At 41.1% G+C, this 288,358-nt stretch overlaps 18 protein-coding genes across 27 annotated transcripts in view; 10 read left to right on the top strand and 8 right to left on the bottom strand.

Annotated features, from left to right (window-relative positions):
- The window catches only part of Drep2 (DNA fragmentation factor-related protein 2), a 23,261-nt gene extending 17,387 nt beyond the window's left edge, over positions 1-5,874 (bottom strand). For 2 of the 3 annotated variants that reach the window (XM_069509500.1, XM_069509501.1), the window contains exon 1: positions 5,652-5,874. Coding sequence is in view for 2 of the 3 variants with exons in the window: in XM_069509501.1 (XP_069365602.1) it covers positions 5,652-5,663 (12 nt within the window). In the remaining variant the exon portion in view is untranslated. Of the gene's footprint in view, positions 1-5,581 lie in introns of all 3 variants that reach the window. The other variant, XM_069509502.1, reaches the window with a different exon arrangement.
- Positions 5,875-7,862: 1,988 nt separating this feature from the next.
- Hsepi (D-glucuronyl C5-epimerase) lies at positions 7,863-19,968 on the top strand. Its single transcript, XM_034984058.2, has 8 exons — positions 7,863-8,075; positions 9,937-10,054; positions 10,458-10,600; positions 12,078-12,653; positions 13,278-13,412; positions 14,041-14,225; positions 14,701-14,865; positions 15,540-19,968. The coding sequence occupies exons 2-8, from the start codon at positions 9,943-9,945 to the stop codon at positions 15,904-15,906; spliced, it is 1,683 nt and encodes a 560-aa protein (XP_034839949.1). The 5' UTR covers positions 7,863-8,075; positions 9,937-9,942; the 3' UTR covers positions 15,907-19,968.
- Positions 19,969-20,961: 993 nt separating this feature from the next.
- On the bottom strand, positions 20,962-22,238 carry LOC117996125 (uncharacterized). Its single transcript, XM_034984126.2, has 2 exons — positions 21,629-22,238; positions 20,962-21,270 (listed from the first exon to the last, which is right to left on the bottom strand). The coding sequence occupies exons 1-2, from the start codon at positions 21,899-21,901 to the stop codon at positions 21,076-21,078; spliced, it is 468 nt and encodes a 155-aa protein (XP_034840017.1). The 5' UTR covers positions 21,902-22,238; the 3' UTR covers positions 20,962-21,075.
- A 1,004-nt stretch (positions 22,239-23,242) lies between these two features.
- On the top strand, positions 23,243-27,111 carry LOC117995945 (uncharacterized). Its single transcript, XM_034983962.2, has 3 exons — positions 23,243-23,357; positions 23,701-25,973; positions 26,314-27,111. The coding sequence occupies exons 1-3, from the start codon at positions 23,270-23,272 to the stop codon at positions 27,109-27,111; spliced, it is 3,159 nt and encodes a 1,052-aa protein (XP_034839853.1). The 5' UTR covers positions 23,243-23,269.
- Positions 27,112-27,756: 645 nt separating this feature from the next.
- On the top strand, positions 27,757-32,064 carry LOC117996476 (uncharacterized). Its single transcript, XM_034984534.2, has 4 exons — positions 27,757-27,770; positions 28,035-28,114; positions 28,198-31,139; positions 31,442-32,064. The coding sequence occupies exons 1-4, from the start codon at positions 27,766-27,768 to the stop codon at positions 32,051-32,053; spliced, it is 3,639 nt and encodes a 1,212-aa protein (XP_034840425.1). The 5' UTR covers positions 27,757-27,765; the 3' UTR covers positions 32,054-32,064.
- Positions 32,065-32,902: 838 nt separating this feature from the next.
- PGAP3 (Per1-like protein PGAP3) lies at positions 32,903-39,865 on the bottom strand. Of its 2 annotated transcripts, none has more exons than XM_069509505.1 (7): positions 39,503-39,865; positions 39,122-39,276; positions 38,523-38,678; positions 37,225-37,349; positions 35,734-35,870; positions 34,724-34,944; positions 32,903-33,051 (listed from the first exon to the last, which is right to left on the bottom strand). In XM_069509505.1, the coding sequence occupies exons 1-7, from the start codon at positions 39,636-39,638 to the stop codon at positions 33,001-33,003; spliced, it is 981 nt and encodes a 326-aa protein (XP_069365606.1). In that variant the 5' UTR covers positions 39,639-39,865; the 3' UTR covers positions 32,903-33,000. The 2 variants fall into 2 exon arrangements, with proteins under 2 accessions (XP_069365606.1, XP_034839999.1); XM_034984108.2 differs by having other exon boundaries at positions 34,740-34,944.
- A 209-nt stretch (positions 39,866-40,074) lies between these two features.
- LOC117996103 (GTP-binding protein 10 homolog) lies at positions 40,075-41,461 on the top strand. The gene has a single exon (XM_034984102.2). It carries the CDS (start codon positions 40,252-40,254, stop codon positions 41,410-41,412), a length of 1,161 nt encoding a protein of 386 aa, XP_034839993.1. The 5' UTR covers positions 40,075-40,251; the 3' UTR covers positions 41,413-41,461.
- A 428-nt stretch (positions 41,462-41,889) lies between these two features.
- LOC117996010 (BTB/POZ domain-containing protein 9-like) lies at positions 41,890-60,549 on the bottom strand. Its single transcript, XM_069509507.1, has 16 exons — positions 60,342-60,549; positions 58,840-58,945; positions 58,205-58,368; positions 56,678-56,741; positions 54,914-55,070; positions 53,773-53,872; positions 53,390-53,518; positions 52,811-52,970; positions 51,738-51,960; positions 51,008-51,167; positions 49,241-49,368; positions 48,606-48,845; positions 46,889-46,967; positions 46,252-46,393; positions 45,692-45,718; positions 41,890-45,443 (listed from the first exon to the last, which is right to left on the bottom strand). The coding sequence occupies exons 2-16, from the start codon at positions 58,919-58,921 to the stop codon at positions 45,280-45,282; spliced, it is 2,019 nt and encodes a 672-aa protein (XP_069365608.1). The 5' UTR covers positions 58,922-58,945; positions 60,342-60,549; the 3' UTR covers positions 41,890-45,279.
- A 1,720-nt stretch (positions 60,550-62,269) lies between these two features.
- l(3)mbt (lethal (3) malignant brain tumor) lies at positions 62,270-83,947 on the top strand. The gene is made up of 10 exons (XM_034984133.2): positions 62,270-62,422; positions 62,498-63,292; positions 65,183-67,336; positions 67,612-67,837; positions 76,166-76,477; positions 77,844-77,997; positions 79,357-79,419; positions 79,506-79,566; positions 80,065-80,283; positions 81,617-83,947. The coding sequence occupies exons 1-10, from the start codon at positions 62,270-62,272 to the stop codon at positions 81,806-81,808; spliced, it is 4,329 nt and encodes a 1,442-aa protein (XP_034840024.1). The 3' UTR covers positions 81,809-83,947.
- Positions 83,948-88,358: 4,411 nt separating this feature from the next.
- Positions 88,359-95,083, top strand: Prp19 (pre-mRNA processing factor 19). Its single transcript, XM_034984091.2, has 8 exons — positions 88,359-88,492; positions 88,751-88,900; positions 89,548-89,681; positions 90,872-91,012; positions 91,203-91,385; positions 92,017-92,258; positions 92,766-92,910; positions 93,519-95,083. Exons 1-8 carry the CDS (start codon positions 88,474-88,476, stop codon positions 94,008-94,010), a joined length of 1,506 nt encoding a protein of 501 aa, XP_034839982.1. The 5' UTR covers positions 88,359-88,473; the 3' UTR covers positions 94,011-95,083.
- Positions 95,084-95,999: 916 nt separating this feature from the next.
- LOC117996123 (E3 ubiquitin-protein ligase RNF185-like) lies at positions 96,000-109,648 on the bottom strand. Its single transcript, XM_034984124.2, has 4 exons — positions 109,175-109,648; positions 107,969-108,107; positions 103,425-103,587; positions 96,000-99,936 (listed from the first exon to the last, which is right to left on the bottom strand). The coding sequence occupies exons 1-4, from the start codon at positions 109,327-109,329 to the stop codon at positions 99,839-99,841; spliced, it is 555 nt and encodes a 184-aa protein (XP_034840015.1). The 5' UTR covers positions 109,330-109,648; the 3' UTR covers positions 96,000-99,838.
- A 520-nt stretch (positions 109,649-110,168) lies between these two features.
- LOC138404739 (dentin sialophosphoprotein-like) lies at positions 110,169-127,096 on the top strand. Its single transcript, XM_069509537.1, has 25 exons — positions 110,169-110,687; positions 111,392-111,624; positions 111,984-112,087; positions 112,516-112,669; positions 113,802-113,972; positions 114,759-115,945; positions 117,060-117,261; positions 117,358-117,471; positions 117,610-117,723; positions 117,862-117,975; positions 118,240-118,353; positions 118,742-118,855; positions 118,994-119,107; positions 119,246-119,359; positions 119,498-119,611; positions 120,002-120,115; positions 120,380-120,493; positions 120,632-120,745; positions 121,136-121,249; positions 121,388-121,501; positions 121,640-121,753; positions 121,892-122,005; positions 122,912-123,007; positions 124,688-124,823; positions 125,693-127,096. Exons 1-25 carry the CDS (start codon positions 110,479-110,481, stop codon positions 125,724-125,726), a joined length of 4,236 nt encoding a protein of 1,411 aa, XP_069365638.1. The 5' UTR covers positions 110,169-110,478; the 3' UTR covers positions 125,727-127,096.
- A 1,566-nt stretch (positions 127,097-128,662) lies between these two features.
- sprt (PDZ domain-containing protein sprite) lies at positions 128,663-200,384 on the bottom strand. Its single transcript, XM_069509497.1, has 12 exons — positions 200,144-200,384; positions 161,068-161,162; positions 160,366-160,456; positions 154,284-154,334; positions 147,654-147,781; positions 146,958-147,173; positions 146,490-146,636; positions 133,051-133,185; positions 132,604-132,742; positions 131,752-131,913; positions 130,357-131,441; positions 128,663-129,831 (listed from the first exon to the last, which is right to left on the bottom strand). The coding sequence occupies exons 2-12, from the start codon at positions 161,133-161,135 to the stop codon at positions 129,645-129,647; spliced, it is 2,409 nt and encodes an 802-aa protein (XP_069365598.1). The 5' UTR covers positions 161,136-161,162; positions 200,144-200,384; the 3' UTR covers positions 128,663-129,644.
- Positions 200,385-203,788: 3,404 nt separating this feature from the next.
- On the bottom strand, positions 203,789-212,276 carry LOC117996097 (U11/U12 small nuclear ribonucleoprotein 48 kDa protein-like). Of its 3 annotated transcripts, XM_069509476.1 has the most exons (7): positions 212,208-212,276; positions 211,933-212,077; positions 210,935-211,100; positions 210,522-210,584; positions 210,033-210,171; positions 208,726-208,882; positions 203,789-204,705 (listed from the first exon to the last, which is right to left on the bottom strand). In XM_069509476.1, the coding sequence occupies exons 2-7, from the start codon at positions 212,044-212,046 to the stop codon at positions 204,061-204,063; spliced, it is 1,284 nt and encodes a 427-aa protein (XP_069365577.1). In that variant the 5' UTR covers positions 212,047-212,077; positions 212,208-212,276; the 3' UTR covers positions 203,789-204,060. The 3 variants fall into 3 exon arrangements, with proteins under 3 accessions (XP_069365577.1, XP_069365574.1, XP_069365576.1); XM_069509473.1 differs by lacking the exon at positions 203,789-204,705 and having other exon boundaries at positions 208,413-209,054; XM_069509475.1 differs by lacking the exons at positions 203,789-204,705; positions 212,208-212,276 and having other exon boundaries at positions 208,413-209,054; positions 211,933-212,170.
- Positions 212,277-212,496: 220 nt separating this feature from the next.
- Positions 212,497-246,772, top strand: l(3)80Fj (lethal (3) 80Fj). 3 transcript variants are annotated; one of them, XM_034984132.1, is made up of 41 exons: positions 212,497-212,587; positions 212,662-212,764; positions 213,221-213,416; positions 213,903-214,083; positions 215,349-215,513; positions 216,476-216,728; positions 217,147-217,325; positions 218,161-218,358; positions 218,721-218,873; positions 220,253-220,412; positions 220,827-221,156; positions 221,798-221,991; positions 222,316-222,494; positions 222,909-223,038; positions 223,167-223,247; positions 224,329-224,552; positions 225,952-226,151; positions 226,975-227,148; positions 227,783-227,913; positions 228,657-228,793; positions 230,126-230,357; positions 230,802-231,035; positions 231,570-231,764; positions 232,394-232,522; positions 233,578-233,701; positions 234,247-234,483; positions 234,675-234,854; positions 235,664-235,953; positions 236,286-236,481; positions 236,916-237,237; positions 237,846-238,038; positions 239,010-239,147; positions 239,763-239,915; positions 240,512-240,700; positions 241,931-242,190; positions 242,282-242,633; positions 243,082-243,312; positions 243,621-243,816; positions 244,201-244,688; positions 245,207-245,434; positions 246,608-246,772. In XM_034984132.1, the coding sequence occupies exons 1-41, from the start codon at positions 212,573-212,575 to the stop codon at positions 246,728-246,730; spliced, it is 8,073 nt and encodes a 2,690-aa protein (XP_034840023.1). In that variant the 5' UTR covers positions 212,497-212,572; the 3' UTR covers positions 246,731-246,772. The 3 variants fall into 3 exon arrangements, with proteins under 3 accessions (XP_034840023.1, XP_069365579.1, XP_069365580.1); XM_069509478.1 differs by lacking the exons at positions 212,497-212,587; positions 212,662-212,764; positions 213,221-213,416; ... (4 more) ...; positions 218,161-218,358; positions 218,721-218,873 and adding an exon at positions 219,734-219,869; XM_069509479.1 differs by lacking the exons at positions 212,497-212,587; positions 212,662-212,764; positions 213,221-213,416; ... (4 more) ...; positions 218,161-218,358; positions 218,721-218,873 and having other exon boundaries at positions 220,283-220,412; positions 220,838-221,156.
- Positions 246,773-250,570: 3,798 nt separating this feature from the next.
- Positions 250,571-259,998, top strand: Dronc (Death regulator Nedd2-like caspase). 2 transcript variants are annotated; one of them, XM_034984097.2, is made up of 9 exons: positions 250,571-250,772; positions 251,190-251,340; positions 252,893-253,079; positions 253,251-253,331; positions 253,580-253,699; positions 255,829-256,010; positions 257,146-257,372; positions 258,202-258,383; positions 259,113-259,998. In XM_034984097.2, exons 2-9 carry the CDS (start codon positions 251,209-251,211, stop codon positions 259,343-259,345), a joined length of 1,344 nt encoding a protein of 447 aa, XP_034839988.1. In that variant the 5' UTR covers positions 250,571-250,772; positions 251,190-251,208; the 3' UTR covers positions 259,346-259,998. The 2 variants fall into 2 exon arrangements, with proteins under 2 accessions (XP_034839988.1, XP_069365573.1); XM_069509472.1 differs by having other exon boundaries at positions 250,601-250,697.
- Positions 259,999-262,921: 2,923 nt separating this feature from the next.
- LOC117996100 (protein CNPPD1) lies at positions 262,922-268,167 on the bottom strand. The gene is made up of 5 exons (XM_034984099.2): positions 267,968-268,167; positions 266,666-266,762; positions 265,703-265,908; positions 265,221-265,349; positions 262,922-264,386 (listed from the first exon to the last, which is right to left on the bottom strand). Exons 1-5 carry the CDS (start codon positions 268,016-268,018, stop codon positions 263,664-263,666), a joined length of 1,206 nt encoding a protein of 401 aa, XP_034839990.1. The 5' UTR covers positions 268,019-268,167; the 3' UTR covers positions 262,922-263,663.
- Positions 268,168-269,982: 1,815 nt separating this feature from the next.
- Positions 269,983-279,576, top strand: LOC117996105 (uncharacterized). Of its 2 annotated transcripts, none has more exons than XM_069509471.1 (6): positions 269,983-270,433; positions 271,206-271,439; positions 272,424-272,537; positions 276,492-276,816; positions 277,850-277,973; positions 278,507-279,576. In XM_069509471.1, exons 1-6 carry the CDS (start codon positions 270,296-270,298, stop codon positions 278,661-278,663), a joined length of 1,092 nt encoding a protein of 363 aa, XP_069365572.1. In that variant the 5' UTR covers positions 269,983-270,295; the 3' UTR covers positions 278,664-279,576. The 2 variants fall into 2 exon arrangements, with proteins under 2 accessions (XP_069365572.1, XP_034839994.1); XM_034984103.2 differs by having other exon boundaries at positions 271,191-271,439.
- The last annotated feature ends 8,782 nt before the right edge of the window (positions 279,577-288,358 follow it).

Genomic DNA, 288,358 nt, shown 5'->3' with positions numbered 1-288,358 from the left:
ACCAAACGAAAGGCAAATTATCTTTTTTCAGAAAGATAAGAAGAAAGAAGTATGAATGCGTGGGTCTACGAACAATTGAGCGAAATATTCAGGTTCACTTTTAAAAATTACCAGGAAATTATTTACATTTTACATCGGAGGAAATTTCTTTAGATCTGGCAACTGAAAAAAATTATGATCTGCGAACATCAATCAGGTCACTAGTACGTTTACTGATGTACGTGATGATCTGCTCCTACGTTTGTAGGAGCAGATCATCTAAATATATAAAAGGAAAAGTTGACTGACTGACTGATTTATCAATGCACAGCTCAAACTACTGGACGGATCGGGCTGAAATTTGGCATGCAGATATAATGATATGAGATATGAGATATAATGACGTAGGCTAAGAAAATATTTTTGAAAATTCAATCCCTTAGGGGATGAAAAAGGGGTTTGAAATTTGTGCAGTCCTCGCGGACGAAGTCGCGGGAATAAGCTAGTTCATTAATATAATAGCCCAGTCAAATTAAACATTCAAGGTTACAATAATTCGCATAGAGCTGAAAATTTGTACTGGAGCACCATTATTTAAATAAAATATGAAAAGTCCCCATCGATCCGACATTTGCAAAAAAACAAGTTTAAAATTCGCAAATATGGGTTTTTTTGAGTTTTCCAGCCAAACGATAAGTTTTATCATAAAAATAGGTAGGCGGAATTGTAGATCATGCAAAATTTTCTATAAAAATTGTCTTTACACTTTTCTCCTAAGATTAACCTTTTCTGAGATATTACGATTCAAATACCTACAGTTGAAAAAGCCGTTTTCTTCATAATTTGTAAAAGTAGTTACTTACCCCGCGTTTAAACATCACTCGAGCTATAATAAAAGAGAATTGTCATATTGGTCTGTTAATGTACTTAGTTCAATTTAGTTTGTAACTCAACTTAGTTGAGTTTGTAACTCAACAATAATTTATGAGAATATAAATAATCACACTAAGTAATATTATTACGTAGAGGCGAAAGTTTGTGTGTATATGTGTTTTTTGTTTGTTAGTCTTTCAAGCAAAAACTACTGGACGGATTTGGCTAAAATTTAGAATGAAGATAGATTATACCCTGAATTAATACATATAATACTTTTTATCCCGGAAAATCTAATAATTCTCACGGGATTTCAAAAAACCATGCGAGCAATGTCTGAGGCATCAGCTAGTTATTTTATAAACCAAACACGCCCACATTACATCTGCTCTTTTTCGAAGGCCTAAATTCACGACAAATCACCAAGTCTTTACCCCAAGCCTCGTGTTTCGAACATTCGTATTTCGTACAAGTTTTCAGCTCTATGTGAATTAATGTAACCTTTCCGCTATTTTTAGAGCTAAATTGCCTATGCTATAAAATTAAGTAAAAATAAATATAGATAAAGAAAAAGGTAAAAATATAAACAAAGAAAAAGCTAAAACTGTTTCTTGCAGGACACCTGTTATGAGGAGCAATGTTTGTAACTCTAAAATAATAAAAACAGCTAAGTGGCTACCTTTTGTTTTCCTATTTTAAGAATAAGACGTAGGCCGGACGGGTTTCCGTGTGTGTTACCATGCAATGACTCGAGGGGTTTTACTTTTGTATGTTGTACAGCCTACACGATCAAACGTCATTGTCATGTCGTAATTTTATTTTAATCGATAGAGAAACTTTGCGATACTGTCCCAAAAAAAATTGGATTTCAACTCCTCAATCCTGATGCTGCAGGGAACTTGACCACCATAACTGATGGGATTTAGAAACTGTCGATTATAAATTAATATTGGAGGCACCTACCAAGTAAAGACTTTATCGTTAAACTCGAGGACCGAACTCCTCAACCCTGATGCTGTAAGGAATTGCGTTCCTAAATCGTGGTGATTTAGAAACTGGCCTACTAAGTCGGTAAAAAAATGAACGACTAAACTGACGTGATGCTGCTTGCTTCCAAATCCTGCTAACATTCCTATTTGCATTGGGATTTGAGATCGGTATGTACCTAACTTGCCAGCGGGACAGGAGTACTCAGGAGTGGATACGGCGGGTAGAGAGGCGCGAGGGGTGCAATAGATCGACGTGATTTTTGCATTGATATAGTTAAAGACCTGGAGAGTGAGAAAAGCTACTTTTATTCCGGAAAATCAAAGAGCGCCCACGGGATTATAAACAACCTAAACCTACACGGACGAAGTCGCGGGCATCAGCTAGTCTATATCTATAGTCTTAGTCTAAATATATAAAAGGAAAAGGTGACTGACTGACTGACTGATCTATCAACGCACAGCTCAAACTACTGGACGGATCAGGCTGAAAATTGGCATGCAGATAGCTATTATGATGTAAGCATCCGCTAAGAAAGGATTTTTGAAAATACAACCCCTAAGGGAGTGAAATAAGGGTTTGAAATTTGTATAGTTCAAGCGGACGAAGTCGCGAGCATAAGCTAGTAATAAATAAAATTGAAGTGTCTGTCTGTAATTTCGTAATAAATACCTCATACTTATTATTTTTTTTTTTTTTTTTTTTTTTATTTATAACAAGCGTAGGTACACCAAATATTTACATTATTATTTTCTCGCCAAACTGGTGAGCCAGTTTGTTGGCGAGCTGGCGCTCCTTAAAAATAACTATAATCTACGTATTAAATTGTACTTATATATGTAAACTTATATTCTAACTTATAAACTTATACTCAGATTAAGGATTGATCGCTGCAGCGAAATGAACGCTTTAGAGATCAATCCTCAATCTGAGGTAACAAACAAAATAAACTAAAATAAAAAACAAATAATGATAATAAATTGATAATAAATTAAACAGTAAGGGGGTCCCTAAGGAAGTGTTCCTTTAACTTTTTCTTAAGCACCCCCTCACTGACCTTATTCTCTTCCCTTAACCACTCTATGCCGTTGTAAATTTTAGGTACCAAATATTCACTTAACCTTTCACCGTAGTAGTTACAGACTTTGGGTAACATGAATCTTGTCTTCCTATTACTTCTAGCGTTATCCCTAAGCTTCGTGGGGTTTTTAAATTTTTTTGAAAAATAATGTTCTCTAGCTATTAGGTAATCTACTTTACTATGTACAGGCAATATTTTTAGATCTTTAAAAACACATTCATAGTTCCCTTTATACTTTTTTTTCTCTTTTTTTCCTAGAATGTGTTTTATATGAAAAAGGGTTGTGACTGCGAATGTACAGGGTAACTACGGTCTATTATAAGTAGTTCGTTACAAAACATCACGTAAGGACGTAAGCGTTGCAAAACCTCGTCGCCTGATCGTGATACACTACCGAAGTAGGGGATCATGTTAATTCCTTGGCTTAGCGCTAATCTTCTCATGAAGTTTCCATAAACGCCGCCAATATCGCTGTTCGGGGAAGCGCTGATTAGCAGATTTCATTAAACATGATTCATTTATAGCTGATGCTCGCGACTTCATCCGCGTGGATTTAGGTTTTAAAGATCTCGTGGGAACTCTTTTATTATCCAGGATAAAAAGTAGTCTATGTCCTTCTCCGGGATGCAAGCTATCGCTGTTCCAAATTTCATCAAAATCGGTTGGACGAATGGGCCGTGAAAGGCTAGCAGACAGACGGACAGACACACTTTCGCCTTTATAATATTAGTATGGATTCTATCTTCATAATGAAAGGAAGAGTGACTGACTGATCTATCAACTACTCAAATTTAAACTACTGGATGGATCAGGCTGAAATTGGGTATGCAGATAGCTAATATGTGACGTAGACATCCGCTGAGAAAGGATTTTTGTAAATTCAACCCCTAAGGGAGTAAAATAGGGGTTTTGAAAATGTAGTCCACGTGGACGAAGTCACATGATAGGTGATAGCCTACTAATGGCCTTCTAGTGGGGGACTCGAGGTTCGATCCCGTGCACGCCCCCCTAACTTTCGGAGCTGTATGTTTTATCTTGTAAGCAATGAAAATATCACTTGCTTTGATTTTGGACTCTCTAACTTACTTGGTAACTATTACTTACTGGGTAACTAATAGAGAGAGAGACAGCGCGTACCAGACCTTCGTTATTTTATAAAAGCTGAAAGATTCTCTGCGTATTGCCCCCAACACTGGGAGGAACGTTTGTTTGCATGTTTATTTGGATCATGGTGGCTTTGGGAGATGACAGGTAATAAAGGTGTAAAAAATCTTACGGCAAGTATAAAGTCATTTTTTTTTTATATTTTCTTCGGAATAGTATTAGAAATCACATGAGTGCGTTCTCCCCGTAAGCGTACTTGGAGTCGGGAAGAGGCTATTATTGATATTATATGTAAGTACCTATAGATAACCTAGTTGTTAAGAGGTCGGCTTCCTAATGAGGGGGTCCGAGTTTGATCCCGGCCATGCACCTCTAATTGTATATTATGAGTAAACCTGGCAGTTACACCCTTGGATGTTGCTTGAGACAGAACTAGGTATATCAAAATATTTTTAGTTGAAAGAAGTTCCGACAAATTAGATACATAAACGTAAAGATTCAATTATTCATGAAACCGAACCCGGCTGAGTTTGTTGTGGGCTCTTCTTAGACCTGGGCGCGTTTGGAACCCTCGTTGCTTTAATTTTTATTTACGTAATTAATTCATCATCATTCCATCGTTATCTTACGAAATCAAATATTGACAATCAAAAAGTGTACAATGGTACTCTACTTACCTGCTTTGAATAAATGCTTTGAGTTTGAATTTGAAAAAAACCAGTATTACAAGTTGCAACATTCCCTTCTTATGTAGCTGTAAATTATGTCTAGAAGAAGCCTATACCTACTTGCCCATTGCACCTACAGTTTATGACTACAATGAACTACCACACGATCTTGAGTTCATGTCAAAACAACAACTTCTCACTTCCATCATGCAACTTGCAAGGGTGACAGAATATAGAAAAATAATTATGATATCGAGCTGTTAGGCGAAAACCGACAACGAAGGAGCTACGCGAAGCGCTACGAGGTGGCTACGAGCAGTCACTGCTACGGTGATACGAGCCTCGTCTCACGCATGTGCCAAACTACTTTCTTCATTCTACTCTTTTTCAAACACTGATCTTTATTTACATGAATATTGCTAATTGTTATGATGTTATGAGTCTTATGAGTGGATTAAGGAATTTTGAATATTCAATTTTTGTTTTATTTTTTAAATAATGCTGCATCTTAACTTTAATCACTGAATAATCTGATGATAAAATTGATATCATTTTAAAATATCACATGTTTACTATCGTACATAAAGTTCTGAAGAGATGAAGCAGAAACTAATCAATAGTTCTTAACATGAAAAGGCTCGATTCACATAAGGATAGTATGTAATCTGGCACAGATTTTGAATAATGATGGTTGCATGTGCAACGGTCTACGGCAGAGCGAGAGGGACGCGTGCACGGGCGAGCGGCGCGCGCGAGCGGGACGGCGCGCGGCTGCGGCAGCCCGCCTTCTGCACCATGTCACCTTCACTGACACTGGGGACGGGACGCGGGTGGTGGGACTCGGGCGCGGGCGAGGAGCGTGGTGACGCGGCGTGCTGCGGATAGTAACCATGTCTCCGGGCGTGTCGGGGGCCGCCGTTACGCAAGAGCTCGGCGCGGCGCCGCTGGCGCGCGGTTACCTCTCTGGCCATCGCGGCATGACCGCCGGAGGCCGCGGGCGCGCGCTCACGCCGCCATCGTCGAGGGGCACAGCCCGGGATTCGCGTCGCGACTCGCGGAGCTCTCGGCGGTGCGCCGCGTGGGCGAGGATCGATGCGCGCCGCGCGCCTGCGCCGCCGAGCCACCCCGAGCGCGCCCGAGCCGCCCCGAGCGCGCGCCGGTGCATCCGCCCTGACCCACTTCCCGCGCACACTGACCTCCTTCGCCGCACGCCACAATCCACTACGGAGACCATCCCTGACGCGGGTGTCGGGACACTAGTTCTCTTCTACTTCTTCGCTTTTCCTGGGTTTCTTTTCCGCATTTATACTGTATCCACAGAAAGAAGTTAGCATGGCGATCTCTTTGTTACGTAATCTTTTTTTCTACCCATATTATAAATGCGAAAATGTGTTTGTTTATTGGTTTGTTGGTTTATTAGTTTGTTGGTTTATCCTTCAACCACGCCGCAACGCCGCAACGGTGTAATGGATCTTTTGCATAGATACGGTTAAAAACCTAGAGTATGACATAGGCTACTTTTTATCCCGGAAAATCAAAGAGTTTTATTATATTAACTTCTTTCCGTGTAGAATACAATATTTTGAATACATTTTCGCATCCAAAGTATTTTCTTTGATAAACCAACTTAAAGTAACTTTAGGACCAATCCTAAAAATACTGACACAATATGGTAGTCGTACAACGGGAGCAAACCGAATTGCGAATCGCTTCGATGCGAAATGTACACCCTTCCGCGTTTCTAAACTACCCTTGCTCTTATACAATGATTACGCTACTTTAAACTTTGAATTCCTTTCTATAACACCGTTAATCGTGTATACAAAATATTTGGTACATAGTCGTCTGAATGTTCGCTTACCGTGCATCTATTGCACTGAGGAACTAGATAAGTCTGTATTTATATGCCGGAGAGACAAACAATGAATAACGAACTGTGAAATAAAAGCAAACTTGAAATTTTGAGTTGATTTTAAGCGTTTGCGTGAATTCTTTCAGTTAGCTATTTATGAATATGAAGCTAAAAGGTTGTAACTACCTAGTTACGAGTACAACCTTTTATAGCTTCATATTTCATACACAAAAATAATATGATACAAGTACTTAAATAATAATTTGCAGCTACCCATTTTTTAGTTGGAAAGTAAAAAACAGTGATCAGACTGAATTGAATTTTCAAAAATCCTTTCTTAACGGATATCATAATAAGTAGGTATCTGTAATATGCCGAATTTCAGCCCGATCCGTCCGGTAGTTTGAGCTGTGCGTTGACAGATCAGTCAGTCAGTCAGCTTTCCGTTTATATTGCAAAAAGCATATTATTACACAATTGAAGATTATCTAAATGATAAAAGAGCGTGGATTTGACCTGCAGCTCGTTCCAGCAACGCACAAGCCTGCAAATACTATTTTATACATGGCATAATCTTGTACCTAGGTGTATCAAATATTTGAAAAGAGCAACCGCCGAGTTTCTTGCTGGTTCTTCTCGGTAGGAAAGGCATTCCGAGCCAGTGGTAGATGCATCCGACTATTCGAAAGTACTTGTAAAAGTTAATTTGAATAAAAATGATTTTTATTTTATTTATTTTATTTTATTTTATTATATGTAGATTTGTTTTCTCTATTTTAAAAAGAGTTCGCCTCTAGCATTTTAAAGGATTTTTGAAATTTCAATGCCTAAAAGGGTAAAACAGGGGATTGAAAATTGTATAGTCCGCGCGGACGAAGTCGTGGGTATAAGCTAGTAGTTAACGCTAAAGATTTGACTCAAATCCTGTTTGATTAAAAATACTGGCTCAGGCCTTATTATAGTTTTTGCATTTCACGAGTGCGAGTGGCTCATGCTTGTTTTTAAGTCGTATCGGTATAAGTAAGGTAGGTACGCTAAATGTGTGCGTTTGCGAGCGCTTGCGACTGATTGGTCCGAAATGCACACACACTTACGCAATGCCCGTGTAAACGACGTAACAACAAGTAGAGTTCACTCGTCTTCGTGAATTGTAAGAACTGTAACACCAATTAGAGCAGACTCAAAAAACCCGGAATCCAAGCTTGGGAACTGTTTTGAAAAAAAATACTGCCAATGTCATTTGTCAAGTGGTTCTGTGTCTATGGTCAGTGATGTCAATGTCAAAACTCACCACAAAACGTCATTTGTATGATTTGTAATTTGTAATCAAAGTGCAAGCACGGCAATGCACCGTTCTATGATTAATTTCAACGTTTTTACTGTAAATATTTGAGCTAATAATAGATAAGTGAAAGTTAAATGAGTGCGCATTAGTTTTGCAAGAACTTGTGTTGCTAATAATGTGATTAAATGCACCAAGAAGTGTCCACATCACTTCATACAACGCAACGGATGGATCGCAGTGTTTTGAGTACGTATATCTCGATAAATTATCCTCTATTTGGCATGGTACTTCACATGAATTTATCATTCTGTATTGCCGTAATAAGACAAGTAATCTCTGGTTTAGTTTTATACCTTGAGCAGCATGTCAACAAACGTTAAACTATTTATAACGCCTACGCAAACCTATGTCGTTTATGAACCTGTTTTAGATTCGTTCCATGTCTGTTGCTGTATTAATGTGTGTTTTGGCCTAAACCTTAATCCTATGTTAAATAAACTAGTTAAAGAAAATGTTAAGAGTAACATTTAAATTGTATTTCAATAAATTATAATAAACTAGCTGATGCCCGCGACTTCGTCCGCGTGGAATTAGGTTTTTCAAAAGTCCCGCGGTAACTCTTTGACTTTCCGGGATAAAAAGTAGCCTATGTCCCTCTCCAGGTCTTTATATAATATACCCATGCAAAAAATCACATCAATCCGTTGCACCATTGTGACGTGATTGAAGGACAAATCAATAAACCAACAAACAAACATACTTTCGCATTTATAATAAGGGTACTGATTGTTATTCAAAACGGGTAATAAATTACACTTCTTGATGGTCGCTTGTTGGATTTGTAAGATGATATAGTAGTGATAAACATAAAACTAAAGCTACGAGGGTTCCAAACGCGCCCACGTTTGAGAAAAGAGACTCTGTAGGTATTTAACGTCAGTAAAGTATTAAAATTCTGACTTCAAGTACTTAAGCTGAAGAAGTGGAGGGCTGCATATTTTGTGGCCGGGAGAAATTGCTAGTAGTTCTTTGCCCACATTTGCCACTGGGACAGTCTCCTCTCAGAATGAAAAGGGTTTGGCCACTATCTACCACAGTGGCGAAGTGTGGATCGGTAGACTTTACACATCTTTTAGAAATTTATGGGGAACTCTCAGTAATGGCCTCAAGATGTTTTCCTTCACTGATAAAGCAAGTGATATTTAATTGCTTAAAATGCACGTAACTCCGAATAGTTAGAGGTGCATGCCTGGGATTGAATCCCCAACCTCCGGAATAGAAGGTCAATGTTTTAACCACTAGTGTATCACCGCTTTTTTCCAGTATTTCTAGATAACTTAGAAATAAAAGTCACCCCATCAGGCCCCCTGGATTTCTAGGAAAATATACCTTTGCACCTGCTGTAAAAAAAAACCAGTTGAGGCAGAACTTTGTTCAATTACAAGCGCTCAGCAATCCTACAGACAACTTGAAACTAAAAGTTGCCTTATGAGGCAGATTTCTAGGAATGTATACCCTTGCACCTACTGTACTAAGAAATCTAGGTGCAGCAGAAATTTGTGGAGTTACCCCCGGTTCCTACTTATTGTCTGCTGGGCCCGGATTTTAATTGAATCTACCAATGGCAGAACATTTTATGTGACGCTATTCACACTTGTCTGTAACCGATTTTGTACCACTTGAACATCTGATTAAAATCTGGGGCGACCAACAACAAGTGGGAACGGGAGGTCACAGGGGCTTAGCAATCCTTAATTTTTATTTATTCATAGACTAGCCTTCGGCAGCAATCTTACCTGCTGGCAAGTGATAATGCAGCCTAAGATGGAGCCTTGCCTATTAGATGCCTATTCCCTCTTGATTTGAAGGTACCCATAGTAAAATTAATTTAAACTAAGATTCACCACATATTGCACCTGGAAGAGGCAAAAATCATGTCGGCCAAGAAGCTGCTGCTGTCCCTGGCGGCAATCAGTATTGGGCAAGAACTGTAAAATGGGGGCGATCACAATAGATTGGCAACGGTCAACGTGATACAGGGTCTGAATAGCTCTGCACAACCGCCAAACACCAAGAAGAAGAGTCACCACAATTGAATGTCCTGCAGGTTGTCATGATGATGCTGGTGCGGCTGAACATGCGTATGGCGCTGGCGGCGCTGTGCGGCGGCATGCTGCTCGTCACGTTGTACTGGGGCCACTGCGGCGACGTGGTGCGGAGACCCAGTGAGTACTTCTTCCATTTCTTACAACTAGTACACCCTAATTAGCACATACAGATTTGTCTGTTTTGATGGATAATAGGAAATTAAGCTTGTGGGGCCTTGTAACAGTTGTATTAGGCGAATAAAAGGAATATGAATTTCATCATCATCATCAACCGATAGACGCCCATTGCTGGATATAGGTATACTCTCTCTCTGGTAGGAAGTTCCACATGCCACAGTCTTGCGCCACCGCCTGAATCCAGCGACTCCCTGCAACTCGCTTGATGTCGTCCATCCACCTAGTGGGCCGTCCTCGAACACTGCGCTTTCCGGTGCAAGGTCGCCATTCCAGCACCTCGGGACCCCAATGTCTATCGGTTTTTCGAACTATGTGAATATGAATATCCCCTTTTTGTCTCCAGTAAGTTCAGTGCTGTCAAACGCACTGACGGAGCGGTCGAGCGATGAGATCGAGTGCTGGATCAACGGCGAGTACTCGGTGGCGTGTCTGCGCGACCGCGACCAGGTCTACGTGCCCTTCTCATTCATACACAAGTATTTTGAGGTACGAGGTATCTATGAGTTAGGGCGTTTGTGCACTCATCACACAAAAAATCGGATCGCCGCGTTTTTGCTTACATAAAAACGCGAATACGAATGAGTGCACAAACGCCCTTAGGGTACTATCTCACTAGCACACGAGTGGCGGCGCGGCGCCATGAAAAGAAAAGAAACCATGAAAAGTATCAGTTGTTTCGTTTATTCACCAAGATGCAGTTAAAAATCTTATTGTATCAGTAACCATATTATAAATGTGAAAGTGTGTTTGTTTATTGGTTTGTCGGTTTGTCCTTCATCACGTCGCAACGGATCGACGTGATTTTTTGCATGGGTTTAGTTCAAAGACCTGGAGAGTGACATATTAGGCGACTTTTTATCCCGAGAAATCAAAGAGTTTCCACAAGATTTTTTAAAATGTAAATCCACGCGTACGAAGTCGCGGGCATCAGCTAGTAGAATAATAATGTTAGAATTTAATATTAACGATCTCATTTCTATTTTAATAACGTTAGTGCTCATAATCTATCGCATGTAAACTGACTGGGCTGGCTCCCTGTGGGACTGAAGTTTCCAATCCTGAAGTTTATGTGAAAGCAACTTGATACTGCACTTAGATTACGAACAGTAACAAGATTGTTCAATATTGAGCCTTGATCAGTTATATTATCCTACTAATTGACAGTGGCGGATTATCCCTAAGGCAAATTAGGCCTAGGGGCGCGAGATTACAAAGGGGCGCGTGCGATCATGTTAAGAGTTGAGTTTCTATGCAAAATCTTGGAGTGACCGCCTCTTCTGAGACTCTCGAGAGTCTGACAATCCGCATTTAGCCAGCATGGTGGAATATGGTCAAAACTTTCTCATTCTGAGTAAGGATGGATTGCTGATGATGCTGATGATGAATTAAGTACACTGTGTTATTTGCCAGCTCCTTAATTATGAAAGACAAACTTAAAATAACTGATAAGTGATATTATATTGAACAAAGTAAGTAGGTATTGAATTAGACTTTATATGTCGAGTTTGGATTGCTTTTCGTGATAAGCTTAAAAGCAAATATTTGTTGGCACGGTTAAGAGGTCATTCTAGACAAATAAGATATTTTGATAAGGAGTAGAGATATGGTTACAAATCGTTTTTTTTTTTAATAAAGAATATTAGCCATGTTAAATGACTAATATTCTCCTTTCCTCTCCAATCAAACGTAAAGCTTGTGCTAGGAGTAGGTACTAGGTACGACAATAGTGCAACGGGTGGGGTTTGAACCAGCGACCTTTCGGTTTTCAGTCTGCTCCTTTAACCGTTGAGTTATCGAGACTTTAAATTGAGAACCTCTTTCTTTTTAACGGGCGGGGTTTGAACCAGCGACCTTTCGGTTTTCAGTCCGTTCCTTTAACCGTTGAGTTATCGAGACTTTAAATTGAGAACCTCCTACTTTTTTATCGGTCAATAATTTTGAACAGTTATTTTCTTTTTGACAGATATACGGCAAAATAACTTCAATAGATGGCATGGAAAAGTTTCAATGGTCTCACAGTTACAGCAAAGTTTACCACCCGAAGAAGAAATACGATCCTCGCGGTACTTTCGCGACTTTCGAAAACTACAACGTCGAAGTCCGCGACCGAGTCAAATGCATCAGCGGCATCGAAGGGGTACCAGTTTCCACCCAGTGGGAACCGAAGGGGTTCTTCTATCCGACCCAAATAGCACAATTTGGGTTAGCACATTACAGCAAGAATATTACTGAACCGGAACCTAGAATAAGGGTTTTAGAAGACGGAGAAAAGTTTCACGAAAACTGGATCGTCAGTACAGACGCGGTGATGACGAGGGAATATGATCCAGAACTAAAGGCTAATGTGTTAAGGTTTTCGACGACGAACCACGCGTCCAGCCAAGTGTGGTTGAAAGTTAATATCACCCATGACTTTGTCTTGAGTATGGATCTAATGTTGAAACCTAATTCGTCAATGACAGTGGTTTTACAGAATAAGGAAAAGAAGGAGACGGTATACCTGCATTATGTGACGAGTAAGCAGTTGATATCTGCACAGGTTTGTTAGATATACTTATATGAACTATACTTATGACACTAGCTTATGCCCACAACTTCGTCCGTGAGGACTATACCCCCTATTTTACCTCTTTAGGGGTTAATTTTTCAAAAATCCTTAGCATAATAGCTATCTGCATGCCAAATTTCGGTCCGATCCGTCCAGTATTTTAAGCTGTGCGTTGATAGATCAGTCGGTCAGTCACCTTTTCCTTTAATATATTAAGATACAGTAATAGCCCAATGGTTAAGATTCGAAATGTCGGGGGTTCAAACTTCACGAATTCGATTTCTCACTAATTCATATTTAATTGCTTGAAAGAAGTTAGAGGTCAGGGTCTGCCTGGGATCGAAGCCAGACCCCCTGACTAGGAATTCTTAACCACTAGGCTATTACCGCTTATAAATATTATATACCACTTATAAAAAACTCGCTGATGCCTGCGACTACGTCCGCGTGGATTTTAAAAATCCCGTGGAAAATCTCTAATTTTCCGGGATAAAAAGTAGCCTATGTCTTCTCCAGGTCTTTAACTATACCCATGCAAATATCACGTCAATCAATAGCCACGTGATTGAAGGACAAACCAACAAACAAAATGGTTAAGTGGTGATGTGTTTGCAGGAGGACCACATCTACTACGGCATCGGCGTGGAGCAGAAATGGCGTCGCCTCACTCGGGACCTCATTATTGATATGCAGAAGGGCTGGGCGCTACAAGACCGGCCCAAACGGAAATCGCCGAGAAATAAATTTAAGGTATGTAAGTTTATGTAGTGAGTTATATTTCTGCACTTATTAGGAGTTAATTTTTCAAATTTTTTTTCTAGCGAATGCCTACGTCATAATAGCTATCTGCATGCCAAATTTCAGCCCGACCCATCCAGTAGTTCGAGCTGTGCGTTGATAGATCAGTCAGTCATTTTATATATTTAGATAAAAGTAATTACCACATATATATGTATATATAATTATTACATATGCTAAGCGGCGACAGAGGCGCTACAGGTCACAACAGTGTTGCCAGCCGATTTTTATTAAATCGAGCCTAGCTTTCCTACAAACTCAATTGGCCCCGATTCTCTAGTCTCTCTCTAAACTAAATTTGGAGTGTCTGCATCCTTTTCTTTTTACTAATGCTAAAAAAGGAACGGAACATGACTTTCACATTTAAAGACTCTAAATTTTAGTGCACAATACAAATTTAAACAGTAGGTTCGCGAGTGCGTGCTAAAATCACGGGTTTTACCATCTAAAATATAAATTTAGAAATGTCAAACTGCTTCTGTCCTTTTCATATTACAATGGTGGGAAGGGGGTGCGAATACTCTAAAATTAGGTTGTGCTTAGAATCGGTGCCATTGTCAACTTTTGGTTCCGTGTTCAGATATCGAGTATAATTCTGAGCGGGTCGGGCGCAGTGAACGACGTGAAGGTGTCGTCATCATCGCACATGGCACACTTCTTTGCGGCCGCGCGCTGGCTGGTGGGCGCGCAGAGGGCGCGGGGCGGCTGGCCGGTGCACGCGCGGAGACGCCTGGCGCCCGCCGCGCCCGACCTTAGACCTGGATGGTGAGTTCCTCACATTCTTCGTGGCCGCGCGCTGGAACGCGGAGCCCTACTTTGTGCCTGTTCTTACTCGCATTTAATCACTTGTTTTGTCACCAGCTGGCTAATTCGTTGGGCTATGTCGGTCACTCTGGTTCTCCTACGGATTTCCTCGTTACGGATTTTGTCCCTCAGAGAGATATCCAACCTAACCTGAGCGACTTTGAACTTGAGCGACTTGACCGACATAACCCAATGAATTAGCCAGCTGAAGTGGCAGTGGGCAGGCCACGTCTGCCGCAGACCCGATGACAGATGGGGCAGACGTGTTCGAGTGGAGACCGCGTATCGGCAAGCGTATTGTGGGACGACCTCCAACCCGCTGGACTGACGACCTTAAGAAGATAGCGGGAAGTGGGTGGCTGAGGAAAGCTCTTAGGAAGGCATATGTCCAGCAGTGGACACAAACAGGCTGATTGATTGATTGATTTGTCACCAGGCACTCAGCAATGAGCCAAGGTCACGCGATATCGGTTCTATCTCGCGCGTATCACCGCAGTGGCGACGCGAGCTACCTGCGCGCGGCGCAACGCGCCCTGTACTTGCTGGACGTGCCGAGTCACTCCGGCGGAGTCAAAGCCATGTGGATGGACAAATATCTGTGGTGAGCCTTTTGTTAAACTAAATAGGGCTGAGCTTGACTGCTATCACATCAAAGTAGGTGATGATGCAGCTTTGGGCGGAGTGCCCTTGCCTTAAAAGTGCCTATTGCATCTTCTTTTGAAGGTTCCAGTATTGTGATTGGCTGGGAAACGAAAGCCGAAAAAGCATTCCATATTCTAGCAATGCGTATTAGAAACGAGAGAGCGAATCGCTTCGTATGAATCCATGGAATTTCGGCTATGGAGGGGTGCAGTCGAGCTTCTGTTCGTAGGTCAGATCGAGACGTCCGCTCTGCTGTGCTATTTCTAAAAATCAGTCAACTACACAAATTAGTCTTTGAGTTTTCGCCAAAAAACGTGCAAACATAAACTGATATTTCTAAAAAAGATTTTATACGTTGGATCAAGATTTTTGGTTAGTTTGGTCCCACTAGCATATTTTTGGAAATACCCACGTTTTTTGGTCAAAAATTACTTTTTCCAGTTGTGCGCTTTTTGGAGCAAACTTCCGAAACTAATTATCTCTGGAAGTTTCACAGGCCTTGCATTCCTGTAGGCTACATGAATCGACATAAAAAGTGGTGATACCCTATTTATAGGAATTTTACTCTGTCGGGACACACAATCGCAGAATTCAATAGAAAGGTATAAAGAATTCTTCCTTAATCACTTCCAGGTACGAAGAATACCCAACAAAGCCGCCCCTCTTCGTTCTAAACGGCTTCATATACACGCTTCTGGGTCTCTACGATCTACACGTGATCGAAGGTGAGAACTCCATATCTCTAGCCAAGAAAATGTTTGAAGACGGCATGATCTCCCTCAAAGCCTTACTCCCCCTATTCGACACGGGCAGCGGAAGCTTCTACGACCTAAGACATTTCACCCTCGGAGTGAGTCCCAATATTGCCAGGTGGGACTACCACGCGACTCATGTGAACCAGCTGTACCTTCTAGCTGGTCTCGATCCTGATCCGATTTTGATTAACACGGCCAAAAGGTGGGAGGGCTATATGCAAGGGAAACGGGCGGCCCACAATTGACGTGTCGAATAATCGTACAGAGGTTATAAACCTTTGAAAAAACTTCGCCAAGAATTGTTTTGACGCTGGCATGCTCTCTCTCAAAGCCTTACTCCCCCTATTCGACACGGGCCGCGGCGACCTAAGAGCCCTGGCGACTTTTTGTAGCGATACAGTAGCGATGCTGTCGCGCGTCCGCATCGATACAGTCGCGAAGCGGTCGCTAGCTGTGTGCCCTCGCCCACGGTCTCAGATTCAGTCGCGATGCAAACGCGATATTGTCGCGCTTCTGTGTCGTTACAAACGAGAAAAAATGTTGCACGGATGCTCGGTTCTCTATTCACGCGCCACCCTTCCTCCGTTCTTCCCCCGATGTCATCCGACAAAGTCGCGCGTTTGCATCGATACAGTCGCGATGCAGTAGCACGTTGCAAATGCGACTAACACGCGTTAGTAGTGATGCTGGCGTGCGTTTAGTAAACGCGCAACAGCATCGCTACAAAAAGTCGCCGTGGGCGAGGGCTCTAAGACATTTCACCCTCGGAGTAAGTCCCAACATTGCCAGATGGGACTACCACGCGACTCATCCAGCTATACCTTCTAGCTGGTCTCGATTCTGATTAACACGGCCAAAAGGTGGGAGGGCTATATGCAAGGGAAACGGGCGGCCCACAATTGACGTATTGAATAATCGTATAGAGGTATGACCTTTGGAAAAACATCTGATGGACATGACTCGATAAGTTCCAGAAATATCAATGTTAGAATTGCTGAAAGTAATAGGTCCAAATCCATACTAATATTATAAATGCGAAAGTGTGTCTGTCTGTCCGTTTGTCAGTCAGTCTGCTAGCTTTTCACAGCCCAACAGTTCAACCGATTTTGATGAAATTTGGTACAGAGTTAGCTTACATTCCTGGAAAGGACATATGCTACTTTTTATCCCGGGAAATTAAAGAGTTCCGGGATTTTTAAAAACCTAAATCCACGAGGACGAAGTCGCGGGCATCATCTAGTACTTAAATACATGAACAAAGTTATCTAGTGCGTTACGGCAGTGATTGTTCAGAAAACCCTATCGTCTTATGGACCCCTAACATGGCTCAGCTTTAGCAAAAAAGTCATTAATTAATTTGTGACCAAATAAGACTGAGTGTAGGAATTATGCACGGATTCTATCCTAATTTATTTTGTTTTTTATATAAATACCATAAAATTTTGTAATGTAAAAGATTATAATACACTTTAAAACATGTTTCCTATAAAAAATACTCGATCAAACAAGTATGGGAACCCACTTCATAGACTAATGCGGCTGTCACTTTTCTACTAAATTGGTAGAAATCGGTACAAATTTGTATATAAATATTTCTATAATTATGACCACTGACTATGTATAAATTATTGGACTTTAGCCAAATAAATACATTTGTCGTTTAAGACTGACTATATTCTGCAAGATCTGGCAAAAAAACTAACGATTTAATGTTTCATAAAAACTATCCTTATAATATTCTATAAAAATCAATTAATACAGTTTAAACAGTTACAACCCGTCGGAAATATCTGCGCACCTCGCTGTAATGCGCTTCCGAGCAGTTCGTCCGTTTTCGCCTATCGTACCGGTGCCGACGCAAGCACGTTGCATGTTGTCACTAAGCCAGGTTCTCAGATATTTCTCAGGTTCTACCACTTTTATAAGTTACGCCGATGTAAACATCTCAGCCAATCATAGCGCGCGTCCGTCCGCTATTGGTCGTTGCCTACGCGTCATTTTTGTGCGCGCGAATTATGAGCGAGATAGCGCAAGTCTCTGTTGTTCTTGTGTTTGAACTCTTAACTTCAAGTAATAAAGCCTGTATTTCATTGGTGTACATTCTGTTATAGTCGGCATTAGATTGCGCCTTTCTGCGCTAACAAATTTTGCCGATGCGACTTATGAAAGTGGTATATGTACTGTACAGTGCGACAAGGCTCTCTTGGCACTTCAATGACATTGACAGGGGGGCGCTGTTGGAGAACAAAGGCTTAGAATATTCAAACAAGAACAAAGGGGACACTTGATGGGGGCAACGTTAGTTCCGATTTTCGCCACGCGTCAATATAGCCTTGTCGCACTGTACTTTGTTGTTATTTATGTACTTAAATCATATAATCTCAAGTGATAAGAATATATTATTTAACGCAAAAGTCAATGAAATACTTATGAAACCATATCAATGTAAATACGTAGTGGTATAAATGCAGTTTAAGCTTAGGAATAAAATTACTACGTAGTAGAAATGTAGATATCTGTATATTATTGTTTAAATTAAGATATATTTTATGTAATGTTTTGATTACTTATTCACAATTTCTAAGTCACTGAAATCGAATCTAATTTAAAGATAAGTAAGGCTTTTCACTAATTTATGCTTAAAGTTTACATATAATATGATTAATATGTAAATGATTCGAGGAATAGGTATTTAATAAGTTGTTTGTATTAGTCCCGCAAATTGCTAATGCTCGTGGCCACCATTTTAGTGATGTCAGCACTATACTGAAGTTTCTCGCTGACGGTGTATTTTAAATTTCGGCTGACGTCAAAATGACGTCATTTCGATGTTAATGAGACATGGTTCCAGCGCAATAGCAATTTGCGCGCCTTACATTAAATATCGTCTTGCCAAATTGGCTTTATAAAGAAAACTTTTATTGTTAATTTTTATCGTATTAATATATTAATGATGATTTTTACCGGATACTGAGCGTATGTAATAATATGTATACGTAATGACAGATACCTCTGTTATTTTATATGTATAGGTAATGTAAGGTATTATCACAATTTTTTGTTTAGTGTCGTATTTATTCTTCAACTGTGACAAATAGTTCTCAACTTATTTATTTTTTCGAAGCATAATCTTTAATTTTTAAATTATGCAATTATTACTAGCCCGCTACACACCTTTATTACCTGTTATCTCCCAAAGCCACCATGATGTAAACTTCATAGTCGCTGATCGTTACTCCCTGTGTTGGGGACAATAGGCAGAGAAACTTTCAGCTTTTATAAAATAACGAAGGTCTGGCACGTGGTGGCTTTTTATTCCTCTTTTTTATGATATTAATAGTATAATCTATTCGGTTGTGATCCGAAGCACAAAATAAAAATAAAATATTATCAGATAATTGTATAAAAGTTGTAGTAAAAGTTCTAATGATAAAAAAATACTCTGGATAAATGTGTAAATGGGAAAAATGGAACAACTGCAATATACTTTTAAAAAAACATTTATTTACATTACTTTCTGCTGTGTACTGTATTTTAATACTTTTGAAGCAAAAACAATACTGTGGTGGTAATTCTGATGGCGAAATACTATAACCTATTTTAACACAGCTTAGCGACCTATTTTAATGTATATAACAGGTACATACCACGATTAATTTTTGTTTTTATTTGTCAATATTTCAACCCACGGGTTGCACGGGTCGTGGTCACGACGGGATGTACCCGTTATATAGGTACATTAAAATATGTCGTTAAACCACGAAATAAGCTTAAAATCAACAGCTTAGCGGTTTGGGCGCTCTTACATATTAAGATGAGTTTCAGTTATCAGCTGTTTGGCATCTTGTCAATACCTGCAGAAAACTCCAAAAAAATCCTAGTTTTGTATTTAAGGTGCACTTAAGTAGTGATGAAGTATTTGGCTATTAGGACTTTATTTTTATAAGTTAAATGGTTATGATGTCTTATTTAATATTTATTGATTAGAAACATTCCACTCTTATGAGCTTACTAGTAGTTATCACTCGTAGTCATTATTTTAGTTTTTATTTGTTAACTGCTGTTAAAGTTGTGCAGCAATGGTGTTAGGTGCAACCCGTCGGAAATATCTGAGAACCTGGCTTAGTGACGTCATGCAACGCGCTTGCGTTGCTCCGTAAATGAGGCCTAGCCGTCTTTGCAACAGGTCAAACTTGTAGGTTTCTGCATATAACATCATTGCGGGCAACAAAATGTATGAACTTCTGTATACATTGTAGAGTTAGTGAATGCACCTTGTGAGTGACAATAAAACATCTCTGAACAATTTGGTTCGTTTTATTCTTGGAAAGTTCTTTAACTAAACATCTGGACAAGACGTTACTTGTGGTTACGTCGTACGCAAGCACATTGTACAAATGTGCGTGCCTGACGGATCTATCGGTCGCGAGCAAGAGTAGAATATTCCTTTGTATATAAGCATGAGCTACGCACAGTCGTGACGTCTCATATATTTTCATAATAGATATAATATGTACCTACTATGATTATATCATACGGCGGAGTAATTTCATTTGTTCTGTAAGTACCTTATCACGACTCAACCGAGGCCGACGATGAACGAGAAACGAGTAGAACTAGAAACTATAAACGAGTTGGCGATCAGCGGGAAGCGAGTGTGTAGTTTCGATAGTTTTGTCGCCGGGCTATAAGCGAGTGTGCAAGTGCGACGAGCGATTACTCGCGCCATTCGCCCGCGGTCGCTGTCCTGTGCAAACCTGCGTGTGCGTTACACGTGTTTACAACAACAGCGAGCGAGCATAGCTGAACGAATATCGCTGAGCTAGTTTATTTATGAAAGCTCGTCGCTCAGCGACAAAACTAGTAAAGCGTGTCGTCGCTGGCAGTGTGAACAGTCAGAGAGCAACTTTTGATATATGCATCTCTTTCGTTTACACGGAATGTACATTTATTGTGCATTTCTTGAGAGAGAAAATTGCCGATAGTTAGTCGTTTTCTCGCCGGCGCGACGGTCGGACCACTGCCTAAATATTATCTTTACGAAAGGCAAACGCTTGCATCCTGGAGACGGACATAGAACCGATAATTACGATCTCATTCAAGATCCACGCGGATGAAGTCGTGGGTAAAAACTAGTGCGTACTTTATGTACCTACTATACTACGTATAGTACAGGTCGAGATGGCAATCGGGATGGGGATACCCCGCCTCATACACCGATTGCCATCTGACGTTTTAGGTAAAACAGCGAGCTTCCACAAAAGCAAAACTTTGACAAATAAAACGAATAGGCAAAACTCCTCAAAAGTTATAATAAGATTTTTCATTATCATACAAGACTAAAAACATCGCTCATAATAAAAATATGATTTTATTATGATATGAACATCTTATACTGTAATCTTGTATTGTGGCTATGCGTGTCCGCAAGTCTGCAGACGAACCAGCGCGCGCTTCTCGGCCATGCGCATCTTGTCGAGCGAGTCCTGCATCTCGGGCCACGGCTCGTAGCGCTGGTTGATGATGACGAGCTTGTGCACGGTGGGGTTGCGCAGGTCCATGGTGCGCGAGATGTTGGCGCGGCTGTGCGCCGTGTACACCACGTCCACCTGCGGAACGGTGGCGAGTGAACTAAGTGTAAAAAGTACTCTGTGGAACTAAGTCTAGGCTTGTCAAAAAAAATCGACATATCGATATTTTTTGTTCGATATATCGATATTTTTGAGCGATATTTAATTTTTCGATGTATCGATGTATCGATATAAAATTCCATATTAACTCCCAGTAGTTCTTCACGGCGTAGATCAGGTGCAGCCTCTTCAGTAAAGGCACGTCGTACTGCGAGGCTGGTATCAGCACTCCATACCGGGTAGGTACCTGTTCGCGCTTTGATTTTCAGTGTTATTAAAGAGGTACCTAATATGAATGACAACTGTTAGGTGTGTTAGGTATATTTGTAATACTAGCCTTATGGAAAGAAGCCCATATTATGGACAGTGTCAAGAGAGTAAGACTAGTCAGCGTGATGAGGGCCAGAGGGATCAACTCCCAGTAGTTCGTCAAGGCGTAGATCAGGTGCAGCCTCTTCGGTAAAGGCCTGTCGTACTGAGAAGCGGGAATCAGCTCTCCACACCTGCTCGCGCTTTGGTGGATCAGTCGGGAGAGACTCTTGACTCCGGTATTCGGCACTAGAAGGGATCTCGTGAGAGGGTATATAGGTCTAAAGAATTTCGAAAGCATTTTATAATATCGAAGCCGAAATCTTATCAAAAATTTGACATTCAAATGAATGATGTGTTAAACCGATTGTCATGAAAAGTTTTTTTTGCTTTCAGTTTTTGATGTACCTACCTACTTCTATATATTTTTGTACGATATCAAAAGTTAATTTAATTTTAATAACTTACTATTTCATAACTTCATTTTAATATTTTTTTATTGTTTTTCGGATTATCAAAACGCAAATCGAATTATTTTTTATTATTCTCCGAAGTAGGTAATGGTATGTTAGAATTCCTGGCAAGTGGCATATCGATTTTTTCATATTTTTTCTTGGATTTTTTCATTTTTTTAGTCATGGTCATTTGTCAATCAATTAAAAATGCCATGGTCTTGTCAATTGAATGAAATTCAAAAGTCAAACAACTTAAATCAATAAAAACCTAATTCTCAAGAGCAAATTATTTGGAGTTAAAAATATTTTAATAAAAGCAAACAATAGATATAGGTACTTAGTCGTATACTTAATTTGGATTTATCGATTTGGATTTAACAATAGATATACTTAGTCGTACCTATACTTAACTTGGATTTGCATTTTTACTGAAATTTGTATTTTAACGATGCCAGATTTTTTTTATAACGGAACCAAATTTTTCTCGTTTCATTCTTGGTCGTTTGGTAAGATATTACTTGAATCTTTTCGTAATTCCTGAAAGGCCGGCAACGCATTGGCAGTTCCTCTGGTACCACCATAGGCTTAGAATTTTCTCGCTACGCTCACAAATGTTCATGAGCGGCGGTAATCACATCGATGGTAATCACTTTACATCAGTGGGGTAAACCACCTACCCGTTTGCTCGCTATCATATCTAAAAAATCGCCCAAGTGCGAGGCAGACTTGCGCACCGAGGGTTCCGTAGTGGTTCCGTACTACATTCGTGTTTTTTCGACATTATGTACGATAAATCAAAAACTATTGAACATCATCGATGTTTAAACATAAAAATAAATAAAAATCCGTTTAAGAATGTACAGGTAAATAATAATAATATGATACCCCGTTTGGTAGGTATTGTTATCTTACTTTGCAAATTGGAAATACTAATTATTTGTTCTTGAACACATTTTAATTTTTTTGTTACCACAAATTCACTGTTTTCGGATTTATTCCTTTACTTGTGCCATAAGAACTACCTACCTACCAAATTTCATGATTCTAGGTCAACGGGAAGTACCCTATAGGTTTTCTTGACAGACACGACGGGTAGACAGACAACAAAGTGATCTTAAAAATCGACAACATGGACCTATAAAATACTCCCTTGACTACTGGAAACTAATAATTAATGTAATGTGAAATTTTGCAATAGTAGGTAGCGGAAGGTTATGATACTTCGCACTCCGCGGCGTCGGGTATCGCCTCGCACCAAGCGCAAATATCGAGCCATAAAGGACTTCGTACGAAGAGCATTCGGTGAGCTTTGTCCTTTTCCTAGAAAAATTACCTTTGTCTTATTCTATGTTAAGAATACATTTATTTGCCTTGATAGCCAAGTGGTTAAAAAGGAGGCGGACCTCCTATTCGGGAGATCGATCCCGGACACGCACATCTTTTCAGAATTTTAATTTTTAAATATCACTTGCTCTAACGGTGAGAAGTTGTCAAAGTCTGCCAATCCGCATTTGGTCAGCGTGGTGGACTATGGCTTTACCCTTCTCATTCTGAGAGGAGACCCGTTCTCAGTAGTGAGCCAGCGATGAGTTGATCATGATGATACATTTACTAAAAGTATCTACATAGTCTTTTGTAATTGCAGGAACTTCATCTCAGCGGGGTACTAAAACAAGTTCAAGTATCGAAATTAGCGTTTCAGATCTGAAAAACAAAATAATAGGCATAGAACAGGAACTAAATAACGTCAGCAAACACTGTCACGACTTGACTTGTTTCGAGAACAGTTTCAGGGAAGAATCACAAAATTCCATAGAGCAGTTGCAGCGGGATGACGGATCCGTAAACCAGCAGGACAACTGTGATACAGATGCCAATGACGTAGAAACACAACTTCTGTACACATCTTTGGAGAGCCAACATCGCAAGTCTCATGAGAACCACAAAACCGTATACGACAATCGACATGACGATACAACCGATATGGCATCTGAAAAACAAAGAGTCACCCACAATACTCAAAATTTTCAATTTAAACAAAATGATAAGGTACGAAAGAAAAGGCGTGAAGAAAATGATATTGATTTGGTTGACCCTGTAAGAACGGTCCCAGAAAGAACACATTCAAAACACAAAACAATCACACCTATTTATTCGACTAGCAGCTTTCACTCTTTGGTAGAGTCGGGAAATAAACAATACACAAAACCCAGTCCTTCCAGTCACCGAAATGTAAAAAGACACTCGAGAAAAGAATATACCGAACCGTTTCTTTTAAATGAACAAAGAGATAGAGAAACTGTTAAAAAACTGTTAAGAAATTATGAAAGAGGGAATGATGATAGATACAAAACGAAAAGAACTAAACGTGTTTATTCTGAAGTCGATAAAGACTTCATAGCTGATATTATAAAAAGACAATATAGACCCGTTAAGTTATTCGGTAGGAGAAACTCAGATTTTAGTCAATTTTCTGCCCCTGTGTGTCGCGACCAAGAGTTTACAGTGCACGACGAAATCCAAGAAGGTGTTGAGCTATGTTCATGTTGCTTTGATGAATGCAGAAGGAAGAAACATCGCCATGTTCGTCACACTGACCTCAGTGACATGAGAAGCATTTGCGACACGCGTCTTTATAGTTCAAAGAAACATAGAAGGCATAAACTTGAAAGAGATCACGTAGACGATTATAATAATTCAGCTTTATATGATGTTGTCCCTGTAAGAGAAAAATCAAGCCCGAAGACGAGAAGAAAATTCACTGAAGATAATATGATTGCATATCAATGTTTGAAAGAAGTTCCACCTTCTCCGAGAAGTAATAGACCGAGATTCAATTTAAAAGTACAACAGTATGCAGAGTATGATGATTGTTTATATAACAGAAGGCGTCAGAGCCGAAGAAACTCACCCACGCGTGAGTTCCGTGTGACAGAAAGTGACGTCTCTTCCGTTTCTTATCCTCAAAGAACACAAGCTGAAATACACAACAGCGCAAAGTATCAGAAACCCGTTCCAATTCATGAAGACGTTGGAATAATGCACAGTTTTCAGTATCCCAAATTTGCCACCGAACAAGTTAACATACCAAACAATGACACAACACTAAACACACAGTTGACAGATTCAACAGCAGACAAAACCGACAAGACGCTCTGCGAAATCAAAGACATACTGAGAACATTTTTGCTTGAAATTAAAAAGGAATCGACGTATAGTGATAGATCTGATGACACGAGTAAAGTTGAGAATAAGCAGCCGACTGAGCATCAGGGTGCGAAGACAAACTCCAACATAATACCAAATAGTGGTCAAAGTTTTAATAACTATGGTGCCGGGCAAAATGGTCTACCGCCTTATATGCCGGCTTTTCCAAACCCATGCTGTTACCCCATACTTCCCGTGTGTCCTATAAACTGCATGCAAAACGGATACACAGTACCGAGTCCTAGTTACACTTGCGCTGTGTGTGCTAAGACTTCGAAAGAGCATGGTTGTCTTAATAAAGAACAATCTCACAATAGTAAACCCTCTGAAGACGTTAATACGAACAACGAAACCCAGGAGCTCATTAAGGAAATATACAAATTTGTATCCCAAAAACACAAATCACCTCGAACTGAAATATATTGCAATGAGGACAGTGCTAGATCAAAAAATGAACATTTGTTTGACAGAAAAGTTTTAACTAATAGATACGTAGGCGGCAGTACTAAAGCCTCGAAACATGATGCAAACGTTGGAACACCGCATCTAAAGTACTACTCTAAAAGCTGTGAAGCTATTGGGTCAAGAATACCTTCAGACACATATAATACCACCGCTAGCTACTCAGATACGATATTAGAGAAGCTAAGCTTAGATGTGACCCAGACCTCGAATGAAAACGATACAAGTACGGATGTTCCAGGGGAAAAGGTAATTTGTTTTCGTACTACTCATAAATAATACCAATCCAGCTATGGCACTGGATCAGTATATTTATACTATGTGTTTCACCGGTGAAGTAAAGACCATACATAGGCACAATATACTACGATCCTTATTCTATGCCACAACTATAAAACTATAAAACTTATAGTTATTGGGATTTCTTTATTGTCCTGCTCATTTTTTTTTAATTTTTACAAGTTTTCATAAAAACAGGTAAACTACATACCAAGGAAGCAAGTAATAAAGTTTTGATACGTCTAAGAAGAACCAACCTTACAATGGTCTTAAATTTGAAACTGATTGTAATAGCAAAAATATTTTTCAGGAGAAACGAGGCAAATTAAGAAAAGTTCTCAATCCGTGGAGACTGTTCAGAAAGAAGAAAAAAGACATGATTGAGGAAATGAGCGAGAGCGAGAGCACTGTGGAGGTGGAAGTGAAGCCGAAGCCTCCCTTCAAGCAGCACATACAGAGCTATGCGATGCACGGCCAAGAGTATTACCATCCACCGCCGATTCCCCACCCACATTCCTGTTCTCCTCGCCATGATTGTTGCCACTACGAGCCGAGGATGAGTTATCAGCACCCAGCACCTCCTGACTTCTATAATCATAACCCTCATCATCACGACCACGCTCCAGCTCAACACTACAACCCAAAATATCCAACAGCACCACCTTATCCCGCCCACGACCGCCATTACAACCAGATTCCCCAAGTTCCTCTATGTCTCAAAGAAATCGAAGTGAAGAGCATAGGCACTCAGAGTGAAAGAAAAGTGTCTATTTTCCAGAAACTTGCAAATAAGATACCAGCAACAGTGCAACAGCCAGCTCAAGAAGCCTCTCGACGCAACGTTCCCGTTAAAGAGAAGACAAACTTTTGGAAGAGTTTACAAGAGAATGCTAAGCAAACCGACAACGCCACTATGAATTTTTCTCTGAAAATGCAAAACCAACTCGCACAAGGGGATGTGAACATGAAAAACGTGATGATGAAGAAATTATTCTACAAAAGAAACCCTTTCTCGCCCAGGAACTTGATAGTGCGAACTTTACTCGGGAAGGACAAGTCAAGCTACGGCAACCCCCCGAAGATGTACCGACCTCGAATGTTCATATAAGTGTTTTGTATGCGTTTCTTTTAAATTGTAAGTGCTTTCGTTTGTATTATTGTTTGTCAGAATTAAGATGGTCGTTAATATATTTAGGAAAATATGAAAAACTTGTTTGTATTTGATTTCTCCGTTTAAATTTTAGTTAATTATTGTAATATACCTAGTATACGAGTACTGACGAGTAATGCACTGCGCGAGAGTCGATTAGGGATGACGACCAGCAGATTAGAGAAAAAACCAGGAAGAAATCCAGAACTTACCAATAGATCTATCTGTTGATTTACAAAAATGTTGCGGTCTGGGGATTTAAAAATATCTCAAGATGAAGACTCTATGGTGGTGGTGCTATGGTGAAGGCCCCAAGTGAAGGTCACAGTTAGGGTAATCATTCATCCAAGGCTGCCATCGGTGCCATAGACGTTTTTAAGTAGTTTTATGTGCTAGTTTGGTGTTACGGAATTGAGAAATACTGGCGACATTTTATCCACAAATAACTAAAAAAGAAGTAAATTGTAAGTCACAGATGTACAAAATCCACAACAAAATCAGCATTTAAAAAATATATGAATTTTTTTTGGAATTAACAATTTCAGTGTTTAGACATGAAAATGAAATTATCAGTTTTTAATAGATAGTAAAATTCGTTATACTACAATTACAATGAGGTGAGTATTTCATTGTAGTGAATTTATTCTAACTGATAAGGATAACAATAGAAATAATCATTTACCCAAAAGTCGAAAACAACAGGTAACTCCGTTTACGGAAGGATGTGGGACCCCACCGCATTTATTTCCCAGAAAATCCATACAATTATAACAAAAGTCTATGTATTTTGAACTCTTACTGAATTCATAATATTATAGGAAAAACACACGGAATAAATATAGACGAGTAGATTCTCATTCTCACAACCAAATATTTTTCAGCGAAATTAGAATAAACAAAACTTGCAAACAACGCTTCAAAGGTGTCGAGCACTTTTTACGCAGGGTTGCTTTTAACCTAGGTAACATTCTTTTATTTCTTAAATAATTCACAAGACTTTGTTTACGTATTTATGCATGTGATTAATCTGCGAGTCTATTGCAGGCAACACCCCATCACAGACTGAAGTTAAAATCATTTCATGTATCCCCGTTGACGTGACCGATTTGCAGGCGAAAATCCAATTCTTAGAAAGGCAACTGCAAGAAACGGGCAAATACCCTGACAAGATATCAAAATCAAAGACTGCAGCGCAAGTGACACCACCGTTAGGATCTTTGAAAGGTGGTACAGAAATTGACAAAGTCGGTGCCACCGATACTAAAGGAGCTACAGTCAGCGATAGGAGTGGTGCAGTTGAAAAAGTGCATTGCGGTTGCAGAGTTGGTGAAACGAACGGTGTAGTCGGTAAGAAAAATAGTGCAGTCAGTGTTAAGAACGGTGCCAAGGACAATGTAGTTGGTGATAAGGGCGGGGCAGTTGAAAGAGTGCACTGCGGTTGCAGAGTTGAAGAAACGAACGGTGTAGTCGGTAAGAAAAATGGCGTTGTCAGTGATAAGAACGGTAACGTCAGTGGTAAGAACTGTGCAAAGAACAACGTAGTTGATGATAAGGACGGGGCAGTTGAAAGAGTGCACTGCAGTTGCGTAGTTAATGAAACAAACGGTGAAGTCGGTAAGAAAAATGGTGCAGTCGGTCATAAGAACGGTACAGTCAGTGAAAAGAACGGTGCCAAGGACAATGTAGTTGGTGATAAGGGCAGGGCAGTTGAAAGAGTGCACTGCAGTTGCAGAGTTGGTCAAACGAATGGGGCAGTAGGTAAGAAAAATGGTGCAGTCGGTAATAAATACGGTATACTCTGTGATAAGAACTGTGCTAAGGACAATGTAGTTTGTGATAAGGGCGGGGCAGTCAATGCAAAAAATGGCGCAGTTGCTAATAAATCTAGTAATCCCAACACAGGCAGCACGGTAGTGAACGCCATTCTATATGGAGGGTCTTATGCCAACCAGTCTAAAACCATAGGTTACTCTAGCGATAAATCGCTAAGGAGCGACAGATCCCGTTACAAGCCTTCTTATAGCGGCAGCGAAGCATCCCGCCACAGAAAATCAAATGTCTCCTTTGTTTTGCCCGTTATAACGACCGAGAATAAAGAAGAACAACCATATTGTAGCACTAGCTCTTATGAAAACAATGATCTGGATAACCCAGTCAGAAATATCGCCGAGGCCGAACGTAAACTCGCTGCAGCTGAACGTTATTATAATAAGCTTTTCAAAAAGTCGAAGAGGACGAAAAAATTTTGCAAGGGAAAGAGAGAGCCGAAAACACACCTAGTATATATCGCCCAACATATCGGAAACAACCCTTTCAATGCGAATGTTTCGTTGGATCTTGAAACTTTGAATAACAAAACCGTGTCACTAAGCCACGCATATTTAGATAACGTAATTCGAAAACAATACGATCCTAAATTTGTCGTTCAGGAATTTTCAGACACCAGTCACTTTTCACGACCGATTTGCAGAGATACTAGTGATGAGTTTGCACGTTCACGCCTGTATGAATCCGATGTATGTTCGTGCTGCCATGGGCGATTTCAGAATATCGATAACTATATGCCGAAAGGTTTCGATTTCATAAATAAATTAACACAGTGCGAACCAAACTACACAAACAAAACATATTATGATTCAAATCTCTATGACGTTGTACCTGTAAAAGAAAACACAAACAAGCCATTAAAGGAAGGTGATTCGCCTAAAAGAGGTATAAGGGACATAGAAATAAGATGTTGGCCTGAACAATTTCGCAGCAAATATCGACACGATCCCAAGACAGCTAAGTATCATGCTGAAACTCATCTTAAGCGACGTGATAATTTAACAGCCCATAAGTTGAAATTAGAGCAATGTAAAGTGGAGCAAAAGCGAATCAATAAACAAGTTCACGAAGCAAGTAAGGTAGCTCCAAAGACATGTTATATTGACGTAAACAGAAATGACACTTTCCCCTCAGCTAAGGTAAAAAAATCTGAACCCGTTAAGAAGATTGTGCTAAAAAACGAATCAATCGACACAGATGATTTAAACACGAGTCTACTCCTCAACAACCAGAGCACGCAACTGGAATTAATTCCCGATGACAACAAAACAGAATCAACGTTAAATCAGATAAAAAGTATCTTGCAATCCGTTCTGGCAGAAGTTAAAACGAATTCAAAAGTAAACGACTCTACGGAAAAAAAGTTGAAAAGAGATGCGGTTGTGCAAAAAGGAGCTTCTCAAAATAACATGCAAGGCCAGTCGACTCTACTCCATAGCTTCACTTACAACAATTCTTACAATGCAAACCCTTACTTGCCTTCCTGTTCACAACAACATTCGGCTGGCCAATATTGCTTAGCGGGCACGCCTTACCAACCTTCTATAAAGTATTTACAAAACTTTCCAGTATTCGTCCAAACTTCGTCAGGACGACGCTTATGCGCCTGCCATTACAAAAATAGTTCGCATAAACCTTCTAAATATAAGCAAGCTTCAGCGGCTGCTACCAACACCGACAAGGAGAGAACCGGAGAGATACAGAAGAACGATGGAAACAAAGAAACAGAAAAACTCATCAAAGAAATTTATAAGTCTATGGCTGCGACTATGGACTTTCCGACGAAAGAGAATTCCGTGAGCGAATATGGTGATGTTAAATCGACTAAAAGTGATTTCATAACCGAAAGCAATGTAAAAGATGTGAGAAGTGCCGGTACAGTCGTAGATAAACGTGATATTGAAGTTGAAGCTCTACTTTCTTCAAACGTATCGAGTAATAGTAAACTAGTATACAACACCAGCATCCAGCCGAAGTACACGACACAAACGATCGAAGAGCGCCATTGCGATAAGTCTACATCAAATGAAACAAACCATGAAAAAATATTACATAGATTCGAACGCAGCGCTGAGACTATTCTTGAGGCTGACGAAGAAACTGATACGTCCAGCGACGATACTGAAGACGAAGATATCGTTGAGGAATTCGAAACACCGGTAAGTACTTGAGATAACAATATTATGTCCTATTATTCTTACACACATACAACATTAGCAATAACCAGCTGATGCTCGCGACATGTTCCACGGGGTTGTAGCTTCTTAAGAACACCATGAAAACAGTTTAAATATGAGATGAATGGATGAAAAGTAGCCTATGTCACTCTTCACGTCTTTAGCTATACCCATGAAAAAAATCACGTCAAACTGTTGTTGATTTGCCCTTCAATTACGGCGTAAAAAAACACGCTTTTGCGTTCATACGTTTCGCGTTTTAATTTATTTTGCATGTTTTTCAGCCCAAACATGAAAGGAAAGGTCTCCTGCAAAGAATGTTTAATTCTGTAAAAATGTTCAATAGAAGAAAAGTAGACCAGAAATCACAAAATGAAAGTGAAGTTTCCGGTACAAGCGACTCTGACGACTACGAAACTATCTATAGTGGTAGAACAGCCGTACTGCAGCGAAAGACTCATAGGCAGAGCTACCAACACCAAGCTTATACAAAAGGAATATTAGAGGACCAAAATGCGTTGAGATCGTTACACGAAAAAGGTAAAAGGTCGCCGTATTTGGAGCAAGAGTATAGGCGGCAGTGGAACGAACGACTCATGTTCGACAAACAGCAAGAGAGGAGATATTCCTCCGAGCGACCTCTCTCGAAACAATTACCTCTACAAAATGAACATCCTGCATACTGGAATACCTATGATGCTAGAACCGTCTTAGTTGACAGCAAGCGAAGCCCAATCAAATATGTAAATTCTAAAGCGAATATAACTGACAAATTAAAGCGTGGTTCCTTCGATGAATTAAATGGTGGCACTATGAAAGACAAGCGTGGATGGTTTAAGAAACATAAGGTAGTTAATTGTGGAGAACAATGGAAGAAGTTTGTATTGGAGAATTGATGTGTTCGTTTAAAAATTTATACTTAGTGCCTAAGTTTTGAGAAAGGACTCTCAATATTTGCTCTATGTCAAAAGTACGTTTTACTGTACTAAATCTTATAGTACGCGACAAGTCGCGATGGCAATGAGGCGGGCGCACGTCACCTGCGCTAGCCCGCACCGGGTTAACGCGAGGGCTGTGAGGGTGTCGAGGCGTTCCCTCCCCGAGTGCCATCTCGACGTGTCGCATTTAACATGACAGTTAACACATAGAGCAAATATGGCGAGTCCTTTCTCAAAGTTTATCTGTGATTTTAAAGCATCGAATACACAAAACCTGAGGTGGAAGATTTTGTATGAAACATGCTACACAGAATACCGCCTCAGTTAGATATAATCTGATTCTCTTACTTTGGCTAACTAATTACTGAGATAGCGAATCAGTAGGCAGGATTCCACCCACCCCAGTTACTGTGTGTTAAATATTTACTTTTTTGTCAATTCCCCTATGTAATGTGCTGTATCAGTTAAATAAAATTCTCGTAAAAGTTCGACTAGTAGTTTATTTATAACTTAATTGTAATACAGTTCTTGCAATTCACGAAGGCGAGTGGACTTTACTTGTGGTTACGTCGCATACGCGGACATTGCGTAAGTGTGCGTGCATGTCGGACCAATCAGCCGCGAGCAAGCGCTCGCAAACGCACACATTTAGTGTACCTTACTACCGATACGACTTAAACACAAGCATGAGCCACTCTCATTCGTGAACTGCAAAAACTATACTGTGTGTTAAATATTAATTAAATATTTACTTTTTTGTCAATTTTCCTATGTGACGTGCTGTATCAGTTAAATAAAATTCTCGTAAAAGTTCGACTAGTAGTTTATTTCTAACTTAATTATAATAATAACTACCTATTGGAAATAAATACAGCACCCGCACAAATAGCTATGGTAACTTCAAGTCACTCTTTACGCTCGATCGCTGCAGATACCTCAGATCGTCGATCACGAACCTGCGGACAAGATGTGTACATTATCTAAATATATAAAAGCGAAATACCACTCACTCACTGACTGACTGACTGACTGACTAATCACGAAATCTCAGGAACTATAAAGCCTACAAACTTGAAATTTGGAAGGTAGGTTCTCTCTAGGACGTAGGTGTCAGCTAAGAAACGGTTTTGAAAAATTCTCCCCCAAGGGTGTGAATGGGGGGGGTTGAAGGTTGTATGAAAGTCCTATGTTTTTGAAGTTAGAAACATGAAAATCGATAAAAGGTTATTAGCTTTAAATAATAAAAATCTGTATAAGTCAATTTAGGAAATTCCCCCCTTAAGGGTGGCAAAATGGGGGAAAAGTTATTATAGAAAAGTTTTAACTATTGTTATTTTTACTTGAAATTTGAAACGTAGGTTCTTTCTATGGGCTAGGTATCAGATAAGAAAGGATCTAACTAAATTCCCCCCTAAGGGGGTGGAATGGGGGTTGAAAAGTTTTATGAAAATCTTATGTTTTTGAAGTCAGAGATATGAAAATTGGCATTTAGGTATTCTGGGTTTCGTGCCTTAAAATGAGACTGAGTACTCACTCAGTCACACTGAGTAGGTAAGGCCTCACTTACCTACTCAGGTAAGTGAGGCCTTTTGCAGCGGGAAAATTTCAGATCTCATGAGAAACCAGAAATTTTACGCGGACGAAGTCGCGGGGAACTGCTAGTATGTAATATATTTCAACGGTTATATTCACGTATCCAGTCGACGTTAGCCCGACTAGTTTCGAACCCATCCGGGGACCTTTGTCAAGGGAGTCAGTTCGCGCACGAGTCGCGGTTAAGACTGCCTGTCTTAAGCGGACTTTCTGACCAACAGAGTTGTTCACATATGGAATAAATTGCCTAAGGATGTGGTTACGTCAAGTTCTGTTAACCAGTTCATGAATAGATTGGACAAACATTTGGAAGACTCGAAGCACTTCTGATATAGACGCATCAGCGAAAGCTGCTTAGTCTATTAAAAATAATAATAATAACTTTGTCCACATGGATTTAGTTTTTTAAAAATCACGTGGGAACTCTTCAATATGAGCCTCAATAGCTCAACCGGTACATGAGTGGACTGAAAACCGAAAGGTCGACGGTTCAAATCCCGCCCGTTGCACTATTGTCGTACCTACTCCTAGCACAAGCTTGACGCTTAATTGGAGAGGAAAGGGGAATATTAGTCATTTAATATGGCTAATATTCTTTAAAAATAAAACCGAGATAAAAAGCCGTTTCCAAGTGCAGACAGACAGACTGACTCTTTCGAATTTACAGTAGGTATCAGTATGCTTGAATGAGCTGTAATAGCCTAGTGGTTAGGACGTCCGCCTTCTAATCTGAGGTCGGGGGTTCGATCCCGGGCACGCACCTCTAACTTTTCGGAGTTGTGTGCGTTTTTAAGTAATTAGAATGTCACTTGCTTTAACGGTGAAGGAAAACACCGTGAGGAAACCTGCATGCCTGAGAGTTCTCCATAATATTCTCAAACGTGTGTGAAGTCTACCAATCCGCACATGGCCAGCGTGGTAGACTATAGCCAAACCCTTCTCACTATGAGAGAGACCCGTGCTCTGTAGTGAGCCGGCGATGGGTTGATCATGATGATCAGTATGCATATGGATGGATGTCCCGATCGTCCTTACAGCAATTATGGCTAACCTATAGAACAACGCCGGCAGCAATGCAGTGGAGAGGTGCCACAGCGCGTGCGCGTCCCAGCCGCGGCGCGGGGCGAAGTCCCACAGCTCCATCGTCAGAAACATGCCCGACAGTGCCGTGAACGCGACCAGCCGCCAAACATAGCGGCTACCCGCCACGTACTGATACCACGACCATAGCAGCCACAGTAATGAGCCCGTTACGCCTGTAAGATATTATAGTTGGGCCATTAAGAGCGTGCGAACTGGGTCATAAATCATTTTTATCAGACCTCTCGCTCGCACTTACAGGCACTTTATGGAACTGGAATATGATGCTCTGGGGTTGCGTGTAGCAGTAAAAAAAGGAGTTGTCGATAGTCGACAACAGGTTATAAAGAGCGAAGAGAAATAATACAAAGTTAGCTACCAGCTACCGACATCCCTTTATCGATAACAACTTCTACAGTATTCTCGCAACCTTATGATAGTAATGATTTATGACACAGTTCGCACGTTCATAATGGTTCAAGAATATAAACTCTAGCTAGACAGGCAAAACTCATACAATTGTTTTCTAACTTGAAATTAAAAGTGAAGATTAATTTTCCACAGCCAAAAATTTGCCCTATAGGTTTTCTTGACAGACACGACGGACAGACAGACAGACAACAAATTGATCCTATAAGGGTTCCTTTTTGAGATACGGAACCCTAAAAAAAGTAATAAAAAAACCAGCCAAGTGCTAGTCAGACTCGCGCACTGAGGGTTCCGTACTACAATCGTATTTTATCGACATTTTTCACGAATAATCAAAAACTATTATGCCTAAAAATAAATGAAAATCTGTTTTAGAATGTAAAAGTAAAGTCGTTTCTAAAAATTCGTGATCGAAATTTTTCTTGTGATGTAACCTCAAATTCACGGGTTTTACATTTTTCCCTAATGTCTGCTATAAGACCTACCTTCCTGTCAAATTTCATGAACGGAACCCTAAAAAAGTGTCAGTTTCTTACCGAAGAACACATTAACTTGCATGTTGTAGTCGTAGTCAATCCGGCCCGTGTAGAGGTACCGCGCGTGCTCCACGTAGTACAGCGTCAGCAGCGCGGCCGCCGTCACTGCCGCCGCGCGCCCTCTGCTGCACAATATTCTGGAACAGAATAATTATGCTTTGGTTTAAGTGTTTATATATATATACTATCTAGTTAACTAATTGTAACTGTTTGTCTCTATAAAATAAAATAAATTAAATTAAATTAAACAGGCACTCACTGTGACACAAGGGTATCACTATCTACATTTTTGAATTTAAATGATAAGCAAGCTTGGGAATGAGTTGCTTAACGACTTTGTGATAGTTCTAATAAGTTTGAATAATTTTGTAAAGTGGTGATAATAAAAAGAATACCCGGCTGAGTTTGTTGTGGGCTCTTCTCAGACCTGGGCGAGTGTGGAACCCTCGTAGCTTTAGTTTTAAGTTTGCGTTGTAATTATCACCACTATATCTTACAAATCTAACACTATACCAGACAATCAATAAGAGTAATTTATTTATTTATAATTTTAACAATTTTTGTATGTATGTTTATGTTAGTTTGTACTCGTAGTTTAATTAGTGTAATTGGCTTTATGGCCGTTCTAATTAAATCTAAATATATAAAAGGAAAAGGTGACTGACTGACTGACTGACTGACTGACTGAATGACTGACTGACTGACTGATCTATCAACGCACAGCTCAAACTACTGGACGGATCGGGCTGAAATTTGGCATGCAGATAGCTATTATGACGTAGGCGTCCGCTAAGAAAGGATTTTGGAAAATTCAACCCCTAAGGGGGTGAAATAGGGGTTTGAAATTTGTGTAGTCCACGCGGACGAAGTCGCGAGCATGAGCTAATAATAAATAAATAAATAAATACATAAATAATTACCTATTTTGAATAAATCATTGGACTTTGACTTTGACTTTGAAGTGTAGTCCGACGCCATATTTTTTTCTAGAGTAAATAGGCATCTTCTATAGTACGCGACAGGTCGAGATAGCAATCGGGGGAGGAACGCCCCACACACCCGCACAGCCCCCGCGCTAACCCAGTGCGGACATCTACCACTGGTTAGGATTGCCTTTCCGAGAAGAACCAGCAAGAAATTCGGCGGTTGCTCTTTTCAAAGATTTGATATACAATATTATTCCATGTATATGATGTATAAAAAAGTACTTGCAGTCCCGCGATGTATGGATAAGTGCTGGAATGAGTTACCATATTATTTACTAGCTTATGCTCGCGACTTCGTACGCGTGGACTACATAAATTTCAAACCACCATTTAACCCACTTAGGGATGGAATTTCGAAAAATCGTTTCTTAGTGGACACCTACTCTTTACAAAGAAGACAGCCTCCAAATTTAATGTCTCTAGGACCAACGGTTTAGGCTGTGCGTTGATATACATATTATATAAGTCAGTCAGTCAGTCCGATACCGATCTATCGGATACTCACCGTGCTATGGCCGCTATGAGCAGACTCATGACCATGGACAGAGCACACGCATAGTCCATGAACTCCGTGAAGAACTTGTCGCGTGTGTGGAACACCGTGGACCACAGCCACGCGTGTATACACACCTGGGGAAAGGCGAACTTTAGGTTTAGGTAGTGTTCCGACCGCCGACGATGAACGAGAAACGAGTACAACTAGAAACTATAAACCAGTTTGCGATCAGTGGGAAGCGAGTGTGTAGTTTCGATAGTTTTGTCACCGGGCTATACGCGAGTGTGCAAGTGCGACGAGCGATTACTCGCGCCATTCACGCGCTCGCTCAGTCCTGTGCAAACCTGCGCGCGCGTTACACGTGTTCAAGCGAGCGAGCATCGCTGAACGAATATCGCTGAGCGAGTTTATTTTTGGAAGCTCGTCGCTCAGCGATAAAACTAGTAAAGCGAATCGTCGCCGGCAGTGTGAACAGTCAGAGAGCAACTTTTGATATATGCATCTCTTTTGTTTACACAGAATGTACATTTATTGTGCATTTCTTGAAGAAGTATTAATAAAAAATGAATTGAATTATTATCAATGGTTAACAAATAAACTATTAATAAACTTAAATCTAAAAAAAACAACATTAAATTAAAACTAAAATAAATTAAATTAAATCTAAAACCTCGTCGAGACCACCACAGCGAGGCATTGTACCCAAGATGCTGGCAGCATTACCCCTTTGGATGGCCAAACTAATTCTTTGACCAAGGTAGCTGCCAGCTCTCGGGTTCCCGGTTGACTCGATAACTCTTTTCGCAATTTCTTCAAAAAGAGCTCGAGCCCCCGGGCCCTTCTTGAATTTCTTGAATGTACATTTATTGTGCGTTTCTTGAATGTACATTTATTGTGCGTTTCTTGAATGTACATTTATTGTGCGTTTCTTGGGTAAAGGCAAGTACAAAATTGTTTGTGGATTTTATTTAAAAAGTAGCTGATGCCCGCAACTTCGTCTGCGTGGAATTAGATTTTTAAAAATCCCGTGGGAACTCTGATTTTCCGGTATAAAAAGTAGCCTGTCTCTCCCCAGGTCTTTATCTACGCCCATGCAAAAACTCTCGTTAATCGTGATTGAAGGACAAACCAATAAACCAACAAACAAACACACTTTCGCATTTATAATAAGGGTACTGATATTACACTCATTCCCACAAATTACTTTCCCACTTTCCCGAGGCGGAGCATAGGAGTTGCGAGCTTATTACGTTTCCTAGTTTGTAAACAAAGTAACTTTACAAGTAAGGGATAGATTTATGCCTTACCCAAGCAAAACCGTGCCAGAACATGACCATCGGTGTGTCCTTGATGGGGAACTCCCTGATGATTTTCCTGTACATGTGTACATGTACAAGCAAGTTGAGCACGGACGCGAAGGCTGATGCAGGCTCCTGCACTCCCAGGATTCTTCTGAACGGCCACTGGTGGACAAAAGTGCATATTGACCACAAATATTTGCTGTTGATCAATTGATTAGAGAATGTGTACATGTACAACTAAATTAGTACAGTACACAAAATCCATAGAGACACAATATCCATGGAGAGAAATTAATATAGGGCTCTCTCTGTTATGTAATCGCATGCAAATGTCGTAAGACAAAAAGTTGGAGGGCATTAGCCATTTTGAGTGACCAATCACAAAAAATCCTATGGATTCCATACTAACCGTGTATGGGGTAGTACAGAAAACCTAGGTTTGTTTGTGATTAGTCGGTCACTCAAAATGGTTAAGTCATTGATATATTATAAATACTATCTGTCGGTGTGTGTGTTGATATATGTATAAAAATTAATTAATTAATGAAGGGGGACACAGCCCTCAGAAATGAGGCATCACAGTACAAAGAGAGTGGGAGTCATACTTTTCCATGAAATTTAGGTATCTGATATCCCCTCTCCTGGTAGCCCTGCACGGTGCGCCACATGCAGTGGTAGCGGCACTCGTCCTCACAGCCCCAGCCCAGCAGCCAAGCCCAGCTGTCTTGCAATTTCGCTGCTTCCCGAGTAAATACTCCATCTGCAATTTATAATAAGTTATAACTTGTAAGGTTAATACTTACTATAGTAATCCAACAGATACCTAGGTCTTGAACTTTTGAATTAGTCTGTATTCATTATTACATTTTTTGCGGTACAGTATTTAGTGCAGTACAGTAAAAAGTTGAATAGTTGAGGATTAAATTGTCTGGAAGTGGAACACAGGTGATTAATTCCGATAATGCAGGTAAGTGTCATTTATTTACCTGAAGTGCAGTTGGTATTTTTGCACTTTTGCAAACATTTTTGATAGAAAGGCGATCGATCACCGTCACTACACGAAATAGAAGGAACTAATAGTGATAACAAAAGTAATAAGACGTAATATTTTAATTCATACATCTTAAAAAATATTTGGAAAAATCGTAAGCCGATTCGATTACAACTTATGTGTAGAAAATAGTATCTGATGATAAATTATCTGATGTGGTTTCATGTAACGTATTCACTGTATATTCTGTTACAACTATAATACACTTTTCAGTAGTAATTATTATAGGTAAATAAAATGGAAATGAAATTCCAACTTGCGCGGTGTTTATTTATACTTTTGTCGATCACGATGTCGATAATTGATAGGACTGTCAAAATCAAATGACACACTTGACTTTTATATTACAGATAACTAATGAATTAACCCCAAGTGCTATTACCATAGACAACTGATATGAGTTGATTTTTAAGAAAACATCACTTGATAGTGATAGTCAGCTTTCCAACAATAGTCCAATCTTTTCAACAAGTATCATCAACAACAAGGAATGGAAAATCGTAAAGCACAGCACTATTTTGTTGTCAATATGTCAAGATCTTCCTTCAAGTGATTTTTCTCAATTTTTCTAATTAACTGTATTAACCTATAAAATCCTGCAAGCATCATAAGAAATAAGAATCGTATATTGTCTATTTGTTCATTTAGATTTTTAAATAGGTACCTAATGTGAACCTTTTAAAAATGGTTTTCCTCAGCAGAACTTGGTTCGCAATAAAAGAATTTAAGCGCCCTCGGAAGTTTCTTCGCAGTAAGTTTATTGATACCGTTAGAATTCACGTTAAAGGAGGTACAGGGGGAACCGGGACTCCAAAATTTGGAGGCCTCGGCGGACAAGGAGGATGTGTTTATTGTGTGGGCGAAGAAAATGCCAACTTAAGGTCTATTATGAATAAATTTCGAGGTAAAACTGTTACGGCAGGACACGGCGAAGATAGTCGCAAAACAAAGATCGTTGGTACTCCCGGTGCAGACCTAAAACTCGAGGTCCCACTCGGGGTCACAGTATACAGAGAAGATGGTCAAGTTTTAGGGTCGATTGACAAAGAGGATGAAATGCTGATAGTGGCCCGCGGGGGCCCGGGAGGCACCAAAGACAACAACTTCCTCGGACATTTTGGTCAAGTGCATCACATACGTTTAGATTTAAAACTAATCGCCGATATTGGCCTCGTAGGCTTCCCAAATGCAGGAAAAAGTTCCTTGCTACGTGCAATATCCAGAGCCAAGCCTAGAATAGCAAATTATCCATTCACTACAATAAAACCTAATAAAGGCATTATACACTACAAGGATCTGAGACAGATATCTATAGCAGATCTTCCTGGTCTTATAGAGGGTGCACACATTAATGTTGGTCTTGGCCATAAGTTCTTAAAGCATGTTGAGCGAACTAAACTACTTTTGTTCATAGCCGACGTTCAAGGTTTCAAATTAAGCCATAAGTACCCATTTAGATCATGTTTAGAAACAATATTGCTTCTCAACAAAGAGCTAGAGCTATATGATGAAGAGTTGTTAGATAAGCCTGCAATATTAGCTGTTAATAAATTGGATTTGCCAGATGCAAGTGATAAATTTTTAGAAGTTAAAGAAGCCCTCAAGAATATGGACAAAGTCCTTAAAGACATCCCAGAAGAAATCCGACCGAATAAAGTTATACAATTCGAAGATATTATTGGTATATCAGCCTTGAAAGGAGAATCCATTGATGAATTGAAACACTTGTTGAGAAAACGGCTAGACGAGTATGCAGAGGAAAATAACCCTGATATTATCGATGCAAGTACACTGTTGAGAAAGAACAGAGCAATCATTAGAGAAAGGGGATCTCAAGTGACCTAATAATATTAAACTTTGAATTAATTCTATTGTAAATAAAATGGATTCACAAATAAATTGAGTTTATTTTCTTTATTCTTCATATTATAATCAATTAAAGTGGCATATTGAATTTTCTTTATTTGTTAATTTATAAAAACTCAGACTGAATAGTTCCACCTTTGGCAGCATCAGTTGCCAGCAGGTTTGATTACAACCAAGCATTAGTATTAGTACCTACCTACTTATCTAAATTTAAATCAAACACTATGGTAGGATTCATCATCATCAACCAATAGATGTCCACTGCTGGACATAGGTCTCTTGTAGGGACTTCCACACGCCACTGTCTTGCGCCGCCTGGATTCAGCGGCATGGTAGGATTACTTTTATTTGCTGGAATTGCACCATTTTTTTGTGTTTTCACTTGATACAGATCTATGTCCAAAAGTAAGTCTTGAAGTTGGTAAACTAAGAATATGGTTAAAAAAAGACTAAAAGTGCAATTGCAACCTATTTTTATTAAAATAAAAGCTCAATGAAATTTGCCTTAGTGATAGCATTAGCATCTATATAATAATCAAAGTTAACTCTTAATCATAATATACTTTAAATACCATCAGTGAATGCCAAAGCATAGAAACAATTTTCATTTGAAAATAGGGTCTCGAACTCATGTGTATCTGTTTAAATCACAATTAAAGCTCATGATTTGTTCATACTGTGTGTCATGTGATATTGGCCAATTCAAAGTGAAGCGTCAATAGGGTCTTGGACTGTAGTAATAAAATGATGTGATTTTTTCTATAGAGGTAGTTTATGGGGCTAGAATTCATTATTAAACAGAATAATTAAAAAACGATCATGATTTTATTTATTTATAACATAATTTAAAAAAAAAATATGATTGTTTTTTAATTATTCTCTTTAATAATGAATTCTTGCCCCATAAACTACTGCTATACAAAAAATCACATCATTTTACTACAGTCCAAGACCCTATTGAATTGATGACTCGTTTGGTTGAGTATATTAAATTATGCCATGTCCACCACAGTAGAGATTTCGTTATGCTATAATGGAGCATACAGAATATTTCTATGCTTTATCATTCACTGATTACCATCAAGTTAGCAGTTTAGACAAACTTTTTTATCACAGTACATAATCTTACCCATTCTCTTATAAACTAAGTACAGAAATAACACAACTTTCTTAATTATAATGCTTTTAACAGTAGCTGTAGTACGCCGACAAGTCAAGGTGGCAATCGGGGAGGGAAATGGGAATGCCCTGCACAGCCCCCAGATACCTACATAAAATTAATTATTACTATACACTTCACTGTGTTCACTACAGTGCGACAAGGCTCTCTTGGCACTTCAATGACATTGACAGAAATGCGCTGTTGGAGACAGACATTCAGCAGAAAAGAATAAGACAAATATACAAACAATCACTTAACCTTAATCAAAAAATTCATAGCAAAGATATCAGAGAATATATTGTAGATTGATATTACACTAAAACTTAGAAGGGAATAAATTAAAACACATAAATATAGTATGCAAAGGTAACATTTTAGGTTAGAGGTTAGAACATACAGGATGTAACTAGAACGCTTGCAAAAACGAAGACAGGTCATAGTACTGATAATAATTACTGATATGATACCACAAAAAAAACTCAAACAAAAATATAACAAAATCCTACAATTTTGTAAAAGTTTACGATATATTGCAAATAAAACATCTGACTGACGCTAGAGGTCAGCGAACATTGCGTAAGTAGGCCACTCGGGCATTAGCCCGCCTACGACGCGGCATTGACCCGAGTTTTGCACGCTATACATTGCGGGTTTGAAAAATTCTAAATCACTACAAAATGAAGCAAATGGTTAGTGGTATTGGATCAATAACGCTAAGTTTTTGCTGGTAAGCGCTGTGGTCTTATTAATGGGAGCTCCCGGCAGGGGTTTAGGATTTTGTAATTTCTGGTGGGAGGCTTTTGCCGTGGCTAGTTACCACCCTACCGGCAAAGCCATGCCGCCGATTTAGCGTTCCGGTACGATGCCGTCTAGAAATTAAAAAATAAGATAATAGACTAGAAATCACTAAGCTAGTTACAAACTAAATAATGAATGAACAACGACAGAAAATTACTGCTTAGCTACTAGGTACATGTAACAGTACAATAATTTTAAGGATATATTTTTAAGGTGATGAATTAAAATTCTTTGTTTATACTACCCATATTCTGCGAGAGTGTTTGTTTGTTGGTTTGCCCTTCAATCACGTCGCAAAGGAGCAACGGATCGACGCGAATTTTTTACATAATTTGTATAATTAAAGAACTGGAAAGTGCCATACCTTACTTTTTATCCCGGAAAATCAAAGAGTTCCCACGATATTTTTAAAAACCTAAATCCAAGTCGCGGACATCAGCTAGTTTTTTTATAAAAGTCAATTACATAACAAAAAAATCTAAATTAGCAGATCTTCAATACAAACAAATTTAAGTTAGTGATTTTGATCTTTCTACGACAATCACAATTTACGTCTTAACTTTACTTTAATAACATACAAATATATATTTTTCTTTTGATATGGAAATATATTATTAGGGCGGTTACGCACTCGTCCGATTCGAGTCCGTGAAAATACGTTCCGAAATAGAACTATTTGTACGGTAGCTTATGACACCAACCCATCGCCGGCACACGCTGCTCTGTAGCACGAGTCTCCTCTCGAGAAAGAAGGGTTCTGGCCATAGTCTACCACGCTGGTCATGTGCGGATTGGCAGACTCCACACACCTTTGAGAACATTATGGAGAACTCTCAGACATGCAGGTTTCGTCACGATGTTTTCCTTCACCGTTAAAGCAAGTGATATTTAATAGGGAAAAATTAAGATATGCGTTCCCGGGGTCGAACCCCCGACCTCCGATTAGAAGGCGGACGTCCTAACCACTAGGCCACCAACCACCAACCATTAGGCAACCAATAAGACATATGATGTCATAGGAACCACAGCTTCCTGACATATGACGTAGATATTTTTTGAATCCGTATTTTCATGGATTCGGATCAGATGAGTGCGTGATCGCTCTTATTATGCTTAAATTTGAAGCTATTCTACCTTTATTTTCAGCAGATTTTTTTTTAAACACTGCACATCAAACAATGAATCTTGGTCTTATAGTCAATCCTCAATCCAAAGTATCCAAAGCAGCGTCGACCTACATTGAAATCGCTGTACCATGCCACACGATGCGTTACGAGTTACGAAGCCGTGCGGCACCGCACCGCACGCGCAACCGACTTGGGACCAGAGAGACGAGGCGGGGAGGGGTGGTGCGTTACAACGCCATACATCTGCCGGAGCTACACCAATACATTGGGTCTTCAACCACAGCGTCTTCGCCGGCGAAGACGAGGTCCCCGATTTCTAACGTCACCCGGACGTGGGCTCACGCCACGGCCTCGGGGGCGTACGGACTAACCAACAAAACCGACAACTCCACCCATCCCAACGTCATCCTAAGCCGTGGTCCGAGCCTCACAGGAGGCGCCCTCAGGAGGACGTTGCCCCCCGACCTCTCGAATTATTTCTTCGAGCCCTAGGGCTCACCCCCAGGCCGAGCTTCGCGCTCGCCAACCCCCCCGGTGACGCTGTAGCGGCCAATAGGGCCTACGCAGCATAGTCAATCCGAAACAACACACAAAAAAAAATACATTGGGTATTGGTGTAGCAAATCCACAGCGGTGCGGCGACGCAACGCACCGAAAACGCATCGTATGGCCTCAGTGTTAGTCAGTATGGTGTGCGAAGCTGCTACAAAGTGCAAGTTGGAAAGTAGAAAGCGAGTGGCACTAGTGTTTGCCCCGGATTCAGTCGTCGTATCCTTCTTCAGCTTCGGTGGCGGTCTCCGCGGGCGGTAGGGAGCGGCGGGAGGGCGCGGGCGGCGGGGAGGGTGCTCCGCCCTCCCCACTTGAAGAATCTCCATCTCCCGCGGGGCTGGGGGTGCGGGGCCGGGGCTCCGGGGTGACGTTACCTGGAACGTAATATCTTGTGTAAAGGCGCATAGTTCTGCCGAATCGCAATTTATTCATATTTAAAGCGATATTAGAAAAAATACATGTTGATTTTCATTTTTTTTTTAAATCGTAGAATCAAAAAAAATCATGGTCTGAAAATGTTTGAATAAAAAACCGAAAAGTCGCAGTCGTATGAAATTCATGCATTATATGTTAAATACTGACACTAATTAAAATAATGATCTAAACATTAATTAAGTCATACTTAGTTCGAATTTGAACAGGCTAAGACCTGCAACATAAAATATTTCATTTTTGATACATGTTTATCAAAAAAGCTGTGATAGTGTAGTGGTTAAGACGTCCGCCTCCTACAGGTCGGGGGTTCAATCTCGGGCAACGCACCTCTAATTTTTCGTAGTTATGTACGTTTTAAGTAATTAAATATCACTTGCTTTAACGGCGAAGGAAAACGTCGTGAGGAAACCTGCGTGCCTGAGAGTTCTCTATGATGTTCTCAAAGGTGTGTGAAGTCTGCCAATCTGCACTTAGCCAGCGTTGTAGACTATTCTTTCTTTGTTTATTTTACTTTTTTTAAAAGATTACTAGCTATGTTAAACATGACTAATATTCCCCTTCCCCTACAACTAAGTTTGTGTCATCTGCTTGGAGTAGGTACGACAATAATGCAACAGGTGGGGTTTGAACCGGCAACCTTTCAGATTTTAATCTGCTGCTGTAACCGTTGGCCAAGCCCTTCTCATTCTTAGAGGAGGCCTGTGCTCAGTAGTGGGTCGCCGATGTGTTGATGATGATGGAACTCACCTTCAGGCGGGCTGCGCCTATCGCGCGGCTCGCGTGCGTCGCGCGTGTCGCGGTCGCGCGACGGGCGCTGCTTCTTAGAGGCGGGGTCCTCGCGCGCCTCCTCCACTTGAGCGGGGCACTCCAGGTGCACCAGGTGGAACACCTGGGAAACAATATTATTACAAAACTAGCTCATGCTCGTGAGTTCGTCTGCGTGGAATTAGATTTTTAAAAATCCCGTGGGAACTCTTTGATTTTCCGGGATAAAAAGTAGCCTATGTCACTCTCCAGTAGGGCGTGTTGTGTTGTGTGTGTGCCCTACCGCGGTTGTTTGACAGCTACAATGTCACGATCGCAATCATCTCTGATTGGTTAATGCTCGCTCACTATTGGCCACAATGCATTGTTGCTACAAGAATCGCACAAATTCAGCCAATCAGAACAATTGAGATTGTAATAATGATTGATGCAGGTTTTAGACAATCGCCCTGCAGGTCTTTATCTATACCCAGTACCCACCCATGCAAAAATCACGTCAATCCGTTGCACCGTTGCGACGTGATTAAAGGACAAACCAACAAACAGACACACTTTCACATTTATAATAAGGGTACTGATATACCTGGGAATTCCATAGTGGAGAATGTAGATCACTTACTTCGTTAACAGTGTTGTTGGTGCCGACTATACGAATGATGGAGACTGGCCGCGGAGTGAAGTAGATGACTTGCCACGACCTGCAAGTAAACAATAGGGTCTTGTTGGTCCCATCCAAGAAATCCAGAAATAGATTCTGTTCAGTTCGTTCATTTTACTATTTGTGTATCTCAGAGACCCGAAAGGGATGCCCAAGTCTAAAAAAATCCCCAAATTTATCTAAACAATCTTAAAAAAAGAGTGGGTATCTTTAGGTATTCTTAATATCGTTGTAGTTTTTTCTTGATGACACTATTTTATCACTTAAGTATTTGATTATATTTGATTTTGTTTTGTGTTGATTGGGAGTTTTAACACTAATAATTAGCGGTTGAAATTGTAGAACACTGAGTTTTGAACAATCGTCACGAGAGAGTATTTTAGGATTATTTATATTATTTCCACTGATTTTGTCTAGATAACACTATCACACTTTGAAATGGCGGTGGACAGGACATATGACAAGGGAAAGCAACGAAAAATGGACACAGAAAATAACTGAATGGTTACCTCGAGATGGACAAAGGAAAAGAGGGAAACAATACAGGCGATGGGAAGACGACATAAGAAAAGTTTTTTTTTTTTTTTTAAAGATTATTAGCCATGTTAAATGACTAATATTCCCCTTTCCCCTCCAACTAAGCGTAAAGCTTGTGCTAGGAGTAGGTACGACAATAGTGCAACGGGCGGGGTTTGAACCGTCGACCTTTCGGTTTTCAGTCCACTCCTTTACCTGTTGAGCTATTGAGGCTCCTAAGTTGGAGGAGCAACATGGAAAAGGACAGCGCGTGACAGGCAAAAGTGGAAGCTGCTGGAAGAGGCCTATGTGTCGAGAGGACACGCTGATAGCTAAAGAACAAAACAAATTCTATTTTCTAAAGACTAAAACTAAAAATATTAAAAAAGAAAAACTATCAGCAATAAAGGTTAAAAAAAAAAAAAAGGGTATCTATAAAACAAGAGTGAATAGGCATCTTCTAGGTAAAAGCGTCCCATCTTAGGCCACATCACCACTTTCCATCAGGTGTGATTGTGGTCAAGCGTTCACCTATAATGAATTTAAAAAAAGTCTCGCATGCAGATGAAGGATAGCAGGTAGAGATGCGCTAACTGCACCACTATGGCGCCGGAACTCAGATAGTGGCATGAACCTTGCTCGATACATCTTACAGCTTGAGAGTCTCAGAGACCCGAAAAAAATCCCAAATTCCCGAAATAAATCCCAATGCCTCTAAAATAAATCCCCAAGTTTTCAAATGGATGCTGAAGTCCTCAAAAAGATCCCTCATCATCATCATCATGATCAACCCACTTCCGGTTCAATACAGAGCACGGGTCTCCCTCTCTGAGAGGGGTTTTGGCCATAGTCTGCCACGCTGGCCATATGCGGATTGGTAACTTCACACACCTTTGAGAACATTATGGAGAACTCTCAGGCATGCAGATTGCAGATTGCAGGTTCCCTCATTATGTTTTCCTTCACCGTTAAAGCAAGTGATATTTGATATATAAAACCCACATAACTCCGAAAAGTTAGAGTTGCGTGCCCGGGATCGAACCCCCGACCTCCGATTAGAAGGCGGACGTCCTAACCACTAGGCTATCACAGCTTCCAAAAGATCCCTAAAGAAAAAAAAGATCCCTAGGGATCCCCAAATCCTGAAGTTTTCTTAGCTCACCGGCAAGGATCGCGTGTTCTGTCAGCCACCATGTCCCAGTGCCAGTAGTTGAGCGAGACCTCCACGTAGTACGAGTAGTGGCGGTAATCGCAGTCCCACAGCAGCATGCGGATGGAGGACAGCAGGTAGGGCTGCGCCAGTTGCACCACTATGGCGCCGGAACCCAGCTGGTGGCATGTGTAGCCTTGCTCCCAGTCGTAGTGCTCTGTGTCGCCGTTGAGGAGGGCGTTGCGGGAGCGGCTACGAGCAAACGATTGGCAATCAGCATTAGCGATAGGCAATTCATTCAAATATCAATCAATTGTTATTATGCGATAACAATCGAATAACAATTGAACAATCGATTGTTTTGTACTATTCAATTGTTATGTAGCGCGCGGGTCTGGGGCGAATGAATCGAAAATCGAATGCAATGGCGTTATTGATTTAGATTTTCGATTTATTCGTCCCAAACCGTGCGCTCCGCATTCGTAGACTTAACAATCGATTTTCTATTTTTATTCGATTTTTTTTGTGATGACGAAAAAATCCTGTTTTTATCATAATTTATGTTTTTATACGTTTTGGAACATATTATTTGAATTGCAAGTTGCAACACTACAACAATATGAGTTATAACTCGCGCTGAAGCTCACCTAATGCCTTCAATGACGACGGCGGAGAGGTCCAACGTGGCGACATTGTGAGTGGGGCACACCAGTCCGTCGCGCAAGGGCGGCACTCGCGACGTGTGCAGCGCCTCCAGCGACACTGCGTGGAAAACCTGCGACAATAACTTATGATTCCATTATTCTTGTTCGACCTGTTCTTCTACCATTAATGAATGAATGTATACTTCATTCAAAGAAGCGAAGTTTTCACACTCCTACGCTCTCCTGGAGCTGTATTCATATAAGCCTACAGTTGGTATTACGTCAAAAGGTTCCCGACCTTGATTTTGCGTTTGATCTGGTTTCTTACCCGATACTCTGGGACAAGCTCAGACGCACTGGCATGCCTCAGGAACTCATCAGCATCTTTAGGCACTGGTATGCAAGGCAGGATAACCAGGTAAGGTGGGCGGGGGTATACTCGGACACGTATAGGCTGGAATGCGGAGTCAGGCAAGGTGGGCGGAGCTCGCCGAAGCTTTTCAGCCTGTACGTGAACGAGCTGATCGGGGGGCTCAGCAGCATGCATGCGGGATGTTCGATTGATAATCAGATGATTAATAACATCAGTTACGCGGATGATATGGTGCTGCTGAGCCCATCGGTCTGCGCGCTGAGAGATTTGCTGCGGGTGTGCGAAGACTATGCTGAAAAGCATGGACTTAAATATAATGTAAAAAAAAGCATGCTCATGGTCTTTGCGGCGGGTAGCATTTCTCCCAGCTATGTACCTTCAGTGAGACTGTACGGTGCAGAGCTGGTTAGGGTGCCCAAGTTCACATACCTGGGTCATGTGGTTACAGCAGACATGAAAGATAATTGTGACATTGATAGGGAACGGAGGGCGTTGGCGGTTAGAGGGAATATGATAGCTCGCAGATTTGCTCGTTGCACAAAAGAAGTTAAGGTCACTTTGTTCAAGTCCTTTTGTCAGAGCTTCTACACATGCAGTCTGTGGGTTGACTATACCCAAAAATCTATAAACGCCCTCCGAGTCCAGTATAATAACATCTTCAGAATAATGTTGGGACTGCCTCGGTGGTCGGTAGTGTACCGCGTCCGGTATGTTTGCGGATAACTGTGTAGACGGCTTCTTCGCAATCATACGGAAAAGGATCGCCTCAATCAAAAGTAGGTTGGAGAGAAGTCCCAACATTATCCTGAAGGTGATAGCAGACAGACAGGACAGCGCTCTCAAAGCGCACTGGATGTCTGCATTAGTTAATAAGTATATTAATTATATTAACTAACATAGAATAAGTTTCTTACTAACATATATTATATTATATAGTTACTAACATAGATTAAGATGGTTACTAACATAATATTGTGGGCCTTTGATGTCTGAGGAAATAAAGATTATTTATTTATTGATTTATTTATTTGCGCAGTGGGTTTAGCGTTTTGTTAAAAGGCCTCTGACCTCGTACCTGCGCAAGGGATCGAAATATAGCTAGACATACATAATAACCACAGGAGGTGAAGTATGAGAGTGAAGTAATAAGAAAGTGAAGTAGTTGCTGTGGTCGATCACGAGCACTCAGTCGTTCTGGTCCACCGATACCTGAGGAAGCCGGCGTGTCTGGTCTGACATCCTAACCTTGTTGACAGTGTTGCTGGTGCCCACGACCTTGATGAACTGCACGACGCGCGGCTCGAAGTAGAGGTTCTGCCACGAGCGGCAGAAGTAGTTGCTGTGGTCGATCACGAGGAACACTGAGGAAGCAGGCGTGTCTGGTCTGACATCCTCACCTTGTTGACAGTGTTGCTGGTGCCCACGACCTTGATGAACTGCACGACGCGCGGCTCGAAGTAGAGGTTCTGCCACGAGCGGCAGAAGTAGTTGCTGTGGTCGATCACGCGCACCCAGTCCTTCTGATCCACCGATACTTCGATGAAGTATGCGTACGATCTGTATAGAACAATGATTTCAATAATCTAAATATATAAATAAATAAATTTTGTACAGGTCCCTTTATAATGTAGACAAAGAATAAAGCCTGATTTTTCAAAATTCCCACGGGATAAGGAATAAACAGACTATATATTTTTGCCAAGCGAAATCACGGGCGGTTGCTATAGTATAGATAATCCTCTTGAAGATTAAATCCAACCGCAAGCTGGTATCAAATTTTTTCTGACCAAATTAGCATTAAATTTAACATTCGTCAAATCCACCCTATGCTCCTCATTTTGGAGGTATTTGGGAGGCGGAAATCTAAATATATAAAAGGAAAAGGTGACTGACTGACTGATCTATCAACGCACAGCTCAAACTACTGGACGGATCGGGCTGAAATTTAGCATGCAGGTAGCTATTATGACGTAGGCGTCCGCTAAGAAAGGATTTTAGAAAATTCAACTCCTAAGGGGGTGAAATAGAGCTTTGAAATTTGTGTAGTCCACGCGGACGAAGTCGCGAGCAGAAGCTAGTGAAATATAAAAAAATACCCTCCCGAAATAAATTTCACTTCGTAATCACCTGTTATCCCGGTCCCACAACAGAAGTCTGATATGATTGATGATAGTGGTAGTGGCGAGTCGCACGATAATGCCCGGGTTGTCGGGCGCATCAGATATCGTGTGCCGCGTGTATCCCCGCTCCATGTCGTACATGTCCGTATCGCCGTCGAGCAAGGCGGAGCGCATATCGCCGGCGATAACGCGGGCGCCGCGCTTTATGGTCGCTACGTTCTCTTCCGGCACTAAAAAAATTATTTTATTACAATACACCAGTGTTGACTAAACGATTCAGTGTTGCTTTATATCATGATGACTGAGTTAAATAGGGGGCGACAGCAGGGGTTGCGAAAGGAAAGAGCATTTCCTTAACCTAATTTTATTACAAAAAATTTACATATTATATTATATTAACTATTATATAAAATTATCCTAATTGCTCCGCCGATTTGTGGCGGAGGCTTCTTTAGCTAAATGTGATGTGTCCGTCCCCAGTCTTTCTTCATTTCTGCCGCGTCAGCAGTTGTTGGTTTTCGTGGCGACCGTGGGAACACGTCTAGCGTTGCGGCCTGACTGTGCCTGCGTAACAACTGCTCAGCTTTGGTTGTAGTAGTGAGTGCATAACGCATTTGTGTGCGTCATGTAAGCCGCGTCACTGTAATAATGTGTACATGTGCACTCACACAAACATAGCCAAACCGTCTTCGTGAATACTTGTGTTACAATCAACCAGGCTCTAGGATAAGGGCGTAACCGGGAATTGATTTCGGAGGGAGGTAATTAGTGTTGAATTTCTTACCAACATTATTTTGATGGGGAGGGTGGTTTGAATTCCCAAAACCCCCTCCTTTTCCATGCCCATTGGCTCCTATAAGAGTTATCAAAACAATTTAGTTTTGATATTCCACAGTATGGATTTGTGCGTGTGAGAGAGTTTGTGAGTTTCAGAGTGTGTGAATGTGAAAGGGAGTGTGTGAGTGATTTGTAAGTGTGTGCTACTAGTTAGATCAACACAATGTCGCAGATTTTGGAGTGGACACTAGGCCGGTCACAATAGAGCGCTAAATCATCATGATTAAACTCTGAAACGCTCACCTAAAAGCCCCCGATGACGTAGATCGGTGCTTTTGGTCTGCGTCTTTTCCTGTATGGCGTCTAGTAACATGTCCGGAGTGACGAGAGCAAAGGGACGCACCACGGTCAACAGTTCCTCTAAACTCATTAGCGTTAAACGGACGCATTTCAGGATCTTCTCCTGCAACAAATAGTTTACCCTTATATCCATCGACTACAGCAGCAAGACTCACTATCGTATCCGACGCAAAGTGCTCACATGAATACAAGGTATGTTTTACGTTCAATTCTTCATTATCGTGTACAATTGCACCTTACTGTGATAAAGTCTTCTAACAGTGATGACATATCCTCAAAAGAAAGCTCAGAGTTACTCAATGGGCGATGGAGAGAGCTATGATTGGAGATTATCTATGTGATCAAATCAGAAATGAAGAGAACCAGAGTAACCAGCTCAACGGGTTGCGAAACTGAAGTGCTAATGGGCAGGGCAGAGAGAAAAAGCCGATAGACGTTGGGGTCCCAATGTGCTAGATTGGCGACTTCATACTGGAAAACACGGCGATGGAAGACCCCAAAGCTTTCCGTGAGCATACTCACAACTTGTGGCATGCCACTCTCCGACTTGACCCACTGTTGGTTGGCGTTGAACCAGTTGCCGACCGCTTTGAAGATGTCCGCTTCCGGCGCGAAGAACGAGTCGCGCTCCAACAGGCCTTGCAAAGCTTCCTGTGAACATACTTTACAATCAACGAACGGGCCATAAAATAATGATTTGTTGTTATATTGTAGCAGCAATAGAAAAATACAGCGTGCTGACAGAGGGGCGGACGGAGGCTCAGTAATGTAGCTCTAATCCTTGGGAAATCTTAAGCAGATACCACAAAAAAACGTGGTAATTTCACTGTTCACATTATTTTCAACAAGAGAACGAATAGGCGAATTTACGAATCACAATTCCTATTAGGACGAGGTATACTTACAACAGAAAGCTGCAGGAACGTGTCGTGCTGCAGCACTTCTGTCGCGTTTCTGTCCAGGAACTTGTAGCAATAGTCCATCAGAGCGTCTAAGCCGTACAGCCTACAAGCGATACAAAATTTACAAACAATACCTATAGAGAGCATTTTGTAGTGTTCATAATTTTTGCAATGGGAGAAATTTTTTTGCAAGCACAACTTTAAAGTTCCATAACATTTTCATTTGTTGAGACATTATAATGATTCTTTCATATTTTTGTTCAATTTTACTTTCTTTATAATTTATATGTCTGCTATAAGACCTACCTACCTGCCAAATTTCATGATTCTAAGTCAAAGGGAACCCAGTAGGTTTCTTAACAGACAGACAGGCAACAAAGTGATCCTATAAGAGTACCGCTTTTCTTTTTGAGGTACGGAACCCTAAAAACCACAAGCAATATTATCATCATCATCATCATCATCATCAACCAATAGACGTCCACTGCTGGACATAGGTCTCTTGTAGGGACATCCACACGCCACGGTCTTGCGCCGCCTGAATCCAGCGACTCCCTGCGACTCGTCTGATGTCGTACGTCCACCTAGTGGGGGGTCTTCCAACACTGCGTCTTCCGGTGCGAGGTCGCCTTTCCAGCACCTTGGAACCCCAACGTCTATCGGTTTTATGAACTATGTGCCCTGCCCTGCCCATTGCCACTTAGACTTATGCTCATAAAAATCCTTGAACGAGTCCAGGTTCTTCCTGAACGAGCCCTTATAGTTTCTTTGGATTGGACTGTCTAGTCATTTTATTTGTTATTTCATAAATTTATCACATCGTTTCCCTTACCTCAATAAACGGGACGGAGTTGAATTTACCAATTTCACAAAATAAAATACAAATTAAAAACCAAAAGCAATATAATCTAAATTTGTAAAAGGAAAAGGTGACTGACTGACTGATCTATCAATGCACAGCTCAAACTACTGGATGGGTCAGTCTAAAATTTGGCATGCAGATAGATATTATGACGTAGGCATCCGCTAAGCAAGGATTTTTGAAAATTCAACCCCTAAGGGGGTGAAATAAGCGTTTGAAAATTGTGTAGTCTACGCGGACGAAATCGCGAGAATAAGCTAGTTATTTAAAAAATAGGTATACCTAGCAGCATCGAGGACGGCGCACACGTTCCTCAAGGCAAGCACCTGACGCAGATAATCAGATATGGCGACCTCTAGCTCCTGGAAGTTGAACTGGTGCGCCAGCCCCAGCATGTCCAGGACCGTGTCCTCCCGCAGCAAGGACAGGCCCATATGACCTGAATATAATACTTTATTATATCGTACACAATCTTAAAAGTTAGTCGTAACTATATACATTTGATTGTCAATCAATCAGCCTGTTTGCGTCCACTGCTGGACATAGGCTATCTCCGCCACCGCTCCAAATTTTTCGTAAGTCCGTTTAGTCGCACGGTAGCGCGTTCCAGGTCACCCATACCGCGCACTTTGGCTGCGCTCAACGCGCTGCTGAAGGAGTCCCCTCGCTGTGACATATTTGCTGACAAATGGGCTGACCTCATGGGTCAGATCTTGCACTTTTGTGAAAATTTATAATTTTGCTTTTTAAAATTTATAATTTTAAGTTGTTAATTTTTGTAAGTATGTTTATGTTAGTTTGTACTCGTATTTTAATTAGTGTAATTGGCTTTATGGCAGTTCTAATTAAATAATAAATAAATAATAATAATAATAATAATAGGCTTTCCCAAGAGCACGCCACCACACACGATCCTCCGCCTTCCTCATCCACTTACTTCCCGCTATCTTCTTAAGGTCGTCAGTCCAGCGGGTTGGAGGTTTGTCCCACACTGCTCTTGCTGATACGTGGTCTCCATTGATTAATTATAAAGTTCAATATAATGTTAAATTTCACTTACCAGATTTAGTACTTAGAGCTAGCGCGCACCACGGTAAACCGTACGTTTTTTTCCGCAACGGGCGTTTGTGCACTCATCCGTATTCGGTTCGTATCTGTGATTTTTAGAAGTGGCCGTCATACGTACTCATTCGATTCGTATTTTTACGGAATCCGTGATTTCACGGATGAGCGCACGAACGCCCTTAATCTGTGAACTATAGAATAGGCTACTTGACAATTTTTTTAAGTTGGTCTTAAATGGTTAATATTTGTCCTATTATATCAAAAAAATTAACACTATATTTTTTTGCGCCCTAAAAACCGTAAAACTTTAATTAAAAAAAATATTTTTCTTAGACAGGTGAAAACACTGTCGGCCATGTTTGGCCGATAGATTATCTGTGCTCTGACGTCATGCATTTGTAAACAACAGTATAACCACAGTGGTTATACTGTTGTTTACAAATGCATGACGTCAGAGCACAGATAATCTATCGGCCAAACATGGCCGACAGTGTTTTCACCTGTCTAAGAAAAATATTTTTTTTAATTAAAGTTTTACGGTTTTTAGGGCGCAAAAAAATATAGTGTTAATTTTTTTGATATAATAGGACAAATATTAACCATTTAAGACCAACTTAAAAAAATTGTCAAGTAGCCTATTACATAGAAGTACGCGCACTGCGGATTTTTTTTTTTTTTTTTCCGCACCGGATTTCGATAGATTAAAATTCAAATTTGCGGATTTTAAAACGCATCGCAACTCACCGCACAGTGGTGGAGGTGGCTAGCACTTACCATATGGAGCAGAGTTATTAGGTTAAAAAAAGATCCACAGTAAAAGAATGACACATGTGGACACTAAAGCCAGCGAAAGCCTTATTAGAAGAGTTTCTCGATGGAGTGACCTCTTTCAACTCTTGACGTACTCATAAAAATCTGATTATAGCCCATACCAATGACTGATTGCACATAGCCTAGAATTTTTTTTTTTTTTAAACTTACCAGAGTAAACATAGCGCAGTAAGGCCTTAAAAGCCTGCAGAGGTGCCTGCAACTCCACTTCTGCCTGAATGGTAAAAACAAAATGCATACTGATTTTAAGCTTATTTCGTGGTTTAACGACATATTTTGATGTAGATGCAAACCAAGACAGCATCGTACGACATCGAAAGTTAGAATGACGTTGTGAGTGTATTTTTCCGGACAGCTCGTGAAGTTCCAGCGAAAAGAACAAAAAAGAGGGTAGTTCGCTACTACCCTTGACAGTTCTAACTTCATCTCTCGCAGCACCGCAGTCCCGTCGTGACCACGACCCGTGCAATTGGGTTGAAATATCGACAAATAAAAAAATCAAATTAATCGTGGTATGTATGCGTTATCTACATTAAAATAATATGTACAAAATTAATTGATGTAAAATTTATTTACTCTGCATGCCCAGCACATCAATTTTAGTAAAATTATTTATCTAGGAAAAAATACGAGAGAAGTTTTTTATTAGGATTCCGTAGTAAAATAAGGAACCCAGTTGCCAAGAGTATAAGGGGAAAGTCCGACTACTAATTAGTGTGTCAATTGATTTTCAATATTATTACAACACAAAGTCGATTGATTGTTTGGAAGTAAAAATCGGCCAAGTGCGAGTCAGACTCGCGCACCGTGGGTTCCCGCACTAAAGTCGTATTTTTCGACATTTTGAACGACAAATCAAAAACTATGATGCATAAAAATCAATAAAAATCTGTTTTTGAATGCATAGCCCTTTCATAACACGCCGCGCCAACTGGTTAATTTGTACCAAGCTCAGGTCAGGTCGTGCATCGAGTACTGCAATCACCTCTTCGATGGCTCCGCTAAGTACCAATTAGCGGCTCTGGATGCTGTTGATCGTCGAGCTAAGAGACTCATAGGCGAAGACTCCGCTTTACTGGCGAAACTACAAAGTCTCGATCACCGCCGCAAGGTCGCCGGCTTATCAGTGTTTTATAGGATATATTTCGGAGAGTGTGCTCAGGAACTTTTCGATCTTGTCCCCCCTTCACCATTTTACCAACGAACCGCAACACGTCGGGCGAGTTTCCATCCTTATGTCGTCGACATTCCATCTACACGCACGAAACGTTTTGCGTCATCATTCCTCATACGTATGGCTAAGGTTTGGAATACTCCTCTGCGATATGTGTTTCCTACCAATTACAACCCGGGTATCTTTAAAACAAGAGTGAATAGGCATCTTCTAGGTAAACGCGTCCCATCTTAGGCCACATCATCACTTCCCATCAGTTGTGATTGTGGTCAAGTGTACACCTATAATAAATAAATAAATAAAAATAAATCGTTTTGCGAGAAAGGGATAGAAGACCCGTCCCACTCCAAAATTAAAATGCCAGTAACTTTGTAAATCTTTGTTGGATTCTAATATTTTTTTCAGCGTACGTCATTATTTTTATTCTAGTTTATAATAAAGTAATAACATTTAACAAATTCAAAAGTAGTAAAATACCCAATTACCTACAGGGGCCCCCTTACCTGGTTGGCCTCCCTCATGCCGCCATAGAGCAGCGCGCGGAAGTAGTCGCTGCTGGCGGCGAGGATGACCTTGTGTGCAGGGATGCGCTGCCCCTCCACGATCAGCGTCACATCTGAGTACTCCGACGACAGGCACAGAGACCCAATGTGCTCGGACAGGTGGCCTGGGGACATGCTCTCTTATTGACCAGCCAATATTTTACTGTTTAAAATGTCATTAGTGATATCCATTAGAAATATAAATCATTGAAAAGGACAGATACAGTTTGACAGTTTGACAGTTTGTCTTTCTCTAAACTAAATTTAGAGAATGTGCATCCTTTTCTTTTTAACAATGCTAAAAAGGGACAAAACATGAACATTACATTTAAAGACTGTAAATTTTAGTGCACGTTACAAATAGGCTTGCGCCTGTGCGCTAAAATCACAGGTTTTACCATGTGAAAATTAAATTTACAACTGTCAAACTGCATCTGTCCTTTTCATATTACATTAGTCAGAAGAGTATGCAAATACTCTCCGTCCCTTTTTAGCAATATTAAAAAGAAAAAGATGCAGATAGTCTAAATTTAGTTTAGAGATAGACAAGAGAATCGACGCCATTGTTTTAGTATCTAGTTATGGTAGGTACTCACTAATGTGTTCAATATCCCCCACTCTAGAGCTGGAGGGGTTGTTCACGGACATGTACTGGTGCTGACTACTCATGTTGCTCATCTACATCAGACCCAGCTGGTGGACCTGAACACCAAACAATTGTATAACTATTGGGTTGCAAATAGGGGTTCCTAGTACATGGCACAATACTGTATATCAAATCTTTGAAAAGAGCAACCGCCGAGTTTCTTGCTGGTTCTTCTTGGTAAGAAAGGCATTCCGAACTAGTGGTAAAGTCTGTTCACTAACTTAGTGTCGCCACCCAACTAGTGTTTATTGTTTATTTTTATTTATTACAATAAACATAAGAATACCTATATTCTAGTTTATTCTTAGTATAGAAAACATTTATTTAACAAACACAGTGAAAAATAATAATAAAAGCAAAATAATAAATGCTCCTGCAGGTGTAGCAACACTAAGTTAGTGAACAGACTTTACATGCATTTGACAATTCAAAAGTACTTGTAAAAGTTTAATTGAAAAAAAATAAAAATATTTATTTATTTGCAATTTTATTGCAATCACTAGTTTGTTAAAGTATATAGTAACTAGCTTACGCTCGGGACTTTCAAACCCCATTTGACCCACCCATTTTTAGTGGATACCTACTTTTCACATAGATCACACCCTCCAAATTTTATGTCTCTAGGACCAGTGGTTTTTTTTTTATTTTTTTATTCAGATACAAGTTAGCCCTTGACTGCAATCTCACCTGATGGTAAGTGACTTTTATTAAACCCATACACCTTTGGTTTCTACACGGCATCGTACCGGAACGCTAAATCGCTTGGCGGCACGGCTTTGCCGGTAGGGTGGTAACTAGCCACGGCCGAAGCCTCCCACCAGACCAGACCAGAAATTTAGAAATTATAAAATTCCAAATCCCTGCCAGGAATCGAACCCGGGACCTCCCTCTAATAAGACCACAGTGCTTACCACTGCGCCAGGGAGGTTGTCATTAGGTTTAGGCTATACATTGATATATAAGTCAGTCAGTCAGTCTTAACTTTAATTTTATTCAATCTTCTCACTACTTTGATATAAAATGTAGCTGTTCAAAAGCTAGTCAGACATACTGCTTCAACTTTTACCAAAATTGGTGGGGTAGAACTAGAGATACAGTTTGACCTGAATAACACACAAGCGAAGCCATTGGCAACGACTACCTACTTGTCTGCAAAAGTTATAATCTCATAATGATTGAGTACAAAGCCTATTTATATGCTTAACTATTTGTATTATTTGACCTTAGGTTATTGGCTATAATCTACTGAAGCATACTTCAAGCACATTGCAAGTATGTATTACACTTAAAACTATTATGTATCTCTTGATTTTATCATTATTTTAGGAAATCCCAATGCATCAAACATCAAACTGAACACAGTTGAAGTTATGAAGTATACTTATTTATGTTCTTTTACGATATAATCGTTAAGAACAAGCATTGCAAAATACGTCCACTGCAGTAACTTACATACACGAGCCACGACTAATCACGACTTCTACAATTTTGTAATAAGAATCAACTCTCATTAACTGTGGTCCCAAGCGAATCCTCGAAAGCGCTTACATAATAATATTGAACTACAATACGGACAATACAGTTTTGAAGAGAATAATAACAAAACCCCGAATGCTCCGAAACACTTGCAAAATCACTTTTTATTTTATTTTTATTTTGTTGACCACAGACTAGATTTTGACAATGACATTTGACATAGAAGATTGACATCTGCAGGCATAGTGCAGGTCTGTGGCCAGTGCATAGAATAGAAACATTATAAACTTTTTTAAAACTGGATTTACGGCTCTGGATTCTAGCTTTGTTGAGCCAACATTATAAACTTCTAAACTTCTTGGATGTGCCAAGGAGCCAAGAAGTATGTACATAGAGATAGTATTCAATGCACAGATATGTCCAGATTTGCAACTAGCGTGGCCCCCTCAGTCCCTCTCGCGCAAGCAGATTTTTTTACTTGTGAAATGTCATTCCTTATACACTTCACGTTGTTTGTCAAATACTCACGTACAAATACATTTTGACAAACAAAAAAAAGTGGCCACGGTGATAAGGACAAAACATAATCATTTTGTCACGTTCTAACAAGAGCTTAAATGCATTTAGCTATCTCGCTCTATCTACACTTTTGCACCTTGTCATGTTATGAGTTAATTTCAGGGTTTCTCGAGTCTTTCGCACTCCCAGCAATCTAGATATACAAAATTTCTCAAATAGTTGTTTCCTTCCGTTCTATGTACGGTCTACATTATAAAAATATGTTTTCTCAAGTTTGCCAAGTGCCAAAAGATTTGTAGTTTTTTTTTGAGTACATGTATCCGAACGTCTGTAACGGAAACTCGTAGCGGGAAGATGATATTGAAAACTTGTTCATATTCATATGTTCTATTTCCGTCTTCCGACCATTTCCTAATCTTTGACACGCTTTTAATCATAAAAAAATATTATTTTTGAGAACAAACCAATTTAGTTTTGTTTAGCAACATGAAATCAGTTACTTTTAATTGGTTTAGTATTCTCTGGTATTCTCATTCCATTGGCCTTATTACGTAATAATATTTCGGACCTATCTATCAAACTATGTTCAACTTTTGAAAACAAAATACTCCAAATATTAGAAAATAATATTAGTTGTTGCTACTTTTTTATTTTTTTATAATCAATGAATAAACAAACTGTTACCAAGTTGTGATCATTAAATATTTTTATCACAAATAGGCAAAATAATGTATTTTTATAAAATAAATCAGCCTAATTTTATTTGGCTGAATAATCGGCCGCCTAGGGCGCGAAAGCTTCGATGTAGAAATGCTAGCTAGCGATTGGTCAAAATATTCCAAAGTGCCAACATAACAGCTGCTTGTAAATTTTGGCTATGTTGTCAGAATTTATTACCAGTTGTGTAGGCAGGTAAAATTCGTCGCTTTGCTGACTGAATTTTATTTTTCTTTAATGGTTTTCAAAATGATAATCTTAATCAATTCCTCAGAATAATACCTGTGAAAACGTCGTACATGTTAAAATAGTAAAAGGTAAGCAATATACTAATGTTTTACTGTTTTATGAACTTTTCTTTTTAAAGATTGTGGATCTACAAAAGTAGCTGCACAATATTGATATGTGCGATACTCGCGAAAGAAAATTTTAATATTTTCTTTAAATAAAATTAAGCAGGGAATGTATTTGTTATTTTTATTAATTTGAGATAATTAGGTGCGAAAACTTTAGTTGAGACTGTCCATGAAACATCAACGAGCAATGCGTCGAGACGATTTTTACATTACAATTTTTTATTTTTTCTTGCATTGCAGGTCGTCAGTAATGAGTTATAAAACATAATTAAACATCGGTAATGGTGTCGCTTACGTTTTTCGGGGCGAGAAATGGAGAGACAGCAGTGTAATTCACTTCAAAACTTTGACGATCCGAAAACGGAAATTTTGAAAAAAAGATTATTAAAGGCGGCCAGCACTTCCGCGAGTGGCAGTCTGGCTCGGAGCACCTCTCAGCATAATGTGCTGTTGAACACGTTACGCGTGAGTGTCGATATTCTTCGTTAGCGATAGGCGCAAAACAATTTGCCCTCAATGACTTTGTTTACGGTATTTCAGGCGCCAATCTCGAGCAGTATGATCGTGTCGTCAGTGCAGGCGCCGCAGAGCTCCATGGCTCTCAGCCACAACCTCGTCACCCACTCCCTCGCCCCCATGAAGATTCACACCGGCACCTCCCCCTACCCTCTGCAACTCTCTACCGTGCACGTGCCGGTGCAGATCCCGGGCTCCACCTCCAATATCAATGTGCCCGTGCAGCTGTCCGGTGCTACGAGTAGCATGCCGCTGCAGATAGCGCCGGTGAGTCTGCCCTTGCAAGTGTCGGCCACCACTAACATCCCCGTGCAGATGCCGGCCGGGGACACCATCAATGTCCCGCTGCAGATTCCCAACAGCCAAAACATCCAACTAACCGGCCCCACTCTGCCCTCTATGCCTCTGTTGCAAAACCCCCAGCCTCTCCACAGCTCAATCATTCACGTCCACATGGGTTCCAATCGATCTACTAACTTTGATGGTAGCACAGACCTGAACGTGGCCACTTCCACACCGCTTCAGCTGTCAGACTCTGGGCTTCAAGTGAAGATGAACAATCCCTCATCAGTGGCACAGATGCAAGTCGGTTCCAACTCGACCGTTATGCAAATTCCAAACTCATCTAATAACTCGATCCAACTGACATTGCCTAACACTGGAGGCGCAGGCGCAATCCAGCTGAGGGGTGCTCCCCGCACGGTGCCTCACGTAGTGTACATACAGACCCCCACGGGACTGAAACCTGTGACCAGTACAGAAGTGATCAGCCAAGCCAGCACCAGTGGGAACCCACCGCAGATCATTGTCAGGAGACCTGTAAGTATTATTTTATATTACTTCATAAGTTGTGTTTGTTTGCAATAATATAAAACTTATCAGTATAAATATTCTTTTGTTGACTTATTCAGTGCAGGGCCAAAACTGAATAGTGTTCCTTGATATATATTGTTCATATTTATTCCTAAAATGCTCAAAAAATTAAAATTAGTGCTTCAAATGCGGCCCGAAAAATATCAGCCAAAAAGCTTATTTCAAATTACTCAAATTTTTTGACTTAAAGTTTTATTTTAGAATAAATATTTTTGTTGTCATCAAAACTTTTTTTCTACATTTCGTAATAAGAAACATACATGTGTATGTGTGTGCAAACCAGGCCACTTAAGAGATCTGAATTTGTATGTGAGCCCGTATCGTCTATACCTACTATTATTAGTCAATGTATTTATCACATTAAAAATAATTTAAAAGCTAATTTATTTTTTATAACTCTCTTTTATTAATGTAATAAAAATTAATATGTTCAATGTTATGAGAAATATGAATATCGTTTAAGCAAGCAAAAAATACCTAATTTATAAGTAATGTTTTAAACTTTTGCAACATAGGTAGTACTTAGGTTAGATATACCCAATTATTTTATCATTATTTATACAACTTTCTTAATTTGCAAGGCATCCAACTCAACATTGAATAAATATTGTAACAATTATTTTATACTAGACTATCTTATGCTCGCGACTTCGTCCGCGTGGACTACACAAATTTCAAACCCCTATTTCACCCTCTTAGGGGTTGAATTTTTAAAAATCCTTTCTTAGCGGATGCCTACGTCATAATAGCTATCTGCATGCCAAATTCCAGCTCGATCCGTCCAGTTGTTTTAGCTGTGTGTTGATAGATCAGTCAGTCAGTCAGTCAGTCGCCTTTACCTTTTACATATTTTGATGATGCCAGCGACTTCATGGGAATTTTATGATTTTCCAGGATAAAAAGTAGCCTATATCTCTGTACCAAATTTTATTAAAATCGGTTGAACGTATGGGCAGTGAAATGCCAGCAGACAGATAGACACACTTTCACAATCATAATATTAGTATGGAGGATTGGATGTGTATAAAGTTGTTGTTTTTCACAGCTTGTGATTAATTGCAAGTCTAATCTGATAGTGATGTACATTGCCTCCATTCACTTGATTTTCTTTGTTGATACCTACTTAAAGTTCAGCTGTTATTTTATTTTTATATTATATTGGAAATGATTTATTAGTGGAAAATGTCTGCAACTGCCTCTGAATAAGTAATTTATATTATGTAAACTTTTGAATTGGCCTGACTAAACCTTGTGTAAGTAACATGGTTTATTTGTTTGCTTAATTCTTTTGTTTTCTTGTAAGGTTTTCATTTTCATCTAGATTTCGAAAAAAAAGTACCTACCTACTGTCTCACTGACTGACTCATCAACGCCCAGCCCAAACTCTTGAACCTAGAAAGTTGAAATTTTGCACAGAGGTTCCTTTTTTAATGTACATAAGGAATATGGCCGAAGTTTTCTAAATTGCAACGGGAGCGAAGCCGCGGGCGGTCGCTAGTGATTAAATAAACACACTCAAATCAATTGGCTTACATTATAACTAGCTTATGCCCGCGACTTTGTCCGCGTGGACTATTCAAATTTCGAACCCTTATTTTACCCCCTTAAGAGGTTGAATTTTCAAAAACCTTTTATTGGCGGATGTCTACGTCATAATAGCTATCTGCATGCCAAACTGCATGTTCAAATTGCCGTCCAGTAAGTTTGAGTTGTGCGTTGATAGATCAGTCAGTCAGTCAGTCACGTTTTCGTTTTATATATTTCGATTATTATGTACTACTTACATACGCACCAAAGTACACTTAGAAATATTCTTACAGCACCTTTGTATTTCAGGTCACAAATAATTCAAATATACACTTAATATCAAACGTTGGTACTAAACCCAACATTGCACCTAAGATGCCTGGACAAAATAAATCGTCTATACTCGCATCAGCCAACGCTGCTCAACCGATAGTGATTCAAAAACCAAAAACGAATGACAAAATGATGGTTCCAGTTAGCATTGCGCCCGGGACTCAGGCGAAGCAAGCTATAGCGTACTTGAGCTCTGTTAAAAAACCAAACGCCAAGACAATGCCAGAGAATCAATCTATCCTCATCTCCAGCAACCAAACAAATGTTAACTCCAACAATCAAAAACTATTTCTGACCCCCATGAATATGCCTAAAATGCCAAGCACCAAATTTATTCTACCTGTGACTCTCCCGGCAACTATGGCTTCCAAGGGTCCAATAATAAACCTACAGATAGCCAACGGACAAATACAGAATGACCCCCAAGGGAACATCACAGTCATGAGAGACACCTCAGTGGAAACCTCTGACATGCCACCCCTGCAGCCTCTAGCGAAACTAGTTACGGTTAATGCGAAAGATAATTGCGTGCCCCAGAGCCCTAACAAAACAGACAAAACTTTCACTATTTCAATACCGGGGTCTAGAGCAGAACCTACGGGAGAACAGGGCGAATATACATTATCCATACCCGAGACGAATGCTTCAATGAATGATGATATCTATACAGTGTCGATAGCAGATGATGAAGGTGGTATGACGCGGGAAAAGTCCTTTACTTTGGCCATACCAGAAAAAGGCAAGAGCCTTCTAAATAGAAACTTGCTTGACAGAAACGATGTAGGTCCTGTACCGATCGCGGCACCTGCGATTTTGCGGCGTTCCTATTCCGATAACAGCGATAGGAAAACCACAACCGCTAACAATATTAAGCGTCGAATATCGTTGTGTACGGAAAATATGTCAAACAAAAGTGTGAAATTGACTTTACCACCGACGAAAGTTGTGACCCAAACAAAATCTAACGAAAATTTAGATGCTGATATCAACGACGATCATCGCGTGCCTTCTTTGTTTTGCGACGAAAAGCTCGATAAAGATCTGGAGGCCAAAGTAAACCTGGGTGACTCAGACCCTGAAGATTTCAAGGAGAAAGTTGACGACAAACCTAACGACGCGTACTATCAGAAAATTGATGCGTATGAATTTAAAGATGAAATAAAAGTGAGAGAACATGATCCTACATTAGAAGAAGATCCGCCCGGTTTGGTGTGGAAAAACGGGTTGGCTCAGCTCCGAGGTAGCAATTTACACTTTCGCACAAATGAATTTGGTCTCATCGATGTCATCGAAGAAATGCAGCAAGATGTCGATAGTAATCCGAACACCAAATACCACACTCCACTGAAAAAGAGAATAGAAAGGAGTAAGGAGAAAAAACCGACATCTCCAGAAGATCTGTACAAGTGCGATGGGTGCGGGTGCCACGGTATGGCAGCCGAGTTTATAACGCCGAACTTTTGCAGCTCCACCTGCCAAACTGAGGTTCAAAAGATACAGCAGAAGAAGAAAGATAGAGAGAGGACAGAATTGGCCAAGAAGAGAAACAAGATGAAGAAACTGCTCATGAGGAAGCAACTGTCCGATTCGGACATGCTCGAAAATAAAGACTATAAGGTTCCACTGAAGCACTACGATTCCGCTACAAGTGATACTCAGATGTCTGAGACAATGAAAATGGCAGAAGATTTGGTGGAGAATGAGAAGTATCCGTGGATGTGCGGGAAGAATGGTTTTTCGTGGATGCGCTACTTGGATGTTTGCAAAGCGAAGGCTGCGCCAGTGAAGCTTTTTAAAGACCCCTTTCCTTATAACAAGAATGGTTTCAAAGTGGGAATGCGGATGGAGGCGATCGATCCGCAGCATCCTTCTTTATTTTGCGTGGTTTCTGTCGCTGAAGTGCAAGGTTACAGGATGCGGCTGCATTTCGACGAGTATCCGGATATGTACGATTTCTGGGTGAATGCGGATTCGATCGACATCTTCCCCGCGGGATGGTGCGAGAAGAACAGTCGCCCGTTGAAGCCGCCTGCAGGATACGACTCGGCTACGTTTTCCTGGCCCTTGTACCTAAAGCAGATGCGTGCTGTCACAGCGCCTAGGTACCTCTTCTCACATATCACTTCTGCTGTAAGTATCACCAGCGTGCTTAAATAATTTTTCAAAATTAAATTGCCCATTTTGGAAAATGCTTCAATATTACACTTCAAGTTAAATATTTTCCGCCTGTAGGTTTTTACAAAAACGCACAACATGGTTTTGCTTAATTTTACCAAACAAGAATTTAAATACTGTTCCAATCATTTTTTACTAGAAATATATTTTTCGTTTTTTCGGTACTTGTTGAACCATTTTTTTTGCGATTGCTGTTTTATCAAATATGTTCAACTACCCTCTTCTTTTAGATGATAAAACCCAACGGTTTCCGTATCGGCATGAAGCTAGAAGCGGAAGACCGCCACAACGACATGGTTTGCCCGGCCACCGTGGGGGACATGCTGGACAACCGACTGCTGGTCACCTTCGACAGCTGGGACGAAGTGTACGACTGCTGGGTGGACCCATCCTCCCCCTACATACACCCCGTGGGCTGGGCAGAGGAGAACGGCATCGCTTTGACACCACCCAACTGTGAGTGCTTTGACTTGTATGTTGTAGGTCAGTCACCAATACCTTTTTTAGGGTTCTGTAGCTAAATGGCAAAAAACGGAACCATTATAGATTCGACAGGTCTGTCTGTCTGTCTGTCCGTCCATATGTCACAGCCACTTTTTAACCGACTTCAAAAAAAGGAGGAGGTTATCAATTCGACTGTATGTTTTTTTTTGTATGTTTGTTACGCGATTACGCCGTCAATTATGGACCGATTTTGATTTTTTTTTTTTGTTTTGTAGGACATACTTCCGAGGTGGTCCCATTTTAATTTGGTAAAGATCTGATGAATATCTTCGGAGATGGAGAACGGAACTCCTCAATTAATAAAAGTAAATTGCTCGCGATCAGTGTAATAGCTTTGTAAACAGTAGGGTTTTAACCAGGCATAGCATATTTTAACCGACTTGAAAAAGGAGGAGGTTCTCAATTCGAATGTATGTCTTTTTGTATGTTTGTTACGCGATTTCTTCGCCATATATGAACCGATTTATAATGATTCTTTGAAACAGTAGGTTTTTAACCAGGCATATCATATTTTAGTACGATGGGGCCACTAAAAATTGTGAAATAAACCGACTTCAATAACCACCACCATTAAAAAGTAAAAAATAATTTAATTTATTACCCAATATATTATGTATACAAGAGTTTTTGTAGTTCTATAGTAATATTTTTTGGAGTCGGTGCAAATGTGGAGTCACCAAACACTATGAAGAGTAGATAGACGGTTCGTGCGGCTAATTGGCACCGGCTCCAAAAAATATTACTATAGAACTACAATAACTCTTGTATACATAAATATATTGGGTAATAAATTAAATTATTTTTTACTTTTTAGCGTTGGTGGTTATTGAAGTCGGTTTTTTTTTTTTTTTGAATTTTTATATTTCCGAAACTATTACAGCTATACTGTCGAAACTTGGTAAGTAGATGTATTCTATGAACCGCATTAAGATTTCACACAAAAATAGAAAAAAAAACAATAAATTTTGGGGGTTCCCCATGCTTAGAACTGAAATTCAAAATTTATTTTCATCAAACCCATACGCGTAGGGTATCTATGGATAGGTCTTTAAAAATGATATTGAGGTTTCTAGTAAATTAAAAAGTTGCATTTATGCGTCCGTGAAAGCCCCAATCCGCAGTGAAGCTGAAAGACTGACTTTATTAGCATAATCACATAAATATATAAAAGAAGGTGACTGACTGACTGACTGATCTATCAACTTATAATACTGGACGGATCGGGGCTCAGGCTGAAATGTGGCAAGCATGCAGATAGCTATTATCCTTTCTTAGCGGATAAAAATATCTTAGGACTGCATTAAGAATCCAATCTTTTAATACAATAAATAAACTTGAATGAAAATGAAAGTTTCAAAATTAATAAAAACCGGCCAAGTGCGAGTCAGGCTCGCGCAAGGAGGGTTCCGTACTACAGTTGTATTTTTTCGACATTTTGCACGATAATTCAAAAACACCGGTACAGGTGAAGACCTTTCATATGATACCCCACTTGAAATGGTTATCTCACTTCGAAAGTTGAAACTACTAATTATTAGTTCATGACCACAATTTAATTTTTTTTGTGTGATTTAACCCTAAATTCACGGTTTCAGATTTTTTCCTAAATGTCAGCTATAAGATCTGCCTACCTGATTATATATATCATGATTCTAGGTCAACGGGAAGTACCCTGTAGGTTTCTTGACTGTCAGACAGACAGACAGACAACAAAGTGATCCTATAATAAGGGTTCTGTTTTTCCTTTTGAGGTACGGAACCCTAAAAATGTGATTAAAACTACTTATGTACTTAATTTTTAATTTTGCATTACAAAATTTAAATTAAAGTTTCGAGCTCAGTATTATTATACATAAATTAAGATGTATGTGTTTGTGTGTGAGTGCTTAAGTATGGAAGTAATTTAGTTTGTCCATGTCAGTTAATCAGGTACCTATTTAGAGTCCTATTTAATTAAATTGCTATGTTTTATTAAGTTTTCTGTGTCAGCATAGTTTCAATACATAGTTTTCAATTTTTCTGTTTCATCAAGGTAGTCGTAAAGTAAGCTAACTAAAAAAAGTCGCATCTATGCGTTCGCGAAGGTCGCAATCCGCGGTGAAGCCGAAACACTGACTTTATTAGCATTTTACGTATAAATATTATCTTGTCAGAATGTACTTAGCGTCATTTTAGGTGTTAGTGCGCCTGGGAAATTCGATAAAAGCAGTCTTGCTTGAGTTTTAAAGGCGGGAGCAGTTTCTATTAATTTCCTTGAAATAATTTTAAAACTTGTTAAAATGTGAGTCGGACTCGCGCACCGAGAGTTTAGTGCCTTGGAAGTACCTACCTAATTAATTTATATCTTAAATATCTCCAACTGCAAATGTAAGTTTAAAATTGTTTTATTAGATGTGATAGCCTAGTGGTTAGGACGTCCGCCTTCTAATCGTAGGTCGGAGGTTCGATCCCGGTCATGCACCTCTTACTTTTCGGCTCACTACAGAGCACTGCAGGGCGATTGTTTAAAACCTGCATCAATCATTATTACAATCTCAATTGTTCTGATTGGCTGAATTTATGCGATTCTTGTTGCAACAATGCATTGTGGCCAATAGTGAGCGAGCATTAACCAATCAGAGATGATTGCGATCGTGACATTGTAGCTGTCAAACAACCGCGGTAGGGCCACGGGTCTCCTCTCAGAGTGAGAAGGGTTTTGGCCATAGTCTACCACCCTGGCCATGTGCGGATTGGTAGACTTCACACACCTTTGAGAACATTATGGAGAACTCTCAGGCATGCAGGTTTCCTCACGATGTTTTCCTTCAACGTTAAAGCATGTGATATTTAGTTACTTAAAACGCACATAACTCCGAATAGTCAGAGGTGCGTGCCCGGGATCGAACCCCCGACCTCCGATTAGAAGGCAGCCGTCCTAACCACTAGGCTATCACAGCTTTGCAGCGAGTGTCAAAATGTGCAGCGCGAATGACTTTTTTTTAACATTTTTAACATGTTTTTATTAACTTGCTTTCTTGTCGGTCTGTTTGTTTTTTTGATTGTACTGACTTAGAAGTTTGATTTGTTAACAGCTTCAAGGGACCATAGACCCGAAATTTCATACTAGCTGATGCCCGAGACATAGTCCGCGTGGATTTAATAATAATAATGTTATTTATTTCAGGCAAATTGTACCCATATTATTACAGAGGTCAAATATAAAATAAAATTAAAATTTAGATTCTAAGGTAAAAAATCAATATTTGTTTGGTGTACCTACTATCATACTCTGGTGTGTTTAGTGGTGAGTGGCGGTATTCGTGAATCGCTCTTTATACCTTCTAAACACCAAACCAGAAGGCCAAAACTTTCCATCTTTCCATCCTATGTCCTTCCCCGGGATGCAAGCTATCTCTGTACCAAATTTCGTCAAAATCGGTTGAACGGTTGAGCCGTGAAAAGCTAGCAGACAGACAGACACACTTTCGCATTTATAATGTTGGTATGGATTATCTGATGCCCGAGACTTAGTCCGCGTGGATTCACGTTATTTGAAATCCCGCGGGAACTCTTTGATTTTCCGGGATAAAAAGTAGCCTATGTGTTAATCCAAGGTATAATCTATCTCCATTTTAAATTTCAGCCAAATCCGTCCACTAGTTTTTGCGTGATTGAGTAACAAACATCCAAACATTCACACTTTTACATTTATAATATTAGTAGGATTAATTTGAGTTACATATCTCTACGCGTTTCTGAGAAAGTGTTATGATAACAAACGGATCCTATGATTCCTATATAAACAAAAAACTATTTATGATTTTTCAAGAGCTTATATGTACCTATATGCCTACCTACACTACTTTTTGTCACGAAGGGGCATAATACATAGTATACGTATTACATACACATAGAACAATAGATTTGTTTTTACTATACGCTAAGTTTTGCTCACGGCTTGGCGCGTAGGTACTGTTTAAATCTATACTTAATATTATAAAGAGGTAAAGTTTGTGTATTTGTTTGTAGGGGGTAATCTCTGTTGCACTATTGTCGTACCTACTCTTAGCACAAGCTTTACTTACCCACCTACTCTTAGCACTGGTTTCGGAATGCTGAAAACTCTTTTCAAGTTTTCAATTTACAATAATATTATTCCATACTGTACAAGCAATGTGAGATCTTATATCATGACATGCAGTAACAATTGTTCGGTAAAAGAATGACATGGTCAAGTGGCACGTGCTCCGTACAGCATTTATTTTGCTGAGTGCAAACAAACTCGTTTTGTTATCAATGTCTCGCCGTCTCAATACTCGTAGGCACTACCTAAATGAAAAGTACATATAATAATATGTATAAGTGACCATATTTGTCAACTGCAGACTTAGGGCTGACGCATACAGACGGAATGGATTGGAGTCGAGTCTATTTGATAACAAACTCGGCTGTATGGACTTTAACATACGGTCGAAATTGGTCTGCCTCAGTGTTTTGTTCTCTATAGAAAACAAGTCATTATTTAAAAAAACCATTGCCCTACCAAAACTAGCTAAAAAGTAAAAAAACAGAACTAATACATGCACCCTGAAAAGTGAAAACATTACACTCCTTTTTTGAGCAGTCGTGTAATAAAACACTAGGAAACGCGGCGCCTGGGTTTGCCGCCGCCGCTATACCAATGTAAATAAAGCTTAAGCGCGTGATACACATGCTAGTTACTCGCACAAAAGCATGCCAGTTACAAGCAAGAACGAGCTACTAGCATGTGTATCGAGGTTCTGCCAGTAGCTCGCATGCCAGTACATGGCATACCAGTAGATCGCAAGGCGTTTGATTTTTTCCCCTTGAGGGGAAGTGGGACGGGGGACTCGCACGCCAGCTACAAGTACGCGAAACACGTCGTAACGTGTTTGCTAGTATCTCGCACATCGTACTACTACTAATGCAATTTCTCTCCATATTGTTTTCTTTTTTTGTGTCTATTCATTGTTTTCAAAAGTTTCATTCATTGTTTTCAAAAGTTTCTTCACTAAGGTAATCGCGACTTGTATTGTAACACTATTTATTTCTTCATAATATAATATATTTATTTTGTGATCTTCAACTCGCACGTCACTGGTACGGTACGCAGCCTTTCTAGTAACTGGCATACCAGTTACAAGCATGTGTATCACGCACTGACATTCTGCTAGTAGCTGGCATGCCAGCTTGCCAGCACCTAGCATGCAATTAACTAGCATGTGTATCATGAGCATTAGTTTGAATTTTTATCAAGAAAGAAAGACGCCACGGCTCTGGTGGTGTGTGTTGCGCCTAACTAACTAATACTTCAACGTTATAAACGGACTAATATTTCAACGTTAAATCAAAATAGAGTATAAATACGGACTCATAAATTAAAATACATATTCGTATAGTTATTGGTATAGAATAGAATAGAATAGAATAGAATAGAATAAATTTTATTGCATTAACTGTGTAGGTACATTAGGTGTTATACTTGTTATAAAGTTCTAACAGTTTGCCACTTTGTGGCGTGCAATACTGGTTACATACAATTTTTTATTATTACAATTTTTAACTATTTTGTTTACTAAACTAAAAAACACTACCTAGGTACTTACATACTATACTTACATCAATAATTTTCATAAAAATACTCATTAACATTATAAAAGGCCTTACTAATTAACCAATTTCTTAATTTATTTTTAAACATATTGCCTTCTGTTTTTTTTAATATTGAGTGGTAAATGATTAAAAATTTTAACACCAAATGCAAATGCGCTTTTTGAGAAAGTGTAGCAGTTATTTTGGGGTACAATTATGTTGTATTTATATTTTGTACGCAAGTTGTCTCTTTTTGTGTTATTTCCCACAAAATACTCAGTGTTGTTTCTAATAAATATGCATAGTTCCAAAATATATATACACAAGATAAGGTAAGATATTTTTTGATATAAATATATTTTAATCCGATACTTATTAAAAATATTTTTTTGTATATAAAAATTGTTCCTTCCTTATTTTCGTTTTATTTTAATTATTTAATGCCGAAAAAAATTATAAATTTAATTTTTAACTCTTTATACGACACAGTCTGAGGGAATTTTTTATTAATGAAAGTTACATATTTTCATAATTAAATATTATGTAAAACGCATTTAGACCCTAATACTTACAGGTATAGATAAGTATGTAACACAAGTCCAAAGAAAATCATGTTGAACTTATAACCTACAAAGTACATAGTTCCAAAATTGGTAAAACAACACTCGGTTTCTCCATTAGTTACCTAACGAGGATAATTACGTATCTACAATTTAATCGTTTGGCTGTTTACATTACGGTAGCGAGTTGCCGACTCCGTAATACTGAGTCGCTTGACGCTTCGAACCACTATCGTCTATCAGTCACCTACCAACACTCGACTAGGTCAGACCTATGTCAATATCCCACTACGTATAACATCGCGGATTCTAACTAATAGCTAGATAATTCAAGTCAAGAAGTCAATTTACCGGTAATTTGTCATGGTATTGATACATTTAAGTTAAGTGGGATATGAGTTGTTCCAATAATTTCACGTGAGTCAATTATTATTATCGTAATGAATTGCTTTGGTTATGTTATTATGTACCTATCTTGTTATGTATAATGTAAGTTTGAAACGAGCCTATATAGCCTCGTGGCTTCGTTCTTGTAGAGTCTATACCTATCGTTTAAAAACTTGTATCCATCCTAAGTTATATTATAATAGTGAAAGAGTGTCTGTCTGTCTGTCTGCTAGCTTTCATTTTTAGGGTTCTGCACCTCAAAAGGAAAAGGAACCCTTTTCTTCTTTGAATTTGTCTTTTCAAAAAATTACTTTGTTGACTATCTGTCTGTCTGTCCGTCCGTCCGTTTGTCTGTCTGTCGGTCGTGTCTGTCTAGAAACCCCAAAGAAAGGAAAAAGGAACCCTTATAGGGTCACTTTGTTGTTTGTCTGTCGTGTCTGTCAAGAAAACCTATAGGGTATTTCCCGTTGACCTAGAATCATGAAATTTGGCAAGTAGGTAGGTCTTATAGCACACATAAAGGAAAAATCGGGTAAAACTTAATTTGTGGTTACATCACAAAAAAAATTAAAATGTATTCATGAACTAATAATAATTAGTATTTTCTATTTTTAAAGTAGGATTACCTACTATACCAAGTGGGGTAGCATATTATGAAAGGGCTTTACCTGTACATTCTAAAACAGATTTTTATATATTTTTATGCATAATGTCGAAAAAATACGACTAGTACAGAACCCTCGGTTCCCGAGTCTGACGACTAGTTTTTCCGTTCCGTCCCATCCGTTTTACCAATTTAGATTGAAGGTATACAGAAATTACTTTTTATCCCGAAAACATTTATTTTAATACTAGAAGATGCCCAAGATGGACAAAATTTGTTTGTTTTAATCGACTAAACCGTCTCGTCGTCGCTTATCATCAGATGCAGTCGTTATCAGGTGCAATGGATGGATTGTGATAAAAAAACAAATCTGCTTATCTTATAGAGAGAGTGTCGTAATGTTTACCTGAAGTTTTTATGGTTTTGTAGATCAATACAGGATTGAAAAAAATAGTAAGAAAATATTTTGTTTAAAACAGGATTAAAACATTTTAGCGTTTAAATTATATTATTTAGGATTAAAACATGTTTAAAATTGTTTTTTTTTTCATTTCAAATATGTACATATAAAATTCTTTTTCTAAGTAACAAGTTGATAGGTAACAAGTTGAAATTATTTATAACAAATATTTAGAGGTAGGTACGGTCCTTTGGAGTTGTAATAAAAAAACGGGCCGAATTGAGAACCACCTCCTTTTTGGAAGTCGGTTAAAAATCAAGCCGAGTTGCAATAAAAAATCAATTTGTGCCGCTTATTTTGACACTCACAAATAAATCCAAACCTATAAGGTACTTCCCGTTGTCCTAGAATCATGAAAGACAAGAAACAAGGTCTAGCGCAAGTAAAGGAAGAAATCATTGAAATTGTTAATTATTTGTAATACAACGAAAAAGACATCTCTTGGGATGCATGTGATCTTAGAGTTAAGTTTAAGGTAAAGCTGATTGCCCACAGACTACAAGTTCCCGTTGACCTAGAATCATGAAAGGCAAGAAAAAAGGTCCCATAGGTATAGCATAAGTAAAAGTAGTAATCGTTAATTTGTAGTTATACAACGAAAATATATCTCTTAATTTTATGAGATGCATGTGATGTTCTAGAGTCGAGTTTGAGGTAAAGCTGATTGTCCACAGACTACAAGGACTCGTCGTCGTTCTCATGGGAGAACTACCTGTCGGAGACGATGGCGAGCGCGGCGCCGCCCCGCGCCTTCAAGGCGCGCCCGCCGCTCGGCTTCAAGCCGGGGATGAAGCTTGAGGTGGTGGACCGCAGGGTGCCCTTCCTGATCCGAGTGGCCACCATCAGCGCGGTGAAGGGCCACCAGGTGCGCGTGTCGTTCGACGGCTGGCCCGAGGAGCTGGCGTGCTGGCTGGACGACGACTCGCCGGACATACACCCCGTGGGCTGGTGCCTGAAGACCGGACATCCCTTGGAGCCCCCGCTGAGTGAGTACTTGAAGAAGACTTTATGCTGACTAAAACTGTTTAAATTTCCATACAACACTTTTATGCCCAAGAGCATAAAAGTGTTGTATGGAAATTTCTACAGTTTTAAGTTTTAAGTCTAGCTTCCTATGCTCCATGTTCTCCTGAAATTTTATTTGTGTAAGCTAGACTTGGTCACGTCAAAAGGTCTCCAACCTTGAACTTGGCATCTTGTTAAAAGGCTTCAAACGTTGTACGTGCGCAGTGGACGATTTATCGATGTATGGCTAGAGCTTTTGTACAAATTGACCGGAATAGTTGAAGTATGAGAATAAGGCTATAGGTCGCGGTCGTGTATCGTTGTTTCATTTCCTCGCAATCGATGTGAAAAGTAGTGTTTAACTCGGGACTAAGGGTGAAATCTATAGAGCGCACTCTGCAGACTTAAGATAGAGTTAAAACGAGACAGAGCTATTATCTGTCACATAAATCTGTCTCGTTTTAACTCAATCTTAAGTCTGAGCAAAGTCGTCGTCGCCGGCAGTGTGAACAGTCAGAGAGCAACTTTTGATATATGCATTTCTTTCGTTTACACGGAATGTACATTTATTGTGCTGTGGCGGTTGCCACAATATAAACTAGATGGCGCTGTTCAATCGATGACGTAGTCCCGAACAAATGTACCGCCGACAGTACTCGCACTAACAGAGTGTTCGGCAATCTGGACTATATATAGAAGTTTCAAGATACAACCGTCGGCCCAGCTGGCGCTACCGAGCACAACCAACCGCTCGGTGGGAGATCTCCCCTTTGGTACGGTCGAGCCTGCACACCGCTCCCGTACAGTGCGTTTCTTGAGAGAGAAAATCGGCGATAGTTAGTCGTTTTCTCGCCGGCGCGGCGGTCGGACCACTGCCTAAAATCCGTGCATACTTCATGCTCGAGGTTCGTTTTAGTCCCTTGTTGAACAATCTACTGAGGCGCGACTCGAGACTGAAAGTTATTTAGATCTGGTTTTGTTCAGCCGCCGCTAAACAGAATAGCTGTTTTGTGGCTGCCATATTTTAGCGGTGTTCTTTAAAGTACCAAAGAGTTTAGTTAAATAGGTAGTTAACGGACGCGTCCCATGGTTTCTTTCACGCTTTAACCTTGTGTATTGTTTATTTATTTATTTTATATAGTTGTAATACCTAGCTGTAAATTATTAACTATTCAACTTATGTTTGGGAAGGCACTGGCCCCTAAGACACGGGATTTCCTAGTTTAGGGGTCAGGATTCCAGAGAGTTGATTACTGTACTGAGTTGTTTAAATAAATAAATATATATAAAAAAAAAAAAGTTAGTTAAACGCATAGATTAGAAGCTCATTAGGTACGTTGTATGCAGCTGCTGAGGAGCTCCGAATAAGCGGTCCGTGCGGAGTGGGCGGGTGCAGAGGGCTGGGCTCGGTGCGCGGCGGCTCGCACAAGCAGCACGGCGCCGCCTCCGCCTGCCCCTACCGCGCGCAGCGCCCGCCGTCGCCGCCGGACCGATTGCAAAGGTAGGCTGAAGGAACTCTGCGATTTTATAGGATAAAAAGTTAGACATTGGCACTGATTCTGAGCACAACCTAATTTTAGAGTATTCGCATACTCGTCTTATTAATGTAATATGAAAAGGACAGACGCAGTTTGACAGTTTTAAATTTAATTTTTAGATGGTAAAACCCGTGATTTTAGCGCGCAGTCGCGAACCTACTGTTTAAATTTGTATTGTGCACTAAAATTTAGTCTTTAAATGTGAAAGTCATGTTCCGTTCCTTTTTTAGCATTCGCAAAAAGAAAAGGATGCAGATACTCTAATTAGGGTATTTAGTTTAGAGGGAGACTAGAGAATCGGGGCCAATGGCACCGATTCCTTTGTCGTTCTCTAAACTAAATTTAGAGTATCTGCATCCTTTTCTTTTTAACAATGCTAAAAAAGGAACGGAACATGACTTTCACATTTAAAGACTCTAAATTTTAGTGCACGCTACAAATTTAAACAGTAGGCTCGCGACTGCGCGCTAAAATCACGGATTTTACCATCTAAAAATTAAATTTAAAACTGTCAAACTGCGTCTGTCCTTTTCATATTACATTAGTAAGACGAGTATGCGAATACTCTAAAATTAGGTTGTGCTCAGAATCAGTACCATTGTCCTTTCCTGGGATGTAAGCTATCTCTATACCAAATTTCGGCAAAATCTTTTCAATGGATGGGCCGTGAAAACAGACAGCCATACACACTGTCGCAGTTATATTATTACTAGCTGATGCCCGCAACTTCGTACGTGTGGATTTAGGTCTTTAGAAATCCCGTGGGAACTCTTTGATTTTTCGGGATAAAAAGTAGCCTATGTGTTAATCCAGGGTTTAATCTATCTCCATTACAAATTTCAGCCAAATCCGTCCAGTAGTTTTTGCGTGATTGAGTAACAAACATCCAAACATCCACACTTTCACATTCATAATATTATTAGGATTAGGACTAGATGCCCGCGACTTCGTACGTGTGGATTTAGGTTTTTAGAAATCCCGTGGGAACTCTTTGATTTTCCGGAATAAAAAGTAGCTTATATCAATCTCCATGTCTTTAACTAGACCCATGCAAAAAATCACGTCGATCAGTTGCTCCGTTGCGACGTGATTGAAGGACAAACCAACATACAAACACACTTTCGCATTTATAATATGCAATTGTGATATGAGTTGTGATGGAAGTATTTTTATTTATTTTTTATTTTTTTATTTTTTTATTTAGACAAAAAAAAGCGAATAATTCACACCACACTTCCAGACCAAAGCACTAGACAAAAAGACGCGATAGAGTATGGATAGGTATACCTATACTAAATAAAGTATTGTTCTTTTGGTTTCAGGGCACAAAGTAAACCTAAATCGATTTCAACTAGTACACCCAACAGTGACGCTCCCAAAGAGAAGTAAGTTCTGTTAAATTTAATTACATTCACAACTAACTTTTAAGATTTAAATTCTTAGGATCATGACAAATTCATTTAATTTTCAGGCTTCCGAGGGGACGGCCGCCCAAACACAAAAGAGTTGAAGAAGTTTCCAAAAACGATCCGGTAAGTAAGAACTCCCATACTTATCTAAATATATAAAAAGAAAAGGTGACTGACTGACTGACTGACTGACTGACTGACTGATCTATCAACGCACAGCTCAAACCACTGGTCGGATCGGGCTGAAATTTGGCATGCAGATAGCTATTATGACGCAGGCATCCGCTAAGAAAGGATTTTTTAAAATTCAACCCCTAAGGAGGTGAAATAGGGGTTTGAAATTTGTGTAGTCCACGCGGACGAAGTCGCGAGCATAAGCTAGTCGTTATATACACATGTTTCTTTATCCAATTAATTAAGATTACTTTTTAAGATGTCTGTCTCTTTAGTTTCCTAACCGTGGAGTGCGACAGTTCATTTGCTGTCTCTCTTCTTCTTCTTATTTTGCTGTGTGGCTATTGCTGTCTCTCTCTAGCCGGACGTTTGACAGCAATGATCGCGAGATACGTAATCAGCCCGCCGCCGATCGTATTCTGATGTTGCCACGAACCACGAACACAGGTATCAGACGACGAGTCGCTGTCGAGCAGCGGCGGTAAGCGTTGGCGCGGCAGTGATGAGCGGTTGCGTGCCAGCTCGCGCCACTCCGCGCCGCCGCCCTCCGCGCCGCTCCGCTCCGCCGCGCACTCGCCCGCGCCCGTGCCCGCCATGCCGCGCGCGCTCATCGCGAGGCACGTGGCCGACCTCGCGCTGCCGCCAGACCCCGACTCTTGGACACAGGTTTGTATCTGCTACAGAACTACATTGCCAAAATTTCACGCTTGCGATCAAGATCTCGTCGATTTGAATTAATTCTTCAATCAACTCCATAATACACATCTAAATATATAAAAGGAAAAGGTGACTGACTGACTGATCTATCAACGCACAGCTCAAACTACTGGACGTATCGGGCTGAAAGGCATGCAGATAGTTATTATGACGTAGGGCTTCGGCTAAGAAAGGATTTTCGAAAATTCATCCGCTAAAGGGGTGAAATAGTGGTTTGGTGTAGTCCACGTCGCGAGCATAAGCTAGTATGAAATAAAAATTACAGTGCACAGAGAAAAAAAAAATTGTACACACCCAATTACTGGCTAACCGGCTAAATACAAATATGAAAAAAGCACTGTGTAATTTCAATAACTACTAAATGTATAAAACAAGAAAAATTACGAAAAAATGGCTTTATCATGGTGCATACTTAAGCTGAGATATATCATACTTTGACATTGCTCAGACTTTAGTTTCAGTTAAAACGAGACAGGTTTATGTCAGCGCTATAACGTTGTCTCGTCAAAGTTTGCGCTATAGATTTGATTCTTCGCCAGCGAGACGCAAAAATTAATACTTTTTCCCTGTGGCCCTACCGCGGTTGTTTGACAGCTACAATGTCACGATCGCAGTCATCTCTGATTGGTTGACGCTCGCTCACTGTTGGCTACAATGCATTGTTGCAACAAGAATTGCACAAATTCAGCCAATCAGAACAATTGAGATTGTAATAACGATTGATGCAGGTTTTATAGAATAGAATAGAATAGAATAATGTTTATTCGAGGTATATAGGTGGTACATGGTGTAGGCAATATCGTCCTGTACAGCAGTGCAACACCTCGAACAGGTAGGCCACTCAGCTTGTGTTGAGACGTCGGGCCCCTCAGACACAAACCTCTAGAGCAAATATCTGAGGTACCAGATGCCCCAACGCTGATTTTCAGTGACCGCCTTTTAAATATTACCTAAACGTCAGTGGCATAGAATATATAAAGTTGGCGAGTAAATGGATAAATAAAATAAAATAAAGTGTTTACAGTTTTTAAATTTAAAGTGATATAGGACATAAAAGAAGAAATAAGAAATAATACATTGAAATAGATGTTGTAAATTGTAAGAATAGGAAAATTGTACGATAGTTTTTTTTTTTTTTTTGTAAGTATAATAAAGAAAAAATAAAATAAAATAAAATAGCTCGCAAGGTGTGGATGAGAAAGTAAAGTTTGGTAAGATAAATAAATTTTGACTAAATCTGTAACTTTTGAAGATTTTTAGACAATCGCCCTACTGATTACAGAAGGATGTGGCAGCCTTACTGTCGCGCATCGCGGGAGCGGCCGCGGGCGCCGCAGCGGCCGCCGCGCGCGTCTCTGGTGCGGAGCTGCTGATGGCGTCGTGCGAGGAGCTCGTGCACTGCCTGCGGCTGCGGCTCGGGCCCGCCGTCAAAGTGTACGCGGCCGTGCGTCAGCTGCGCGACTCGCTGTCGTGATCCAGGGCTCTGCAGCACGCGCTCCACGTGCTAGTGTGAACTGACACTGTCGACATGCAGTGGTATACGTCTTACGTACGTAGTGAACACCGTGCGGCGTCTACAGCTAGTGTGATCTGCGCCTCTCAATACCACCCTACAGTCAGTGGCGTGCACAGGAGTTCAAGCCAGGGTATGCATTTAGGTATGAACTTGTTTTACGGCAGGTTACAATGAAAAAGTAAGCATTGATTTCTTACAATGGGGGTAAGCAGTGCGTTTATGCTTCTATGAGCTGCACGCCACTGCCTACAGTGTAGGCTGCATTCATTCAGAGCCTTAACGACCTGGCTTCGCGCGACACAAAATATGGGGGTTTGTCTACCCCAACAACAGAGACTCGTGCTATATTCGCGCCGTTCAAAAATAAGATTTCTGCGCAAGTACATCGGCGAAACTTATAAAGTGGTAGTACTGTGCGACTGATGGTGGTGATTAGATTTCATTCTGGGCCTAATCTAATCTTATATGCTACTTGATGATTTATTCCCGCGCTATTGTATGAAATCCTGTGAGACATAATAGTGCAAGAAGCATGTACAGTTGGCCTCAGAATTCGAGTAGCAATTCCGCAAAACTATTCCATCAAAAACCCGTCGCACTTATTACCTTTTTCTATAAACACGTCACACAAACACTCAGATGTGTGCACAACCGTGCGGTGCAGTGCAAGCGAATTCGATCATTAAGGTGCTAAACGAGTTTTGGCCTTTGACTGTACATTTCATTCATGTTAGGTTAGATGCTGTATATAATTATGTACCAATGACAGTATTTTGCTGCAGTCTGTGTACAGTACGCGGCCGAAAGTAATGTACAACGACCTTTAGAAGGAGATAGCAGATTTATAGAGCGTTGTCCCTGTCGTTGAGAACGACAAAACGTCATATAGGTATGAGTGACAGAGACAACGCTCTACAAAGCGGAAATGTCATTCTAAAGGCTGATGTACATTACTTTTGGCCGTGTACTGTAGATAATCTTTCTCTTATTTTTCTGTTATATTAAATACATAATATAATATATACAATTTTTAGTCATATAAATGGACATATTATGCTCATGACATAAACTGTAAAAAAATTATGAAAAATGTATTTGTTGCTCATAGTCAGATTATGTTCAAATATAATATATTCTATGTTATGTTGATGTAAGATGGTTTTGCCATAAATATTTGCTTAAGTAAACAATTCATGCAACGAGGTTTATGTCAATAGGTGTAAGAAACCTAAAAAACTGTATAAAAAATGATTTAAAATATAATATCATGACTTTCTATGAAGAGAAATCAACAATTTTTTGTGCTATATATATAGACAACTTTATAATGTTCGATACAAGTAGTTCACAAGAATTTGAATGCATTAGACGTATTTTGTTTGCTTAGTTTTTAGAACCTGTTCTCTGATTTCCATCATACGGTACAAACTAGAGGGCGCTGTATCGAATATGATCACAGTAGCAAAGTTTACAGCTTCAATTCCAGACGTTATCATAACGAGATCAAAGATGCTGGACTACTGTGTCTCTCTTAATACTGTGCCACAGAGAATTCAACCTCAAATACGCATATATACAAGATTTTGCATGAAAACAAAATCGTAAAATGTTGGCGGGGGACAGCCATCCACCTCCCATGGCCCCACCAACCTCTCGGTTATGTGGGCCGAATTGCGGGAGGGCGCCCGTTCGGTACTTGCTCTTGGCGTTTTCCCGGGACGCCTTGACTCCTTACAAATTATTTTGTCTCCTCCTTGTCCCTTATGCTCACTCTCCCCTCTTGGGGGCCAGACATTACTAGCACAGCTGATATCCCCGCTGCTGCTCCTCTGTGGTGCCAGCTTGGCACTTGTACGCTCCCCTCTTATGCCACAGTTGACAGGGGAGAATGCTTTGTTGTGATTAGTGGACTCAAAAGTCAGGTAATCAAGACAATGTGCGGAATGAGGGTACCGAACGGGCGTGGCCCGACTTATGCTAAGCAACTGCATAAGCTTAGCGATCGGGGGTGTCCGGCTATTAGGCGTCTATAGGTGGTGGTCTGTGTACAGCTGTGCTAATGTTTTGGGCTGTAGCGTCGCGAGTATTTGCGCCGTTGAACTGACAATATTATGGAAGTAAGCTATTGTACAGTACGCGCCCGAAACTACCTTTAGAAGGAGATAGCAGATTTATAGAGCGTTGTCTCGTCGTTGAGACCGACAAAACGTCACATAGGTATGAGTGACGGAGACAATGCTCTCTAAGCCGAAATGTCATTCTAAACGCCGATTTACATTACTTTCGGCCATGTACTGTAGTTATTTATTTTGTATCATAAGCTTCTATTCTATTAGCACAAAATGCAAGGTTTGCGGTTGTGACTGTATAAAATACGTAACTTTCTGGAACCTTTTAGATTCGGCGTAAGTTTGTGCCTAATTCTCTGAAGTAGGCAGGCAAGTCTTAAAAATATAGGTGAATTGCGATAAACCTACACTCTTACAAGTACCCCGCCTATGTATTTATTTATAATAAAAATTATGGTTCACTTTTACTATACAAAAAAAGATTAAGGAGTACACATTTTATAAATCAAACCAAACCAAAGAAGGTATCATTAAACTTCTATGCGATCTAAGTAAGAATACGAACTACTTTTCGGCATATTGTGACGTCTTAACTGACAATATAAAATGTATGTTTAGTCCCTTGTATAGTCCGTACTAAATGACTTTACGCGCCATTTTAACTCTATGGGTCCACCTTTAACCATATTTTTTGAAGAACGTTCGTAGATATCAAAAGTTTCGTAAACCCCGCGCCAATATCTATGTCCATGTTGCTACCTATCTGGAGTTTTGTAATGTCGTACCTTATAATATTCTCAATAGTGTTTGTAAGACATACTAAGACAGTTTAATAATAAACATCAAAAAACGGTATAGTTTATTAACGGTAAAGTTTATTTCTTGTAAACTTTGCTTCATCATTCATGATCAACCCATCGCCAGCCCACTACTGAGCACGGAATAAGAAGGGTAACTTTGCTTACTAAGGGCGATTACGTACTGCATCTGATCCGAATCCGTGAAAATACGTTCCGAAGTATAGTCAGAACTATTTGTATGGTAGCTTACGCACTAGCTCCGACTTCCGTCATCCGAGTTCACTCCGTCATCCGTGAGAATATCTCGGTCATATAAATGATATGTCAAAGATGTCCACTGAATAGCTTGGATTTGGATCAGATATCGGATTAGTGCGTAGGCAATATCCGAGTTTTTTATATCCGTATTTTCACGGACTCGGATCTGATGAGTGCGTCCGTCATCCGTGAGAATACCAACGATTATCTACGACATATGTCATAAGCTCCCATACAAAACAAAAAGGAACGTATTTTCACGGACTCGGATCGGATGAGTGCGGAACCGCTCTAAGCGTTAATTTAATTATTCTTATCGAGTGACAGTTGTCAGGTTGAGGAGTTTCCTATTCTGGCTTTGATCGCATTTTACTTCCTAGTTAGCATGATAGAAAGTTAATGTAAATAGTAAATACAATAATTATTGTAGTAAAACCGAAATCTATATTTTGGTGAAGTCAACATTTTAAAGTACGTATAAATTATAAATATTTGTAAATATTTATTTTTAAAATAGTGCAATCTAGTTATTTAGGTAGTAATATACGTAGTTAGGTCCAAATATCATAAATTAATGAAATAATTTAAATGCAAAAGTTAAAGAAAAAACTTCACCTTTAATTTAATCATTTGTGTCACTAACATTTAAATATAGAATGTATTTCCATTTGATTTCCACTTAACTAAAAAGAAATCTCTTATTATTATGAACTTCTAGATTAGATAATATTATGTAAGTCTCCTTTATATTTTTTATTATGATATAAAATGTGGATATTTTAATTTTTTTGCCTCATACAAAAATAACGGTAGGTATACTTCATTTTCTTACATTTTATAAAACTTCTGTACATTTTAAATCTTTTATTAAAAAATAGAAAACCTTATATAATATGTAAGTACTTACCTACCTAACAATGAAATAGCCACCAATTTTACTGCGACTATTTAAATTATCCAATGAATTAGTTACTAGTTGTTTACTACCGTTACATACTACATACAGGGTTACAGGAAAAGAGGACACGATTCCGTTAAGGGGTTATAGTACAGGACATTAGCTATCAAACGACCCCTAAAGTGCTTATGCGAAAGGGGTGTTTGCCACTTTACCAAGAAAAAAATGAATAACTCAAAAACGATAAACTTTCGCATAAGCACTTTAGGGGTCGTTTGATAGCTAATGTCCTGTACTATAACCCCTTAACGGGATCGTGTCCTATTTTCCTGTAACCCTGTATAACATAGTAATAAATATTTTTCATAGTTGTAAATAAACTCTCCGATATGTATTTTATCTTAAATTGTCCTCATGGGATAGATACTCAAAGAGACGAAAAAATTTACAAACACAAAAATTACTTGATTTTATGATTTATAGTTTCGAATTGAGCAAATTTGGTTCTGCCTTGGATATGTCCATGAGGGTATTTTGCAACAAACCATGTACATAATATACAGTACGGGGCAGAAAATAATGTACATTAATCTTTAGAAGGAGATAGTGGATTTGTAGAGCATTGTCTCTGTCGTTGAGACTGAGAACACGTCATATAGGTTTGAGTGACAGAGCTCTACAAAGCCGAAATGTCATTCTAAAGGCCGATGTACATTATTTTCTGCCGCGCACTGGTAGTAGAATATTATTATATTGTAAGTTTTTACACATGTCTAGTGCTAAAATTGTGCCATTTACTGGGCGCGTACTGTTCTAAAATGTTCTGAAGTTATAATAAACCTTTTAAAAAGTCCTGGTTTATTTCTATTTTAACCTTTGATTATAGTAATAAAATTAGTTTATTAATTTAAAAAAAATAAGCTGAATATTCTATAATCTTTTATATTTAACCGTTTTTTCTCAAAAAACCTCGAATAAAGCTGCAAGACAAATCATTCTATTGTTTATATTGCTGAGAGTACTTTGGATCTCTATAAGTCTATAGGGCTTCCGAGATGGTCAAGCACGTACGGTACGCGGCAGAAAGTAATGTACATCCACCTTTAGAAGGAGATAGCAGATTTGTAGAGCACCGTCTCTGTCGTTGAGACCGACAAAACTTCGTATAGATATGAGACATGAGTGCAGAGACAACGCTCTACATTTACAAACCCGAAATGTCATTCTAAAGGCCGATGTACATTACTTTCGGCCAGATACTGTAGAGTGTAGTTTTGTTTTGCTTGATCAAGCTGTTTGCTGCGACCGTCAAGCAGCTTGATCAGGGAAAACAACTATGTGCTTGACGTCAACCCGCTTGACCGTCTCGGAAGCCCTTAGATGAAAGCGGGCTAAGCTAATATTGAAGGAGTGTGGCAGTTTTATTAAGCCGTTTCTACACGTTATCGTATCAGAAGTGAACCAGCTTTGCCGATAGGGTGGTAACTAGCCATGGCAGAATCCTCCCACTAGAAAAAATAAGATAGAGTTCGATTCGAAGGAGCAAACCATGCCCTTCCGTAGAACAAATTAGGGCCTGGAATCTATAATCTCTACCGGGAGTGTAGATGGAATCTAACGGCTGCTATAGTAGATAGTTGGTTTTAGGTCAGGTCAATGGTTATAACTACATTAGTTTCAAGTGAAAAGAGTTGGATATTGGACGAGACGAGAATGTAGTTTTTTTTTAAATTACGCGGTAAATGATTTTAGCTGTTTTTTTTAATGCACTAAGCCACAGACTAGTAACATACTAAGGCCTTACCAAAGATTAGACCAATATCTTATTTATTTTGTCTATGTCAAAGAGTATAGCCGATTTTTGATCTGACACACGCGGCAAGTGATCGTTGTTTGCGGTTGGTCGCAAGCATGTGTCTCCTCCATTAGGTCCTTACTTTTTGCTAATGTTCAGTTAGACGCTTGGACGCAAACAAGCACTTGCAAGCGTGTGGATGGGTAGGACGTTTGGGAGCGCTTGTCGCTTGATCTGATTGGCTGCAAGCCAAACATTGGCACCGATTCCTTTGTCGTTCTCTAAACTAAATTTAGAGTATCTGCATCCTTTTCTTTTTGACAATGCTAAAAAAGGAACGGAACATGACTTTCACATTTAAAGACTCTAAATTTTAGTGCACAATACAATTTTAAACAGTAGGTTCGCGACTGCGCGCTGAAATCACGGGTTTTACCATCTAAAAATTAAATTTAGAACTGTCAAACTGTGTCTGTCCTTTTCATATTACATTAGTAAGAAGAGCATGCTAATACTCTAAAATTAGGTTGTGCTCATAATCAGTGCCACTGTGTATGAAATCGCCGATGCGTGCTGTATGTTCTTTGCCGCAAGCGTCTGGTGACCCCATTAGGTTGGGTTTCAAAATGGTTAGAACCCCGAGTCGTACAACCAGTTAAAAAATTACAAATGTCAATCAATGTCAATTGCAAATCAATGTTTTTTGTCTGTGATTGCAATTTATTCTTTACGGAGGGAATTGTTTTTGTTGTGAGCGAAATTGAATAAATTGGCTAATTTATAGCTAAATTATATGAAACATCATGGCTCTTTATTGTACAAGTATGTATTTACCCAAGTTTGTATGTGAGGTGTTATTATTTACGATAAGACGATGGCGCAAAGAGTATAATAATATACAGCGGTGGAGGCAGAAACCGGTTGATAACTTGGATTTTTGGATGATTATTAGAGTTTTACCTAAACTCTACATGTTTTATCTAAATATCATTGTTATTTAATGAAAAATGAAGTTGTTTTGTAATAAATTCTCTGTATTTCATTGCTGGTGTGTAGGCTAACTTAACCTCTTTTTTTCAGTATCTAATGAGGTGCCTGAAGTTCCCGTGGTGTCCCCGTGTTCGGGAGCCGTATTTGAGAGGCGCATTATTGAAAAATACATAATAGAAAATGGCGTCGACCCTATCAGTGGAAAAGAGTTGAGGATTGAAGACCTTATTGAAATAAAAAGTGAGTATTATTCATTAGACATATAAAAACATCCAAAAAGCTAACTAATGCTTTTCTCAGTTGAATTTGCTCTCAGAATCGGTTGTACAGTCACAGTCGTAGCACAAGAGACACTAGTTGTCATGTACATTAAATATATAAAAGACTAGATGATGCCTGCGACTTCGTCTGTGTGGATTTAGGTTTTCAAAATCCTGTAGGAACTCGTTGATTTCCCAGGATAAAAATAGCCTATGTCCTTACCCGGGATGCAAGCTATCTCTGTACAAAATTTCATCAAAATCGGTTGAAAGGATGGGACGTGAAAGGCTAGAAGGACAGACAGACAGACACACTTTCGCATTTATAATATTAGTATGGATTTAATTTGATTCCACAATCAGTATCCTTATAATAAACGCGAAAGTGTGTTTGTTTGTTGGTTTTGTCCTTCAATCACGTCGCAATGGTGCGGACAGACGTGATTTTTTGCAAGGGTATAGATAAGGCCTGGAGAGTGACATAGGCTACTTTTTATCCTAGAAAAGCAAAGAGTTCCCACAGGATTTTTAAAAAAACCTAATTCCACACGGACAAAGTCATGGGCATCGGCTAGTGAATAGTAATTAATAAAGCAGTTAACTTTATGAGGTGTGTGTTGTGTGCAGCCCCTGCGATCGTGAAGCCCAAGCCCCCCAGTGCCACGTCCATCCCGGCCACTCTGAAGAGCATGCAAGATGAGTGGGACGCCCTGATGCTGCACACGTTCACTCAGAGACAACAGCTGCAGACTGCTAGACAGGTAATGTTGACAGTTTCACATCTGACAATGACCACTCCACTAGCACAGAGTAAATAACACTTTCCAATATCACAATTATTAAATAATTTTAAATACATATCAAAAATTGCGGACCGGCACGAATCGAACCTGCGTCTTCTGGGATCGCGCCCGACGGTCTGACCAATAAGGTACAGCCTGCTTGCCGCCAGTGACGAAATTTGTGATATGTATGGTCACTCAGTACTGAAGCGACTGTTTATGCCATCTATTAGCGACACTTGCAGCTATTGAAACTACTTTCAAAGGCCCACATTACAATATTTTATGCATATTGACATATGACATATTTGCTTTTTACTATATTTTTATAATATTTATAGTGTTTTACCTACACTTCAAACTAAAGGAAATTTCTTCAAGGAAATTTCTAAATCACAATTATTTGTTGATTTTCACGATTTCAATTAAAATATCTCAGAAACCCGATGTGTCATTCAAAAATTTGACGACCTCCCTGGCGCAGTGGTGAGCGCTGTGGTCTTATTAGTGGGAGGTCCTGGGTTCGATTCCTGGCAGGGGTTTGGAATTTTATAATTTCTAAATTTCTGGTCTGGTCTGGTGGGAGGCTTCGGCCGTGGCTAGTTACCACCCTACCGGCAAAGCCGTGCCGCCAAGCGATTTAGCGTTCCGGTACGATGCCGTGTAGAAACCAAAGGTGTATGGGTTTAATAAAAACTGCCATACCCCTTCCAGATTACCCCGCTATCATCTTAGACTGCATCATCACTTACCATCAGGTGAGATTGCAGTCAAGGGCTAACTTGTATCTGAATAAAAAATAATAAAAAAAAAATTGAAATAAAAATTAGATCCCAAATTTAGTCCTAAAAAAAGGCTTAAGGCTTGACAACTCACTTTAGTTTTGATACTGACCCTCTATAGGTGTTTTTTTTTAATTGAACGGTGAGCATTCTCCAAAGTAGTTGCCTTGACAAGTTTGTAGGACCACCTGCATACTGATGACAGTTCATCCTCCGATACAGTGTGACAAGGCTCTCTTGGCACTTGAATGACATTGACAGGAGGCGTTGTTGGAGAACAAAGGCTTAGACTATTCAAACAAGGGGACACTTGACGACAACCTTAGTTCTGATTTTCGCCACGTGTCAAAATAGCCTCGTCGCACTGTACATTGAGATGTATTGCAGGAGCTAAGCCACGCGCTGTACCAGCACGACGCGGCGTGCCGCGTGATCGCGCGCCTCACGAAGGAGGTGACGGCGGCCAGGGAGGCGCTCGCCACACTCAAGCCACAAGCTGGCATCGTGGCGCCACAGCCCGCACATGCGGTATGTCATTTTTTTTTCATCTAAGAATATTAAAAAACATTACAATCATAATTTAATAATATGCCTAGATTTAAGCATTAAGTAAAATGAATCTAAAACAAGTCTGAAGAAGATTTACAATTTTGAATAGAATATTAATGATGGTTCAGTTTGGTTATATTTTCCTCAAGATCATTGTTTTGTATGACAGGTGGAGAGTGGCGCGGGCGCGGGGGGCGCAGTCCCAGTGGGCATGTCTGCGGAGGTGGTGTCGCGCCTGCAGGAGCGCGCCACGGCGCTGACGCAGGAGCGCAAGCGACGCGGCCGCACCGTGCCCGAGGGGCTCGTGGGGCCCGACCAGATACGCTCCTTCCTCACGCTCGCCTCGCATCCCGTATGTATACCGCTCTATAGGCAACGCACAAGACTGCAAATACTATTTTATACATGGCATAATCTTGTACCTATATCAAATATTTGAAAAGAGCAACCGCCGAGTTTCTTGCTGGTTCTTCTCGGTAGGAAAGGCATTCCGAACCAGTGGTAGATGCATCCGACTATTCGTAAGTACTTGTAAAAGTTTATTTGAATAAAAAAGATTTTTATTTATTTATACAGTGTGTTTTTTTAACTGGAACAAGTTAGGGAGATCTAAACCATAGAGATACAAAAAGACCGTCTTAGGAACCGTTAGATCTATTTTTGTACAAACAATTTTGGCATATTCAATTTATTGATCAACCGTGAGTTTAAAATTAAAAATTAATATATTTTTTAATGCTGATCAACTCGGTTTCATTTAAGGATCATTTCATTGTACTGAAAGAAAAAAATTGGGAAAGCAGAAGTTGGTCTTTAAAGACTATGCCAAAATTGTTTTCACAAAAAAAGACCTAAATGTTCCTTAGACAGCAACATCTCATTTCCTATGGTTTTGGATCTTCCCATGCTGTCCTAGTTAAAAAACACTATAACGTGTCACGTCGTCACAACACTACGACTCATGGCACTCTGTTCGGTCGCAGGGCCTCCACTCGGCCAGCGTGCCGGGCATCCTGGCGCTGGACATCAACCCGTCGGACCACAGCCGGCTGCTGACGGGCGGCAACGACCGCAACGCGACCGTGTTCAACAAGGACACGGAGCAGGTGGTGGCCATCCTCAAGGGCCACACCAAGAAGGTCACGCGCGTCATCTACCACCCCGACGAGGACACCGTCATCACGGCCTCACCCGACCACACCATCCGCGTGTGGAACGTGCCTACGTGAGTCTACCCACTACCTACACCCTGTCGCTGTAAAGTTCCTTCCGCTATCTGAGTATATTTCTGTTGGCTTACCGCGGCACGACATAAATCTATTAAACGCAAGCAGGTATAGTCCGCGACTGGTTGAGAGGGCAATTGGGGGTATTAGGCACGTAATCGCCTTCGCCCGCACCGGGTTAACGTGGGGGCTGTGCGGGGCATTCCTTCCCTGATTACCATTTCAACCTGTCGCATACTTTACAATTTAGATGGTAGGTCATTCAAACGGAAATTATGCTACAAATGACAATAGCTATGATATGCTACAAAACAAATTAAACATGATTTGATCTTATATGAATTTGGTTCCACCTAAAGGATACAAAAATTTTTTACTCTCAATTTTCATCTTCAAGAGTTACCAACTAATGAAAACCATTACGTCGAATTCGACGAATAATTTATTTTTCAATTACAGGTGTCAGTGAACACGAATTTAGGTAACATTTGAAATCTCTGTTGCAGGTCTCAAACCACGGTCCTGCTTCGCTCGCACGATGGGCCGGTGACGGGGCTGTCGCTGCACCCCACGGGCGACTATGTGCTGTCCACCTCCACGGACCAGCACTGGGCCTTCTCCGACATACGCACCGGAGCCCTGCTCACCAAGGTAACTGTTTACATTCCTACTTACGCATTAATATTAGATTAAGATCCTGTATTGTGTTTTTTCAATGTTTACTTTGTGTTGTGTGCAATAAAGTGTAAATAAATAAATAAATAAATAAATAAAAATAATATTTATGTCTGCTACCTTTAACAGATTTCGACAAAATTTGGTACAGGGATAGCTTGCATCCCAGAGATGCGATTCTTGCTGGTTCTTTTCGATATTATGGACATTCCGAACCAGTGCTAGTTTCACTTGACGATTCAAAAGCACTTGCAAAAGTTTATTTGAATAACCTAATTATAAATGTGAAACTGTGTTTGTTTGTTGGTTTGTCCTTCAATCACGTCGCAACGGAGCAACCGATTGACGTGATTTTTTGCATGGGTATAGTTAAAGACCTGGAACGGCTGAACGGATTTGGATGAAATTTGGAATGGAGACAGATTATACCCTGGATTAACACATAGGTTACTCTTTTCCCAGGAGTTCCCACAGGAAAACCTAAATCCACGCGAATGAAGTCGTGAGCATCAGTTACTATTTCTATAGACCACAAACAATTGCTGAAGTTTTTTTGATAAAATACTTTTTCACTTGTCCAACAGGTTAGCGATGCATCAGGTGTCAGCCTGACGACCGCCCAGTTCCATCCGGACGGTCTGATCTTCGGCACCGGAACCGAGAACTCCCAGGTCAAGATCTGGGACCTGAAGGAGCAGAGCAACGTGGCCAACTTCCCTGGACACATGGGCCCCGTCACCTCCATATCCTTCTCAGAAAACGGATATTACTTGGCCACGGCCGCTGAGGACGCATGTGTCAAGCTATGGGATCTCCGCAAGCTCAAGAACTTTAAGACCATCCAGTTGGAGGAAGGTTATGCTATCAAGGAGTTGTGCTTCGATCAGAGTGGTACATACTTGGCCATCGCTGGTACGGATGTGAGGGTGTACTTGTGCAGACAATGGCAGGAGCTGAAGGTGTTCAACGAGCACACAGCGTCCGCCACTGGGGTGAGGTTCGGGAAGAATGCTCAGTACCTCGCTTCCACCAGTATGGATAGGACGCTTAAGCTGTATGGTATTGATTTAGAGTAAATATTAATCAATACTAATAATAATCATAATAACAGTGCTATACATAACATCAATCCATTCGCGGCATATAGAGCAGTGTTTTCCAACAATGGGTCGCGACCCCTAGAATCAAAAACTGGCTTAATTTTAGGTCTAGAACAACAAAAAATAGAATAATCATAGTAATGCACTAGCTTAAACCCGCGATTTCGTCCGCGGTGACTACACACAAACCCCTATTTCACCCCCTTAGAGGTTGAATTTTCAAAAATCCTTTCTTAGCGGATGCCTACGTCATAATAGCTATCTCCGTGCCAAATTTCAGCCCGATCTGTCCAGTAGTTTGAGCTGTGCGTTGATAGATCAGTCAGTCAGTCACCTTATCCTTTTATATATTATTTAGATGTATGGGTGAAACAAGAAGTGTAAACGTTAAGTTCTAAGATAAAATTGTTAGGAATTTCTTTCCTGACTTTTTTAATAATAATATGTGTGAATGATATAGTTTAAAATTAATTCTTAGTTATTATATCTTCATAGATAGGATTATAGGTATATTTTTAATTTGTTCTTAAATGTTTTGATGTAAGTTTAGATCAATATTAATTACTGTACTACTTACCTATAAATTACATAATGGGGCTAATTCTCTTGTACACAAACTCTAAACTAAAATGACACGTTTAAATCTATTACTATCCATGTCCTAAAATGTTGCTTGCGGAAAAGCAGTAGATTTAGACCTGTTAGTTTAGTTTAGAGATTGGGGCCGATTCTCTAGTACACAATCTCTAAACTAAACTAAATTTACGAGGTAAATCTAGTGCTATCCTTTTCCGCAAGCAACGTTTTGAAAGGGATAGCGATAGATTTAGATGTGTCATTTTATTTAGTTTAGAGTTTGTGTACAACGGTATTAGCCACATTGTGTACAAGAGAATCGGCTCCAATTATTTTGTTCTGTAACATTGGTATCAATTTAGTTCATCAATCTAAAACTAAATAATGGACTGAACATTTTTTTAACTTTCATTTTCTATTTCCACGTCTGTTAATTATTATTGACTACTATAAGTAAATAAACTGAGTGACATTGAAAATGTTTGTTTAATTTCAATAATAAAATAGAATAGAATATATTTTTATTCAAATAGACTAGTTTAATTTACCACTGGTTCGGAATGCCGTTCCTACCGAGAAGAACCAGCAAGAAACTCGGCGGTTGCTCTTTTGAATTGATCAGGTTACAATATTATTATACCATACTGTACAAACAATTGCAGCCCCGAGTCAAATCCATCCATAATTATGTTCAAGTCCCCCAAACTGCTATTGCGCTGGAACTATGTCTCATTAACATCGAAATGACGTCAACCGAAATGTTAATATATTATCAGCTCGAAACCTCAGTCTAGTGCTGACGTCACTAAAATGGTGGCCACGCGCATTATTAATTTGCGGGACTTATACCTATGCCTTATCCGCGAAATGAAGTTAATACAGTGCGACCGATGAGTGCGACAAGAAGGCTCTCTTGGCACTTGAATGACATTGACAGGGGGGCGCTGTTGGAGAACAAAGGCTTTTATAGATATTCAAAGTAAGAAGTAACCACAAACTCTCAGTATTTGGATTTTTTCCTATACTTGTGCTATAAGACCTACCTACCTGCCCATGAACGGGAACGGGTATATAACGCTTAAAAAAACTCCTCACGCGCCATATTTTTACTGTCAAATTTCATGTCAAAAGTACGATTTTAGCTTGTAGTCTCAAAGGCGAATCGTACTCTTGACATGACAGTTGACCCATAGAGTTAAAATGGCGCGTGAGGAGTCATTTTGTACGGACTATAGGTTTTCTCGACAAACACGACAGACGGACGGACAGACAGACAACGAAATGATCCTATAAGGGTTCCTTTTTTCCTTTTCAGGTACGGAACCCTAAAAAGCGATAAAACGTCAAAACTTACTATCAGTCGACTTTGAAAATAAATGAAAAAGCACCTTAGTTGATAGGACGTTTATTTATAATTAAATAATTTACATCAAACGTATGGAAATAAATTATATACACTTATAATATTATAGGAATATTCAAAATAAAACTTTCTACCGAATTTAAAACAATATAAATTAGTGGTCTTCAAAACACTCGAGAGCTCTATATACATACAACTATATTACAACTAATATATACAGGTACGCGGCAGAAAGTAATGTACATCGACTTGTAGAAGGAGATAGCAGATTTGTAGAGCATTGTCTCTGTCATTATGCAAATAAAGAATTTCTATTTCTATAGTGACGTGATCAAATCAGAAATGAGGAGATCCGTAGGAGAACTAGAGTAACCGACATAGCTCAACGGGTTGCGAAGCTGAAGTGGCAATGGGCAGGGCACATAGTTCGTACAACCGATAGACGTTGGGGTCCCAAGGTGCTAGAATGGCGACCTCGCACCGGAAGACGCAGCGTTGGAAGACCCCCCACTAGGTGGACGGACGACATCAGACGAGTCGCAGGGAGCCGCTGGATGGCGGCGGCGCAAGACCGTGGCGTGTGGAAGTCCCTACAAGAGACCTATGTCCAGCAGTGGACGACTTTTGGTTGACGATGATGATGATGATTTCTATAGAGGCCGACAACACGTCATATTATAGGTATGACACAGACACGCTCTACAAAGCCGATGATGTACATTACTTTCTGCCGCGTACCTACTGTAAGCTGTAATACCAGCTGATGCTCGCCACTTCGTCACACAGGTTTTTTAGAAATCTAAATCCATGTGGATTTAGATTTCTAAAAAACCTGTGGGAACCCTGATTTTTCCAAAACAAAAAGTATACTATGTCCATGTCCAAGATGCAAGCCGACTTTATACCAAATTACGTTGACATGGGCGGTGAGAAGGTAACAAACAGGCAGACACTTTCGTTAGTATGGATATGGATTAGTGCTAATCGTTGCTAAGTGCAACACCACCTAAGTAGTTTTTTTGGTGTTTTTAACATTTCGAAGCCAATCTTTAGTACAGAGAATCGTCGTTTTGACCAATCAGAATAAAAAAACTTTCAAATTTCGGCCAATCAAAAACAAGAAAACGGATGACGGAAGTGCAGTGCGTAATCGCCGTAAGATAAGTTTGAATTCGACGTCTTAACGTGTTTACGTAACGCTCGCTAGGTAATGTTAGATTCGAGTCCGAAATTGACAATTTGCACATAACTGTTGGGACTTTTGCCATTAATACTTACCGAAAATTTTGGGTTTTACTGGAAAATGCTAGGATGTAACATACTTCGAGCTAAGACCATAAGGTTGCAAAGGCCACTTACATTATTGCTTATGAAAGCGCGCGTTAGGCCACATTTGTGCTGGCGAGCTCAATTCACTAAATATTTTAGTATTTAATATATTTTTATACTTACATAAAATTTAGTAAAATTATAACAGACTATAAATAACCATATACTTTAGTTTTCCTTTGTTTACTTATTAGGTAAACAAGTAGCTTCTCGCTGAAATGAGATACAGTCATAGTGCAACTTTACACAATGTGATCCAACAGAAACATGATTTATCAATTAGCATCCAATCCAAATTATAAATCTCTTGAACACTCCACCCCCTGCTTTCATCCAAAATTAATAATAATAACAAAATAAAGTCTGTACATCAATAACTGTACATCTGCACAGATTATGTTTTGTGAAGTTGCCGATAAAAAATATAGTTTTGCTGGTGGTGGTCCAGCATCAAAAAAAACACGTTCTAATCTAACTTAACTTTGTTCTTATTCGCAATGCAACGCTTCTCGTCACAACTTTAGTGCAAACTAGAAGTTTGGTGGTCACCTGTACATTAATGTACAGTCGGCAACAAAGCTAGGTATAACAATAAGAATAAGAGTAAGAATAATTTATTTTGAATTTAGAATTTAGACACAAGAAACAAGTTTCCTACCCTCTGCACTAGGAAAACCCTATATTGCAGAAGGCAGTTACAATTATGCACAATACAAGTAAGTATGCACCCGTCCATACTGCTGTACTCACAGAGTCGCTTAATCGTTACTTAAGTTTAGTTAAAACGAGACAGATTTATGTGAGAGATTGATGTCTGTCTCGTTTTAACTAAACTTAAGTAACGATTAAGCGACTCTGAGTTTGGCAGATAGTCGCTTGTACTGGCGGGTGCAAACCTAGCTTTATTGCTGACCCTACCTAATGGGTTAATGTAGCCTTAGTTTAGAGTTTAGACACTGCTTGATATAGGCACTAAAATTAAGAAACACCTAAAAAAATAAGTTCATCTATTTTAGTAAGGAAATATTTTTCTCTTTTAGATAAATGAAAAGAGAGCGAAATGTATTGTAACTTGTATGGAATATTCTTAAAAAGCCCTAAGGATTTCGATTTATACAAATACTTATCAAGTATCAACAAGAGCGAAGCGAGCGTAAAGTCACTAATTTTAAGAATAAATTATACAAAATCTAAAAACGATTTCCCCCTAGATACAAGCTTTCACTGACCATCAGGGAGGTCCCCCACGGCGACTTTTTGCAGCGACTCAGTTGCGCGTCGGTAACGCTACTTTTTATTGCATTTGCAACGCGCGACAGTACGTCATACAGCGTGGCTAATTCCGTTGTACACAATCTCTAAACTAAACTAAAATGACACGTCTAAATCTATTGCTATCCCTTTCATAATGTTGCTTGCGGAAAAGGATAGCGCTAGATTTAGACCTATTAATTTAGTTAAGTTAAGAGATTGTGTACAAGAGAATCGGCCCCAATGTACAGGTAAATAAAATAAATAAATAAAAATATTTTTTATTCAATTGGGTATTTGGCTGAAATAAATTATTTCTCAGTGATTATTAAATAGAGGCTCTTCCAAAATACGTAAAATATACGTCCTTTGTTACTTTTAAGTGTATTAACCATTTTAAATTATCGAGTAAACTAAAAAAGTACGTCATCATGATGTGACGTCACATTCCAGTATTTCATAGAATATCGCATACTAAGCGCGCGTTTTCACGTTAGGCAAAACGTTAATGATTTGACTAGTTGTCAAATACCGTATTGGTCAGTTGAAGATAGCAAAAATTTGGTATTTACTTCAAGTAGTACTGTAAGTCTCCATTCTACTCCATGGGGCAACCTCCCTAAGACTGGGGTACACGATGCGTTGCGGCGCCGCACCGCAAACATTTCACCGTATCAGCGGGCACACGAGCGGTGCGGCGCCGCAACGTCGTTGTCGCAGCGGCGCCGAAGCAGTGTTGGACAGTATGTCAATAAAAACAACTGAGCGGTGCCGCTCAGACGTCGCAACGCATTCACCCCTCCCCGCCTCGTCTCGGTGGTTGCAGGTCCGGCGCATCGTGTGACATGCCACAGATATTTCTATGTATCACGACGCAACGACACCGCTCCGGCGCCGCACCGCCGCCGCAAATGCACGGGGCTGCAATGGCTTGTATAGTACGGTATAATAACATTGTAAATTGAAAAATTAAAAGAGCAACCGCCGAGTTTCTTGCTGGTTCTTCGCGGTAGGAACGGCATTCCGAACCAGTGGTAAATTAAACCTGACTATTCATAAGCACTTTTAAAAAGTTTACATGAATAAAAAAACATTCTATTCTATTCTATTCAACGCACCGTGTGCCCCCGCTCTTAGAATCAGTGTAAGGTTATTATGCATAGCAGTTTTTCAGTTTAGTATTTTGGTATGTGCTGTACAGGAGTGCTTGTGTGTTGCGAGGCACAGCGTGCTCCGCGAGGCACGGCGTATCCTGCGAGGCACGGCGGGAGTGTCGCAGCGGGGGTCACGCGAAGATGAGCCACAGCACGAAGAGGATGGCCACCCACAGGAATATCTTGGACAGGAACTGCTCTTCCTCGTACTGGGCGGTGCCGCGGGGCGCTGGAAACAACGACAGCACTGCTTATTCATCATCATCATCATCATCATGATCAACTCATCGCCGGCTCACTACAAAGCACGGGGCTCCTCTCAGAGTGAGAAGGGTTTTGGCCATAGTCTGTACCACGCTTGCCATGTGCGGATTGGTAGACTTCACACACCCTTGAGAACATTATGGAGAACTCTCAGGCATGCAGGTTTCCTCACAATGTTTTCCTTCACCGTTAAAGCAAGTGATATTTAATTACTTAAAACGCACATAACTCCGAAAAGTTAGAGGTGCGTACCCGGGATCGAACCTCCGACTTCCTAACCACTAGGCTATCACAGCGTTGTTTACATTAATTAGGTTACAGTGGAGCAATAATTGTATGTAGACTATCGTTTTTAAGAGTGAGTCCCGAGTCAGCAGAAGGCCAGTCTCCATTAGATAAAACAAGTTCAAGGCGATCATATTACCGTCACAGCATGCCGCAATCTTTGCGCGGCAGATTTTGACAACCTTTCACTTTGAAAACAAGTTTTTTTTAGGGTTCCGTACCTCAAAAGGAAAAGGGAACCCTTATAGGATCACTTCGTAGTCTGTGTGTCCGAGAAAACCTATAAGGTACTTCCCGTTGATCTAGAATCATGAAATTTGATAGGTAGGATAGGTCTAGCACAAGTAAAGGAATAAATCCGAAAATCGTGAATTTGTAGTAACATCACAAAAAAATGTATTTTCGATTTTCAAAGTACGATAACTATACCAAGTGGGGTATCATATGAAAGGGCTTTACCTGCACATTCTAAAACAGATTTTTATTTATTTTTATGCACAGTAATTTTTGATTTATCTTGCAAAATGTCGAAAAAAAAAAACGACTGTACGACGGAACCCTCGCTGCGCGAGTTTGACCCGCACTTGGCCAGTTTTTTAGGTACTCTGTTGGCGCCATCGTCACTTAAATATAATGTGAAAATTATGTGAGTTTATTTATAGCTAGATGTAAGTGTTGAAAATAAAATAACAATATAATATATAATAATTTTTTTCACGCACAAAAATAAACCAAAATGGCGCTGATCAAATTAGGTCATTAATCCCCATTTCAATGACTTTTTACCCAACTACGACAAAGCCAAAAGGAAGGTTTATGATTAAAGCCGTCTATGTATGTATATTCCACGGTAGCGCCTAAACTATTGAGAAGATTTTAGTGAATGAGATGTCAAACGATTCCTTATTATGGTCTGGGTAACAGAGGCTACATAAAATAAATATAGTACAAGTAGCTTATGCTCGCGACTTCGTCCGCGTGGACTACACAAATTTAAAACCCCTTATTTCAACCCCCTTAGGGGTTGAGTTTTCAAAAATCCTTTCTTAGCGGATGCCCACGGCATTAGCTATCTGCATGACAAATTTAGGCCCGATCCATCCAGTAGTTTGAGCTGTGCGTTGATAGATCAGTCAGTCAGTCACCTTTTCCTTTTATATATTATTTAGATATTAAAATATAGGTGCCAAGCGAAAGAAAAACAATTCTACTATATTTCAGCGTTTATTTATAGTCGGGTTTTAGTTAGAACTTTATTTAGTTAAATGTACGAGTGTATGGCCAAATTGTTTCAAGATATTCAGTGGAATAAAATTAACCTCGTTCCAATCAGCTTTTATGCAAAAGAATTTGCGTGCAGTCACCTTGCCAGCCGCCGCGCCGAGTGAGAGCTCAAACCTACATCGTCTAATCACTATGCGGTCAATGACTATAGTATTTAGGGTTCCGTGCCCGAAGGGTGCCAACGGGACCCTATTACTAAGACTCCGCTGTCTTTAAATTTTCACAGAATGTGTATTTATTTCTATTGCCGCTACAACAACAAATAATAAAATTTTAAAATGGCCGCCACGAAAATTTCATGTACCTACGATGGTACGGTAGTATGGTCTGCTAGTATGACTCGCACTTGACCGATTTTCATTAGGTATTAGCAACTTATAAAAATGTTATTAGAATAGAAATGACATTACAATTATTGTAAATGATTATTAATATTTGCACGACGAAAAGTGACCATTACTTGAGCAATTTTCTATTTATTATAGATTGAATTTCAACGCAGCATAAGATAGATCCTGTATAGCATCAATGCCAGACTTAGTTTGACCTAGGCCGCATATTAAGAATTCCTCGTAGCGCTGCAGGTGTCGAATGTCGATACGTTGACGGAATGGCGCCATAATTAGGCGCCATCTCCACGGACGAAAGAATCGCAACGAGTCCGTCCTACTATCGTCGGATAGTCTCCACGGTACAACGATAATTCCGCATTCATCCAGCATATCGTCGCGACTAGCAACAATACGCCACGAGACCGCAACGGATCGCCGCATTGCGCCTTTCAACTGTGGCGTAACGTGGCGGTTTCGTCGCGAGACTCGATTGTATGTATCGTCACGAGTCGCAATGGTATCGCCGTAACACGCGACGAGTCCGTCACGTCTTTTTTCTTTTCTTTTTCTTTTACAAAAAAATATTAGTCATGTTAGTCATGACTGATATTCCCCTTTCCCCTCGAACTAAGCGTACAGCTTGTGCTAGGAGTAGGTACGACAAAAGTGTAGTGGGTGCGATTTAAACCGCCTACCTTTCGGAAATCAGTCCACTCCTTAACCATTGAGCTATGGAGGTTCATGAGTCGTCCAGAGCCACTCGTCCATCGCTGCGATACCGAATTTGTATCGACTTTTGTCAGGCGAGATTATCGTCGCGATTCTCTCATACGTGGAGATGGCGCTTTAGGCTCTGCATGTTAAACCGGCGGCAGTATTATCAGGTGCATTCATTGGAATGCATATCGCTATTAAACTGATAACTAAATATAAAGCTACATGAAGTGTTTTCAAGGCGAACATTAAACTTATCCCCTTTTTCAGGCACTGCAGGATAGAGCTGAAATGAAGAAATGCCTGAACTTGCCTTGAAGCTATTTAAGTTATATTTAGCAGTAAAAACACATTACACCTTAGCAGTTTGTATCAGAAACGTTTCGTGCGAGTAGATTGGATGTTACCACACTAAGATGCCAACTTTCACGGTTTCTCGCAGTTTTGTGGTAGAATGTTGAAGTAGAAACAGCGGGGTAGTTCGCTAAATCAGTTTTCAAAGCCCACGAGCTCATTTGACATACATTTTAATCCATTGAAGGTTTTCTATGAAAAATCATTTTAATATCCCTCAATGAGACAGCAATGTAGAACCAACCAAATACCAATGTCAAATGAGCTCGGTGGTTATGATTCATCGTTGAACACTGAGGTAGCGAATCACCGAGCAGGATGTCAAAGTCCATGGTTTGTCGCAGTTCTGTGGTAGAATGTTAAAGGAGAAGTGTGAGATGACATCTGGCACGATGGGCCGACGACCCCATGCAGTGGGTCGATGCGGGAGCGTGGTAGGTGCTAGAGAATAGGCCCATGTCACAGTGGACGGTGGATGACATACCCGCGCTAGGCCTGGGGTCGCCGAAGTTGAAGGTGGAGGTGAAGACGCCAAAGGGGAAGGCGCCGATGCCGAAGGACATGTGGAAGCCCTCGCCGAAGCCGAAGCCCGGGAAGCCGCCCGCGCTCTCGGGCTCCGTGCGCTGCCCGGCCGGCCGCGGGGGCACCTGCCCAACCAAACAAATCAGATTATCATCTCATCAGATCAGCATCGACTTCATACGCGTGAATTTAGGTCTTTTAAAATCCGGTGGGAGCTCTTTGATTTTCCAAGATAAAAGTAGTTTAACACCCCCCCCCCCCCCCCCCCCCCCCCCCGAAGCTTCCAGCAAAGCAATAATTGGGGAACATACATTAAAAAAAAAAAAAAAAAATTCCGACGAATTGAGAACCTCCTCCTTTTTTTGAAGTCGGTTAAAAAGAAAGTACCTCTACACTAAAATGATGTAAACAAATGAACGTACTCGAAACTGCGAAACAATGCAAACAATGAGGTAGGTATTTGTCTCAAAGCACCCAAACCCGTAGGTATATCAAGCTCCGACACAGTAACAGTAGCCTGTGTCCTTTCCCGGGATGTAAGCTAACTTTGTACCAAATTTCATCAAAATCGGTTAAACTGTTGGGCCGTGAAAAGCTAGCAGACAGACATTTACATTTTCGCATCCATACTTAATATTATAAATGTAAAAGTGTGTCTGTCTATCTGTCTGTCTGCTAGCCTTTCACGGTCCATCCGTTCAATCGATTTTGACGAAATTTGGTCAGGAAATAGGCTTTGTATCCCGGAAAATCAAAGAGTTCCCATGGGATTTTTAAAAACCTAAATCCACGCGGACGAAGTCGTGGGCATCATCTAGTTTATAATATAAGTGTAATTTCCTTAAAACACCTCTCTCTCAGAGATCAATGACACTTATATTTGGAGGATTCGCGAAATAAACACCTACTTGCGTAGGTACGTATTGTACGTCACGTTTACTTTATCTACCGTATAAGTATTAACCAACATACAAGTGCGATAAGAACGTATAGCGGAGGCTACGATGCAGTGGCAGCGAATGTAAAGAGGCGTCTAAATATAACTGTACAATACAATGTATTTTCAATTATCATAGTGTCCTTCCTTCGGTTGTCGCGTTGATTAATATACAACACGTTTACTAAAAGATTGGACCTGGCGTCGCGTCGATTAAAAATTAAAAACTCAACAAGGGGCATACAAAAATTCGTAGTACGTGTATGTTTCCCTCTTTGTCACTGATACACGAATGTACTACGAATTTTTGACCACTTGTTGAGTTTTTAATTTTTTTTAAATTGTTAATCGACGTCAGGTCCAATCTTTTAGTAAACGGGTTATACCTATATACGAATACTAGCTTATGCTCGCGACTTCGTCCGCGTGGACTACATAAATTTCAAACCACCATTTAACCCACTGGGATTTCGAAAAATTCTTTCTTAGTGGAAATCAATAAAATCTCTTAAGGTGACGCAGGACGCTCGACCAAAATTGGCAGCGCACGTGGGTAACATGTTTGCTTTTCACTTGACATTGTATGAGAAAGTTGAGAGGCACGATGATTTTCACTGAAATCAAGCGCGCGAAAAGGGTTTAGGAAAAGTATTTTTGAGAACAAACTGCTGAATTTATGTTTGCAAAGTAAAGTTATTTCAACTAATGAATAAATAAACAACGTCTAATGATAAATTGTTTTAGAATTTTCATATCCCTAATCTTATTTATTTACACCCAAAGTTGTCATTAATTTAGTGTTAAAATAGGAATGTTTTGAGCCTCGTAACTTTTAAATCAATATTTTTTTCAATATTTTATATATCAATAAACCTAGATAATGGGGCCGATTCTCTTGTACACAACCTCTAAACTAAACTAAATTGACAGGTCGAAATCTAGTGCTATCCTTTTCCGTAAGCAACTTTTTGAAAGAGATAGTAATAGATTTAGACGTGTTATTTTAATTTAGTTTAGAGACTGCGTACAAGAGAATTAGCCACATTGACGAGATAAATCGATATAATTCTTAGTTTTGTGCGTACAATATCGAATATTGTTGTATTTTCCCTCCTACGTTTGTATGGAGAAAGCACCGAACTGAGCTGCCTTAAAGTGGCTAATAGATAAATGTTTTTATTCTATCAATGAAATGTTGGCACATTAAGTTGAGTTGACTTATAATATCTATAGATGTATTGCATGCTATAATAGGCAGAATTTGTCTGTACCTTCATGTTTTTGTAACATCTCCACTGTTTACCCATATTCGCAATAAAGAAATTTGATTTGATTTGATTCCTACTCTTTTCAAAGAATACACCCTCCAAATTTCATGTTATAGGACCAGCGGGTTGACTGTGCGTTGATATATAAGAAGTCAATCAGCCAGGACTTTAAATTTTATATATACAGGGCATCAAATAGCTTGACTAAGCCTGATTTACGCACTATTTACTCATAATTAAATGACAAGGTGTATATAGGTGTAGGTGTATTCGCTACGACATTTAAAACTTATCATTTAATCATGCGTAAAAATCAACTACGACGAAATTATCGGAAGAGTGATGCACGTGTTTGCTACGTTTCGAAATTTCGAATACAATATCTAGGCCCTTGACAATTGAATGGGTCAGTTCATACGTAATTTATTCCATGAATCAGTACCCTTATTATAAATGCGAAAGTGTGTTTAATAGTTGAATTGTTGGTTTGTCCTTTAATCACGTCGCAACGGTGCAACGGATTGACGTGATTTTTTCGCATGGGTATAGATAAAGACCTGGAGAGCGACATAGGCTACTTTTTATTCCGAAAAATCAAAGAGTTCCCACGGGATTTTTAAAAACCTAATTCCACGCGGACGAAGTCGCGGGTATCAGCTAGTCTAAATATATAAAAGAAAAAGGTGACTGACTGATCTATCAACACAGCACAGCTTAAACTACTGAACGGATCGGGCTGAAATTTGGCATGCAGATAGCTATTATGACCTAGGCATCCGCTAAGAAAGAATTTTCAAAAATAAGGGTTTGAAATTTGTGTAGTCCACGCGGACGAAGTCGCGAGCATAAGCTAGTTATTTATATACAAATAGGTATTATTTTCGCCATCAATAACGATCGATGCTATAAGTCCCGCAAATTGCTAGTGCGCGTGGCCGCCATTTTAGTGACGTTAGCACTAAACTGAAGTTTCGAGCCGATAGTATATTTTTACTTAAATATAGTCAAATGACGTCATTTCGATGTTAATGAGACATGGTTCCAGTGCAATAGCAATTTGCGGGACTTATATTTAACGCAATCCGAATCTGACTATTATTACTTACTAGCTGATGCCCGCGACTTTGTCCGCGTGGAGTTAGATTTTTTAAAAATCCCGTCGGAACTCTTTGATTTTCCGGGATAAAAAGTAGCCTATGTCACTCTCTGAAGATCTGCTTTAACTATAGCCATGCATAAAATCACGTCGATCCGTTGCTCTGTTGCGACGTGATTGAAGGACAAACCAACAAACCAATAAACCAACAAACCAACAAACAAACACACTTTCACATTTATAATATGGGTACTGATTAATAAGTATTAAATCATTAAAGTTCAGTTCAAACATCACACGTACATTAACTATTATTATGACAATAAAACCATTTATTTATAATCTGTCATTGAAATATAGTTCATGGTTGAGCATAGATCAAGATTTAAAGTGAAGGATAATAAATATTACTGCTACTATAACAATGGTACTGATTCTGGGCACACCTAAATTGTAGAGTATTCGCATCCTCTTCTTACTAATGTAATATGAAAGGACAGACACAGTTTAACAGTTTTAAATTTAATTTAGAGCCGTCAAACCGCATGCTGCTGCCAGTTGCGAGCCTACTGTTTAAATTTGTAGTGTGCACTAAAATTTAGAATCTTCAAATGTAAAATTCATGTTCTGTCCCGTTTTAGCAATATTAAAAGGAAAAAGATGCAGATACTCTAAATTTAGTTTAGAGAAAGATAACAGAATCGGCACCAATATTACCTGCTACTATAACAATGTTACCTGCTACTATAACAATGTTACCAGCTACTATAACAATGTTACCTGCTACTATAACAATGTTACCTGCTACTATAACAATGTTACCAGCTACTATAACAATGTTACCAGCTACTATAACAATGTTACCTGCTACTATAACAATGTTACCAGCTACTATAACAATGTTACCAGCTACTATAACAATGTTACCTGCTACTATAACAATGTTACCAGCTACTATAACAATGTTACCTGCTACTATAACAATGTTACCGGTGTTTTTTTTTTTTTTTTTTTTTTTTAAATAAGAATATTAGCCATATTAAATGAGTAATGTTCCCCTTTCCTCTCCAATTAAGCGTCAGGCTTGTGCTAGGAGTAGGTACGACAATAGTGCAACGGGCGGGATTTGAACCGTCGACCTTTCGGTTTTCAGTCCACTCCTATACCGGTTGAGCTATTGAGGCTCTGTGTGTACAGTATCTCACCTTATTTCTTGGGTCCTCTTGTTTAGTGTTGCCTCTGCCGTAAAGTGGTATGACCTTCTCCCTGCTGATAGCTGCCTTGCACACTGGACACACTTGCCGACTGGGTCTCGTCTCTAACCACTGGTGTAGGCACGGCCAGCTGGAGGAAACATACTTGTTATTGTGTCTAACACTGATGTGTGTATTATGAATAACTAGCAGATGCCCGCAACTTTGTTCGCGTGGAATTAAGTTTTTTTTTTAAATCCTGTGGGAACTCTTTGATTTTCTGGGATAAAAAGTAGCCTGTATGTCACTCTCCAGGTCTTTATCTATACCCATACAAAAAATCACGTCGATCCGTTGCTCCGTTGCGACGTGATTGAAGGAAAAACCAACAAACAAACACACATTCGCATTTATAATAAGGGTACTGATAAAGCTACAGGGGTTCCAAATGCAACCTGGTCTGAGAAGAGCCTCCCAACAAGCCGGGTATTATTTGTATGGTGATACCATTTCACAATATCAGTTCCGTCCAAGTTGGTAACCAATGTTTCATAACCAACTATGAAATAAGATTTATACTTTATCTTTTCGTAACTGGTTATTAATTGATTTTGTTTGATGTTATAAGATTAAAATTACGTCGTTTCGTGGTATACGTCCCAAAAATACATTAATCTTATATTCCGTTATAAGCCCAAATAAAATATTCTTGATTACTATCTCTAACCAGTTACGAAAGCACGTAATTTTTATCGTATTCCGTTGTAATATAAATAAAACATTCTTGATTAATAACCAGCTACTAAAAACGAAGTATAAATCTTATTTAGTAGCCGATTACGGAACATTTGTTACCAACATGGACGGAATTATGGTTATGGAATATATTCCATGGAACCATACTATGACTGAAGCTTGAACTTGGCCAGCATGGTGGCCTATGGCTTAAGCCCTTCTTATTCAGAGAGGAGACGCATGTTCAGTAGTGGGCCAGTCATGGGTTGGTCATGATCACAATAATGCATGTATGAATTTATAGAGCTTAAGTTACTGGTAAGTAGCTCAGAAGACATGCTTTTAACATTTTGATGTGAAAATTATTTGGTAGGTACTTGCTTAACATCTGACTCCATTTTGTTTAGTACCAACATCAGCAGCTTAGGAGCTGCAACAGCTTATCTTGGGTTTTGTATGGACGTAAATCATGGTAAATCTCACCAGAAAAGATGTCCACACATACTGACGACGGCATCGCGAGCCGTGTCGAGGCAGATGTTGCACTCGAGCATCCGCTCGTCTCGTTTCTCCTCCTCGCCCCCAGCATCGCCGCCGGGCGCCGAAGCGCTGGGCTGTGCTTCACTCGTCTCTGCCATTACTCGTCAATAACACAACTTTTTTCGATATTACGTCACTCACAGAACTATTTTCCAAGCTTTTCCACAACACAACGACACAAACAGAACATACACTACGACGACAGTAGACTGATCGTTTTAATTTAATTCTAATCCAATTACCTAATGATAAAGAGCACGAATCACGATTGATTTTTTTAAGAGGAATACGCTCAGTTATTACTGTGTTAATTTACCAACGTGAGGATTTTTTGAGGAAACATGGAAAATTGGAAAAAATTATTACAAACCGTAGAGTTTTACGTCGACCACAAAAAATTAGACACCAAAGAGATATACTCTTTGCCAAAGAGTACAAGCAAAGTAATAGTCAAAGAGAATATAATCACTACGTTTTTGTAATAGTGTTCTATGAAAGACTAGGTATATTAGAATCATCTGGATTTTTAAAGTGCAGCCAGTATCTTTGGTTGGTTATCTCATAACCACCTCATAACCGTAAGTATCAATCGAAAATTGATTCTTACGGTTATGAGGTGGTTATGAGATCCTACGTAGTCATGGACCTAGAATACGAGTCACACTTATCTCCGTCATTTATTGTTATCTCCGTCTTTTTCAGTAGGCTGATTGTCTAAAACCTGCATCAATCATTATTACAATCTCAATTGTTCTGATTGGCTGAATTTGTGCGATTCTTGTTGCAACAATGCACTGTAGCCAATAGTGAGCGAGCGTTAACCAATCAGTGATGATTGCGATCGTGATATTGTAGCTGTCATTCTCCCGCAATCGCGCAGGGAACAAGAAGAATACAATTTCTTTGGTCAATCGTCAATCTCATCTCATGTCAACCTCGTTGGTGCTGTCAATTGTTAAACGTCAAAGTGAAAATATTTTCCATTTTCTGTTTACGAATTTTCGTGTCTCAAGATTATTCAAGATAAGTCCATTTCGTTCACTGCATTTTACCTAATTAAGCCATAATAAAAGGCTAAATGGTCAGGGAATATTTGGAGAACATCTTCTACACTAGCACAATACGAAATGGTTGGTGTTTTAAAAAAGATACATTGAAAAACAACTGTGACGTCACAAATCCCATTATTTGAGGGTATAAGTACATAGTTTTTGGGGCAAGAGGGGCAAACCGATTTAAGAAGCAAAATGGGGGGCGCCGTGAGCGCAGGGTGTGATAACAACGAGTTGATAGACAATTTGATGAGTGGGAACTACATACGCACGAAGGAGGTAGAGAGGGTATTCCGTGCGCTAGATCGCGCTGAGTACATGACCCCGGAGGCGCGGGTGGAGGCCTACAAGGACTCGGCCTGGAGAAATGGGCCGCTGCACTTGTCTTCGCCGTGTATCTATAGGTAAACCTGATGTTTCAACATTATATCACGAGTCAGCTTCAAATTGTTTTTTTGTTGTTGAATTCGTTAAGTTTTATTATACTTTATAAAACTTATTTTATGTGCTTTTGTTCAGCTATTAGCTAGCTCAGTATAACTCAGTTTTAAACAATTTATGGGCATTTTATTTAACTTTCCCAGAGGATTGGCCAAGACAGAATGGATATTTTGTTGATGCTGATTCCTGCCTCCATGTTGCATTTAATTACTATTTGATTGGATGTTGGGGATCTTTTGAAATCTCGAAAGTTAAAAAACTTTAAGAATGTTATAATACTTAAAATATGAATATTTTTTTTTGGGTACCATGGGTTTAGATTTGATGTGGTTCTATTGGTGCTAAGCTGTCCACCTTCTAATCGGAGGTTGGGGGTTCGATCCTGGGCATGCACCTCTAACTTTTCGGAGTTGTGCGTTTTAAGTAATTAAATATCACTTGCTTTAACAGTGAAGGAAAACATCGTGAGAAAACCTGCATGCCTGAGAGTTTGCCATAATGTCCGCAAAGGTATGTGAAGTCTACCAATCCGCACATGGCCAGGGTGGTAGGCTATGGCCAAACCCTTGGCATGACTGCAGAGGAGACCCGTGCTCTGCAGTGAGCCGACGATGGTTGATCGTGATGATGATGGTTCTATTTCTGAGTGCAATTCATTACTTGATAGTGAGGTGATGGAGGGGCTAGAGCTGAAACCAGGTCTCTCCTTCCTAAACGTTGGCTCAGGCACAGGGTACCTCAGCACCCTTGCAGGCCTGATCCTGGGCACTGCGGGTATCAGCCACGGAGTGGAGGTGCACCCAGCAGTTGTGGAATACGCTACAAAGAAGATAAGACTGTTCTTTGAGAACTGTTGTATATTGGATGACTTTGACTTCTGCGAACCCAAGTTTTATAACGGTAAGTTTATATTACACTAGCTTATGCCGGCCACTTTGTCTGCGTGGACTACACAAATTTCGAACCCTGGTTTTACCCCTTTAGAGATTGAGTTTTCAAAAACCCCTTTCTGCGGATGTCTACATCATAATAGGCTATCTGCATGCCAAATCCGATCCATCCAGTAGTTTGAGCTAAAAATCACGTCAATCTGTTACACCGTTGCGACGTGATTTTTTGCATGGGTAGATAAAAACCTGGAGAGTGACATAGGCTACTTTTTTAATCAAAGAGTTACCACAGGATTTTTAAAAACCTAATTCCACGCGGACGAAGTCGCGGGCATCGGCTAGTCAATGATATTGTGAATTGTCACTCAGGCAATGGGCTGTGCCTGAACCAGCTTCAGTCAGGATATGACCGCGTATATTGCGGCGCCGCCTGCCCCGAGCAGTACGAGAACTATTTCAAGAAGCTCATTAAAGTAAGTGATTTTATCTCTTTAAAATACAATAGAGTCATTGACTTATATATGACTTTGTATGGACAGGGCTTTTGAACAAACTAAATGGCACCGACTCATTGGTGCTTTAGCACTAATGCAACCTCAGTGACATCTGGATTTCAAACGGGTCGTTCATTAGTATCTAAGAGGTGGCGCTGATTTATTTGGTTTCAAAACCGTGAAAAGTTTTGTTCGCATGCCCATATCTTGTCATTTGTAGCCCCATAAACTACCACTATACAAAAAATCACATAATTGTTTTACTGCAGTCCAAGACCCTATTGTTGTCACAAGAAAAGATGTAATGGTTCCTAAAACAGTTTCTTGTTTGAATTTCCCCATTTTGTCCCAGTTAAAAAAAACACACACTTTATATCACTGGTTTCAAAACTCACGATCCGGTCCAGGTGGGAGGTATACTGGTGATGCCGTTGAACGACACCCTGGTGCAAGTGCGGCGCGTGGGCGAGGACAAGTGGACGTCGCACTGTCTGCTCAACGTGAGCTTCGCCACGCTGCGCATCCCCACCGCGGAGGAGGCCGCCAACAAATTGAAGCTGGGTATGTACACCGAAACATAGACATAGGTCTAGAACATCATCATCATGATCAGCCCATCGCCGGCCCACTCCTCGATTGCGGTAGAATGACAGCTACAATGTCACGATCGCAATCGCCTCTGATCGCCGTTAAGGTATTGAGGCTCGCTCATTATTGGCTACAATCCATTGTTGCAACAAGAATCCCAAAAATTAAGCCAATCAAAAATCGAGATTAATGCAGGTTTTACGAAATCGACCTACTGAGAACAGGTTTAGGCTATGGAGTGTAGAGGTAAGGAGCACGATTTTTTATGGTGGATAAGTTGACAAAATGGCGCTAGCGTGGTAGGTGTGGTATGAATGTAGCAATTGTTAACGGAGTGAAGTATGCCGAGTTCGAAAATTTAATATTTTAGTGTCTAGACTAGTTAGTTTAGTGACAGTCCAGTATACCATACCTCAACAATTTAAGTAATTATTACGTACATACGCGGCAGAAAATAATGTACGTCGACCTTTAGGAGATAGCAGATTTGTAGAGCATTGTCTCTGTCGTTGAGGAACATCACATAGGTATGAGTGACAGATATAACGCTCTACAAAGCCGAAATCTCATTCTAAAGGTCGATGTACATTATTTTATTTTCTGCCGCGTACTGTGGTTTATTATTCTATTTTAAATTTACTGCTTTTAAAATTTACCCTTTGGCTAAAGTACCACCTTTATATTTTAATGTAGATAACAGGTACCACAATAATACCACAATAAATTTTTGTTTCTATTTGTCGATATTTCAACCCCAACAGCGGGTCGTGGTCAGGACTGCGGAGCTGCGAGAGATAAGTTCGAGCTGTCAAGGGCAGTAGCGAACTACCCTCTTTCTTGTTATTTTCGCTGGAACTTCACGAGCTGTCCGGCATGTACCCGTTATCTACATAAAAATATGTCGTTAAACCACGAAATAAGCTTAAACTCATTACCACCTTTATGTAGCACATTGTAACAGACACTTTTTATACACGGCGATGGCTCCTTACCTCCACACTTCATAGTTTAGGCCATAGTGTGCCATGCTGGCCTGGTGCGGATTGGCAGACTTGAGAAGACATAACATGACAGCTTCCCTATTAGCCACATTGCCTCATTGCAGACGAGCAGGCGCCAGTTCGCCTGATGTACCTGGCGCGGGCGGCGATACGCGAGTCCATGCGCGGCGTCGTGACGCGCCGACACCCGGAGGTGCGCGAGGCGCCCCGCCCGCCGCCGCCCGCCGCCTGCCCGCGCCGCATCTGTATACCCCTCGAGACTGGTGACGCCGTCGGTGAGTCAGTACAGCAGCTATGAATTAGAGTGGTCTCTTCCAGGCAAAGGGTTATCTAAGTATCTTTTTTATATTTTGCCCGTAAATTGCTATTGCGCTAAAATCATGTTTCATTAACATCAAAATGACGTCAGCCGAAATAAGAACATACCATCAGCTCGAAACTTCAGTCTAGTGCTGACGTCATTTATTAGTGGCGGCCACGTGCATTAGCAATTTGCGGGACTTAAAGTACCTGGGTGCCTGGTGCACTTAAGTCGACCACCCGTTGTACCAGACCTTCTTGTCCATGCACATGAGAACTGGAACCAACTCCTTTCGGCGGTGCTTTAACATGAGATGACCCGCCTGGTCGTTTGCTCGCGATTTTAAAATTTTATTTATTTTTGTTGTCTGTCTGTCTGTCTGTCTGTCAAGAAACCTACAGGGTACTTCCTGTTGACCTAGAATCATGAAATTTAGCAGGTAGGTAGGTCTTATAGCAGACATTCGGAGAAAAATCTGAAAACCGTGAGTTTCTAGTTACATCACCCAAAAAAAAAAAAATTGTGGTCATGAACTAATAATATAACTATATCAAGTGGGGTATCATTTATGAAAGGTCTGTGTATTTCTGTGTATTCTAAAACAGATCTTAATTTATTTTTATGCATCATAGTTTTTGAATTATCGTGCAAAACGTCCAAAAAATGCGACTGTAGTACGGAACCCTCGTTGCGCGAGCCTGACTCGCACTTGGTCTGTTTTTTTTTAAATAGGTTGAAAAAGCTTGATTTCATTTCACAGAAGGACTCAACGTACTCCACGATCTGGATGGCGAGAATGGAGGTAACGAGATGAACGCTCTGCTCAGCCTCGTCATCAGTATGGGGCAGAACCGCGTGGCCGGCGCCTTGCGCTTCGACCGCATCACGCCCTCCAGCTCCAGCTCCGAGGACGAGGACGAAGATAACCCGGGCCCAGACAATGATGGCTGGTATAACCGCAACCGAGCTAATGATCGCCTATATAACCGCAACCAAGATAATGATCACCAAAGTTACCGCAACCCAGATAATCCCAACCAAGATACTGATCGCCAGGATAACCGCAACCAAAATAATGATCGCCAGGATAACCGTAACCAGGATAGTGGTCGCCTAGATAACACCAACCAACATAATGATCGCCGAGTTAACCGCAACCCAGATAATCCTAACCAAGAAAATGATCGTCAGGATAACCTCAACCAAGAGGATAATCGCCAGGATAACTGCAACCAAGATAAGGGTCGCCTAGATAACTCCAACCAAAATAATGATCGCCGGGTTAACCGCAACCAAGACAATAATCGCCAGGATAACCGCAACCAAGATGATGATGTCCGTACGGACGATGATTGCCCAGATAACGACCGCCGAGGATACATAGCAGAAGAACACCTCACAGACGACGAAGATGCCGGGAGCAGGTGTTCTGCTGAAGATGAACCCAACCATCCTCCGAGAAATGACCCCAGAGCAGGAACCTTGGTCCCAGAAGTTCTATTCAGGGATCGTTTAGAATTGGATGATGAAGATCGTTTAAGAAGAACATTCGATAACACTTTTAGACGTTATCCTTCAGTATGCATGACTAAAATTACTTGCAAGGGCCTACCAAGGCCTGCTACTGATGACCTAAGACTCAGTGCTCCAAGTAATTCTGTCAATACTCCAACATCTGGTAACACACCGGCTAGCACCACTGTTAGTGGAGCTAGCAAGCTGAATGATGGCAGACTAAGAGCAAGTAGCACCGAGGAGAAGAGTAGCACCAGTCGCAAGTCGGGGCGCACGAGGTCCCTGTACGGGAAGTCGCGAGACCCCCTCCTGATGTCTTTGTACGAAAACGATTTCAGGCCTTCAACTTCGTACGACAAATCCATAAGTAGCACCGACACGAACAATCCCACAAATCCGAAAGAGAAAACCACTGATAATAGCACAAGTCAGGTAAGTGCTTGTGAATTTTAGAGCCTCAATAGCTCAACGGGTAAAGGAGTGGACTGAAAACCGAAAGGTCGACGGTTCAAACCCCGCCCGTTGCACTATTGTCGTACCTACTCCTAGCACAAGCTTGACACTTAGTTGGAGAGGAATGGGGAATATTAGTCATTTAACATGGCTAATATTCTTTTTTAAAAAAAACTTTAAACAGATGCTTTCAGGGTTTCTTATTACTCTTTGGGTCTATGCAGGTTCTTGGATTTCCTGTATCACTTCGACCGTCTTTGAACCATTGTGATCGCCACCACTTTTACAGTTCCTTGTCACGTACAATGTCACAATCTCACGTACAAAATACATTGCCAACCAAAAATACTGGCCACAGTGATAAGGACAGAAAAATAATTATTCGTGACGTTCTAACAAGGGCTTAAATGCATTAAGCTATCTCGTTTTAACTGTAAGAGTCACATTAGGGCACCTTCTACAGGTATGTGTTCTGTAATCTGAGGTCGGGTTTTCCTACTAAGAGCAAGCACCTCTGAGGCTGTTGAAAGGCCTGTTCTATTTTCATTTCACAGATTACCCCTATTATAAATGTGAAAGTGTGTTTTTTTGTTGGTTTGTTGGTCCATCCTTCCATCACGTCACAACGCAACAACAGATCGACGTGATTTTTTGTATTGGTATATTTTAAGACCTGGAGAGGGACATAGGCTACTTTTTATCTCACAAAATCAAAGAGTTCCCAAGGGATTTTCAAAAACCTAAATCCACGCGTAAAAAGTCGCAGGCATCAGCTAGTGGATGATAATCTTTGATAGACGTTGAGGATAATAGCATAAACCATTTGGCAGATGTTTATCTCTGCCATCTCTGTATATAAAAATGATTCACCGAATGTGTTGCTGATCGCAAATCTGGAGAACAGCTGAACCGATTTCGCAAATTCTTTTTTTATAACATTCCTTGAAGTACGAGGATGGTTCTTACGGAGAGAAAAATTTAAAAAATTGCCTGAAAAAGAATCGACAGTTAGAGGGTACGAAGTTCGCCGGGTCAGCTAGTTGGTGATAATCTTTGATAGACACTGAGGATAATAGCAAAAACTCTATTGCAGGATTCAAATAGTGTCCCACCCTGTTCAGACTTGCCTGGCATGCCTTCAGAAGTGGAAATAGACCTGGGCAAAGTGGCACAGGCCACTTCCACTGAAGAGATGGCGTGGGAGGAGACCAGGCCTTGCACTGTGGAGGGCAGCGAGGACGATACTGACACCTCCAACAGCAAGCCCAAGAGGCAGAAGCTCGATAGCGGGATAGGTGAGTGAACATTCTACCCATTCATTACCTACAAACTTGTTGAGAGACATCTCCAATATGTCTTCTGGAAGCTTATTATTTTATTTTATTGTTCAGGGGAGACCACGCCGAGCGCGTCCTCGCCCGACAAGACCAAGAGTGAGAACTCCGACACCGAGAGCCATCTGCACTCCGACTGTCCCACTGAAGATGCCGAGGGATCCTGTGAAGGTGAGTAGTTAGGGGAGACCACGCCGAGCGCGTCCTCGCCTGAAAAGACCAAGAGTGAGAACTCCGACACCGAGAGCCATCTGCACTCCGACTGTCCCACTGAAGATGCCGAGGGATCCTGTGAAGGTGAGTAGTTAGGGGAGACCACGCCGAGCGCGTCCTCGCCCGACAAGACCAAGAGTGAGAACTCCGACACCGAGAGCCATCTGCACTCCGACTGTCCCACTGAAGATGCCGAGGGATCCTGTGAAGGTGAGTAGTTAGGGGAGACCACGCCGCGCGCGTCCTCGCCTGAAAAGACCAAGAGTGAGAACTCCGACACCGAGAGCCATCTGCACTCCGACTGTCCCACTGAAGATGCCGAGGGATCCTGTGAAGGTGAGTAGTTAGGGGAGACCACGCCGAGCGCGTCCTCGCCCGACAAGACCAAGAGTGAGAACTCCGACACCGAGAGCCATCTGCACTCCGACTGTCCCACTGAAGATGCCGAGGGATCCTGTGAAGGTGAGTAGTTAGGGGAGACCACGCCGAGCGCGTCCTCGCCTGAAAAGACCAAGAGTGAGAACTCCGACACCGAGAGCCATCTGCACTCCGACTGTCCCACTGAAGATGCCGAGGGATCCTGTGAAGGTGAGTAGTTAGGGGAGACCACGCCGAGCGCGTCCTCGCCCGACAAGACCAAGAGTGAGAACTCCGACACCGAGAGCCATCTGCACTCCGACTGTCCCACTGGAGATGCCGAGGGATCCTGTGTAGGTGAGTAGTTAGGGGAGACCACGCCGAGCGCGTCCTCGCCCGACAAGACCAAGAGTGAGAACTCCGACACCGAGAGCCATCTGCACTCCGACTGTCCCACTGAAGATGCCGAGGGATCCTGTGAAGGTGAGTAGTTAGGGGAGACCACGCCGAGCGCGTCCTCGCCCGACAAGACCAAGAGTGAGAACTCCGACACCGAGAGCCATCTGCACTCCGACTGTCCCACTGGAGATGCCGAGGGATCCTGTGTAGGTGAGTAGTTAGGGGAGACCACGCCGAGCGCGTCCTCGCCCGACAAGACCAAGAGTGAGAACTCCGACACCGAGAGCCATCTGCACTCCGACTGTCCCACTGGAGATGCCGAGGGATCCTGTGAAGGTGAGTAGTTAGGGGAGACCACGCCGCGCGTCCTCGCCCGACAAGACCAAGAGTGAGAACTCCGACACCGAGAGCCATCTGCACTCCGACTGTCCCACTGAAGATGCCGAGGGATCCTGTGTAGGTGAGTAGTTAGGGGAGACCACGCCGAGCGCGTCCTCGCCCGACAAGACCAAGAGTGAGAACTCCGACACCGAGAGCCATCTGCACTCCGACTGTCCCACTGGAGATGCCGAGGGATCCTGTGAAGGTGAGTAGTTAGGGGAGACCACGCCGAGCGCGTCCTCGCCCGACAAGACCAAGAGTGAGAACTCCGACACCGAGAGCCATCTGCACTCCGACTGTCCCACTGGAGATGCCGAGGGATCCTGTGTAGGTGAGTAGTTAGGGGAGACCACGCCGAGCGCGTCCTCGCCCGACAAGACCAAGAGTGAGAACTCCGACACCGAGAGCCATCTGCACTCCGACTGTCCCACTGAAGATGCCGAGGGATCCTGTGAAGGTGAGTAGTTAGGGGAGACCACGCCGAGCGCGTCCTCGCCCGACAAGACCAAGAGTGAGAACTCCGACACCGAGAGCCATCTGCACTCCGACTGTCCCACTGAAGATGCCGAGGGATCCTGTGAAGGTGAGTAGTTAGGGGAGACCACGCCGAGCGCGTCCTCGCCCGACAAGACCAAGAGTGAGAACTCCGACACCGAGAGCCATCTGCACTCCGACTGTCCCACTGAAGATGCCGAGGGATCCTGTGAAGGTGAGTAGTTAGGGGAGACCACGCCGAGCGCGTCCTCGCCCGACAAGACCAAGAGTGAGAACTCCGACACCGAGAGCCATCTGCACTCCGACTGTCCCACTGAAGATGCCGAGGGATCCTGTGAAGGTGAGTAGTTAGGGGAGACCACGCCGAGCGCGTCCTCGCCCGACAAGACCAAGAGTGAGAACTCCGACACCGAGAGCCATCTGCACTCCGACTGTCCCACTGAAGATGCCGAGGGATCCTGTGAAGGTGAGTAGTTAGGGGAGACCACGCCGAGCGCGTCCTCGCCCGACAAGACCAAGAGTGAGAACTCCGACACCGAGAGCCATCTGCACTCCGACTGTCCCACTGAAGATGCCGAGGGATCCTGTGAAGGTGAGTAGTTAGGGGAGACCACGCCGAGCGCGTCCTCGCCCGACAAGACCAAGAGTGAGAACTCCGACACCGAGAGCCATCTGCACTCCGACTGTCCCACTGAAGATGCCGAGGGATCCTGTGTAGGTGAGTAGTTAGGGGAGACCACGCCGAGCGCGTCCTCGCCCGACAAGACCAAGAGTGAGAACTCCGACACCGAGAGCCATCTGCACTCCGACTGTCCCACTGAAGATGCCGAGGGATCCTGTGTAGGTGAGTAGTTAGGGGAGACCACGCCGAGCGCGTCCTCGCCCGACAAGACCAAGAGTGAGAACTCCGACACCGAGAGCCATCTGCACTCCGACTGTCCCACTGAAGATGCCGAGGGATCCTGTGAAGGTGAGTAGTTAGGGGAGACCACGCCGAGCGCGTCCTCGCCCGACAAGACCAAGAGTGAGAACTCCGACACCGAGAGCCATCTGCACTCCGACTGTCCCACTGAAGATGCCGAGGGATCCTGTGAAGGTGAGTAGTTAGGGGAGACCACGCCGAGCGCGTCCTCGCCCGACAAGACCAAGAGTGAGAACTCCGACACCGAGAGCCATCTGCACTCCGACTGTCCCACTGGAGATGCCGAGGGATCCTGTGTAGGTGAGTAGTTAGGGGAGACCACGCCGAGCGCGTCCTCGCCCGACAAGACCAAGAGTGAGAACTCCGACACCGAGAGCCATCTGCACTCCGACTGTCCCACTGAAGATGCCGAGGGATCCTGTGAAGGTGAGTAGTTAGGGGAGACCACGCCGAGCGCGTCCTCGCCCGACAAGACCAAGAGTGAGAACTCCGACACCGAGAGCCATCTGCACTCCGACTGTCCCACTGAAGATGCCGAGGGATCCTGTGAAGGTGAGTAGTTAGGGGAGACCACGCCGAGCGCGTCCTCGCCCGACAAGACCAAGAGTGAGAACTCCGACACCGAGAGCCATCTGCACTCCGACTGTCCCACTGAAGATGCCGAGGGATCCTGTGAAGGTGAGTAGTTAGGGGAGACCACGCCGAGCGCGTCCTCGCCCGACAAGACCAAGAGTGAGAACTCCGACACCGAGAGCCATCTGCACTCCGACTGTCCCACTGAAGATGCCGAGGGATCCTGTGAAGGTGAGTAGTTAGGGGAGACCACGCCGAGCGCGTCCTCGCCCGACAAGACCAAGAGTGAGAACTCCGACACCGAGAGCCATCTGCACTCCGACTGTCCCACTGGAGATGCCGAGGGATCCTGTGTAGGTGAGTAGTTAGGGGAGACCACGCCGAGCGCGTCCTCGCCCGACAAGACCAAGAGTGAGAACTCCGACACCGAGAGCCATCTGCACTCCCACTGTCCCACTGGAGATGCCGAGGGATCCTGTGAAGGTGAGTAGTTAGGGGAGACCACGCCGAGCGCGTCCTCGCCCGACAAGACCAAGAGTGAGAACTCCGACACCGAGAGCCATCTGCACTCCGACTGTCCCACTGAAGATGCCGAGGGATCCTGTGAAGGTGAGTAGTTAGGGGAGACCACGCCGAGCGCGTCCTCGCCCGACAAGACCAAGAGTGAGAACTCCGACACCGAGAGCCATCTGCACTCCGACTGTCCCACTGGAGATGCCGAGGGATCCTGTGAAGGTGGGTAGTTAGGGGAGACCACGCCGAGCGCGTCCTCGCCCGACAAGACCAAGAGTGAGAACTCCGACACCGAGAGCCATCTGCACTCCGACTGTCCCACTGAAGATGCCGAGGGATCCTGTGAAGGTGAGTAGTTAGGGGAGACCACGCCGAGCGCGTCCTCGCCCGACAAGACCAAGAGTGAGAACTCCGACACCGAGAGCCATCTGCACTCCGACTGTCCCACTGGAGATGCCGAGGGATCCTGTGTAGGTGAGTAGTTAGGGGAGACCACGCCGAGCGCGTCCTCGCCCGACAAGACCAAGAGTGAGAACTCCGACACCGAGAGCCATCTGCACTCCGACTGTCCCACTGAAGATGCCGAGGGATCCTGTGAAGGTGAGTAGTTAGGGGAGACCACGCCGAGCGCGTCCTCGCCCGACAAGACCAAGAGTGAGAACTCCGACACCGAGAGCCATCTGCACTCCGACTGTCCCACTGAAGATGCCGAGGGATCCTGTGAAGGTGAGTAGTTAGGGGAGACCACGCCGAGCGCGTCCTCGCCCGACAAGACCAAGAGTGAGAACTCCGACACCGAGAGCCATCTGCACTCCGACTGTCCCACTGAAGATGCCGAGGGATCCTGTGAAGGTGAGTAGTTAGGGGAGACCACGTCTACTTCTGCCGGTCGGTAAAATCTGTGACCCCACTGGATTCAACACGTCTCCGTCGACCGATTGTATGAAGTATCTCTTTGGGTTGTGCTACGACTAACTGTATACCATAAGGTGAGTTGAGTGACTTGCTAAGAGAGAGATCGAAAAGTACTGTGCCACTTCTATAATCATCGCATCGGCAATATTCATTTGCCTAGAAAAGCGCCACCCGACTGTAACTTAATGTACATCAAAGAAATACAGACTTTATTACTTGACGTTAAGGTTTTATACACGAGAACAACATTCGCGCGTACTAAACATGGCGCGTAGGACATCAACCAATAGCAGACGGACGCGCGCTTTGATTGGCTGAGATATTTTCGCGCCCTTCAAAAATGAAATTTCTGCGCAAGTTCATCGGCGTATTTATAAAAGTTGTAGTACTGTACTTTCATTAGTATAATAGGATCCTGTACGCTCATTTTTTTTTCAAAGAATATTAGCCATGTTAAATGACTAATATTCATTATATTTATACTTCCTGTCACACCCCTCTTTTGAGTATTTTCGTGTTTCTTTTACTTTGCCTTTCCTTAAAATTTTTTGGGGGTAGGTATTTCACTATTCCTTTTATATTTTTTTTAACCGAATTGGGAAATCCCTTATTGATTGAACCTATCTTATGATCGAAGTCTGCCAATCCGCACTTGGCCAGCGTGGTAGACTGTAGCCAAACCCTTCTCACTTGGAGAGGAGACCTGTGCTGAGTAATGAGCCAGCGATGGATTGATGATGATGAATCCAAGTATAACTTACTATGGAATTTCGAAAATTTAATTTATTTTCTTTTCTGTTATTTTAATTTGCCAATGGGGTGTTCTGTTTGCCCCATCTCTAGATTCAGCGTCGGGAGACGGCAGACTAGCATCCCGTGGTAGTGAGAGTGAGTTAGAGTCAGACTCCCCCACCGATGACACTGAAGGATTTCATGAGGGTGAGTTAGGGTTCCGTCGCTCAAAACGAAAAAAGGGGTTATTCAAGGGGCGGACCAACAAATTCCTAAAAGGCCGGCAACGCATCGGCGGTTCCTCTGGTGCTGCAAATGTTCATGGGCGGCGGTAATCACTTAACATCAGGTGACCCGCCTGCACGTTTGCTCGCTATCTCTATTAAAAAAAAGGAAACCTTATAGGATAACTTTCTTGTTTGTCTGTCTGTCTGTCAGGAATCCTATAGGGTACTTCCCGTTGACCTAGAATAATGAAATTTGGTAGGTAGGTAGGTCTTATAGCACATGTAAGGGGACAAATCCGAAAACTGTGAATTTGTGGTTACATCACAAAAAAATTAAAATGTTCATGGACAAATATTTAGTACTAGATGATGCCCGCGACTTCGTCCGCGTGGATTAAGGTTTTTTAAAGATCCCGTGGGAACTCTTTGAATCTCCGGGATAAAAAGTAGCCTATGTCAATTTCCGGTATACCACATTTCATATGAATCGGTTAAACGGGTGGGCCTTTAAGAGTCCCGTGGGAACTCTTTGATTTTCCAGGATAAAAAGTAGCCTATGTCCTTCCCCGGGATATAAGCTAACTCTGTATTTCATCAAAATCTGTTAAATTGTTGAGCCGTGAAAAGCTAGCAGACAGACAGACAGACACACTTTCATATTTACAATATTACTATACCAAGTGGGGTATCATATGAAAGGGCTTTACCTGTACATTCTGAAACATTTTATTTATTTTTATGCATCATAGTTTTCGATTTATCGAGCAAAATGTCTAAAAAATACGACTAGTATGGAAGGTATTGGCCGGTTTTTTTCTTTAGAAAGCATATTTGCCATGTTAAATGACTGATCCCCCTTTCCTTTGCGGGGCAATGCACGCACAACAGACGGAAACGTTTAAGTGCGGAAACCAGCCCAGAGCGAAGAAGATCCCCCTTTCCTCTCCAACTAAGCGTCAAGCTTGTGCTAGGAGTAGGTACGACAATAGTGCAACGGGCGGGGTTTGAACCGTCGACCTTTCGGTTTTCAGTCCACTCCTTTACCCGTTGAGCTATTGAGGCTTGATTCCGTTGTTTTTCTCTAAACTAAATTTAGAGTATCTGCATCCTTTTCTTTTTAACAATGCAAAAAAGGAACAGGACATGGACTTTACATTTAAAGACCCTAAATTTTAGTGCACGCTACAAATTTAAACAGTAGGCTCGCGACTGTGCGCTAAAATCACGGGTTTTACCATCTAAAAATTGAATTTAAAACTGTCAAACTGCGTCTGTCCTTTTCATATTACATTAGTAAGAAGAGGATGCGAATACTCTAAAATTTGGTTGTGCTCATAATCAGTACCATTGAGGCTCTAAAGGTCTACGCTAGGCGAACCGAGCACGAGCCGAACACAATTCGTCTAGTGTGGACCGACTTACAAGCCTAGAACGAGCGCGCTGCGAGCATTTCGTTCGTGCTCGGCTGCCTGTTGTCGGTTTGACGGTTGACGAACAAGGGATTTGCTTCGCGCTCGCAGTGATCGTTGTAGGTTCGTTGTACGTCCACACTTGACGCCGCCGACGAAGCCGAGAACGGCTCCGCTTATGCTTCGCTCGTGCTCGGTTCGTCTAGCGTAGACCCACCTTAATAATGTAAAAAAGTGTCGCTTATTGGCAGGAAGCGCCGGGTCGCGCTCTGCGTCGTACTGGTCGTCGTCGTGCGACGCACGCGGCGGCGACGCGCGCCGCGTGCGCCTCTCCTTCCTCATGAAGCAGGCCGTGCGCGAGCTGCCGCTGCCGCACGCGCTCAAGAAGTTAGTCTTACACCTATTTTTTCTGCGATCGCATTGTTTGCGTAAATTCATATTTTTTAGATTCCGTACCCAAGGGTACTAAAGGAACCAACGGAACCCTCTTACTAAGCCTCCGCTGTCCGTCCGTCAGTCTGTCGGTCTATCTGTCACCGGGTTGTATTTTATGAATAACGTAATTATCACCACTATATAAACTTACAAATGCAACAACCGACCATCAAAAAGTATACCTAATTGATTACCTATTTAGAATAAATTATTTGACTTTTGAACAATAGGTAGAGAGTTAAACTTTTCACAGAGTGTGTATTACTACTGCCGCTATAACAAGAAATAATAATTTTTTTTAAATGGCTGCCATTTAAATTTAAAAAAATAAATAAAAAGTACATATCTTGTACGATGACACGGAACCTTGCGTGTGCGAGTCCGACTCGCACTTGACCGGTTTTGATCCGACACAGTCTCGTTAGTACAGACTGACGGCTTTACTCACGTGTTAAGAACTGTCGGGAGACGATCTGCAGCTGTGTCGCCCCCCCACCTCAGTCACCTTCTCATCGCAGCGGCGCGCAGTCTTAACTGCGACGCGTGCGCGAACTGACTCCTTTTGAATAAGGACCCTGGATGGGTTCGAAGCTAGTCGGGCTAACGTCGACTAAACATGTGAGTAAAGCCGGGTGTGAGATATGTATAATGGAAATGACTCACGATAGTTTAAAGGTTATATAGGTACGTTGGGCGATTTTGGGACGGGTAAAAACTTGACACAAACTAAACTATACTCTAAAACAGTCGCTATAAAATTCAATTTTTACCGTCCATACTGTCTGTGTTCTCTATTTTACAGTTTTGATAATTTTTTCTAGGTTTGTCAACCTGGGTCGCTGTTTCGAGTTTTAAGTCGTATCACAACGAGACGAAACGTTAGTTACCCAATACTAGATGTTACAATATGAAAAATAGAAATAATATTCAATAATCGAGAAATAAATAATTGTATGTCGAATGCTCTTAAGGTGCTGATAAACTTGAGCATTCACTTGTAACAGAACATCGAGCATTCGCCGTTTTTATTTTTGTCGAACTGAGCAACGAGCCGAGCCAAGCATAGAGCCAAATATTGCTACGAACATTTTGAGCAATCTAGTGAATGCTTGTCTATTCTTCATGAAAATGTCAGACTTGACAGTCGCGTGTGCTCGCTAGAATGCTCGCCAGAACGCTCGATAGAATACTCGCTAAAATGTTCTCATACAAGTGAATGCTCAAGTTTATCAGCACCTTTAGGATTTGATAGATAAGTTTCGATATTTGTAGGCGTAGTCCGTACAAAATGAGTTCTCACGCGCCATTTTAACTTTGTGTCTACTGTCGTGCTTAAAGTACGGTTCACCTTTAGAATAAGGACTAATTCAATTCAATTTTGTTTTTGGAAAATGAAAAATCAGCCCTTAAGTTCGATCGAGTATCGCTTCATTCGATACTGGGTAAAATAATAATTATTTGTTCTTCAATCAGTTCAAATCGATTCCTAAGTGTAGGTATGATCTAAAATCGATGAATTTACATATAATTATATACGCTGAAAAACTACCTATGCTCTTATTCTAATTCTTTTTTAATTGATTAGTTTATATTGTGTTATGACTGTATATTTTATTATTTTATTTTAACTGCAATGCCATGGAATTCCTTATTTTACTTTATCTCATTGAGGAATATTTAAATTTTTAATTTCGTCATGCAATGAACCAGAATAATTTTAATGTTATCATTAACAAATTGAACACCAGGACCAGCCCCCCAGTTGTGTATAAATAACGATTTGATCGTTATCGTCAACAAATTCTGCCCTTTGATTGGCTGTGAAAAAATGTAAACAGCGAATCAACCAATCAAAGGGTAGAATTTTTACGATAGCGATGAATACGTTTTTCTTACACAATCGGTTGGCTGGTAGAGTGTGCGAATAATCGTTATAATTATCTATCTTATTACAGTCGGTTTGATTTGACCCTGGAGTCATTGTGGCCGATGATTCTCTTGTACACAATCCCTAAACTAATCTAAATTAACAGGTCTAAATTTAGTGCTATCCTTTTCCGCAAGCAACATTATGAAAGGGATAGCAATAGATTTAGACGTGTCATTTTAGTTTAGTTTAGAGATTGTGTACCACGGAATTAGCCACAACGTCAGTCTTGCCTCGTGCCAGTTCATTCAGTGGCAATAAGAGCTATTAACGGTATCTGAGTCTACACCTACTTATATGTTAGAAGTTAAGGTTGGCGCACACTGGGGCGGACCGCGGGACACCGCTTGTTGAACGCTCCTGTCGTTTGGAGTAAGTAGCGATGGGCAAACTAGTCGAATAACAATCGAACTATTCGATTGTTGTTATTATTTTCGATTGTTCGATTGTTACGTACGAGATCTAAAATCGACTGAAAAGAATTCAATTCATTTATATTTCCAATTTATTCGTTTCAGACCATGAGCTCCACATCCGTAGACTTAACAGTCGATTGTCGATTTTTAATCGGTTGTTTTGTTGTGAAGACGAAGACGAATAAATCGATAATCGATCGTTCTATTCATTCGATTGTTTTTTTTGCAACAATCGCCCATCGCCAGTCGCGTCACGGTCCGTCGTAGTTCGCGCGTACGGGGAGTTGAGAATTTGTTTATATTGATGTAAATATTATCATTTGTTTTCGTTGCAATTATATAAGTTTATCGAATTTGTTTAAGTTAGAGTGAAATGATTTATGAGAATGAATGAATTTAATTAAATGTACATTTTTAGCGAAAACTCGTTCAATGGTGTAAGCGTTAATCTGTCAATTTATATGTGGAATTGAGGCTTTTTATGTAACTTCGGTTTACGGCGGTTACACACTCATCCGATCCGAATCCGTGAAAATACGTTCCTTCTTGTTTTTAACCGACTTCAAAAAAAGGAGGAGGTTCTCAATTCGTCGGAATCTTTTTTTGTATGGTAGCTTATGACATGTCGTAGATATTTTATATCCGTATTTTCACGGATTCGGATCGGGTGAGTGCGTGATCGCTGTTACCCTTAGATTAAGGGCTAAAAGTGTATTATTGACACGACTCTCTTTACATTTCAGCCTAAAAAACCCCATCCGGCATATAAATTGATAGATTAACGCTAACTTATGTGACGAGTTGTGTTCACACATTAAATAAGCCCTCGTTCACAAGGACGCTTGTGTAACGCACGTTTAAGTACTGTTACAGTTCTTGCAATTCACGAAGGCGAGTTGCTCATGCTTGTGTTTAAGTCGTATCGGTATAAGTAACGTACACTGAACGTGTGCGTTTGACAGCGCTTGCTCGCGACTGATTGGTCCGACATGCACGCACACTTACGCAATGCCCGTGTATCCGACGTAACCACAAGTAAAGTCCACTCGCCTTCGTGAATTGTACACTGAAATAATTTTATCAATATTATGTTCACAATATGTCAACGCTTTTATAGTTCGTCTTACAAAATGAAAACTCATTCGCCATTTTAGCTCTATGTGTCAACTGTCATGTCAAGAGTACGATTCACCTTTAAAATATAAGGACTAAAATCGTACTTTTGGCATGACAGCTGACACACAAAGTTAAAATGGCGAGTGAGTTCTCATTTTGTACGCATTATATATCGTTAGATTTAGAACGCTCGGCAGTAAGTGAACATTTGGTTTGTTTTTCATTTGACGTTTTGTTTAACGCGCGTTAGAAAAGCGCCCGTGCGAAGGCGACTCACTATTTGTTTGTTGCAAATGATGATTGATTGTTTAATAAAACGCTAAGGTCTGAAATACTGTTTTTTTTATTTTGCTCTCTATAAATACATTTTATAAAGGTGAGTATTTAACGGTGGGTGCTGAATTATAATTTATATTTACAAAAGTTGTTTATAACATTGGAATGCACGAAACTTTATTTTTAGCCTCTTAGGACTCCTTCACATTATAAGAATTTCATGATATAGGTACAAAGAATTTACAGCGCGACAAGGCTACCTTGGCGCGTGGTGAAATTCGGTACTAGCGTTGCCGTCAAGTGTCCCCTTTGTTCTTGTTTGAATATTCTAAGCTTTTGTTCTCCAACAGCGCCCCCCTGTCCTGGCGGATAAGCAAATTCAACTGTAAAGTTGAATTTGCTTATCCGCCAAAACAGACACATCTTTATGGTAAATGTGCAGCAAACGATATACATCGCCCACCCCACTGTTTCAACGCGTTCAATAAACGAAGAAAATCTTGTAATGTGAACTAGCCCTTACAGTTTATTCTCCGGCATTAATACGAATTTGTTGTATAACTGTTCTTATGTATAAATTATATCAAAACTTATATACTCTTAATGTTAAAATATATCTGATCAACATTCAACGCTCCGCGGTCAAAAACTCCCATGTCTGCGCAGGCCCTTAGAGCCGTTGCGCACGGTGGACTAGTCGCCGGCAACTCAGTCGGCGGCAACCGATGGGCGTTTTTCCACTAGCCGGCACGGCAGCCGAGAAAGCATAAATGTATGAAGCCGGTGCCGTCTCCGTCGCCGGTAAATGGAAAAACATGCCATACGATTTCATACATTTATGCTTCCCCGGCTTAGAAAAAACGGCCTTAGAATTTTTTATTTGTATGGAAATCGGCGTGCCTATGCACACGAAGTTCCGACTGTGTGCGTATGCACACGGCGACTTCCATATAATTTACAAATTCTAACGGTCCCAGTCGACTGAGTTGCCGGGCGACTAGACGACCGTTGGCTCTAAATATGTCCATGAATACGTCGCTAGCACCATTTCCCTTTCATCCTGGTCGTGACGTGTATAGACTCCGGGTACAAGTCGTCCGCAGCGGGCGTTTCGCACGCAGACAGGCCGTTGAGCAGTTTCCGTGCGGGGCGCGGCGTGGCGCGGCCGCCGTCCCGGATCCTTTCCCGCGCCCACTTGTCGTTCGCGTGAGTCCTTTTCACTGGCCTACAAATTAAATCATTTGTTTGTTTGAATGTGCGATGAGAAGATGTTTACAATACAGAATTAAGCCATCATAACCAGAAAGCCTGACATATACACAGGTTCAAATTTTTGACAAAGTAGTTTCGTAATTTATTTCAATCACAATCAGTACCCATATTATAAATGCGAAAGTGTGTTTGTTTGTTGGTTTGTCCTTCAATCACGTCGCAACGGCGCAACGGATTGACGTGATTTTTTGCATGGGTAGCCATAGATAAAAACCTGGAGGGTGACATAGGCTACTTTTGATCCCGGGAAATCAAAGAGTTGCCATGGGATTTTTAAAAATCTAAATCCACGCGTACGGTCGCGGGCATCAGCTAGTAAGGATATAAAAATGTTAATTAAGTATCTTAAAAAACCTTAAAAATATAATATTACACATAGTATCAGAGACAACAACGAAAGTACTTTTACAAAGAACGTCAGAAGTTCTTTACCATTTTTGACGCGAGTCTCAGCAATTAAGGTTGGTTATAAATTTACCTTTTACAATGCATCTGTCCTATATCCCCATTTTGAGCTTCTGAAGGAGGTCTGCTGGTTGTCTCGGATTCACTCCCGTTCATTAGAGAGTGAGCACTTCTCGCTTTATGTAGCGACAGTCGCATCGGCTTCCTCGGAGGAGTCGGTCGTTTCAGCTCTTCGCGGTCCTCGTTCTTGATGTAATGGCTTAACCTTGAACAGCTTTCTGAGCCATAGTCTAACCGCGGTGAACTGCTGTAGACATCACCGTTGGGATAATCTGAACACTCAGATTCGAATTCCGAAGATTTCGCACTGCGTGAATGCAGTTTTGACGATCTTCGACTGGATTTGTGTGCGTTTTCTAACACTTTCCCATCTATCCTGTTGTAGCTGTAATGTCTTTCAGGTTCCACTTGAATGTTTTCGATGCTTTCGTTTTTCTTTATTTTACGTAGACGTTGCGAGCGTTTGAGGTTCTCAATTATCGACATTGTCTTTCGTTCCGCCCAGTTTGTTTTCTTGATGCTCTCTTCGATTCTTTCAGCCGCTTTTTTGATTTCGCTTCGTCTTTGGTCGCACACGATCGGTTCTTCTTTATATCGTGGATCTTTGTCTAGATCGCTGTCAGACCGGAAGTTTTCTTCTGTTTTGGATCTGCTGAATCTGTCTGTTTTCATGCGCTGCTTCTCCATGTGTCTTTGGTTCCTTTCTATCATTCGGATGGCTGCGTCCGTTTCCGCGCTGTAGTCGTGTATGCAGTGATGAGAGAGCGAATGTCGGATGCGGCCGGCCCTGTGTTCTAGACTGTGGGAGCTGTGGGATCTTCTGTTTGGCGTGGGTGACGTTCTCGGGGAAGTCGCTACCCTGGAGGAAGCACCGGAGGCATTCGACCTCGGCCTTATAACTGGCAAGTTAGTCTCTGCGCCGTCCAGGCCTGGCAGTTTGGCAACGATAGCTGTAATGTCTGGTCCCTTCTGGAAAACCTGTACTTCTGATTTTGGACTCGATTTCTGTTGCGGTTCCGTAGTTATGTTGATGCTGGTCACGTTTTTCTTTGTTTTGTTCACTGTTATGCAGCTGTCGTTGCTGCTTACTGATTGTAGCTGAAAAGATACAAAACATTTATTATAATTTTTCGGTAAAGATTTTAACGTCCGTGATTTGAAAGTTGAAAAAATTGGGAGGGTTCCACTCAGTTTGGGTAGCAAAAAAATTGTTCTTAAATAAAAAAGATATACCTAGGTGGGACCCAAAAGATTTCTAAAGGAGTTCCTTGTATGGAACAGCTCATTTATGATGGTGAGTAGGTACACAATGACCCCCCCTGCACCGCAATTTTATTTTGTTGTTTGGTATTATCTATACCAAACTCCCTTGGCGCCATCTATATCAGCTAGGTTTGAGGATCAATACCTGTGGATGCCTGTTGAGCAGCTCAGCGACCTGCTCCTCGAGGTAGGAGATGCGGTGTGTGAGCCTGGTGTTGTCGCACCGCAGCCCCTCCTTGGCTCTCTCCGCATCCTCCGCCGCCACCCGGAGCGCCCCAAGCTCGGCGCGAAGAGATGCTGCTTCATTCTGCAATATTGAGACATTGGTGCTCAATTTAATTCCTTTGCTAAAGTCATTTGAACAGGACGCCATTAGTTCCGTATGCCTGGACTACGGTGAGGACAGGAGATGATCAGCCTTGCGCGTCGCAGTCCGTGCGGCTCGCAGTCTCCTTTGCACCGCGTCACTAGTAGAGGCCCATTGAAATAGAAACCCGCTTTGAAATTAGTCGGGAATACTTCGACTGGCGTCTGTCAATTCGCACTAAGCCACCGTGCGGACTGCGGACTATGGCCTAATCCCTTCTCATTCTAAGAGGGACCCGTGCTCAGTAGTTGGCGGGTGATGGGTTGGTCATGATGATTTCGAATACCTACATAAGCAGCTGTCAGACAATTTTATTATCCTATTAGCTGATGCCCGCGACTTCGTATGCCTGGATTTAGGTTTTAAAATCCCGTGGGAACTCTTTGATTTTCCGGGATAAAAAGTAGCCTATAGTCTCTCTCCAGGTCTTAAACTATACCCATGCAAAAAATCACGTCGATCCATTGCTCCGTTGCGACGTGATCGAAGGACAAACTAACACCAATAAACCAACAAACAAACACGTTTTCACATTTATAATAGGGGAAGTGATGTGCGATATGAAATCGTAATGGTTCAGCGGAGTTTCATAGTGAAAAAGAGCGGTAGTAGGCCCGGTTTTCGGTTTACCTGAGTGAAGGCCAGCGCAGAGGGCGGCGTGTGCTGCGGCCGCAGCAGCACGAGGCGCGCCGGGGTGGCGCTGGTTGCGGCGCGACGGAACTCCTCCTGACTGCAGCACAGGGTCGATGTGCCGTTCACTTCTAGTATTCTGCAACAAATAGGGAATATATAGGGCAACGGCATTTAAAGAGAGATGTCTCTCAACAAGTTCAAAGTTTTCATAATAACCACGACCACAAAATATTATGTCGAAGAAGAAAATTGAACGGTTTCAACATAGATTAATTATTGGTCTCGCTATGGGTTTCAATATGTCTTCTTTTTTCTTGAATTCAATATATCTTCTTTGGCCAGTTTTTGTGGTATGGTTTACTCTAGATACCCTAGCCCCTCCATCGCCCGCTGAGTGGTGGTGGTACATGTACTAATTATATTTTTCAGTATTGAGGTACGAACCTGTCGCCAGGCTTCATGGCAGGGTGCTCCGTCCAGTCGATGGTGACGCCGGAGCCCCGGCACGCGGCGCTCCACACGCTCTCGCGCGCCTCGGCTGCCATGACTACAGCGTTGCCGCCACACTCTCGCACCGTGCTGTTGGATAAAAAATACGCTACTTGAAAAATAATTGATGTTAACATCATTTTAAAATCCATACTTAATATTATAAATGCGAAAGTGTGTCTGTCTGTCTGTCTGTCTGCTAACTTTTGACGGTCCATCCGTTTAAAACCGATTTTGATGAAATTTGGTATAGAGATAGCTTGCATCCCGGGGAAGGACTTACGGGGATACTTTTGATCCCGGAAAATTCAAAGAGAAAAAAAGAGTTCCCACGGGATTTTTAAAAACCTGAATCCACGCGGACGAAGTCTAGTTCACTATAATCCGTCAAAACAGACCAATCTGCATGGTACAATGTGCAGCATGCGATACAAAGCAACACAGAACATCATACAAGTCTTCTAGAACACACTCAACACCGGAGCATCCTCAGAGATGCACTTTGCAATTTGTCAATTTTACACTTGCGTTTGCACAAGTTTAAAAAATGTGCTAAAAGTATGCTGAAAAAAGAACAATCGAAGATTATGTCAAAGTGATTTTAATCGCTCGGAATGCGCGGATCTGCAATTACTTTTCTACACGGACGGCTTATTAAATAATTATTGTTAATTCGAATCTTTGAAAAGAACAGCTGCCGAGTTTCTTGCTTGTTCTCAGAGGTATTCGAAACCAGTAGGTACATAATATTATGCATTTGACGATAAAAATTACTCGTTTGGAATGACCATTAACTACGTGGGCTCCTATCCTACTACACGAGCTCTTATTCTACTACATGGGCTCTTATTCTACTAGTGTACTATCTCAAGGTATGGTCGTGAGTCGTGACGCCCTAGGCCCTGGAGCACTGACCGGCGGAGCTGGCTTCGTGCAACAGACTGCAGTGACCAGATACTTGCGTTACGACGCTATGATGTGTTGTGTTCAGCGATAATGTAAGAACCTACTTACGAAGGAGGGCGCGTTAGGGCATTCGGTTCGCTGACCGCAGGGTGACCATATTAATTTCAAATGTTGGACAAAAGCAGGCGTTACTTTGCGTAATAAAATTGGCGAGCAAATGAGCAGGTGGGTCACCTGGTCACCGCCAAAACAGACAAGTCTGTATGGTACAACGTGCACCCCCCCCCCCCCCCCCCTGTAGACGCAGGAAAAGCAAGCAATTTACACCACCAACAGACAACACCACACAAATCTTCCAGAACGAATTTGCAATTGTGCGTTACGGAGTCTACATCTAAGTAGTGAGGATCCTGCGGTGTCGGAGTGAAAGCAGCCATAACGGCGAAGGAAAACATCGTGAGAAAACCTGCATGCCTGAGATATTCTCCATAATGTTCTCAAAGGTCTGTAAGTCTGCCAATATGCACTGGACCTGCGTGGCAGACAGATGGCCTAAAATTTAGGCCTCTGTTTACCTGTTTGCCATGCGATGGCAAACAGGTAATAGGATTCGAGGAAAGGCCCCGTGCACCCGTGTCTAATATTTTGTAAGAAGTGCATGTCTGCTATCTTGAATTTGAAAATAAATGTCATCCCGGAAAAGTGCACATTCAGTCAACACTTGTTACACACGCAATATGTAGGTGTGTTCATGTTCAGTCACACTGATACTCACGGGGGTCTGACTCAACGGGATCATGATGATGATGACAGATATTTGCCAATATAATAGGGTGTTGAAATATGTTTGTTCATTGCATCTTCCCACGTGCATAATAATTGAATCAATATTTAGTATTTGTCGAAATACCTTCCTACTCCGAGTTGTTACGAAAAGCAAGTGCTCTCTACAGATTGTACGAAGGTCTAGTGTCAGGCACCCACGCCCCATTCTCAGGGCACCTTGTACTCATAGGGGATAGGGTTGCCATCTCTTAGCCATACTACTAATACTAGCTGATGCCCGCGACTTAGTCCGCGTGGTATTAGGCTTTTTAAAAATCCTGTGCCCATCTCCAGAATGCAGGCTATGTATGTAGCGAATATAATATGTGGATTAGGGTATAGGTTTTTTCAAGAATTCCGTAGGAACTTTTTGATTTTATGGGACAAAAAATAACATGTGTCTGGAAAGCAAGCTATCTCTAAGTATACCAAATTTTGTCAAAATTGGTTAAACCTAGTTAAACGGATGGGCCGTGAAAAGCTATCAGACGGACAGACAGAGAGACAGCGAGATAGATAGACTACTTAGACAGTCTGTCAGGCTAGTAGTACCTACCTATTATAATTCTAGTGATAAGTCTTATTAATGCTAAATAATAAATCCGCCCTAGATTTTATAATTCATAGCACCTTATTATAAAAAATGTGGCAACCCTAACTGGGGCTATAAAATAAGTTGCAATGAAATAGGAGTTTCATGTGAAGTGGATTGTTTTAGAGCTGGGCTATAAAACATTATAGCCCAGCTTAGCTTACGCATACAACTTAATAGTTTTTAGTATATATAAATTTATTTTAAGTTCCATAAATAATCATTTTTATTGGGGATAGGCATCGGTACCTACCTACGTGATTTAATCAGAAATGACGAGATCCGTAGAAGAACAGTACCTAATCGACAAAGCTCGACGGGTTGCGAAGCTGAAGTGGCAATAGGTACCTAGGGCACATAGTTTGAAGAACCGATAGACGTAGGGGTCCCAAGGTGCTGGAATGGCGACCTCGCACCGGACAGCGCAGTGTTAGCAAACCCTCCACTAGATGGACAGGCGACAAAGATATTAAAATTTTCTCAAATTATATCGATATAGCAGTACAATTTCTAATTGTTATGTAGAAAGTCGTAGGTCGTTGATAGTAGGTAATAGGTACTTTTAAAGGGACAATTCCAATAGTTTTCTTTTTACGACTCTGAGTTCTAGCCTTTTAGAGCCTAACCTGATCAACCATCGATATTTTGAATGAAAAAATATTATAGTTAAAGTAAAAGCGTAGGTAAAAAACTTAAATAATGTTTGTTTGTCGGACCAAAAAAATAAATCGTTTTTATACCTTTTCGATACTTGGAATTTTGTATCGACACATCGATGTATCGATAAATTAAATATCACTCAAAAGTATCGATATATCGAACAAACATATTATATTTATCGATATTTTTTCGACAAGCCTACCTTCGGGTACGGAACCCTGAAATTAATGAAGAAAGATACAAGTCACAAAGCAAACTGGAATCCATTCCGTATACACGGTTTATTGCTACAATACTATTTTTACCACATTAGCGATTACTTATTAAGCTCCGGTTATTTGTAGGAGAGTGGTGTTAAACCATGCTAAACAATACAAGATGTTTAAACGTTATATTAGCAGCAGACCGGACAGAAAAGGTAAGAAAGAGAATGTAAGAAAAAGGAGCCACTTGGCGTCTTTTCATGCTTCATTACGTTTCATGAATGTTGTGTAAATAAGAGGTTGATTACTTTAGCGTTTAAACTTCCGTGAGTGATTTCCATTCTAAATAATATCTGTCCCGGCTCTACTCACGTGTTTAGTCGGGCTACCGTCGACTAAACACGTCAAAAAGGACCCCGTATGGGTTCGAAACTAGTCGGGCTAACGTCGACTAAACACGTGAGTACAGCCGGGACAGATATTATTTAGGTTGATTACTAATTTCCTAATTACTGTAGAGGTCAAGGATCCAGATGCGTTTGAATTTAAACTATGTGCTCAAAGATAAATTCAAAATCAAAATTTGTTTATTTCTTGTAGGCCAACTATTGACTCTTAAATCTAAGTAAGTACGTCTGATTTGATCACCCCACCTCACAACCTTATCGCACAGAAATAGGTACGGAAATTCCTATTATTTTTATTTTTTTATTTTATTTTATTAGATATGCCAACGATAAATTGTAACAACATTCACAAATATTAAAAACATGTCACAAACAATTCCAGTCCTACTACAATCATCAACTATAGGCATATACAGCATTACGTAAGTCTCCGATTGTGTTAACAATAAGCTACCTACCTTACAAACTTTTAACATTAACCACTAATTAGTAAATATAATCTACAGCTAAATTAATAGATACAGTTGCTTAATTAATGAAATTAGTTGCTCATTGCATACAAATTAATTAAATTAGATAAGAGTCAGATAAGGATAACAATTTAAGGATTAAAGATTACGACAATGTCAGCTCATTCATGGAGTACAATAGAGAATCGTGGAAGATATCAATGTCAGTGTATGTTAAGTTATTGTAAGAGTTCATTAATCGATTTGAAGGGGCAAATTTTCCTAGATTACTTTTGGAAAAATGGGGCAAAAAAGTTTTATTTACAGGAAGTCTACTCTATTATGTATTATGCGCTCTACCATTCCTTAATCTCTTGGTAAGTGTAGAGTTCAAACAAAAAGCGTAGGTTCGTAATTCCCACGCTCGCCGCCTCGCGAGCTCATGCGAGGAACGTGAGACCATTGAAGAGACCGAAGCTGATGTAAACAGATCCGCAGAACCAGCGCTTCGCCACGGGACACCTACAGCCTACAGGCTACAGAGCGCGGGACTGCAATTACATATATTAATATAATATGGCATAATATTATCGTAACCTAGCTGGTACCCACGACGTCCTCCGCGTGGATTTTGGTTTTTAAAATACTGTGGGGATGCTTTGATTTTCCGGGATAAAAAGTAGTAGTCACTCTATGTAAAATCACTTCAAACCGTTGCATTGTTCCGTTGCGTCGTGAATCGTGATTGAAGGACAGATCAACAAACAAACACACTTTTTAACCGACTTCAAAAAAAGGAGGAGGTTCTCAATTCGTCGGAATCTTTTTTTTTTTTTTTTTTTTTTTTTTTTTTTAATGTAGGTATGTTCCCCGATTACTCGAAGACGCCTGGACCGATTTTGAAAATTCTTTTTTTGTTTGAAAGGGTATACTTCAAAGTTGGTCCCATTTAAATTTGGTGAAGATCTGATGAACATCTTCGAAGATAGATACTGGAACTCCTCAACGGATAAGAGTAAATTGCTCGTGATCAGTGTAATAGCTTAGTAAACAGTAGATTTTTAACCAGTCATAGCATAATTCCATGGGACCACTAAAAATTGTGAAATAAATTTTTTTTACAAAAAAAATAAAAACCGACTTCGATACACAAACACTAAAAATTGAAAAATAATTTAATTTATTACCGAATATATTATGTATACTAGAGTTAATATAGTTCCATAATAATATTTTTTGGGGTCGGTGCCAATGAGGTGCCATTGTGGAGTCTCATAAAAATATGAAGTCTAGACGATTCGCGCAGCTAAAGCTAATTGGCACCGGCACCAAAAAGTATTATTATGGAACTATATTAACTCTTGTATACATAATATATTCGGTAATAAATTAAATTATTTTTCAATTTTTAGTGTTTGTGTATCGAAGTCGGTTTTTATTTTTTTTGTAATTTTTTTTTATGTATTTACAATATGGGTAGTGATGGGTAGTGATTTAACATTTTAAAAGGGCAACCGCCGAATTTCTTATATTCACATAAAGATTTGGTGAGCGCCTCGATCAAAATTTTTGATTCATCTTATTTTCCTACATTAGTAGGTACAAACAAACTTTTCAATCTTAGGTGGGTACCTATGTTACCGAGTCTTGTATAGCTTTAATGCATTATGTATTTCTATAAGAAACAAACGCTTTGACCGCAAAAACCACAACATTATAGAGATCGAATCCAAGACGGTGTGAATTCGTAATTGAATTGAAACCGGTCCGAGCCCGTGCTGACCCTATATAAAGAACGAGAACAAAGCAATTCCATACTGAATATTTTATAAAAGAAAAAAGTCGAAAAAAAACGGGCCGAATTGAGAACCACCTCCTTTCTGGAAGTCGGTTAAAAAGGGTAAATGCCGTGATAGTCTAGCCTAGACGTCTCGCGTCGCTTTGCTATTCGGGGGTTTGATCCCGGGCAGGCACCTCTAGCTTTTCTGAGTTATGTGCGCTTAAAAGCAGTCAAATATAACTTGCTTTAACGCTGAAGGAAAACACCGTGAGGTAAACCTGCATGCGTGAGAGTTCTCCATAATGTTCTCAAAGGTGTGTGGAGTCTACCAATCCGCATTTGGCTAGTGCGGTGGATATAGCATAGTTGATCATGATGATCATGATGAATTACTTACCAAGCTCAGAGCAACCAGGGTCAGAACTCTTCATTTATTTATTTATTCAGATACAAGTTAGCCCTTGACTGCAATCTCACCTATGTCATGTCCTATCATTAAAAAGCTCGTGTCTATACCAGCGAGATTGATACGCCGTCGGTGCCAAATAAGGGCAGCAATCTTGTTGCGCTTGAGCATTGCACTCTAGACATTTTTAATCCAGCGCCACTGCATTTTATCACAATATAAAATCAACTTTATTTAAGTCAACTTAGAATTCAAAATGCTTTTTGACTTTACGTTACATTTTAGGGTTCTGTGTCTCTAAAGGAAAAAGATACCTTTATAGGATAAGTTCGTTCTCTGTCATGTCTGTCAACTTGGGGTGCCGTAATCTAGGGTTTTCCGTTGACATAAAATCATAAAATTTGGGGCGTAGCTCAATCAATGTCTTATAGCACAAGTAAAGGAAAAAATACGAAAACCGTGAGTTTGTAGTTACCTTACATCACAAAAAATACAGTTCACGACAAAACAATTAGTTTAACTAAATCGCATCAAAATGGCACTGACCGTCATTAACTTGCAGTGTTATACAGCTATTAGAGCGATAATTTTTAGAATAGAATAGAATAGAGTAGAATAGAATACCTATATTGTTATTCAAGTAAACTTATACAAGTGCTTTTGAATCGTCAACTAGTTTAATTTACCACTGGTTCGGAATGCCGTTCCTAGTTTCATCATACTACTTAGCATAGATGATATACACATATCTACTTAGATTGAGATTTTTATACGATGGTACGGAACCCTTCGTGTGCGAGTCCGACTCAACCACTTAACCGTTTTTTGTTCAAGGTTTGCGTAAGTTAGGAAAGTGATTAAATTCATCAAATGGATCGGAAGCTCACATTAATGGCCAAAGAAGGACTCGGCTAATGCATTTCGATGGAGCTTTTCATCGGGAATGGAAATGAAACTCTCAAAAAGGAGTCGTCCTGTGGAGTGAGATCCCTCAATTTGTTCTTCATACGTTTGTTTTATTGGCCAACGTAAATTATTACCCGATTTGTGCAGAATTTATTGCATTAAACTTTTTCATCCTAAGGAACATTAGCTATATGATGCAAGCTATGGATGCAATCTACTTCTCTAATCTGTGATGCAATCTAAGAAAAACTGTCCCTTGAAGTTTTATATCTGCTCTTATATGATACTACTAGCTGATGCCTGCGACTTCGTTTAAGTGGAATTAGGTTTTTAAAAAATCTTATGGGAACTCTTTGATTTTCCGGGATAAAAAGTGTGTCACTCTCCAGATCTTTATCTGTACACATGCAAAAAATCACGTCAATCCGTTGCACCGTTGCGACGTGATTGAAGGATAAACCAACAAACCAACAAACAAACATACTTCCGCTTTTATAATAAGGGTACTGATTGCTCAACGTTGATTATTACCAGCTTTGTGCAGTATTTATCGCATTAAACTTTTTCATCCTAAGGAGCATTAGGTGTGATGCAAGCTATGGATGCAAGCTAAGAAAACTGTCCCTTGAAGTTTTATAGCTATTCTGCACCTAAATGAAACTATTCTATTAGGATTAGAACCGTAATAGCCTAGTGGCCTTAACTGCCGCCTTTTATTGGGAGGTCGAGGGTTCGATCCCGGGCACGCACCTCTAACAATTAATAAGTTCTCCATAACGTTCACAAAGGTGTGTGAAACCAATCCACACTGGGACAGCGTTGCAGACTATGGCCTGAACCCTTCTCATTCTAAGAAGAAGGAAAAGTCGGTAGGGATTAGCTTCCAGATGCTTAAGTAATTTTGAGTTTAGGGGTTTAGAAGACATGTGAACTTCTGCGATTGTTCTGTCGAACCGCTAAAGCAGAAATTGATTCTGATAATCATGTTCGAGTGGACGTTCGATTGATTACAATATATCCTCCCGAACAGGAGGCCGATGTCTATCATCGCTTGTATATAACTTAGTAGATATTATTAATTAGCGCTTCCGCGAACAGATCCATCAAAGTCGTTTTTGCTTCCTTTACAGCGCGCAATAATTTTCCCCCATTAGTTCCCCGCAAGAAGCGTGTGATATTCCATTTATATTATAAACCGCGAAGATTGAGTGAGGTGTCAACTGCCATCATAAGAAATAGTGCAACGGGTTCCGACGATATCAATCATGCCACACGTCCGCTTCGATGGGAAAAGCGTAATGGCTCGTCGAAATAGGTTTTCTCTTATACGCGTACCATTCATATCCACATTCTACTACAACTACCGAATCTACAATCCATCCATATCCACACAGTTCATGAACTCTTACTTAGTATTTTCAACTTTCGAATTAAGATAATATACCAAAGTGTGGTATCACGTCATGAAAGGGATTTAACTGTGTTCATTTTTATGCTTTACAGCTTTTCGATTTATCGTGCAAACTGTCAAAAAAATACGACTGTAGTACGGAACCCTCGGCGTGCGTGTCTCTTTGATTTCCCAGGATAAAAAGGCTAGCTCTGTACCAAATTTCATGAAAATCGGTTAAATTGTTGGGCCGTGAAAAGCTAGCAGACAGACAGACAGACACACATTCGCATTTATAATAGGTGAAGGATTTATGAAGACCTGAACCTAGACCTAGACTTAGAGACCTAGGTATACTTAGTCGGTAAAAGTTTGTATAAGTACTCATCGACGAATGTATATATATACCTAATCCTTAGCTTTATCGTTCCAATCGTGTTCCACCGTTATCGAATCACGTAGCAACTAAGTTCGAGTCAGTGGGAAACTTGTGAATAGGTCTTCAAAAAAGTTAGGCCTTTATTCCAGGTAACACTGGCGCCGGCGGCGGTGGCGGGCGGTGCGGGATCCATCCCGCCGACGCGGACGCCTCGCGATCTTATTACGCGTCCTATTGTAACACGAAACCGTAATTTATTTAACGGTATGCCTTGTAACTCGATGGGAAACGTTAATATATTCATTTACTTATGCTTTATCTGATTGGTATAACTTCCTTTGTAGCGCATAAGTTTTATTAGTAGTAGGCTGTAGGTACCTACCTAACAGTTAGTTAGGGTTAGATCATTACTATCAACCGGTAGACATCCACAGCGTCTGATTGCAGCCAAGCGCTAGTCTATATTACAGGCATTAATAAAAACCGGCCAAGTGCGAGTCAGGCTCGCGCAATGAGGGTTCCGTACTACAGTCGTATATTTTCGACATTTTGCACGATAATTCAAAAACTATGATGCATAAAAATAAATAAAAATCTGTTTTAGAATGTACACGTGAAGACCTTTCATATGATACCCCACTTGATATAGTCACTCACTTCGAAAGTTGAAAATACTAATTATTAGTTCATGACCACAATTTTTTTCTTTTTTTAATTCACGGTTTTCAGATTTTTCCCTTGCCAAATTTCATAATTCTAGGTCAACGGGAAGTACCCTGTAGGTTTCTTGACAGACAGACAGACAGACAACAAAGTGATCCTATAAGGGTTCCGTTTTCCCTTTGAGGTACGGAACCCTAAAAATGAAAAAAATGGCGATCATGTACCTAGGTACAACAAATAAGCTTAATGGTATCAGCCGACGTCGCATTTCTGCAGTTTTCCGTTGGTCTGTTTCTAGTTTCTACCACGAATATCTAGTGAAGTTGTGCAAGCAAGTGTTTCCTGCAACTAAGCAATAAACTACTGGTATCTAAATTGCTGGCTGCTGCATCTGCACTTTCTACTATTGACGGATTAACCTACATTCAGGTCCGAGATGGTTCCCATAGATTAGCGTTTGCATAAAAGAATCAAAGAAAGCAAGGAGATCGTCTCCGCCCCTCGGACAATGGCGCTTGTGGCGTAATCAATGTAACAATTACTGGCAATTTGTACGCATTTATCGCTACATCTTAACGGCTCTCCGCTTAGAGAGATATTAAAAAACCCCGTCACAATTTACACGGTTCTGATTGCGAACACTTTGTCGGTCTCAATTCAGACATAACCAAATTAATAAATTCTAAACGCTACATTATTTGTAAATAAGTAAGTAGGTACATGTCCTCATTTAGTTTTGTAATGTTTCCGTGGTTTTCAATGCTACATGTTCTGATTAGGTAATAGTTTTGTAATATTTAAAATGGCTATTCATATATTTAAAATGGTTATTACCATGTTCAATTCGATCCTGGGAAGATCGGAGCTTGCTTTGGTCGCCGGCGCCGGTCGGGAGCGTTAAGCATAATAACTTAGGTAATAACAATCAGTACCCTTATTATCAATGCGAAAGTGTGTTTGTTTGTTGGTTTGTCCTTCAATCACGTCGCAACGGTGCAACGGATTAACGTGATTTTTTGCATGGGTATAGATAAAGACCTGGAGAGTGACATAGGCTACTTTTTATCCCGGAAAATCAAAGAGTTCCCACGGGGTTTTTAAAAACCCTAATTCCACGCGAACGAAGTCGCGGGCATCAGCTAGTACTCAATATAACTTAGGCAACATTTTGTTCTTAACAAAAAGTCTAATAAGTAGGTACTCACTATACACATAATAAGAGATCAAGAGATCTCGATTCTCAAAGTTTCCCAAGTCCCAATATGCGCTGGGGTTGCCATATATTACTTAAGTAGATTAAAATTTTAGGCACCTATCTAATCTCATGAAACTGGAGACTGCTTCAATGTAAAAAATCGGACAAGTACGAGGCAGACTCGCGCATCACCGAGGGTTCCGTACTGGGGTATTTTTTCGACTTTTTGCACGATAAATCAAAAACTGTTATGCATAAAAATATGTAAATAAAAATCTGTTTTAAAATGTACAGTTAATAAGCCCTTTCATATGATTCCCCACTTGATAAAGTTATCTAACTTTAAAAATTGAAAATACTAATTATTTGTTCATGAACACATTTTAATTTTTTTTGTGATGTAACCACAAAATCACAGTTTTCAGATTTAATCCATTACTTGAGATCTACTTACCTAACAAATCACGATTCTAGGTCAACAGGAAGTATCCTATAGGTTTTCTAGACAGACACACAGGCAGACAGACAACAAAGTGATCCTAAAGGGTTCCTCTTTTCCTTTTGAAGTCCGGAACCCTAAAAAGGTGTTGGTACATAAAGTTTAGGACGATGTTAAAAGCCTGTTACGTTTTACATGGCTCTTTACAAATGTTGCTCTCAATAGAGACATAAAATCATGTAACACTCTACACGCTCTCGTTATAATGCTTAGTGTTACAAAAATCTTGAGTAAAAAGTTATACAGGACAAACTTAGCGTTATTGTTATACTACCTAAACACAATCCAATACCAATAAACATTCGCTTCATTTTGTAGTTTTACAGCCGTACTCAGAGTCGCTTAATCGTTACTTAAGATTGAGTTAAACGAGACAAAACTATATCACTCACATAAATCTGTCTCGTTTTAACTCAATCTTAAGTAACGATTAGCGACTCTGAGTGCTGCGGTTAGTGATTTAGTATCTTTCAAACCCGCAATGTATAGTGCGCAAAACTCAGATCAATGCCGCGTCGTAGACGAGGCCTACTTACTCAACGTTCGTTGACCTCTATTGTCAGTCAGATAATTTAACTGCAATATATCGTGAACTTTTACATACTTTAAATTTTTTTTTCGTGTTTTTTGGTGGTATCATACCAGTAATAATCAGTACTATCACCGGTCTTCGTTTTTGCTATATTTACACTTTTGCTATATTTTTGCTATAGCGTAATGTTTACATCCTGTATAACTCCTATTAAACGCTTCATGAAATATCAGCTGATGTTCGCGACTTCATCCGCTTGGATTTAGTTTTTAAGAATCTCGTGGGAATTCTTTCATTTTCCGAGATGACAAGTAGTCTCACTCTCCAGGTTTTTTTAACTATATAGCCATAAAAAAACTTGGATCTGAAGCACCGTTGCGCATGATTGAAGGACAAACCAAGAAACCAACAAACAAACACCTCCCATTTATAAGTTGGGTATAGTTATGAGTAGTGATTATTATATTGGTCAGTGTTATAAAAATAATACACAAAATTTTCCTGATGAGTGTAAATTATGTTTTGAAATTGACAAAAAATAGTAGATTAATGTAAGTAGGTTACAAAATAACAATAGAATTGGGCAGTTGGATCACGTATATGCCGTTACCAAAACGATGTTAAACTGCGTTCTAATTTTTGCCATAAGTGTCTACTTAACGATATTTATTGCCATCACGCTCAACATGTCCCTTTAGCTGTCGGCTTCACCGTGACCCAATCTTGTGCGTGTATAGATCACTAGCTTATGCTCGCGACTACGTCCGCGTGGACTACACAAATTTATAACCCCTATTTCACTCCTTAGGGGTTTAATTTTCAAAAATCGTTTGTTAGCGGAAGACTACGTCATAATAGCTATCTGCATGCCAAATTTCAGCCCGATCCGTCCAGTAGTTTGAGCTGTGCGTTGATAGATCAGTCAGCCAGTCACCTTTTCCTTTTATATATTTAGATTTAGATTAGATTCAGAAATACGTTGACCGGCATAAATGAGTTGATTGCTCAGCACCAGAGCCTAGACGTGTTTAATAGAAACATCAATAAATTTATTTCATATATAGATCACTAATACTTTTAAGAATCTCTGTAAATATGAATAGTGTAAGTCATAAGTCTAACTTGAAATGCGCTTTGGCATTAAACTGTTAGCATAGCAAGATAAAATAAACAAATAAATAAATGATTTGTCTAATATTTCTACTATACCTAGAATCAGTAGAAATATCATAGCTTTGTTGAAAATGTTGAATATGTAAGCTGAGTATCTGGCCCCAAGTTGGGCGCCAATTTGAGCTTCGGCTGAAAATTGGCGCCCAACTTTTAGCTGAAGCCCAAGCCTTTTTGATTTTAGGACATTTCGTAGTTATATTGGTACTGATTCTGACAACTAAATTTTAGAGCATTCGCATCCTCTTCTTACTAATATAATATGAAAAGGACAGACTCAGTTTTAAGTTTAATTTAGAGCCGTCAAACATCGTGACTTTAGCTGCCAGTCGCGAGCCTATTGCGTGCACTAAAATTTACAGTCTTTAAATGTAAAATTCATGTTCCATCTTGTTTTAGCAATCTTAAAAAGAAGAGGATGCAGATACTTACCTATAGAGGGTGGTGCGATGCGCGGCGTCCGCCTGCTCGATGAGTAGAGCAAGCGCTCGAGCCTGCTCGCTCAGCGTCAGCAGCTCCAGCTCCTCGCGCCCCACCTGGTACTGCAGCTCGGCTTGCTCGATGCGGGTGTCTATGTTCCTGGTGCAGAACAGTTTTGATTGTAATGAGAGATGCTTTGGAGCGACGTTAAACCGTCTGGACATTATCACTAGCTGATGATTAAGATAAAACAAGTATTAATGAAAATAGCGTAATCCAGCTATATTTTGATGAAATAATTAATCATTCCTCACACCATAACCACAGAGTTAGGATGCGACATAAGCTTCCTAAAGCGCTAAGACATAGCCTAAAGAGATACTTCATCTAGTCCGTGCTTCATACAGTAGTCGGAGATGCCTAGAAAGCAACCTGTGTGGGCCTACAACACACAGCTCCCGTACAAGTTTGTTCACTCACTCAGTAACATGGGTCTTTTCCAAGCGTCGCTTCAGCTCCAGTATATTGGTCTTCCTGGTGTCGAGTTCAGCGCGCACCGCAGTCGCCCGCTCGTCCAAGGCTCGTCGCTCGTCTTGCGACAGCGTGGCGGCTTCGTCCCGGCTGCAGGGCGCTGGCGACGACGCGTGCGCAGCGAGCCGCGCCGCGCTCAGGGATGCGCTCAGCTGCTTCTTTAGACTGGAGGCAGAGACGGAAAATACTTATGGTTTTGTTTTAGTTATTGTGGCCGTGATATCCGTACCCGAAGGGTGCCAACGGGCCTGTATTATCTACTAAGCGTTCACTTTTCGAGATTGCGATTGAGTTTCTTGATAGACTAGCGCTTGGCTGCAATCAGACCTGGTGGCAAGTGATGATGCAGCCTAAGATGGAGCGCGCTTGCCTAGAACATGCCTATTCACTCTTGACTTGAAAGTACCCATATTATAATTGGAGAGGAAAACTGATACTGGAAGGGTGTTCTAAATCCTAGCGGTTCGAATCAGATATGAGGAGGCAAATCGCTTCGTACGTATCCGTGGATTTTCGACCACGTACGGGTGCAGACCTTGGCCTTGGCTTGGATGCCTTGTGGTATTGTCTTGATTTATCTCATTCATCTTGCCATCTCGCGAGCGTTAGTTCTTGAGCAGATTTTGTAATGTTCAAGTATCGTACCTCTGTATGAGCGTGTCTTTGTCGGAGAGCGCGGCTCGCAGCGCGTCCAGCTCCCTGGTGGCGTCGCGGACCCCAGCGCTGCGGCGCCGCGACCCCACGCCCGCCAGCGACACCTCGATACTGGCCATCTGGAACACAACACTATATTTACATCTATACATAAACGAGATGGACAAAATTTGCCCTAGGCTGAACTATGCCTATCACAAACTTAATGCCACGACTGCAAAACAACATGCGACTTTTTTTTCTTAAAATAGAAGATTTTTACTATTAAATGGCATATATCATCATCTCTGTACATTCTGGGGCACGCGTTTATACAATTTATGTCCATCTCCGTTCCGTAGCGAACATCCAAGGTAAACTAAATCGCAGACTTTGAGAAATACCGCTGAGCGAGTCTGATGCATTCTAAGATGGAAGCTGGCTAACTTGGAAGGAATACGGCAGTTATCGGTTTCTAGTTTTCTACGTGGCATCGTACCGGAACATTAAATTCCTTAGCGACACGGCTTTGGGATAAGGTGGTAACTATAGTCACTGCAGACTGGCAAAAAATGTTTCGCGGGAAAATGCGTGATGTTCCGAAAAACGTCCTTTTTGCCCAGCGCGTTACAACGCAACGTCTTAAAGGAGGTTAATATGCATTCGCATGTTGATTTTTAGTTCGCCATAAGAAAATCCTATGCGCCGTGCATGTGATTCGAATAGGTTGACATCTTTGTTCTATGGTTGACATGTCCAAGTGGATAAAAACATTCCTACAGTTGGTCAGTTTTCCTGACTTTCCGAATCGTTGTAACTAGCTCGCTCACGATATCATTCTAATTAATAATTAATAAGCAAGTTGAAAAACTTGTCATTAAACCAGCCGGACATCAGACATGGACGATGAAACACGCACGTGGTGAATGTGGCGTAACATTGCCCGTGGCATTACTCGCTAAGTAGGTATTCTTACGTCGAGTTACCTGCAGGCTACGAATTACGACTGCCTTCAATGCGTAATAACCTGTACCGTTGTCCATTCCCAGTTATATTTTAACCTGTGTAGCTAGTCTATACAGGCTGTAACCAGAACGATGATTACTCGTATGATACCACAAAAATAACGCGAAAAAAAAATATTTAAAAATCCTATAATTTTGTAAAAGTTTACGATATATTGCAAATAAAACATCTGACTGACGCTAGAGGTCAACGAACGTTGCGTAAGTAGGCCACTCGGAGTCAATGCCGTGTGTCGTCGGCGGGGTATTTACCCGAGTTTTGCACGCACACACATTACATTGCGGGTTTGAAAAATTCTAAATTACTAAAACTACAAAATGAGGCAAATGGTTAATGGTATTGGATTATGTTTAGGTAGTATACCAATAACGCTAAGTTTTTGCTAACGTACATACAGCATACAGGGTGTAACCAGAGTTACACCCTGTATATAACTATAAATAAGTAGGTAACTTCCGGGATTTTCTTTCGGCATGTCACAAACTGGCTCTTAATCGCGACATTCTTCCGTCGTTTTAACATTTTTCTTTGGTTTCCCGTGAGACCGATATTTTTTCGCATCTATAATGCAGGTGACTTATCTATGTGCCGCGTTTATATCAAGATCTTCGGGATTTTCTTTCAGCATGTCAAATTAGTATTTTTCCGATTTCCCGTTAGAGTTTAGACCAGGATATATACTTACCTACATATCGACCTCTTCATTTAATTGTTGATCTCAATTTTTTTACTAATTAACTTCGAAAGAACGAGGAATCGTGTCTCATTGCTTAAGTAGTTGGTGATTATATTTATTTATGTGAACGAGTGAAGAACATCACGTCATGACACTTTGCTTTATTAAAGAAGATGCAGTTTCGGTCACTTCAAGATAATATTACTCAGTAGGGATAATAATTAGGTATACCTACAGTGAACCAAAAGCTTAATTTGCTATAATCCGCTGAAACAATGCGCTGTGTTTCAGCGGGTTATAGCAAATTAAGCTTTTGGTTCACTGTATATCATGGACTTCCGCAAAGTAACGCCAGCTTCTATACAACATTTAATAATTAGAGTAATGGAACTCTACATGATCACCTGCGCCCCTTCGTAACCTCGCGCCCCTAGGCACGTACCTAGTTTGCCTTAGGGATAATCCGCCTCTGACCTACTTTGAATAGCATAATATTACAGGAACTTCGATGATGTAAATAATGGCGTGTTGTAACGTGTATTGAAATAATTTTGTAAAGTGGTGATAATAAAAAGAATACCCGGCTGAGTTTGTTGTGGGCTCTTCTCAGACCTGGGCGCGTTTGGAACCCTCGTAGCTTTAGTTTTAAGTTTGCGTTATAATTATCACCACTATATTATCTTACAAATCTAACACTATACCAGACAATCAATAAGAGTAATTTATTACCTATTTTGAATAAATCATTTGACTTTTGACTTTTTGAAATGATCTGGGAAGTGGTCGGTGGTTACCGTTTCCTGCGCACGCTCCGCTGCACACGGCGCCGGCGCAGGTAACCTTGACTTGGCTGTACAAGCAGTGGCGTGCAGGTCATAGAGGCATAAAAGCACTGCTTACCTAGTTGAAATGGCTATGTGCTCATTTTTCATGATGACCTGTCATTAAATAGGTAGTTAGCTAACTAATGCTTACCCTAGGTTCAAACCCTGTGCACGCCACTGTGTACAAGTGTACCTGCATGTAATTACCTAATTATGTACTTATGTATCATGACACATAATGTAAGCACTGAAAAAATGATGAGTAATTTCCTTATCTTTGTTCGTGTTTTAACATAAAATCTGAATAGACTGAGTCAATATACTATGGGGAGGTATATAGGTCAATATAATATTGTAGGTCCTATAATTAGGTACTCATCGTTGTTTACTTTTATTATCTTCTAAATTCAGAATCATCAGTGACAAATCCTAACATCTATCGCTTTGGTCTTTTTAGGGTCCCGTACCTCAAAAGGAAAAAGGAACTCTTATAGGATCACTTTGTTGTTTGTCTGTCTGTGTGTCTGTCCGTCTCTCCGACGTATCTGAAGAAGAAACCCTAAAGGGTACTTCCAGTTGACCTAGAATCATGAAATTTGGTAGGTTGGTAGGTCTTTTAGCACAAGTAAAGGAATAAATCCGAAAACCGTGAATTTGTGGTTACATCACGAAGAAAAAATTAAAATGTGTTTATGCACAAATAATTAGTAGGTATTTTCAATTTTCAAAGTAAGATATTAGATAACTAAGTAGGTATACCATAGTGGGATATCATAATATGAAAGGGCTTTACCTGTACATTCTAAAAAGAGACTTTTATTTATTTTTATGCGTAATAATTTTTGATTTATCGTGCAAAATGTCGAAATAATAGGACTAACAGTCCTACGGAACCCTCGAGTGTGACTCGCACTTGGTCAGTTTTTTTGGTCGCAAGACACATAAGAGAAGTGCAGGTTGCCCTTCTTCATTTCCGATATGAATTGGGTAGAGTTTTAAAAACCGGCCAAGTGCGAGTCAGGCTCGCGCAATGAGGGTTCCGTTCTACAGTCGTATTTTTTTGACATTTTGCACGATAATTCAAAAACTATGATGCATAAAAATAAATAAAAATCTGTTTTAGAATGTACAAGTGAAGACCTTTCATATGATACACCACTTGATATAGTCACTCACTTCGAAAGTTGAAAATACTAATTATTAGTTCATGACCACAATTTAATTTTTTTTGTGTGATCTAACCCTAAATTCACGGTTTTCAGATTTTTCCCCAAATGTCAGCTATAAGATCTACCTACCTGCCAAATTTCATGATTCTAGGTCAACGGGAAGTACCCTGTAGGTTTCTTGACAGACAGACAGACAACAAAGTGATCCTATAAGGGTTCCGTTTTTCCTTTTGAGGTACGGAACCCTAAAAATGATATTATTGTAGTGTAATGTCATGATATTATTATGAACCTAGACAAGGGTGCATCTACTTACTTTACAATAATATCCTTTTACTAAAAAAAAGAGATTTTCCAAAATAAATGGTAGGTACCTTCTTAATAACCTCGTATTGTTCTTTGTACAACCACAGTTTAACTGTGGTACAACTATGTACCTATACAACAACAGCATCATTATGGATGTCCTGTCCGTGTATGCAATGCTTTTCACAGTCAAACTTTCAAGTTACCTACTTATTACTTCCATCCAAAGACGACCATCATCCTATTATTATAGTAGCTAGGCTGTAAATGATCAAATAACTACCTGCGATAATGGACGAAGTCCGGTGAAGTAGGGACCTAAAGCCTAAAGACTCATTTGACAATCTCGGAAACGGCGTTGTATAAATCTCAGCTTTCCCACCGATTGTCCGATAGTTTTGTAAAGTTAACAAATGTTTATGTATTTTCACACGAGTCATTCGCGAGAGTTTAATGCAGCTATTTATCTGTTATCTATTAGATGAATAAATGAAGATTCACTTATCTGTTGAAGTATTACTTAATTGCATAGAAAGAGCTAGGATTACGCGCTCCGTGCAATTAATGTGATAATCGCAATGTGACTGTAACCACAGAATCTATATATATAAAAGGAGAAGGTGACTGACTGACTGACTGACTGACTGATCTATCAACGCACAGCTCAAACTACTGGACGGATCGGGCTGAAATTTGGCATGCAGATAGCTATTATGACGTAGGCATCCGCTAAGAAAGGGTTTTTGAAAATTCAACTCCTAAGGGGGTTAAATAGGGGTTTGAAATTTTGTAGTCCACGCGGACGAAGTCGCGAGCATAAGCTAGTCTATATATATAAAAGGAAAAGGTGACTGACTGACTGACTGACTGATCTATCAACGCACAGCCCAAACTACTGGACGGATCGGGCTGAAATTTGGCATGCAGATAGCTATTATGACGTAGGCATCCGCTAAGAAAGGATTTTTGAAAATTCAATCCCTAAGGGGTTGAAATTGGGGTTTGAAATTTGTGTAGTCCACGCGGACGAAGTCGCGGGCATAAGCTAGTATATTATAATGTGACTGTCACTCTTGCACTGTTTAGTTTTAATGAGTTACTGTAGGGTTAGCTTGTAGTAACAGGTGGGCGATAACGTAGCGCTTCGTATTCGGAGTTCCCCGGAGTTCGATCCCGGGCACGCACCTCGGGCTCTAACTTTTCGGAGATATGAGCTTTTACGTTTTATTCAATATTATGGTTTAATGGTGAAGGAAAACATCGTAAGGAAACCTGCATGCCTGAGACTTCTCCATAATGTTCTCAAAGATGTGTGGAGTCTGCCAATCTGCACTTGGCCAGCGTGGTGGACTATGGCCAAACCCTTTTCATTCTGGGAGGAAATTTATATCTGGCTATTTTCTCAATCAATCAGCCTGTTTGCGCCCACTGCTGGACATAGTCTTCCCAAGAGCACGCCACCGCACAAGATCCTTCCTCATCCTTATTTTCTACTTAAAATAAAATCAAAATGCTGTCTGGGTCTGGTTGCCTATTTGCTTGTTAGAGTACTTGTTTACCTTTTGAACTTACTACCTGAGAAAAAGTTAAGTAAAGTAACTAAATAATTTTAAATACATATCAAAAATTGCGTGACCGGCAGGAATCGAACCTGCATCTTGCAAACTGGCATTAAACAGTCGCTCCAGTACTGAGTTAACATACATATCACCAATTTCGTCACAGGCAGTAAGCGAGGCCGTGGCCGAATGGTCAAGGCATCGGGCGCGAACTCAAAAGATGCAGGTTCGATTCCTGCCGGTCACGCAATTTTTGATATGTATTTAAAATTATTTAGTAATTTCCTTGAAGTGTAGGTAAACACTAACAAAATTATAAAAAAATAAAGTAAAGTAACTTATATAGGTACGTATTACTGACGATTAATGAATATAAGTGTCATATAAATAATTATACTTACTTTAATTACGGTAATTATGAATTGTGTGCCTAACTGTAATTTACTTAGTTCTGGGAAAAAATCATTTTTTGCAAGGACAATGACTCTGTCAGTACCAAATGTTTATTTTGCACTATAAATTATTTACAAGTTCATTTTATAAACACTAGGCTCCTAGCTAAATAGCGTAGTTGATTTTTTATGTTAATTTTTTTGGTTTTGCAATTACAAACACCAAAAGAGGAATGAAATTATATTTAAAAATTGCTCTAAGGGTTAGTTTACATTGCGAAATATGATAGTGCGAACTTAGCTATGAAAAGGAAACGCACGGACAATTCAAACTACTTACTTAGGTCATAATATTATAGGCAAGTAATGGGTTACAATTTCACCATCAAACTATAGGTATATCTAGTCTAATAGACGTATCACTTGACTGTTGAAAAAATAAAATAATAATTAAAAAAATAAACTGAAGAAATGATACTATAACAGAGACTACAGATTTGAATTATTTACTCAATTTATCTCACTTTATCTTGAAATTACATAGGTACTTATACCTTGTTCCTATTGGCTTATTCCTATTGGCTTGCTCTTTCTTTCCATCGCGCGGGTTTTACCATTGCACCAAAATTATTTTCCCACAAAGCCGCGCATAAATATTTGGCAGTGTAGGCTGCATCTTAGTATACGAACCTTCGCCTCCAAGCTCTCGAGGTTGACGACCCCTCCAGGCTCCAGGGTTTGCTGCAACAATGAAACGGAATGTCTTAAAACTTATGGTAATTAGTGTCGGACAAAGGGCCCCCCCCTTGTGCAGCCGCGTCTGCCCAGCGCCGGACCGACCAGCATAAAGCCCTGCGAAGCACTTTTTAGGGTTCCGTAGTAAACAAGGAACCCTTATAGTTTCGCCATGTCCGTCCGTCCTCGGTTAATCTCAGAGACTATTAGTGCCAGAAATCTGTAATTTGGCATGGATATAAATATTAATCACGCCGATAAAGTGGTGAAATAAAATTGTGATAAATATTTTTTTAGGGTAGCTCCCCTACACGTAAAGTGGGGATGATTTTTTTTTTCTCGTTTACCTCATAATGTGGGGTATCGTTGAATAGGTTATTATTGTTCGATTTCTAGATCCGTTTGTAAAATATGATGTTTTAAAGTGCTAATTTATCAGCCAAATGATAGTAGGTAAATAAGAACGTGAAAAAATTTACAGCAGTAGTATATATAATCAATTTAAAGGAAAACTATCATGGCTAAGTTGTGACTACGGAACCCTACACTGCGCGTGGCCCGTCACGCACTTGGCCGGTTTTTCTTGTTACTTTGGAAGAATGAATGCTTGTTATGAAATATTTTCAAGCTGTACTCTACGCTAATTAATTCTTGGGATTGTATATTTTGTAGTTAACATGGTAAGAGACAAAATAAGTTTGTCTCTTTATTATTTGTTTGTCTCTGTAATATTTTGTGGGCATCTTGCCGAAACAATTTTGCTGGACAGAGTCCGAGTGTTTGATAATTTGTGAGGAATAAGCAACGATAATTATAACGATATTAACATAATATGAGCTTAATTTGGGGTAGTTATTTCGATATTACAGACATACACTTCAATTTTATTTATTATAGATAGAGAAACTCACATATTTATATACACCTTGATAACATAAATAAATCCAAGGGTTTCAGTGCATTTTTTCTCAGTAGAAATAAGAGGTAAAGTATGATTAATGATAATAAGAGCAGTAGGATTTTCGGTGAGTCATTTGTAACGTTTCGAGCTGGTCGGTTAACGGAGCGAATCGACTTCATAGCTAGTTCATATTAAGTAGAGGTTATCAGCCCGTGGCCCGCAGCTCGTGCCCGCCCCGGATACTTTACTGTTTACAAGATACACACAACTTACAAGTCAGCCTCACAGCTGCAGCGCAGCGAGGGCCTCATTACGGACAGAGCATTATTCGCACACCGTTCAAGTACCTCATTTAGAAAACTTTTGGGAGCTTCCGTCTTTTTAAACACGTTTTGTATATAGCAGGTTTAGAGCGTTTACAATTTTTCGCTTTCACAATTTAGGATCTGTCAATTTTACAAAGAAATCCTTCTCAAAGCATTAATTTTCAAGAATTTATTAGGTAAGTAGATTTAGTGGATTTCGTTTGAAAGTATTTGCAAACGAAATATATCAAATCTCCAAAAAACTACTGGTTCGGAATGTTTTTCCTACCGAGAAGAAACCAGCAAGAAACTCGGCGGTTGCTCTTTTCAAACATTCGATTTACAATATGAATTACCATGAATTTAGCCCTATGTAGGTAGATATCTTTGTTCATTCGAAGTAATTTTCTAGTAGAAACGAACGCGCATGTCTTGCAGAGCATGTTTCATGATCTCGACGACCAAGTAGATACGCCTAGACAATTTCACGTTACAATTGCAATGACGAACGCGGCGGGGTAATTAGATAATTACCATGTTCTTTCTCAGTGACTAGCGAGTAGCGAGTAGCGAGTAGCGAGTAGCGAGGAGACACGTGCGTGTCAGTTGTTACGGTTTCAATACGCTGGCTTTTATTACTTACTTGGTAGTTGTTTGTGCAGCTGCAATTATGTTATTTACTCATTGTAAGCCAAGATAAACTGTCTAATTGTACAAGAACTAAATCTTTGGTTCTGTCTACAATCTACATGAACCTTTTGTATGCCTTTTTTGCTTTGAGTTTCTTTTTCCTAAAAACCGTCGCAAGTTACACAGAGATCGTTGTTTCCTTGGTTATAGCACATAGATCCAACTCTACGCAATTTTTGTTGTTTATAGCGACGTTAGGTACTATTATAGTTCAGACTCACTTTTTCTATTCACTCTATTAACCGTTGCCAAAAAACTGTTCTGTATAATATTACTTAGATATTATTGCATTAATCCTTAATATAATGTAGTATACTATCCTGCGGGATTTCTTTGTTTACCCGGGATCAAAAGTGATCTATGTCACTGTGCGTCTCTAGGTCCTCAAACAAATCCATGCAAAATCACGCCGTACCTAGCTCTGCTGCACCGGGTTTGAAGGACAAATACACACTTTTGCAAATACATAGTAGGTACGTAATATTTTCCCCTCTTACTTGGGTAAAAGTACTCAAAAATGGCACCTACATTTTGAAACGTAAAAATTTAGAGAAGCTTCTTAGAATTTAATTAGAGGGCTTGTTCTAATGATTTCTTTACTCTGCTATTAAAACGTCAGCATCCTAACGAGCGTCAAGCGCACTATCCACTGCGACAGAAGCTAAGCTTATACTAGCTAGGCTAGTACGCGGCAGAAAATAATGTACATCGGCCTTTAGAATGACATTTCGGCTTTGTAGAGCGTTGTCTGTCACAGTGGCACTCATACCTATATGACGTTTTGTCGGTCTCAGCGACAAAGACAATGCTCTACAAATCCGCTATCTCCTTCTAAAGGTCGATGTACATTATTTTCTGCCGCGTACTGTACCTTACGCCTTAGGAAAAATAGATTATAATATACCTACTGGGCGCGTAATAAACATACGTGTTTCATTCATTACGAGCCTGGCCCCTGGGTAGAACTCTCGTAGTGTAATCAATAGGAGGAAATAAAAGTACCTATCTAAATTAAGAGTATCAGTAGGTACCCTTATTATAAATGCGAAAGTGTGTTTGTTTGTTGGTTTGTTGGTTTGTCCTTCAATCACGTCGCAACGGTGCAATGGTGCAACGGTTTGACCTGATTTTTTGCATGGGTAGGTATAGATGAAGACCTGGAGAGTGACAGCTACTTTTTATCCCGGGAAATTAAAGAGTTCTCACGGGATTTTTACAAACCTAAATCCACGCATACGAAGTCGCGGGCATCAGCTAGTCAATAATAATTAGCTTAGCTCCGTTCGTGATGGATATTCGGCTTTCAGATTGAGTCGGGAAAAAATTTAATGCCTAATTATTGGAGCGCACTAGAAAATCGGTTTTTACGTGGAGTTCCGAGAAGAGGGGGAAAAGGGGGAACGCTCGTTCGAGATCGGCTAATTGCATTTTCCACATTCTTGTCGAGCGAGATGTGGCTAGACCGTGAACTGAGGCTACAAAAATGCTCGAACTCGGATAAAACTGATAAAGTTTACACTCAAGTGGTTCCGTGTTGCAACATGCATGTATAAAGTTTCATTACTTAGGTATCTAAGTCTGCAGTTCTTAAATTTTCTAAGATTTTTTTATCGAGTAGAAGGTAGGAACATCAAGCGTAGGTACCTACAAATTTAATAAAATTGATATTTAGCTAACTACACTTTTTCATTACAATATTTGGTACTGTAAATATATCAAGAGACTCTCTAGCATGGTCTCTGGAGATGTTTCTATACACTCTATACTATAGACTATATAGGTATAGACTATAGAGTCTATAGTCTATACCTACTCTATAGAATTTATCTTAAATTTATTTTGTATTTAGATCTATTTATAGAAGATCGTACACAGATCGGGTTCTTAAAATTGTTGGGTCGTTTACCGTTATTTCTGTAATAAATTCAGCTACCGAACTCTAAAATCAACGTTTTTTTCCTCTTAAATGTTATGGGTGTCATTAATCATTGTGTAAATACCTTCCAGCTTTGAATTAAATGTTAATTTCGGGCACTACTTAGGTAGGTAGGTACTTAATAACAACTAATCAACGCTATAATCAACGCTTGATCAACATTGATGGATTGAGTCGTATAGACAACAAACACAGTAATAAAACTAATAAAGTAAGAAGTTATCTAAATCTAAATATATAAAAGAATTGACTGACTGACTGATCTATCAACGCACAGCTCTAACTATTGGACGGATCCGGCTGAAATTTGGCATGCAGATTAAGATGACGCGTAGGTATCTGCTAAGAAAAGGGTTTTTGAAAATTCTACCGCTAAGGTGCTTGAGTAACCTAAAAAAAATTATGCCATCTTTAACTAGTATTATGTAGATTATAATATGCCATATTTTGTACAACCATTTTATTATTGTATTGTTCTATGCCGATATGACTTTCGTAAGCGCTTGTAATGAGTCTCGAAAATAAATACAAAATACAAATACAAGGGGGTGAAATACGGGTTTGAAATTTGTGTAGTCCACGCGGACGAAGTCGTGAGCATAAGTAAACTAGTAACTTGATGATTTTAAAGAATTATAAGAATACAAGCAATTTCCTAAATATCAATTGGTGTTAGAACCCCGCGCCGCCCACAAGTCAATTTGATTCGCGTTGAACTCTTGAGTAATGATCAAGTGTGCTGTAAGATAGGTAGGTAGGTTTAAGTGGATTTAACTTTTACTTAAATATATACAAAATCATTACCATACTGAACTTCCCACGCTGGGCACATACATTCGACTCGATAATCAGTACCCTTATTATAAATGCGAAAGTGTGTTTGTTTGTTAGTTTGTCCTTCAATCACGTCGCAACGTTGCAACGGATTGACTTGATTTTTTGCATGGGTATAGACTATAAAACCTGGAGAGTGACATAGTAAAGTAAAGTAAAAGTAAAATATGCTTTATTGTACACCAAAACAAAAACAATAGACATATAACAAAGATAGCATGTGACATAGGCTACTTTTTATCCCGGGAAACCAAAGAGTTTTTTAAAAACCTAATTCCACGCGGACTAAGTCGCGGGCATCAGCGAGTATTTAAATAATAAGTTAGTATTTTTTTAAGTTAAACGTTTTTATTGCAAAGAAACATAACATGCAGATAATGTACTAAAGTCTAAAAGCTACAAAAACTACTTAAGTACCAGTCAAAACATCACTTGACCTCATACAACTACTACAGACCGGTGTCGAGACCCTTGGTCCGTGGGGTCCTAGCGCTATAAGACTTTTTAAGGAAATAGCAAAAAGGTTAGTCGACATTACAGGAGACCGAAGAGCTGGCAGCTACCTCGGACAAAGAATTAGCCTAGCTATTCAAAGGGGGAACGCTGCCAGTATCTTCGGAACCTTGCCTAAAGTATAAGTGCCTTTTAATAATATATTTTAGTTATAATATTATATTTTTTAAGGTTTTAGTTTTAGTTTAAATTATTAATTAATTAACTTATAAAAAAAACTACCACAGTCCACATAATATTAGTAAGGACTACGCTGTCCAAAATCCAAATACGGATTGGCAGAATTTACTTAGCTTTGAGAGCATTATGGAGAACTTTAACGCAACTTTCCTGCTGATGTTTTCCTTTTTTTTTAAAAAAAAAAGAATATTAGCCATGTTAAATGACTAATACTTATTCCCCTTTCCTCTCCAACTAAGCGTCAAGCTTGTGCTAGGAGTAGGTACGACAATAGTGCAACGGGCGGGGTTTGAAACGTCGACCTTTCGGTTTTCAGTCCACTCCTTTACCCGTTGAGCTATTGAGGCTTTGTCCTTTACCGTTCAAGCAAGTAATATTAAAGTATGAACTCATTAAACTCACGTAACTCTAGGTAACTACCTACGTGCCCGAGTGTTCGAATAGGAAACCCAACTCTCCAACTCTTAACTACAGTCCGACAAGGCTCTCTTGGCACTTGAATGACAGTGACAGGGGGGCGCTGTTGTAGAACAAATTCTTAGAATACTCAAACAAGAACAAAGGGGACACTTGACGGCAATGTTAGTTCCGAATTTCACCATGCGCCAAGATAGCCTTGTCGCAGTGTATTAGGTTATTACTGCTTCATTAGCTATAATGGAGAGTCAATGTACTTACGAGGGATGCCGACCGTTGTTGCTTGTTGAGGTCATGCTGGCCGCGGCCGCGCTCCTCGCCCGCGTCCGAGAACTGCCCCGACTTGCGTGAGCTGCCAACACAAAAATATATCACCAAGGAATTTCGTTAAAATTGGAGCCCCAAATGTCCCTAAATGAGTCGAGAGACTCATTTGGGGCTAAATGAGCATATGTGGTTGAGAAACTACATATGCAAATTATACATAGATTTTGTCCATTTGATATGGGGGAATTAAACGAGTTTGTTGACATACGGATTCGAAACATGGTCACTAACTGAGGGCCTCATAAGGAAGCTCAGAGTCACTCATTGGACGATGGAGAGAGCTATGCTTGGAATTTACGTGATCAAGTGAGAAATGAGGAGATCCCTAGGAGAAACCGACATAGCTCAACGGGTTGCGAAGCTGAAGTGGCAAACTTAGTTCGAAAAAAAAACGGACTGAATTGAGAACCAGCTCCTTTTTGGAAGTCGGTTAAAAATGGTAGACGTTGGGGTTCCAAGGTCCTAGAATGGCGACCTCGCACCGAAAAGCGCTATACTCTTTCTTAGCCCGCTTCCATCATAGACTGCATGAAGCGCTAACTTGTCTTCCAATTTACCGCGAAGGAAATCATTCTGAGAAGCCTCTCTCCTTCAGAATGCAGGATGATGATGTTGATGATGATGCTGGCATGTTACCTGGCAAGCTTGCGGTGCGCGCGTCGGCCGCCGCTGATCATGGAGAGCGTGCTCATCACCGCCGACATGCTGACCTGCCCGTGCACACATCAGATCTGCAACAACCAACACGCTGTAGTAGTAGTTATTAAGCAATCCTAAGTATTCGGGAAGAGACTAGACTATACGTAGCAAAGTAAGACTGTCGAGGGCAAGGAAGGAAGGAAGGAGAAAATCGGTTGAGCCATTGAGTAGACAGTTACGAGCGGACGGGTAGAAACGGACATACATTCGAATTTCGAGTAAGTATAGGTCAAATACATAACCCTCCTTTTGGTACATTCGAGTATAGGTCAAATACATAACCCTCCTAAAAGGACTAACCTTTTGGACTTTGGCGCAGTCGTGTGAGAAATAGATTGTTGTCAATTTCATAGCCTCAATAGCTCAACAGTTAAGAGCGGACTGAATTTCGAAAGGTTGCCGGTTCAACATCAAACCCCACCCGTAGTTGGAGAGGAAAGGAGAATATTATAGTCCTGATTAGTATGGCTTATATTATAAAAAAAACATAAATGGAGCAATCCTGAGTATTCGGGAAGAGAAATATGTATACGAGCCGTTGAGTAGATAGTTACGAGCGGACGGATAGGAACGGGGAACGGACATACAATACATACGAGTACAGGTCAAATCCATAACCCCCCCTTTTGGGCTTCGCCGCAGTCGAGTGAGAAATGGATTGTTGTCAATTTGACACTGTATAGAACGCAAGGTCTTTCCTTCTTGCATCAGGCAGCTACAGTGTCATATCAGATGACGGTGTGCACACCTCGCCGACCTTGTCAACTTATATTGCAGATATCTAGTTACGTTGTTACTATGGTTCTGCTACTTATTACAAAAATATTTCGTTCATTTGTTGTAGGTCATCATCATCATCATCAACCCATTTCCAGCGCACTACTGAGCACGTGTTTCCTCTCAGAATGAGAAAGGTTTGGCCATAGTGCGAGTTGGCAGATTTCACACACCTATGAGAACATTATGGAGAACTCTCAGGCATGCAGGTTTCCTCACGCTGTTTTCCTTCACCGCTAAGCCGCAAGTGATAGTTTATTGTTTAAAACGGAGCTTCAATAGCTCAACTGGTAAAGGAGTGGACTGAAAACCGAAAGGTCGACGGTTCAAACCCCGCCCGTTGCACTATTGTCGTACCTACTCCTAACACAAGCTTGACGCTTAGTTGGAGAGGAAAGGGGAATATTAGTCATTTAACATGGCTAATATTCTTTTAAAAAAAACACATAACTCCCTAACTCCGAATAGGAGGCCGAGGTTTTATAACCACTAGGCTATCAATGTTCTAAAGTTAGTATACGAAGGTCAAAAGCTCGTTTTAAACTCCGTGCAAAATTCAAAACACGTCTACCTTTTAAAAAAATATCCAATTCGTCAAGCAGTCTGTCAATTTTGTCTCACAAGATACAAAATATAACAATACTATACTGAGGTAACATTAAATTAATGATGTTTACGAAACACCTCTAGACCCTCTTGTGTTGTTTAACTAGTGCAGAGTGCTACGCGTAGGCACGAGGCTACGAGGGGCACAATGGTCAATAGATATTCAAGTGTGTGAACAAAAAGTTGCGAATGTCGCGTTTAGCACTGTTTTTAGGGTTCCGTACTTCAAAAGGAAAACCGGAACCCTTATAGGATCACTTTGTTGTCTGTTTGTCTGTCAAGAAACCTACAGGGTACTTCCCGTTGACCTACAGAATCATGAAATTTGGCAGGTAGGTAGATCTTATAGCTTTTTTTAGGGGAAAAATCTGAAAACTGTGAATTGGTGGTTACATCACACAAAAAAAATTAAATTGTGGTCATAAACTAATAATTAGTATTTTCAATTTTCTAACTAAGATAACTATATCAAGTGGGTATCATATGAAAGGGCTTTACATGTGCATTCTAAAACAAATTTTTATTTATTTTTATGCATCATGGTTTTTGAATTATCGTGCAAAATGTCCAAAAAATACTACTGTAATACGGAATCCTCGGTGCGCGAACCTGTTTCGCACTTGGCCGGTTTTTTTAATGAGCACCATATTAGGAAAATGATAGGATTTAATTTTAACCATGATGTATTCATAGGTACCATGATCCTCGTAGGCTCAGATGAATTGCGGGTGCCTATACTTGCCTGCCGTGGCATCTTCTCTCCGTCAATCCGTTGCACCGTTGCAACGTGATTAAAGGACAAACCAACAAACAAACACACTGTCGCATTTATAATAAGGGTTTTCTGGTGGGAGGCTTCGGCCGTGGATAGTTACCATCCTACCGGCAAAGCCGTGCCGCCAAGCGATTTAGCGTTCCGGTACGATGCCGTGTAGAAACCAAAGGGTTTAATAAAAACTGCCATACGCCTTCCAGGTTAGCCCGCTATCATCTTAGACTGCATCATCACTTACCATCAGGTGAGATTGCAGTCAAGGGCTAACTTGTATCTGAATAAAATAAAAATAAATAAAAAATCACTGTTTTCAGATGTTTCCCCTAATGCCAGCTATAAGGACCCACCTACCTGCCAAATTTCATGATTTTAGGTCAACGGGAAGTACCCTGTAGGTTTCTTGACAGACTGACAGACAGACAGACAACAGAGTGATCCTATAAGGGTTCCGTTTTTTCCTTTTGAGGTACGGAACCCTAATAAACGAATACAAAATATACCCTTTGGATTAATGAATATCCAAAGAGCACGTGATACTGTTGCAATATAAATCGCGTTATCAGCGCCGGGTCCATTAAAACTGTCACATTAAGGAATGTATAATCTTCAGGGAGATAAGGGTCGATGCTCACCGCCTGACACTCGCGTCTCAAGGTCACAACTGGAGGCGGGACGTACCGTCTTGTTGCCGTTGGCTTTTAAAATCTTCCTGTTTATATCGATACGATAACATAACATCTAATATATGCTTTCTTAGCCGCGCTTATTTCTTCGGCTTTTTCAGTGCGGCCTTTACAGTAAACGGTCGAAGTAAACATCGACCTTTAGTCTTAGATAGCAGATTTGTAGAGCGTTGACTCTGTCGTTGAGACCGACAAAACATCATATAGGTATGAATGACAGAGACAACGCTCTACAAAGCCGAAATGTCATTCTAATAGCCGATATACCTACATTACTTTCTGTCGCGTACCTACCTACTGTACCTACCTACCTAGTTAAAGTCTTTCGTTTTATTTTACTTCGCAACTTCGCTCGGCGAAAATAAATTCTTTTTATTCCCTAGCAGCTGATGCCCGCGACTTCGTCCGCGTGGAATTAGGTTTTTAAAAATCCCGTGGGAACCCCTTGATTTTCCGGGATAAAAAGTAGCCTATGTCACTCTCCAGGTCTTTATCTATACCACCGTTGCACCGTTGAGACGTGATTGAAGGACCAACCAACAAACCAACAAACAAACTCACTTTCGCATTTATAATAAGGGTACTGATTCCGTGGGAACTTCAATAAATTCAGCTTTATATCTGTAGTGTTTAGGTTGAATTTCCTGTGGTAGAAAGTAAACCGGCCACTCGTCCCGTCTCGTCCTCTCCGTGTTTCCGTTACCAACTTCCAACGTCATTATAAGCGACACTTACAAGGCACTTCTGTGACGATGAGCGATCACCCAGCGATCGCCACACTGATTAGCGATCACCCAGCGATCGCCACACTGATTAGCGATCACCCAGCGATCGCCACACTGATTAGCGATCACCCAGCGATCGCCACACTGATTAGCGATCACCCAGCGATCGCCACACTGATTAGCGATCACCCAGCGATCGCCACACTGATTAGCGATCACCCAGCGATCGCCACACTGATTAGCGATCACCCAGCGATCGCCACACTGATTAGCGATCACCCAGCGATCGCCACACTGATTAGCGATCACCCAGCGACAGTGGCGTGCACAGGAGTTCAAGCAGGGTATGCATTTAGGTATGAACTTATTTTACGGCAGGTTATAATGAAAAATAAGCATTGATTTATTACAATAAGGGTAAGCAGTGCGTTTATGCTTCTATGAGCTGCACGCCACTGCCCAGCGATCGCCACACTGATTAGCGATCACCCAGCGATCGCCACACTGATTAGCGATCACCCAGCGATCGCCACACTGATTAGCGATCACCCAGCGATCGCCACACTGATTAGCGATCACCCAGCGATCGCCACACTGATTAGCGATCACCCAGCGATCGCCACACTGATTAGCGATCACCCAGCGATCGCCACACTGATTAGCGATGGAAGTCGCCGCCTGCGGGGGCAGATAAATCATAGCTAGCCTGAACAAAACATGCATTATTGATAACGAACGAGTGTTTCTCCCATTGATATAACAGCCAAAGATACTGTGTTACCTACTTACCTTACCTTTGTAATGTGTACAAAAAAAAATAGTATAAAATAAAGTCGCTTCCCGCTGTCTATATGTATGTACATACATACATATATGTATTACATAATATGTATGTATGAACGCGTAGATCTTTTAAACTACGCAACGGATTTAACCAATAGATAGAGTGATTCAAGCTAGGTTTATAGGTATAGTTTAATTGTCAAAAAATTAGAGATCCCTAGGGAAACTGAAATAATGTGAATTAGGTCGGAAAAAAATCGTCTCATTTGAGAGTTTCCGAGGCGTGCGCTGCATACATAGTCAAAGTTACACGAAAACAATGTACCTATATGGTGAAATTATTTCGCTTAAAAGTTCTTTTACTATAAACCACAATCTTTACTTACCACAAATTATTTCATGTATCACCTGAATTAGGTGCCAGTTTTTAATTAACCAGCTCAAGGCGTCTCTGTCACACATACCTATGTGACGTTTCATCGGTCTCAAGTCTCAACTACAGAAACAACGCTCTACAAAACCAAATCTCTTTCTATGTCTCCTGCCGGGTACTATACGTGGTTTATCATAATAGTTTCCACCAAGTAAAAGCATTGCATTTCAACGTTGTATATATCTTTGTTTCAAAAAATCACTAGCAATACTAAACCAATGCAAACGCATGCTAGGGAAAAAATGGGGGCTAAAACCAAAGATAATGAAATGGTTATACCTATCGGTAGTAAGATGTTCACTAACATATGCTGCACTTGTATGGTGGCCAAGAACTCTCCTTACTACCGCCCAGCAAGAACTACAGAAATTTCAACGACAAGCATGCCTCGCCATTACCGGCTGCATGAGTACCACACCAACAGCAGCGTTAGAAGTCATATTGGGCATTCCGCCCCTACACATACACATCAAAGAAGAAGCAACACTCGCAGCCCTGAGACTGAAAACCTCAGGGCATTGGAAAGAACAAAACACAATGCACACTAAAATTCTAGGGCAAAGCATAAACAAAGAACCACGTTTGCAGTGGAAATGCGACAGAACCGAAAAACAACACATACTAGACAAAAACTACAAGATAAACTCAGAGAAGAACTTAGATCCGAAGCCAGCACAAGACACAATAGAAGTGTACACCGACGGATCCAAAACGAAAACGGGCACAGGAGCTGGAGCCTACTGCCAAGAACTAAACATGAGAATAAGTCACGCACTCGGTAAGGACAACTCTGTCTTCCAAGCAGAGTGTGTGGGCATTATGACCGCGGCTATAGCCGTGGCCAATCGACAGGTAACAAACTTTAAAATTAACATTAACTCTGATAGCCAAGCTGCTCTTAAAGCCTTGGCTAGATTCTCGACGACCTCACAACTTATACAAGACTGCCACAAGACTCTGGAAACACTCGCCATGTCAAACGACATCACCCTAAGGTGGGTCAAAGGACATGATGGAGACCAGGGAAACGAGGCGGCCGACGCACTAGCACGAAAGGCTACGACATTGAAGGTGATCGGGCCAGAACCTATTGTTCCCATACCCTTCAGTGAGTATAAAACCTGGTTGCATGAACTAACACAAAAAGAGCATTCCCAACTATGGGCGAACACAACAGACTGCAGGCAAGCCAAAGAGGCTTTCCCCAACATAGACAAACGGCAAACTAACAAACTACTCCGCCTGGACAGAGGTAAACTTAGAAAGGTGGTGGGACTCATAACAGGGCATAGCCCACTAAACAAACACCTTTTCGTTATAGGTGTCACCGACAGTCCTTTGTGCAGGGCTTGCATGGAGGTCGACGAAACACCGACGCACGTGGTCCTAGAGTGCACGGGCGTAGCAGAACAACGCGAACGCCATTTGGGTTCCCCGACCTCATTCCATGAAGCCCTCGGCAACCTGGGCGGTCTACTCGGCTTCTGGAGTGAGCTTGGATGGCTGGAGTGAAGACTTCAGCGGGGAGGGGCAATGCACGCACAACAGACGGAAACGTTTAAGTGCGGAAACCAGCCCAGAGCGAAGAAGAAGAATATCTTTGTTTGTTGTACATCAACAGCAACTCACAAACATGACTGTGATAATATGACGTTTGATTTACGGGCTAGCTGTACCCGTAGTACAAGATTTTACGTCTCACCAAACGAAACCAAATTCGAGAGTCGAAATACTTCCGCGTTACAGTAAAATGAACCTAAACAGCCTTGAATTGAAGTCAAATATTCAATGCCACTGATTTTAATTTCGCAATGTTTCCGCTTGGAGCGCTGGCTGTAGAAGTGTAGACAAACTTGAGCTTTAAAACAAGGCATTTAAGATCCAGTTTACTGTAACGCGGAAGTATTTCGACTCTCGAATTTGGTTTGGTTTGGTGAGACGTAAAATCTTGTACTACGGGTACTGTTCTACAACATGGCTACAACCTACATGGCTGAAGGCTGCAAGCTGCGGGGCTCAAAGAGACGGCGCTCAGGCAGGGCTGGGCAGGGCTGACTCCTTGTTATACATTGATTAGTGCATAATTGTATACGTTCCTGCCTATTAATTATTATTTGTGACGTGTAATGTTGGTAGAGAAAAATAGTTAAGTATTATAAAATATATTATGGATGTGTAGGTACTAGGTAGGTATACCAATCAGCTAATTACTATTCCACAAAAATCTCTTCCATTATATCTACTTACATGTATGAAGAGGGGTCTAATGTAAAAAAGACGACCTCCCTGGCGCAGTGGTGAGCGCTGTGGTCTTAATAGTGGGAGGTCCCGGGTTCGATTCCTGGCAGGGGTTTGGAATTTTATAATTTCTAAATGTCTGGTCTGGTCTGGTGGGAGGCTTCGGCCGTGGCTAGTTACCACCCTACCGGCAAAGCCGTGCCGCCAAGCGATTTAGCGTTCCGGTACGATGCCGTGTAGAAACCAAAGGGGTATGGGTTTAATAAAAACTGCCATACCCCTTCCAGGTTAGCCCGCTATCATCTTAGACTGCATCATCACTTACCACCAGGTGAGATTGCAGTCAAGGGCTAACTTGTATCTGAATAAAAAAATAAAAAAAAGATTTAAGTATTTACTGTTTGATCGACACTGGTTTGATCGAAATTATGAATTGATATTAGAAGTTAGGCTAGCAGGTTGATTATAGAGCCTCGATGGTTAAGGAGCGGATTGAATTCCGAAAGGTCCGCCGGGGGCGGTTCAAACTCCAGTCTATTGTAAACATACTCTAGTCTTCTAGCACAGGCTTTAAAAGAGTCATATTAATATGGCTAATATTCATCTAAGAAAAAAATACGATGAACCTCAAAACTGCAATTTGAGAAGATGTCGATTTGGGCCGTTGAACTTTTTATGAGGTAACTCTCCCGCAAAGCACGTAAAAGGGTACAGTACGCGGCCGAAAGTGATGAACATCGGCCTTTAGAATGACATTTCATCTTTGTAGAGCGTTGTCTCTGTCACTCACACCCATATGACGCTTTGACGCGGACAGTGCTCTACAAATCTGCTGTCTCCTTCTAAAGATCGATGTTCATCACTTTTGGCCGCGTACTGTACCTAACTTTACAAAATAAACTATCATTCCGTAACTTAATAGTTAATCGTGACATGAGGTTGAGACCGTCTCGCATGACTGGAGGACATGCTCGCGTTCGTGATCCCAAACCACAAGGCGTCCCTCGTCCCGGCCAATTTCCCCGGGACCCCAAAATGATAATCTGAGAACCGGTCGCGGCCCGGGCCGGAGCAGCCGACTTTTTACTTTTACTATTTCACATAATAACAGACCGCCACAAGGGATTCCACTGAGGGACCAATCACACTTATTCGCACGTAAGCGGACCTTCGATTGTAGTTTTTAAATTTTCGCCCACGGCTTCATGTTTACTAAAAGCTTTTAAAAATAGTTTAAATTTATAGTATATCGAGTATATTAAACAAAATTAGCTAAAACATTATTGACTTATGAAAAATTATATAAAAGGTAAAATGGCTGACTGACATATCAACGTACCAACCTACAGCTTAAAAAACGTTTACTCTAACAACTTTTTGGCAAGTAGGTATATTTATTACTAGATGATGTCCGCGACTTCATATTCACCACTATAGGTATCATCTTACAAATGCAACAACCGACTTTTAAAAAGTGTAATTTATTACCTATTTTCAATAAACCATTTGATTTGATTTGATTTGAGATCATCTCATTTCGATGCGAAAGAATGTATAAAGGCCCTGAAACTGGGATTGTTTCTACAGGAATGTAATTAGATACGTATGGAATGAATAATTCATAGCGTTAAAGACCACAATCTTCGGTTAGCTAGCTGCTAGGCGCTAGGCAGCTCGTTAGATAGCACGTAGATGTGAATAATTTCCATTAGAGTTTCCGCTTTCCCAGTTAAAATTATTTAGTTTTTCGAAAATATTGTGCTTCATTCAATTTACATTTTACTTTTAAATTCGGAGTCTTAATTATACATAATATTAGAAATTTACTTACTTATTAGATACTAGATGATGCCCGCGACTTCGTCCGCGTGGGGTTTGAAAAATCCCGTGGGAGCTCTTTGATTTTCCGGGATAAAAAGTAGCCTATGTCCTTCCCCGGCAATGGGATGCAAGCTATCTCTTTACCGAATTTCGTCATTCTGATTCGGTTGAATGGATAGGCCGTGAAAGGCTAGCAGACAGACAGAAACACTTTCGCATTTATAATATTAGTTTGGATTAGTAAGGATTTAAATACATGAATTATGATTTAAAATTGTATTAAGTTACAAAGAAATTATAGTGTTACGTCCGCGTCAAAAAACTCAAAATGATTTTATCATTTATGTTAATTTATAGTTTAACTGTTGATTCTTGTTATTTTACCGCTACCTTGTTTATTTTATCGTACCCGTGCCAATCTACTTCGGTTTTATAGAGTTCGTAACTTCGTAAACTTATTAGGCACTTAGTGTACCGGTCTATCAATTTGAGAAAATAACAGAGAGCTCTCAGGAATGCAGGTTTCCTCGCGATGTTTTAGTCTATGTGTTCCAAAAAGTTCAAGATCGGGCCGCGACCTACCGGTTAGGAGGCCGAGCGACGTCTTAACTAGGGTTGTTGCGGATGCCAATATTTTGACATTTTGCGGATGCAGACGCGGATGTATTTTTTTTATTCAGATACAAGTTAGCCCTTGACTGATATGACTCGATGTCGGGATAGCAGCCGTTAATCGTTGGTGGATTTCTCTCGATAATTTACCGTTTCCTCACTCTGCCCCATTCTTGAGCCCACTTTAGTTTTTATATTACTCGTTTAATAAGGATACGTAATTAAGTACTGGTACAATTATTACGCTCAAAAAGGCTTTTCAACTTAACTGACTAAGTACTTACGTAATAAATTGATGTAAATTACGAGATCTCATTGATTTTTAGAGCCGCGAAAGCCGAATGGTTAACACAACCGCCTTTGCCGCCGCCCTTTTAAAAATGTTGTATTTACATTAACAGAATGTACTTATGAGCTTTGGAGTCAGAACTTAATGTCCGAAACTTCTAGCTCCAAGGAAGACCAGCGGTGTGCCTGTATTCCCGCCACATGCGCAGAAAATGCTGAGTGGAGTCCACTTTGGTACCACACTACACACACCTCGCATCTTATTTCATCATAGTGTACTTTCTGTGGCACCAAATAAACACTTTTTTCAATTCAATTTAATTCAATTCAAATTTCTTTATTGCGAATATGGGTAAACAGCAATGACTTATATGTAAGTCATTGGTAAACAGTGGAGATGTTACAAAAACAAATAGGTACAGCCAACTTTTCTTTCTTCTTTCTTTCTTTATTTCTACTTAATATCTTTGCTTAACATAAAGTCGTAAATTCAGCAGCATTTAATTAAATATTCAAAAGGCCATAACGTTAATCCGAAAACATGTTTAATAAATGGAAGAGGCTATAAAACTCTATGACGACGTAATAATGACTCTGCCATGTAGTTAAAGCTATTTTATCTGTCATAGAGTAGGCAGTATTATTATTGGGGTGCCAGCCAGGTAGCCTCCCAGTGTGCCTGGATGCTGCTGGTCCCTTTTGGATTCGTCTGAGGGGAAGAGCAGTATTCGGGCCGGTGCCGGTGCACCCCGGTAACATGGCTAATAATTTCTCTTCGGGGATATTGTTGGCTATGGCTAATGACCTGGCAGGGGGGATGCGTAAACGCGTGTCCCTCTGACTAGCAGAGGGTACAGCGGACGAGGAGAAGAATGGGACGCGGGAGACGTGCCTGGGATCGCGTTGTCGCCCGTTGGGTCCCTGGGGGAGAGAGGTGCACTTCGTTGGTGCGCCTCGGACTTATGGTGGGGGACCTCGTGAGTGGGTCCCCGGTGGAGGATCTGCCTTGGCGGACATCGCTGGCTGGCTGGGTCACGGTTGATTGCTTCGGTGTTCCCGTAACTCAGTCACCAGGCGACGCGCATGAGCGCGTGAAAAGGTTCCAGAAGTATTACATGTTACTATATACATTATTAAATGGTACTAGAAGCTATTACACTCGTTATAGCTGCAACAAGCTGATAATGGTATGTAACTCTATCGGTGGTGTAAGTGAGCTGTAAGTATGATTTATCGGGCCGGTTTGGCGGAACGCATCTAGCTTGTCAATCAACAGTTTCATCACCATCGCTGGGAAATGAGGCAATATCACAACAATTAACTTGCTGTTGTTTTTGTTGCAAACTGTATCCTTTTGTTCGCTGTTTTTTTTTTAATTTATAGGCTAGCGCTTGGTTGCAATCAGAATTGCTGGCCAGCACCTGGCAAGTGACAATGTAGCTTAACATAGAGCACGCCCAACCCATATTGAAATTGGAAGGGAAAACTGATGCTGGAAGCGTGTTCTATACCCTAGCGGTTCGAATTCAAAAAGAGGCAAATTCACAAAAATCACGTCGCAAACGGAGCAACGGATTGACGGAATCAACGAGTTCCCACAGGATTTTTTGAACCTAAATCCGCGAGAAAGAAGTCGCGGGCATCGGCCAAATATAGATAGTTATAATTTATAAATATAGCAGTCAAAGTTAATTATAATTAACTTGTTTACTAAATTTCGTAGGTCACGCAACGGCGCGGAAGAGCCTACGACATGGCTGACACAAGCGGCTCCAATTCCTCGGGTTATCGTGCTGTGCGCGCCGCGTGACGTGCAGTGCGCGCGCAGGTGCAGGCGCGCCCGAGCGTGACCCGACCATTGTGGGAGCTCTCCCACGGTGCGGGCAACCCTTACTTCCTCCTTACTTAACTCGTATCTCCTACAGGGCCACTGTTTGTTACGTACAAAATTACAGTTTTTTATGCTACCAGCTTATGCAATAGATTTTTTTTTTAAAGGACCTACCTACTACCTACCTCACCTACATGGTGGGTTCGCAACAAGTCACACTCATTCGTGTCACGGTGTGACTCGTTGGGAACTCATTGTTTTTTTTTTACATCGAGTCACACTGTTACTGTACCTTTTTATGCATTACAACTCCCAACGAGTCTCATTGTAACTGTGCATGTGACTTGATGGGACTAAACGACACACGGTTGGGTGTGACACGTTGGGAACAATAATATGCCGTTAAATCGCACCGAATTGAGAACCTCCTCTTTTTTGGAACTTGGTTAAAATATGTTTTGTCCACACAATATAGCAGTCTTGTTATTGTTATTAAAACCTGTCAATTGGGTATCTTTGATCTGTTATCCATGTTATAGCTAAATCTAGCACATAACAGACTACTGAGTACTGACAGTAGATGCAGGTCGGGAACTCTGGAGAGGATCCGTCATTATGCCGCCAAGACAACCGCTCGTTAAGCCATTAGCTCTGCCTATTACCACGCGCCCCTGCACCGCCACACGCCCGCCTATAACTCATTAAGCAATTTATTGCCTGTCAGTCTTCAGTCTTCACATTATGATAGAAAATGTTAATCAAAAGTTTTGCAACTTGTATCCCTTGTGATAGCTATCCCAACCTGTGATAACCTAGTGTTTAGGACGTACGCCTTCTAATCGGAGGTCGGGGGTTCGATCCCGGGCACGCAACTCTAACTTTTCGGAGTTATGTGCGTTTTAATTAATTAAATATCACTTGCTTTAACGGCGAAGGAAAACGTCGTGAGGAAACCTGCATGCCTGAGAGTTCTCCATAATGTTCTCAAAGGTGTGTGAAGTCTACCAATCCGCACATGGCCAGCGTGATAGACTATGGCCAAAACCCTTCTCACTCTGAGAGGAGACCCGTGCTCTGTAGTGAGCCGGTTATGGGTTGATCACGATGATGATCCCTTGTGAGGCTTCCAAATTAAGGGATTAATCTAAGTATCTACCTCTAAACTACCTCAAACACTTCCTTACAGGATTTATTGTGATTTTTAAAGATTTTAAAGATCCATCCATTTAATCGATTTTGACGAAATTTGGTATAGCACGTGTGAGATTTATAATAAAGAAGAGAAGTTAAGACAGTGGGCTTTAATAGTGATGATAAATTAAATCCAATGATTACTAATGAAAGTTATCATTTTTCAATTATTTGTCAGGTAAGGCCAAATACTAAAGGTTCGTACGCATCTGAGCGGCGCGGCGCGGCGCTTCAGTGAGCTTCACGTCGCGGCACAGAGCTTCAAAATATCATTTCTATCATTTTGTATGGCGCATATCGCACTAGAGCGGCGCGGCGCGGCGCTTCACCGCGCGTTGCCGCGCGGCACGGCTGGAGAGAATATTTTGAAGCGCACCGAAGCGACGCGCAGTGCAGTGACGCTAGTGCGACATACCCAGCGGCGCGGCGCGGCGCTTCAGTATGCGTACGTCGCTCGAATAAGATACACGCGCATCTTGTTAGGTATTTAAAGTACAGGCAAGAATCGGCAAGATAGACCTCAAAATAAATAACGTAGGTTTAATTTTTGACACATGACGTGTTCCTCATGCTCTTAGAAGTATATCCTCAAAGGTCCCAACCCCTAGGATGTCGGCTTCCCCCCTTCCCAGTGTCTAAATGTATAAATGTCTCTCCGAGCGTTATGAGAAAACATCAATGGTAAAAATAATCCTGATTAAATAACTATAATATATTATGTACATATTATACCTACCTACTTCATCTAGGTAGAATTAATAGTTTCGGAAATATGCCTACCTATTGTTGTACTTGTGTTTATATTATACTAGCTTATGCCCGCGACGTCGTCCGCGTGGACTACACAAATCTCTAACCCCTATTTTACCCCCTTAGGGGTTGAATTTTCATAAATCCCTTTTTAGCGGTTGTCTACGTCATATTAGCTAGTTAGCTAGCCAGCATGCCAAATTTCAGCCCGATCCGTCAAGTAGTTTGAGCTGTGCGTTGATAGATCAGTCAGTCAGTCACCTTTTTCTTTTATATAGGTATTTAGATATAATATGTACCTGTGTTTACCTGCCTATTTTATATATTCTATTGCACATAAAACAAAGACATTTTGCGAAAATGCTTTTTCTAATGTAATTTCCACAGAACCTAAGGGACTAGCTGATGCCCGCAACTTCGTTCGCGTAGATATAGGTTTTTTAAAAATCCCGTGGAACCTTTTTGATTTTCGTGATAAAACTAGCCTATGTGTAGGCACACATAGGCTACTTTTATCCTACAGGGTATAATCTATTCTCAGGTATATAGGTACGAGTTGGTAATTCCCGGAAATGTGCTCACCTATAGAAAAATCTAAATCCACGCGGACGAAGTCGCAGGCATCATCTAGTTGCATTTTTTTTAGATTTTTAATCCCGTGTGAACTCTTTGATTTTCCGGGATAAAAAGTTGCCTACCTCTGTCAATTCCCGGAATGCAAGCTACCTCTGGTCCAAACTTCATATAAATGGGCCTTTAACAATCCCGTGGAAATTCTTTCATTTTCCAGGATAAAAAGTAGCCTGTCCTTCCCCGGGATGTAATTCAACTTTGTACCAAATTTCATCAAATTCGGTTAAGCTGTTGAGCCGTGAAAAGCTAGTAGATAGACAGACAAATACACTTTTGCGTTGATAATAATATAAGTATGGATATGCATAAATATTTTTTTATAATTTCCATAAAAACTATCATCATCATCATCATCATCAACCGATAGATATGTCCACTGCTGGACATAGGTTTCTTGTAGGATTATATTACCGACCTGTGTGGTATACCTATTGTTTCTAATGTAATTTCCACAAAAACTATTAGGCAATCGCATAAAGAATTTTGTCTTTGACATTCTGAAGTAAATGTGAAATGGTACAGAGTCATTAAGAAGGCGAGGAAACAAAATGTGATATCCTTCTTGATAGCGTGACTTTGGTATGTCAGCAATCCATTTCTTCTTCTTTTTTAGGGTTCCGTACCTCAAAAGGAAAAACGGAACTCTTATAGGATCACTTTGTTGTCTGTCTGTCTGTCTGTCTGTCTGTCTGTCTGTCTGTCTGTCTGTCTGTCTGTCTGTCTGTCTGTCCGTCTGTCTGTCAAGAAACCTACAGGGTAGGTACTTCCCGTTGACCTAGAATCATGAAATTTGGCAGGTAGGTAGATCTTATAGCTGACATTTGGGGAAAAATCTGAAAACCGTGAATTTAGGGTTAGATCACACAAAAAAAATTAAATTGTGGTCATGAACTAATATTTTAGATTAGTATTTTCAACTTTCGAAGTGAGTGACTATACCAAGTGGGGTATCATATGAAAGGTCTTCACCTGTACATTCTAAAACAGATTTTTATTTATTTTTATGCATCATAGTTTTTGAATTATCGAAATCATACGACTGTAGTACGGAACCCTCATTGCGCGAGCCTGACTCGCACTTGGCCGGTTTTTTCTCTTCGATAATTCGTTCTTCTTCTGCACAACAAAGAAATAATAATCAAATCCTCTTCACTGTCGCTCATCTTGCGACGTTGTTGCTCGTACGCGAACGGGTGTAGAAGTGACGCGCAAGTGACGCGAGCTGCCGCGTACTGAAGTTGTAGTGCGGTAGGCACCGTCGAGCGGCCTGAGGTGAAGCGTTCTGCAGTCGGACTGAAGCGCCGCGCCGCGCCGCTCAGGTGCGTACGAACCTTAAGTAATTAAAGATCAAGCAAAGCATCTGCCGTATTATTTCAAAGTAAGAATCCTAATCATCTAAACAGGCTTCTATAATAATTAGAAGCTAACAACCTAGTGTTTACTTTTATCTCAATGTATAAAATAAATAGCACAAGAGGGTAGGTGATAAATACAGAAGTAAAACCAACCAAGTCCAATAATAATTGAATTGTATTGTTCAGCATTGATCTATTTATATTAAAATGAATCTACCACCCATTTCGCTAAGGTGTTTAGTCATGGAGAAGAAAGGGCAAAGAAACTACATAACACACATTTTTTAAAACATTAGAACGTTGAGTAAAGTAGTAGGTACATATTTGGTACACAGTTACAACAGGTAACCTATAAAAGGCAAATGATTACATTACATTATAATAAAATATAAGAATACTTAACTTCAGTAAGGTCCGCTGTGTTTGCTCTGGGCTGTCGATACAAGACTGTCCCCTCTCTGTCGAGGTAGGGTACTTTTATAACACTGCCATCGCAAACAGGGCGGATGTCGACTATCACATGATCTTAATATTAATCATTATTTATTTTAGGTTTGTTGACAAAAGGTATGTCGACACACCCGATTTACAATAATAAAATCAGTAACATTGATGGTCTACGTATTAATAATTTACAATAATAATAAGCAACTTAAATTGACAGTTTACACAACATTATTATTTAACATAATAGCTATTGCCAACTGTATGTTGACAATAGCTTAGTATAATGTCACTCTTAGTGCATTGACAGTATTTAATTTACAATGAATAATTAGTTACCAGTATTGACAATTCACATAATATTATTTATCGTATTGTCACATTCCTAAATATTAAATTAAACAACATACAAGAAAGATACTATTCAAATCATACCCTTTCCGTACATTGACAGTATTTAATTTACAATTTTACAATGAATAATTAGTTACCAGTATTGACAATTCACATAATATTATTTATCGTATTGTCACATTCCTAAATATTAAATTAAACAACTTACAAGAAAAGATACTAATTAAATCATACTCTTTCCGTACATTGATATTGAATCCGGAAACGGAATTACGATTCTGTTTTAAATATCACAACAAACATTTACTTCAGACTCCCAAGTTTATGATTAGATGAATTTTAGCATAATAATTATGTATCCAATTTTATCGTAATATAACAGAAAATTATGTACATACTCGTACATCAACTTTTAATGAGATTTCGGCATTGTAGAGCGCGCTCTACAATGTTACGCGTTATCTCTGTCACTCATACTTAAGTGACATTTTGTCGGTCTCAACGATAGAGACAATGACAATGTCCATTACTTTCTGCCGCGTACTGTACCTACTTACTTGAGTCAGATATTATAGTATAAGAATAAGAAGAATAAGAATAATTTATTTTGAATTTAGAATTTAGACACAAGAAACAAGTTTCCTACCCTCTGCACTAGGAAAACCCTGTATTGCAGAAGGCAGTTACAAGTTTTTTTTTTAAACTAAGGACTTAATATATTATATCTTATATTATACTAAAATTATAGGTAAGAGAACGAGTTTCCTACCCTCTGCACTAGGAAAAAACCTATGTTGCAGAAAAATGTAGGTATGTAATGTATACTTAAGTAATATGTATTTTGATTGTTTTATAGGCGTGGTAAGAACACAGCACAAGTTGGCGAAGTGGACGCGACGCTGTCATTATGTCTGTCAACCGACACCGGCTCGCTAGCCATTCCCCGTGTCCATTATCACACCATTACCACGCCCCAGCCTACCCGATGCCTAGCCGACGACAATTTATTGACGTGATCTATAATATAAAAATGAATCACTAAATGTGTTGGTCATCGCAAATCTCGAGAACCGCTGAACCGATTTCGCTAATTCTTTTTTATAATATTCCTTGAAGTACGAGGATGGTTCTTACGGAGAGAAAAATTTTAAAAAAATAAATCGACTGTTAGGCGAAACGAAGTTCGCCAGGCCATCTAGTATCTTATAAAAGTATCAAAAATCTAATTTGTTTCTTAATTTAACGTAAATTTTCGTAAAATTATGTTGTACACGACATTGATATTTATTTAAATTACTAAAACAATACAAGTTTTGCCTAAACCTCATAGAGGTAGTAGACTAGGACGCATGTTTGAAAACCGGCCAAGTGCGAGTCAGAATCGCGCACCGAGGGTTCCGTACTACATTCGTATTTTTCCGACATTTATTGCGATAAATATAAACTACTATGCATAAAAAAACATATCATACCACACTTGGTATATAATCTTTAAAAATTGTAAAAATACTAATTATTTGTTGATGAACACATTTAAATTTTTTTTTATGTGATGTAACCACAAATTCACCCAAATAAATAAAAATAAAATAAAATCACTATGGGTCTACTTCTCTAAGGGGAAAGGAAGTGTCAAATCGCGAAAATGCTGTAAATTTGAAGAAAAAGATTTTCTTTCCTAAAGCATTAACAGCTATTAAATACATGTAATAAAAAACTTCAATTTGTGAAGATCATAATGACCTATATCACATTTGTTCAAATTATCCCGTTTTTTGAAGAATTGATGTTGAAAACATTGCTATCATCAACTTGTTTTGTTGTTTTTTTCTTTAACGGCTTAACGTGTTAAATTCAAACCATCACAAAACAATATGTTTAGGTTATCTTATCATTTTAAATTATTGGTTTTAAACTAAATGTTTTTCATTTCTTAAATAATCTAAAACGAACGGAAATTATTCATTTTCTTGCAGGCGCTAAATGCCGTCAGTATTTGCAGTAGCCTTTTGGCTGTCATGGCGGGTGGAGCTGCGCGCCACCATTTCTTCGTAAAATTACGCTATAAACTTATTATTTTTGAATGAAAGTTGTGTTTATATGTACTGGTAATGGTTGAATAATAAAATAGGAATTTATTTATCTCAAAATGAAGCCTGCTCACTACTCAAATTTATTTTAAAATTATCGTAGTATTACGTACTAGTTGTGAGGTTGTCATAGATTATGTTGACAGACAGTAATATTTTCTAAGTAAGTATTATACCTATGTGTCAGATCCATATTTGAATTTCATTTCATTTCATTTCATTTCATTTCAAGTGGTAATGAGCGCTCGTAATTCGAAAAGCCAATATATATTTACAAAATACGATCCCAATTCCCAAGGTACTGGAATGGCGACCTCGCACCTGAAAGCGCAGCGTTAGAAGACCCCCTCTAGGTGGACAGACGAATCAAACGAGTCACAGGGAGCCGCTCGATTCAGGCGGTGAAAGACTGTCCCATGAGGAAGACCTTATTAGAGACCTATGTGCAACAGTGGACGTCTGTCGGTTGATGATGATGATGATGATGATGATTATGCCTTTCTTCTTCTTCTTAAATTTTGAAAAAAATAATTTTTTAAAATCCCCTGGGAACTCTTGCGAGATAAAAAGTAGCCTAAGTAGCCTTCTCTGGGATATAAGCTGACTCTGTACTAAATTTCATCAAAATCGGTTAAACTGTTGGGCCGTGAAAAGCTAGCAGACAGACAGACACACTTTCGCATTTATACTATTAGTATGGATTATAAGAAAAAGATTTATTGCCTCTCAGCTCTCTGAGAGACGTTAGGTTAAGTGAACACGAATTATGACAGTTCTGTGTTCTAGCGTAAGCTTTAGGTCTTCTGATAGCGTCAACAGTGACATTTCGGCTGCCTAAAATCCAAACCCTGTAAACGACATCAGACGAGATCGCAGGGAGATAATTTAATTTATTTTATTTTAAGACTAAGTATTTTCAGTAGATTTTCTAGTAGTTAGACTTTGTTAAATAATGCAGAAAAAACATTATTGTATGCAAAGTATTTTCCTTGCAAACATTTAACATGTACCTATAGTACGTGACAGGTCGAGATGGCAATCGGGGTGGGGACGTCACCCGCGCTATCACGCACCGGGTTAGCGTGGGGGCTGTGCGGGTGTGCGGGCCTTATACCCCGATTTCCATCTGTCATTTTCTCATCATTCATCTCGCGTACTATAGAGCTTATTGCCTTTCCTATTCTTACTTTTAATGCATTATTAAACGTCTTTACTGTTTTGATTTGGATTTCAGATCATGGGTTATGTTTTTAAAATGGTCACAGCGACTTACTAGGCTTTTGAATTGGTTTTCTCATTGTATAAGGTGCACTTACTATATATAGCCTGCGACAGGTTGAGAGGGTAATCGGGATATAAGGCAAGGGGACGCGCCGTACACCCGCACGTCATAAGGCGCACGACTGCACCGGGTTAGCGCAGGAGCTGTGCGGGTATACGAGGCGTTCCCTCCCCGATTACCATTTTTTTAACCTGTCGCGTACTGTAGGTTTAGACTTTAGAGGTATCAAAATTTCTGTTATATGGAAAACCAGGGGATGCCCGCGACTTCGTCTGCGTGGATTTAGGTTTTTAAAATCTTGTGGGAACTCTTTGATTTTCCGAGATAAAAAGTAGCCTATGTCCTTCCCCGGGATGCAAGCTATCGCTGTACCAAATTTCGTCAAAATTGGTTGAACGGATGGGCCGTGAAAGGCTAGCAGACAAACAGACAGACAGATGGACGGACAGACAGACAGACAGACACACTTTCGCATTTATAATATTAAGTAGGTATGGAGTATAGATATGGATGTGGAAGTATAGATTTTAATGCTGTTTTCCTTACAATAATGGGACATACTATTGAAGTAAGAATTATGACATAATATAACGATTTTTCAAAAAATGTCATTTACTGGGTTTCGATATGGGGCGGTCGGTTTAATCAGGTTCTAGGGTAAAAGACTCAAGTGAATAAACAAATCACAGGTTTTTACCATAAATAAAAACTACCAGGAATTAAACCAGCTGATACAATTTTTTATGAATAAGAGTTTTTAAGGGTTTCCGTACCATAATCGTAAAAACCAGCCAAGTGCGAATCAGACTCGCGCACTAAGGGTTCCGTACTTCAATCGTATTTTATCGACATTTTGCACGATAAATCAAAAACTACTTACTAGATCTCGTTCAAACCAATTTTCGGTGAAAGCAAACTTTCATGGTAATATCATCATATTTTTTTTTTGTTTTATCATTCTCTTATTTTAGAAGTAACAGGACACACACACACACACACACACACACACACACACACACACACACACACACACACACACACACACACATTTTACCACTTTGGAAGTGTCGCGCAAAGTATTCAGTTTGGAAAAAAATTATATTAGAAACTTCAATTTCATTTTTAAAGACCTATCCATAGATACCCCACACGTATGGGTTTGATGAAAAAAGATTATTGAGTTTCAGTTCTAAGCATGGGGAACCCCCAAAATTTACTGTTTTTTTTCTATTTTTGTGTGAAAATCTTAGTGCGGTTCACAGCATACGTCTACTTACTAAGTTTCAACAGTATAGTTTCGTAAAAAAGTGGCTGTGACATACGGACGGATAGACAGACAGACATGACGAATCTATAAGGGTTCCGTTTTTTGCCATTAGGCTACGGAACCCTAAAAATGGAACCCTTATGGTTCGATTTGCTCCGTCCTTCCGTCTGTTTGTCTATCACAGTCGATTATTTCCGTAAGAGTCGGTTCCCACTTGTCAGTTGTCGGGCCCGGATTTTAATCGGATGTTCCAGTGGCAGAACATTTTATATGATGCACGCTTGACTAAAACCGATTTTGTGTTGGCACCGACAAGAAATGTCGGGTGTTCTGCCAGCCCTCTACGTTCGGAATAAAATCGTGTCGGATTTTGCTCGCCTATGAGTAAGTATGACGCTGGTTACAAAGGCCCTAAGTGACTTATAAACTACTAGGTGATGCCTGCGACTTCGTCCGCGTAGAATTAGGTTTATTAAAAATCAATCGTCAACTGTAGGTGTTACAATTGACGGTATACGACAAACATTTACTACTTTTGCCTCTATTCTCTCTCTCCCTCAGTCGAGTTTTTTTTGTTTTTTGATCTTTAATATATAGAAGGAAAACGTGACTGACTGACTGACTGACTGATCTATCAATGCACAGCTCAAACTAATAGACGGATCGGGCTGAAATTTGGCATGCTGATAGCTATTACGACTACGACGACGATAGATATATACCTATCGTCGTCGTAGTCGAGTAATATATATATATATATATATATATATATATTACTATTATATTATATTGTTTTATACTACTTCATTTTTCTGTATTGCGTGTAAGTACTATCCAACACACCTAGTGTCTCCTTTCACCAATTTTTTTTTTCGTTTTAGTTTCTTTGTCATGTTATGTAATATTTTTTGTGTGCAATAAAGTATTTCTATCTATCTACGACGTAGGCATCCGCTAAGAAAGGATTTTTTGAAAATTCAACTCCTAAGGGGGTGAAATAGGTGTTTGAAATTTATGTAGTCTACGCGGACGTAGTCGCGAGCATAAGCTAGTCTTATATAAATTCTATTTGTGAAACTTGTCATCAGCTTCAATTTTCTTCTGTTCTTATCAATTTACTTTTCCAATTAGCTGTAAGTTTTCCTGTTAAATAAAAAAATATAAGTATAATAATAATTAATACCGCGTATTATTTTTGCTCTTTTTGATTATTAAATAATTTATGACTATATAATATAGATACACAAAATAATAAAAAAATACTAAATGATGCCCGCGATTTCGTGGGCGTGGATTTAGGCTTTTTGAAAATCCCGTGGGAACTCTTTAATTTTACGGGTTAAAAATTAGCCTTAGCAGACAGACAGATACACTTTCGCATTTAGTAACCAACTTCCAAAAAGGAGATGGTTCTCAATTCGGCCCGTTTTTTTAAATGTATGTACACCGATTTTTTCGATGTTTCGTATTCGTTATTTACTGGAGTCCTTTACCCTAGTACGTTAAAGTACTAAAAGTGCGTGTTAGTAATTAGTATCAGCTGATCAAATGTCAATAAATTGCGCCAAAACCAAACGCCAAAACAAAAATTGCTAGTTTCAAGGTGAAACGGCAACTGTCATTAGCGAATGCAATTGCCTTAAACTAGAATATGAAAATCGTGTAGAATTTACCTACCAAGTACCTATATTACGTGATCAGATAATAACACGACGAATGTGTTGTACAATTTATGATGGATTACACAGACGGCGATCACGAAATGAGGGGTTATTATGACCACTTTCGATCTGCCACCGGTGAGAGAAACTCGAGCAAAAACGTTCACGTGATCGACTGCGAGTCTATAGGAATTTACGAGTGAGTACTACTCTCGTACAGCGTACTACGACGTCACGAACACGATACGATCAGTGCTCCCAGTGTAAGCAGATGTTGAAAAACAAACTTAAAAACATAGGCTGAGATTTATCGTGTCGCGCACTATAGGCACACGAGTAGATAATATAATAGGTATCCATTTTACCATTTTAAGTGCTCCAAAGCCAAGCAAACCGTTCGAGAAACTTTATTTCCCATCGTCAATTATAATTTTTCTGTAGGCCTACCTACTAACTCCATGGCCCCAGCGTCTCCATGGCAAACGGCACAAAACTGTAACTATCGAAGATGGGCCTGCCTACCTAAAAAAACTACTTGTTGTAAGTTAACAATAATTTAAAAACAGAATTTAAAAACTGGCCAAGTGCGAGTCAGGCTCGCGCAATGAGGGTTCCGTACTACAGTCGTATTTTTTCGACATTTTGCACGATAATTCAAAAACTATGATGCATAAAAATAAAAATAAATCTGTTTTAGAATGTACAGGTGATGGCTTTTCATAATATGATACCCCACTTGATATAGTCACTCACTTCGAAAGTTGAAAATACTAATTATTAGTTCATGACCACAATTTAATTTTTTTGTGTGATCTAACCCTACATTCACGGTTTTCAGATTTTTGCCCAAATGTCAACTATAAGATGTACCTACCTACCAAATTTCATGATTCTAGGTCAACGGGAAGTACCCTGTAGGTTTCTTGACAGACAGACAGACAGACAGACAGACAACAAAGTGATCCTATAAGGGTTCCGTTTTTCCTTTTGAGGTACGGAACCCTAAAAAGTTGTGTTTCTTATTGTCATTAATGCCCCGTGCCCGTATTAAGTACGAGTGTAACCACTTCAATAATGAAGTAGGTATAACACTACCTTTGAGCTCGTGTGGGTTCATCGGACCGTGTCAAAGATAAAGACAAGTTTTCTATTAACTACAGGATATCCTAATGCGTATTGTTATCGCCCACATTACAGCTTACTTAGGTACTTATTCCTATACAAGCCGTTTATAACATACCTAGGTAGGGATATTGTGATAAAGGTATGCCGTACCTGCCCAAGGACCAGTGCCACGGCAGGTTAAACTAAAGTCATCATTAAACCTGCCCCGACCGACCAAATCAAGTCTGCTGTGGGCGGTCCTTTGCACGAGTGTACCAGGCTGTCGACCAGCAGGGAGAAATGGCGAATGCTCGTGAGGCGTATAACATCTGCTCTCAAAGACGTTGCTTCGTGATGACCACGACCGCTCTGCCAACAGTGCCACGACAAAGAAGAAAGAAGAAACTTGCCCACCAAAAACATCCAAAGGGGGCTGCAAAGTCAGTACTTATCGTAGTTCGTCACTCCGCCCTCCGTAGCTAAGGGCTTCATAGTCATCATCACTCATCAACCCTACACTGGCCGAATAGGTACTAAGCTTATGGAGAACTCTCAAGCATGCAGTTTTCACCGTTAAAGCAAGTGATGTTTAAACTGTGTTCAATCGAAAAGTTAAAAAAAAAATTTACAAAAAAAATAAAAACCGACTTCGATACACAAACACTAAAAATTGAAAAATAATTTAATTTATTACCGAATATATTATGTATACAAGAGTTAATATAGATCCATAATAATACTTTTTGGTGCCGGTGCCAATTAGCTTTAGCTGCGCGAATCGTCTAGACTTCATATTTTTATGAGACTCCACAATGGCACCTCATTGGCACCGACCCCTATACTATATTAACTCTTGTATACATAATATATTCGGTAATAAATTAAATTATTTTTCAATTTTTAGTGTTTGTGTATCGAAGTCGGTTTTTATTTTTTTTGTAAAAAAAAATTATTTCACAATTTTTAGTGGTCCCATGGAATTATGCTATGACTGGTTAAAAATCTACTGTTTACTAAGCTATTACACTGATCGCGAGCAATTCACTCTTATCCGTTGAGGAGTTCCAGTATCTATCTTCGAAGATGTTCATCAGATCTTCACCAAATTTAAATGGGACCAACTTTAAAGTATACCCTTTCAAACAAAAAAAGAATTTTCAAAATCGGTCCAGGCGTCTTCGAGTAATCGGGGAACATACATAAAAAATAAAAATAAAAAATAAAATAAAAAATCCGACGAATTGAGAACCTCCTCCTTTTTTTGAAGTCGGTTAAAAAAACGTTTTTTTTTTTTGTTTTTTTTAAAAATAGATATAGCGAGCAAACGAGCAGGCGGGTCACCTGATGTTAAGTGATTACCGCCGCCCATGAACATTTGCAGCACCAGAGGAGCCGCCGATGCGTTGCCGGCCTTTTAGGAATTTGTTGGTCCGCCCCTTGAATAACCCCATGTTATAATCTAGTGGGAACACCGCCGATGGGAGTTGGTTCCACAGTTTGCACGTGCGTGGAAAGAAGGATCGTGCGCAGCGGACGGTCGAAGTGCACCAGACACCCAGATGGTGAGGGTGAAATTCCTTACGGTGGCGCGCGGTGCGGTTGTAGAAAAAAGAGGGTGGAATGAGGTCAAAAAGCTCTTCAGAGCACTCCCCATTATACAGGCGATAGAACACGCATAGAGAGCTAAAGTCTCTGCGGTGCTGCAGGCTTTCCAACGAGCCGGTTAGTTTGTTAAACTATAAATGTTATTTATATACTTGTAGATTCTTTCCAGATTTATCACTTCAAATTGTTTTAGCAATCATCAAACAAGTTTTATACTTATATAATGTTCAAGAGTTTAAGTTTAACCTTGGCATTATTCCTAAAAACGTAAAAATTACAGTAAAAAATTATCAATTTTCCGCAGAATATTGTTTTAAATGCGCATTTACCTACCTCTTTTTATGCTGTCTTTTGTTTTTCTAAAGTATCCACATCATTCTTTTTTCGTGATCTGTCAAAAGAATCTAGATTATAGTAGGTACATTTGAAATCAGAATTTTATACAGAGCTACTTCGTTACGGTTGGATAGGGGTCTTGGAATGTAGAAATAAAATGAAATGATTTTTATATAATATAGGTACCGGTAGTTTATGGGGCTAAAATAATAAATTATTAAAGAGAATAATTTTAAAAATCATGATTTTTTAAACTATTCTTTTTAATCATGAATTCAAGCCCCATAAATTACTGTTATACAAAAAATCACGTCATTTTATTACTACAGTCGAAGAACCTATTGTGGCTTCATTAGAAATAGAATTAGCTACCTACTAATTTGTTACCTCTAATGTACCTATAGGTATCTAAATAAAATAGTATTATTTAAAAAGGTTTTTCTTCTTTATAAACCGAGGGAGAAGAAAATATTTAGATACTACCTACTTTGGATTGCTTTGAACGAATTATTGTGCATCAAGGCAAAACAAACAGTTTCTCCAGTGCTATGTATTTAGCGAAGTCAAAGCCAAGTCAATAATTAACATTACTTAGAACTTCCGCCGAGCTGCTCATTAGAGCTGCCTATACCAGCCTACAGCCTACAGAGCTGCGAGCCCTTCATCATTGCTACTTAACGGCATTTTAGATGCTTACCTAACTACTTGCCTTGTCTATAAAAGGCTGCGAAGGATTTCTAATCAATGCAAAAAATCTACTTGACTCTGTACCTAGGTCCTTATTTTTTCTTCGCAGTAATGCTATAAATACTCTTTAGGGTTCTGTACCCGAAGGGTGCCAACCATATTACTAAGACTGCGCCATCCGTTCCTCCGTCTGTTTGTCAGCGGGCTGTATCTCGTGAACCGTAATAGGTAGAGAGTTGAAATTTTCACAGAATGTGTATTTCTATTACCGTATACCTTGTACTGTGGTACACAAATACTAAAAATTTGAAAATCATAGCGCCCGATTGCCATCTCGACCTGTCGTGGACTATTTGAAGGTACAGTGCACGGTAGGTATAGGTACCATAGCTCAAAATATAGGTAACTTAAAATCTTAGATTATATATTGTATAAAGCCTAAAAATCGACAAATACTTACGGCTTCAAACTTTCGTGAGGTGACAATACGAAAGTAAGTAGGTACTTACATATTTTTAAAAAGCTGCCACTCGTAACAAAACTTTTAAAACATGGGGTGACATTTGAAACGTGTTTGTTGAACACAATACGTACAGCCTACCCTTCAAGTACTAAATATTTGAAATTAAAACGGAGCAGGCATACATAAATCATACAACAATGGATATCAACGTAAAAACTAGATGAATACGAGTTGACACGAAAGATTTGTTGCAAATAAATTGGTGCAGCGGGAGTATCGAGTGACACCAAATACGGCTCAGTGATAATGGCCTGGCGAATTAGAATACGAAATGTTTGTGTAAGAACAGATGAAAATAGATATAAAGAAATATAGGCTCCCCTATCTTGCATGAATTTGGCAAAATATTGCTAGATTTGGCGAACGTTTACACACCTATCTGTCAGCCTCTGTAAAATGAAACATCCTGTTTTTATTAAGAACTAGCCGACCCGGCGAACTTCGTACCGCATAAAAATCGATTCTTTAAATTTTTTTAATACTTTAAATTTTTCTCTCCTTAAGAACCATCCCCGTACTTCAAGGAATATTATAAAAAAGAATTAGCGAAATCGGTTCAGCCGTCCTCGAAATTTGCGATCAGCAACACATTCAGCGATTCATTTTTATATATAGAGATTTTTTATACTTACATGTAATATATTCCAAAAAAATATTTAGCGCAATACGACTGGGGGCGTTTATAAACCCCTTTATTAACTAAACATTAATGTTATGAGGCGAAGAAAAACTTAGGTTTCTGAATAAGATCTAAAAAAGCAAGAAATGCCTTCTAAAAACAAGTAGGTAGAAACTTCTCTTGGTACCGGTTTTTGTCCTCTAACATAGAACACGAAGCTTTACTCTGAAATATGTTAAAAAGCTCGCTGGTGAAGTGCGACTATGATGAACGAGCTGTGTACTGCGTAGCTACTACGTTCAGGAATGCTTACAATATGCACTGACGAGTGACGACTGATATTTTTGACGACCTCCCTGGCGCAGTGGTAAGCGCTGTGATCTTATTAGTGGGAGGTCCCGGGTTCGATTCCTGGATTAGGAATTCTATAATTTCTTGTCTGGTCTGGTGGGAGGCTTCGGCCGTGGGTAGTTACCACCCTACCAGCAAAGCCGTGCCGCCAAGCGATTTAGCGTTCCGGTACGATGCCGTGTAGAAACCAAAGGGGCATGGGCTTACTAAAAACTGCCATACCCCTTCCAGGTTAGCCCGCTTCAATCTTAGACTGCATCGTTACTTACCACCAGGTGAGATTGCAGTCAAGGGCTAACTTGTATCTGAATAAATAAAAAAAAACCGAGATGTACAGAACCTTTTTTTAAAATAAGTATGAGGATCAGCTGTGTTTAAATTGTAGAGACATAAATTTTAACTTACACTCAGTGGCGTGCAGGTCATAGAGGCATCAATGCACTGCTTACCCCAGTTGTAAAGCTCGATGCATATTTTTCATTATGACCAGCCAGTAAACAGGCTCCTACTTAACTAGTGCCTACCCTGGCTTCAAACCCTGTGCACGCTACTGCTTACACTCGTATCATAATCTAAATGTATAAAAGGAAAAGGTGACTGACTGACTGACTGACTGATCTATCAACACACAGCTCAAACTACTCGACGGATCCGGCTGAAACTTGGCATGCAGATAGGCGATAGCTATTATGACGTAGGCATCCGCTAAGAAAGAATTTTTGAAAATTCAATCCCTATGGGGGTGAAATAGGGGTTTGAAATTTGTGTAGTCCACGCGGACGAAGTCGCGAGCATATGCTAGTTTTATAATATGGGTAGATAAAATGATATTATTTTAGCTTACCGTAAGTGTAATGGAGATATTTGATGTTGTGATATAGAGATCGATTGAGTAGATATTAGGTATTTAATGTGTTAGTGTGGATGCCTGTTTTTTTTGAAGCAGATGTAGTTAAGTGATGATTTTGCATTGCATATTACCCCAGTAACTTAATTTATTTTTCAAGCGACAAGCGGGTCGACATGGCGTTTCTCTTTTTATTATAAATAGAAAAAGTCAAGTTAGCTAAAAGATTCAAAAGGAAACGATGTAAATAGAAGAGAAAGGTATATTATGTACAGTCTAGTCGCCAGTAAGGCACTCTATCACGATGACAGTGAAATATCACAGTATGTTAATAAAAAAAAACACTTTAATTCGGCTCAGCCATAATGTATTCAACGGTAGACACTTATTAATGAAGACCGATGCTCCTAATGCTTACACTGCATTATTACCATCAAAATCAGAGCTTTATTGTCAAAGTCTATCAAATTCTGAGCTTCCCGGTTCAATAGAGGGGAGACGGGGAGCGACCCTAACATAATCAGCTTTTGAACTAGACTCTACAATGGACCAATCATAACTTGTAGTACAAGCGTTAAGATGAAGCGAAAAACATTTATTTAATTCAAAATACTTACAATTTCCCCTAGCGGATGCCTACGTCATAATAGCTATCGCCTATCTGCATGTCAAATTTCAGCTGGATCCGTTCAGTAGTTTGAGCTGTGCGTTGTTAGATCAGTCAGTAAGTCAGTCAGTCACCTTTTCCTTTTATACATTTAGATTATGATACGAGTGTAAGTTAAAATTTATGTCTCTATAATTTAAACACAGCTGATCCTCATACTTATTTTAAAAAAAGGTTCTATACATCTCAGTTTTTTATTTATTTATTCAGATACAAGTTAGCCCTAGACTGCAATCTCACCTGTGACGATGCAGTCTAAGATGGAAGCAAACCTGGAAGGTCAGGTATTATTTGTTAGATTTTTTTAAAGTGGTTGCCGCGCTCTGAAATTTTAACTATAGCAACCTCCCTGCATCAACTTATTTAATGTTAAACGCTACCTCTTTTAAATTAAGAGATATTGTATGTGCGCTCGTGTAGTGTATACGATTATTCGGTTTATTTACATCGATCGACTTGTTCAACTCTACCGTCGAATGCTCTATATTTCACTATTTTACGATCGGATCACGCTTTGTGTAGATATTATCGAGAGGAAGGCCTTTGTACTTGCTCTATGGAGAATTTCCTAATAATAAATGTTTACGATCAACCGATTTTTGTTAATCGGCTTAACATTTTAATGGCGTTCCGTGGGCGAATAAACTCGTAATTTATATGATTAATCGCTTTCTGGTGAGTGGCGAGTAGGTATGAAGAATGTATATAATTGGTATCTCTATTTCTTAAATACCCGTGAAATAAGCAAGAAATAGGAAGATTAGGAAACAAATCTGCATGTACCTACCAACTTAGCTTTTCGATCATGGGCGCGATTTACTCTATTATAATTAAGTACAATTATTTTAGGTCAGGTCGAGATGGCAATCGGGGTATGAGGCGGGGGAACGCTCCTTACACCCGCACGTCACCCGCGCTATCGCACGCCGGGTTAGCGAGGGGGTTGTGCGGGTGTGCGGGGCGTCTCCACCCCGATTGCCATATCGACCTCGCGTACTATGTGTGTTGTCAAATTGCCGAAATAATATAGTAAAAAAATGTTACAAAGCTGCTGAGTGGATAGGGGTTGTTAAAATCAGTTGAAAATTATGATTTGTTTGAAGGAAGGCATCTCCAGATACCATCGAGCATATTTTTTTTAAATATTAGCCATGTTAAATGACTAATATTCCCTGTTCCTCTCCAACTAAGCGTCAAGCTTGTGCTAGGAGTAGGTACGACAATAGTGCAACGGGCAGGGTTTGAACCGTCAACCTTTCGGTTTTCAGTCCACTCCTTTACCCGTTGAGCTATTGAGGCTCATTTTAGTTATAATATATGCAAGCTTATATTAAAAGTTATTTTTAAAACTTCAACCTCTTAGAGACAAATATTGAGAGGCTCTACAGTCTCCGAAACACCTTGCCTCCTTGCACGACGGCCGACTATAATAATTAACAAATCGCCTAAGTATTATTTCTTACAGCTCATACTTTATCTTCGTTAAGGGGCATATAAACAAAAGCGTGCGGTCAGAGTGAAGGCACAACAGTGCAGTATTGCGTGTGTAATGTAGGTACGTGCCATTATGCGCGGGCGCACAATGCATACGCGGCCCGACAATCGCGCGTAAATTGTATGTGATTGACTCGTGCGTACAGCGTACCCAACACAATGCCGTACCTACCTATAGGTAGGCACCAAAATGCATAATAGCAGGCAAGTCTAAAGCCATGTAGGCTTTTTGGGACACTGAGGTAGATTCTGACCTAGAATCTTGAAATTTAGCAGGTAACCAGATTTTATAGCACAAGTAAAGGAAAAAATCCAAAAAACCGTGAATTTGTGGTTATATCACAAAAAAAGTGTTCATGAACAAAAAGTATTTTCAATTTTCAAATTAAGATGACTATACCAAGTGGAGTATCATAACTATGAAAGGGATTTACCGGTACATTCTAAAACATATTTTTATTTATTTTTATGCATAATGGTTTTTGATTTATCGTTCAAAATGTCGAAAAAATACCCGAGTACGGAACTCTCGGTACGCGAGTCTGACTCGCACTTGGCCTGTTTTTTATTAAATAACTAATGTAGCCCGCGACTTCATCTACGTTGAATATAGCTTTTTGTAAAAAAAAATCGCGCGAGAACTCTATTTGATTGTCTGGGACACAAAGTAGGTAAGTACCTAAGTGGGCCTATGTATTAATTCAGGATATTATAAGGTATCATCTATATAATTATAACCTCATAAACTTACCTTGTTTTTGCAATAAACGTGAGTATAAAAACCCCAAGAGTAAAACATTTATTTATCTTCACAGTTACAAAAATTTAATCAACGTGAAATTCCAGATTCATAAATCCTGCTTTTAAACGTTATAACTTACGAGATAATGGAATGCAGTGGAGAGAATAATAAGTGAGTGCGTCTCGCTTGGTGGATGCCTGCCTTGTCTGCAACTAGGTACACCACTACAGGTACAGGTACAGGGACCGAATGCTACGTAGGTATATTTCACTTGTTTTATTGTTTTGCCTGCGATTTTCGTTGCGATAAAAAAGTTGGGAGTTATATTTAAATTTTCATAATATGCAACATAGTACTTAGATGCAACGTAAAGTTAGGTTTTTGCTCGCAATACTACCAACCTATCAATTAAAGAACCTTCAGCTTTTTTCAGGTAAGTAGAACAATTAAATCGTTTTAGCGATCAATGACTTTTCGGATCTAACTTACTTGTTACCATTGAATTCAATCATTGAATTGTTGTGAGCCCGCGGCTTCGTCCACATGCATTTAGGTTTTTTATAAATCCCGTGGGAACTCTTTGATGTTCCTTGATAAAAAGTAGCCTATGTCTTTCTCCAGGTCTTTAACTATATCTGTGCGAAAAATAGCATCGATGCGTTGCGCGTTGCTCTGTTACGGCGTGATTTAAGTACAAAGCAACAGACAAACACACTTATATTTGTAATATATGAGATTGGGTAGTGATACCTCTTTGAGGTATATTTCTTTCTTTATTTATATATTCTTTTCTATATTACCTCTATATATTTAAAAGGAAAAGGTGACTGACTGACTGACTAATATATCAGAGCACAGCTCAAACTACTGGACGGATCGGGCTGTTTGGCATGCAGATAGCTATTATGACGTACGCATCCGCTAAGAAAGGATTTTCGAAAATTCAACCCTAAAGGGGATAATAATATAGTCGGACGAAATCGCGAGCATAAGCTAGTTTTAATATAAGTGAATTTTCTATACATGTGGCGTAGGTACGTTTCAGTCATCTTTATCTAACCTATTAGTAAACTTAATTTCCGTTTCTATCTCACCATATCGTCTTCATTAAAAGAACTCAAAAAAACATAATCACCTAGCATGCTCCGATGCCATCAACGGTTTTCTAACACATCCGTTAGGAGGGTGCGAGATTTTGGGATAATAATCATTAAAGCATTACCAATTTAGCACACGATATTAAATCCTAGAACGTAATTGATAAAGTTCATTTTACTAAAACACTGATAAAGTCTGTTATAGAAATAAATCAGAAAACTTTATAATATTAACGACCTTATTACGTTCGTTATAGAGTTTAATTTTCTATAAACACTGACAGAAATTAATTTAAAAAAAACAGGACGTCGTATCTAAAGCCGTTTAGTATAGGGAAAGGGCATTATTATAGTTCACCTTTAATAGATTAGACAAGTAAGGAAAACACGCCTTAATTGGAAACAAGCTTTGCATATCAGAGTTCATTTATTAAGTACAAGTAGGTATATATGCGAAGGTTGACTTTTTACTTTTTTTTATTTTTTTTCAAATAACTACAGTACTTAATTTTTATACCTTGTAAAGTGTTTGAAAAATATTATAAAAATAATAACAACAAAAATGTACCTATTTATTAAAATTCTTTTTCGACATAGAAAAGACTTCAACGCGCGCAGAGTTTTTCTTTTTAGTCTGTTACAAGAAAACATGTTTTTGTCCGCGTAGGTAGATTTTAGTGTCTCAAAATGGCCTACGATATAGAATTCTCATCGAAATCTCAATTTTCTAGTCTCGATGTGAGTCGTAGTAGTTCGATTATGTCATTCAGTCAGTATTTTATTTACTTACTCTCGTAACTGATAAGCCAGCTGCATCAACATTGATGCAGTTGCAACCAACCGGAAAACAATGAAATATCATCAAAAATACAATATTCATAAGGTTTAGGTAAAATACTTCAAAGCTGAATACACATATTTTCTTATGCCGTCAGTTCTAGTAGGTGTTTATAACTTGCCTAAACATTGTAATTAAGATAATTAAGAAATAATTAAGTTCACACTTATAATAAATTCAAGATGCGTAATTAATTAACGAACACGGAGATGTGTATAAGATTAACCGTACATTTAAGAAAAAAACTGACCAAGTGCGAGTCAGGCGCGCGCAACAAGCGTTCTGTACTACAGTCGTATTTTTTTGGACAATTTACACGATAATTCAAAAACTATGATGCATAAAAATAAATAAAAATCTGTTTTAGAATGCACAGGTGAAACCGTTTTATATGACACCCCACTTGATATAGTTATCTTACTTTGAATTTTTAGTTCATGACCACAATTTTTTTTTGTGTAATGCAACCACAAATTCACTGTTTTCAGATTTTTCCCCGAATATCTGCTATAAGACCTACCTACCTGCCAAATTTCATGATTCTAGGTCAACGGGAAGTAGGTACGCTGTAGGTTTCTTGACAGACCGACAGATAGACAGACTACAAAGTGATCCTATAGGATTCCTCTTTTCTTTTGAGGTACGGAACCCTAAAAAGCCAAAAAAGCTGACCGTGCGAATACGAAACAATCATATTTTATTAATTCAAAAAATCTACATACTTAATTAAAAGCTACTTGTTTACAAATACTCCAGTATTCAGACAGCTCTGATTTAAACTTACCAAATTAGTGTCTCTACGTGCGGGCCACTCGAGAAAAGAAACGGTAACAAAACTTCACACATTTTGTATGGATTTTTCAATAAATCTGATAGCAGATTGTACGATAATAGTTCATTACTGTCCAGGCCAGATTTTTTTTAAATAAAAATGGCGAGCAAACGAGCAGGCACCTGATGTTACGTGATTACCGCCACCCATGAACATTTGCAGTACCAGAGTTACTCATCTGTGGGAAACACCAATGCGTTAAATAGAGCAATGTACGGACGAGTAATATTGAAAGGACGAGGTGAAGACGAGTAGGTACCTACTTCCAAAATTATTTTAAGTTTAATTCGTTTTATTGTCGTGCGGAAATAGCTGGTGCTTAAAAAAATTACCAGCAAGTGGGAGAAAATGTACATTATGCTAATAATCGTCAGTTTAGTTTCTGAAAGAACACGTGAACAAAGATGCGTCAATGGACAATTTCTTAGTATAAGAAAAGTTATAAGACTTATAAGTTTAGGTTATAGATCGTAATACAATTGAGGAGGTCATCGGCACTCAACAATAAGGAAAAAGAAATAAGTAGCTAGTTAGGTAAGCCCAGACTATAAGCCCTATACCCAAAATTTATTGGGTACTAAGTAGCTGATCCCCGTGACTACGATCGCATGGATTTAGTTTTTAAAAAATCCCGAGGGAACTCTTTGATTTTCCAGGATCAAAAGTATCTTATGTTACTCTCCAAGTCTTGAACTATAACTATGCAAAAAATCACGTCGATCCGTTGCTCCGTTGCAACGTGATTGAAGAACAAACAAACATACTTTTATAATATCTGTTTTTGTCTGTTTGTTTCCGGCTACTTGTAGGTGTCGCGTGACGGCCTGCTTGAAAGAACTCTTAGAGCTGATTTGGGTGTCTTTCGACTGCAGCATTCCGTCTCCAAATAAGCGTTGCCTGGGAACTGCAAGCGCCCATTGTTTCGGCAATGATAAACGGGTTTCGGTATTCGATGTGGACTGTGGAAGTCTTAATTAAATCCATATAACTATCCAACGCTATCCGCTAACCGTATAGGGAAAACTATTCGTACCTACTTATTCGGTTTCGTTAAGCGTTGGGCTGGTAAAAACTGACCTGATTTTGATTAAGGCGATATGCGTCCTAAAAGCGGTGTTGAGATACATTTCGGATGGTCAATGCAATTTGTATGTTCATTTTTTAATATTAAAAATTAAAGATATTCTTTAGTGAATTAATTAGGAGAGCCAAAACGCGATTGGCACAATTTGGCTCGATACAAAAAAATCGCGAAGTTTCCCCAAAATACGCATTTTTTACACGACCATTAGGAGAAAAACCAGTTTTATTCGATTGATATAAAACCGATTTCAATAAAATTTCGTATTTACGTTCAATGTTTGATACACGGGATTACGGTATTATTTTATGGTAACAGAGCACATAGAATTTTAAATATAAATTAATATTTATAAAAAGCGTGCAACTTTGCGCTCGGGCGGCTTTTGTTTTGTTTATCCCAGAAAATCAAAGAATTCCCACGGAATTTTAAAATTTTTAAACCAACCGGATGACCGGAGATCTAGGTTGGAGAGTGCTTATTTAAACCTTTAGGTTTAGGTCACTTCTAATAAAATATAGGTTCGGAATGCCAATCCTATCGAAAAGAACCAGCAAGGAATATCCCGGAAAATCAAAAAGTTCCCTCGGGATTTTTAAAAAACCTAAATCCACGCGAACGAAGTCGCGGGCATCATCTAGTTTTTTATTATTATTCATTATAGGCGCACGCTTGACCGTTCACACCTGATGGGAAGTGTTGATGTGGCCTAAGATGATTAAGATGGGACGCGTTTGCCTATAGAAGGTATTCACTCTTGTTTTAAAGATACCCGGATTATAATTGGAAGGAAATACTGATCTCGGGAGAGTATTCCAGATATGCGTATAAGGAATGATGACGCAAAGCGTTTCGTACGCGTAGATGGACTGTTGACGACGTAGCTTAGGGGTGGAAACTCACCCGTGTCTTGCGGTACGGTGGTAGAAAGGTGAGGGGGACAAGATCGAACAGCTCCTGAGCACACTCTCCGATATGATAAAATTATGCCAACGGTTTGCTGGAGTTAACTGTTGCCATTTTTATTACCAGTGGAAACTTGGCCTTACGCCGTGTCACCATAGTACCAATTGTTAACTATCGTGCACAATAATCAAGTAAAATAAAATTTTAAGTATTTTACTTTAGTAGGTATTATACTGTTACTGTTGAATATTTATATTAAAGCATGCGTGCATTTGTTTTGCTTTCTCCGCTCCACTTTTCCTCAGGGAATAGACGCGGTTTCTATTAATGCACTGGTGCAGATTAATATAATTAAGTATCAAGCAGCTATATCAGATTGAAATTTTTAAGTCATTTACCTATCTACAAAAACAACGGTTAGTTACAGTTAGAAATTTACATAATTATCTGTTTTACATTTACACAAAGCGGCTCTACATTGCACTTTGAAATCTTGAAAATATACCTAGAGGTCGCATTTAATGAAGTTTAATACCCATCATTAAATTTTAATCTAAAAATCTACACAAAATTATTAGCGTCAAGCGCTAGTCTATAAATTTAATAAATATATACTAGTATAAGTTATGTACCAATATTATACGAGTATGTAATTAACAAATTCATTTTTAAATTCAGAGTTCTGATCAAAAAAATATTTTTGAAGATTAGATGATACTTAGACTTAATTCGTTAAATTGCTTTGAAAAACGAGCACAAAACAAACCTTTGAGCCCGTATAACTTCAAAACTACATATTTTTAGAGAAATGTGGGAAACCACAGACGCAGATATTAATAGTTTGGAGAATGTGTCTGCAAAATTTTATAGACTTGCAATTCACTTCAATACAATTTTCTTCATTGCGAATTTGGGTTGAGTTTGCTTTGATTTTACGTTTGTGTGGAGTAAGTGACGGAGAGTCTCCTGTTAAATCTTTTTTTTTGTCTATCCTGAAATTAATTCAATATATGTAGATACTTAGTTTGTAGTGCCATAGATCGGCACATTACGAATCTCTCAAGTTAATTAAGTAGGTACCTAATTCTATTATTTGAAAATTACACAAATGATGTAACTCGTAAGTGGCAGCTCATTGTAGAAATAAGAAACTATAATAATAATCAAACGAAAAATCTTTTCAATTAAAACCCATTAATAACAATAGAAGCGAGAGCAGAGCTATTCATTCACGCCTAATTAAGAAAATAAATGATCTTTAAACAAATGTTCCAATGATAAAATTTAAACAATCAATTATGTAAGTAATTTTATAACGAAACAATCTCTTTAAAATAAATCTCATGTAAAAAACTAAAAAATAATCTACTCATTTTCTTTTATATTCGTCAGGTTATGAAATCTAAGATAAATAATATTAACGACCATGTTTTCTGATTCGTTAATTAGTTTATGCAAATTGAATTAAAATAACCCTACCTAATTAGTAATTGCTAGTATCAACATTTCATTTATTTCACACAAATAAATTATTTCATTTCATTTCATTTCATTATTATTTTTATTTTATAAGAGGCTCCTCGCATATTTGTCTACCCGCACGTACAGCTACCGCATTTAATCATTTTTTAATTCAACCTATGCATTTTTACACGCTAATCAATATAAAACTGCCGCCATTATTACTGTACTCTGATAAGGTTATTATGGATGTAGCTCGAAAAACGGATCCAAATTTTTTGAATGCACGCTAACGAACGATGCGTACGTAACTAGTCTTGACAGCGAGATGCCTCGACATTTGTAAAGTCCGTAGCGCGCGGTGCGGGTGCTATGAACTAACGTAAGATCACCTTTATTTTTACGATATAACTGAGTCGTTCACTTTGCCTAAGTATAGATAAACATGAATAGAAAAACAAAGATATTTTTTACTGTCGTGCAGAGCAGTTGTGTGACGGTGCAGATAAAGTAGGTATAAACGCATGGAATCCAACGGTGGCGGGGCGCATCGGCACTTTCCCTACTCTCGTTTTATTTAATCAAGTATTTTATTAATGTTTCCCGCTAAATTAAGCATTTTATCTGATGGTAAGTAAGTGATGAATGACTATGATAAAGCGCGCGCTTTTAGGCAAAAATATCGTAGCGCTTGTACATTATTTTAGTTTCTTTATGCCTCTAGTACTAGTGTTTCTTTAGTTTTAGTTAAATATTATAATCGTTAAAAATTCAGTCAAATATTTGCCCATTAAAGTTTTTCATCATCATCATCGTTATCATCAACCCATCTCCGGCCCACTGCTAGGCACAGGCACAGAATGAGTAAGGTTTATGCCAGAGTCCGCCACGCTGACCAAGAGTGAATTGGCAGACTTCTGCACATATTATCTTAGAGAACATTATAATGGAACTTGTAGGTTTCCATGAGGTTTCCTCATGATGTTTTCCTTTACCGTTAAAGCAAGTGATAATATTTAAATAGGTATTTAATTCCTGAAAACTGAAAATGCACATAGCTCTGAAAAGTTAGAAGTGCGTGCCCGAGATCGAATCCTGGGCCTCCTCCGACGTCATGAATCGTATAACCGCTTTACGCCACAAGTTTGCACAAAATAGCATAATTTTTACAAATAATTATAGTGAATTTCAAGCTTGAGTTTTTCATACTTTATAAAAACTCACCTCAAAGAATTGCTCAAAGAAAAATCCCTCCAAGAATTGTTATTTTCAAACGAAAACTTTCAAATCACATCACTCCATCAACACACCATCCTAAGACACTTGGTTCAACAGTATAAAAAATTTGGCGCCGGCACCAAAAGGAAATTAACTCCGAGTTCTTGTAAGCTGGCTTTTTGTTTCGAGCGTGCCGCGGGTTTTGGTAGCCTGTGGCTCGTGGTACTGCGACAGAGGCGCGGTCACACGATAGGAAGGTCGCGGGCAGACTGCGCGAGCCGCGAGGCGCGAGGTGAGGCACTGAGGCGCATCGGACCCCAACCAGCAGGCTTTTGTTGTTGGATAGTGTGGGAGACCGATACCACACTTTTCAACCTGGTTCCTCCTTCACCCTTCTACTAAAGCCTCAATAGCTCAACATGTAAAGGAGTGGACTGAAAACTGAAAGATCGACGGTTCAAACCCCGTCCGTTGCACTATTATCGTACCTACTCCAAGCACAAGCTTGACGCTTAGTTGGAGAGGAAAGGAGAATATTAGTCATTTAACATGGTTAATATTCATTAAAAAAAACTATGGAAAATGCTAATTATTAGTTCATGACTATGATTAATTTTTTTTTGTGTGATTTTACCACAAATTCACGGTTTTTAGATTTTTCCCCGAATGTCTGCTATAAGACCTACCTACCTGTCAAATTTCATGATTCTAAGTAGATCAACGGGAAGTACCCTGTAGGTTTCTTGACAGACCGACAGACAGACAGACAAAAAAGTGATCCTATAAGGGTTCCGTTTTTCCTTTTGAGGTACGGAACCCTAAAAAACCAACATTTTCACAAACCGACTGAATGAGCTCATGAGACGTTTCTTTTATGTGGGAGGTCGTGGCTTCGTTGCCCGGTACAGGCAAGCAGTGGTCTTATAAGTGGGGTGTTCCGGAACCACGGCATTCATCACTACACCAGGGAAATCATAAAGTAAAAAAAATTTGGTAAAAATAATCCGCTGGCTCTCAGCCTAACTGACTTGACCCCAGCGCGGTTCGGGCGCAGCACGGCGCGGCGCGCGTGCGACGGTTGTTTTTCTCGCGCTCGCGGTATTTTAGAATCTTTTTTGCATTCTCCGATGCTTTAGAGTTATTTTCGCATAGCAAGCAAAGGCCAAAACGGCTAACCATTGACCGATTTATAGCAATATCCATACTAATATAATAAATGCGAAAGTGTGTCTGTCTGTCTGCTAGCCTTTCACGGCCCATCCGTTCAACGGATTAATTTAACGTCTTTTTATCCCGGAAAATCAAGGAGTTCCCACGGGATTTTCGAAAACCTAAATACACGCGGACGAAGTCGCGGGCATCATCTAGTTTATGATAAATACTAAATACTTACTTAGTTTTGTCCATTTATAAATATCTATCTTCTATTACTTAGGTACCTACTTAAGTATAAGGTAAAGCTGACTGACTGACTGATCTATCAACGCACAGCTCAAATTATTGGATGAATTAGGGAGAAAGGCATGCAGATAGCTATTAGGTAGATACGTTGTAGACTGCTCGTGGATCTGCTGAAGAAGGATTTTTGAAAATTCAATAAAATGGGGGTTTGGTCTGTGGTTTGGTGTAGTTCACGTGGACGAAGTCGCGGGCAATAAGCAAGTTTTTAAATTAAATGAATTAATTTTTAGGGAAACAAACCGTAATAATTACGTGGATAGTAAATAAGTACCCAAATAGTATATGTAGGTACCAAAAATTAAAACCGGCTGCATTCGAACCTTGCCCACCGCGCGTTGAGCGCTAGGCCACAGTGCCAATCGGGGTACGAGGCGGGACCTTACTTTTGTAGTCCATGGGCGGGACGTTCCCTCCCCGATTGCCATTTTAACCTGTCGCGCTCGCGTACTATATGTTGCACTTAGGTATATCAAGTCATTCTAGTTCGAAATCTTCGAATCCTCTCAGCAGTAAGTATTTTTTGATAATATGTACCGGTACGGTCCGGTTGTAGGTACCTACATTAATCCAGTATCACGTTTTTACTGGAAAAACACTAAGGGTTCCGGGTCTTTTGTCGAGTCTGTAGTCATGACTTATGAATTAAGTATGAGTGATATTCAAAATCGTGAGATATCTAACGCGACACTTTCTCGCCGATATCCGGTTGTTTACCCGTGAAGTAAAATGTAAACAGATTGCACCGCGCGGTCTCGTCACACTCTCATTGCGGCTGCATGCGCATCGCCCAGCGCGTGGCGAGAAATCACGCCAGCCTGTATCAATCCAGTTCACCTACATATATCTGAAATCTGGCTAGATCTTCACATCTCATATTCATTTCATTTTAGTAGAATCATCATGCTGTCATGTCAGCCTCGATAGGTTAGCGGCTAAAGGAGCGGACTCAAAACCGAAAGGCCGCCGGTTGAAATCCCACCCGTTGCACTTTTGTCGTACCTACTTCTAGCACAAGTTTTACTCTTAATTGGAGGGGAAAGGGGAATATTAGTAATCAATTAAGTTTGCTAATATTCTTTTTTTTTTAAATTGCAATATTAGCATGATCGAACACGGAACATACTATAAATCAGTCTTTATTGGGTCTCTTATCTCGTAAAGAACGTTTTTGTGCGATCAAATCTCATTCAGTTTCTCGCAACAAATTTTACATAATGAGTAAGGTATGCGAACGTGAGACAATTAATAGTTCAGAGGAGATTGGAGTGTTTTATGGTAATTTTATTGTGTTTGCATAATCGCAATGTTTAGAATTTACATATACCTACCTAAGTGTGAACCGTGAATTTGTGAACCGTCACTCTAGCAGGTCTCGCCGGGATTGCATAGTAAACGTTTTCAACTAAGTATACCTTTTGCGTAGTATATATGCGTAGCTTACTCATAATATGATATGGTAGCAGCTAAACCAGTCGTTAGGTAGGGTACTACGGCTTCTTCATCACGTTTCTAATAAAAATAAAGTTCTGCTTATCTTGAAATACCTTTCTTTGCCGTTATTAATAACGGCAAAAAGTCGTGATTTATCTCTCTACATATTATTATCCAATGTATAAAAAATGAATGCATACCTTCAATAATTATGCAGATGAGTGAAACGCTACTTGACTAATGACAGATTGCGTCGTGCGTGTCATCGTGATTGCAGACGGTTGACGCCATCCGATCATCATTTGAATACTACGATATTCATGATTTTCTAATCATGATGATGAAGTGGCGAATGCTCATGAGGCGTATAACATAACATCTGCCCCCAAAACGTCACTTCGTGATGACCACGACCACTCAGTCAAGAGTGTTACGAGGAAGAAGAAGAATCATGATAAGTGATCAACCCATCGCCGGCTCACTACTAAGAACAGGTCTCCTCTTAAAATGAGATGGGTTTGGCCATAGTCGGTCACGCTGGGTAAGTGCGGATTGGCAGACTTCACCCACCTTTGAGAACATTATGCACATTGCAGGTTTCCTCACGATGTTTTCCTTCAACGTTAAAGCAAATGATATTTCATTGCTTAAAACCTGCTTAGTAAAGCAGACAACAGCATGAATTCCATGGGTAGCAACTACTCATACTATCTTAAAATAAAAATCTGATAATATTAAATAATACTAAAACAAAGTACGTAATTTAATTAGGTTTTACTTTCCGGAAACTTAAAGCAAATAACAAGGTACAGTTTTCCTGATGGGTATACTTAGGTAAAATATCTTGCTAAAAAATTTCCTTCGACCATTTTGCTTTAGGTTATACTTTTATTTAATAAAAGAAATGAAAAAAATCGTCGTATTTTCTTTTCTCACTTTTTCTTCATTTATCATAATATTAAGGTTTATTTATCTTCAGTATCACTCGATCTATCCTTGTATCTCTCTACTCGTTCACTCTCACGGTATATCTAACTGTCCCTTGAACTTGAACTGTCCTTTGTTTCTTCCTTTATAGAAATCCTGTTATTACCTTCATTTATATTATTGTCGTGTTTTTTGGAACCAATTTCTTCTTTGTAAGTATCTCTGTTTCTGTCTTGATGCCTCCTATCACTATTGTAATGCTTTCTTCTGTCTTCTGTTTCGTCCTTTTCAATTTTTACTCTATAAGAATCTCTGCTTCTTTCTTGCCTTCTATCGCTATTATGTTTCGTACCTTTTCCTTCTGTAGGAGATCGGTACCGATCTCTATTGCTTTCTCTACAAGTATGCCGTTTTCTTTCATGTCTCCTATAGTTGTCATCATATTGTTTTCTTCTTTCCTCTGCTGAAGTTTTATATCTATCTTTTTCGAACTTTCGAGAGTTTCTATCATCATCGTAATCACGTTTTCTTTTATTGTCAATATCTTTATTCCTTCTATCTCTATCATAATATGTATCTTTTCTATCTTTATGCGAGTCTCTACGGTTAGTTTTACTGTCTGATATGTTATCTAAACGATTGTCTGAATGTTCTTCTTTAACTTTAAGATATTGTTTATCAGATCCGACATTCGCTCCATCATTGGGTTTAGATTTAGGGTGACCTTGTGTTTCAGCATACATCTCCATCTGCGAAAAAATATTTAAGTGTGTTATACACGAAACAAACCAATATGACACCACTAAAACCTTACATTTCCTCGGGGTACTATTTGTAGGTCAAAATAGATCGCTTACAACTGTATCGAATGACAACGGAGTCCGATTGCACAAAGTACGGAGGAGTCCTCGAAAATATAGAAAACTAACGTCCAAGGCGTGTCAATAATGCACACAGCTGATTTTAGTACGCGCTGAGCGCTCGAGAGTTTGCTCGCTTCCGGTGAATACTCTTTTATTTATAATTGTAGCTACACTTCAGGGATTTTTATCCTCCGCGGACAAAAGTCCTCATTATAGAAGCCAGCCCTCGTATTTAACTGCCTATCAGGTAGCAAGGTCGAGTATTCGTTACCTTGTTCCTGCTTTAAGTTTTACCTGTGCTTGGATAACTCCACGCAGAGTGTTGGAGTAGTTGCGCGAGCGCACGGCCACTTTGTACTTGGCGCGGCGCCGCCGCATGTCGCGCATCTCTGCCATCTGCTCCAGCTTCGACTTGCGGGTACTCTGCGCCTGCGCCGCACCGCCCACTTCCCTGCAAATGGTTTACCTGTGCTTGGATAACTCCACGCAGAGTGTTGGAGTAGTTGCGCGAGCGCACGGCCACTTTGTACTTGGCGCGGCGCCGCCGCATGTCGCGCATCTCTGCCATCTGCTCCAGCTTCGACTTGCGGGTACTCTGCGCCTGCGCCGCACCGCCCACTTCCCTGCAAATGGTTTACCTGTGCTTGGATAACTCCACGCAGAGTGTTGGAGTAGTTGCGCGAGCGCACGGCCACTTTGTACTTGGCGCGGCGCCGCCGCATGTCGCGCATCTCTGCCATCTGCTCCAGCTTCGACTTGCGGGTACTCTGCGCCTGCGCCGCACCGCCCACTTCCCTGCAAATGGTTTACCTGTGCTTGGATAACTCCACGCAGAGTGTTGGAGTAGTTGCGCGAGCGCACGGCCACTTTGTACTTGGCGCGGCGCCGCCGCATGTCGCGCATCTCTGCCATCTGCTCCAGCTTCGACTTGCGGGTACTCTGCGCCTGCGCCGCACCGCCCACTTCCCTGCAAATGGTTTACCTGTGCTTGGATAACTCCACGCAGAGTGTTGGAGTAGTTGCGCGAGCGCACGGCCACTTTGTACTTGGCGCGGCGCCGCCGCATGTCGCGCATCTCTGCCATCTGCTCCAGCTTCGACTTGCGGGTACTCTGCGCCTGCGCCGCACCGCCCACTTCCCTGCAAATGGTTTACCTGTGCTTGGATAACTCCACGCAGAGTGTTGGAGTAGTTGCGCGAGCGCACGGCCACTTTGTACTTGGCGCGGCGCCGCCGCATGTCGCGCATCTCTGCCATCTGCTCCAGCTTCGACTTGCGGGTACTCTGCGCCTGCGCCGCACCGCCCACTTCCCTGCAAATGGTTTACCTGTGCTTGGATAACTCCACGCAGAGTGTTGGAGTAGTTGCGCGAGCGCACGGCCACTTTGTACTTGGCGCGGCGCCGCCGCATGTCGCGCATCTCTGCCATCTGCTCCAGCTTCGACTTGCGGGTACTCTGCGCCTGCGCCGCACCGCCCACTTCCCTGCAAATGGTTTACCTGTGCTTGGATAACTCCACGCAGAGTGTTGGAGTAGTTGCGCGAGCGCACGGCCACTTTGTACTTGGCGCGGCGCCGCCGCATGTCGCGCATCTCTGCCATCTGCTCCAGCTTCGACTTGCGGGTACTCTGCGCCTGCGCCGCACCGCCCACTTCCCTGCAAATGGTTTACCTGTGCTTGGATAACTCCACGCAGAGTGTTGGAGTAGTTGCGCGAGCGCACGGCCACTTTGTACTTGGCGCGGCGCCGCCGCATGTCGCGCATCTCTGCCATCTGCTCCAGCTTCGACTTGCGGGTACTCTGCGCCTGCGCCGCACCGCCCACTTCCCTGCAAATGGTTTACCTGTGCTTGGATAACTCCACGCAGAGTGTTGGAGTAGTTGCGCGAGCGCACGGCCACTTTGTACTTGGCGCGGCGCCGCCGCATGTCGCGCATCTCTGCCATCTGCTCCAGCTTCGACTTGCGGGTACTCTGCGCCTGCGCCGCACCGCCCACTTCCCTGCAAATGGTTTACCTGTGCTTGGATAACTCCACGCAGAGTGTTGGAGTAGTTGCGCGAGCGCACGGCCACTTTGTACTTGGCGCGGCGCCGCCGCATGTCGCGCATCTCTGCCATCTGCTCCAGCTTCGACTTGCGGGTACTCTGCGCCTGCGCCGCACCGCCCACTTCCCTGCAAATGGTTTACCTGTGCTTGGATAACTCCACGCAGAGTGTTGGAGTAGTTGCGCGAGCGCACGGCCACTTTGTACTTGGCGCGGCGCCGCCGCATGTCGCGCATCTCTGCCATCTGCTCCAGCTTCGACTTGCGGGTACTCTGCGCCTGCGCCGCACCGCCCACTTCCCTGCAAATGGTTTACCTGTGCTTGGATAACTCCACGCAGAGTGTTGGAGTAGTTGCGCGAGCGCACGGCCACTTTGTACTTGGCGCGGCGCCGCCGCATGTCGCGCATCTCTGCCATCTGCTCCAGCTTCGACTTGCGGGTACTCTGCGCCTGCGCCGCACCGCCCACTTCCCTGCAAATGGTTTACCTGTGCTTGGATAACTCCACGCAGAGTGTTGGAGTAGTTGCGCGAGCGCACGGCCACTTTGTACTTGGCGCGGCGCCGCCGCATGTCGCGCATCTCTGCCATCTGCTCCAGCTTCGACTTGCGGGTACTCTGCGCCTGCGCCGCACCGCCCACTTCCCTGCAAATGGTTTACCTGTGCTTGGATAACTCCACGCAGAGTGTTGGAGTAGTTGCGCGAGCGCACGGCCACTTTGTACTTGGCGCGGCGCCGCCGCATGTCGCGCATCTCTGCCATCTGCTCCAGCTTCGACTTGCGGGTACTCTGCGCCTGCGCCGCACCGCCCACTTCCCTGCAAATGGTTTACCTGTGCTTGGATAACTCCACGCAGAGTGTTGGAGTAGTTGCGCGAGCGCACGGCCACTTTGTACTTGGCGCGGCGCCGCCGCATGTCGCGCATCTCTGCCATCTGCTCCAGCTTCGACTTGCGGGTACTCTGCGCCTGCGCCGCACCGCCCACTTCCCTGCAAATGGTTTACCTGTGCTTGGATAACTCCACGCAGAGTGTTGGAGTAGTTGCGCGAGCGCACGGCCACTTTGTACTTGGCGCGGCGCCGCCGCATGTCGCGCATCTCTGCCATCTGCTCCAGCTTCGACTTGCGGGTACTCTGCGCCTGCGCCGCACCGCCCACTTCCCTGCAAATGGTTTACCTGTGCTTGGATAACTCCACGCAGAGTGTTGGAGTAGTTGCGCGAGCGCACGGCCACTTTGTACTTGGCGCGGCGCCGCCGCATGTCGCGCATCTCTGCCATCTGCTCCAGCTTCGACTTGCGGGTACTCTGCGCCTGCGCCGCACCGCCCACTTCCCTGCAAATGGTTTACCTGTGCTTGGATAACTCCACGCAGAGTGTTGGAGTAGTTGCGCGAGCGCACGGCCACTTTGTACTTGGCGCGGCGCCGCCGCATGTCGCGCATCTCTGCCATCTGCTCCAGCTTCGACTTGCGGGTACTCTGCGCCTGCGCCGCACCGCCCACTTCCCTGCAAATGGTTTACCTGTGCTTGGATAACTCCACGCAGAGTGTTGGAGTAGTTGCGCGAGCGCACGGCCACTTTGTACTTGGCGCGGCGCCGCCGCATGTCGCGCATCTCTGCCATCTGCTCCAGCTTCGACTTGCGGGTACTCTGCGCCTGCGCCGCACCGCCCACTTCCCTGCAAATGGTTTACCTGTGCTTGGATAACTCCACGCAGAGTGTTGGAGTAGTTGCGCGAGCGCACGGCCACTTTGTACTTGGCGCGGCGCCGCCGCATGTCGCGCATCTCTGCCATCTGCTCCAGCTTCGACTTGCGGGTACTCTGCGCCTGCGCCGCACCGCCCACTTCCCTGCAAATGGTTTACCTGTGCTTGGATAACTCCACGCAGAGTGTTGGAGTAGTTGCGCGAGCGCACGGCCACTTTGTACTTGGCGCGGCGCCGCCGCATGTCGCGCATCTCTGCCATCTGCTCCAGCTTCGACTTGCGGGTACTCTGCGCCTGCGCCGCACCGCCCACTTCCCTGCAAATGGTTTACCTGTGCTTGGATAACTCCACGCAGAGTGTTGGAGTAGTTGCGCGAGCGCACGGCCACTTTGTACTTGGCGCGGCGCCGCCGCATGTCGCGCATCTCTGCCATCTGCTCCAGCTTCGACTTGCGGTTACTCTGCGTCTGCGATGCACCGCTCACTTCTCTGCACAATTTATGCATATTTTTAAATGATTATCAACATAAGGAATGTAACAAGTCTGCTTTTGACACAGTGAAAAACATACATTTATGATCAACTGTCCGCCACTTTATCTGTGTGGATTTAGTATTTCCAACCCTCTATTTTATTATGTGAAAAAAGTATACAATGATTTTAGGTTTATTTCGTCTTAACGAGATTTTTAATTTGGAGGTATTATACGGGAACTCGGATTCTAGCGGCTCATTTACGTCAAAAGAGATTGCCCATTTTCTTAGGAGCTTTGGGCCCGCCCTAATAAAATTGTTATGTCACCATGGTTTTAATTTTATTTTTTAGACAAATAATTACCTTTTTATATTCTGCAAACGATTTTCATTTATTCACCCTGGTTATAAAGAAATCTTATTTTTTATGTTGCTGATATTGAGGTTATATTTAATTAATACTTCTTCAAAATAAATAGATGTTTACGATTCTAACTGTAATTGTGGATATTTTCAATAATAGAGTGAAAGAAAAGTCATATAATCGTATTTTTTTTTTAAATTTTAACACATTTTTAAAAATTAATTTAAGTTTTAACACGACGCCACAAAAGAGGGCCCGTTCACGGGCAATCTCCTTTGTTTTACCTGTTAGAGTTGCAAATTCGTATTCGCTACTGGGCCAGATTAAATTGGTGGCTCCTTATTGGTCACCTGTAGAGCGAGACAGACCTAGTTCACTTTTTTTACTTTCGCTAGGGAAATGAAAGAGATAAAGACTAAGCAAAAAGCTATCTGTGAAAGCCGATATTGTTGCGGCTTGTACCTGGCATTAGCATGCGTGGACAATCGAACCTTTGGCTTACATTTATGGCACTAAGTAGTACTTACGCTATATGCCAATTCTTGAAGGGAAGCTGATAGGAATCGTGTTATATTGACTCTTCGCCGCTGGCAGACAGTTTCCCACACAATTGTAATATAATGTACTTACCCTACAGCCAAGTCCGCGAGTTCGTCACACGAGGGCCGCGAGTGTATCACGACATCGTAGATGGCTCGTCTCTCATCCGCAGTGTACGTCGCCTGCAGCCGCTCTACTGTCTGTGGTACCGAGTTCACGTTCCCATCACCTTTGTTGTTGAGTTAAGTATTTTATACACTTGTCTCATAAATTAAATTTCCAAATTGTTCTGAGTTGTAGTTTGTTCAAGAAATATTATACAAACTGACTAAAAATTGGATATGCCCTGGTTTTTTTTATTAAGGCTTTATAAATTTGGAAAAAAAACATCATAGTTTTATACCAAATACTTAAATAATTTTATAAAGGATACATCATAATTCACAAAAAAGGATATAGATTTCCATAGTCAGGAGAAACTGGTCATAGCTAAATACTGTAATGGTCAAAAAAAATCTCACATTTTATTAAATATTTATACTATCAAAACTTTTTTAAAGTAATAACATTAATAGATACCTCTTATAAACACTGGATTTGTCTTGGAAGCATAGTTGATAATATCTTTAATATTTTCTGACGCTGCAAATACAAAGGTTCAAATTAATTAAACATTATTGCAATAATTGGCTCATTTTATTGTAATATCCTCAATGTCATAAAAATACAGCCGCTGCAAAGATAATTTTGTTCTTAGCTTAGCTTAGCTATACCAATAATGTCATGAGAAAATGTGTTTTTTTGTCATTCAATCATGTCGCAACGTGACAATTGATCGATATAATTAAGGACCAGAGAGTGACATAGGCTAGGTACTTTTATCCTGGAAAATCAATAAGTTCCTGCAGCATTTAAAAAAAAATACACGCGACCTAAGTTAGGGCATCAACTTACACAATATTCAAAATCTTCAATCTATTTGCAATACTTACAAAGTTTCAAGACTGTGCTAGAATTAGTGTCTAATACGTCTGGCAGGAACATATCATCATCTGCATAGCCCTGGGACTTAAGAGCACACTTGGCTTCATGTTCCTCCAGTTTCTCCGGAGGAACCTTGTGGTTTGTGTCAAACTTGCATGTTCTCTTTGGTTTGCTCTTAACAAAAAAAATATATTGAAACATGATTATATAGATATTTCTGATTAGTAAGTAGTACAAATATGTAGTTTTGAAGCAAAACAGTAATAAGACCCACCGGCCCACCCTACCACCATGAGAGCTAGCGTGCACCACAGAAAATTTCCATACATTTTGTTCAGCAACATCTGTGGACTACATAGAAGTGCGCGCAATGCGGAATTAATTCCGCACCGGATTTTGATCAAATTTCCGGATTTTAAAACGCTACACAACTCACCGCACCATGGTGCGCGCTAGCTCTAAGGATTGATTTACATTGGCAGCGAATCAAACTAATTTCTAAAATGTTATATAGCATATTATGGAAAGAAAGTCCTCATGCCAACAGCCACACTTACCCAGATCTTGCTTCTGACGTGTCTAGTCTAATAACTCGACTATCCATAGAACAGGCTGCAATAATTATTGTCCACAGTATGGGAGGCAGAACTGGCATGGTTTTAGCACTGTCTGAGATTGGGCGCTGTTTTTACCTATTTTACTTTTGGAATAAAATAAATAAATAAAGTAAATAAATATTGACCCCATCAGCCATCTCCACCAGATAAAGCACCAATGCTCATTAAATATAAGAAATTCACTTCAGGTCGCTGCCAGTGTGAATCGACCCTAACAATTTGGTTAGCAAATTCAGGATAGACTCACAACCAGGATCTGTGAATGAGGTTACTCCCACTTACTCCTCCACGTATCTTTCGGAGGTATCTGCTCAAATCGAGAGAACCCCTACAAAAGACAAGCGAAAACTAAGTTGTTAGTTAACTTATTGATCAACATAACAACAAACCTGTAATAATTGTTTCCTGTCCCATTGCAGACTCTGTAATATCATTGTTACTTCTTTGTCAACTTCTTTGATGTAGTTCTGTAATTCAGACAACTCTTCTTGCCTTGAAGACATTGTTAAATGTATTGTATCTGAACAACATGACCTAAAAATATTTTTAAAAAATGTTTTAATATAGGTATATGATTATGCTCCTACCGCCTACACTTAAACGCCTTTTCAATGTGTTTTAAATTCAAAATCTTGATTTGATGATTTATATATTTTTATTTCACCTACTAATATTTGTGAAGATTTTTTCAAAACAACCATAGACAAGAAAAGTGACAACAATATTATTTAGAGTCAAAACCTCAAAACTCAAAAGTGAAAGTCAAACGTTGGTCAAACGTCAGTTTCATACAAACACAGACAAATAACCAAATATGACCCCATTACACTCATGTCGCAGAGCTATGAACATTATGAAGTTCTCTCTATGGTAGCATTGGTTTCAGTATGCCAACTTTATTTCCTAGCAGCTGTCACTATGACAAGTGACATATCCTTTTTCATGCATTTTTCTTTTTATTCTGTGATGTCTAGCAAGACGTGTGCTTTTGCAGGCCGTTCTTACTGTAATTCTGAATGATTTGAAAATATGGCAGATTCCGAGGTAAATTCAATACCATTACGAGATTTATCTTACCCGAGTGTTGCCGGATATCTAACACATGTGTTTATTGTCAGGTCCTGAAAAGGTTGAAGGATATTCCATTTAAAATTCAAACCGCAAGTTTGAAAGGGAGACGTGAAGTGATTGAGGAGATTCAGAACGTTTTATCAACTCCAGGTCAGTAAGAAAAGAAACAGTGCAAAGAGTGTATACAAATAATGCTCAGACAGTAGAGCTTTATTTGTGTCGACCGCTGGGATGGCTTTATTGATCCATTCTAGTGTAGTATGTCACCTATCAAAAGTGCAGTGATCCAGAATATTTAGCAAACATGCGGGTCACAGGACACCGATACGCTTATTGAACCTTGAAACTATATTTTTTATGCATCTCCATAATTTCCTGTATTTTTTTTAACATAACCTAATTTCCGAACTACCCTATTTCCTCAACTCCGAATTCTTAACCAATTTTTAATTGCTTGTTTCATTCTATTCTTAAATCATGTTATTAATGTGAAGGGGTCACTACCCTCCACAATGAAGAATACGAGGCAGAGAGAGAGAGAGAGAGAAAGAAACAAGTACAAGTAATTCTTAACTATAAGCAACTAATAATAAAAAATATAAACAGGTATAACAGAGCCAGCGGTACGTTTTGTGTGTCGAGTGCTGCTACTGACACTGAACCGGTACCGGGACTCCACGTCTCAGTCCTATGTAAAGGGGCTGCTGGCCTACCTGGCCACACAGCACAGAGAATGGACTCTGAAGAGCCTCATGCCTGCACTGCTTGAAGTTTCTGAACAACTGAGACATATTTCACCCTCGTAAGTTAAAATATTACAATAAAATAATATTAATTACAGTAGCCAGCAAGAAATACTGTTCATCAAAGTTTAGAATGAGATTTTGGCTTTGTAGAGCATTATCTCTGTCACACGTACCTATGTGATGTTTTGTCTGTCTCACCGACTGAGACAACGCTCTACGAAACCGCTATCTCTTTCTAAAGGTTGATGTACAATATTTTCTGCTGGTTACTGTACTACATGATGCACTCGCTTCTCAATGCTTACTAAATTGTTTCTAGTGTTTAGTTTAATCATTTCTTGATAATAATTATCAGCATTTGAACAACTGCCATAGGGTTCTTCCATGAAATGACTCAGTTGTCCAATATATCAATATTGTAGAATATTTAGCAAATTTCGAAGAATTAATGGATCTTATACAAAGGCAAAAAAGAATTTAGATAGTTAAAAATTTTTGAAGTAAGCTAATTTTACTTTTTAACTTTATTTTATTTGTTAAAGAAAAAACACCAGTCAAACAGGCTTGTATGCACTTCGCTGGACCACAGTGCTGGTGGAAGGAGCCCTAAAGGACTCTGAGGATGTGTTGGATTACAACACGCTGGTGTTGGCGCAGGCAAACCTACTGGCTGTCGTCACAGCACATGGGGATAAGAAGAAAAATGAGAAGGGATACTCTTTGGTAATTATTTTTTTCCACTATGTTTTTGCAGCACATTTTTATTTTTATTTTAGTCAACAATCATACTTATGTGGTTACATGTGTAGTTAATAGAGTAACCACACATTGGTACTGATTCTGAGCACACCTAAATTTAAGAGTGTTAATTCACATCCTCTTGTTTAAATTTGTAGCATGCATTAAAGTTTAGAGTCTTTAAATGTAAAATTCATGTTCTGTCCTTTTTTAGCAATATTTAAAAGAAAAAGATGCAGATACTTTAAATTTAGTTTAGAGAAAGACAACAGAATCGGCGCCATTACTCACAAAATGTGATCTTGAAATATTTTAGTATGCTCCATATTATGGTTCACAAATCACACTATGTACATATTGTATGCATCTATAGATTTTTATATTGTTTTCTGTTTTAATTATTACTTTTAATTGTTACTTATTTTAAATAAACAATGGGGCCGATTCTCTTGTACACGATCTCTAAAGTAAACTAAATTAACAGGTCTAAATCTAGTGCTATCCTTTTCCGCAAGCAATATTATGAAAGGGATAGCAATAGATTTAGACGTGCCATTTTAGTTTAGTTTAGAGATTGTGTACAATGGAATCAGCGACAATGGCCCCGATTCTCTAGTCTCTCTCTAAATTTAGAGTATCTGCATCCTTTTCTTTTTACTAATGCTAAAAAAGGAACGGAACATGACTTTCACATTTAAAGACTCTAAATTTTAGTGCACAATACAAATTTAAACAGTAGGTTCGCGAGTGCGTGCTAAAATCACGGGTTTTACCATCTAAAAATTAAATTTAAAAATGTCAAACTGCTTCTGTCCTTTTCATATTTCAATAGTAAGAAGAGGGTGCGAATACTCTTAAATTAGGTTGTGCTTAGAATCGGTGCCATTGCCAAGGTACATGAGGAAACATAGAGGTATGGATCTAATTATCCAGTTTTTTCTTAGTAATATAGAATAGCGTAGTAAAATTGGTGGCTAAATTGTAATTTTCATCACACAGCGCTTTTAGCACAAATAATACTATTGAAATGAATTATTTATAAGTATAGGCCGTTTTCGGATTTTGCTAGGAAGTATGTATTGTGAATAAAATAAGGGATATTTCAGACAGAAGTATACAAGCATGAGTTTGTATTAGCTTTTTTTTATATTTTAGATAGTAGATATTTTAGAGAGTAGTTTTAGATTTCTATTTCTATTGCAAAGTAGTTATAACATGTTACTAATTCAATAGTATATTGAACATTTTAGCTGCACAACTCATGGACGTTGATGGGCAGTGAGAAGCTGTCAAAATGGGTGAATGTGTTGCTGACACAAGCGACAGACGCCGGGCCGCAGGTGTGCGTCAGTTTCTCGGCCATCTGTCGACATGTCAAACAGGCGGGGGACAACGCCCTCATATCTACACATAAGGTAGGAGATGATAGGTATCTACGTAGAAATACCCAATAGAGTATTTTACTTTTTCGAAAATCCTTATGGGGTTTTCAAAAACTCTTTAATTTTCCAGGATAAAAAGTAGCCTATGTCACTCTTCAGGTCTTAAACTATACCCATGCAAAAAAAAACCGGTCAAGTGCGAGTCAGACTCGCGCACTGAGGGTTCCGTACTAAGAAAGAAAAAAAGAAAAAACGTTTATTTTTTTAAGGCTGTGCCCACACATTACCAGTTAGACCTAGTTAGGTCATTCCGGCGCCTCTAATACTTGAGCAGTAAAGTCAAGTACTACAATCGTATTTTATCAACACTTTGCACAATAAATCAAAAACTATGATGCCTAAAAATAAATAAAACTCTGTTTTAGAATGTACAAGTAAAACCCTTTTATATGATACCCCACTTGGTATAGTAATCTTACTTTGAACGGCGAAAATAGCAATATTTGTTTATGAACACATTTTAATTTGTTTCTTGTGATGTAATCACAAACTCACGATTTTTGATTTCCCCCCTCATGTCTGCTATAAGGCCTACCTTCCTGCTAAATTTCATAATTCTAGGTCAACGGGAAGTACCCTATAGGTTTCTTGACAGACAGACAGACAACAAAGTGATCCTATAAGGGTTCCGTTTTTCCTTCTGAGGTACGGAACCCTAAAAATCACGTCGATCCGTGGCTCCGTTGTGACGTGATTGTAGGACAAACCATCAAACAAACTTTTGCATTTACTGTATGGGTACAGTGGCGTGCACAGTGTTTGAAGCCTGGGTAGGCATTAGTTAGGTAGAAACCTGTTTACTGGCAGGTCATAATGAAAAATATGCATTGAGCTATTACAACTGGGGTAAGCAGTGCATTTATGCCTCTATGACCTGCACGCCACTGTATGGGTAGGTATGATGATAATAATAATAAAGTGTAAATTTTTTCCAGGCCAAAATGCTAGAGAGCCTAACAAAAAGTTTAATAAGCGTCAAAAGCCGCCCCAACGCCAACTATATCCGGGCGTGCTCTGACTTACTACACTTGCTACAAAAGTGTGACGTGCAAGACACGTTGCTGCCCGCCCTGCACAAGGCCATGCTGAGGAGTCCGGAGACCATCATACAGGCTGTGGGCGTCGTGCTGGAGAACCTGGACATTCAGGTGGATGGCATAGCAGTTGACATTGGCAAGAGTTTGATTGGTAAGTATTTTTTTTTTATTCATAGACTAGCGCTTGGCTGCAATCAGACCTGGTCGTAACTTATGATGCAGCCTATGCATTATTATTATGATTCGTTTTTCTTTATATTAGAATTTTATTTGAAACTAGATGATGCGCGCGACTTCGTCCGCGTGTTTTTAAGTACCGAATTTCAAAAATACCTAATTAAATAAAAATCGGTTGAACGGTCAACGGATGGGCCGTGAAAAGCTAGCAGACGTATTTACAATATTAGTTTGGAATAGTATGGATGAATTCTTTAAAAATCTGAAATGGTTAACGCCTTCTGAGATTTGTGGCTCTATCATTTTTATGTAACAGAGAGAGTGCTATACTAACTTCTTTCCTTGGATAGGGTATAACCAGAGTATATAGAGTAAACAGATTGTTCTGCCAGTGAACCTGCACTCGCGCGACGAGTGGGTGCGCGCGGAGGCGCTGGCGGCGCTGGGCGCGCTCAGCCGCCGCTGCTCGGCGCCCGAAGCGGCGCGTGCGCTGCTCACGCACGCCTTCGCGCACTACAACGGCGCCTCGGGGAAACTCACCTCCAGCGAGGATAAGATTGCCGTGCTAAACGTAAGTTTTGTTTTTCAAATCGCCATATTTGCTCTTTTTTTTAAATTTATACACTAGTGCTTGGCTGTAATCAGACCTGGGTGATGCATGCAGCCTAAGATGGAGCGCGCTTGCCTAGAATAAGAAGATGCCTATTCACTCTTGTCTTGAAGGTACCCATATTATAATTCGGTTGGCGGTTTTCCTTTAGATTATGGACTCAAATCGTACTATACACATAGAGCAAATACAGCAAGTGCGTTTTCAAAATGTATGCACTATATAATGCGTCGAAACGAATAAAGCGAAATCGTGTCCGCCATATTGTGCTGTCCTAGCTAGAAATATATTTTTAACTAGATGATGTCCGCGTGGATTTAGGTTTTTAAAAAATCCCGTGGGAACTCTCTGACTCCTTGAAAAGTAGCCTATACCCCGCGATGCAAGCTATATCTGTACCAAATTTCGTCAAAATCGGTTGAACGGTTGAGCCGTGAAAATCTAGCAGACAGATAGACAGACAGACAGACAGACACACTTTCGCATTTATAATATTAGTATGGATGGATATACGCTTACTACTGAGCACAGGTCTCCTCTCAAATCGGAAAGGTTTAGGATAGAAACGATTAGATTAACGATAAAGAAAACATCGTGAGGAAACCTGCATGCCTGACAGTTCTCCATAATGTCCTCAAAGGTGTGTAAAGCCTGTCAATCCGCACTTAGCCAGCGTGACAGATTATGACCAAACCCAACTCATACAGAGGCGACCCGTGCTCTGTAGTGAGCCGGCGATGAATTGATCGTGATAAGGATGTGTATCAGTGCACTAACTTCGCACAACTGATTGCAGGGTGTGAGCACACTGAGCGAGCTGGCGGTGTCGGCAGAGGACCGGCTGAAGCTGTTCGACGAAGTGGTGACGCAGACGGGCCGCGTGCTCGACAGCGAGTCGCACGAGCGCACCCTGTGCGTCGCCTTGGAGGCTCTGTACCGCTGGATCCAGAGCCTGAATAGCCCCTTGCCTGAGAACATCTTGCAGATATACAAGGTAACCAACATTGCTTTAAGATTTCTTATCTTTATTTTTCTTTTTAAAATACTTAATTTTTTTACTAAATTTTTTTTTGTGTTTTGTCCATTTTTAAGGATAGAAAGAGAGATGTATGTCCAATTTTAGACAGCAGTGTAGTTCGAGGTAAATTGCACTTTATTGCGTCAGAAGAGTCGCTATTTATTTGAATGTTCTTGCAGAGTAATCCTTCTGCACCTATATGGTACTATTAAGTATTCTATAGTTATAGTCGAAAACTTGTTGTTGAACTCCCTAGTGTCGCGTTTTCTTCAAGTCTTTATCTAGTATGATATTAAACGTATACTTTTTTATTTATTTATTTGTTGTTTTGTTTACAGAAAGGTCTATCAGCAAAGAGCACGACACAGCCCGTCCGCATAGCGTACACGTCGCTAATATCGCGCGCGTTGCGCCGCGGCGCCGCGCACAAAGCTGCGCTGTGGGCTTCCCTACTAGCCACTGCGGAGAGAGCTGCGCAACAACCGCTACAGGTCAGTGAAGCGGAACGGTCTATCAGCAAAGAGCACGACACGGCCCGTCCGCATAGCGTACACGTCGCTAATATCGCGCGCGTTGCGCCGCGGCGCCGCGCACAAAGCTGCGCTGTGGGCTTCCCTACTAGCCACTGCGGAGAGAGCTGCGCAACAACCGCTACAGGTCAGTGAAGCGGAACGGTCTATCAGCAAAGAGCACGACACGGCCCGTCCGCATAGCGTACACGTCGCTAATATCGCGCGCGTTGCGCCGCGGCGCCGCGCACAAAGCTGCGCTGTGGGCTTCCCTACTAGCCACTGCGGAGAGAGCTGCGCAACAACCGCTACAGGTCAGTGAAGCGGAACGGTCTATCAGCAAAGAGCACGACACGGCCCGTCCGCATAGCGTACACGTCGCTAATATCGCGCGCGTTGCGCCGCGGCGCCGCGCACAAAGCTGCGCTGTGGGCTTCCCTACTAGCCACTGCGGAGAGAGCTGCGCAACAACCGCTACAGGTCAGTGAAGCGGAACGGTCTATCAGCAAAGAGCACGACACGGCCCGTCCGCATAGCGTACACGTCGCTAATATCGCGCGCGTTGCGCCGCGGCGCCGCGCACAAAGCTGCGCTGTGGGCTTCCCTACTAGCCACTGCGGAGAGAGCTGCGCAACAACCGCTACAGGTCAGTGAAGCGGAACGGTCTATCAGCAAAGAGCACGACACGGCCCGTCCGCATAGCGTACACGTCGCTAATATCGCGCGCGTTGCGCCGCGGCGCCGCGCACAAAGCTGCGCTGTGGGCTTCCCTACTAGCCACTGCGGAGAGAGCTGCGCAACAACCGCTACAGGTCAGTGAAGCGGAACGGTCTATCAGCAAAGAGCACGACACGGCCCGTCCGCATAGCGTACACGTCGCTAATATCGCGCGCGTTGCGCCGCGGCGCCGCGCACAAAGCTGCGCTGTGGGCTTCCCTACTAGCCACTGCGGAGAGAGCTGCGCAACAACCGCTACAGGTCAGTGAAGCGGAACGGTCTATCAGCAAAGAGCACGACACGGCCCGTCCGCATAGCGTACTCGTCGCTATTTCTTATTGCTGAGGGTCGAGGTACCATTAATACCAGTTTTCTTGGGATATTAATGTAGTGACTCCCAGATCCTCCCGCATAATGCCCATTCAATGAGTATGATGCTTGCGACAAGTCCGTGTGGATATAGGTTTTTTATGCTTCCCTGGGAACTCTTTGAATTTCTAGGACAAAAGTAGTATACATCTGTAATTAGGATGCAAGTTATATTTGTACCAAATTTCGTCAAAATTGATTAAATTAAAAAATCTTTAATCCGCTAAAAATAGCTCAAGTTGTGTTATCAAAATGGGATTTATCATTTCGTGTAGCACTTGCTGGTGAGCGAGGGCATCTGCGCGATGGCGGCGCTGGCGCAGCTGGACGGCGCGCAGGAGCTGCCGGCGAGCGGCGCGGCGTGGGCGGCGCTCACCCACCACCACAACCACGTGTTCCTGCACGACCGGGTGCTCGCCGCGGCGCCCGATGACGGTACCCTACTCACATATTATTGCTTTTTAGGGTTCCGCAGTAAACAAGGAACCCTTATAGTTTCGCCATGTCCGTCCGTCTGTCCTCGGTTAATCTGTAATTTGGCATGGGTATAAATATTAATCACGCCGACAAAGTGGTGAAATAAAATTGTGATAAATATTATTTTTTTAGGGTAGCTTAAAATGGGGATCGTTGATGTCTTCATGAAGATGAAGATCATTTTTCGATTTCTGACTGTACTGCCTAAACTGACAAAACTGACTAATGGAAATCACTCACGATAGTTTAAACGCTAAATTAGTTTAAAATAGTTTCTGAATGAGTAATTGATATAATTGGATAAATATTTCAAAAATGTAGTTGTTTGTTTATTTGCTCCAAGGTAGCACTATAACATTTACCCCTTTATAGTCCTAATACAGGTGGGGTTGCTATGCAGAACCGTTTTGGAAAAGTACGGGAGTGTTGCCAGTGATCAAAATTCACCCGTGTTGAAGGCGCTCATAGTGGTCCTCCTATCCCCTGTCAAGTCGGTCCGGACTGCTGGAATAGAGGAAGTGAAGGCTTTACTTGCCAGAGAAGATCGAGCTCTGTTAGCTAGGAGTTTAGTGCAAAAGTTGAATGAAGTGCTGGAGGAAGGCAAGATATTTACAGTGAAAGAGAAGACTCCTCCGGAAGACAAAGTGGATGTGACGGGGAAGATGATATTGGATTGTGTTCAAGCACTGTGTTCGTTTAGAGGTAAGATATACTTATGTAGCTCGACATAGATATTTTTTGCAAGTATTTAAACGAAAGTAAATTCAAATTTTAAGTTTCAAGGAAACTGATTTTAAAATACTGAAATGTGCGAAAAATACTGAAAACGGTGATTTGAAAACTATTGAGGCCGATCAGTGTTTAAATTATTTTGCGAAAAAACTCTTTTTTCAGTTCGTTTTATTTATTTCTTGTACTCCATAGATTGTCGCCAGATATGTTAATTTTTCGATATTTGAGCACCGCTTGGTTTAATATTTTTTTTTAAATAAAAAAATGGCGCGCAAACGAGCAGGCGGGTCGCCTGATGTTAAGTGATTACCGCCGCCCATTAACATTTGCAGTACCAGAGGAACCACCAATGCGTTGCCGGCCTTTCAGAAATTTGTTAGCCCCTTGAATAACCCCATGTTGTAATCTAATGAGGAAACCGCCGAAGGGAGTTGATTCCACAGTTTGCACGTGCGTGGAAAAAGGATCTGGCGCAACGGCCGAAGTGTACCAGGCACCCAGGTGGTGAGATTAATATTAACCTACCCCATCAGCAGTCAACAACTTATTTGTTTTCCGCACGATTTTTTTAATGAAAACTCCTCTTCAACAAAGCAATAACTTTGTTTTAGACTACAAAGTGGAGGATGCAGAGAGATTAGCGCTAGAGGCGCTGCCGTGCTCGCACTACCCGTTGGTGGAAGCCATGAACAACAGGTCGTGGATCAAGCTGGCCACCTACCTGCGCCTGGACGCCCGGCGGCTGGTCACGAGGCATCTCGCGGAGCTCAAGCAGCTCTACATCGCGGGGTTCACTCCCACTGAGGTAACTATCTAGACGTAGCTCAATATGTTGCAAACATGAAGTGGTAGTGAGCAGGACACATAGTTCGAAAAACTGATTGACGTTGGAGTGATGAAAATGATCGGTTTTAAAAATTTCCATGTTTTTAGCATTAACTCAAAAATCACTTTATTCAAATTAAGAAATAGGACGGCAAAAAGGGTCACAAGCACTATATTAGGGTTCATCGTGTTTTTCCATACAAAACAGGGTGATTTAGGCGTATCCCGAGAAACCCCCTAATATGCGTATTTCAGTCAACAAAACGGTCTCATCGCTAATCATTATTTTGTGTGACGGCCACAGACAGTGCGCAACGTGGTGTCGACGCTGGTGCGCTGCAGCGCGGAGGGCGCGGGCGGCGCGGCGGTGGGCGCTGCGCTGGAAGCGCTGCAGAGGCCCGACCTGCTGCAGGTCTCCCGCGACGACTACTTCGTGTACCTCACTCCGCCTGGACATCTGTATGACAAGAGCGCGGTTCCTGGGTAAGTCGTCTAGTTCAGTAACTTATTAGATTCAGGCGTACTACCACAGAAAACTTAATAGTACCCTCCAGGTTAAAAAGGATTACTCCGCAATGACGTGTTGATAAATAGCGACTCTTAGGACGACGCAACGAAAGTGCATTTCAGCTTGCACAGCACTGCAGTCAAGAATTTAAAAAACGCCTCTCTAACTCAATTCTTCCCCCCTCTCTGTCCCGCCTCTCTCTCTCCTTCTCTTCCTCCTCTTTGTCTCTATCTTCCTCTCCCGACTCTTTCTCTCTATTCCTCTTCCACCTCTTTCTTTCTCTCGTCCTCTCCTGCCTCTTCCTTTTTCTCTCTTCCTCTCCCGCCTGTTTCTCCCTCTCCCTGTCCCAGGCTAGGCCGCTTTAACACCATTAATGATTGTTTGTCTAGCAACGAAGAGAGCAAAGAGATGAACCTCAAGCGAGAGAGCAAGGCGTACAGCTACAAGGAGCAGCTGGAAGAGTTGCAGCTGAGGCGCGAGATCGACGAGAAGCGACGCAAGGAGGGCAAACTTAAAGAGGTATGTGCTGACAGTTGATTTACATCTATTTACACTATTACTAAGACTCCACTGTTAGTCCGTCCGTGTATGCAGGCTGTGTCATGGTTAGTGACATGGCTTTGTGTAACTCAGGTTGTGTGTTGCAGGTGCCGCTGTCGGCTAAACAGAAGGAGGCCATGAAAGCGCAGCTTGCCAAAGAAGATGCCATCCGAGAACGATTGACTGAGGTTAGTATGTAGATTCTTTGTTGATATCTAAAAAAATCCTCTCGAAAAAGTTCTAGCGATAGCGCGCGCCAAGAAAAATTTCCGTACGTTTTTCCCCCGCAAAATCTGTGAACTATAGAACTACATAGAACACTCGCTGCGGAATTAATTCCGCAACGGATTTTGATAGATTAAAATTCAAATTTGCGGATTTTAAAACGCGCCGCATCTCACCACACCTTGGTGCGCGCTAGTTCTTCTTCTCAAGCAATCGTTCAAGTCGCGCCTAAAGCAGTGATCCGACCGCCGGCGAGAAAACGACTAACTGTCGGCGATTTTCTCTCTCAAGAAACGCACAATAAATGTACATTCTGTGTAAACGAAAGAGATGCGTATATCAAAAGTTGCTCTCTGACTGTTCACACTGCCAGCTGCACGAGCTTTCAAAAATAAACTCGCTCAGCGATATTCGTTCAGCGATGCTCGCTCGCTTGAACATGTGTAACGCGCGCACAGGTTTGCGCAGGACTGAGCGACCGCGGGCGAATGGCGCGAGTAACCCTCGTCGCACGCACACACTCGCTTATAGCCCGGCGACAAAACTATCGAAACTACACACTTGCTTCCCGCTGATTGCCAACTCGTTTAAGTTCCTAATTCTACTCATTTCAATTTAAAATTGACGTCAAAGATCATTACCTATCTCTTTGCTATCATCAGTAACGGCATAGTTTATTATTTAAATCTATATGTGTATATATATCTATGTAGTCTTATGTATGTCTATCATACTTTATTTGTATGTATTAGTGTATTAACAATATGTATTTTATATTCTTGTTATATGGTTTAGTTTATTTAGCTATTGGTATTTAGGTTTATTTTACACCACCTCCCATTGTCCATTTGTTCGTTTTTTAACGCTAGGATAAGATCGCCTTTTTGTACCTACTTATTAAGATTTCTTTTTGTAACCTGTCATTTGTGTTTCTGTGGTGCAATAAAGTATATACATACATACATACATACATTTCTCGTTCATCGTCGGCGGTCGGACCACTGCCTAAACAGGGGTTTTACTTCAAAAAATCGTTGTTTACAGTTGTATAGCGGCGTAGAGAAAGCCGTGCAGCTGCTGGAAGCCACGAGCCGCGGCTCGCCCCTCGCGCTCGGAGTGTGCGCGCGCCGCATCGTGCGCGCCGTGCTCGCCGCGCTGCGCTCGCCGCTGGCCGCGCCGCGCCTCGCGCCCGCGCACATGAAGCTGCGCCTCGCGCTGCTGCCGCAACACCCGCTGCTGGCCGACCACGTGGCCCGGACCACGCTCAGGTACCAAATCTACACTTCATACTCCCACAGTGCTAAAAGTATATATGTGTAAAAAATGAAAATGAAAATGAAAATCTTTTTTATTCGTATAAACTTTTACAAGTGCTTACGAATAGTCGGATGCATCTACCACTGGTTCGGAATGCCTTTCCTGCCGAGAAGAACCAGCAAGAAACTCGGCGGTTGCTCTTTTCAAATATTTGATATAGGTACAAAATTATGCCATGTATAAAATAGTATTTGCAGTCCTGTGCGTTGCTGGAACGAGCTGCAGGTCAAATCCACGCTCTTTTATCATTTAGATAATCTTCAATTGTGTAATATGCTTTTTTCAGGGGCATATTTTTAATAGATTTTTTAAACTTGTGCAAAGGTAAGTCCAAAATAGTTTGCGGGATTTTATTATAAAAGGTAATACCAATACCCACAAATGACTTTTGGACTTACCTGAGGCGGAAGGCAGGAGCTGCAAGTTTGTTTCTGTTTCTAGTTAGCCTATTGTGTAGATCACCAATTTTCTTGTAACTAAGAATATTTTGTCTTACAAAAATTATGTTATTATAAATATATTGAGAGGCTACAGTAAGGATATCTATTTCCTTAAATTTCTCTCGAAGGGAATCGCGTGGTCTTAAGTTATAAATTGCGCGTATTGCCCTTTTTTGTAATACAAAAATTCTCCCAATATCTGCCGCTTTTGTGTGTATCGGATGTATAAGAAAAAGAAGTAAAACTTAAAAAATGTAATTCGTATTCCGCGGGGCGATTGTCTACAACCTGCATCAATCATTATTACAATCTCAATTGTTCTGATTGGCTGAATTTGTGCGATTCTTGTTGCAACAATGAGCAACAATGCATTGTGGCCAATAGTGAGCGAGCATTAACCAATCAGAGATGATTGCGATCGTGACATTGTAGCTGTCAAACAACCGCGGTAGGGCCACCGTACGCCATCGTTTGATAAAGTACATTTTTTGTAAAAGACATCTACATATTATTATATCAATTTCTTCAAAAAATAAATGTGTTGGCCATGTTGGATTTGAAAATGGACGTCATTTCCGTAATCAACACTGCGTATAACCTCGGAAATGACATGCATATTAATTATTTCTTTAAAAAAAAACAGGTCGGCCATCTTGGATTTGGAAATGGACGTTTCCGTACATACATTTCCGTAATCAACACTCTGTAATACCTTGGAAATTTCATGTATATTATTTCTTTAAAAAGAAGAGAACTACGTCGGCCATCTTGGATTTAAAAATGGCCATCACATCCGTATTCAGCACTCTGTAAAACGTGTGATAGCCATATTAACTCTTTTTATTATTAAAAAAACACGTTATCGTGGCTTTGAAAATGGGCGTTAAAAATTGTTTCACGTTCTACGCAGGTTATACAAGCCCCAATGTGACTTGGAACCCAGCTGGGAGGAGGAAGACCTGAATAAGGCCACCGTCCGCACTATCAACCTAGTGTACACTGAAACGGCGGCCGCTAAGAAGGGCAGCGGAGATAGCGAAGACAACCCGCACCGCGCGAACCACTTCACCGCGCCTGGCTTCTGCTACGTGTTTCCTTTGCTCAAACAAGGTTGGTTGCTCGTTTAGTTTAGTGCATTCAATATAAACTGGCGTCTTTCCACTTGACACCGTCATTAGAAAGAAAGAAAGAAGAAAGAAAAGACGTTTATTTATGCAATTGTGCCACACATTACAACTTAAAGCTAAGAGCTGGTTATTCCGGCGCTTCTTCCACCTGAGAACAAGCAAAAGAAGCGCCGGAACAAACTGTCATATTGTGGGGCACAACCCGAAAAAAGGGTCCCAGCTCAGCATTATGCTGTATGCCTTGTTGCACAAGAACATACAGCGCTGATTTTCAGCTGGTACCCTGAACCGGGTGACGCCACGGAATCATTATCAATAACAATAGGATTAAGCTGTGGCGGGTGAATACAAAAGTAGCAACACCGGTTGGTTTGTAACAAAATATATAAGGTTCAACTGGCTCCTTTAAAAATGAATGGGCTATATGAGTGTTTGGTTTACTTTACCCCTCTTGTTTACGTGGCATATTGAATGTAATCCTATTGTTATTGCTAATGACGGTCTCAAGTGGAAACACGCCAGTTTATATTGCATTATACTGATTTCGATAACAACTAAATAGGGATTATGACTTGGGGTCCCAAGGTGACGAAATGACTGGAATGACGACCACGCACCGGAAGACAGCGTTGGAAGACCCCACTAGGTGGACGGACGACAACAGACGGACGTTTATCGGTTGATGATGATGATAGTGGTGTTAATTAATTACTTACTTAAAACTAAAGCTACGAGGGCTTCGGTCTTAACTCTTAACCGTTGAGCTATTGAGGCTCTATAGACTGAATAATGAAAACAATTTGCAGGCTTAACAAGCAGCATGGCGCGCAGCAACGAAGCGATGACGGTGAACGGGCTGGCGATCATATCCCAGCACGCGGCGTTGCGCGGCGAGGTCGGCGACATATTCTCCCGCGACCAGCTGCATCCGCAACTCTTCCCCATCGACCAGATGTTCAGGCTGCTGGTCGATCTCATTGGTAAGTTTTGTGGTGGCCCTTATGTGGGGATATTGTGGCGGTTGCCACAGATGCAACTAGATGGCGCTATTCAATCGATAACATTTCATGACGTAGTCCCGAACAAATGTACCGCCCACAGTACTCGCACTAATGGAGTTTTCTGCGATCTGTAGGTCGATTTCGTAAAACCTGCATCAATCATTATTACAATCTCAAATTGTTCTGATTGGCTGAATTTGTGCGATTCTTGTTGCAACAGTGCATTGTAGCCAATAGTGAGCGAGCGTCAACCAATCAGAGGTGATTGCGATCATGACATTGTAGCTGTCATTCTAGTTCTCGTTTAGTTATATTTTTTACTAGCTTATGCTCGCGACTTCGTCCGCGTGGACTACACAAATTTCAAACCCTTATTTCACACCCTTAGGGGTTGAATTTTCAAAAATCATAATTCAAAAGTCATAATAGCTATCTGCATGCCAAATTTCAGCCAGATCCGTCTAGTAGTTTGAGCTCTGCGTTGATAGATCAGTCAGTCAGTCAGTCACCTTTTCCTTTTATATATTTAGATAATAGATAATCACTCACACCACTTTAAACACTAAATTTTATGATAAATACATTTAAAAAAATGAAAGATCTGCATCGGCAGGCAGCAGCAGCGGGCGCGTGGCGGCGGCGTGCACCGTGGCGCTGCTGGAGACGGCGCGCTGCGCGGCGCGCGCGCCTCTCTCCTACGACGACGTGCTGTGTCTGCTGGACGGCCTGCAGAGCCCGCTAGAGGTAACGAGCCGTACAGTCCCACCACACCAACTATTGTACGCGGCAGGTCGAGATGGCAATGGGGGTATGAGGTGGAGGACGCCCTGCACATTTTATGGATGTCTTGTGGACTAACGTTTCTTGAAGAAATTTTATTTTTATCATTGACTGTTAACAACTTACGTACACCTTAAACCCAGTTTCACGAGCCTTTAAATCCTCTTCAAGCTAGTTGGCTGGTAGAGATCGCTTCACAGCGATAAGGCCGCTAATTGTATGTTCTTCTTTTATATGTTACTTTTTTGTGTCTTTTCTTTTTGGTGTACAATAAAGAATATTAAACTAAACAAAACTGTATCGACTAGTGAAATAAAATAGCATTTTTTTTTTTTTGAATTTTTAGCTGCTGAAAATTCCAGCACCCACGGGTGTGACAAGCGAATTTTAGAAAATCATAGAATGCAGTTTTGTTTCTTTTTAAAAATAAGAGAATGTTTAGTTTTTTTTTTAATTAATTAATTCTTATTAATTGTACAGGTTTCTTACATTTGTATCTCGCCAAACTGGTGAGCCAGTTTGTTGGCGAGGTGGCGCTCTTAATATTATGTACATAACTTACTACTATATTTACCTTAACGCTATCCATACACCTTTATCTATACTTCCTCCTATATTATCCTACTTCTCTTCAGGGCGTATGATTTTTTTTCCACCCTGTATATATTTTGGTAGGATTCCTCGTCAAAGTAACATGTGTCTGGCAGGTAGTTCGCGACGCAGCCCTGCGAGCGCTGCTGTGCGTGGTGGAGCGCACACCGCCCTTCCTGGAGGAGCCGGAGTACGCGCTGAACATCACTATGCGCCTGTACATCGCCACGTTCGACGTGTCCGAAGACAATAAGTAAGTTGCTACGTGAATAATTTGAGCAGTACGCTCGAATAGGCTGAATTTTATCGGCACAACGTTGCCTGCTTATTATCGGTCTTCTATACGAACCGCTAAGGTATGGAATGCTCTTCCGGCTTCCATGGTATTTATTACCTTTTATAATAAAATCCCGCAAACTATTTTGGACTTACCTTTGCACAAGTTTAAAAAATCTATTAAAAATATGCTCCTGAAAAAAGCATATTACACAATTGAAGATTATCTAAATGATAAAAGAGCGTGGATTTGACCTGCAGCTCGTTCCGGCGACGCACAAGACTGCAAATACTATTTTATACATGGCATAATCTTGTACCTATATCAAATATTTGAAAAGAGCAACCGCCGAGTTTCTTGCTGGTTCTTCTCGGCAGGAAAGGCATTCCGAACCAGTGGTAGATGCATCCGACTATTCGTAAGCACTTGTAAAAGTTTATACGAATAAAAAAGATTTTCATTTCATTTCATTTCATTTCATGCTCTCCTGGTACTTTATGTAAGCTGCAGTTAGTGTCACGCAAAAGGTATCCGACCTTGAACTTGCGCAATGAGTGATATTTGACGTTTCATTAAAAGACCTCTGACCTTGTACCTGTGCAGTGGCATATCGATGTATGGCCTGAGCATATGTTCCTAATGACCAGAAGAGGTGAAGTATGAGAGTGAGCTCACCCACAGATCTGTTCGCGTAGCACTGATTCATTTCATCGCAATCGCAAAGCAGAGTGCCTCGAGAGAATAACTCGGCCGTAACACCCATGTTGAAGCGCCTACAACATCTTCACAGCAAATGCGTACCAATTCGTCGACTCATAATTTTATCGTTCATTTAATTATTTAATTGTTTCTTTATAGTATTTTGTTATTGTATATATATAAATTAGTCACTTTTATAACTCATGTTTAATATTTTGGAATCAAACATTAATAATCTAAAATCACACATTTATTATATTTTCCAAATGTCAGTTCATGCAACATAATATTTTTATAACCACCCGCAATTTTCTATATATTTTTTGTATCAATTGACGTTTTCATAAATTCCTTTTTTCTTCTTGTTAAAAACTAATCAACGGTCTGCGCGCAATAAATCATTTACAACTGGAAGAAAAATTCCTTTAAATTGTCATCCACGCATCTACAACCCATTTTACGATCGGCTTAAATATTTGCCCTCGCCTTCGGCTCGAGTACATAAACGTCTCGGATAAAATGGCTTATTTTATGCTCTTGTACAATGTACTATTTTTCTCTAGATTATTTTGTGGCATTTTAGAAAATTATCATCGTAACTTTGGATAGGAAACTAGCAGACGAAGTGTGGTCCCGACTGCCGCGCGCGGAGGAATGGATCACCGTGGCGGCGGAGGACGTGCGCGCGTTACTGTTGGACCAGGTGCAACACCCCGCGGACGAGCTGCAGCGCGCGGCGGCGGCGGCGCTGGCGGCGCTGGTGGGCCGCGCGCCCGATCCGCACGCTGCAGCAGACGACGTGCTGCAGAGGCTGCACGTTATATATGACGACAAGTTGCCGGTATGTTGTAGTGGTTGCTCCTTTTATAGCTCTCTTGTACAGACCCCGTCTCGTAAAAAAATAGCTATTTTCTGCGCACAGCGATTTAACGATCACAGAAGTGGTATGGAGTAAGGTAAGGAAGAAGAAGAAGAAGTGGTATGGAGAAGGCGCGACGGAGGAACGCTCCGCCGGTATTTCTGTGCGCGCGCGCTATTGGCATGCGCAGACACATCCCCTCCAATATCTCTCAGCGTTCTTCTGACAAGGCGGGAGCGTAAGGACTTCCACTCACCACGGCCTTGCGTCCATTCAGCGACGTCCTGGGAGTCCCTTGACATCGACTGTCCACTTAGTGGGATGTCGCCATTTTAGCACCTTTGTTTTTCAGACAACCCCTGAAAAAACTGATACATGCTGGTAGATGTGAATGGACCTTAAAACGGGACAGTTTTCCTTGTGCAGATGATCCCCGCGGTGCTGGACCAGTTCGGGCACGAGCAGATGGCGGCCGTGGACGCGTGGGGCGCGCGGCGCGGCGTGGCGCGCGCGCTGCTCGCGCTGGCGCCGCAGGTGGCCGCCGCCGCCGTGCCGCGCGCCATGGCCTTCTTCGTGCAGCGCGCGCTCGCGGACCGCGCCGACCAAGTGCGCGACACCATGCTCGCTGCTGCCATGGCGCTCGTCGATCTGCACGGCAAGGTATACATAGGCTACACGACTAACTTGTACGTTGCAAGCACGCGCTCGACTGCGATGTCATGTGCTGATTAAAGACTATACAGGGTGCAATTAGAACTCTAGCAAAAACTTAGCACTATTATTATACTACCTAAACAAGTAGTTGTAGTGATTTAATATTTTTCGAACACACAATGTATAGCGTGCAAAACACGGTGTCAACGGTCAATGCGGCATTGACACCGTGGTACTTATCTACGCAACGGTCGTTGACCTCTTGCGTCAGTCAGATGTTTTATTTGCAATACATTGCAAACTTTTAAAACATATAGGTTTTTTCGCGTTTTTTTGTGGTATTTTGTTATCATCATCATCGCAGCACAGACATATATTTGTGCCGCGTGTGCCTGGGCTGTAGCTCTCAAGCTAAGCGTCGCGATGCGTTATCATAGAAGAGAGATTAAAGCCGTGCTGCGCGGCCTGCGTCTCCATATACGCTTAGGTAAAATGTGCTCTAAGCTACGTGTTAGCATATAACCTTATTGTTTGGTACAGGAAACCCTAAGCAGTCAACTGCCAGTGTTCGAGCAGTTCCTCGACACGGCGCCCAAGTCCGGCAGGTTCGACGCCGTGCGCCAGTGCGTGGTGCTGCTGGTCGGCTCGCTAGCTAGGCACCTGGCGCCCGACGATGCGCGCGTGCGCCCGATAGCCTTGCGCCTCATCGCGGCCCTCTCCACGCCTAGCCAGCAGGTATGGAACACATGAAAAACAATCATTAGTTTAACGTTTTCACTATCGTGAGTGATATCTAAATATATTGTATATTTGTATTGTAGTTTTTATTGTTAGTTGTAAGAATTATTGTATGTTTGACTTATTGAGTAGGTAATTAGTTTAATTGTTATAGATTTTAGGTACACAAAGAATGCCTTACTTTAAGCTATACTATTTAGAAGTTCTAGTTAAGCATGTTGAGTTAGCCTGTAAGTGAGTATACATTGATAGTCCTAAGTTTATGTAAGTCGTCATTATTAGTTTTCTTTGTATACCGTTGGCTTCCTATAAAATAAAATAAAATAAAATATATAAAAAAAAGCTGTCTGGCTAACTGACTGACTGACTGTTTGACTGACTGATCTATCAACGCACAGCTCAAACTACTGGATGGATCGGGCTGAATATCGGTATGCAGGTAGCCGTTATGACGTCGACATCTGCTAAAAAAGAATTTTTGAAAATTCAACCCCTAAGGGGGTAAAATAGGAGTTTGAAATTTGTGTAGTCCACACGGACAAATCGCGGGAATAAGCTAGTATCTTATAAATTACTTATCTATTAATAGTATTGCACTGGTTCCTCATGACTTAATCTTTGGTCAGGTGCAAGAAGCGGTGAGCAACTGCCTGCCGCACCTGGTGACGTCGCCCGCACTGGAGGACGACATCCCCACCATCGTCAACAAGCTGCTCAAACAGCTCCTCACTGCTGAGAAATATGGCGACAGGAAGGTATAATATAGCTTATGTCACTCGGGAATTATGTAGCTTTCTACTGATGAAAGAATCAAATCAAAAATCAGTTCAGTAGTTCCTACCTACAAACAAAGAGATTACTGCCTACAAACAAACCTACAAACTTTTACCTTTAAGACGAAACTCTAAAAGTATCTAAAAGGGTACATTTCAATAAGACAGACTTGAAGTTTTAAATGAGCCTGAAAGTACCTATTGAAGTTTTAAATGAGCCTGAAAGTACCTATTGAAGTTTTAAATGAGCCTGAAAGTACCTATTTAAGTTTTAAATGAGCCTGAAAGTACCTATTTAAGTTTTAAATGAGCCTAAAAGTACCTATTTATAATTAGTGCTCTTTTTTGTACCAAAAGCTTAAAAGTCCAAACTTTACCATGCACAAGGACAACTTATCTTTATTAGTTCTACTTACTAAGCCGTAGAATGTGAGAGAAAAAAAAACATTAAAAATGGAGAGTAGTTAGTTTTAAAATTATTTTGTACTAGCTGATGCCCGCGACTTCGTCCGCGTGGAATTAGGTTTTTAAAAATCCCGTGGGAACTCTTTAATTTTCCGGGATAAAAAGTAGCCTATGTCACTCTCTAGGTCTTCATCTATACCCATGCAAATCACGTCAATCCGTTGCACCGTTGCGACGTGATTGAAGGACAAACCAACAAACAAACACACTTTCGCATTTATAATAAGGGTACTGACTACCCGGTCAAGCTAAGTTTGCACCTCGCGTCGATTAAAAATATAAAAAAAAAATTAAAAACTCAACAAGTGGCAGACAAAAATTGGTAGGACCTGTATCAGTGACAAAAATGCGAACATACACGTATTACGAATCTTTGTCTGCCACTTGTTGAGTTTTTAATTTTTTTTTATATTTTTAATCGACGCGAGGTGCAAACTCAGCTCGACCGGGTTATACAAAAGATGGTTCAAGCACAAAAATAGTTTCCAGATTGCAAAGGCTGTTTGTGTAGCAGAACATTTTGTTGCAGTTAGTTAGTTGTTATGTTTGTGCAGCAGAAAATTTGGTTGTAGGGTGCCGCGTACGGGATCGCCGGCATCATCAAGGGGCTCGGGATCCTGTCGCTCAAGCAGCTGGACGTCATGGGCAAGCTCACCGAAGCCATACAGGAGAAGAAGAACTACAAGTACAGGGAAGGTAAGGCGTTATAGATGACTGATCTGTTAACGCACAGCTCAAACTACTGGACGGATCAAACTGAAATTTGGTATGCAGATAGCTATTATGACGTAGACAATAGACATCTGCTAAGAAAGAATTTATGAAAATTCAACCCCTAGGGGGGTGAAATCGTGGCTAAAAAGTGCCTATTTACGCTCGTCTTGAATTCACTTAAGTTATATATGGCTAAAAAGTGCCTATTTACACTCGTCTTGAATTCACTCAAGTTATATGTGGCTAAAGAGTGCCTAGTTACATGCATCTTGAATTCACTCAAGTTATATGTGGCTTAAAAGTGCCTATTTACACTCGTCTTGAATTCACTCAAGTTATATGTGGCTTAAAAGTGCCTATTTACACTCGTCTTGAATTTACTCAAGTTATTTGTGGCTAAAAAGTGCCTACTTAACACTTGCCTTGAATTCACTCAAGTCATATGTGGCTAGAAAGTGCCTATTTACACTTTTCTTGAATTCACTCAAGTTAAGCAATGTGTTGATGATGATGATTTCTTTACTCAGGCGCATTATTCGGCTTCGAGATGCTGTGCTGCAAGCTGGGCCGCCTGTTCGAGCCGTACATAGTCCACGTGCTACCACACTTGCTGCTCTGCTTCGGCGATAGTTCTCAATACGTGCGAGCGGCGGCCGACGACACCGCCAAGCTCATCATGAGCCGCCTCTCCGCGCACGGCGTCAAGCTGGTGCTGCCGTCGCTGCTGCAAGCGCTGCAGGACGACAACTGGAGAACCAAAGCGGGTGAGTGATCCTCCCATAAGTTTCCGATTAACAAAATTTAGCAAACTGTGCCACACATCACATCTTAAAACTAAGTGCTGGTTATTCCGGTGCCTCTTACACCTGAGCATAAGCCCAACGCGCTTCAAGCAAAAGAAGCGCCGGAACAAACTGTCATAAAAGTGACACGCATACTTTTTGTGATGAAACAGGTTCAATAGAGTTGCTAGGGGCAATGGCGTACTGCGCCCCGAAGCAGCTGTCGTCCTGCCTGCCGTCCATCGTGCCCAAGCTCATCGAGGTGCTGAGCGACTCGCACATGCGCGTGCAGGAGGCCGGCGCCGAGGCGCTCAAGGTCATCGGCTCCGTCATACGGAACCCGGAGATCCAAGGTATGACACTCTTAGCCAAAGGCATATAAATTTGTGACAATATATTTTTGGTAAATTAACAGCAATAGAAATAGAAATATTTTGTACTAGCTGATGCCCGCGACTTCGTTCGCGTTTGGGACGACCGGGCCTAGTGTCCAGTTCGTTACACGTGCTCACTCATAACAGCAGAAACTCGGCAGTTGCTCTTTTCAAAGAGCCGAATTTAAACGAAGAAATCAGCGGTATTGCGAGGTTTTAGCTGGCGTCCAAGTTTTTTAAAATCCAGTGTAGACTTATTTATGCTTGACGACTGTCATATCAGAAAGCGCTCGTCTAAAAAGTGCCTATTTACACTTGTCTTGAATTCACTCAAGTTATATGTGGCTAAAAAGTGCTTATTTACACTTCTCTTGAATTCACTCAAGTTATATGTGGCTAAAAGTGCCTGTTTACACTCTTCTTGAATTCACTTAAGTTAAATGTGGCTAAAAAGTGCCTATTTTTTTTAAATAGATATAGCGAGCAAACGAGCAGGCGGGTCACCTGATGTTAAGTGATTACCGCCGCCCATGAACATTTGCAGCACCAGAGGAACCGCCGATGCGTTGCCGGTCTTTTAGGAATTTGTTGGTCCGCCCCTTGAATAACCCCATGTTATAATCTAGTGGGAACACCGCCGATGGGAGTTGGTCACTCGTCTTGAATTCACTCAAGTTATATGTGGCTAAAAAGTGCCTATTTACACTTGTCTTGAATTCACTCTGGAAATTCGGACTCTGGAAGAGCGTTTCACACTATAGCTTAATTTAATTTGTTACAACTTACAGCCATCGTTCCGGTCCTGCTCCAAGCGCTACAAGACCCGTCCAACAAGACATCGCTCTGCCTCCAGACCCTGCTCGACACCAAGTTCGTGCACTTCATCGACGCGCCCTCCCTCGCGCTCATCATGCCGGTGGTGGAGCGCGCCTTCCTCGACCGCAGCACGGAGACGCGCAAGATGGCCGCGCAGATCATCGGCAACATGTACTCGCTGACCGACCAGAAGGACCTCATGCCCTACCTGCCCAGCATCATCCCTGGCCTCAAGAGCTCGCTGCTGGACCCAGTGCCGGAGGTAAGGGACTAGCAATCAGGGTACCGGCTGAAAATCTACTGCGTATGTTCAAGGCATACAGCATTATACTGAGAGGGAACTTTGTTTTGGGTTGTGCCACACGTGACACAGTTTATTCCGGCGCTTCTTCTGCTTGAGGCACAACTTATAAAAATACACGTTTTTCTCTCTTTCAACTAACGGGTCGCTGTGACCCGACATCCCCCCCCCCCCCCCCCAACCTTAAGCTCCCGGGCACAGATACTTTTTTTTGGTCATTGCGATCGTCACACTAGCTTTCATTTTACCGTAGTCGATGGCCAGAACCTGTAGTGTAATGTTGTGTTCGTCAGGTGCGATCAGTGTCGGCCCGCGCCTTGGGCGCCATGGTGCGAGGCATGGGCGAGGGCAGCTTCGAGGAGCTGCTGCCGTGGCTGATGCACACGCTCACGTCCGAGTCGTCGTCCGTGGACCGCTCGGGCGCCGCCCAGGGTCTCTCCGAGGTCGTCGCTGGCCTCGGCTCGCACAAACTACACAAGATTATGCCTGGTAACGCTTCACTTTTAGCTGCTTACTAGTTTTACTTTCCTTACATAAGCTTACTTTGACCTTACTTTATAGCCTCAATAGCTCAACGGGTAAAAGAGTGGACTGAAAACCGAAAGGTTGACGGTTCAAACCCTATCCGTTGCACTATTGTCGTACCTACGTTAGCACAAGCTTGACGCTTAGTTGGAGAGGAAAGGGGAATATTAGTCATTTAACATGGCTAATATTCTTTTTTTTTTAAACTGAATATTTCAACTCTACCTAAGTATTACGATTCCGGTTCACGTGACCGCTCACAGACAGCGCTACAGCTCGCTCACAGACAGACGGACGGACAGCGGAGGCTTAGTAATAGGGTCCGTTGGGACCATTAGGGGACGGAACTCTAAAAATTGGCCATTAATCCTAGACTAATCCAAAAATATTCGAAACAGATATAATAGCGACAGCGGAGCGCACGGACATCGCGCCCCACGTCAAGGACGGCTACATCATGATGTTCATCTACATGCCGGGCGCCTTCACCGACGAGTTCCTGCCCTACATCGGCCAGATCATCAACCCCATCCTCAAGGCGCTCGCCGACGAGAACGAGTACGTCCGCGAAACGGCGCTGAAGGCGGGACAGAGAATAGTCAACCTGTACGCGGAGTCCGCTATACAGCTGCTGCTCCCGGAGTTGGAGCGCGGACTATTCGACGACAATTGGCGGATCCGATACAGCTCAGTACAACTGCTGGGAGATCTACTCTACAGGTGAGTTGTCAATGCTGCACACACACTCATCTCACTCACTCACTCACTCACTCACTCACTCACTCACTCACTCACTCATTCACTCACTCACTCACTCATTCACTCACACACTCACTCACTCACTCATTCACTCACTCACTCACTCATTCACTCACTCACTCACTCACTCATTCACTCACTCACTCACTCACTCACTCACTCACATACACCATGAAACATTGCATGCTAATTTTGTACTTATTTGTAGTTTGTTAAAATAATTATGTTTGAGACTGAGGGGGAAGAGCGGGGACTCTGAGATACGAGTTTTTCAATGTTACTTCAGGGCTCTCGACATGATTGTGAAACTTGTTTTAAAAAAACCAATTCATTTCAATGCTGGTGGTTTGTGAATAAGTGTTTTAACTTGTTGAATAAATTTTGAAGTGAAAATTTATTTCTATGTTGAGCGATTTTGCTATGGGTAAAAAGTTCCATAATTTTTACACAAACAATATTATACTCTAAAACAGTCATAATAAAATTGAATTTTGCTAGTTTATTGACTATGGAAAGTTAATTTTAACTACTCAGAAATTTCTCTGCTGAAGCAAGTAAATAAATTTCAGGATATCCGGAGTGTCGGGCAAGATGAGTACGGAGACGGCGTCCGAGGACGACAACTTCGGCACGGAGCACTCGCACAAGGCGATCATCAACGCGCTGGGGCCGGAGCGCAGGAACAGAGTGCTGGCCGGCCTGTACATGGGCAGGAGTGACGTCGCGCTCATGGTCAGGCAGGCGGCGTTGCACGTTTGGAAGGTACGAATTTACTATTCATTGACATAAGTCAAAGTCAAGTTCAATAATCTATTCAAAGTAGGTATAAGTCCCGCCAAATTGCTAATGCGCGTGGCCGCCATTTTAGTGACGTCAGCACTAGACTTAAGTTTCGAGCTGATGTTATATTTTTATTTCGGCTGACGTCAAAATGACGTCTTGTTGATGTTAATGAGACGTTCCAGCGCAATAGCAATTTGCGGAACTTATAGCATGTTATAGATTAGAGGGTCACAACAAATTTGGTAGCCAATTTTCTCGTCATTTTTATTTTTGCATATACTACTTTGAAAGGGCCTAGCTCGAAAACGCAACCGAATCGTGATCAGTCCTTATACGGTTTGCATGAGCACAACTAGTAGTTACTTTCTATACCAACACCAGCCATATCCATATCATGTGATTTTTGGTAACGATCAGACCTCTTTCAGGTGCCATAAATACTTATGTCAACCACTCAGCGCAGGCAGAGTGGCATATTTAGCTTCAGAGAGTTGCCCTCTATCCTCTGAACCCAACAAAATCCATATTGGTGATGGTTACGAAATTTGTTGTGACCCGCCGGACTATAACTCTTACTGACAGTCAAAATTGTTAATTTGTAAGATTATAGTGGTCATAATTAATTACGTAAAATCTTCTGCCGGGTACTGTTTGTAAGATTATAGTGGTCATAATTAATTACGTAAAATCTTCTGCCGGGTACTGTTTGTAAGATTATAGTGGTCATAATTAATTACGTAAAATCTTCTGCCGGGTACTGTTTGTAAGATTATAGTGGTCATAATTAATTACGTAAAATCTTCTGCCGGGTACTGTTTGTAAGATTATAGTGGTCATAATTAATTACGTAAAATCTTCTGCCGGGTACTGTTTGTAAGATTATAGTGGTCATAATTAATTACGTAAAATCTTCTGCCGGGTAGTGTACTCAATCTTCGTAATGTATTTAGGTGGTTGTGACGAATACGCCAAAAACGCTTCGGGAGATTCTGCCGACGCTATTCAACTTGCTCCTGGGTTGCCTCGCGTCCACCAGCTACGACAAGCGACAGGTGGCTGCGAGGACGCTCGGCGACTTGGTTAGAAAGGTTCGTACATGATTTCACCTTATTTTTTACGAGTTCAACTTTTGTAACAAAGGTGAATATATCCATACTAGCTTATGCTCGCGACTTCGTCCGCGTAGACTACACAAATTTCAAACCCCTATTTCACCCCCTTAGGGGTTAAATTTTAAAAAATCATAATTCAAAAGTCATAATAGCTATCTGCATGCCAAATTTCAGCCAGATCCGTCTAGTAGTTTGCGTTGCTGATCTGTGTGCGTTGATAGATCAGTCAGTCAGTCAGTCACCTTTTCCTTTTATATATTTAGAAGACTAATATTAGAAAGTGTGTCTGTCTGTCTGTCTGTCTGTCTGTCTGTCTGTCTGTCTGCCTGCCTGCTTGCTTTTCACGGCCCATCAGTTCAACCGATCTTAAGAAATTTGGTACAGAGAAAGCTCGCATCCCGGGGGAAGGACATAGGCTATTTTTCATCCTAGAAAATTAAAGATATTGGAAAAAACTAAATTTCCACTTGATACCGCCGCTTGTTTCTGAGAAAAAGGATCTTGACAGACAGACAGACAGCACAATGAAGTGATCCTGTAAATGGTAGAGAACCCTAAAAATGGTTCTGCTAATAAACAATTGTAATTCAGCTAGGAGAGCGCGTGTTGCCGGACATAGTGCCGATACTGGAGCGCGGACTGCGCTCGGAGCGCGCGGACCAGCGCCAGGGCGTCTGCATCGGGCTCGGGGAGATCCTCGCCTCCACGTCTCGGGATGCTGTGCTCAGCTTCGCGGATGGATTGGTGAGATGACACATACAATATATTTTTGTTCAAATAAACTTTTATATTTTACCAAGGTCACTGACATAGCCCAAACTATTAGCAAGCTGAAGTGGCAGTGGGCAGGTCATGCCTGTCGTAGAGGCGATGGCCGTTGGAGCCGATAAGTCCTTGAGTGGAGACCGCGTTTAAGCAAGCGTAGTGTGGGACGCCCTCCAGCACGATGGACCGACGATATAAAGAGGCTGGTGGGAAGTGGCTGGATGAGGAAGGCTGAGGACCGGGTGTGGTGGCGCTCTTTAGGGAAGGCCTATGTCCAACAGTGGACGTCCACAGGCTGATGATGATGATGATGATGATGAAACTTTTATATCTAGGAATAGAAGCAAAAGACGCCTAAAATACAAAACAAAACCCAGCACAAAAAATTTAAAAGGTTTTGGCAGAGGTTGAGAGTTCGATCTACTAGCAAACACGTTACGACGTGTTTCAACGCCTTGCGATCTACTGGTGTGCCTTGTACTGACTGGCATGTAAGCTACTGGCAGAACCTCGATACACATGCGAGTAGCTTGCTTGTAACTAGCATGTGTATCACCGGCTTACCGTCTGTGCAGGTGCCCACGGTGCGCACAGCACTGTGCGACGCGTTGCCGGAAGTGCGGATGGCGGCCGCGCGCGCCTTCGACTCTCTGCATGCCACCATCGGCAACAAGGCTCTCGACGACATCCTGCCGCCCATGTTGGACGGCCTGAGGGACCCGGACCCCGCGGTCGCCGATGCCACTCTGGACGGACTTAAGCAGGTTCGTAATATATTATAGCTATTGTATGAGAAAAGCGTTTTTGTGTAAACTAGCTTATGCTCGCGACTTCGTCCGCGTGGACTACAAAATTTCAAATCCCTATTTCACCCCCTTAGATGATGAATTTTCAAAAATCCTTTCTTAGCGGATGCCTACGTCATAATAGCTATCTGCATGCCAAATTTCAGCCCGATCCGTCCAGTAGTTTCAGCTGTGCGTTGATAGATCAGTCAGTCAGTCAGTCAGTCAGTCAGTCAGTCAGTCAGTCAGTCACCTTTTCCTTTTATATATATAGATAACGAGCAAACGACCAGATTACTCACCTGATGTTAAAGGGGCTATTACACCTTCCTAAATATAGACGGCTAAATGGTTTTGTTACGTAACTTCAGAGTAACTTCTGAAATGTGGTCGCTAGCCAGGCGGATTCGGGATAGAATCTTACCACAAGATATAATTCCTCGATTGAACGTCCTGGACATCACCGGATCCACGAAACTTAAAACCTGCAAAGCAATCAAGTGCATACGTTAACAAACCTTCCTCTAATATTGGCCTTGGATGAACTTGAAATTTCCAAATTCACTTGGCAATATTTTACCAGAACATTTACGTTGCGTATATGCAAGTTATGGAATCAGATTTCGTTTGCAGTGTTCATTGTTTGTAACATGCGGTTATCTAAGAGTTCCTTAAAATCGGGCGTCTTCTTTTGAATGTAACTGAAAAAGGGGACGAAAATTGGCTGAATGAATTGCTCTGAGAATTGCGTTCGGCTTATAATAATTGATTGTGCCTCATATCCTACAAAACTTCCCCGAATTCCAAAGACACAAGGGTCAACCACCCTTGCAGAGAATTTTAGCTGCCCTTTGTTGCGCCATGGAATGTGAAATCAGCAATAGCTAAATTTTTAGAAAATGGAAATCGATCCATCATGGCAATGTATGTGAGGTATACGTGGGATAAATCGTTTGACCCGTGTGGGTTGTCGAACAACCTTCCACCTCCCATGGCCCCACCAACCTCTCGGTCATATGTGCCGAACCGCAGGAGAGCCCCCCGGTACTTGCTCTTGGCGTTTACCGGTTCTTCTTCTATTGACTCCCTATAAGTTGTTTATCTCAGTCCTTTCTTTTGAGATTTTCTTCCCTTTCTGGAGCAGGCGTACCTACACAAAAAAAAACAGTGTGGAACAATCGAGCCTAATATTGTGGATGGTTGTGACAGATAATGGCCATCAAGTCCCGCGCAGTGCTGCCCTACCTCGTGCCGGTGCTGACGGGCAGCGGCGGCGGCGGCACGGACACGCGCGCGCTGTCCGCGCTGGCGGCGGCGGCCGGCAACGCGCTGGTGCGCCACTTGCCGCGCGTGCTGCCCGCGCTGCTCAACGCGCTGGTGGTGGCGCGCGGCTCGCCGGCCGAGGCGCGCGAGCTGGAGTACTGTCGCGATGCACTGCTGCCTGTGTTGGATGATGCTGGTGTTAGATGGTATTTATGGCAGTTCAATAATATTTTTCGCCAATATTTCATTTCCGGTGTAAGGTAGGTTCAGCACCTTCTTAAAATTTTATTCTTGCAGTATTATCGACACGCTCATGGAGTGCGTGCGAACGGGCGCGGCCGCGAGCGCGAACGGTGACGTGGCCGCGGGGGACAAACGGCGCGCGGCCGCTGCGCTGTTGTGCGCGTTTGTGACGCACACGCGCGCCGACCTCATCCCGCACGTGCAGGCGCTACTGCGCGGCTTGCTGCTGCTGTTCGCGGAGAGGGAGCAGGACGTGCTTGTGATGGCGTGGGAGGCGCTGTCGGCACTCACGCGGATGCTGGAGAACGAGAAGAAGTTGGACTACGTGTCGGATGTGCGGCAGGCGGTGCGCTACGCGGCCGCCGACCTCAAGGGCGAGCCGCTGCCCGGCTTCTGCTTGCCCAAGGTAAACGAGGAACTACAAGTTTAAGTCAGTATAATCCAACAAAACAAATAGATCTATGTGGTACAACGCGCAGCATGCGAATGCATCGCTCTGCCCTTCCACAAAGCAAGCAACCAATGTACACAACACCACACAGTCTTCTAAAACACACTCAACATGTGACTGGACTTTTTAAGCTTTGGTTGGTGACAATGTGACGATTGTGAAGGGCCGTCAGACTAGCCGTGTCGTAGTGCTCCTCTTACGACGTGTTGTTTTTTTGACTAAAGTGTGGCGGATGACAGACTGGCCGTGTCGTGCTCCTACGACGCCACGTTTGTTGACGAATGTGTGGGAACGTCAGACTGGCCGTGTCGTACTCTTTAGTTACAATCTTGTAAATCCCGACATTGGATTGACTTACTCTACTTGTTAACCAAATATTTTACTCTTAACTGTTTTTACGCAGGGTATAGCACCAATTCTACCATTATTCCGGGAAGCAATCCTCAACGGTCTACCAGAGGAAAAGGAAAACGCAGCGCTGATGTTGGGCGAAGTGATCAAACTGACGACTGCGACTGCCATCCAACCCTCCGTAGTCCACATCACCGGGCCGCTCATCAGGATTCTCGGGGACAGGTTCAACTCCAGCGTCAAAGCTGCTGTTCTGGAGACCCTGGCCTTGCTGCTGTCCAAGGTAAACTTACCTATTTATCATGTTTTTGAAGTGACAAACTTCTTCAGGCGCATTGGGCTCACTTTAAAAAAATTATTTTATTTTTACTAAATAATATAGAAAATATACTAATGGTATAGATTTTTCACTAGACTGTGGCGAAGCCCACAGGAGGTTATGTATTTGACCTGTATATATGTCCGTTCCCTTGACCGCTCGTAATTACTCAACGGCTCAACAGATTTGGATAAATTATACGTCATTAGATTCATTTTGATGGAGCGAGTGTCACAAAACCGTAGTTGAAAACTTTAAATTACTTATCCCAGGTGGGAGTGATGCTCAAGCAGTTCCTGCCGCAACTGCAGACGACGTTCGTCAAAGGGCTGTACGACGCGAACCGGCCCGTGCGCATCAAGGCGGGCCTGGCGCTCTCGCAGCTCGTGCTCATCCACACCCGCGCCGACCCTCTGTTCCTGGAGGTTCATAACGGAGTCAAGAACGCGGACGACTTGAGTGTTAAAGGTATAATTGTTTTCTAATGATCTTATGGCACAATACGAGCGTTATACAACAATTACCAGATGATAACAAATACTAATTCGTCCCACGTGGATTAGACGGGCCGTTAAAGTAGCAGACAGACAGACACGCTTTCCAAACGAAAACAACTATTTTGTTTTAGAAATTTGTATGTTATGTAATGGAGATTAAGTTCAGAGTTCAGAGTAAAGCTCTTATTTTGCCACAATTTTCCTTGAGCCGCATTTTTTGTCACAATCAGAAATTTCGAAGAATTTTCTCTTTGTTAATTGACTTCCTCGAGGCGCATTTTTCGACACAATCAGATTGTGTCGAAAAATTTCGGAGAATACTCGCTTTGTAGTAAAAAAAAATTTTTCTTTACAGAAACAATGTTGCAAGCTTTACGAAGCGTCATAACGAACGGAGGAGACAAAATGTCGGAGCAACTCGCTCTAACAGTGCTAGCCATGTTAACCTGCCCGGCGTTGCTCGCACACCCAGAGGACCCCCCAAGAAGCGGGGCTGGAGGATGCCTCGGAGCCTTACTCCACTGCCTGGCTCCAGCCCACAGAGACGCGGCCTTGCTGCACCATGTGCTCGCACAAGGAAACCCCACACAATCAACCCCAACCGAAGACTGGTTGCTGACCCACGGTCGCTCGTCAGCCCTGTTCGTAGCGCTCAAAGAAACCCCGGATCAGATATACAAGGATCACTTCGAAGAGAAGATAGACAAAGCGTTGCTAGCGTACCTCGCGAGCGACAAGATACCCATCGTGTGTAACGGCATCCGCGGGATAGGATACCTCATATGCTACTTGCTGGAGAAGGATAGACCTGTGCCGCCGAACATATTGTCGCAGTTTGTTAGGGTGGGTTCATTTCTATTTCTTCTTCACTCACTTCTTCTTTTATCTTCTTCACTCACTCTTTACAGAGTGGTTGTGGCTATTATTTATGCTGAGCTTGACTTGGGAGTAACTCCTTCCGTTCATATTTACACTGACCGCCAAACAGAATACTTGTTTTGAAACCGCCATCTTTTATCGAGATGCTAATAGAAAGAAATATTATATCTATGGTTGTCTATACTAATATTAAAAAGAAAATGTTTGTAATTGATTAACTTTGAAACTCCTGAACCGATTTTAATCATTCTGGATATAGGAGATAGCAGATTTGTAAAGCCTTGTCCCTGTTGTTGAGACCGAGAAAACGTCATATAGGTATGAGTGACAGAGACAACGCTGACATAGGCTACTGTTATCCCGGAAAATCTAAGAGTTCCCACGGGATTTTTAAAAAACCAAATTCCACGCGGACGAAGTCGCGGGCATCAGCTAGTATGAAACAAATAAATTTTGTTTTTAATATCCATGTTCCTCCACAGAGTATGAACCACAGCAGCAACGAAGTGAAGCAACTGATGGCGCGCGCCAGCATACTGGTCGGCCGCAGCGGCGCGCTGCAGGCGCGAGGCGCCGGCGCGGACGTGCTGCGCGCGCTGCTCCCCGCGCTCGTCAACGGCACCAAGGAGAAGAACACCTACGTGCGCGCCAACTCCGAGATCGCGCTGCGGGCCGTGCTGCGGCTGCCGCACGACGAAACCTTCCACCAGGTCAGTGCTACTTCTTTTGTCCTGGGTTTCTTTCCCGCACTTAGGCTGAGATCTATAGAGCGCACTTTGACATTGCTCAGACTTAAGATTGAGTCAAAACGAGACACATTTATGTGAGAGACTAGCTTATGCTCGCGACTTCGTCCGCGTGGACTACAAAATTTCAAAACCCTATTTCACCCCCTTAGGAGTTGAATTTTCAAAAATCCTTTCTTAGCGGATGCCTTTGTCATAATAGCTATCTGCATGCCAAATTTCAGCCCGATCCGTCCAGTAGTTTGAGCTGTGCGTTGATAGATCAGTCAGTCGTTTTAACTCTGTTTTAAGTGTAAGCTAAGTCAGTGTGCTCTATAGATCTCACCCTTAGACCTAGCCGTTCGCTGTACATGACACCACTGGTGCAGTTATCCTCCAGATCACTTAGCAGCCCACCTCACTCCCGAATCCAAACAGGGTTAGCAATGAGGGGAAGACTTCAGGCAGTGTTTCTGGGGGAGGGAGGAGGTCGCGGGTTTTTAAAAATCCCGTGGGAACTTTGATTTTCCGGGATAAAAAGTAACCTATGTCACTCTCCAGGTCTTTATCTATACCCATGCAAAAAATCACGTCAATCCGTTGAACGCTTGCGATGTGATTGAAAGACAAACCAACAATCCAACAAACAAACACACTTTCGCATTTATAAATAAGGGTACTGATATTCACAGACTACCACTTTTATAAGTCGCATTGGCATACTCAAAAATTATCAACTTAGGTTATTCCAGATCTGTTATACTAATTTTGGAGCTGAATATGCCGCGCTTTTCCAGTCTCTGCTTTCGTTTGCCAGACTCCTATCAGCGAAATGAAGCTCTCTCTCTCTCTGTTACATTACATAATCCCTTACAAATGAGAGTTAAACAGAGAGCGCGCTATAATAACTTTATTCCGAGGATGGGGTATAGTACAGCTGTAGTGAGGTTTTAGTTAGAAGTTTTTTTTTTTAAAGAATATTAGACATGTTAAGTGACTAATATTCCCCTTTCCTCTCCAACTAAGCGTCAAGCTTGTGCTAGGAGTAGGTACGACAATAGTGCAACGGGCGGGGTTTGAACCGTCGACCTTTCGGTTTTCAGTCCACTCCTTTACCTGTTGAGCTATTGAGGCTCAAAGTTGTGTTGTTTCCCCCAGCAATGCATGTCGCTGCTGGAGGAGGGCGGGCGCGAGGCGCTTGGCGACGTGGTGTCGCGCGTGCTGCGGCGCGCGCTGGCCGACGGCCGCGACGAGGACCTCGACTGCACGCTCGGCACCTGAGCGCGCCCACGCTACCACCAATATATCTTTATTCATATTATACTGCGCTTCTTTCATTCCAATTCCTCATTCCTCTGCCATCCTTTCACTATAAAGGTCGGATTGCATTCCCTTGCGCTGTATATTTTTGTACTTGTGCATATGTCTTGCACAAGTACAAAAATATACAGAGCAAGGCATTTATGCTGAGTAGGGACCTTTTTTTCGGGTTGTGCCACACATGACATACTTTATTCCGGCGCTTCTTCTACTTGAGGTCTTTTGACTTTACTACCCAAGTATTAGAGGCGCCGGGATAACCTAACCCAGGTCTAACTGGTAATGTGTGGTACAGCTTTAAAAAATAAACTTTTTTTCTTTCTTTCTTTTCTTTCATTACACCGGCGCTGCATGACGCGTCGCTTCGCGTCATGGCGGAACCACACTTCGTTGTGTTATTAGTTATGTGCACTATCCGACCGCATACAACGAAGTGTGGGGGGGTCCATTCTATATTTGTTTCATTCCCCGCATGAAGCATAAGCGGGTAAGCGCTATAACAATTAATATGCTTATCCGTCCTCTTGTCGTTTTTTACGCACACTTCAAAAAACACGAACAAGACGAATATGTGTGTCGACTGCCCAGACTTCATTCCCTCAGTCACTCGCGTTTGCTCGCTTACGACGGTCGTGTCTTGCTTGGACTGTGTGTGCGACAATGGAGTGGACGAGCGACACAGTAGCGCGATCTCTGGAACTGTATCAGATGCAGCCTTGCACCTGGGACCCAAAGAATGGTGGCCACAAAGTGAAAACAATGGTTAATTATGCCTGGATTTAAATAAAAAATAATATGGGAGAACCAACATGTATAGTGGAAGAACTGAAAAAGAAGAAGGATTGGGTATTTGACGCCAATTTTTTAATTACTTTATTATAAACTTGGATAAAAATAATGGCGTAAACTGAAAACACTAATTAAATCGATCAAATGTAACAAAAAAGTTATAAGCATTTCAATATTTCTGGTTAGACAGAGATAGCGATATAGAATTTTGACGTCACACCTCACTAATGCCATAATGCCATAGTAGCTTCGTGCGGTTTCATACAAAGTTGCGTTTTCGAGAAAGGGATAGAAGACCCTCCCACTCCAAAATTAAAATGCCTGCAACTTTGTAAATCTTTGTTGGATTTTAATATTTTTTCAGCGTACCTCATTATTTTTATCCTAGTTTATAATAAAGTAACAATATTTATCAAATTCAAAAGTAGGAAAATACCCAATTCTTGTACAGAGGATATAAAACGAAGGTTAAGTCAGAAGTATCAGGTACACAGTCAACACGTCCATTTTGTTTGTGCAACCAAAAGACAAACATGCCACATAATACATATATTTGGCACATCTGCATCAAGTGTGGATAGCATGTTTGTTGTTCACTCACATAACAAATATTTGGATGAATACAGCGTAGCCGCATAACAAATAACACAACGGTTCTGCCTTCAAAATATTCTCTACAGACTGTTTGTTCACTATAACTTGAAGCCTGACGGAATGTTGGCACCATTGCAAATCACACAATAATAAACCCTAAGTTCTAATGAATAAAGCAAACAAAGCTGACTGCTGGCACGGGGTTCACCATAACTTAGTGAACAATCTCTATATACCACTAGCTGCTCCGGCTTTGACCTCTAAGTATTATTACGAATCTTTTTGTATGGGAATATAGAAAAGTGTTGTTTTTAGACTGTTTCAGGCAATTTTTTAAATTGTTCTCTCTGTAAGAACCATCCCAAGGAATATTGTTTTTAAAAAAATTAGCTAAATCAGTTCAGCTGTTTTCGAGATTTGCACTTAGCAACACATTCAGCAATTCATTTTTATATATAGAGATGACGCGCTGCTGTGCAGCGTCGCTCTAGTGCGATATGCACCATACGAAATATTTGAAAAAATATTTAAATGCATTAAAGCCTGCATCACATAAAACTGCCTGCCTGCAGGTTTTAAGAACTAGCTTCTGAAAAAAGGTTCTAGACTAGAGGGACTTTTGTCCATGGAGGATAAATCTGCTGAGGGATTCCAATGGACTCTACACACGGAGTGTGATCATCTGTTCATCGGAAGTGAACAAACACTTGCGCTCAATGTGGACTAAAATCTACTGGTGTGTTGTGTGTGTGTGCAAATATGGGTCCCTCTCTTGTAGCCCGATGGGTTGGAAATCTGACACAATCACAGGCAGGACCCTTGGCTTGTTGTGCTCTCCGAGACACAGGTGAATTGCCGCCAACTTCTGAACTCCAGGCCAGTACTGAGAATTACTTTACAGAAACCTTACTCTTTGGCCAGGCTTGGAAATGGAACCCACTCATCTGCAGGCAGCCACTGGAACAAGTAACTAGTAAGAAAAATGCTTATTAATTACTGGAATGTGATTTAATATTTCATTGTCAGTGTGTGCTTAATAAAATGGAATATTGGCACAAATAAACTATAACATTATGTAACCACTTAACACTTATAAAACATAAAGTAAGTACTTGATAAATACATAAGTAGGTGTTTAAACAACTGCTAGATAACAATATGTTAATCTGTTTAAAATTCAGCAAAAATGAAAATTAATTTACATTAACCACTTTACATATAAAGTGCTTGCTAAATAGGTAGTAGGTGTTTGAACAACTGCTAGATACACTTATTTACATTTAAAACTCTTCCTTATTAGTTTTTTTACTGAAACCTGCATTGGCCAGGAGTTCGTTACACTCTTCGCGACTAAGACTGGACAGCACGACTCGCTCCAGCTCTTTGTCACCGTTTCCCAGGAAAATGAGCTCTGGCGGAGCACCGCTTATGAATTTAACTTCCACCTTGTTATAAAAAGGGGCGTCTTCCATCACAAAGCTTTTCACTTCGGGAAGGCGGTTTAGTGAACATCCTCTGCAAGTCTGCAACAACAAGGACATCTTGCTAGATATTCTAATTATTATTGGCATAAATACATTGCAAGTATTATAAAATCGAAGGTTTTGAAAAGGTGCCTACATACCTCAATTTTAGCCGAAATTATATCGGATTTCTCGAACGCAGTGACCCATGCGACAACACAGACTGTTATAAAACATAACTGAAGAAGTACAGTCATGATTATTGTTTAATTGTTTAGAAAAACAGTGAATATTACGCGATTTTAAATAAATTTCTTTTTTGCCGCACTCACCGACCAGAAATAAAAGATACAAGGCCGTACTTCCAACCCCAATATATTTACAAAGTACCTACTCTGTTCCCTATATATTATAATACTCTTTGGTACTCTGTGCACAGATTAATAGGGATACTAGTACTACGTACTCTGTGCCAACCACTTTCCACCTTAGATGAATGTATACTATCTCTATGCTTTCCACAGTTCTTTTTTTCTAAATTATCTAAAGACGTCAAAGTCAAACTCATAATATGTAAAAAAAAACTACCCCTATAAGACCCCTATGTTCAATGTACTCTGTGAAAAAAACTATGGTTAAAACAGTGATTAGTTATGGTTAAAAACCGTAAAACAAAGAAGTTGGAAGTACTACTACGTAGTACACCGCACCGACCAGGTACACCGTAAAAACTAAGTAAAACTTACCACCGACCAGAAATAAAAGAAACTTACTAGAACTTACTTATATGGTTCCTTGGTAGGTACCTACTCTTGGTAGATTACTGTCAACTGTTATTTTTAGCTTATAGTAGATAATCTATGCTGAGTACCTACCTAGTGCTTTTGATCACAGACCACACAGACCGTAGTGATTATATTCTCTTTGACACAGACCATAATCTGCTTTTGATTTGCAAAGTGTTTTACAACTTTTACCGCTTTTATCTGGTCGGTGGTTTTACAGGCACAGGTTTTACGAAATAAACTTTAACGAAACTATTAGTACAGTGCAGTGGATAATTAGTGATGTATTACGTTATGGTACCTATCGAAACTAATTTCAAATCATAAACTAAATCACTAGCCTATAAAGATACTTTAGAACTATTGAATAGCGTAAGTACAACTAGTATAAGTATTGTAAAAAATAATGAATAGGTATTTCCATATCTTTTGTGCTTGTGGTCGGTATGGTTTTCTCTTCACACATTCTGATTTCGATAATACATATAATTTAGGTTTTACATGCAAATTGTTTTGTGGTTTGAACTTTGAATATGCCATTTATGATTATAAATCATCAAGACTAGTTTCAAACAAACATGTTGAAGATATTGGTGATAGTTCAGTTGTACAACAATTTCATAATTACTTGCTCTAAACCATATTGGTTTACTAAAGCAACCCTACCCTACTAGTGCTTTCCTTTTTACAATGTTCCGTGTAGAAGATTTGTTGTATCCTTTTTACACCTTATAATTTAGTTTAAAGTTATTATAGAACCCAACTAACCATTCCCCTCTGTCTTACTAGATATGACACAGGTTCCAACATGCAGGAAGAGCACAGGAAGGCCATACAGTGTAACTTTGTATCCCTCGTGGAGCAAACTGACCTGGACCTCATGGTGTCGGCTTTGTACGAGAAAGGAGTCTTCTCTGAGCAAATGATAGAGCCTTATAAGGTAAGATCTTGAGCATTGTAAATAAATGATTTGATACTTGCACTTAGTAGATGTGTGACCTAGTTGTGGCACCACATATCAATAATTGATTGTGATTGCTAAGTACCTTGGTCCAAGTCGGTGATCAATCAGTGATTGACTTTGGTGGTCTGAATTTGGTATTTTCGTTTCCTCTGTGCCTCGGAGAGCATGTTAAGCAGTTGGTGCCAATTATTATCACTAATCTCAGCATGACTGTACTTTGGGTAACTTAATTGAAGAAATTAAATACCCCTATTTTAGGGGTAATATAATTTCTTCAATAATTTTTTTTTTTTTTTTTTTTTTTTTTTTTTTTTTTTTTTTTTAATACAATAAAACTTAAAGCTAGCCTTATCTAATTACTATATAAATCATGACCGCGTGGAATGGTGCCAAGAATACTGGCTGCATTTCCGCGCTGGACAGCTAGGCTGATCCGCTGCGCAAAAAATGAGCCAGCCCTTCTGTCACCAGTTGAGGCTATTAATCGCGGTGAAATGTCTCGTAAAAAATTTTTAGCACTAAGACTCCATGGCCCCAGGGTCTCCACGGCAAACGGCACAAAAATGTAACTCTCTATAAGAGAGGCATACTTGCGCCGCTTGCCGTTTTCAGCTGTTTCTGCTGCGGCTCCCGGTCTTGATGCTGTCTTCCTGATATGACACGGGGCCAATGTGTCAACGCAAGTTGCGTCCCACATTAGCGCCCGTCCCCGTTCCCAGGGAACCAGCGTCAATCCATCAGGTCTCTTGCCATCATCCCGACTAATCCCTGCCGGCTCAATGAGCGCAGGAATATTTATGGTGGCAAGAGCTCTTTTAATTGTATCGTTAAGAGAGCCATGCCTAAACAGCCTACCGGAGCTCCTTTGGCAAGAGAGTCCGTGGATTCCAAATTTATCAACCTCTTTTCCACACGGACATCTGTGCTGATGGCACAGTGGTGTTCCCAATCTGAGACCTAGAGCCACACGAAAACTTTCGTTATCTAAAAGTGTGCCGAGATTTTTTGATGGCAAGGCATGCAGCCAATACCCAGATTCCTTTTCGGATAATGCTAGAAGCCTGGCACGATCTCTGTCACTTGTAAGATTTTGAACCAAATTCGTATGTGTCAGTTGAACCAATGGCAAATCCCAAAGTTTTTGTGTAGTACGTTCCTTCGGGATGTCGACATTGGGACATCTGACCTTCCAACTCTCTAGGGCCTCTGTGGCATAGGTCAATGATGAATTGGATTTGAGAATTTGAGAGCTAAGCTCTTTTATACTATGCACAGAGGACAGAAAAGCCGGAAGAGCTACACTGGAAATTTTCCTCACGCCGATGCCACCGTACTTGACCGGTAAAGTTGCTTGGTTCCAGGAGTGCTCATCAAAAGTTAAATTTAGAATTTGTTCTAGTGTACTTTTAAGGGTGGCATCCATGTTATCGAGTAGTCCATGAAATTTCCAAATTGGGCTCGCGCGGAGAATGTAATAATTGAGTTTTCAACGTTTGCTTAGTGAGTTACTTTAGTAAAATTTTTGTAGGATACAAGCAGGGAGGTGAGGTTCCGGAAACGCCAGCTGTACATGGATGTGACGCGGCGAGGCCCAGAGGCCTTTGGCCACTTGCTGGATGCACTCTCGGAGGCTGGCTACTGGGACCTGGTGCGAGAACTAGATCCTGACAGTTCGCTGCATATCCGCCAGCCCAGGAACCCCGTGCCTAGCACAAGTAACTATTTACTATTAGCTGATACCTGCGACTTCGTGTGTTGATTTATGTTTTAACCTGTAGGAATTTTTGATTTTCCAGGATAAAATGTAGCCTATGTCACTCTCCGGGTCTTTAGCTATATTTAGTGGTATTTCTCTTTTATATATATATAGATTGATTGACTTACAGGTAAAAAATCAAACGAAAGCAATTACGTCAGCCTGAGCACTGAGAAGAAAAAGTCCAAAACTGGAGTAGAAGCGAATAAAAGTGGGTAAAATATATGTGGGTAAAGTGATAACTTGGGTAAGTTATAAGTCCCGCAAATTGCTATTGCGCTGGAACCATGTCTCATTAACATCGACATGACGTCATCTGACGTATGTTTAAGTAAAAATATACCATCAGCTCGAAACTTCAGTCTAGTGCTGACGTCACTAAAATGGTGGCCACGCGCATTAACAATTTGCGGGACTTATACCCGCTATGTGTTGATACATTGTGTCTGTTGCTTGTAGATGTAGAGCATGCAGAACCTCCGCCCGTGATGCCTCCCGGTATGGACCTGCCCGATCCCTCTAGAATACCACACTTCCACGTGGTGAAGTCCACACGGTTTATGGAGGACAATGGAGATGGTATGTGTAGTAATGTTATCCTACTAATATTATAAACGAGCTGCCCCGGCGAACTTCATACCGCCTAACAGTCGATTCTTTATCAAGAATTTTTTTAATTTTTTCTCTCCATAAGAACCATCCAAACTTCAGGGAATATTATGGAAAAAGAATTACCGAAATCGGTTCAGCTGTTCTCGAGATTTGCGATCAGCAACACATTCAGCGATTCATTTTTATGTATAGAGATGTGATAGTGTGTATGTTTGGATGTTACTCAATCACGCAAAAACGGAACGGATTTGGATGAAATTTGGAATGAAGATAGATTATACACATAGGCTACTTTTTATCCCAGAAAATCAGAGTTCCCGGGGAATTTCGAAAAATGTAAATCCACGCGGACGAAGTTGCGAAGTCTTGTATATAATATAGTAATAGAAGTAAGTCTAAATATATAAAAGGAAATGGTGACTGACTGACTGACTGATCTATCAACGCACAGCTCAAACTACTGGACAGATCGGGCTGAAATTTTGCATGCAGATAGCTATTATGACGTAGGCATCCGATAAGAAAGGATTTTTGAAAATTCAACCTCTAAGGGGGTGAAATAGGGGTTTGAAATTTGTGTAGTCCACGCGGACGAAGTCGCGAGCATAAGCTAGTCTGGTACAAGATAATTTTATTACTAACTAGCACCCCTTTAGGAGATGATTTTTCAAAAACCCTTTCTTAGCGGATGCCTACATCATAATACCTATCTGCATGCCAAATTTCAGCCCGATCCGTCCAGTGGTTAGAGCTGTGCGTTGATAGATCAGTCAGTCATTCAGTCAGTCACCTTTTTCTTTTATATATTTAGATTTTTTTTTTTTTTTTTTTTTTTTTTTTTTATATATAAGGCTAGGTTCCTCTAACGTAATTAGAGACTTTGTGTACTCTAAATTTTTGATTCTTTCATGCTAGTTCTCGCATTTGTGCTTCTCGCACTTTCGTTCTTCATACCATTTCTTTCTTTTATCCATCCTCTTTAATACGATGGGTGGGTTCCCTGTCTATGCTAAGCTAATTTTTGAGGGGTTTTTTATTATTTTTAGTCTTTTATTTTATAGATTCAAGGTTACAGTTTTTAACATTATACAATTATATTTTATTACATTATAGTCTTTGGTACGATCTTATTAACAATTTTTGTCTTATTATTTATATTATAATATTTTTACATTTTGTATGGCGTCAAAATTTTCATACCGAAAGGAACAGAGCCATTTAATTTTCGTCCATGTTAATTTATGTATTCAATAATACTAAACAACATTGGGCCTTACTTTTTATTTGGCTCTGTTCCTTTCGTTGACAATTCTCACTACTCTCGAGCAAAAGGACAGGAATGTTTGCCTGCTTTTAGTGTTCCCGAGTATGGCGGGAATAGAGCCCCTGCACAGTTCCATTTGAATCTGCTGGAGTAGGTCCTCCCGTATTCGGCTGTGCTGCGGACAGTCGATGAGTAGATGTAAAATCGACTCATCGACAGTCTCATCGCAGACACAGCCAGGACTCTCCTTGAGCTTAAACCTGTGCAGGTACTCTGAGAACCCGCCATGCCCCGTTAGCACTTGGGTGATGATTCTGTCTACGTCCATTTTCCCTATAATCCTATACGCCACCACCGCATCAGGAAAAAATATCCTCGTAACGCCGGCCGTTTCACCGGCCCGGTATCGCCCGTTCCATTCCTCAAGCGAACGTTTTCGGATACTTCGCTTGACGAATGAAACGGGGCAGCCGTCGTAATCAAATTATATTTAGATTAGTTTGTTATAAGTATAGTATGTTATGTTCATATAGCATAAGTTATGGTGGTGTTAATTTTTATTTTGCCCGTAAGACACGGGAATTCCTAGTTTAGGGGTCAGGATTCCAGAGAAATGAACTGTACTATAAATTATTATTATTGTTTTATATCGGGAAGTGGTCAGATCGGGAAGTGGTCGTAACGGGAAGTGGTCGTATCGGGAAGTAGACATATCGGGAAGTGGTCATAGCGGACCCAAACGATCCAATTGTGTATTTGTATTAATTGACTTTGGTGACCAAAATTTTACTATTCAAGGCAGGTGTCACTTGTATGTTTGTGTTGTCCACAGACATAAAGCTATACCGCACGCGTGGGCGGAACCGCGGCGTGCTCGTAGTGTTCAGCTATATAGAGTTCCCCAACAACATGGAGCCCTACCGCTACGGCGTGGACGTGGACTGCTCCATGCTCAAGTACCTCTTCAGCGAGATGGGCTTCAAGGTGCTGTCTTACCAGGACCTCACGAGGAGTGTGAGTTTTATCATTTTACTAGCGACCCGCCCTGGCTTCGCATGGGTGCAATGTAGATACTAATGTGGTGGTTTCACATTTGAAAATCATAAAATCGATTATTGTGAGCCAACCTCAAAAGATACATGTATGCTATCGCAGACTTTTTTGTAGAACTTTATAAGAGAATTAATTTCACCATACATTGTTACAGCACACGCCTCGGAAACTCTCAAATGAGAGGATATTTTCCGACTTAATTCACATTATTTTAATTTCCCTAGGGATCTCTAAATTTTTTAGAATCAAACTATACCTATAAACCTTCCTCTTGAATCACTTTATCTATTGGTGAAAACCGCATTAAAATCCGTTGCGTAGTTTAAAAGATCTACGCGTTCATACACACAGTCAAAGTCAAATGATTTATTCAAAATAGGTAAGTAGGTAATACATACATACAGACAGCAGGAAGCGACTTTATTTTATACTATGTAGAGATATCATAACTTCCACCAATTTTGGTTTAATTCGAGCGCTAGATTGGTCCTCCTCCTCCACCTAGAGCTTCTAATCGATTAGATGAAGCTGAATGAAGGGAAAATACAGTAAACGCATAGGACATGTAAACAGCTTTCAACTTTCAACCCTCTGTATCAAACAAAAGAGCAGGAGGTACTAGTAATGTAACAAATATTCGCATTCGCATTCGCGGATATTCGCATATTTTTGCTTATTTGCATTCGCATTCCGCGAAATTACTGCGAATGTTTTAGGAATATTTTTTTTTTTGATGTAATAGATTGTTAATAAAACAAAATCCATTAATTTCTTGTTTCTTAATGTAATACAAAGTAACTTAACCTCGTCATCACATTATCAGTCTTCTCTTTATCATTTGGTAACGGGACTGCCGCCAAGGTCACCAAGCCATAGACAAATGGCGCCAAATTTAAACAAAAACTGAATATCCGCATTCGCGAATGTTCGCAGCAGATATTCGCATCCGCATAGTACAGACTATAATATTATAATTATAATACTATAATTCGATTATTTTATCTTGTATTTCATTATTTTCCAAATCTATGGTACCATGCACCAAGTGAGGTCATAGTGAGGTCCTTAAGAATTAATTGAAAAAGTTTTTATTTAGGAAACCCTAGACACGATCAAGTTCCTGAAGGAAGCGATAGTGGACACGGAGTGCGTGTTCATCGTGGTGTCGTCGCACGGGTACGAGCTGACGGGCAGCTCCGACAACGACATCCGCTGCCACGACGGCATGCTCATCCGCATCTCCGAGATCGTGGAGCACTTCAACAACAAGAACTGCCCCGCGCTCAGGGACATCCCCAAAGTGTTCATCTTCCAGCTGTGTCGGTACGTGGAAACTGCCCTATACATTATCTGTCAATGTCAGGCGCTAATGGATAAACGTAGTCTTCACCTAGGGAAACATATATTGCACCCGGCCAAGAAGCTGCTGCTGTTCCTGGCGGAAATCAGTATTGGACAAGAACTGTAAAATGGAGGCGATCACAATAGATCGGCAACGGTCAACGTGATACAGGGTCTGAATAGCCCTGCACAGTGCACAGCCGCCAAACACCACCAGAAGAAGTCGGTACGTGGAGCCAAAATCAAGGACTTTACAGTAGTTGGCAGAAAATATTGCAGATCTCGTTTGGCATGAGGCACTTCTATCGAAACTGCCTTCTTAATCTTACGGACTGCCAGTGAATCTGTGTAACTGGGTCGCCAGCTTCCTTGATGGTCGCAGCATCGAAGTCGCTGTCGACGGTTTTTGCTCGGAACTCACACCCATCAATGCTGGCGTCCCACAGGGCTTGGTGCTGTCACCCACACTTTTCATCCTGCATATCAATGAGCATGACAACAACATCCATTGCTATGCGGATGACAGTACGGGTGACGCCCTCTACAAAGGTCGTACACAGCTTTCGCGCGCGGTGCTGGAGGAGTGTAGAGCCAGGTTTGTGTCTGACATGGAAACTTGCCTAGGTAAAGTGTCGGAATGGGGTACACGAAACCTACTGCAATTTAACCCGTCAAAGACAAGAGTGAATAGCCATATTCTAGGCAAGCATACTCCCATCTTAGGCAGCATCATCATTGCCATTAAGTGATTGCGATTTGCAGCTATAAATTTAAAAAAGATTTGGATTGAATGGAGACTGGTTGTCTTCAGAGGCTCCAATGAAGACTACCTGGCCCGGCCGCGCTCGGGTTGGCTGGGGCGCGGGCGCGCCGTGGCGGACGGGCAGGCGCGCGCCGAGCAGCCGCGCCACGCGCCGCCCGTCGAGCCCTCGCGGGACCGCCCCCGGGACCGCATCTACTCCGACATTCTCATCGCGCACTCCACGCTGCCAGGTAACTACCCCACCAGGTGAATCCCCCACGCTGCCAGGTGAATACCCACGCTGCCAGGTGAATCCCCCACGCTGTCAGCTGAATCCCCACGCTACCAGGTGAATGCCCCACACTGCCAGATAAATACCCCACGCTGCCAGATGAATACCCCACGCTGTCAGGTGAATACCTCTCGCTGCCAAATTTCTAGAAAAGAATGCTGTGTATGGCCAAGCCTTAAGTAAGTTTTTAGTTTTCTTAGGTCCTACCTAGTCTTGTTTAGAAACATTCTATTCTGAAAATTCCGATGTTTTCTTGGTGATATTAGAGCCTCGATAACTCAACGGTTAAATAAATAAATAAATAAAACGTTTATTTTTCAATCATCTAGATTACACACATACATTGATTTGATCTTGAACAAATTTGCGTGCTTGTTGACATAAGCATATACAATATTAAAAATGGTACAAGATCAAGAACTGGTTATCCTAGCTAGATTTTTAGATCTGTGTTAAGGATAGTCAGTATAGATAGTTAAATGAGCGGACTGAAAAGCGAATGATTGCCGGTTCAAACCCCACCTGTTGCACTATTGTCCACCTACTTCTACTATTGTCCCACCTGAAAGGGGAATATTTGTCAGCATTATAAACAGCTTTTTGATGACGCGACGCGAGAGTTTATCGATTGCTCAACTTGAGACCACCACTCCACTACCGCTATACGTACATGAACGTAACGTTGCAGGCAACGTGTCGTACCGCGACGGCATGGCAGGCTCGTGGTACATCCAGGCGCTGTGCGAGGTGTTCGCGGCGCGCGCGCACGACTGCCACGTGGAGAAGCTGTTCACGCTGGTGGACAAGCAGCTGCACGCGCGCTTCCACATCCAGACCTCGTCCGTGGACCGCTGGGGCTTCAACTGCAGGCTCTACCTGCACCCCGGCCTCTACGAGACCTCTGACCATGACATCCATTGACGACCCACTACCCACCACGAGTATCTCAAAATAAAGCAGTGAGAAAAATCTGACCCGACAGGAGAGAAGCTTACTCCTACTCTATCTCGCCCACTCATGGCAAATGAGAGAGCGAGAAAGTGTTCTCTCGCTTGTACTCTGTCTCGCTCACTCATATGAGCAACAAGAATGCTCGACCAATTGTGGTGTTTCACTGACGGGCTCTTAAGCGCCAACACGCGCTTCCTCATACAGATCTCGTCCGTAGACTTCAGCTGCAGACTATTACCTGATCCCGAGACTATGAGACCCGACCCATTTATTGAAGAAGGTGGGTGAAACGAGATGTCATTATTTCAACCCATTACCGACCCGACAGAAGTGAAGCTTGGTGTTGAACATGTGTTGAATGTCATCCGACACAAGTGAAGCTTGGTGTTGAACATGTGTTGAATGTCATCCGACACAAGTGAAGCTTGGTGTTGAACATGTGTTGAATGTCATCCGACACAAGTGAAGCTTGGTGTTGAACATGTGTTGAATGTCATCCGACACAAGTGAAGCTTGGTGTTGAACATGTGTTGAATGTCATCCGACACAAGTGAAGCTTGGTGTTGAACATGTGTTGAATGTCATCCGACACAAGTGAAGCTTGGTGTTGAACATGTGTTGAATGTCATCCGACACAAGTGAAGCTTGGTGTTGAACATGTGTTGAATGTCATCCGACACAAGTGAAGCTTGGTGTTGAACATGTGTTGAATGTCATCCGACACAAGTGAAGCTTGGTGTTGAACATGTGTTGAATGTCATCCGACACAAGTGAAGCTTGGTGTTGAACATGTGTTGAATGTCATCCGACACAAGTGAAGCTTGGTGTTGAACATGTGTTGAATGTCATCCGACACAAGTGAAGCTTGGTGTTGAACATGTGTTGAATGTCATCCGACACAAGTGAAGCTTGGTGTTGAACATGTGTTGAATGTCATCCGACACAAGTGAAGCTTGGTGTTGAACATGTGTTGAATGTCATCCGACACAAGTGAAGCTTGGTGTTGAACATGTGTTGAATGTCATCCGACACAAGTGAAGCTTGGTGTTGAACATGTGTTGAATGTCATCCGACACAAGTGAAGCTTGGTGTTGAACATGTGTTGAATGTCATCCGACACAAGTGAAGCTTGGTGTTGAACATGTGTTGAATGTCATCCGACACAAGTGAAGCTTGGTGTTGAATGTCACCTGACAGAAGTGAAGCTTGGTGTTAAATATCACCCGACAGAAGTGAAGCTTATTCGAAACTACATATTGCTCACTTATATGAGCAAATGAGAGATCGAGATTTCTCTTACTAAGGTTGAGCCCATATCAATCGGTATTATAAGTGCTCCATCTTGAAATCAGGTTAAATAAATAATTTTGGTGCTATCGGGTTTGAAACTTAAGCCTTAACTTTAATTACGAAAATGGACTTGTTTCGTAAGTTCTACTACATACAGGGTGTAACCAGAACGCTAGCAAAAACGAAGACAGGTGCTAGTACTGATGATTATTGATATGATACCACAAAAAATAACGCGAAACAAAAAAAAATCCTATGTATATTGTAAAAGTTCACGATATATTGCAAATAAAATACCTGACTGACGCTATAAGTCAACGAACGTTGCGGACGTCAATGCCGCGTCGTAGACTGAGTATTGACCCGAGTTTCGCACGCGTTGCGGGTTTGAAAAATATTAAATTACTAAGGGTCGGTTGTTTCAAACCATTGGTCTTCGTAAGATACGTTCGTTAAAATTTAACAGACGTAGAGGAACTTGAACATCTGTTAATTTAAGTGCGTTGCTTCATTGTACAAAAAACTGTTCGTCATTGTTATTTTGGTTGCGAAACTAACCCTAAAAATTAACTTACTTCTCCGTATCCTTTTTTTTATTTCATTTTAAGTATATTAAATTACATACATAGTTATTAATATTGCTACTTCGCATTTTAAACACTTTTTCTTTCTTACAAATTCTCTTTCATCTTCAAAAAAACTACCATTAAAAGCTTTGAATTAAATTGATTCAATTATAATTTGTAAATAAAACATTCCGTTTGTAAGAAGTATGAAGTTACGAACTGATTTAACGATCACCAATGGCGCCAGCACTGGTTAACGTAAACGTAACTTTTTAACGAACGTTAGCGCTAATAGATGCTGAATCAATGCTTTTTCTTTACTTACGTTCGTTAGCGCCATATTTAAAGGTTACGTGTCCGTCAAAGTTTGTTGAAACAACCGGCCCTAAAACTACAAAATGAGACAAATTATTATTGGTATTGGATTGTGTTTAGGTAATTTGTAACAACAACGCTAAGTTTTTGCTAGCGTTCTGGTTACACCCTGTACTTTAAGTATTATAATTTATAACAAATTACTTACTATAAGTGATGCATTTACTAAATGATTATTGCTCAATCGATGTGTTACGGATAATGAGTTATGACGTATTTTTATACTTTGTAATAGGATATTTTTATATTATTTATAAAAAATAAAAACAATATTATTTAATAAAATGCCTTTTATTTTATAACTTTACGCACGTACAAAAATATATACATAGTACAGAGTTTCACCATAATTGCATGTTTAGCTTTTACATTCAGATGTTAAAGTACAGGAGCTGCGCAGACGACGGCTGTTGTCTGCAATTTATTCCATATGTGAACAACTCTGTTGGTCAGAAAGTGTTTTGATGGATTTGACGATGGCAATTGATATTGTAGCTTCAAAGAGTTCCCGCTGGATTAACAAACCTACATCCACGCGGACGAATTCGCGGGTATCATCTAGTTTGTAATATAAATTAGAAAATAAGCAGTGTGTAATTTTTTGTACAGGTCTAAACGTTCAATTGATATAAAGTTCTTGTACAATTACTATTATACATTTTTTCTTTCGTTGGTGACATCACCAAATCCAATTTCAATTGCAACAAACTATATTATATTATAGACATTGGACACAAATGATCGCCTTATAAGTCCCGCAAATTGCTAATGTGCGTGGCCGCCATGTTAGTGACGTCAGCACTAGCGTTTTCAACTTTCAAGTTTAGCGTAGCACTGAAGTTTCGAGCGAAAATATACCACTATTTTTATTTCGGCCGACGTCATTTCGATGTTAATGAGACATGGTTCCAGCGCAATAGCAATTTGCGGGACTTATATCATTGCTTATCGCTTGAGCGCTTATTGAAGATATCAACAACCATTAGAAACATCGTTTTTTTCGTTTAGAAGGTAATCTTTATGCTGATCGCACACTCAACAGCGCCTTGCGCACAACAGACGGAAACGTTTAATTACGGCAACCAGCCCAGAGTGAAGAAGAAGAAGCGCCTTGCGAGCGCTTCACTTGCTTATTTGTATTTTGAGTGCAGCAAAATTGTTTTCGAGTGCATATTGGTGTGCGGCCGGCTTTTATAGTTTACCTGAACACCAGGGATATTCGGTATAGTCGACGCATTTTAAACTGAGTCGTCGAGTTATCTGTCTGTGTCGCTCGCACTTACCTCGATCTGTAAGTGCGAGCGAAACAGACAGATAACTCGACGACTCATTTTAAAACGCGTCGACTGTAATAGGCAATCTTTAAAAGCCTCTAAAATCTAAATATCGATACGTTTCGATGCACAGAACGCAAATACCAGGTAGACACGCTGCGCGACGCAGAAGCAGTCGGTAGTAGTAGTTCAGTCTGTCCTAGAACTGGTCGCGTGGTCCAACCGCTCTGGAGCGGCCATAAGATTACCGATTACTGTGTGACTCTTACCAAACACCAATAGGACTACTTCATTTTCATTGCTGGGCCGGCACATTCTGGCGAGGCGCAGCGCAGAGTTCTTTTACTTGCCAAACCATTATCGAAAATCATTTGATACAATGACATCAATATAAATAACAAAACAAAATTTTTCACGGTTTAGACACCAAATAAATCAACGCCACCTCTTAGATACTAATGAACGACACGTTTGAAAAACAGATGTCACTGAATTTTGTTTGTTCATAACCCTGTCCATACGAAGTAATATATAAGTCAATGTACAATGATTAGTCTGACTTTCCCTTTTCCCTAGTAAGTAATTGTGTGAATTGATTTTCGATATTAGTTCAATGGTTTGGCAGTAAAACAATGCTCTGCGCTGCGCTTCGCCAGATGTGCGCTGGCTTTAAGAGGATAACAAGCTGCGCTATGTAAATGAACGAATCCTATTGTTGCGTTTCACCTCCCCTTGGTATGCATCTCCGCTAATTCCTGGTGGAAAGACTTCATATATGTTATCCTATCGGTCGGACACGGACGCCACGAAGGCGCTCAGCTTACTGAGATTAAGCCACTGACGGACGCATCGTCTCTCACTGAATCTACTGTTGCTGCCACACCGCTCCTGTCTTTGCGGGAAACTACTGATATGAACGTCTTTAGACAAAAATTCCGCATACAAGTTAATCTTTTCTAGCCATCTTTGCATCGGTGTGATCAACGAACTTTGGTACAACCAGTTCATCATGGAGGTTTTGGACCACCACGGCTCGAAGGATTTCCAGTCGTAAAGAACGAGCGCGTCGAACCAATTCCTCTTCGTCTCTGTGCTCTCCCGGTACTTCGACCATCCGTTGCAGCAATCCAAACCGGTCGGCAATGGGTCGTCATTGAAACCATAGAGAGAATCGTAGGTTTGTGTTTCCGTAGTAGCATTGGGAAGGGGTGAAGGGATTTGGGGTGGTTCGAGGGGGGTTGCACTGGAAACGTGGGAAGGTATAGTCGTTTTGGCGACGCTGTGCGCCAGCAGCAACACCGCGGCCGACGTGAGGAGCGCGACGACCGCGGCGAGGCCGAGTATCGCGTCTCGAGCTATGGCGGCGACGAGCGTCGCGTCGCAAGTCGCCGTGAGGTCGCTGTACGTGAAGAATCCTCGCGACTGCGCCTGTCGCAGCGCGACTTGTCGCTCCAGCCACTGCAGGCCTGCTTCGAATGATTTGTCACTCACGAATACGTTCCAATCCTAAAAAACAAACGCATTGGTCAACTTGGTAACTTCGATTTTTATCAGTTACACAAAACAGTAAAAAAACAAAGTACTAGACAACGGGCTGTGCGGGCAGCAGCGAGCGCGGCGCGCAGTCTCAACCGCGACGCAACGCAACGCAGACGCAACGAACTGACTCCTTGAAAAAGGACCCCGGATGGGTTCGAGCTAACGTTGACTAAACACGTGAGTAAAGCCGTCTGTGAGATATAATATAATTATAATACTAGACAGCATGTGGCATCATATTATTATTTTTTAAAGAATAGCTATGTTAATAATTACTAATATTTCTTTGTGCCCTCCAATGCTTAGTTGTGCTAAATTGCTTGTGCGAGGACTGTAGGGACGGCAGGTGTGTTTGAACCGCCGACCATTCGTTGAGCTGTTAAGGCTCCTAAATTCTATAAATTTTAGCTAGTATAAAATCCTAAGTTAATTCGCAAAAAATGTGCCGTGCGGACAGACGTGCAATCAACCAAATTTTAGAGTATTCGCATCGTCTTCTTACTTATGTAATATGAAAAGGACAGACACAGTTTGACAGTTTTAAATTTAATTTTTAGATGTTAAAACCCGTGATTTTAGCGCGCAGTCGCGAGCCTACTGTTTAAATTTGTAGCGTGCACTAAAATTTAGAGTCTTTAAATGTAAAGTTCATGTTCTGTGCTTTTTCAGCATTGTTAAAAAGAAAAGGATGCAGATACTCTAAATTTAGTTTAGAGAAAGACAAAACGGAATCGGTGCCATTAGTTGGAAACATGCAGAAAGCTGTCAGTCTAGTGTACTAGTGTAAACAATATATCTTACTATAGCACTAAGGAAGTCCACTTCTAGTTTCTTGAGCTGAGCGAGGTCCAGGCCCCCGGAGGCGGCCCACTCCGAGCAGATCACTTCGTCGTCCTCCCCGTCGTCCTGCAGGAACTTATTACTTACCATCTGCAAAATTAATGTTCACATTTCAGCAAACATAATTGAAGGAGCATGCATTAGGCAGCCCTGTTGCAGCAGCCAATCTGGCTTATTCTTATTTTTTTTAATAAACGAATATTAGTCTTGCTAATTATGACTAATATTCCCCTTTCCCCTCCAATTAAGCGAAAAGCTTGTGCTAGGAGTGGGTTGAAGGAAATATTATTTAATTGCTTAAAATGCACATAACTCTGAAAACTAAGATGATGACGTCTTAACCACTAGTGACTAGGTTATCACAGTTATTTAAGCTGTATGATACATAAATAATACTTCTCGGCTCCACTCAACTCTGCAGGTGTTCGTCGCGCCTAACTCACCAAAGAAACAAGAAAGAGGTCAGCAGGGGAGGTGGCGCAGAGGTAGTCGGCGTTGCAGCGCTTCAAGCGCTCGAGGTACAGGATGGCCAGCACGAGCGCGCACGGCGACACGCACGCCGAGCGCGCGATGCGCGCCGCCGCGTCCGCGTGCAGGCGCCGCAGCGAGCGCCCGCGCTGCGCCTCCGACCACGCAGCGCACGAGATCTCTGCAAGAGATTTATTTTGAAGTGAAACTTCTGTACAGCAGTGTGAAGTATGATACGGTTGTTCCATTTCAAAAAGTCCATTTAGCTATATTTGTTACTAGCTTATGCTCGCGACTTCGTCCGCGTGGACTACACAAAATTTCAAACCCCTATTTCACCCCCTCAAGAGTTGAATTTTCAAAAATCCTTTCTTAGCAGATGCCTACGTCATAATAGCTATCTGCATGCCAAATTTCAGCCCGATCCGTCCAGTAGTTTCAGCTGTGCGTTGATAGAACAGTCAGTCAGTCAGTCAGTCACCTTTTCATTTTATATATTTAGAATAATGCATACACATTTGGCGGCCACAGGATTTGACAAGGAAGTGTGAAGTGGAGCTAAACACAATAGATCAGAGACGGTCACAGTGATTCAGGGATATCAAGGACCTGTATAGCCCCAAAGAAGAAGAAGAAGATGCATACACAGCCACCATTTTAGTGTACAAAAGCTCAGTCAGGAGCCAGCATACGCATACATATTGTATTGTATAAAACGAGTACATACAAACAGTAACATAGATGCAACCGTCCATTGTCGCGTAATGCACACAAAACATACGTAAATATCAATGTACAGCTACTAACAACGCACACATATGTAAGCAGTTTAGTCTTTACTACTTTAGTCTTCCAAGACTTACTATATGCCCAATTGTTGAAGAAGTTTGCGCTGTTAGACTTTGAAAAATCCCCACTTCCATGAATAGATAACATACCAGTGACAGGGAGACTGAGGCAGGGCAGAGTGGGAAGCTCTCCGTAGTACAAGGTTTTAGTGATTCTCTTCAGGAACTCCTTGTGATCACCCATAGTCTACAAACAAATTAGCAGGTTGACAAAATTTAAAAGATCCTTTGAGTGACTTTTAGGGCTTTCAGGTTTCAGGGCCTGTGCAGAAAAGGGACTTTTGTCTGAGGAGGACAAAAATCCTGAAGCGTAATGTCTGCCGAGAACTTGCCACAGACTCAATGCAGTGTGCCATCATTTGGTTGCCAGGAGCCAAGGGCTCAAGACAGATGCAAACTGTGGAATTAACTCCCTTCGGCAGTGTTTCCACTAGATTTTTATATGGTGTAATTCAAGGGGCAAACCACCAAATTCCTGAAAGGCCGGCAACACATTGAAGTATGCTGCTAATGTTCATCAGTGGCGGTAATCACTTCAGGTGACCCAACTATTTGTTTGCTCGCTTTTTTTTTCAAGGTACACCCCCATATTTTTGAGCGGTCTGGTCTGATGATGTTCTATTCTGGGTACTTTTGTCCTTCGTATGCATTATTCGATGCAGTTGTAAGGAATTTTGACAAACAAAGTACTTGGAGGTCTGTCCTTCATCTGTGCAGGCTGTAAGTAATGCCAATCAGTTGATTATATTTAAGTGTGCTTTATTTGTTTTTAGAAAATCACCCAAAAATAAATTAAAAATCATCATCATCATCACATGATCAACCCATCGCCGGCTCACTACAGAACACTGGTCTCCTATCAGAGTGAGAAGCGTTTTAGCCATAGTCTACCACTCTGGTCAAGTGTGGATTAGCAGACTTCACACACCTTTGAGAACATTATAAATATCAATTAAAAATACCAAGTTCATATTATCAGTATTTTACTCAATACTATAAATATTATTTCTTAAGATGAGTCATACTCAAAAACACCTGTAAGTACCTATTTATTCAAAGTTGACATAAGTTTAAAAGTTTAGTTTCCATGAGGTCTGCAATATTCTTAATCACAAACAAGCATATATAACAAGGTTAAAATAATTATTGCAAATAGTTTATCACCGATCACATTGTTATCGCTAATTGCCGTCAAACCTTTTCTATAGTGAAAAGTATGGACTATTTATTATGCAAATCGCCATTACTTTCCTACGACAAAATTACAGGTACGAAAACTTTAAATTATAGAAAGTAGCCACGTTATGTACATAATTCACAATTTCTATCCAGATTTCAGATACGCTTAGCGCTTTGCTACGTTGTGCATAACATGACCTCTTTTGTATATACCTTGATCTTGGCTCTTGAGCCGTCCTTTCTTCGTTTCGATATATTGGACATTATATTTTAGAAAGCACTTTCTTTGAAGAAAACCAAACCATATGTGAGTGTGTTATGTAAATTAAGAATTTTTGTTTTTAGCAAAATGTGATTTTATTATTAAAAACACACAGCACCAAAGAGTATTATAATATACAGGGAACGATCACGGAACGATTACTGCACAGAGTAGGTACATTATATGATTACTGCATATTATATTATAAATTATAATACCAATAATACTCTTCACTTGTATACTCTTTGCTGCATAGACATAGATTAATATTGTATACCTATTACCTACCACACGTCGGAGCAAAGAGTGGGGTGGGCGCGGGAAATGTAATACTCTTTGGTTAGGCGTTGGTTGGGCGCGGGAAATGAACTTCAAAATTAAAAATCAGTGTCTCTATAGCCAATATAATGTGTGACGCCGGCAATAACAACACACACAAGCGGCCCGGCCAATGTCAAAACCTCGAAGGGTATAATATCTGTGGCTCAGATAAGAATCAAATCTGTGGTATAGTCCTTTGGTCACGTCCATAGATTATCTACTATATTACTAGAGACACGGTCACGTCTTTTGTCTTCGTTTGTGGTTTGGTCATAGAGATAGTATATGGATAGTATGGTCATCTTTGGTCTTTGAATGGTCTTTGGTCATCTTATTTTTTTACTGGTTTTACGGCTCTGGGCTCTAGCTCTTTTGAGCCTTTTGGTCATCTTTGGTTGACAAAAACACAGACTAATGGAGAAAAAATTGCCGTTTGCGAACACAGATTTGCGAACATAGTAGAAATTCAATGTAGATAATCTATGTTTGCGATTTAAGTTGCGCAGCCGCAAAGCCACCGCCATAGATTATCTACTATAGCCACCGCAAAGTTTATTTCGGGTCCACAGAGTAGGTACTTTGTTCGGGTCGGTGCGTGGTCGGTGCCAATAGGCTACTTGACTCATATCTAATTTCGTCCAATAAATGATTATTTATTATAGTATTTTGCTTAAGACAACGAAATATATCAATAACAATTATTAAAAACGCAGGATGGATATATAAATCCAATTTAAAAAAATACAATTTTTATTTTTATTTGAAACGCAGAAAACGCTGTCAGCCATGATGTGACAAAGTGTAAATATGTAAACAAAGAAATGTCATCCCTATGTCACGCGGGGACTAACGTAGTATCCATATATATAAAATTTAGAGTCCCACTAACTTATATATCAACGCACAGCCTAAACATCTAAACAGCTGGTCCTAGATACATGAAATTTGGTGGGTGTGTTCTTTGTAGGTAAAGAGAAGGTATCCACTAGGAAAGGATTTTTTGAAATTCCACCCCTGAGTGGGTTAAATGGAGGTTTGAAATTTATGAAGTCCACGCGGGCGAAGTCACGAGCATAAGCTAGTTTTTATATATTTCTAAAAACTCATAGTAAACGTAAAAAAATATCGTTTTCTCGTTATAAATTGAATAAGTTATTAAGTAAGACTTACAACAAAGTGATCTTTGCAAAAATAAATTTGCATATAGGATCATATAGGATCCCTTTAAGCAAGTCTTTGCGTGTTACGTATATTTATTTCACTGGGCACTCTAATTCACAACTTTCCTGTGGTCCTTATCGATGCGTTTTTTACATTCTTAGATGATACAATAACGATAATTACTATATTTTTCATGTAAACTAGTATAGAAGTCATGTTTATTAAACTTTGGGAGGTTATGCTGTTGTTTACAAATGCATGACGTCAGAGCACAGATAATCTATCGGCCAAACATGGCCGACAGTGTTTTTACCTGTCTAAGAAAAAAATATTTTTAAATTAAAGTTTTATGGTTTTTAGGGCGCAAAAAAATATAGTGTTAATTTTTTTGATATAATAGGACAAATATTAACCATTTAAGACCAACTTAAAAAAAGTGTCAAGTAGCCTATTAGCATATTATCTATGGTCGGTGCCGCAAAGCCATGAAGCGAGTTGATTTCTGGTCGGTGGCGAGTTGCGAGTTGTAATAATATGATGTTTCGGATTTCGGATTAAAATATTTTATTATTATTGCGCTAGGACGTTCTATAACTTATTTTAAATGAATATAAAGTTCTGCGAACGTCTGTTAAACAAGTCGACTAAAGTTTCAAGCATTTACATAAGTTTTTTTGGGTGTGTGTAGGCTTTCTGTCAGTGTTATTGATTTGTAAAATTTTCAAACTTGAACAAAGATGTAGGAAAAAATATATGATAATAGTACTCATATAAACTGTGGTGATAATGTGATCAACATGAAAACTAAAAGCTTCTTGCTGTTTTCTACGTCAGTGTTTGCAATAAGTCTATTCCTGATAATCTTCCACTCGCAGCCGCCGCAATCGTTCCAAAGTATTGTCACACAAACCCATCAGCATATCAAGGATTTTCAGGTACTTGCCTGCTTGGCATGTCAATTTACTAAGGACCAAAAACTTTGTTTACGTAACTAAATTAAACTTCGATCCAAGATGCAAAGATCACTTGCATAAGCTTTACATTGTTTCCAATTTCATCTCTTTAAAAGGAATTAATAAAACGAATCTAAACAATTAAACATAAAAATTACAGATCGAAAATATCATCTAAACCACTGCAACAAGGCAGGGTGCCCAGTACGCTGGCAGCGTTACCTTGTTGAATGGCCAGACTAATATGCTGACCGAGGTAACTGCCAGCCCTCCGGTCCCCCGTGGATTCCGCGAGACGGGATGACAGGTCCTTAAAAAAGGATCTAGGATCTTTAAAAACATTTGTGGCAATTTCTTGAAACTAGATAAAGCTCCATTCATCAGCCTGTATTTGTCCATCGCTGGACATATGCCTTTTGGAGAGCATGCACAGGGCGTTCCACCTTTCTCATCCACCCACTTTTTAAAATATTTGGAGGTCTTGTTTACTTAAAATTTCTGTTTCCTGTAGATCTCAGATATTTTCTTTTGTTTCTATTTCACCAAATTTGCATGCCAAATTTCAGCCCAATCCATCCAGTAGTTTGTGCCATGTGCTTATAGATCAGTCAGTCACTCAGTCAGTCAACTTTTCATTTTATATATTTAGGTTTAGAATAGATTTCAGGACTTCAGCTACTTGTAGTATAAGGTAGTGTTTTTGAATAACAAATATTAACATAAAATCACAACAAAACAGGTGTCTCTGTCCCAGGAGCAGCTCCGCGATGAGGAGGAGCAGCACCTGGTGCAGGAGGAGCGCTACCTGCGGCTGGTGGGGCTGGAGGGGCCGACGGAGGCCTGGCACAACACCACCGTGCCCGCGCTCGTAACACACGCGAGGAACGACGAGCATGCGCTGGTCGTCGCCTTCGTGCGCGCCGCGGCCCGCCTGCCATACACTGTGCTCGTGTATAACTTGGGATTGAAGCCCTACTCGCTGGCTATGGTAACAGCACTTCCATTCTATACATGAGACCTCTAATTTATTTATTTACTAGATGATGCCCGCGACTTCGTCGACGTGGATTTAGGTTTTGGAAAATCCGGGAACTCTTTCATTTTCCGGGATTTCCTTCCCCGGGATGCAAGCTATCTCTGTATTAAATTTCGTCAAAATCTAAATCTAATTTCGTGAAAAGCTAGCAGACAGACACACACTTTTGCATTTATAATATTAGTATGGATTTGTTTAGTAATTTACACACATTACAGGAAAACTGCAAGATACAGAAGAAACTATACAAAGGGTGCAAGGGTGGAAGCAATTTTTTTTTTGAAAAGAATATTAGCCATGCTAATCATGAATAATATTCCCGTTTCCCCTCCAACTAAGCGTAAAGCTTGTGCTAGGAGTAGGTACGACAATAGTGCAACGGGTGGGGTTTGAACTTCCAATCTTTCGGATTATAATCGCACCTTAACCATTGAGCTATTGAGGCTCTAATAGAATGAAGAATGATGTTCCCGGATGTGGTGGCATACATTAAGGAAAGTCTATGTTCATCATGCTATGCTTTGAGTCTCTCCACATGGTCAAATCAGAAGTGAGGAAATCTGTAGGAGAACCAGAGTGACCAACATAGCTCAATGGGTTGCCAAGCTGAAGTGACAATGAGTAGGGCACACAGTTAAAAAAACAGTTAGATGGGTTCCTAATATGCTGGAATGGCGTCCTTGTAACAGAAAGCGCAGTGTTGGCAGACCCTCCACTAGGTGGACACTCATCATCAAATAAGTCGCAGGGACGCACAACAGACGGAAACGTTTAAGTGCGGAAACCAGCCCAGAGAGAGAAGTCGCAGGGAGCTGCTAGATGGCGGTGGCGTAAGACCGTGGAGTATGTAAACCTCTACAAGAGACCTATGCCCAGCTGTGGACGTCTATAGGTTGACGATGAAACCGATGTCGATGATGATAATGCAACTTGCAGGTGTCCAACTACTGCAACTCGTCGAAGTGCGCCGTGGTGGACTTGGACCTGGAGCTGTTCCCCTCGCACGTCGGCGACGAGAGCATCTCGGCGTATCGGCCGCTTATCATTCAGGTGAGGAAGATAATAAACTCGTTTTATTGCTCTATGATGGCTGCGTTTGATCTATTTTATTATTATTTACTAGCTGATGCCCGGTGGAAGGAAGGTGGAATTCGGTTTTTGAAAATCGCGTGGGAACTCTTGGATTTACCGGGATAAAAAGTAGCCTACGTCACTCTAGGTCTTTATCTATACCCAAGCAAAAATCACGTCAATCTGTTGCACCGTTCTTGGCTTAAGACCCCTATCCCACTGGCGTTATGCGAGCATTGGCGTTTCTCCAACGTCTGCGCAGCGATGTCAGTACAGACTCAACGTTGACGTCGCGTCGACGCGACGTTGTCGCTGCGCAGACATTGCAGACGTTGAAGAAACGCTAACGCTCGCATAACGCCAGTGAGATAGGGGCCTTAGGATTCTGAAACTGTATGTGATTATGTACGCTACCACTCTGCCATTCTTTTTCTAAAAAGCAGTTAGGTATTTGCTCAAAGTAGTTTTTGAGTTGTTGCCAAAAACATGAGAATTTAGTACTGATGTATTTCTAAAAGTATGCTATTTAATGTGTTTTGTTGCAATAAAGCTTTATACTATTACTACTACATACGAATAGGTACAGGTATTGCTACCTGGCCAAAATTTTTATAAAACCTTGCTGCCTATCACCGCACGGCGCACCGACTAAACAGGCGATCCGACGATCCGCGCCTAATCGATAAGCAACGGGCAGATAAGACGTGGGCTCGGCACTATGAGACATCACTACCCATGCTATAAATGCGTAAGAAATGCTGCTTACGCTGTTAGAAAGATTCGATTAGATATGGAATCTTGATGTTGGGTAAAGTGAAAAATGTTTCCAAAAATCATTCTAAATTCAGTTAAAAAACATAGTTTCGTTTGTGATTGGTTGGTGCCTCAAAACGGTAGCGCCCACTGAGATTTTGGTCTCTATCATGGGATTACGTAAAAGAGAGCGCTATACTTCTTTCCGTGGATAGGGTATAGTTCTAACATAACATAGGTGAAGGTATTGCTGCCTGGCTAAAGTTTGATTATAAAACCTGGCCTAGATAAAGTATTATTAGTGACACGACAGCTGATGGGATTGCCTCCGAACAGGCGATCACGCACCTAATCGATATTTAATGATACTGATTCGGATCGCAACTAAATTTTACAGTATATACTATATACATATAATACTAGATGATGCCCGCGACTTCGTCCGCGTGGATTTAGGTTTTTTAAAAATCCCGTGGGAACTCTTTGATTTTCCGGGATACAAACTAGCCTATGTCCTTCCCCGGGATGTAAGCTACCTCTGTACTAAATTTCATCAAAATCGGTTAAACCGTTGGGCCGTGAAAAGCTAGCAGACAGACAGACAGACACACTTTCGCATTTATAATATTAAGTATAGATTTTTATCTTTTCGTGCCAAATCCATACTAATATTATAAATGCGAAAGTGTGTGTCTGTCTGTCTGCTAGCTTTTTACAACAGTTTAACCGATGTTGATGACATTTGGTACAGAGTTAGCTTACGTCCCAGGGACGGACATAGGCAACTCTTTATCTCGGAAAATCAAAGAGTTCCCACGGGATTTGTAAAAATCTAAATTCACGCGGACGAACTCGCGGGCATGCTCTGGTGTAGTAATAAAAGGACAGACAAACTTATTTTAAGTTGAAATATCAGACAATTGGGGCCGATTCTCTTGTACACAATCTCTAAACTAATCTAAATTAACAAGTCTAAATCTAGTGCCATCCTTTTTGCGCAAGCAACATTATGAAAGGGATAGCAATCGATTTAGACGTGACATTTTAGTTTAGTTTAGAGATTGTGTACAGCGGAATTAGCCACATTGTGACTTTAGTCGCCAGCATTGGTGTTTTTGTAAAGTAGCACCAATACTTGAAATTGTTAATTTAAAATTCATTTTCCGTTCGTTTTAACAAATATTAAGAAGAAAGAGATGCAGATACTCTAGTTTAGAGAAAGACTACCTTAGGCTCGCGACTTCGTCCGCGTGGACTGCACACAGCACAAACTTCAAATCCCTATTTCACCCACTTAGGGGTTAAATTTTCAGCTATCTGCATGCCATATTTCAACCCGATACGTCTAGTAGTTTGAACCTTTTCCTTTTATATATTTAGACATCAGAATCGACGTTAATGGCCAGATAAGACGTGCAGCACTGTGACATTAATGATATTTTTATCGATTCAACTTATCGTGACCGTTCTACCGCCGCGGACCGATGTGACTACTACATTATGTAGCACGTTTGATTTTACCGACAGCAAACTGCCTTGCCCAAGGCTTTAAGCATTGACTTATATATTACTTCGTAAGGACAGGGCCATTGAACAAGCAAAATGGCACCGACTCATTGGTCCTAAAATGTTTATTTAGCACCAATGCAACCTCAGTGACGTCTGGATTTCAAACGGGTTGTTCATTAGTATCTAAGAGGTGGCGCTGATTTATTTGGTTCCAAAACCGTGAAAAATTTTGTTCGCTTGGGCATATCTTGTCATTTATATCGATGGCTAAGGCTGAGATCTATAGAGCGCACTTTGACTTTGCTCAGACTTAAGATTGAGTTAAAACGAGGCAGATTTATGTGAGAGATATACATCTGTCTCGTTTTAACTCTGTCTTAAGTCTAAGCAAAGTCAGAGTGCACTCAATAGATCTCACCCTTAGTGTTCTTCTTCGGCGTCTTAGCCACACAGATTGCACTAAGAGCGGTTACGCACTCATCCGATCCGAGTCCGTGAAAATACGGATATAAAAAACTGGGATCGAACTCGGATATTGCTTACGCACTAATCCGATCTCTTATCCAAATCCCAGCTATTCAGTGGACATCTTTGATATATCTACGTCATATGTCGGATTTGAATCCGAGCCATATCTGAGATATTTTCACGGATGACGGAGAGAACTCGGATGTGCAGTGCGTAATCACTCTTATATTTCAACTAGCTTATGCTCGCGACTTCGTCCGCGTGGACTACATAAATTTCAAACCTCTCTTTCACCCCCTTAGGGGTTGAATTTTCAAAAATCCTTTCTAAGCCTAATCCTAATCCTAAGGATGCCTACGTCATAATAGCTATCTGCATGCCAAAATTCAGCCCGATCCATCCAGTAGTTTGAGCTGTGCGTTGATAGATCAGTCAGTCAGTCAGTCACCTTTTCTTTTTATATATTTAGAAGATAGAAGATAAAAATGTTCAGTTTTCATAATTAAAACTGTTCTGGTCTAATTATAACCCACTCGTCATTAGGCTGTTTGAAGTGAGGCGGATGGAATTAAAATAAGTATGTACCTACATTGTACAATCATTACTCATGGTCATGTCACTGTATGTCATACACTCCAAATTGCTATTGCGCTGAAACCATGTCTTATCAACATCGACGTCATTTTGACGTCAGCCGTAATAAAAATATACCATCAGCTCGAAACTTCAGTCTAGTGCTGACGTCACTAAAATGGCGGCCACGCGCAATAGCAATTTGCGGGACTTATACACGCAAATGTAGTCGGCGACGAGATGTGAGATCACGTTATACGACTTTGAATGACTACGGTCATGGACACGTTTTGTCGCAATCGATAGAATTTAATTGAGATTTTATAAGCAGGCGGTGTGATTGCTTGTAATAAGGATCAGCTGCGCGATTGCGGGACAATGACGGCTACAATGTCACGATCACAATCATCTCTGATTGGTTAACGCTCGCTCGCTATTGGCTACAATGCATTGTTGCAACAAGAATCGCACAATTTCAGCCAATCAGAACAATTGAGATTGTAATAATGATTGATGCAGGTTTTAGACAATCGCCCTACAGAAGACAATAGGATCGACTGACATAGATGAGATAAGATTTTGTTTGGTCGTGTTATTTAATTACTTTAATTATGCAATTTGTATGGACAGCACGCGCTCAGCCGGGTGGGCGGCGTCATCTACTGCGAGACGACGCAGCGCTGGAGCGGCTCGGCGGGCGAGCTGGCGGCGCTGTGGGAGCGCGTGTCCGGCGCGGGGGACTCGCTGGGCGTGCTGGGCTGGCTGCGCCACGCGGCCGTGACGTCACTCACGCACCCGCGCATGTTCCACTACTTGCACGCGAGCACGGACGACTTCCTGTTCGTGCAGATGCTGGACGTGTCGCGCTTGCTGGTGGCGGCGCGCGCGCCCGTCGCCGACCTCATGCGGCAGTGGATACAGTGCGCGCTCACGCTGGATTGCATCATGCCTATAGGTGGGTGTTGGCACCGATTCCGTTGTCTTTCTCTAAACTAAATTTAGAGTATCTGTATCCTTTTCTTTTTAACAATGCTAAAAAAGGACAGAACATGAACTTTACATTTAAAGATCCAAAATTTTAGTGCACGCTACAAATTTAAACAGTAGGCTCGCGACTGCGCTAAAATCACGGGTTTTACCATCTAAAAATTAAATCTAAAACTGTCAAACTGCGTCTGTCCTTTTCATATTACATTACTAAGAAGAGGATGCGAATACTCTAAAATTAGGTTGTGCTCAGAATCAGTACCATTGTGAACTGATACGCTCATGTTCCATCTCAGATGTTTTATTTGCAGGGTTTTTTGATCATCAGTACTATCGCCCGTCTTCGTTTTTGCTAGCGTTCTGGTTACACCCTGTATATACAGGAAAACAATAAAAGATACAGAAGGGTGATTTTATTGCTAAAGCGATATCTCTTACAGACAAGCTTTGCAATGCGCAATCGACTGATAGGTACGCGCTGTCACAACTAGGTCACAGTGAAAATCTCGGGTTGATCCTGAATCGACGATCTGTCAAATATTAGGCTATGGGTGACGTGAAATCAAACAAACCTAGACGTTTATAGCCTACCTAGCTTCAAATGCATGTAACATTTGACGCCTGCCAAGTGCCAGTGTAGGTGAAATCTATTAAAAGTATGCTCTTAAAAAAAGCATATATAGAGTGGAAGACTATGTAAATGATAAGAAAGCTTGGATTTGACTCGCTCCAGCCATGCACGGGGCTGCAATTGCTTGTACAGTATGGTATAATAACATTAAAACTTAAAAAGAGCAACCGCCGAGTTTCTTGCTGGTTCTTCTCGGTAGGAATGGCATTCCGAACCAGTGGTAAATTAAACTAGTTAACGATTCAAAAGTACTTTTAATAAGTCTACTTGAATAAAATATATTCTATTCTATTCTGTGACGTTTTGTCAGAATTTCCCTCACTGTCGTGAACTGTGACTAGGTCCCTCAACTCCCACGTTCGTGTTGCAGGCGCGCAGTCCGGCGGCTGTCGCTTCGACAAGAAGCCCCAGTACCGGTACTCGGGCTGCCACGGCCAGGACGCCTCCGCGCTCAGCATCATCCTGGGGGTGCGATCCGGGTACGAGGAGTCGAGGTAAATACTCCTACATTTAACTTTGAGGCATGGTAAACGGTATGGATCTCGAGGCACGAGCTAGGATACTTGCCCACTTCGGTGTAGGGGAAGGAGGGGAGAGATGGGGTAAATGTGGGGGGAGGGTGGGAGAGGAATGGGGGTGAAGCGTGGGTTAGGTGGGAGGAGGTAGGCGGAGAATAAGGGAGGTGGAGGAGTTCAGGATAGATGGGGAGGCGGAGGATCTCCCTCCGCCTCCCCCGGGAAACTAGAGGGGAGGTGGGAGCGCCTTATTTTTGGTACAAGTAATAAATCAATACTATAATATTATGTATTTGTCAAAATCTAAAGTTAGGTTAGAACATAAATATTACACATGAAAACCTACTTAAGTTACCTTAAGCCTCTAGAACATATTATCTAGACTCTAGAGGCTTAAGGTAACTGAAGTTTGAAATAATTGTCTAATGTATTCTCTCTCATTCTCTCGTAGGCTAAAAGTCGTTTAGATCTTCATAAATTGATTAGATAAGAAGGTTTTTGTTGTATTGAAGGTACGCGGTGCGAGGAGCGAGGGGAGGGTGGAGGAAGGTGGGCGCGGGCGCCGCCAAGGCGTTGTTCGCGAGCTTGCAGCAGAACGCCACGGACGAGGAGCGCACCGAGCGCGTCGTGACCCCGCACGGACCCCCCGTCGCTATCCCCGTCACTTAACCGACCACCCATCTACTTACACCTTACAGTTACACATGTTAACAAAATACAGTACCCGGCAGGAAATATTGCACATCGAACTTAGAAAGAGATTTCGGTTTCGTAGAGCGTCGTCTCTGTCACTCATACCTATATGACGTTTTGTCCGTCTCAACGACAGCGACCGCTCTTCGAAACCGTTATCTCTTTCTAAAGTTCGATGTGAAATATTTCCTGCCGGGTACTGTACTGGTTCTTGAACTTTTAAAAACCTAATTATGTTACGGCGTCAAGTTTTGTCGGATCTATTTATTTATCGGATCCTGTAAAACCGGATAGTGTGTTCCCACAGCCGTCCAGTTTTATAGGATCCTAGGGTATTTTTTCCGAAATTCTTGATCCGAGCTCGTGTGAGCACATGTATTGAAATACTGTTACCAGTAAATCGGATCTTGCATTTTTAGTACGATTTGTAGTCGCAAAATCGGATAACTTTAGCTGGATCCGTTTTTGCCAGATCCTGCAATCGTATGCTTGTGTGAACGTGTGCATTGAACTTCTGTTACCATTAAATCGGATCCTGCAGAAAACAGTTCCCGCAAATAATCGGATGTGTCTGTGTGAACAGGGGTAACACGTTGAATCCGTAAATGTGCGCGAGAAGCAACTTGCGACGTTCGAAACTTCATCAAGAAAACGGTGTCAAATGGGAAAATTTTAGCCTGTAGTATCATGGAAAGGGCATTTGTGCACTCATCCGTATTTAGCTCGTATTCGTGTTTTTTATACAAGCAAATTTCGCGAATTTTTGAAAAGCGGATTCCGTGGACTGCCAAGCGCACAAACGTAGACTCGTTCCTTTCGCAACTCGGAATCACTGCTCGACTCTCCTATATGTTACCAACGATTGCTCTCATATTTCGGCCACATTATACGGGGGGGGGGGGGGGGGGGGGGGGGGGCCGCCCAGCTTAGAAAAGCTAATAGTGACGGGCAACACGGAGGGCAAAAGACCGAGAGGCCGCTCACCAACTAGGTGGTCCGACCAGCTAAAGGAGTCCAGCTGGTGTGGATTTTATCATATTGTGAAAATGGCCACAATATGATAAAATTTCCATTCGAGGGCAGTTTGCCAGGACCACGATCTTCAGCAATGAAGGAACGACCGGAGAGAGAGAGAGATGTAAGCAAAACACGGCGATCTGTTTTTTTGCAAGACCGGACCACGGACAATTTAGAAATCTTAAATTCCCAAATTGCCAGAACCTGCGACCTCTAACTTATAAGACCAATGCGTGGGGAGGTCGTCGAATATTCTTCTGTGACGCTGTGGTTCCTGAAGTAGCTAGACGTTGAGGCGATCAGCTAACGTGCGCCATCTTGATTCCCTGTCGTGTGAGACTAGATGCAGCCATAATTTTTTCGCAAATCTTTCAAAATACTTACTGTAGCAATTGTATTAATTTATAGGATGATAAATAATATAATAATCTTCTGTATATATAAAATTCAAAGTCCTGACTGACTGACTGACTGACTGACTGACTGACTGACTTATATATCAACGCACAGCCTAAACCGCTGGTCCTATAGACATGAAATTTGGAGGGAGTGTTCATTGTAAAGAGTAGGTATCCACTAAGAAAGGATTTTTCGAAATTCCACCTCGAAGTGGGTTAAGTAAGGGGTTGAAATTTATGTAGTCCACGCGGACGAAGGCGCGAGCATAAGCTAGTTATAGATACATCACAGTTACATTTTAAACATGTATATGTACAGTTAATTTATTATGTTTAGTTTAAACTTATTTTGTCGATAATTGTTTATGTTGTGATATCTCGTTATGTGTGTGATAATTGAAGTGAATCAGTATTGTGTGTCAAATTAGTATTGGCCTTTGTTATATTTATAAACTACATTTTAAACGAACAATGGTACTGATTCTGAGCACAACCTAATTTTGGAGTATTCGCATCCTCTTCTTAGCAATGTAATATGAAAAGGACAGATGCAGTTTGACAGTTTTAGATTTAATTTTTAGATGGTAAAACCCGTGATTTTAGCGCAGTCGCGAGCCTACTGTTTAAATTTGTAGCGTGCACTAAAATTTAGAATCTTTAAATGTAAAGTTCATGTTCTGTCCCTTTTTAGCATTGTTAAAAAGAAAAGGATGCAGATACTCTAAATTTAGTTTAGAGAAAGACAACGGAATCGGTGCCAATGGCGCTAATTCCGTTTAATTTAAAACAATTTTATTGTTACTAGAATTACAGAGAGTAAGAATACAGGATAAACTTAAAAAACAAAGGGCCGACCGTTGTGCACGAACTAACCGTGAGTTTCTACTAGTCACTTAACTATCTATACTAATATTATAAAGAGGTAAAGTTTGTAAGTTTGTTTGTAGGGGGGTAATCTCTGGAACTAATGAGCCGATTTTGAAAATTCTTGCACGAGTAGAAAGAAATTCTTTCTCGTGTCAATCGCAGAGGGAACGCCCCGCACACCCGTACAGCCCCCGCGCTAACCCGGTGCGGGCGAGCGCTGGTGACGGGCGGGTGTGCGGGGCGTTCCCCCGCCTCATACCCCGATTGCCATCTCCACCTGTCGCGCACTTTACACGCACATGCAAACAAAGTAGTGTATCGTGCAACGCAACTAATTTGTTCCTGCGTGCGTACGCGCCCTGAGAATTTTTATTTTCTTATACATAATATTAAATTAAATGAATATCAGAATGAATGAATGCAATAATTGTAATCGTAAATTAAAACCCGTAAAAATCAATTTTAGTTCCCATAATATCAGGTTGTAATAAAACCGCGTCACATCTGAATTGTACAGCTCAATTAGTTGTTACATGGAAATGTCCTTATCCTAACTAATTACTTAAGACTAATTACCTTCTAGTCAACAGTCGTCCCTTGTCGCTGGTTAGGCTCAAGGCACACTGCCGCATTGTCGAAGCGAATGATGCGTCATTTCTTAAATGTAATCAGCTTATCTTCCACACGTAATAAACTGTGTCGACGCGCGTCGATTTTTGTGTTGAGCATTTTGTTACGAGTATGTAATTGAGATCAAGTTCACTTAATTTTGTAACATTTAAGTAAAGACGCGTCGTGTCGCTTTGTCTCTGTCGCAATATGCCTTAAGCCTTAGCGCTGTCCGTTTTATTAACTTAATAATTTTATTAATAAGTTAAATTAAAAGTATACATTGTACGTAATGTAAAACCTAACTAACTACGTTGCTTACCGAAAGGCGCATGCAGTTTGATATCTTTGCGTTTAAATTATCCTGAGTGATATCCTATAACGATATTATATATATCTCTGATGGCTGAACTTATGTGATTAGCCGGAGTATGCCCGACTAGTTTGGAACCCGTCCGGCGTCAGTTTCAAAGGTACCTCTGCTCTTCACGCGGCCCCAAGGCGACAGCTCGCTCGCGCGCTCTTTAACTCGGGTCGACGACCGGGCGTGCGCGAAATTTTAACAATGTACATTTTTAAAGTTTGTGAGATTTTGCTTTGGTATTCACAGGCTTATTAAGTAAGGTAGCAAGTATTGCATAATAAAAAAGGCTATTGTGAAATGGTTCATCTCAAGTGAACACTGTTTGTATTGGCTCAATGTGTACTAGCTCTTTTGGTAAGAGACCATAATAGAATACGTATAACGCGTAATATTTAACTCCTCGCGCGCTTTTTGTTTAAATTTCATGTCAAAAGCAGACAAAAGAACGATTTTAGTCCTTAGTAGATGATGCCCGCGACTTCGTCTGCGTGGATTTCGGTTTTTAAAAATCCCGTGGGAACTCTTTGATTTTCCGGGATAAAAAGTAGCCTATGGCCTTCCCCGGTATGCAAGCTATCTCTGTACCAAATTTCGTCAAAATCGGTTGAACGATTGAGCCGTGAAAAGCTAGCAGACAGACAGACAGATTTATAATGTTAGTATGGAAGTATGGATTAAAGGTGAACCGTACCTACTTTTGACGTGACATGACTCATAGAGATAAAATGGCGCGTGAGGAGTCATTTTTTACGGACTATAATAACAAATTGTTTGGGCATAGAACAACATAAATGATAGTGGTAATTAAAATGGATCTCAGTATAATTTTAAAAGAACCAATTACGTATTACACCTAATAAATTATCACTAGTAATTATTGTAGCGAGGGTTCCGTAGAAAAAGGTTTTTCTAAAGATCGTCACTGACTCGCGCCGCACAGCTTCTGGTCACTATCGTTTCAATATGGGCTTTAAGTCGTGTTGTGTAGACACATTTTTCAATGACAAGATTTTGTAGTAATTGACATGCTCGAGCACTTTTGTTGAGTGACCAAAGTGCTCGAGCAGTCGCTCAGTCTGTTCTGTACCTATCGCGCGTTTTGAACGATGTGGTTATATCATAGCGTCTAAAGGTATGATTCCGAACCACGCTGCACGCAGCAGTGCTGCCGCAACAGTGCTGTCGCGGCACTACGGGTCCCCATACAATCTCTATAAGCTTATATGACATTACATTCCGAGCTAGGCAGCGATTGTTCCGCTACATTGCTGCCTAGTTTGGAATGTAATGTCATATAAGCTTATAGAGATTGTATGGGGACCAGTAGTGCCGCGACAGGACTGTAACAGCACTGTTGCGGCAGCGCTGCTGCGTGCATCGTGGTTCGGAATCATACCTTTAGGCTCAATTTATACTGAAAGGGAATGCAAGCGAATTTCTCAAATATGACGTAGCATATTGACTTCTATGGCCGATGGGGCAGACGTGTTCTGGAGTGGAGACCTCGTATCAGCAAGCTCAGTGTGGGACGACCTCCAACCCGCTGGACTGACGACCTTAAGAAGATAGCGGGAAGTGGGTGGATGAGGAAGGCGGAGGATCGTGTGTGGTGGCGTGCTCTTGGGAAGGCCTATGTCCAGCAGTGGACGCAAACAGGCTGATTGATTGATTGACTTTTATATTCACTCACTTTTATAAAACACAAATTACTTGCCTAAATGAAAAATTCGCGGAAATGCGCAGAATTTTCTTTCTCGGTAGAAATAAGTGCTTTGCGGTGTGAAGATAGAAGTCAATATGCTATGTAATATTTTAGAAATTCGCTTCCGTTCCCTTTCAGTGTAAATCGAGCCTTATAAGTCATGGACGACCTTTAGGTTGATTTTTGTTAATTAAATTATTGTATTAAGAATTATTGGTATAAAGGCTGTGAAATGTGAGAATTAATGTTTTAATCTAAAATAAGTACGATGCATAATATAATACTTTGGTACAAAATTTTTGTATAAGTTTATTTTCTATCTACTAACAGCAATCAGACTGACGGGCTGCTACGGAACTCTGGATAGGAAGTTTTTGTATTGGTGTGCAAGGGGGATATGTGCATTTTAATCGCGTTAATTGCTTTTGTATTTAAGCTAATATTGGGGCCAATTCTCTTGTACACAACCTGTAAACTAAATTAGCGGTTCTAAATCTAGTGCTATCCTTTTCCGCAAGCAACATTATGAAAGGGATAGCAATGGATTTAGACGTGTCATTTTAGTTTAGTTTAGAGATTGTGTACAACAGAATCGGCCCCATTATGTAATTATTTCTTAGACAGTATTAAAATTATTGAATTACGAAACTCAGTGTTTGATTCCTACCTCATCCCTCTTGTGGACTTCCGTGCGAGTGCCTTGGTCCTGTGCACTAGCTTTGTGCGGAGTGCCTTGGTCCTGTGCACTAGCTTTGTGCGGAGTGCCTTGGTCCTGTGCACTAGCTTTGTGCGGAGTGCCTTGGTCCTGTGCACTAGCTTTGTGCGGAGTGCCTTGGTCCTGTGCACTAGCTTTGTGCGGAGTGCCTTGGTCCTGTGCACTAGCTTTGTGCGGAGTGCCTTGGTCCTGTGCACTAGCTTTGTGCGGAGTGCCTTGGTCCTGTGCACTAGCTTTGTGCGGAGTGCCTTGGTCCTGTGCACTAGCTTTGTGCGGAGTACTGCTGCGGCGGTGATAGCTTAGTAGTTAAGACGTCGGCCGCATATTTAGGTCGAGGGTTCGATCCCGGGAACAACTAAATAACACTGCTTTACTGTGAAATAAAATATCGTGAGAAAACCTGTTCTCAAACGTGTGTGAAGCCTTCCAATCCGCACTGGGCCAGCGTGATAAACAATGCCTTAACCTTTATTCTGCGAGAAAACCCCTATCCATTAGTGGGCCACTGACGGGTTAATCATGACGAATTTGAAAGCTATGACAAAAACTTTAAGTGCGATTTAAACGGACACCTGTTTATCCCTTACAACACCCACACGTGTTAAACGGACACCTGTTTATCCCTTACAACACCCACACGTGTTAAACGGACACCTGTTTATCCCTTACAACACCCACACGTGTTAAACGGACACCTGTTTATCCCTTACAACACCCACACCGTGTTAAACGGACACCTGTTTATCCCTTACAACACCCACGTGTTAAACGGACACCTGTTTATCCCTTACAACACCCACGTGTTAAACGGACACCTGTTTATCCCTTACAACACCCACACGTGTTAAACGGACCTCTGTTTATCCCTTACAACACCCACACGTGTTAAACGTACGTTTGAACCGCATCTAAAGGTTTTGTGGTGAGACTGAAAATTTTAGACTAGATTATGCCCGCGACTTCCCGTGGATTTAGGTTTTTAAAAATCGCGTGGGAATTCTTTGATTTTCCGGAATAAAAAGTAGCCTACGTCCTTCCCCGGGATACAAGCTATCGCTATACGAAATTTCGTCAAAATCAGTTAAACGGATGGGCCGTGAAAGGCTAGCAGACAGACACACTTTCACATTTATAATAATGAGTATGGATGGGTAATATGTAACATAAAAAATCTTATTAGGTAATCATTTTATAATTCTTTTAAGGTCAAAAATACATGTTGGTATATTTACATTATTATGAAATTCGTTTACATTGAATAAAGAAACTTATCACTAGTAAAATTCAAACTAGATTGTTCCAAAAAATTACATTGATTTATCTTTGATCTCTATGATTTCGAATGATGCAGTCTAAGCAGTGGCGGATTATCCCTAAGGCAAACTAGGCACGTGCCTAGGGGCGCGAGATTACGAAGGGGCGCGTGCGATCATGTAGAGTTGGCTTTCTATGCAAAATCAATCATCAACCCGGTGCGGGTGAGCGTGGGCCTGTGGGCGGGGCGTATCCTCTCCTCATACCCCGATTGCCATCTCAACATGTCGCGGACTATACGCGAAGTTAATTAGTAATTTTTAGGGTTCCGTACCTCAAAAGGAAAAACGGAACCCTTATAGGATCACTTTGTTGTCTGTCTGTCTGTCCGCCTGTCTGTCAAGAAACCTACAGAGTACTTCCCGTTGACATTGAATCATGAAATTTGGCAGGTAGGTAGATCTTATAGCTGACATTTGGGGAATAAGCTGAAAACCGTGAATTTAGGGTTCGATCACACAGAATAAATTAAATTGTGGTCATGAACTAATACTTAATTAGTATTTTCAACTTTCTAAGTGACATAACTATATCAAGTGGGGTATCATATGAAAGGTCTTCACCTGTACATTCTAAAACAGATTTTTGTTTATTTTTATGCATCATAGTTTTTGAATTATCGTGCAAAATGTCGAAAAAATACGACTGTAGTACGGAACCCTCATTGCGCGAGCCTGACTCGCACTTGACCTTTTTTTTTTAATATGGCTGCTAGAGGGGCGCCTATGAGATGCTTGCCTAGGGCGCTCTCGACATTTAATCCGCCTCGAGTCTAAGCAATGCGGACCAGTGCAGAGGCCCTCGCTCTAGCTACGAAACTTTTAACAGTTATAAAGTACCTAATAATCGCAATCTTCACACATTTTTTAAACCTGGGTGCACTTCGACAACCCATTGTGCCAGATCCTTTTTTCCACGCACATGCAAACTGTGGAATCAACTCTCTTCGGCGGTGTTCCCATTAGATTACAACATGGGGTTATTCAAGGGGCGGACCAACTTATTCCTGAAAGGTGGCAACGCATTGGTGGTTCCTTTGGTACTGCAAATGTTCATGGGCGGAGGTAATCACTTAGCATCAGGTGACCCGCCTGCTCATTTGCTCGCTATCTCTATTAAAAAAAAAACCTATTAAGGGGCCTTAATAGATATCTGAATTCTGAAGCTCGCCATACCGTGCCGCTAAATATCTTGGCGTCACTTCTGCCATTTAAGTTGTAAATAATATTAACTAGGTATACATTTTGCTAGTTCAATAGAAACGTCTCACTCTTCAATAGCTTATATGTACATACATACATTATTTATTATAGACTAGTCATAAGTCACATCGTTTCTTATAGAGTGCATAAATCTGAGGCAAGTATGTGTAGTCTGCGACAGGTTGAGATATGGCAATCGGGGGATGGCCCACACACGGCACACCCGCACGTCACCCGCGCTCGCCCGTAGCGGGTTAGCGCGGGGGCTGTGCGGGTATGCGGAGCGTTCTCTCCCCGATCGTCATCTCGACCTATCGCGTACTATACACTAGAGGCGAATCGCACGTGCCGAATATAATATATCGCAGTAGTAATATGCACTTAAACTCTCCAACGCCCGGCTTCTGAGGTATTTTTAACGACGGTTTATCTATTTAATAGCGCTATTTGTCCGATAACGCGAGACGGTGCGTTTCTGAACAACGCAATGCAAGATAAACTCTGTTTAAACTTAACTAGCCAATGCGCCGTGTATCGATTCCATAAAGTTATTTGACGTTTCATCTGTCAGTAGGTAGTTCATGGTTTGCGTATTTTTAGATTAAAAAGTATTTTAATAATACATAAGTTGTTCGTTACTTTGCAAAAGCGGTGTTTAGCCACATATTTAGCATAGAAAAAAAACTATTATTAATAAAACTAGTATTTGTATTCAGAAACGCATAGACAGTTAACCGACGTTTATCTTATACATAACTTTATTGAATCAATAGAGAACATAACTGTCATGTTCAGAAACCGGGCGTAAGAGAGTTAAAATATACTGAACCATAAAACAACAGAGTCTCTCCCGTTTTATGGTTCAGTATTTAAGTAAACTCAAAAGCACTCATTCCAACACCAGATCATAAGAGTTATATATAAGACTAATTCATCAGTTCAGATTTCAGTCAAGTTGAGAAGAATGGACTTCATCATCTCAAAAGATGGGGGATTTTATCTTATTAATTTTCAGTTATTATTGTGGCTAATTCCGTTGTACACAATCTCCAAACTAAACTAAAATGACACGTCTAAATCTATTGCTATCCCTTTCATAATGTTGCTTGCGGCAAAAGATAGCACTTGATTTAGACCTGTTAATTTAGTTTACTTAAGAGATTGTGTACAAGACTTCTCTTGTATATATATACACAATCTCTTAAGTGCTTCCAGTTATAAAACTATAGAATAGAATAATTTTGTGGTGCGAAAAAAGTACATCAAAATGTTTTACTATCAATACACTTTATAATATCAATTTTTAACTAAACTACATAGTAAACACTAAAAATCGAGCCATTATAAAATATTTCAAAAAGACTGGCACTACTTTTAGTTTTTATAAAATTACTAAATAGTGTTCCTACTTCCTACAGGTAACAGCCCCCCGATTGTGAAAGAAAAACGTATTCACGGTTATCGTTATCGTCAAAAAATTCTG

The sequence above is a fragment of the Maniola hyperantus genome, chromosome 3 (assembly GCF_902806685.2).
Source record: "Maniola hyperantus chromosome 3, iAphHyp1.2, whole genome shotgun sequence".
Lineage (NCBI taxonomy): Eukaryota > Metazoa > Arthropoda > Insecta > Lepidoptera > Nymphalidae > Maniola > Maniola hyperantus.
Note: the sequence above shows the minus strand (reverse complement) of the source record. Positions and strands in the feature narration are given on the sequence as shown.

Excerpts from the sequence above, each read along its gene's own strand:
- Hsepi (XM_034984058.2), top strand. The coding sequence starts at position 9,943 with ATGATGATGCTGGTGCGGCTGAACATGCGTATGGCGCTGGCGGCGCTG. Across the intron at positions 10,055-10,457 it reads CGACGTGGTGCGGAGACCCA|TAAGTTCAGTGCTGTCAAAC; the intron begins GTGAGTACTTCT and ends TTTTGTCTCCAG. Across the intron at positions 14,866-15,539 it reads TGGATGGACAAATATCTGTG|GTACGAAGAATACCCAACAA; the intron begins GTGAGCCTTTTG and ends AATCACTTCCAG.
- LOC117996125 (XM_034984126.2), bottom strand. The coding sequence starts at position 21,901 with ATGCTTTCGAAATTCTTTAGACCTATATACCCTCTCACGAGATCCCTT. Across the intron at positions 21,271-21,628 it reads TATGGGCTTCTTTCCATAAG|GTGGACGTGGTGTACACGGC; the intron begins GCTAGTATTACA and ends ACCGTTCCGCAG.
- LOC117995945 (XM_034983962.2), top strand. The coding sequence starts at position 23,270 with ATGATACTTCGCACTCCGCGGCGTCGGGTATCGCCTCGCACCAAGCGC. Across the intron at positions 23,358-23,700 it reads CTTCGTACGAAGAGCATTCG|GAACTTCATCTCAGCGGGGT; the intron begins GTGAGCTTTGTC and ends TTGTAATTGCAG. Across the intron at positions 25,974-26,313 it reads CGGATGTTCCAGGGGAAAAG|GAGAAACGAGGCAAATTAAG; the intron begins GTAATTTGTTTT and ends AATATTTTTCAG.
- LOC117996476 (XM_034984534.2), top strand. Across the intron at positions 28,115-28,197 it reads CAGGGTTGCTTTTAACCTAG|GCAACACCCCATCACAGACT; the intron begins GTAACATTCTTT and ends AGTCTATTGCAG. Across the intron at positions 31,140-31,441 it reads TTGAGGAATTCGAAACACCG|CCCAAACATGAAAGGAAAGG; the intron begins GTAAGTACTTGA and ends CATGTTTTTCAG.
- PGAP3 (XM_069509505.1), bottom strand. The coding sequence starts at position 39,638 with ATGTATGAATTAAAATATTACGTCTTATTACTTTTGTTATCACTATTA. Across the intron at positions 37,350-38,522 it reads TCTGGCACGGTTTTGCTTGG|GTGTGTATACACGCGTGGCT; the intron begins GTAAGGCATAAA and ends GCCTTTCCCCAG. Across the intron at positions 33,052-34,723 it reads ATAGGTTAGCCATAATTGCT|GTTCGTGATCGACGATCTGA; the intron begins GTAAGGACGATC and ends TCTTGTCCGCAG.
- LOC117996103 (XM_034984102.2), top strand. The coding sequence starts at position 40,252 with ATGGTTTTCCTCAGCAGAACTTGGTTCGCAATAAAAGAATTTAAGCGC.
- LOC117996010 (XM_069509507.1), bottom strand. The coding sequence starts at position 58,921 with ATGAGCAACATGAGTAGTCAGCACCAGTACATGTCCGTGAACAACCCC. Across the intron at positions 56,742-58,204 it reads GCATGAGGGAGGCCAACCAG|GCAGAAGTGGAGTTGCAGGC; the intron begins GTAAGGGGGCCC and ends TTTACCATTCAG. Across the intron at positions 52,971-53,389 it reads AGAGTGGCATGCCACAAGTT|GAGAAGATCCTGAAATGCGT; the intron begins GTGAGTATGCTC and ends TATTTGTTGCAG.
- Prp19 (XM_034984091.2), top strand. Across the intron at positions 91,013-91,202 it reads CGCCACAGCCCGCACATGCG|GTGGAGAGTGGCGCGGGCGC; the intron begins GTATGTCATTTT and ends TTTGTATGACAG. Across the intron at positions 92,259-92,765 it reads CGCGTGTGGAACGTGCCTAC|GTCTCAAACCACGGTCCTGC; the intron begins GTGAGTCTACCC and ends TCTCTGTTGCAG.
- LOC117996123 (XM_034984124.2), bottom strand. The coding sequence starts at position 109,329 with ATGGCAGAGACGAGTGAAGCACAGCCCAGCGCTTCGGCGCCCGGCGGC. Across the intron at positions 108,108-109,174 it reads ATGTGTGGACATCTTTTCTG|CTGGCCGTGCCTACACCAGT; the intron begins GTGAGATTTACC and ends TGTTTCCTCCAG. Across the intron at positions 103,588-107,968 it reads AAGAGGACCCAAGAAATAAG|GTGCCCCCGCGGCCGGCCGG; the intron begins GTGAGATACTGT and ends TTGGTTGGGCAG.
- LOC138404739 (XM_069509537.1), top strand. The coding sequence starts at position 110,479 with ATGGGGGGCGCCGTGAGCGCAGGGTGTGATAACAACGAGTTGATAGAC. Across the intron at positions 117,724-117,861 it reads TGCCGAGGGATCCTGTGAAG|GGGAGACCACGCCGAGCGCG; the intron begins GTGAGTAGTTAG and ends GTGAGTAGTTAG. Across the intron at positions 121,502-121,639 it reads TGCCGAGGGATCCTGTGAAG|GGGAGACCACGCCGAGCGCG; the intron begins GTGAGTAGTTAG and ends GTGAGTAGTTAG.
- sprt (XM_069509497.1), bottom strand. The coding sequence starts at position 161,135 with ATGTCGGCGGTGATGAGCACGCTCTCCATGATCAGCGGCGGCCGACGC. Across the intron at positions 146,637-146,957 it reads GAAAAGACCCATGTTACTGA|GAACATAGACACCCGCATCG; the intron begins GTGAGTGAACAA and ends GTTCTGCACCAG. Across the intron at positions 129,832-130,356 it reads GGACAGATGCATTGTAAAAG|GCCAGTGAAAAGGACTCACG; the intron begins GTAAATTTATAA and ends TTTAATTTGTAG.
- LOC117996097 (XM_069509476.1), bottom strand. The coding sequence starts at position 212,046 with ATGTCTTCAAGGCAAGAAGAGTTGTCTGAATTACAGAACTACATCAAA. Across the intron at positions 211,101-211,932 it reads ACAGGAAACAATTATTACAG|AGCAAACCAAAGAGAACATG; the intron begins GTTTGTTGTTAT and ends TTTTTTGTTAAG. Across the intron at positions 210,172-210,521 it reads AAATCCAGTGTTTATAAGAG|GTGATGGGAACGTGAACTCG; the intron begins GTATCTATTAAT and ends TCAACAACAAAG.
- Dronc (XM_034984097.2), top strand. The coding sequence starts at position 251,209 with ATGCAGGAAGAGCACAGGAAGGCCATACAGTGTAACTTTGTATCCCTC. Across the intron at positions 253,700-255,828 it reads TATGGAGGACAATGGAGATG|ACATAAAGCTATACCGCACG; the intron begins GTATGTGTAGTA and ends TGTTGTCCACAG. Across the intron at positions 257,373-258,201 it reads TTCATCTTCCAGCTGTGTCG|AGGCTCCAATGAAGACTACC; the intron begins GTACGTGGAAAC and ends GGTTGTCTTCAG.
- LOC117996100 (XM_034984099.2), bottom strand. The coding sequence starts at position 268,018 with ATGTCCAATATATCGAAACGAAGAAAGGACGGCTCAAGAGCCAAGATC. Across the intron at positions 265,909-266,665 it reads CCTCAGTCTCCCTGTCACTG|AGATCTCGTGCGCTGCGTGG; the intron begins GTATGTTATCTA and ends AATCTCTTGCAG. Across the intron at positions 264,387-265,220 it reads TGGACTTCCTTAGTGCTATA|GATTGGAACGTATTCGTGAG; the intron begins GTAAGATATATT and ends TTTGTTTTTTAG.
- LOC117996105 (XM_034984103.2), top strand. The coding sequence starts at position 270,296 with ATGAAAACTAAAAGCTTCTTGCTGTTTTCTACGTCAGTGTTTGCAATA. Across the intron at positions 270,434-271,190 it reads AGCATATCAAGGATTTTCAG|GTGTCTCTGTCCCAGGAGCA; the intron begins GTACTTGCCTGC and ends ACAACAAAACAG. Across the intron at positions 272,538-276,491 it reads ATCGGCCGCTTATCATTCAG|CACGCGCTCAGCCGGGTGGG; the intron begins GTGAGGAAGATA and ends TTGTATGGACAG.